The 288,358-nt window shown below is 38.3% G+C and overlaps 5 protein-coding genes across 5 annotated transcripts in view; 4 read left to right on the plus strand and 1 right to left on the minus strand.

Annotated features, from left to right (window-relative positions):
- The first annotated feature begins 10,704 nt into the window (after window positions 1-10,704).
- LOC110163939 (potassium voltage-gated channel subfamily H member 7) lies at window positions 10,705-178,401 on the plus strand. The gene is made up of 17 exons (XM_055151197.1): window positions 10,705-10,780; window positions 11,459-11,689; window positions 73,829-73,984; window positions 96,384-96,613; window positions 97,292-97,511; window positions 107,287-107,498; window positions 120,100-120,525; window positions 128,137-128,536; window positions 139,517-139,716; window positions 142,309-142,311; window positions 145,289-145,541; window positions 157,393-157,598; window positions 161,203-161,290; window positions 161,445-161,619; window positions 165,593-165,811; window positions 176,365-176,545; window positions 178,156-178,401. The coding sequence occupies exons 1-17, from the start codon at window positions 10,705-10,707 to the stop codon at window positions 178,399-178,401; spliced, it is 3,522 nt and encodes a 1,173-aa protein (XP_055007172.1).
- An 11,063-nt stretch (window positions 178,402-189,464) lies between these two features.
- ifih1 (interferon induced with helicase C domain 1) lies at window positions 189,465-232,300 on the plus strand. The gene is made up of 16 exons (XM_055161573.1): window positions 189,465-190,052; window positions 192,090-192,252; window positions 193,439-193,564; window positions 198,209-198,274; window positions 204,074-204,300; window positions 210,709-210,919; window positions 217,102-217,319; window positions 218,715-218,816; window positions 218,885-219,008; window positions 221,141-221,353; window positions 222,383-222,639; window positions 223,507-223,656; window positions 225,195-225,356; window positions 227,381-227,574; window positions 227,685-227,778; window positions 229,343-232,300. The coding sequence occupies exons 1-16, from the start codon at window positions 189,627-189,629 to the stop codon at window positions 229,565-229,567; spliced, it is 2,958 nt and encodes a 985-aa protein (XP_055017548.1). The 5' UTR covers window positions 189,465-189,626; the 3' UTR covers window positions 229,568-232,300.
- Window positions 232,301-234,582: 2,282 nt separating this feature from the next.
- On the plus strand, window positions 234,583-255,270 carry fap (fibroblast activation protein, alpha). Its single transcript, XM_055151207.1, has 25 exons — window positions 234,583-234,592; window positions 236,207-236,293; window positions 236,642-236,736; window positions 236,820-236,894; window positions 236,972-237,024; window positions 237,868-237,940; window positions 238,021-238,141; window positions 238,297-238,451; window positions 240,836-240,933; window positions 241,057-241,186; window positions 243,021-243,059; window positions 243,135-243,233; window positions 243,308-243,378; window positions 243,484-243,537; window positions 245,498-245,625; window positions 245,750-245,794; window positions 246,664-246,762; window positions 246,913-246,982; window positions 248,769-248,963; window positions 250,100-250,154; window positions 250,241-250,340; window positions 252,512-252,570; window positions 252,643-252,715; window positions 252,866-252,939; window positions 254,578-255,270. The coding sequence occupies exons 1-25, from the start codon at window positions 234,583-234,585 to the stop codon at window positions 254,680-254,682; spliced, it is 2,163 nt and encodes a 720-aa protein (XP_055007182.1). The 3' UTR covers window positions 254,683-255,270.
- A 592-nt stretch (window positions 255,271-255,862) lies between these two features.
- Window positions 255,863-259,856, plus strand: gcgb (glucagon b). Its single transcript, XM_055148540.1, has 4 exons — window positions 255,863-257,136; window positions 257,309-257,408; window positions 258,062-258,208; window positions 259,042-259,856. Exons 2-4 carry the CDS (start codon window positions 257,320-257,322, stop codon window positions 259,157-259,159), a joined length of 354 nt encoding a protein of 117 aa, XP_055004515.1. The 5' UTR covers window positions 255,863-257,136; window positions 257,309-257,319; the 3' UTR covers window positions 259,160-259,856.
- A 2,057-nt stretch (window positions 259,857-261,913) lies between these two features.
- Window positions 261,914-288,358, minus strand: part of slc4a10b (solute carrier family 4 member 10b) — a 63,053-nt gene continuing 36,608 nt past the window's right edge. Inside the window, exons 16-33 of the mRNA XM_055151217.1 lie at window positions 284,661-284,812; window positions 284,474-284,561; window positions 283,287-283,433; window positions 283,103-283,203; window positions 279,474-279,648; window positions 279,253-279,386; window positions 275,696-275,941; window positions 274,065-274,170; window positions 271,639-271,800; window positions 271,398-271,511; window positions 269,726-269,887; window positions 268,707-268,958; window positions 268,561-268,629; window positions 266,380-266,553; window positions 266,092-266,211; window positions 265,070-265,134; window positions 264,884-264,985; window positions 261,914-262,737 (exon numbers count right to left, since the gene is read on the minus strand). Of these exons, the coding sequence (XP_055007192.1) occupies window positions 264,916-264,985; window positions 265,070-265,134; window positions 266,092-266,211; window positions 266,380-266,553; window positions 268,561-268,629; window positions 268,707-268,958; window positions 269,726-269,887; window positions 271,398-271,511; window positions 271,639-271,800; window positions 274,065-274,170; window positions 275,696-275,941; window positions 279,253-279,386; window positions 279,474-279,648; window positions 283,103-283,203; window positions 283,287-283,433; window positions 284,474-284,561; window positions 284,661-284,812 (2,337 nt within the window). The 3' untranslated portion in view covers window positions 261,914-262,737; window positions 264,884-264,915. The remainder of the gene's footprint in view (window positions 262,738-264,883; window positions 264,986-265,069; window positions 265,135-266,091; window positions 266,212-266,379; window positions 266,554-268,560; window positions 268,630-268,706; window positions 268,959-269,725; window positions 269,888-271,397; window positions 271,512-271,638; window positions 271,801-274,064; window positions 274,171-275,695; window positions 275,942-279,252; window positions 279,387-279,473; window positions 279,649-283,102; window positions 283,204-283,286; window positions 283,434-284,473; window positions 284,562-284,660; window positions 284,813-288,358) is intronic.

Consider the following 288,358-nt stretch of genomic DNA (forward strand, 5'->3'; position numbering starts at 1 on the left):
CGGCCACAGCCTAGTGTCCTCCTACCTCACCGACTTGATCCACCCTTACGCCCCCTCTCGCACGCTCAGGTCAGCAGACCAGCTCCAACTTGCCATTCCCAAGCTTGGGGCTCGTGCATTTTCTGTTTCTGCCCCACGGCTCTGGAACCAGTCACCATTAGAGATTAGAAGGCGGAGTCTGTACCTGTTTTTAAATCACACCTAAAAACACACCTTTTTTCACTGGCTTTTAACAAGTGACATGTACATTTCTTGTTGTTGAGTATCTTATTGTTTTCTATGTTTTTAGTAGTTATATTGTGCATTATCTTGTACTGCGATTGTCCTTGTGTATCCTGTGTTTGTGTACTGCACTTTGGCCAGCTGTACTGTTTTTAAAGTGCTTTATAAATAAAGTTGGTATGGTATTTAATTCCCTTTTCAAACCATTTCTTTTCTTTGGCGAAGAAATGTACCTCACTATCCTCGAAGGACTGGTTAGTGGCTTTGAGATGGAGATGCACAGCAGACTGAGGTCCACTATTGCTCTCTCATCTGTGTTGGTACGTTCTCTCTCTCGTTCGCTGTTTTGTTTCTCCAATGTAACGCAGTCTTCACTACACTGAACGGAGTAGACCACATTGCTTTGCTTTAGGTTTTGTCCTTTGGGTGAACCAGTTTCTGTTTCTTAAAGTGTTTCTAGGTTTGAAATAAACTGGGATTTCATGCTGTCTGGAAATCCTCTGTATCTTTTCAGACACGCCAGCTGTGTAGGGAATCATTACACGTTTTCTCCTAGTTCTGATTCTCGCAGATCTATTCAAGGCCCATTTTGTTCATCCACAATCAGTCGGCTTCTGCACGCCTTGTTCTTCTTTCACTTTTCCCTCTGTGCTTGTAGGAACCATTTGCACACCATGTTGTAAAGTTCGAATAATAATTTAAGTCAATCGATAATATAAATGGTCGCTCGTACTGACCCCCTCGTCACTTTCTGAGAACGATCAATAACACCAAATGGGATATTCTCTCAACTGGATTAGTATAGTAAAAATGTCTATTTCATTGCAGAAACACATCTCAGGAAGGTTAAAGGATGTCTACCTGATTTTAAATGATTTTTGTCAAGGTAAATGCTCTTCAAATCATCTGTTGTACAGTATATGCAGCAAAATTAGGTAAAACATTGAGACTTTAAAATATAATCTGTTAATTTATCACAGCATTTTCTCGAGTGACAAAGAAACGACTGAAAAGGGCACATTGTTACTAAGAATTATGGGAAACTAACTGCCTGACACTACACCACACACTTGATTCTCTGTCATGGTGCATTTTCAAGAGTGACAACAACAAAAAAAGCAAGAGAAGCAGAGATTTGTGAACTATACAGAAATAACTGCATGGCATCATTCCCGTTTTTCCAGTTTGTGTCATGGTGCAAAATCACTGTAAGAAAGTTTGAAATCAACAATAAAAACAGAAATATTTATAGTAAAAATGAGTTTGCAAATAAGTATGAAGAAACATATTAATTGTAAATGTGTGATCTGGAAAATGCCCCTTTGACATACAGGAATATATTCAGATAATACTCCCTACAATTGGACAACAACTGAAAACTTATATAACAAATAATGCTCCCTACAACTGTACAACAACTCACCCTTATGTAACGGATAATACTCCCTACAACTGTACAACAACTCACCCTTATGTAACGGATAATACTCCCTACAACTGTACAACAACTCACCCTTATGTAACGGATAATACTCCCTACAACTGTACAACAACTCACCCTTATGTAACGGATAATACTCCCTACAACTGTACAACAACTCACCCTTATGTAACGGATAATACTCCCTACAACTGTACAACAACTCACCCTTATGTAACGGATAATACTCCCTACAACTCACCCTTATGTAACAGATAATACTCCCTACTACTGTACAACAACTCACCCTTATGTAACAGATAATACTCCCTACAACTGTACAACAACTCACCCTTATGTAACAGGATAATACTCCCTACAACTGTACAACAACTCACCCTTATGTAACAGATAATACTCCCTACAACTGTACAACAACTCACTCTTATGTAACAGATAATACTCCCTACAACTGTACAACAACTCACCCTTATGTAACGGATAATACTCCCTACAACTCACCCTTATGTAACAGATAATACTCCCTACTACTGTACAACAACTCACCCTTATGTAACAAATAATACTCCCTACTACTGTACAACAACTCACCCTTATGTAACAGATAATACTCCCTACAACTGTACAACAACTCACCCTTATGTAACAGATAATACTCCCTACAACTGTACAACAGCTCACCGTTATGTAACGGATAATACTCCCTACAAGTGTACAACAACTCACCCTTATGTAACAGATAATACTCCCTACAATTGGACAACAACACAAACTTATGTAGCAGATAATACTCCCTACAACTGTACAACCACTCCTTGTTTTGTAAGAGATAATACTCCCTACAACTTATCCTTATGTAACAGATAATACTCCCAACAACTCACCCTTAGGTAACCGATAATACTCCCTACAACTCGCCCTTATGTAACAGACAATAATTCCTACAATTGGACAACAACTCAAACTTATGTAGCAGATAATACTCCCTACAACTCCCCCCTTATGTAACGTCTTCCTATGACCTCCTATAAAACTGATTTTATATTTTATTATCTTTCTATTTTTCTATTTTCATTCTATTTTTATTTACTACTTTATTTACTATTTTATTTGTACTTGTACATTTACATTTATATCCTTGTTTTATTTGACACTTGTTTCTTGCCATCTCTTTTTGCTACTTATTTAGAATTTATTTTACCACTTACATTTATTATATGCTGTTGCACATTTTACTTTTAAAGGTGAGCTATATAACGTTTTTGGTAAAGGATCCACCACTGCAAATTTACAGGTCAGATCTGTGGAGAGACAACCCCGTTCACAAGAAGTATGTATGTGTTTGATAAAAAAAAAAACACCTTTTAAAATACAAAGTTATACAATTTTAATGCCACACAGCAGAGAGTTTAACATCACCATGGAAACAAGCAGATGGCGTCTACACACACACACATGCAAAAAGTTTTCAAGATAGATTTTTCCCCTTTTTTTTTTTTCTTTTAAATTACAATATTACACATGCCAAATGGTAAACTGCCACAATCATTATTTCATTTATTGACAAAATTAAATGAATCCTGTGCTATTCGTTAATCTCACTCATTAAAAGTACAACTCGGCTCTACGTTCAAACTCTTTAGTCAAACAGTTTGCAGCTGGCTTTGCTACCGCTCTCACAAAGCGCCATCCAGAGACCCACTGAGAACCATATGAAACTACCACACTTCTGGCTGCTGAGGCTAATTAACAACACAGTGAGGGCTGCTGTGCTGAGAGCCAAACTTATAGCATAAACCAGACTCCAGTGGCCCTATAGTGGAATCCAGTTACGTAACATAATTAAATCACAACACTGTAAATAATTAAGATCTGTTTGATTTCAATTGGGTCCTATATTCTCATTACAATGTATAATGGGTTTTTTTGTTTTGTTTTTTTTTTCACCTCAGCTGTGCTCGTTGCCGCAGCGTGCCATCTGCCGCTTCATTTGAGTAATTATTTAAATGACTATGTTCGAGCGATGTTATTTTAGAACAATAATTTTCTAATTTCAGTTGAATTTTGTAGCCGCTTTGCTGTTTTAGGGGAGTTTTATGGTGTTTTGTCCTGATGTAACCCTCGATTTAAACATGACACATTAATGAGATACATTCATTTATCATAGTTTGTTAGGTTAAGTAGGTTTTACTATTTTAAAGCTACCATTTGTTTAGTTTTTTGTTTTGATTTTTCACCAGTAGATGGCGAATGTGAAGCCTGTTTCCCTTCTCACCTGTCTTTGTTCAGGCTCCCTTGTGCTCTCTGGTCTTTTTCTGGCAGGCCACAGCATGTAAGTTACTTAAAGGATGCCTGAAGTCAGAAAATACAATAAAAAAGAGAAATTCTGAAGTTTCAGCACCACGGACAGCTACCAAGCCAACTGCATTGTGATTGATGATATTAACTTGGGACTGGCACAATGAGTACAATGGCCGACTGACTGTTGTTGTTGTTGTTATTTCAGCACATTTCAGCACCACGGATAGTTACATAATAATTTACTTTTCTTTAAAGATGCACTATGTATGTTTTCTGCTGGAGGTTCTGCCACCTGCTTGTGTCCACGGAGATCACACTTCAATCAAACTTCATTTAGAGAGCGCTTTTCATGCAAAAAAGCAACACAAAGCGCTTTACGGTGATCAAAAACACTCACACATTTCCTTGCTTCTTGATCTGTGACATAATTATCTTTTACTTCTTCTGGAATCTGACATAGCTCTCTAAAATCTGGAAATTTATACTAACTGTCTGAAATCTGGGACACTAACTACGAGATGTTGTTGCTTTTTTGTTGCTTTGTCTGGAACAATCCACAGTATGGCGTTAAACATTTATATCATGCATTTATTCAGTTACAGACATCTCAAAATATACCTCGAAAACATGTGTTCTTGCTATGATGGGGCTCGCCTTTTCGCAGATCTGACCTGTGACTCGGTCTTGTGGCGCCACCTGCTTTTATCCATAGAGATACGTATGTTTATTGCGATATTGCGGAACATTCCAATTACATATCCAAGGAAACGACCTGCTCTCAGAAAAGCTCCACAGTGCAGCATTAAATCACTTTAAATTCATGATAGCACTTTTAATTATAATGTTAGATTATTACTTTGGAAACAGAGCTAGGACTGTAATTAAGTACTATTACACGAAATGAGAGCAAAACAAAGGAATTTCAACATTCATTTCAGCACCATGGACAGCTACTGAGCCAATGCTATTTTGAGTTTCCCCCAATCTACCAGCTCTTTCAGTGAGTCCAAATATGTGCCCATGACTGCCTTACATGCATTAGGCATTAAGGTGATGCAATGTGGGCTTAATTAAAAATATATAGCGCTTTTAAAAGATTTATTACATGTCGTAGCTCATAATTACTTGAGTTTTTCACACTTTGTCCTTTTTTTACTGATAAATTGTGTCAGATGTACATATATTACACAAAACTGACTCTTGTGAGCTTTAAGTCATGTTAGAATGACGTTACCTTCTGAAAAAATACACCTGAAGTTGTGTTTTGTTTCGTTCACATGTTTCAGTCATTTCCAAGTCTCAAAATGCTCTGTTCCACCTTGTGATGTCATGTAGTGGTAGTTTTCATGTTTACAGCGCTCTTTACCTTTAATACATGCATCCCGAATTTCGCCCAATACATACTGGGAAGGGTCCTCCGAAAAAGTGAGCATCAAACCGCCATGTTTGATTTCCCAGTGGGATGCGTCTATTGTCCAAAGCTGATCTTTTCAAGTCTTTTGAACCATTTCGCTTTTGTTTCTGGTTCTGATATTGTCATATTTTAGTTTTGGGATTTGGACATCGTAATTGTGTGGTTGTTGGATGTCCTAACAGCGGAAAACGGCTCGAGAAATGGGCTTCGGAAGTTTGCGAACTCTGTAAATGCTGTTTTGCCTGATGAGGCCCTAGTGCCGAGACATTGCATGGTTTGTCCTAGTGGATCTCACGGTTTGCAAGTAGGACGGTGTGTGGGATTTTTCTCTATGAACTCCATAAATGCATAAGGGATTCAGATCTGTGTGACTGCAAACTTCCATCCAAACTGTTTCCCTTCCCAACGGACTTTTAAAAAAAGGCGAAGGCGATGGGCAGTATTGATACACAGGAAGGACGACTTTGGCTGCCTAAAAAATCATCCAGAGTTTGCAGTGAACATTTTGTATGTGGTAAAATCCCTCGCTCAACCTTGGTTACGAATTTAAAAAGTCAACGCCAAAGCGAAAGCACCAGCTGTTCGCCCAGAAACACCTTCCACTACAAAGCGAAAGTCAGTCAAACAAGAAAGTGTGAGCTCAGCCTGTTTGTCTTCTGTACCTCTCGCTTAACAAACGGGATTTTGCTTTGTTGACTCTTCACATACAAAATGTTCGCTACGAATTTGGGATGATTTCTTAGGCAGCCAAAAGTTTCCGTTTTTGGTCCTCCCTGTGGATCAATACTGCCCATCGCCTTCGCCTTTCACGGTTTTTTTATTCCGTTGGGAAGGGAAACATTTTGAACGGAGGTTTGCGGTCACACAGATCTGATTCCCTTTTGCAGTTATGGAGTTTGCACACTTCTGAAGCCCATTTTCCCACTGTTGGGACATCCAACAACCACACAATTACGATGTTTGAATCCCGAGACTAAAATATGACAGTATCAGAACCAGAAACAAAAGCGATATGGTTCAAAAGACTTGAAAAGATCTGCTCTGACAATAGACGCATCCCACTGGGAAATCAAACATGGCGGTTTGATGCTCACTTTTTCAGAGGATCCTTCCCAGTATGCATTGCGTGATGACCAGAAGTCTGAAATTCAGGACTGCATGTATTCAGTAGAGATTGTAGAGACTTTTGTCCTTTGGGTGGACCAGTTTCTGTCTGGAAAATGCATTTAAAAAGGCAATATAATCAAAGGACATGGGTGTGATGGAATCCTGTTGGGAGTACACCAGTGCTGACATAATGATATAGGTATTGACTTTTAGGTTGGGAATTTTACACTGCTCCCACTGTTTTTACTCATTAACACTGTGACTGTTAATGAAGAAGAGCCGGGGGTGATTAGCTGGTCAGTCCTACAGGAGGAGTGTATGAATCGAGTAGAATATTAGGTACATGTTTAAAGTATCTGTTCATTTGTGGTGAAAAATGGACTGACTGAAGTTGAAGTAAGGGTCAAGACGTCGCTGGAGAATGTATGACGATTATAACCTTGCTTAAACACATCGGAAACATGATCTTTCTTCTTTTCCAATTCTAGAGATGAGACAGTGTTTTGACGGTGCATCACTTTAATTAAAACCATGATAAATGCGTGCACAGATACGCAATAATTCTGAGGAAAAATAAGCGGGGAATAGATAGTCATCAGTCATTAGTGGCCAGCTTGGATTCCAGATGTAATTCTGAATGGTTTAATTATTATAATCGAAATGCACTTGTATTGTGCTGCACGGGCGCTACAAAGTCTTTGAAAATACTACTTAGGGTTGTCAGAAGTATCGGAAATTGGACACTAATCAATACTAAAACTAGAACTGAAACTAGAGCAGATTTGAGCAGGTATCAATACTAAAAAGTCACATTCACAGGACAGAAATTAACTTCCAGAAAGCTTTAAAATGACCTTGAGCTGTAGCCAAACAAGTATAAGAGCACATCCATGGACCACTATGGAACCTGCCTGGACCACTGAGGGATTACACAGATATAAGTCCACATGCTATTATATAAGAAAGTACTACAATTTAATCTTGAAAGTCTTTGTTATTATCATTGCGGTGTCAGAATCAGTATTGTGTATCGAGTCTATTCCTCTGTATCGAAACTGAGAATTTTAGTATTGTGACAACACTACTGTAGTACAACAGTGGCTTGTTACATGGACACCAAAATGTGATTAGAATCTGATTTCTGGACATTTAAGATGGTTTAAATCAGTGTTTCCCAACCCTTTTTTCTGGGGACCCGTATTTAGTCAATAGACATTATTCCTAAATCAAACTAAAGGTGGATTTGAGCATTATTGAACATTAATGAGGATATTTTATTGTTGACTGAACCGGCAATAAAACGTATCCATAAGTCGCCTGTTTGGACATTAAATGTAGCCAATTTCTTTTTCTTTTCAACATTCAATTGAACCTGCAATATTGGAACAAAATAGTCAATAAAATTATTACAAAAAGATTAGAAATTATACAAAACATGTCTTAACATTTCAGCATTTCTAATGAGATAGGTGGACCTATCTGCATCTTTGTAGTGTGTTTCAGTCCGAAGTGCAGGAGGAGAGCGCAGCACACAGATCACTGTCAGAACTGTATGCTGCAGATTTACATGCAGATCATTAGCCAGGCTGGCGCCACCTAGTGCCTCTCCTCAATTTCATTTCTCTCTAGCCACCATGTCAGGAAACGAATACACTAGACAGTTTGCAAGAACCCCGGAAGTTGTAGATCGTGCACCGGCCAATCAGCGAAGAGCTGTGAAGCCATGACGTCAAACTCAAGGGTCCCTTTGGTACAGCACAACAGTAAACAAAGCGATCAGCATGGATGTAGACGAAGACATACATTCTGTGTTGGCAACAATTCCCACGATCAAGGATTTGAAGCTGGAACAAAGAAAATGTTTCTTGAATTTTATCAAAGCGAAAGACGTTATTGCCCTTCATCCTATGGGATTTGACACATTACATACGTCACGACCAAATAGCAGCGATTGATTACATTTTTTTAAAAAGTACCTGTCTACTGTCGAGTGGACAAATCCTAATGCTGCGAGGTCAGATGGTTTCCACGAAGTGAAACCGGCTGATGAATCAGGCTAGCAGATCATGACAAGGTGATCAAAAAAAATCTGTGACCCACCTGAGGATCCCATTAATATAATTCAGGTTAAAATAAATGAAATATTGGTTAATGTTTAAGAAAGAAAGAACAAAACCCAGTTGGTCTAATAATGCATGTGGATTAGGGATGTAACTAATCACCTTTTTCAGTTCTGCCAATCCCAAATATTAACTGATACCAGTGTCGCAACCCAGTCTTTGGAAATGGTTTAAATAATATGCAAACCTTAAAATCAGATGTGTGTTACCAGAGGGACCATGATCACAAAGAAATTAGACGATACAAGTAAATTTAATCATCATGAGAGTGTATGTAGCCACTGTAGTCCTTCATCCAGACTCTGTGGTGGTGGGAGCTGCCCTGGAACAGACTGTCTTAAGCGAGGCTGCCAATCTGTGCCATTGGCCTGTCCAACATATAGGTGGTGTTTCAGTAAACCCATCTCAAATCAATACGGTTTTCATTCACCTCATGAAGGGGAAATTGTCCTCTGAGTTGTTACTTTAAGTAGGTCTGATACTAATTCTCACTCATCTATTATTCACAGCTTTACCAAAGGACCCAATAAAATATCAAAGAGGAAAAGTACATTACTATGAAAGTAGAAACAGCAAAAACAGCATTAGCAGTTGTTTTTAGGTGTGTAACAATATCCAAGTCTCATGATACGATATTATCACGGTATGAACCTCACGGTACGATATTTATTGCAGTATTGTGGGAAAGCTCACGATATGGTGTGGAGGTTCACGATGTAACAATATCCAAATCTCTCGGCACGATATTTTCACGATTTACATCTCACGGTACGATATTTATTGCGATATTTTAAAGAGGCAAATAAAACTGTTAATACGCTACGTTTTCCTCTTAAAATGCCTTGACAAGACTTAATCCAAAGAACCAAAACTTAAAAGTGCTTAGAACTGTTATTTCTTCTTGTAGTCTCCACCGAAATGGAGCAAAGGATCATGGTCTATGTAGTTTCCCTCTGTCCATTGCTGCACCATAACTCTTAATTTAAACAAAGAGACTTGTAATTCGATATATTGTGATGTTCCACGAGATTATTGTGAGAACTTTGACGTTACGATATCACGATATTACGATATTTCGGTTGTTGTTACATCCCTAGTTGTTTTTATCTTGTATATTATGTTTCGGTTTTGAAATGGTTCACGGTGGATCCAAAGATACAGGCCTACTACACATGTTATCTTCACCAGGGAGGCGCAGTCCACAGTGTGTTTTTATTCATGAATTCGTGCGTTTTTTCGAGCCACACACGCCTCACATGAGATCAACATCGCTTTAGTAAATGCACATTACGGCTCCAGTAACTGTATTTGAATACAATTAGAGAAAAACGTGCTATTTCCACGTTATAGTTCAGGACGTGTTCTCTCATTGTAATGCGTTGCTTAGGGGGAGTTTATCCTTTTCCATCTCGAATAATCAATGCGCCTTATTTAACACACGCGACCCCTTTGCTGTACAACACATAGACTTGGGCTATATTTTAATGAATAAGTCATATGTGGGTTTTTTTTTTTTTTTTTCTGAGCGTATACTTCCCCAAAGTGGATCGGGCACAAACGCGCGCGCACTGCCTCTCCCCGTGTGCTTGTCTTAGCGCGGGACTGCTGCTGTTCCTGCTGGTTATTATCCTTAACCCGAGGTGGAGGCAGCTATAAGCCCCCTGGGAGCCACGTCACTCCCCCCTGGCATATTACCCGCACTCCGCTGTCCGCGTCCGGCAGCACAGCGCCACGGAGGGACGACACGGCACTCGGCGCGAAATGCTCTGCGAACTCGGGCCAACTCCGGCGATCCTCCTCGGTCCCGCGCGATTCGGCGAGGAGACGTGCGCGAGCGGCAGTGGCATACAAGCGGGCTAAAAGCGAAACCCGACACCGCCGAATTAAGTCACGAGCGAAGGTCATTCAAAGTGGGAACAAGAAGAAGAAGAAGAAGGAGCAGAAGAGCGGCGCGACGAGCGGAGCCATGAGACGCGGCTGAGGGAGTACGCCGAAGAAGACAACATCTGTGAAGAAGTTGGGAATTTACGAGGAGCGAGAGGCGAGGAGCGCGCTTTTTTTTCCCCGGGATACGCGGAGGGACAGTCCGGATTCTAAAAATGCCTGTTAGGAGAGGTCACGTTGCTCCACAAAACACTTTTCTGGGCATCATCATCCGGAAATTCGAGGGACAGAGTAAGTCTATTTTGTTGTTCTTTTGCTCCAGCGTAATAATTAGCAGATAACTCCGATCTTTTGTAATCGAATTGTTGGAAAAGTGCTGAGACCAACCTACTGTATTACTGTATTGTTTGGAAATTGTCTGCGTAAGTGCGTATGCTTCCATCAGTGCGCATCTGGGCTTTTTCTTTATGATTAATTTAGACTTATAGCGTTCGTTCAAGCTGAAAACCATTGACTTTATGTATTTTTTAAGTTAAAACTTTCCCACAAAACACAAGACAAAGACTATTTGATCGCATTAGTTCATTTGTGGTGTTGTTATCATCAATTGGCACTATCGTATTGTCAATATTAGGGCTGCAACTAACGATTATCCGATTTTAGTAGTTGACTAGTCAGCATATATTGTTTTGATTAGTCGACTAGTGAGTTTTAACATTTAGTCTTTGATCAAATTAAGGTTGTAGGCTTCAAGGAAAACACTGAAAATCAGAAATTATTTATTGTATACTTTAATATTTGTTGTTTTGGGCGTTTTGGCATGTGTTTAAGAGGCTGTAGTCAGTGTAATGGTTGTCGAAATACAATTACAATTTAAGATAGAAACTATTTTAGTGGTCGACTGGTCATGATTCTACAGATAAACCATTGTAGCTCTTGTCAATGCAGCTTCCTTCTGCTCTTTTCCAGATCGCAAATTCATCATAGCCAATGCCAGGGTGGAAAACTGCGCTATCATCTACTGTAACGATGGCTTTTGCGAGATGACCGGCTTCTCCAGACCGGACATCATGCAAAAACCCTGCACCTGCGACTTCCTCCACGGAGAACTTACGGATAAAGAGGCCATCAACCAGGTCAACCAAGCCGTGGCCGGGTCGGAGGAGAGGAAAGTGGAAATCACCTACTACAGGAAAGATGGTGAGTGCCAAAAACAACAAGGGCTGCGATGGGCAATGAGCTGTCAGGGTGCTGATGGGTGCCGTGGGGGTAGTTTGGTGATAGGTGAGTCCCTTGGGTGCTGCTTCTCGAGGGTCACTTGGGTGCAATGAAACTGTCACTCCAAATGCAATCATTTAGTCGAATGGAAAAGAGGGAGTGTTTACGCCAGGCCAAAACTGTCATATGTTCAGAACAAGAACCTTGATGCAGTGTTCATATTTATATATCGTGATTAGGGATGGACATAAAATAAAATCTTCTTAATCGATTGTCACGAGAATTAAGGATTGATTTTCGATTAATCATGAATGTTGTTATATTAAAATTATCATCATTATTATTACTATTACTAATCTGCATCAGCCTGTTTGAGATTATAATGTGTTTAATGCAGCTTTGCCACATTTGTTTACGTTAAAACTTAAAACCGCATGGCTCATTTGCATAAACTATAAGCGCTAAAAAAAACAGCTCTTTCTTTGTGCGCCGATGTGGTTCAGCTTCTGTTGGACTAAAGGACACGACTCAATGGAATATACAGTATGTGTTTTTTCTGTGACAGAGGGATGTTGATGATGATGATGTGTGTTTCGCGTTGGAGATGGTTCATGTTTTTAGAGATCAGATGTGTGCAGGTTTAGTGCAGCTCTTTATTTAACATTTAACATTTCACGCACTTTATTTATGTTGGTCACTTTATTTATTTTGGCTACTGTGGTGATGAAAAGACTGAAAAGTGTTTGTCTTTTGAACACATGTGCACTCAACTTTATGTTGCAATAACCCGGGATACTGTGTGTACATGCACCATGAAGAAACCGGGAAACTCAAAAAACCTGATCATACCCGGGACACTGATGTGCTGTAAACTCACTGAGTGGTACAGTGTCTCCAAGGAGCCAAAGCCAAAACGTGAGACAGTGAGGGCGCAACTCCAGTGTTTGCCCTGTCAGACGTAGCCTCATCTCCTTACGCTGCGCACAGCAACCTGCATTTGGTTTGTTGATTAAAAATGAGCATGATTGACAAAATTCTTAACTACTCGTGATACATAATTTGGTGATACCGTATTGTTATCATGGGCTGCTATATCGATATATCGGCAGTAGTATATCGGAGTATTTTTGGTATCTTTTAGCAGTTTCGTTTGTGACTGCACTACAAATTTGTTGCTCATTTTGTGTAAGGAAACTTGTTTATGAAAAACTCTTAACATATTCACTGTTTTGATGATTACAATTGTTGTATTTCATAATCACTTTGCACAGGTAGTGGTTTAATAAAAAAATAATAAGTAAATAAAAAGTATTATAAAAGTAAAGGTTCTTAAAAAAACAGCAGTATATCACAGAGTATCATGTGCAAAATATCGATTATATGTACTGCCATATCGTAATACTATCGTATCGTGAGCCATGTATTGTGTATTGTATGAAATCACGAGGCCCTGTGATTCCCAGCCCCATTGTGCACAGAACAGATTTAATTGTTTATTTGATTAATCGGTTGATGGTGTCTTAGTTGACCAACATTTGTATTAGTTGACATTTAATTTTAAGGATTTTTATGGGACAACAGCAGAGAGGAGTTAGTCTGCTGAAGATTTGGCAGTGAATCATGAGGTTAATTTGTCTTTTATATATAAATACACCATATCCTAGTACTTTTCTGCATAAATAGTTGTTTTTACATGAACTTCAGCACAGGTGTACTCTTGTTTTGTGAGTGCAGTTTGGGTCAGATACACAGAGATACGTAATAGTTTTGAGAGCTTTTGCCACGCCCTGTCTTAGTCCACTAAGCAATCAGCAAGACATGTCTTTAGTCGACCAAGAAATTATTTACTGAATTACAGCCTTATGAACTATAATGAAGGAATACATCACAAGGGTATAGAATTTTTATTAAATAGTTGTTATAAAGAGGCTTTTGGCATGTGTTTGAGAGTCTGTAGTCCAAGTAATGATTATCAAAATGTGATTACAATATGAAAAACAAACTGCTACCCTAGTAACCCTGGTAACTGTAATGAAGGAAAACACCACAAATATGTTTTATGAATTCTTTCCAAAAACACACATGTCCAAACATTTTTCCATGGAATATTGTCAGTAGAGTCCGGCTGCTAACAGCGCACGAGTAGGGCTCCGTTTGGGAGGTGCACTTGTGGAGATAGTCGCTCTTTTTCCTCGGCGACTCATTATAAGGCAAGTTTAATTGAAAATATGATACTTTTTCCAAGTTTTTCCAGGTTTGGTGTGTAGCGTCTTCACTCACGCCTGCTCAAGCCGCCATCTTCAGGTGCGACCCTGTTCTGCCTCTTCCCCAGTTTAGGCTCCTCCCTCCACTAATGACATCACTCTGTTGCAGCCAATGAAACAGCGGCAGGTGTAACCCTGTTGTAATATCATTCAATACAGATCAGAACGTCTAGTAAACAAAATGTGAACTAAAATATGGTAAATTAATACTATCAAGTTTGTAAAAATATCGGAATAAATGTATAGTTTGGTTATTTAAATAAAATGGCAAATATTGGCAGGGACTATTTTGTCTTCCCCAAATATTGGTTGTGAAATGTCCCCACTGTCCTTATGCAAACCTAAGCCCTTGTATGGAATTTTTATTTAATATGTATTGTGAAGAGCCTTTTGGCATGTGTTTTAGAGCCTGTAGTCCAAGTAAACATTATCAAAATAGGATTACAATATGAGATCTACAACCTTGGTAACCATAGTAACGATAATGAAGGAATAGACCACAAATATATCGACGAAAGATGGAAGAAATGCCCTTGTGAGAATATTTATCTTATAAAATATGAAAGTAAGGTAATCAGAGGGCTGCAAATAGAACTGCAACATTAATCAAATCCAAATTGTAATTCAAATCAGAATTAGAGAATCGCAAAAGCTGCAATTATTCATGATACAGGATTTCCTCTGCAAACGGTGAAATATCCTCTGTCTCTGTGGGGTTTAGTGATAAAACCTGCGGGTTAAGACTTCTACAAACAGGCTTCTGTCAAATGTTAATGATGCTGGTTTGTGTGAAGTGTGACCTTTGATCTCAATATTGATTTTTGAAACCGATATTTCAAATTTAATGAACAGGAAATTGCAGTTTGAAAAGTTCACAAAACCGTTCAACTGTGGATAACAAAAGTTGACCTTAAAAAAAAAAAAAAAATCATCTTTCATTTATTCTGTGAAATAGATTTTTTTTTTAAATTATAAGTAAGACCTATTGATTTTGGACTTTATTTTTTGGAAATATAGATCTTAAATTTTCTCAATTTTCCTTTTTATGTGGATTAAAATGATACTTGTAACTAGGGCTGGGTATCATTAAGAAGTTGCTGATATGATACATACCTCGATACATAGGCCACGATACGATACATCCCGATACAGTGCACTTTCGATTCGATACAATATATTTCAAAGCGATTCGATACGGTTCAATAAAAAAAATAATGGCTAAATGTACACCCATTTTAATCATGAAAACACTCGATACATAGGCCATGATACGATACATCCCGATACAGTGCACTTTTGATTCGATACAATATATTTCAAAGCGATTCGATACTGTTCAATAAAAAAAAAATTAAATGGCTAAATGTACACCTATTTTAATCATCAAAACAGTGAAAATGTCAAACGTGTTCCTTCCACTAAACAAACAAAAAAACTGTAGTGCTGTAACAAAATAATTGAGTAAATCATACCAAAAAATACTATTGGCGATATGTCAGTACAGCAGCTCACAATATCGGTACTGCATCATCACATCAAATGATACGATATATCGATATTTCAATATATTGCACACCCCTACTTGTAACACATAATCATACGTAAAGGTGCACTGTGTAAATTTTCTAGTGAAGGTCCGCCAAATTGTCTTGAATGTTTCACAGTATGGTATTAAACCTTTTTATCTTCACACAGACCGAACCAGACCAAATTACAGGTCAGATCTGTGGAGAGGCGACCCCGCTCACAGTCACAATGTTTGTTTTTCTGGGTATTTTTGAGAGATAAAACCACTTGTAATTGCAAAAATGTAATATAGAGCTGTTTAATGTCATACTGTGGAACATTCCAGGCAAAGCAAGAACATCTCTCTACCAGAAAAGTTACACAATGCACCTTTTTGTAAAATCAGTTACATCTCATAGTCTAGTACACAATGAATGCTGTATAGTGCTGGTCACATGGGTGGACACAGAGCAACCAATTAAGATATAATGACTTATATTTCCGGTCATTTATTAAATCCATCCTCATAATAGAAAGAAATCTGACCTTAATCATATTTAAAAGGGCATATCCACTCAGTATTAATCTTGTCAGTAGATACAATCTCCAACCATAAACTATCCGAGCCGGACCTCCCATCCATTCATACGTTTTCCCGACATTTATGATAGATCTTGTATTTGTAGCCTTATATTTTGGTTATATTTTTATTTTGTTAGGCACCACATCACATTAATCTTAGTTTGTGGATAGATGCGTTGCTGTCACTGCATACATTGAGGCGTTTTATGTGTTTGGGGTTTTATATTGTAGATAATATATGCAAATTCCTCAGAAATCAATTGTGTATTGTCACACTCTGTCCACATTTGGGCAGAGGGACCTGCATAATGCAATTTAGATACATAACACTTTTAGATATCAGGCTTCAATTGGTCACGTATTATTGATTTTGAGAGAAATTGTTTTGAACAGGTTTGTAGAACTGGTAAACATCACTGGTCTTAGTAGTAGCAGAATAGTAGAAGTAGTGGTGGTGGTGATAGTGGTAGTAGTATTAGTAGTGGTTGTAGTAGTGGTAGTGGTGGTGGTGGTAGTAGTAGTAGTAGTAGTAGTGCTAGTGGTAAAAGTAGTGGTAGTAGAAGTGGTAGCAGTAGTGCTAGTAGTAGTAGTGGTAGTTTTGATAGTGTTAGTAGAAGTGGTAGTAGTGATAGTGGTGGTAGTAGTAGTGGTAGTAGAAGTGGTAGCAGTAGTGCTAGTAGTAGTAGTAGTAGTGGTAGTGGCAGTAGTAGTAGTAGTGGTTATGGTAGTAGTAGTAGTAGTAGTAGTAGTCATAATGCTAGTGGTAGCGGTAGTAGTATTAGTACTAGTCTTTAGTAGTAGTAGCTGTAGCAGTAGTAGTGGTGGTGGTAATAGTAGTAGAAGTGGTGGTAGTGGTAGCAGTCACAGTAGTAGTAGCATTGGTGGTAGTAGTTGTGGTGGTAGTAGTAGTAGTGGCGGTGGTGGTAATAGTAGTAGTGGTAGAGCTGGTAGTAGTAGTGATGGTAGTAGTAGAAGTGGTACTAGAAGCAGAGGTAGTAGCAGTATTAGTACTAGTCTTCAGTAGCAGTAGTAGCAGTTGTAGTACTGGTGGTGACGGTACTATAGATATACCAACAAAGTGAAGTAACTGTATTAGTATATGTTTGAGTGGTAGTACTGCATGTTAATTGCATGTTTAACAGATATTTTGGACTTTGCAATGGTTCTTATGATTTATTAAATGCCCTGTTTTACACAAAATGGATTCTCATGAGCTTTTAATGTTACTTCAGCAAAAACAGACCTGGAGTAGTTTTGTTTCATTCACACATGGTTGAATAATCCATTATTATTAGTCTGTTTACATCTCCAAAGCTCAAAATGCTCTGTTCCACCTTGTGATGTCATGAAGCTGCAGTTTTCAAGTTAACATCTAACAGCTTTTACTTTTTTCTCAGTAGAAACGGGCAATTCCAGGGCTAGAATTATCCACATGTGTAAAGGTGAAGGTGTATGTAGTTTATAAACACAGTGGAGTGCTTCTGGTATTACCTCATGACATCACAATGTGGAACAGAGTGTTTTCTGTTTGTGGAAAGAACTCAGCGTAACTATAACAGCATTATAACACAGAAAGTATGTAATGTAAAAAAATTAATATTGGCCTTTTAAGAAGTCAGTTTTGTTGGAATTAAGGAGCGTTTTTTAAAAGAAGACACATCATTATTAAGAAATGTGTATAGAATTGGATTCCTGTGATATATTTCCTCATTAAAAGCTTGCCACACCATGTTTATATCACCTATTAATGACATATAGACCTTTACAGCCCAACGCTTGTACTCTATAAATCCTTATTGTTGTTAAATTGAAAAAAACAGCACGTGGATTAATCATTGTTGCGTGTCTCCAATCATGCAGCTCACAGAATGTATAAAATATTTAATAATGGCAGAACACCACCTTCCATCCCCCAGTGCTGAGTGCGCAACCAGCCACCCCCCGATACGAACTCGCCTCTGTATCATCACCCTCTCAGATACTTCAAATGCCTCCAGTGTGACGAGAATGCAAAACCACACACATCAGGCGTGTGTCTTGTTTTACATGCGCTGGGCGATTTCAGAATGAGCCACAGAGAGAGAGAGAGCTAGAACCAAGATTCACAGGTTTGGGGATTTGACAACGTGAGAGACGCAGAGCTCCAATTCTAAAAGGATATTTTCATTTTGGGAAGAGAGGAGAGAGGATTTTTGGCTTTGTGGGTGTGGAGAGAAGTAGTGTAGTACTTTATGTGGTAGATGGAATAGTAGCAGTAGGAGTAATAGGAGTAGTAGTAATTGTGATAGTGATAAAAGCAGCTACTGTAGTATCAGAACCATAAATTGTATGTATTCTATGTACTGTTTTGCTTGAGTTGAGTAGAGTACTTTATAATTTTTAGTTTATGATCCTTAAATATATTGTATAAATTCTGGACCTGAGATTGAAAGGCAAAAATTTTAAAACCAGCATTTGACTGTACAATTTCCTTTTTAAATCCATTGTTCTTAAAGGTTCACCATGTAACTGTTCAGATGGGGAGTCCACCGCGTGCTTGTTACTAGAGCCCGACCGATATGGATTTTGTTGTGGCCGATATGAAACTGATATAATGGGAATTGGAGCTGCCGATAGCCGATATAATCGCCGATATATTTTAGTGATGTAAAAATTCACTGTAAATCTTGAATTGTTTAAAAAACTTAGGTTTGGCTCTGGTGGATTCTAAATTGGGTTTATTTAGGCAACATTTATTGTTATTCTGACTCTTTACATCATATTTACATACAGTAGATTGGCCTAATGGCATTTTTGCATCACATTCTAGCTACTAGTGATGGGTATTCCTTTTTTTTTTTTTGGGGGAGAACCGGCTCTTTTGGCTCAGCTCACTAAACCAGCTGGCTCTTTCGGCTCCCAAGCGACTCTTGATTGTTTTGTTGCAAGCAGGACTAAACCAAAACTGAACCAGGACTGAAAAAGGACTAAACCAGGACTAAAATAGATTTAAACCATGTGTAAAACAGGACTAAACCAGAACTGAACCAGGACTGAGTGTCGGGACTCGGTCTCTATCTCTCTCTCAAGCCCAAGATTAGTCCTGCTTTATTCATTTTATGCTGAACTGCAGCCAAATATGCACCTTTTTTTTTAATCCTATGCACACGCATATTTCTGAAAGTTTCGTTTTCAGCCGCTGCTGCTGTCAAACTATGGGTCTACATGCGGCTTGAAGAGAAAAAGTGAGAAAAAGAGAAAACACGGCTCCCAATAAGAAACATGCTCCCGTCGTTCACTTCTAAGAGCCGACTCTAAGAGCCGCTTCGATCGCGACCGACCCATAACTCCTAGCTAGTAAATAAACTACCGCTATTAGCCTTTAGCCGTAAAAACGTGCGCACCGCGGTAATTAATTATATGCATAAATGTGGATCATTCACACGTCTATTCACAACTCATTTACATATCAATGCTGGTCCAGTAGTAAATATACGGACAATATAGTCACTTTACAATAGACCAATAGAAAACAGACTGTTTATGTGCGGGAGCTACAGCAGCTAATCGCTAACAGATAACCTAAACTAGCTTCAAAGTCGATGTATTTCTCACCGCTCACACAGGCTCCTCCTCACATCACAAGTCTGCAATAATAAATGTCATTTTAATCCAGACTCAAGCCGATTGTGCGTAAAAAGAAAATAATCTCAGTGTTGCGCACCGCTGCGGGTGTAAACAAGAACACGTGAGTGAAGTGACGTGACGTGACTCTGTGGTGTGTTCAGGGACAGTACGGACACAAATTACACCGCAAATATATACTGATGCGGAGCCACATATTAGGACATTTATCTGTCTATAAATTGGATTAAATGAACATAATGTAGAGAGTCTAAGCTTTATAACGAGGTATAACATGCCCACGTGAAATATCGGCCCATATCAGCAAGCATATCGGCCGATAGCCGATATGTTTCCAGGTGCCCATATTGGCCGATAATATCGGCCAGCCGATATATCGGTCGGGCTCTACTTGTTACCACAGATATATTATTGCTTAAAGGTGCATTGTGTAACTTTTCAGGAAGAGGGTCCCCCACCTGCTTGTCATAATGGAAATGGTAGTTAGTTTGTCTGAAATTAAACTTTCACTTATGGGTGTTTTCATTGCTTCAAAAACATGCCCCCCAACAGTCAGTGGGCCGTCCTGTGCACAGAGCTGACCAGTATCTTGGTTTGGTGGCTCGGTCCTGCTTGTTTCCATGGATATATCCAAGTTTAATACCATACTTTTAAGCATTTCAAGCAAAACAATTACATCATCAGAGAGACAAAAATGTAGGTAGACCCTCTATAGTTACATAGTGCAACTTTAATGTTGGAATGAATTTTGGACATTGGACCTCATTTCCTACTGAGCCAGAGTGTTGGAGACGTGTGGAGACACTTTTTTAAATATTCCATCCAGTGCTTGTATTTGCAGAGGTCGCTGGTGCTAGGCTAGTGCATGTCAATGGCCATAGTTATCCTGCCACTAAAACAGTCTTAACCACTCCCCAAAACACCTGAAGCAAATCTATTATTACACCAGACTGTCGATGTAAATGTCTGTGTTGATAGAATAATTTTAGAAGTAAAACCAACCTTGCATTTGAAGGATTTATGTCTGAGCAGCAGTAGCGGGTTGTACTTCCTGCTAGAAAGCTTGGCAGGGGCGAACTGATATATGAGAAAATAGTCCCTCAACATGTGACGATTCATGTGATGCAAGGTTAGTTTTATTTCAAACATTAGTCTATCAACACACACATTTACATCGACAGTCTGGTGTAATAATAGATTCACTTCGGGTGTTTTGTGGAGTGGGTAAGACTGTTTTTAGTGGCAGGATAACTGTGGCCATTGACATGCACTAGCCTAGCACCAGCGACCTCTGCAAATACAAGAACAGGATGGAATATTTTAAAAAGTGTCTCCACACGTCTCCAACACTCTGGCTCACAAGGAAATGAGGTCCTATGTCCAAAATTCCAGACTGTCCCTTTAATTATCTACAGAGTGATGTTAAACGTATGTTACGGGTGGTTTTTATTGCTCAAAAATTATCTCCACAGATTTGACCTGTAACTTGACCTTGTGGAGCCAACTTGCTTTTTCCCACTAAAATAGCTCAATTTATTACCGCACTGTGGAACGTTCCTGCTTTCTACTTGCTGTTGGTGAAATCTTCATCAGAAACTTTACGTAGTGAACCTTTAAACCTGTCTTTCGCGGTACATTTCCCCGTGGCCATTCATACGGACGGTGCTGTTATATATGAATGGTGAAGCTCATAGACTGCATGGCCTGAGTCACAGAGAATTAATGCGATGTTAGCTTCCAGTGGCACAAATCCCCTGACAGTCCAGCTCCTGCCGCGATCACATGGTACGGTCAGCACACAGAGCCCCCGGCGCAATATAGGCCACTGACCACAGCTCAGCCCTGGCACTGTACCTCCAGAGAAGACATCTGTACTGTATATAGAGGGCGTTCACGGGTGGGGGATAATGACAAAAGACATACCTCAATGTTTTTTTTTTTTTAAATGATTAATAATGGTGCTCAGTTATCCGTAATGTGCAAAAATGTGTCTGTAAAGGTTTTGGTTGAAGTATTGCACAAACAAATTAGCTGGAAAATTAAAGGTGCACTGTTTGCTTTGGTTATGATGTTCCAATATATGACATTAAACTTATCGATTTATTCAATTACAGATTTGTAGAAAACAAAACATGTAACTGTGAGCAGGTCCACAGATCTTACCTGTAACTTGGCCTTGAGGTGGCAGCTAGATATATCCAATCCAATCTACAATTGTCCCTCACTATAACACGGTTTACCTTTCACGGCCTTGCTGTTTTGCTGATTTTTTTTTTTTTTACTGCAATAACGCTTTTTTTTTTAATGAATTTGCGTTGTGTTCCTCCTCCTGCGTCCTGATTGGCTAAGAGACTGTAGGCCATTGTCAATCAATCTCCTCCGTGCCGTGTCTCCTGTACAGTACAGAATGTGTTCAGCCAAATTTACATAAATGTTCGATCTCTAGCAGTGTGATTCTGAAGTGCTGTAGGTTTGCAAGTTTTCTCCTCAATAAAAACCACAATGTTGACGAAACATTCTGCACCGACAAAGGCTCCTGCGGTCGCTCCCAAAAGACAGAAGAAGATGTAACCATCAAACAAAAAGTTGGACTTCTGGACATGCTGAAGGAAGGTAGAAGTTACGGAATAAATTAATCTTCGGTTCATTACATAAAGGAGGAAAATAACATAAAGACGACAGCGGCAATAATTTTTAAGAATAATGCAAAAAGGGTTGTAACTGTCCTGTGTGAGAAAAGTGTATAAAGTGTGTGATGAGGGGTTTTACAGCCTTAAAACAAGTATAATAATTGTAAAAAATAAAGTTGACTACTTTGTGGATTTCGCCTATTGTGGATTATTTTTAGAACATAACCCCTGCAATAAACGAGTGAACACTGCACTTTATTTATATCGCACATTTTACAAACATTACAGTTTCCAAAGTGCTGCACAGACAAATTAATACAATAAAAAACAGTAAATCATAATTAAAAACAAGAAATAAAGTGTTAAAAGCTAAAAATGATAAACCAGTGAATGAAATAAAATAAATTAATTAAATAAATAGAAGACACAAAGGACCACACAACTCACACTGTGTTAAAAGCCAGAGATTAAAAGCGAGTCTTAAGACGAGACTTAAAACACTCCACTGGGGGGGCAGAGTGTTCCAGAGCTTAGGGCCGACCACAGAGAAGACCTTGTCCCCTCTGGTTTTAAGTCTCGTCTTAGGCACCACGAGCTGGATCTGGCCCTCGGACCTCAGAGCATGTGGGGGAGTCAATTTGGATGAGGTCCAAGATGTACTGTGGGGCCAGTCCATGCAAAGCTTTAAAAACAAACAATAACATAAAATTAATTTTAAATCGGACTTGAAGCCAGTGCAAAGACGCAGGGGTTGGTGTGATATGTTCTCTTGCGTTTTGAGAGACGCCCATGTAAAGTGTGTTGCATTAGTCCAGTCGTGACAAAAGAAAATCATGCATGACCTGTTCAAAAAGATTAAAAGATAAAAAAGGTTTGACTTTGGATAAAAGCTGTAAATGAAAAAAACTTGATTTTAAAACACCGTTTATCTGCTCATCAAATTTAAAATCACTGACTGATGACTGTGGGACGGACATGATCTTTTAGGATCCGTACTTGATCAGGGAACTACCAGATCCAAACAATATGACCTCAGTGTTTCCTTCATTCAGTTAAAAAAAATAAAAATTTAGCCAACCAAGCCTTGACGTCACTTACAGTCAGTAACAGATGAGGTTAACTTCATATTGTTGCGCATTCAAGGCAAAGCATCAAAAACATCTCCATGGTGAACCCTCGCCCAGAAAAATTACATAGTGGACCTTTAAAGCCACAATATGTAACTTTTTGTCGAAAAATTAACAAAAATAAAAGGATGTGTTTTTAGTATGGTTCTGTTTATTGCACTGAAAAGCTGGGAGCTGGCTTGCAACTCCTCAAACTTGACTCATATTTGACCTAGAGAACCTCCTCTTGCTTGTTTCCATGGAAATATTGTTGTTTTTTTTTCCAGAGTATGGCATGAAACATATCTACAGTGTTCCCATGGTCGTGGAAATCCTGGAAAAGTCATGGAATTTTGTAAATTAGGTGAAAGTTATCATGGAATTTTAGTATCTCTTTCACGCAACTACAGCGTTCGGTTAAGTTCTCATTAGACTATTATGATTATTTCCAAACTTATGCGCCTTTTGTTTAAAAGAGACGACAATAAATGCACTGACAGGATTTTGAATGTTAAAAAAACTATAATACCAAACCATAAAGTGAGTGGAAAGGGTTAACATTTCATATTCAGCCCTAAAACACATGTAAGTGCTGTAAAGTCATGGAAAATTCACTTTAGGTCATGAAAAAGTCATGAAGAAGTTTTGAGATTTTGTCAGTGAAAGAGAGGAAACCCTGTATCTCTCTCCAAGGATAATTTTAAGAAGTGTGGTTTTAAGTTTCTCTTTTGATTTTCGACCTCCAGAATGTTACATAATATTACTTGTGTTATTACTAAATACAAAAGTGAGGAAAAATGCCACGTTCAGACCATAACATTACAAGTTTTTCACATTTTCAGGTCAGCCAGTATGCAGGTTTCTTATTATAGACTCGCTCGGTATTATAAATAGCTTTAATACAACCATTTGGTCTGATTATATTGCAGACGACATATCACCCATCTCTTAATTATATAATGTGTGAGTTTTTAATCACAAGTTTGATTGGATTCTAGGTTGAGATACATGTTTAATCTACCATCATTTAACTGCTTTTTGATAATCACGAAGAAAACAAGAGCCAGCTGCTCCACCACCAAAACAGTGTCTCCAAAAAGCCCTGAGACAATTACATGAGGCACTTGAGGGCTACTTGGAAAGGGTACCAGGTCTTTGCTCGCTCAAGTGGGAGATGGTTAGAGTAATTGGAAATATGGGGAAGAAATTACAGCTGGTGATATAGCGTCTACACAAGATAATATGGAAGTGGTAAGTTCCGAAGTAAGAAGAATTACAATATTAAGTTTAAAGCTACCATCTGCAAGTTATTTATACTTTAAAGGTCCCATATTATGCAAAAATGGACTCTTGGGAGCTTTAAACCATGTTACAATGTTCAAAAAATACCTGGAGTTTTTGTTTCATTCACACATAGCGGAGTAATCCTGCAATATTTGGATTACATTTGGAAATCCGTTTGAGAGAAATTAACCTAAATATGCAGGATTTGCGTGATAAACATGTGTGAGTAAAACAAAACACAACTCCAGGTCTGTTTTTGATGAGGAAATAACATTATAACATAGACTGGGAAATAGCGTAATAAGAAAATAATAAGAAAACTGCTAAAAAATATATATAAAAAATATGATAGAAAGTTGATATTTTAGATTTTTTTTTGTGTGTAACCATTTTCAGATCATATTTTTTTTGTGCAAGGTGTGATCCTCAACCAAGACATTTACTGATATATTTTCTAAGGGATGGCAAAATACAATCTATTTTATTTCATTTTAATATAAAACGTTAATGATTAATCGAAGACCTGGTTCAGTCCTGGTTCAGTTTGGTTTTAGTTCAGTTTTAGTCCTGTTTTAGTCCAGTTTTAGTCCTGTTTTTAGTCCAGTTTTAGTCCTGTTTTAGTCCAGTTTTAGTCCTGTTTTTAGTCCAGTTTTAGTCCTGGTTTAGTCCAGTTTTAGTCCTGGTTCAGTCCAGTTTCAGTCCTGGTTTAGACCTGGTTTAGCCCTGGTTTTGTTCTGTTTTAGTCCAGTTTTAGTCCTGGTTTAGACCTGGTTTAGCCCTGGTTTTGTTCTGTTTTAGTCCAGTTTTAGTCCTGGTTTAGACCTGGTTTAGACTTGGTGTAGTCCTGGTTTAGTCCTGGTTCAGTTCTGGTTTAGTCCTGGTTTAGACCTGGTCTAGATCTGGTTTAGATCTGGTTTAATCCTGGTTTAGTCCTGGTTTAGACCTGGTTCAGACCTGTTTCAGTTCTGGTTCAGACCTGGTTCAGACCTGGTGCAGACCTGGTTCAGTCCTCCCAGTTTAGTCCTGGTTCAGTCCTCCTGTTTTAGTCCTCCTGTTTTAGTCCTGTTTTAGTCCTGGTTCAGTCCGTATGTGGCACAAAAGTCCGACATCTCGATCAATGTTTTTTCTGCTCAATAAATAAAGCCTGTGCAGTGATGACGACTGTTTGACAGTTGTAGTCGCGCTCGGTGTCGGACTCTGGTATGATGCAAGTTTCTATGATGTTTGCAAATGTTCATGTGGACTGAAACTTGAACTGAAAAAAATCGTGGATGAAATCGAAATTGCAATATCTTCCAGAAAAATCCCAATTAAATTCTTTCTTAAAATCATTCAGCCCTAAGTAACACTATAAGCATAACAAGTATAATTTGTCTAATTTTTTTTTTTCTCAGATGTTTTTTAGACTGTGGAGCTTGTATTAATGGGAAACATTGGTGAGTAATGGATAGAGAGTGCATTTATAGTAACGACGTAACAGGTGACTGGTTGCTGAAAGCAGATGTTGGACGATCTGAGCAGTGTTTATGCCTTGATTGAATCCAAATTTGAATTAAAAAACAAAACAAAACACGAGACTAAACATTTGGAAATAAACTGAGATGGTGTCAGTGATAGAAAACAATAATTTCTTACTTTGCGCTGAACGTTTACCCAGTGAATTTGTGTCTGATGTAAGAATCTTCCATGTTTTGTGATGACTGGATCAAAACTGAGCTACTGAGCTGCAAGAGGATTTGGGGTGATTTTTTACACTCTTTAATCTCCTCTGTGATGCTGGTTAATGCAGACTTTCTTTACTGTACCGTATCCTGTTAGCAGAAATCTTATCACATCGGTGCATATGCATAATACGGCAAAGATACGGCTCATCCCATCCCCCAGTATATTCAACCTAATGATTCCGACTGGTACAGCTCCAATTAACACCAGAGAAGTCATATTACCTCTGCACCCAGGACCTGTGAGTTGATGCAAATGAGTCCTGTGCTGCTTCTTAATCGGTGGTTTGGAATCCTAACCATGACTTGATATCATTATTACAGACCTTTCTTAGACAGACAGGGCTGCAGCAACATGACATCCTACCTCAACTATTGGGTGATGCTCATGGTCTGGTATGGTATAGAATAGCATGGTCCCATTATGTTACAGTACAATGTGTTCCATGGTTTTGTTATTGCTAAACCATCCATAGACTTGTTTCCATCTACGATAACTAGCGCGGCCTGCTGCACACAGAGCCCCTTCTCCTCTGAGGTGCATCCAAACGTCATGTTGTAAATGTTTAAAGCTTGGCAGATGAGAGCTGCATAGACCCCTCTGAACATAAGCACGGCCCTGTCTTCTCGCAATCCTCCCAGAGCCTCGCACTCTACTCCTAATACTGCTCAGAGGAATTTGGAGTGAGCTTCAGTGCTCATGAATAAAGATGTCAGCTCTGACAGTGCAGTGACTGGGAATGAGCAGCTTACAGAGTAAATGCATTAAACTGGTATGGAGGGAGGACACAATCCGCTCCTGCTATGGGCCAATGAAAGATTCATGGCTTGGATGGGAGCGATGGCCCTATTGATTCAAGTCTGTTTTCAAATGGAATCTGGCCTGAAAGAGGAGGATGGGTTCCATGTCTCCTCTCTCCTTGGTGTTTTTGAAGCCATCACTTCCAATGCAAATCAAATAATCCGTCTTATTAAAGCTCTCAGAACTGTCTCCTGAGGTGGCGCGACACTGAGCGGCATTAGCGGTCTGCTCCTGTGGCTCAGGCGTTTCTGGGGGAGCCATTACGATCTTCTGGACTAAATTTCTGTTTGTTTTTCCTCTCCATCAAGCAAGGTCAGGATTTCACAGAACCATGTGACATGAAAAGCAACAAAGCTCTGGCTCTTTGCACTGAAAAGGCAAAAAGTTAAGCTGCTTACGCCTATGCTTAGAAATTAAAGTAGTGGAACAATGAGGTCTGCCGGAGCACACAGCCTGTAGCTCGGTGTTTGCTTTTCATTTGGCATGCTCCCCTCCGCTGAACCACGAAGGTACCCCACACATGTTCCCCTCTCTACCATACATAATCAATGAGATAAATGCTCCACCATGATGGCTCTGAAAAGCTATCCTATTCCGCGGGGTGTAATAATACTTTGTACTTCAATGAGTCTTAACAAAGGGAAGCCGACACCGTGCGGCAGGGAGAAGTTAAATGGATAATGGCATAACAGCACCAGCTTAGCAAGGAGCGCTGAATGATCCGGGACATGTGGTGTGCGTGGGTGCAGGGTTTCATAGGTGACTCCCCGCAGAGAATACGGACGGGCCTCGTGTGCACCCCTGCCGAGTGTCCCGTGGCTGGGGTGAAGAGGAGGTGGAGGAGGGGCAGGAGGGCTGGGGGTGGGGACAGTGGGCGAGGTGTGTACTTGGACACTTGGATGAGCAGCCTTCAAAGAGAGATATCTATATTTTATCACAGGCTAGCCTCTACAGCGCCGCGGTATGAGGTGACTGCACACACACACAACACTATCGTCAGGTTTCATTTGCTACGAGCCAAAACGGCGTGTCCGTGAAGCTAGGAATCACCAACAGTGTAGAAAGCAGCCCCAGGTGTACACAAGGGACTGAAATACAAGGGAAGTGTGGATGTGACCTTTCTAGCTCACTTACCTAATATATTCTATTCATGCTTTTTGTGAGGCAAAGGTTGTGAACTCAAGGCAAGACCCACCTTGAATGTTGTCACTGCCCCTGCCACTCACCAGAAAGTCAAAAACGTGTGCTGTTTTGTTTAAAGCAGACCTTTTCAGAGCTTTATCATATGCATTTCACCTTCTCATTTACCCTTTAAGTTATAATTGGAGTGATTCATGTAATCTTTCATCACTTCAAGACACCATATTTCCAATCAATACCTGTTTTCTCCACCACTGCCATATGTCCACTGTTATGTATTTATTATTTAATTCTTCAGTTTTATTTTCATAATCTATGATACATGTAGGATTTGGCTAGCCTGATTCATCAGCCGGTTTCACTTCGTGGAAACCGTCTGACCTCACAGCATTAGAATTTGTTCGCTTGACGGTAGGCGGATACTTTTTTTTATTTAACCAATCGCTGCTATTTGGTCGTGACGTATGTAATGCGCCAAATCACGTAGGAAGAACGGCAATAACGTCTTTCCCCTTGATCAAATTCACCAAACATTCTCTTTGTTCTGGGTTTAAATCCTCGATTTTGGGAATCATTGCCAACACTGAATGTGTGGCTTCGTCTACATCCATCTCAACCGCTTTGTTTACTGTTGTGCTGAACTACAAAAGGGACCCAGTCATGGCTTCACAGCTCTTTGATGATTGGCCGGTGCGCGGTCTACAACTTCCGGGGTTCTTGCAAACCGTCTAGTTTATTCCGATTCCTGATCTAGTTGCTGGAGAAAAATAAAATTGAGAGGAAGCACCAGGTGTCGCCAGCCTGGCTAGAATTTTTCAGCATCAACATTTTGGCACTTTTTTTTTTTTTTTTTTAAATCCACTACTCCATAGGAGGTAGCGACAACTTCATGGCTCTTTGTTGTCATGATGTTTATGACGACATCAGCTCCCATTGGGCTTCACAATTCTTCTATTATACTTCGATCTATACTTCTTTTATTCAGAAATTTTAGATCAATATTCTGATTTAAATGCACAAATTGTATATATACTGTATATAACATAATGATCGACGGGTGTATGTGTCTTCTTTGAACTAATTAGCAGATGTACACTTAGGGTTACATGATATTGTAGTATCCAATAACAGTATCCACACTGTACTGTAGCCACTTTGTTTTTTTTAATATACACACGTGAACAAAACATGTTAACCTTATCACTTATATGCACTATGGAAGAGCTACTTATATGACACTAATAGGTCTATATTGCTAATAATGGAACTGTGGCAGGGTGGTGGCATTAAATCCATGTGTATTAAGTCCATACGCACTTTTTACAGCCTGCTTTTAGATGTGGTAATCATAACACCACACAGTAGATTATGATGTTTGAATCAGTCCATGTTTAGCTGTAAGTAGTACGAGTAGTCTCACCCTTATGCAGTTATATTTTAATAGCAAAATGAAACCGCTGTGAGTTGTCTGCATCCAATTATTAAGCATTTTTATCAAGGGCAAACCAGGAAGTAATGCTGTGTGCTGTTAGCATGCTAGTTGTTTTTTAGCAGTGGCGAGATGACAAAACTTTGATCCGGTCTCTGAAATTTATGAAACGGTCTTATAAACTCATTGCGGTCAGTAATTAGGATGCGATGAATGTGTAAGGAAAGTGAGGAAAAGCCTATGTTTGTGTTGCTGCAAAGTGTTTAAAATGTACTAGTTCTGTTTTTCTGTTTTAAAGGTACATTGTGTAACTTTTCTGGCGGAGGGTCCATCACATGCTTGTTTCTATGGATATGTTAAACAGCTCTACCTTACATTTATTCAATTACAACTGTTTTATTGAGAAAGAACAAAAATGTGGCTGTTTGCTGCAGGTGTTCCAATCAGTAGGAGCAAATAGAGGCGCTCTTGGAAAAAAGGACCAAGACTCAAGACACAACGGATTCCAGGCACTCCAAAACAGTAGAAAAAGTTAACACATCGCACGAGGAAAAATATATATAAAAGAACAATTATAAAAAACAGGGCAAATCAAAGTCCTCATTTAAACCTGGATGTTCACATGCTCTCAGTTTATGAATCCAGAAAGCTTCTCTTTGATTTAATTTTTGAAGTCTGTCTCCACCTCTTGCCAGTGGTTTCACATGTTCAATACCCTCAATACGAAGCAGAGTGTCATTGCTATTATGATTCTCACAAATTGTTTACAACTGTTTTATTGCTCAAAAATACCAAGAAAAACAGGTATTCTGACTGTGAGCAGGGTTTCCTCTCCACAGATCTGACCTGTAACTTACTTGATTTGGTCTCCATGAAGATAGAAAGGTTTAATACCATACTGTGAAACTTTACAGACAGACTGATAACAATCCCATGGAGAAAAGCATTAAAAATAAAGTCTGTTTAAATGTGTTATGGATCAGAATAAACTTTCAAAAATGATGACGTTGACTCATTTGGCAAACTGATAGAACTGCAGAGCCACATTCAGCCTGTTTTCTCAGGCTCAGACGGTGAAAGAATACGATGCAGTGAACCCCCAATAAAAATGTCACAATTACCTGTAAATTTCCCAAGTGCTTTCACCAAACAGTTAACTTTTATGGCGTGCAATTTATTCTATCTATTCATGGTTGGAGACACTGCACCAAGAAGCATTCAGACTTAATTGCTTTATTGGGAGAAATTGGGCCTGCTGCTCATCTCTTGTTCAACATAGAAACCAGGCTAATAAAAGAGCTTGGAGAAAACACAAACTCTAAAAACATTGAAATAAAATAAATAAAATAATAAACACAAACTTTTTAAAAACTTATTTACATGTATGTTTCAGAAAGCTGATGTAAACAGACAAGATGGCTCATTTGTTTTAAAGGTGCATTGTGTTACTTTCAGATTTTTTTTTTCCATTTAGATGTTATTTCTTTACCTGAAATATTCCACAGTAGTATTAAGCTTATCTGTCTTGCATTTATTCAACTGCAGATGTTTGTAACTGCATAAAAAATCATGAGCAGAGTCGCCTCTTCACCTCTTCATAGCCTGATTCATCAGCCGGTTTCACTTCGTGGAAACCATCTGACCTCGCAGCCTTAGGTTTCATTTGCTTGATGGCATTTGACGGGTTTTTATTTTTATTTATTTTTTAATCCAGTCGCTGCTATTTGGTCGTGACGTATGCAATGTGCCGGAACGCTCATTGGTGTCCAAGTAATTGCCGGCACAACAGCAAACAAAGCAGAGTGTGAACATGTCTGTCAACGATCATTGTCGTTTCTGCGAGATGAACTTGCAAATTAAAGGTGCAATAAAAAATACAAATGTATCAAATGTATGCATAGGGTAGCGTATGCAGTCTGCTATCCTAACTCGGGTTGGCTCAGCTGGTCTACAACTTCCGGGGTTTTTGCGAACCATCTAGTGTATTCCGATTCCTGACCTAGTCGCTGGAGAGAAATGAAATTGAGTGGAGGCTCTAGGCGCCACTTCAGCCTCTTCAAGGATCTGATGTGTAACTTGGCATGGTGGTGTCACTTTCTTTTTCTATATAGAGATAGATACGTTAAATGCAATAATGTGGAGCATTCTGCACAAAACAAGAACATATCCATGGAGATAAGAAGGTAACAAACCCTCCACCAGAAAGGTTACACAGTGCACCTTTAAGAGAGTGTATTGCACTTCAGTGAGGTATTGAGTGCTAACACATGACATATTTAGGTCACCCTGACACTCTGAGTCTCCCCTCTCGTTGCTCTCTGTGCTAAGTCACTCCCCCTTCAGAGCGCTATCACAACACAATAAGCGTGTATGCCGGTAATTAAACTACTGCACATTGTATCAGGTTTGTCATGTTACTGGAAACAGTTTTATATTCTGCTTTTGTATATTTATGGAGAATTGTCATGTTGGAGCATTGGTGATGTTTATCTTGTGTTCTGAGCTTTGGACAGAATTAGTTAGGTGAGGTTAGGTTGCTTTAATTGTAACCATAGGTAAATTTGTTTTGCAGATTTGAGAGGCAGGTCCCACATTTCACATTTTATTCATCCACATTATGTACAATAAACACATATAAAAACAAAGTTACAAAGTCAGAATAATTATTAAATGTATATATAAAAAACACAATTTTTCCAAGACAAAGTACTGAAATTGATAAATAGATTACAATTTATTCACAAGTACAATAGCAGCTGGAACAAAGCTCCTTTTAAAATGCCTCTGAACAGAGAGAAGCAGCTGAAGCTCTTGAGTTTAGTGGATGCTGCACATCTTTTAAAATACTCTGGGACATCCTTTGTAAGTGTCTTGAGTACGGGAGTCCAGGCTGCTTTGAGGATGGACAATCACTTTACTCACCCATTTAACAGACTGATTCAGGGAGTTCTTGTTTTTAGTAGAGATACTCCCAAACCATGAATCTTACAGTTAACTGTAAGGAGGGTTTGAATAGGCCCCGGGAGAGATCACTAAATTACTGAAACTTGGATGGATGACCTCTAAAACCTCTGCAGGCATGTTTTTAAGCTGACAAACTACAGTAGTCAGGATGAACAATTCTTTGTGTTTAAAAGACAGTTGGGGCTCATTTAATATTGAAAACTTTTTTGCTAAAGTCTATAAATAACCATGAGAGCCGATTAAATATTAAAGGAAAACTTGCAACTTTCACCCAAATCGAGGAGACAGATGTGACTGGTGTCGGGTGGCGGTCCTCTGCCCCCTTCCACTTTCACTCAGCACAAAATTCTGTTTGTCTGGGTCAGAGACACATTTTAGAAACAAAGTGGATGCATTTAGCTTGACAGGCCAGCCGAGTCTAAAAGCTTAACAATTGTAGCGTCTCAAATTGGTATTCAAGGATCCAAAACAATCAATAAGACATTTCAGAGACAAATATTGTTTCCAAATAAAATGATGTTGATGGTGCATGACAGAGCAAGCCTATACAATGTCAAACTGATAAAATAAAAAATGCATATAACACAAAATAATCAGTATATTTTCATCACAGCCTGTATAGATTCACAAATATCGGTGTAGTTTGCAACAAAGTTTTGTGTAAATATGAAAAACGTCCTACCGCAAAAACATTATGCTGATACTGGTAGTGAATATTGGCGCTGATACTGGAAAATTTGTTGGATCAGATATTGACTGCCAAATATCTGTTCAGACATTATCCTGGTTGGACGTACAATATCCAAAATATCGTGATATCGTATCGTCAAAAGTCTCACAGAAATATCGTGGGCTGTCACACTATATCGAATTACAAGTTCCTTTGCTCAAATGCATGGTTTTACAGTAGCAACAGCTTATAAACATAAGGAACTACATATCCCATGATTCATTTCAGTGCAAAAAACATGAAGTTAAATGTTTTTTACTTGAATTCTTGAGATCATGACGGAAATAATTCACACCGAAATCTCGTCAGGATATATTAAAAGTAAAAAAATGTATCTACAATCTACAATTATAACAGCTTCTTCGAAATATCGCAATAAATATCGTACCGTGAGATGCATATCGTGATAATATCGTACAGAGAGATTTGGATATCGTTTCATCCCTAATTGTCTTATTAAAATTATTTACTGGTCATAGTTCAGAATATTTGAACAGTTACATTACACATTTTGATCAGTTTAACACAATAAATTCTAGGGATGTGTAAAAATATCAAAATATCGATATATCATATTGTTTAATGTAATGATACAGTATCGATATCATGGGCTGCTGTATCGATATATCGCCAAGTCTATTTTTTGGTATATTTTACTAAATTATTTTGTTACAGCTACAGTTTTGTTGGTTGTTTAGAGGGGGAAAAAAAACTCATTTATGCAACACATTTGACATTTTCACTGTTTTCAGGATTAAAATGTTTGTGTTTCATATTAACTTTGCACAAAAAGTGGTTTAACAAAGACTTTTAGTGTCACAGCCATGATTTAGCCTTTATTTTCTATTGAACCGTATCAAATTGATTTGAAATGTATATAAATATATCGTATCGAACCGGAAAAGCACTGTATCGAGATATGTATCGTATCGTGGCCTATGTATCGAGGTATGTATCGTATCGGCAGCTTCATAATGATACCCAGCCCCAATAAATTCTGTCTTATTTTATTTTTGTTTTAAGAAAATACATAAATGCTGTTTTCAGTCTCTGCACTAGTATCGGCTGATATCGGGTATCGGCAAGTTGAAGTATCAGAATCGTTATTGGAACTGAAAAAGCCGGATTGGTGCATCTCTAAACTCTTTGTTGTTTAAAGGTTTAGTATGTAACTTTTGTGGTGGAAGGTACACCGCCTCCAAACCTCCGTTTTTTGGGGAAAATGTTTCACACTGTGGCTTTAAACCTGTCAATCGTGCATTTAATAACAGGTTTTTATATTGCGAACAAATGTATTCTTACTGTAAGCATATTCACCTCTCCAGAGATCTGACCTGTAACTTAGCCTTGTCGCATCACCTGCTTGCCTCCATGGAAAGGGACATCAATCAATCAATCAATCAAGCTTTATTTATAGAGCCCTTTACAGCCCTCAAGGTGACCAAAGTGCTTTCCAATCAAGTCAGACATGTTCCACCGTACGGCATTAAAGTTTCCAGGTCCATTTAGAGTTAGAGTTAAATCCGCTTTTACTGGATTTATATTTTAGAATGATCAATGATGTTTTTGATTCGATATGTTCCAGTCTATATCTGATGACTTCCATTGTAAACAAGGAAGATGGAATTGTTCCACAGTATGGCATTAAAGTTTCTATGTACATTTACAGAAACATAGTGAAAGGATGGACGCTTTTCTTCATGAAGATGTTATTGCGTTGTCTGGAATGTTCCACCGTATTGTATTAAACCTTTCCATCACCACGGAGACCAAATCAGACCAAGTTACAGGTCAGATCTGTGGAGAGGCGACCCCACTCACTAAGACTGAACGATATAAGAAAAATTCGAATTGCAATTTTCCTGATTCCCAATTATTTTCAGATTTTGCTATTTCAGTTTCATCCACATTTTTTTTTTTTTTTTTTCAAATCAAGTTTCAGCGCACATGAACATTTGCAAACATCACAGAAACTTACATCATACCAGAGACCTGCATCGATAACTTGACTGGACTGTAAAACCAAATTTACGCAGACATTAAGAGCTGTGATTGGTTCTCTCTAACACTGCTCTATATATATGTCCTGCACTCCGCTTTCCTTTCTTCCAATATACACTGAGAAATAATGCGTTTAATGCAGCTTTGCGCACATTTGTTTACATTTTACAGAAACAAAACTTAAAACCACATGGCTAATTTGCATAAACTGTAAGCGCTAAAAAAAACTGCTCACTCCTTGTGCGCTGATGCGGTTCAGCTTCTGTCGAACTAAAGGACACGACTCAGTGGATTATGAATGTTCTTTCTGTGACAGAGGATGTTGCTGATGACGGTGAGTTTGTTCTGTGCTTCTGTCGCGTTTGGAGATGGTTCATGTTAAACTTTACGCGAACATCAGGTTTAAATCCTCGCCCCGTAGCTTTGTGGTGGTGAATTGCTTTGACCTCGACGCAGATCCATAAAGCAAAAATGACGTCAAGAAGGCGACGGCGGCAGTGTGCGTTTTGTCGGCACAGAACTAAACTTCGTCCTTAAAACTGTGCAAAAAAAAACCACAGCTTTGACACTCCCAAAATCGTGTTGTCTGAGATGTGTGTCGTCTCGATTTTTGGTCCAAAAAAATAGTAAAAAATTATATAAAACCACAAAATAATAAAAAAAAACCACATGTCATTGAATAAATGTAAGGTAGAGTTGTTTAATGTCATACCATGGAACATTTTAGGCCGAGCAATGACATCTCAGTAGAAACAAGCACTTACACAGTGCAACTTTTAACCATTTGTGAAGTGTCAGTCAGTCTGTTTGTCTGTCGTGATTGGCTGTTGCAGAGGGGGGGCTGGGGGACCTCGCTCTAACAATACAAGTCTTGATTTCCAGCGAGGAGGAATGTTCATCCACGGGCTATTTTCATCTCGCCCCAAACATGCTAATCTAATATTCCTCTTCTCGCCATCTGTGTTTTGGTTCCGTCTTCCGATCCGCGCGCGCGTCTTCTTTACCCGACAGACTCGACGCGCGCCGTTCCCGCTGTACGTTCGGAGTCGTCGAATGAAAAGATACACGTAGCTGCTGCCGTTATGACGCTGATCGGAGATGAAATTAGGCCAGGCGGCGCATATAGCTCCAAGCGAGAGATGTCTACAGGGCACCGGGGTCTAAATAAAGGGTCTTATAGCGGCTCCTGATTGGCTATGGCCCAGTAGCGTTGGCTTAAGCAGAATAGCCCTAGACGAGGAGCATGTCAGATTACATTAGACAAGACTACTACCAGGCAATAGGCTGTGGCTGTGTTGTGAAATCTCCCACGAGTACATCGGGGGTGGGGGGTGTTACAGCATTGTCAGATTAATACGGTGGCTCAGTGCTTTACTATAGCGCAAGGATTTCAGAAAATGCGTTTTGACGTGGTGGAAAATTGTTATAACACCTTTTTGATGTTGTGTCATCAGTAATATATTAAATTATATGTTGTGTTTTTATTAATCTAGTGTGTGTTTTGTATTTATTGTGTTTTATGTATTTTTTGAGGAGAAAGACATTAGAAATTTTTGTTGTTTTGGAGAGATGCAAAATTAGAAACCAGGACTAACCCAAGTCTTTACCTGGTCTAAACCAGGACTTAACCGGGTCTAAATCAAGACTTAACTGGGTCTAAATCAAGACTTAACTGGGTCTAAACCAGGACTAAACTGGGTCTAAATCAAGACCTAACCGGGTCTAAACCAGGATTTAACTGGGTCTAAACCAGGACTTAACCAGGTCTAAATCAAGACTTAACCGGGTCTAAACCAGGACTTAACTGGGTCTAAACCAGGACTAAACTGGGCCTAAATCAAGACTTAACTGGGTCTAAACCAGGACTTAACTGGGTCTAAACCAGGACTTAACTGGGTCTAAACCAGGACTTAACCGGGTCTAAATCAGGACTTAACCGGGTCTAAATCAAGACGTAACCTGGTCTAAACCAGGACTTAACCAGGTCTAAATCAAGACTAAACCGGGTCTAAATCAAGACTTAACCGGGTCTAAACCAGGACTTAACTGGGTCTAAACCAGGACTAAACTGGGCCTAAATCAAGACTTAACTGGGTCTAAACCAGGACTTAACTGGGTCTAAACCAGGACTTAACCAGGTCTAAACCAGGAACCAGGACTTAACTGGTCTAAACCAGAAAACTGGGTCTAAACCAGGACTTAACCAGGTCTAAACCAGGAGTAAACCAGGACTGAACCAGTATCATTAGCATAAATATATACATGCCACAACTGCAGAACCGATCGCCAGGACTGGACCAGGACTGGACCAGGAGGACCAAACCAGACCTAAACCTGGACTTAACAGAATTTAAACCCAGGACTTAATTGGGTCTAAACCAGGTCTAAACCAGGACTAAATCAGGTCTAAACCAGGACTGAACTAGTGTCATTTGCATAAATATATACACGCCACAACTGCCAAACTGATTGCTGGGACCACACCAGGACTAAACCAGGACTTACCTGTGTCTAAACGAGGACTAAACCACGTCTAAACCAGGATTTAACCAGGACTTAGCAAGACTGAACCAGGATTAAAACGGGACTGAAATAGGACTAAAATAGGACTGAAACAAGACTGAACCAGCACTGAACCAGGACTAAACCAGAACCAGGAGGACTAAACAGGACTGAACCAGGACTAAACTAGTGTAATTTGCATAAATATATACATGCCGCAACCGCAGACCCGATCGCCAGGACCACTCCAGGACTGAACCAGGACTAAACCAGGTGTAATCCAGGACTAAACCAGGATTTAACCAGGATTTAACCGGGACTAAACCGGGACTAAACCAGGATTTAACCAGGACTAAACTAGGAGCGCAGCCTTCTGTTTTGTTTTGGAAAAAAAAGAAAAGGAGCTGATTAACCAATTTAACAGACTTACCACTAGGGGTGTGCAAAAATATTGGAATATCGATATATGGTATCGTTTAATGTGATGATACAGTATCGATATCGTGGGCTGCTGTATCGATATTTCACCAAGAGTATTTTTAGGTGTGTTTTACTAAATTATTTTATTACAGTGCTACAGTTTGTTGCTTGTGGAGTGAAAGGAAACTCATTTATGCGACACATTTGATTTTTACTGTTTTGATGATTAAAATGTTTGTGTTTCATATGAACTTTTCTCAAGAAGTGATTTAACAAAGCCTTTTAGTATCAGAGCCACAATTTAGCCTTTATTTTTTATTGAACCGTATCGAATGGATTTGAAATATATCATATCGAATCGAAAGTGCACTGTATCGAGATATGTATCGTATCGTGGCCTTTGTATCGAGGTATGTATCGTATCGGCAACTCCTTAATGATACCCAGCCCCACTTACCACGTCATCTTTCAAACAGGAGGATATATTTTATTTCTACACTTTTATGGTGCATGTTAGAGCCATTTCATAGTTGTGTGATTGTGTGACCTGTGACTGAGCAGCAGCAGTGAATTGTACTTCCTGACAGAAAACTTACTGATATATGAGAAAATAGTCCCTCAACATGCGACGATTCATGCGATGCAAGGTTAGTTATATTTCAAACATTATTCTATCAACACAGACATTTACATCGACAGTCTGGTGTAATAATAGATTCACTTTGGGTGTTTTGTGGAGTGGGTAAGACTGTTTTTACATCTCCAACTCTCTGGCTCAGTAGGAAATGAGATCCTGTGTCCAAAAATCCGGACTGTTCCTTTAAAGGGCCCATATTGCGCTATTTTTAGATCTATGCTATGTTGCTTCATCATCAAAAACACACCGAGAGTTGTGTTTTGTTTCATTCACACATTTTTTAACGCACAAACCCTGCATATTTAAGCTGGGAGAGTTCTTCTTTCTAAACACTCAGGAATACAGGACGTGCTCCACTGTGTTTTTAAACTCCATACACCTTCATTAGAATAATTTAGATCATTTTGGCCCTGGAATTGCCAATTTATTTGGAGTATTTTGAGCTTTAGAGATGTAAACTGACTAATAATAAAGGATCAACCAAACATGTGTGAATGAAACAAAACACAAGTCCAGTTCTGCTTTTTTATTTCATGACGTAAAGCGCTCAAGAGTCAGTTTTGTGTAATATAGGACCTTTAAATGTCAAATTAAACCGCAATAACAACCATCACTGTATAAGTAAATAACACATATCATCTTTTAATCCCCTCGCCTCCCTGTTGTAACGACATAAGATGACTCGATTAAGCATTGAGTTTATTTATTTAGAATTTACGTAATGGAATTTCCATAGTGAGAGGAGGTGCAGGCGGCGGCGTTGTTGTTGTAGGATACAGTGGAGCGGTTCAGGCAGGTGTAAGTAACGCTTCTTGGCTGGCAGCAAAACGCCACGTAAAGGTCAAGGAATTAATGTGTGCACGAGGAAGGGAAGAAAATGGCATTGACGTTAACTGTGTCCAGCAGCAATAGGGCATGTTTACATTGTAGTACATACTGTAGCTTCAGCCATGTTTTATTGTTAAGTTTGGTCTGTACTGAAAAGGACCGTGTTACGCTCTTTTCATGTCTGTGTTATAATGTTGTTTTCTCGTCAAAATCGGACCTGGACTTGTGTTTTGTTTCATTCACACATGTTTAACTCACAAATGCTGCATATTTAGGCTGAGTTCTTTTCTCAAACAGTAAATAAGCTGTTCCACCTTGTGATGTCATGTGGTAATACGGGAAATAGGGCTGACCATTCTATGGTTTAGTCCTGGTTTAGACCTGGTTTAGACCTGCTTTAGTCCTGGTGTAGTCCTAGTTTAGACCTGGTGTATTCCTGGTTCAGTCCTGGTGTAGACCTGGTGTAGACCTGGTTTAGAACTGGTACAGTTCTGGTTCAGTTCTGGTTTTCCTATTTTAGACCTGGTTTAGACCTGGTGTAGTCCTGTTTTAGACATGGTATAGTCCTGGTTCAGTCCTGTTTTACTTCTGTTTTAGACCTGGTTTAGACTTGGTTTAGACCTGGTTCAGTTCCTGGTTTAGACCTGGTTTAGACCTGTTTTACTCCTGTTTTAGTCCTGGTGTAGTCCTGGTTTAAATCTGGTTTTGTCCCGGTTCAGTCCTGGTGTAGTCTTGGTTTAGTCCTGCTTTAGTCCTGGTTTACACTTGGCTTACACCTGGTTTAGATCTGGTGTAGTCCTGGTTTAATCCTGGTTTAATCCTGGTTTAGTCCTGGTTTAGACCTGGTTCAGTCCTGGTTTAGCCCTGGTTTAGTCCAGGTTTGGTCCTATTTCAGTTCTAGTTCAGTCTGCGTTCAGTCCGTATGTGGCGCAAAAGTCCGTAATTTCGATCAATGTTTCTTGTGCTGAATAAATAAAGCCTGGGAAGTGATGACAGATTTTTGACAGTAGTAGTCACAGGACTCTGGTATGATGTAAGTTTCTGTGATATTTGCAAATCTTCATGTGCACTGAAACTTGATTTGAAAAAAAAATTAAAAATCATGGATGAAATCGAAATTGCAATATCTGCCAGAAAAATCACAATTAAATGTTTTCTTAAAATCTTTCAGCCTATTGGGAAATACTCAGCTGTGTTTTTAAACTCTATACACTTTCACTAGAATCATTTGGATGATTTCCCGCTGTGGACTGTGGAAAACTACCACTACGTGACATCACAAGGTGGAACAGAGCATTTTGAGTTTTGAAGAAGACGACAGACTGACAGTAAACATGTGTGAATGAAACAAAACACAACTCCAGGTCTGTTTTTGAGGAGGCAACAACATTATAACACTAAAAGCTCACAAGAATCCATTTTGGTTAATATACAGGAACCTTTAATTTCTTCTAGTTCAAGAAAGTCAGTTTTAGATCATGCCGTGTATTTTAAAAAACCTAAAAAAAAAGTGGCTGAATGACATCACCTGTGCCAGGCAGACAGGCACGCTCACATTTTTTCCAATCAGCGCAGTTATTGGATCAGAGCTTTGTGGAATAAACAGTTTGTGACTATGCAAGAAAGTTGTCTCTCTATCCACTGTGTTCTGTCTGCAGCTGCTTATGAAAGTGGTTTTATCCTCTGTAAACCATGAAGTGTGCTGTTAGAATGCTAGTTGTTGTTTATTCCTCTCTTGCCACAGTAAAAGACAGTAAAAATTGTGTACAGGACACTCGAGGGAAATAAATTTGAACTTCATTTGATGCCGAGTTTGGTTGGAAATGGATTTTTAGTCATAACTTTTTTTTATTGAGTGAAAGGCAGTTTACAGCTTAAAGGTACATTGTGTAGGTCATTAACCTGCTTGTTTCTATGGTTATGTTATTGCTCTAACTGGGATGTTCCACAGTATGACGTTAAGCGGCTCTATCTTACATTTATTCAATTACAGGTGGTTTTATAGCTCAAAAATACCTAGAAAAACAGACTTTCTGACTCTAACCAGGGTCGCCTCTCCATATCTTGTAACTTGGCCTAGTTTGGTCTCCACGGAGATAGAAATTGTTTTGTCTGGTATGAAACCTAACATCTGCAATGAGAAAAGCTTTTGCCAGACCCTCCACCAGAAAAGTTATACAATGCATCTTTAAAAATTGTCTTATTAATCCGTGTATCATTTGTTCATTCATTTTTCAATATAAAACCAAAATTAAGAAAATGAAAAAACAACTATTTTCTTCATTATTTGTCTCCAAAACCAAAATGAAAAAGACAAAAAACGAATAGTTTTTTCATTTTGTGTTTAAATGAATAATGGAAAAAACAGATAAAGGCTGTTTCCCGTTTCTGTGACTTAAACTGTGATGCCGGACCTTTGCGCCGGACTGAACCAGGACTAAACAAAGACTAAACTAGGTCTAAACCAAGTCTAAATCAGGTCTAAACAAGAACTGAACCAGGTCTGAACCAGGTCTGAACCAAGTCTAAACCAGGACTGAACCAGGACAAAACCAGGTCTAAACCAGGACTAAACCAGTCTCAGTACTGAACCAGGACCAGGACTGAGACTGGGACTGAGACTGGGACTGGACTGACACCGGTTTAGTCCTGGTTTAGTCCTGGTTTAAACCTGGTTTAGTCCTGGTTTAAACCTGGTTTAGTCCTGGTTCAGTGCTGGTTCAGTCCGTAAACCGCACAGAAGTCATGAAAATGGGAAACGGCCGTTATCCGTTTTTTCCCCCCATTATTTATTTAAACACTAAATTGAAAACTGAAAAAAAAACCAAATCATTATCCGCTTTTTCATTTTGGTTTTGGAGACAAATAATGGAGAAAATTGTTAATTCTATTTTTAGTTTTATTTTGAAAAACAAATGAAGGAATGATACACAGATTCTTTTTCTCTTTAGGTGCAAGGTCCTGTGTAGCCACATTTTAGAGCTTGGTTCCTTCCATGACATTAAAACTAGTTTCTTTGCAATAAAAACAGTAGAAAATGAATTTGGGTTGATGTAAGATTATTATGGATTTCTATCTTTGACTGAGAAAACAGTACGCTAAACTGAACACCTGAACTTTTTCTCAGTTTTATCCAAAGTTTTATCACATTTTAATATATTCACCATCCAAATTAACGAACTGAAATTTGGGCACAGAATCAGACCTGAACAACTCCACAACAAAGCTCGGGTTATAATTTTTCATCATTTCTATTATTATTAAAACTCTGTGGCTGTTTGAAAACTAATAAATATGAGCAGAGCGCCTCATAAAAGAGGTTGACAGATTTTTCATAATGGTTTTTGCGCGAAGGCTGTGACTGCCAATCTCGCTGTCTACAGGGGGTACCACACATGTCTAAAAACAATGCCTCTAACATGGAGACTTATTGCAATTGAAATTACAAATGGTATTTTCGAGGAGTTAGATAAAGCAGCTGGGAAATGGAGGATGACAATTCTGTATAAATCAGTAAGTTGTTATCAGATTGGAAAGATTGGATGTATTGACAAAAGATAATTTATAATGCTCATACAAGAGGGTCCGGTCAAGCAGAAGTAAACAGCAAGGCCAAAAATTCAAGTTAATGCATCTGAAATAAAAATGTATTCAACAGATAGCATATGTACTCTAGTTTATGAAACTGTTTACCTTTTTTCTGTACCATTTTTGGTTCTAAAGTTACATACGTTTTAAACAGACCATGTATGAAACATGGAACTAAAATTATTTCCCAAATTTCAAAGACCTGAAAATCATGTAAATAACCTGATGTATTTCATCATATCTTGTGTTATTCCATCTTTGAACTGTTGATGAAGGTTCATGATTTAAAAAAAAAAAAAAAGTATTTAAAATGATAAAAATTAGCTTGGAAGGACTGACATATTTTATAGAAATAGTTACCTTTCATTTTGAAGTAATATTAAAGTATATTTTCATGGTTTGGGTGTTTCCTGCATCTTATGCTCCGGTGCGACTTATATATTAAAATATCACACTGACAGACTCGAGAGGCTCTAGGCTTTTGTGTCGGTATCTGCTGCTCCTATTACTCCTGTACCACTGTCAGGAGTGGTACAGGAGTACCTTTCTGTCTCCTGCAGAAAGAGCCACCGTCCTGTCCATGGATCTATTGAGAAAACTAAACACAAATGCATCCAAAAAGAAAATCATATTTTGCAGATTACAATCTGCAAGTAGCGAAATATGCATCTGAAAACGATAATCCAGCAACAGAAAGAAAGTTTGGAATGAGAAACTTGTGACACCAGGAGGTTGGACCGTGCAACTTTCCTGAAAGTCATTGGATGAATCAACAAAGCCTGGACTTCAATGACAACCGAAACCATCCTGTCGGGATTCAGAAAGACCAGAATAATTCTAACTGGAACTGATGCTGAGTTTGACGACAGCTGCACAGAAGAAGAAGCAGCGCTCTTTTTACCTCCGGAGGTCGCGGAGTTGCTCAGAAGAATTTAACGGATTTAGTGATTTGGATGAAATGTCGGTTCCTGGTCTCTGATTTTATAAATTCTCCCAAAAAGTGCAACTTACTTTTATGTTTTTTCTTCGTCATTACACATTTTTTGGCTGGTGCGACTTATACTCCGGATCGACTTCTAGTCCAAAAAATATGGTACATTATTTAGAGGTAGGCAAGAAATTGAGTAAATATAAAAGCCTTAGATGGGGTACAGCTTGATGCTTATAAAACATTTACACAACTATTATCCATTAATTAGTGCACAGAGATAGGCATTTAATTAAACCCAATTTCAGTTTTTCAGCACAAAGCAATAAATCAGAATTTCCTTGATGAGCCACTTGGAAGGAGGTGGAGACAGCTACAGTTTGGAGACCCTGTGGTATAGAAAATTGGTGTTGTCTATTCAAGTTTGAAAATTTAGTATCATGACAACACTAGTAGATTAGGAGAAAACGTGAGATGACCATTTTGCATTTTGCTGTATCCTGATTGGCTGGAAGAAATTACGTGGAGAAAAATGTATAACCACATAAACTGTATTAAGTTGGAATAACAGGGAATCTCGCCTCAAGATAAACTGCATATTAGGCCCAGGCTGCTGCTTAAAGAGTGTTTTCGTCCCCTGCTACATGATTAAAAACCTATATTACTGTAGTATTAACTGGCCTCATGCTGTTCTGCCGCTCTAATTGGCCTTCAAGCAGGTAAAACTTGGTTGAGTAACTATAAGCAAAGTTGGTTTACATTCCAAATCAAAGCCTAATTGGTTTCTCCTTGTAAATTTATGCATTTGGAAATGTTTGTTATTGATCGTTACGAGAACTGCTCTGAGAATAGAACTGAGATGTTATTGCTTTGGCTGGAATTTTCCACAGTATGGCATTAAAACATATTTTAGGAGAGTAATGATTCAAAAATGTTACGATGCTGGATCTCCGATTTGATTCATCACGTTTTACTTCATGTAATTAGTTCTGGGCTGGGTGATAGAGAAAAAAAAGGAATCAAGATTTTTTTTTTTTTCCCCCAATATTGGTAGATCTGGATTTTCTGGTGCATCTTTATACTTTATCGAATAAAATTCACACAAATATCTTTTACTATCTTTTTATTATTATTAATTTCAATTGCAAGCTTTCAATCATAATCTACATTTTGCATATCTTTAAAATAACTATTAAAATACAAGATAGACATAGATTTTAGGGACCAACCGATATACTGTATCTATGGGCACTTGGAGAAATATTGGCCTTTCCATGTCCATTGGCGCCATCAATATTTATCAGAGGAGTAATTTGTCTGTGACGCCGTACTGCCCCTGAACTCACATGCGCTTGTTTACACCCGTGCGCAGCCATAGATCCATGTGCGCAACACTGAGGCGCTGCTTTAAACGCTCTCGTGTCTGATCCACGATACTGATGATAAATAAAAGTGAAATTCAGCGCAGTTTAGCAACAAAACTACTGCTCGTTTTCGTCAAAGTGAGAGTGCGGAACATAGAGGACACACACGGACACATGCTGGTCTATATTCTTTTTCTGGACGATTGTTTTGAGTCAAGATTAAAAGGACACTTAGGCTGCGTTCAGACTGCAGCCTGAAGTGACCCAAATCCGATTTTTTGGCTTCTATGTGACCTGTATCTGATCTTGTAATGACAGTCTGAACGACACAGATCCGATTTTTTCAGGCCACTTGGATATGTGGTCTTGAAACCGATACATCTCCGATCTTTTGACTTCAGTGTGAACGGCCAAAGCGCATTTATTCGACCTACACGTTATCAACAAGCCACAAACGTCACTATTCTGCGCTGAAGTAGGCGAAAATTGTTAATGAACTCCGTGTCCGAAGCACATCGCCACTCACCACTCTTAGCTACGTCTCCGCATCCACACGTTCCTTTCAACGGACGTCGCTGGCGCTGTCCCACAAAACACCACGGCCAAAAACCTCGTCCTTCTCCTTCTCAATCTCCTCCTTAAAACAAGTAAGTTGTTCATGTTCTGGCTCCGGTACAAGAGGAACTTTAAAATCTCCAGGTGCTCAATGCTCGCGTTCATGTTTGGACAACTTCCGTAAACACAGAGCACGCTCGCTGCGGTTGACGTCATCGTGTCCTCCAGTGTGCATGCGGGACACTTTTGGGCCATTTAACGTTCACACAGGGGATCACATACAAGTCACATTTAATTGGAAATGTGAACGACCTCGGAAAAACATCAGATTTCACAAAAAAAACAGAATTGAGTGTTAAGTCCTGCAGTCTGAACGTAGCCTTATTTGTGAAGGCTTGTGATCTGAGAGGTGTCTGTGTGAGCGGTGAGTGAAGCAAATGTGTCGGTTCTGAAGCTACTTTTGGTTCTTTCTCATTGGTTAGCGCTTAGCTGCTGTAGCTCCCACACATAAACAGCCGGTTTTCTTACATTGGCCTACTGTAAACTGACTGTAGTGTCTGTACACATGTTACTGGATCTGTATTAATATGTAAATGAGCTGTGAATAGAGGCGTGAATGATCGTCATTTACACATGGGATTAATTATCATGGCGTGCGTGCATTTACCATGAAAGACTTTAGCTGTCGTTTTTACTTCGTTTACTGGTTAGAATGTGATGCAAAAATGTCATTAGGCCGATGTACTGTCTTTGAATATGACTGTAAAGAGGCAGAATAACAATATATTTTTTTCTGTTCATTTTAGATTTGATTTTAAGATGTTAATGTTTGTTTTTAAAGCTTTGAATGGACTGGCCCCGCAGTACGTCTGGGACCTCATCCAAATTTACACCCCCGCACGCGCTCTGAGGTCCGAAGGCTCCAGCTCCAACTCTTGGTGCCTAAGAAGAGACTTAAAACCAGAGGGGACAGGGTCTTCTCTGTGGCCAGCCCCTCACGTCCCCGCAGTCCTCACAGTGGATTGTTTTAAATCTCGTCTTAAGACCCACTTTTACTCTCTGACTTTGTGTGGTCCTCTGTGTATTTAATTTATTTTTTATGTATTTTTTTGGCTTTATTTATTTATTTATTTATTGTTATTCTATGATTTTGCTCTTATTTTATTTACTGCTTTTATTATTTTAAGACTAGTATGATTAAATCTGAGCATTTATTTTATTGTTTTATTCTTGTTATTATTATGTATTTGTGCAGCACTTTGGAAACTGTTTGTTTGTGAAATATGCTATAGAAATAGAGTGGATTGGATTGGATAAATGTAGCCTAAACAAACCCAATTTAAAATCCAGTAGAGCCAAACCTAAGTTTTACAATCAACTGAAGATTTATAGGGAATTTTTACATCACTAAATATATCAGCTTTTATATCGCTATCAGCACCTCCAACTCTCATTTTATCGGTATTATATCGTCCACAAAATATATATATATATATCAATCTTGCCCTAATAGATATGTTACAATATATTACATAAATACAAGACACATATACTGCCCACCGTCTGACATATACGCACTTTCTTAATTCCAAATAAATGTTTTACTTGGTGCTGGTCAAATCTTTTCCAGCAGTTGACAGAAATCTGCTGTTTGGAACTTGTGTGCCTCATGTCATTTGTTATAAGCTCCAGGGATTATGTTGGCTCAGGAGGTACAGGGTCGTGTGGTCCCCTCGAGGTGCAGTCAAGATATTTCTGACCACACCGCCATCGTGCCTATGGGCCAGACACTGAGCCCTGTATGTGTCAGTGCTGCAAGACTGAAGAGGTGAGGCTATGTTCGCAAGATATCATTACTTTCTTTATAAGAGCCCGCAGTTTGAAGTTCAGATGGAGGGAGAGGAGGATTCTGTGGTATGAGTACAGTTGTCTTATTGTGGTTTATGGTTTTCATAAGATTTCTTATCGTATTTCTTATCTCTACAGGTCTAGATTTCTAACTTATTTCATGAAACCAAAAACTAGCACAAGGTTTACAGTCTGTTTTTGTTTATGGTGGATCATTCAGGTTAAATCGTTTTCAGTTCACATTAGGGATGGGCGTGATTAGTCGATTAATCGATAATTGATCATTAAGAATTTCATCGATTACGTTCATTTTAATCGACAAACCGAATGTAGGTTGCTGTGTGTAGTGTGACCAAACAGGTCCGTACATGTGTCTCTCTGCACTTAGAAAGCGCGAGCAGACACACACAGTCAGCAACGTATCGAAGCACAAATGCGTATTTAACGATGATTTGTACAAGAAATTCCACGCTTTCCGTTGCGTTCGGGACAAGTGTGAGGCCTTGTGCACAGTGTACAAAGCAGCACATATGTTTCGGTGTCCAGTGGGAAAGTTTTTCCAGGTGAGAGTCGCTCAATGTCGATGACGAGTCCCCTCCCCCCGTACGGTGTCCTGGTTTTGACAAACACAAATCTGGTCACACTAACCTGTATTCACCTGAGTCATGTCTTTTAGTCCAACAGAAATTGACCGCATCAGCGACACAAGAGCTGTAGTTTTTATCTTCGCTTAGTTTATGCAAATTAGCGATGCGGTTAAGTTTCGTTTCTGTGAGAGTTGCGCAAAACTGAATTAAACACATTATAATCTCAAACGGGCTGATGTGGCTCTTGAGTCATTACGGTTTATATGTCGTAAAGTTGAATTTATTTATGCAGATTAGTAGTGCAGATAGTAATAATAATGATGATCATTTTAATATAAAAACGTTAATGATTAATCGATAATCGATCATTAATTCTTCCGACGATCGATTAAGAAAATTTCATCAAATGCCCATCCCTAGTTCACATAACTTAAAACTTCAAGAATTATGTAGTATACCGACTATCAAGTCAAGTCAAAGTTTCCATATTATGTAGAGATGTAACAATATCCAAATTTCGATACAATATTATCATGATATGCATCTCACGGTACGATATTTATTGCGATATGTTGGAGATGGGATGCTTTTTTGCTTTTAAAATACCCTGACAAGATTTTGGTGTGAATTATTACTGTCATAATCTCAAGAAGTCAAGTAAAAAACATATAACTTCATGTTGTCTGCGCTGAAATGAATCATGGGATATGTAGTTCCTGATGTTTATTAGCTATTGCAGCTGTAAAACCATGCATTTAAGCAAAGGAACTTGTGATTCGATATATTGTGACAGCCCATGATATTATTGTGAGACTTTTGACGATGCGATATTTTTCGGTTATTGGTACATCCCTAATATTATGCAATGTTTTGATTTATTTTTATATTATAATGCTGTTTCCTCATCACAAACATACACGTTTAACACACAAACCCTGCATATTTGGACTGTAATCTTCTCTCAAACAGAAAACACTGTGTTCCACCTTATGATGTCATGTGGTAATACAGGAAGTGCTCCACTCCACTTTTAAACTACATACACCTTCACAAGAATCATTGGAGGATTTCAGCCCATCTCTACTGAACTAGAACTTGAAAATTATGACTTCACGACATCACAAGGTGGAACAGAGCATTATGAACTTATGTAGACAGAAAAATGATAAAGGGTTAGTCGAACATGTGTGAACAAAACACAACTTTGGATGTGTTTTTGATGGCTTTTCATGGCTTAAAGCTCACATGAGTCAAGCAGCCACAGTTGACCAGTGCAAACAAAGTCCAAACAGTAAACGCCAATACATAATACACAGTAAAACAGCAAGAAAAAACAAGATTAACATAAATACAAAAAATACAAACCTTTTAAAGTTTCAATTGGATTTCAGCAGTAATTCAGACGGCATCACAAAAATCATAAAATCCATTACACTATAATCAGTACAAAATAAAATTGTGCCTTCATCATCATTTTTATCTGAAAATGTGGATTTAAAATGTTTAAATTCTAGAGTATTTCTGGTGCTAATGGTCCTCCAAAACGTTCCAAATTGTTTCTATTTTTAACGCAGCGTCGAGGCTTGAAGGAGGAGGAGCAGATGCACATCGCAGTTGTTCTAGTCAAAGGTCAAACTTGGTGAGGTCATGCGAGGCCTGCTGGTCACATGACTCACACCTCCCGACAATATGGCGCTTTCTTCGCTCCTTCACAATAAGATGTCGCTCGTTTCTCCTTAAAGGGTTTAAATTATGAAAAATTGTCTCTCCACAGTATGACATAACAAAGCTCTACCTTACATTTATTAAATTATAGGCGGTTTTACAGCTCAAAAATACCTAGGAAAACAGGTGCTCTGAATGTGAGCAGGATTGCCTCTCCACAGATCTGACCTGTAACTTGGCTGTAACTGGTTTCCATGATAAAAGAAAGATTTCATGGCATACTGTGAAACATTCCAGACAAAGCAATAACATAGGGGTGAGTGATATCTCAATATTTAAAATATACTGAGACATTTTTTAAACACAAAATGGATTCAGACATATCTATATAATGCTTATATTTAATTCTGATTTCGCCGCCTCGCTTGTTTGCCTTCTCTCCGAGCGCCCGGTGAGCAGGGTCATCGCTTATAGTTTATGCAAATGAGCGGTGTGGTTTTAAGTTTTGTTTCTGTAAAATGTAAACAAATGTGGCAAAGCTGCATTAAACACATTATAATCTCAAACGGGCTGATGTGGCTCTATAGTGGTTATGGTTTATATGTTGTAAAGTTTAGTAATGCAAAGTTTATTTATGCAGAAGATTTTAATCAGTAATTTGCTGCAGTGTAACTTGTACAGTCGTGTTTGGAAACGTTCGGTTTGATCTGTGCAGTGGCTTGTGGGAAACCTCAGGGCTCCTTACAGTGGTGAAGAACATGGATCTATTAAAATAAGGAACCTCGTGAGTTTCCTCTGCTAAAGGTTAAAGCTCATGGTTCTGGTTTTCATACGGTTAACAGTTAATGCAAACATGAGCGTGAGTTGAGTTGAGTTGTTTTATTTTGGAATGAAAAGAAGGCAATATGCATTATTTCTTCCCTTATTTTACAGTTAAATTATAATTTTTATATACAGGGATTTTTTTTGTTGTTGTTTTTTAGAAGCACTTTGTTTCTACATGAACTGCGGACCTCTTTGCACTTCAATAAAAAAAAAAAATCCCTTGTGGAAATTGGCATATTTGTTTTTGCAGTAGTTTTTAGGGAGTTATTTTTCCTGCGCAGATATCGAGATACATATCGTATATCGAGATATAGCAGAATATATCCAGATATATTTTTTGCTCCATATCGTCCAAGCCTACAACAACATACACAATGCACTTTTAAGACGTGTTATAATGTTGTTACCTCATCAAGAACATACCTGGACTTTTGTTTCATTCACACATGGTTGATTCATTTACTTTATTATTAGTTTGTCTACATCTCCAAAGCTCAAAATGCTCTGTTCCACCTTGTGATGTCATGAAGCTGTAGTTTTCAAGTTAAGAGTTACCTTTTACCTGCAGCTTAGTAGAGATTGGCAATTTCAGAGCTCCGGGGTTTTCTGATTCTGAGTCTGTCTGTGATGAGGAAACAACATTATAACAAAGATCAGAAAACAGCGTAACATGGGCCCTTTAACGTGCTTTGAAACCGTAAAGACATTTGGACCCAGACCGCGCGGACAGTGGCGTAAAAGGCGGAGGATGTGAGCGCGTCTCCCTTTGAAGCGTTCCGGTAAAGGTGACATTCAGCGGGGGGCCACATGAGAGGGGACCCCCGCGGAGCAGCCTTTCACCACCACCATTGTCTCCCATCTGCCGGAGAAGGTGCACCAGCCCACTGCGCTTCTGCTGTTTTGGCTGTCCGTAACTTATGTTCCGTTCAAGGGTCACTTAAAGGGGCTCTGCCAGGTTTTACTGTCATGAAAATGTGAAAAACAAAAGTAGTTTATATTTCTTAGGATATGTGTAAGGGGGAAGACCATTTCTACTGTAGTGTTTGAAAGAAAAATATGACAGTGCAGCTTTAAAGGGGCTATATGTGACTTTTTTGGTGCACTTGCTTTGGAATGTCACACAGTATGGCATTAAACTTCTATTTTTTAATTGTTAAAAAAATGCCTTGAAACACATACATTCATACTACAAGCGTAAGTTGGCCTTTCCTGTCTCTGTGATAAGGCTGTGCAATTAATTGAATTTTGATCACGAATTCGATTTGTGTGTCAAACGATCTCCAAACCCATATAATCAAGTTGAAAAGATAAAGCTTAACGTTTATTTTTTTTTATATCAATAAGTATGTTTAATTTTTTTAAGTATAGAGATTGTAGAACAGCTGAATATTTAGTTTATTTTGGATACATTTATGTTTTTCTGCCTTATTTCATGTTCAGAGTAGATTTTGTTCATTTTAAATTTTGTACATCACAAAAACTGCTCTATGGTTAATATTTGTAGCCTATGTTTAGTTTCAGTTTGAAAGTTTTGCTTAAATTATCAATAATAAATGTTTTTTTTTTTAGAGAGAAATACTGAGTAAATGGGTCATGTTACTAAAAAATAATCATCTGAATAATCGTGATTTCAATATTGACCAAAAATAATCGAGCAGCCCTGCGCTACGACGGTAAGTAAGATAATAGTAAAGTAGTTCTCAAAAGTATAACTAGTAGATTTCATTGGTTTTCCGCTCTTGAAAATGTGGAAAAACAAGACCAGCTCAAATTTATCAGAGAAATTGCTGTGTTGGACTGTGGTCATTCACTTCCAGCTCAGGTTGTAAGCGCTCTGCACAGCATTCAGAGGCCAGAGGGAAGTTTTGCCCTCACAGTAATACTAACAACTAGCAGGCTAACAACAGCTCTGCAGCCTTACTTCCTGGTTTGCAGATCATAACAAAGCTTTATAATTCGATGCAGACAGCACGTAGCAGTCTCATTTTGCTCAAGATGCTGTTATCATATTTCTGTAGCCTGCAGGGATAAGACAAAATTTACATTATTGCATAAAAAATGTTTTATGGCCCATTTAAATGTGCAGTATATAACGTTTTTGTGTGTGTCTGCAACCTCCTTGTGTCTAAGGAGATGTTATTGCTTTTCCTGGGATGTCACACAGTGTGGCATTAAACTATTTTTAATTGCTAAAAAAGGCCTTGAAAAACATGTCTTCACCCCATGTAACCCTCTTGTCTCGATAGTTAAGATTAATAATAGGGCGGGCTGCGTTAAGAAATTGCCGATACGATACAAACCTCGATACATGGGCCACGATTTGATCGATTTGATATATTACAAATCGATTCAATATGGTTCAATAAAAATAAAAGCTAAATAATGATTGTGATACTAAAAGTCTTTGTTAAACCACTTCTTGGGCAAAGTTCATATGAAACACAAACATTTTACTATCAAAACAGTGAACATGTCAAATGTGTCGCATAAATGAGTTTTCTTCCTCTGAACAAGCAACCAAAGTGTAGTACTGTAACAAAATAAATGAGTAAAATATATCAAAAAATACTCTTGGCGATATATCGATTTAGCAGCCCATGATATCGATACTGTATCATCACATTAAATGATACAATATATCGATATTTCAATATTTCTGCACCCCCCTGATTAATAATAGTAGTAAAGTAGGTTAAAAAAGTCTAATTGTTTAGCTACATATTAGAATCATTTGAAGGTGAACTATGTTAACTTTTCTGGTAGAGGGAGCATCACCTACTTGTTTCTATGGATATGTCATTGATCTGGAATGTCCCACAGTGTGACATTAAACAGCTCTGCCTTATATTTATTCAATTACAGGTGGTTTTACCGCTCAAAAATATCTAGAAAAACAGGCATTCTGACTGTGAGCGGGGTCGCTTCTCCACAGATCTGACCTGTAACTTGGTCTGGACTAAAAATAAAAAGGTTTAATATTAGACTGTGAAACTTTCGAAAAGCAATTTTTTCCCAGTCCTGTTTTCCCCAGTCCTGTTTTCCTCCTCCTTTTTCTACCTCCCTCCTTTTTCTATCTCAAATTCTTTTGCAATTTGTGCAATTCTGCATTATTCCCTATTTTTAGTACCCGTTTCTGAGTTTGTTCCCAGCCCATTTTCTACTTTAGACTATTTCACAGTTTTGGAGGATATTTTAGTTCACATTATAAATCATATATTTTTTGTCATTTTTTCATTTCTGATTTGCCATATTAAACGTGATCTGTTATAGGACACATTCTGTTACTGAACTAAGACTTTGTTTGCCTGTGTGCTTTGTGTTGCATTTGAGTCCAAGCTGCCTGTGTGATAAAGTTACACAATACACCTTTAAGAATAATTCATTTACTTGGAACTTTGATTTGTGTCTGATCCCCTCTCCTCTGTTCGCCGTAGCCTAGAAGGTGTTTGGATTGACTAAAACAGCAGCACAAACTCACACACGAGCCCTGAAAGCGGTGACGACAGACTTTAATAACTAGCACACTTTCTTGTTTCAATTGCTGTGAGAAGAGGATTTTGTCTGCTCAGAAAGAAATAAAAAAACAGTCAAAATTGGGTTAAAATCTCATAAAAGTTGCATAATACTAGTACGTCTCCTTGCGTTTTAACTCTCGTAGATAGTTGTACGCACAGACTGGCTCGTTCAGATACTTTAATCTCCGCTCCATTAAACACTCAACCATGTGAAATAATAACTTTGTCTTGTAAAGTGCTCATTTGTTTGTACACTGTAGCGCTGGACAATTACAGAGTATGGAGAGACGCCACTGCAGAGCGATTAACCCGTATATCAGTATCATGCTAACTGCTGCTTCTCCTCCATCGCTTTGGGAGCTGTCCACAAAACACTCATTTGTTCGCCTTCGTAAATTACATTACCTTGTTTTCACTGACACCTATACTTTTGGTTTTACTGTCTTTGAGTAGCACCAAGTGTGTAGATTGCCAAGGCTGCAAACTAAGAACTTTTGTAATGAAGAAATTAAAGGAAAGTGGGATGCATGGGAGTTTATAGTCTGTTTTAGTGCTGTCACGATATCACAATTTCAAACTCGATTTCAATACTAAGGAATAGACATGATGCTCAATACCATTTTCAATACCACGATAATAAAAAACACTCTTTAGTTAGACAATAGAATGACATTTTCAACATTAAATCATAGTACCGTATTTATATAAACGGAATATAAAGTGCAATATCAATAATGTTGAATTCTCTCGTCTATTTTCATACATAAGGCTCACCAGATTATAAGGTGCATTAAGCGAAACAAACAGACGACACTTGACCCAGGCGTCCATGATCCATTGGCAGATCGTGGCGTAATTCGCCCGGCGTTGCCTCCCTGTCTTGGTGAATGTGTTTTATGAATGTGAATGTGAGTGGATAATTTAAGTTTTTTTAATTTCCTACGAGAAGGACTCAAATATACATTGAGTAATAATGTGTTTAATGCAGCTTTGTGCACATTTGTTTATGTTTAACAGAAACAAAACTTAAAACCACATGGCTAATTTGCATAAACTATAAGCGCTGAAAAAACAGCTCGCTCTTTGTGCACTGATATGTCAGTTTCTGTCGGACTGAAGGACATGACTGAAATATGTGTGTTCTTTCTGTGACAGAGGATGTGCTGCTGATGGTGAGTCTGTTCTGTGCTTCTATCGCATTCGCATGGTTCATGTTAAACTTTTCAGATTATACTCCATGAGGCTCCTGACTACAGTAGCCGTAATGTTCCGACAATCCATCAAGTGGTGCCGCTTCCTATCTTACCAAAGTCTTACTAAAACATTTTGACAGATTTTTGAGTGCCTTGTACCGCATAAAATCTGTTTGAGGCCAGTAAGCTCTACCAAAATTAATACATAAGGCACCGGACTGTAAGGCACAGTATAAACTTTTGAGAAAATTAAAGGATTTTACAGTCCATAAAATATGGTACTTATAGATCTGTACTCTATAAAACTGATACGCTTCTTCCTCACTCAAAAGCCCTGCACAAACATGCACGTGGACCTCAGCGTTAAGTTAAATGTCCTCTACCCCCCATTTTCCCACCCTGAGGTGATACTTCCAGGGCTCCAGTGCTGGGTGCAGGTGGGTGGGCTGGTTGTCCAGATGAGAGGGTCTGTGTGAAGCGATCTGTGGTGCCAGTGGAACGTGCTGTGTAAAGTCCACCTTTGTGCTTTTGTTGAAAGGCCCATATTACTCTATTTTCTGATCTGCGTTATAATGTTGTTTCCACATATCCGGAGTTATGTTTGTTTCATTTACTCATGTTTGTGTAACACTTTATTATCAGTCTGTCTACATCTTCAAAACTCAAAATGCTCTGTTCCACCTTGCGATGTTATGTAGTGGTAGTGTTTAAGTTAACAGCTCCTTTTACATTTTGTTTACAAGAGTTTGGTGATTCCAGGTTTGAAATCATCCAAACAATAGTAGTGAAGGTGTGTGGCAGCGGTTTTCAGTAGGTGAGGCATGCCTCTAAACCAGAACTAAAACCAGAACTCAACCAGAACTTAAACCAGGACTAAAACCAGGACTAAACCAGAACTAAAACCAGGACTAAACCAGGACTAAAATCAAGACTAAACCAAAACTAAAATCAGGACTAAATCCAGGTCTAAACCAGGACTAAAACAAAACCAAAATCAGGATTAAAACCATGTCTAAAACAGGACTAAAATCAGGTCTAAACCAGGACTAAACCAGGAATAAACCAGGACTAAACCAGGAATAAACCAGGACTAAACCAGGACTAAATCAAGACTAAATCAGGAATAAACCAGGACTAAACCAGGAATAAACCAGGACTAAATCAAGACTAAATCAGGAATAAACTAAACCAGGAATAAACCAGGACTAAACTAAACAAATAAACAGGACTAAAACTAAAATCCGGACTAAAACGAGGTCTAAACCAGGATTTAACCAGGACTTAACCAGGACTGAACCATACCATGCGGAGGCTCACATTCACTAAACTCCTTGTGTTTGGTGTTTTTAAAAATGCAGTGGAGCTCTCCCTGTATTGTGTTTTCATAACATCACAATGTGGAACAGAGTGAGAAGAATTTTTAAGAAAATCGTGATCTTTTGGTAAAGTCACCCACCCCAAAGCTACAGCTCAAATCTTATGGTTCTATTAAAAATCCTACTAATGAAAATGTACAGACAATAAACTACTGAACCCCAAAAATATGTATAAATAAGTGGTGCATTTTTATTTTTATAGATATTTTGGAATATTTTGTCCATCATGAGACCGTCACTGTTGGCCTCTTCCAATCAGCAGTTAATCCTTTACCCACAAATAAAACTCACGTCTGTGTTTCTCCAGCATTTCCATATTTGTCATTCAAACCAGAGCCACTGCTGACTTCAGTCCCAAAACTCAAACTAAATTATTATTGACCACCAGTTATCATTAGTCCGTGGCATTTGGGTCTCATTAGAATGCTACCATGCTGTTTCTTTCCCTGGTATGTTGCCCTTTAAACTGAACACACTCTGGAGTTGGCAGTGTGCACGCTGCTTAAACCCCCCGGTATTAATGCACGACCATATTCCTTATGTTTAGTAAATCTGGAAAGTCTTGCTGAGGGATGATATATCATTTTTGGTGACATTAGAGGATTTCCCCAGATATCGTTACAGTCCAGTACCGAACATTTTGCCAATATTTGGTGCAGATATTTTTTCTGCCCTGCTCCAGTCTGCATGTGCTCATGTGGCACTCCCAGATTTGTTCTCAGTGCTTCAGACTGGTCTTTTTGAACAGATTAATGAGTTACAGTACTTTTTCATCATTATTTATTCAAAAGAAATAATTTCACTTGTAAACTCCACTGTAACTTTAAGAAGATCTATTGTGCTTTGGTCTGCTATACACTTATAATCTGTGATGCCCGTGGATCGTTATATTATAATTTGCACATTTTAAATCACAATATTGATCTAAAACAACTTATATTATATTAGATACTTATATTAGATATAAAAGAAACAAGACCATTGACTTACACATTTGAAAAATGTCTATGCAACGCTCTTGAATCCTACATGTGTCACCGATAGGGCTGGGTATCGTTAAGAAGTTGCCGATACAATACATACGTCGATACATAGGCCATGATACGATACATATCTCGATACATAGGCCATGATACGATACATATCTTGATTCAGTACACTTTCGGTTCGATACGATATGCTTCAAATCATTTCAGTACGGTTCAATAAAAAATAAAGGCTAAATCATGGCTGTGATACTAAAAGTTAATATGAAACACACCCATTTTAATTCTCAAAACAGTGAAAATATCAAATGTGTCGCTTAAACGAGTTTCCTTCCTCTGAACAAGCAGCAAAACTGTAGCTTTGTAACAAAATAATTATGTAAAATACACCAAAAAACACTCTCGGCGATAGATCAATACAGCAGCCCCTGATATCGATACTGTATAATTACATTAAATGATACGATATATCAGTATTTCAATATTTTTGCACACCCCTAATACCTATTAAGAAAAATAAAACTGGAGCACGAAGTTAGTACAGTGGGCAAGTATCGCGGTAAATCGGCAATATGGCGTTTTGAAAATCATCAATAAAAGATTTCTCAAACACGCACAAATCACTCTAAATACAACTTTGAGTAGGTAAATGAAAAGGAAACAACTATGACATGGTTAAAAAATCTGTCTTACATAATATGTCTCCTGTAACATAAATTCTGTCCGTATTATAGATTTTTCAAGCTTAAAATTGATGGGCCACAACAGCCACACAAATATCGGATGTTGGTATCGGCTCAAAAAAAAAGAGGGAAAAAAAATCCAAAATGACATTGATCTTTTTTACACAATGTACATTTTCTACCCAATGTCACAAAATTGCGTTGTCAGTCAGTATCTTCTTATTTATCACAAATGGATTCTTGCATTGTTTAGCCAATATTCACACTTTTTAATATCCTAAACCTGAACAATACGGAACTATAAACAATTCTAATGCAATCTTTTATTTATGCAAGGTGCTTCGTGTTCTAATTCATATTTAATGCAAACTTTATGAGTTGGTTATGAGGGAAATTAACTGGGATTGCTGATGCGCTGTAAAACAAAAATAGAAAAATGTAATATCCGTCACATAGAGCCCCGTCAGCAGGGGTTTGCGCGTATAGAGAAGTGATGATTTTGTCGTTTTGCCCAGTCCTGCTCTGTTTGACCTTTAGTGTTAAAAGGTTACATAATGACACATATGGAAAATGCATGTCTAATAAAATGCATGGCAAAACATCTGACATGCTCCAAGGGAAATGCTGACTGTTGAAGCTGACTGATGCAAAATGATGAGAGAATGTAGAGTATTTAAAATGCAACAAAAGGCTGATCTTGTGTTGTGGGGTTTTATGCCCCTAGCTCAATAATGTAACAGGTTAAAGGTGCACTAAATCACTTTTCTGCTGGAGGATGCTGTTACTGTGCTTGTTAAGTTCCACAGTATGGCATTAAATGTATCTATTTTGTATTTGTTCACATTTCTACAGATGTTTTTATTGCTCAAAACTTGTGCTTGCTTACTGTGAGCTAGGTCAGGAATCGGAATACTCTAGACGGTTCGCAAAAACCCCCGAAGTGAGAGTTCGGGCACCAGCCAATCAGCGAAGAGTCATACATTCTTGGCAATGATTCCTGAGATCGATGGTTTTAAAGCCGAAACAAAGAGAATGTTTGGTGAATTTTATCAAGGGTAAAAATGCAATGGCCCTTCTTCCTACGGGATTTGGCGCATTACATACTTCACGACCGAATAGCAGCGATTGGTTAAATAAAAAAATACCCACCTACCGCCGAGCGAACAAATTCTCATGCTGCGAGATCAGACAGTTTCTACGAAGTGAAACCGGCTGATGAATCAGGCTATCCTACTTGTGTCCATGAAGATAGGTAAGATTAGGCAAGGGCAATTTTATTTGTACAGCACAATTTGTACACAAAGTAATTCAAAGTACTTTGCAGAATAAGAAGTACATTAAAATCACAACACATACAAATCAAAACATAATAAACATCGTAAAATCATAAAGAGAGAAAGAGAGGAGTGCGAAATGAAAAATGAAAACTTTTCAGTCATTTGCAGCTAAACAGAACAGTTTTGAGCCTGGATTTAAACAGAGTCAAAGTAGAGGTCTGTCTCACATGTTCAGGAAGACTGTTCCAGGTTTTAGCTGCGTGAACCTGAAACTCTGACTCCTCGTGTTTAGTCGTGACTCTGGGCCACCAGCAGGAGGCCGGTCCATGAGCTCCTCAGAGTGTAAGATGGTTCATATGGCACTAACATGTCACAGATATTATGTTATTACGTTGTCTTTTCAGACCAAGAGTTTGTTTTCATACCTGACAGTTTCAACTGCTCATTAGCGGTCTTCCTCAGAGTGGTCATGTGAGGTTTTGGCGCTGATGGGACACGTCACAGAAACATCACGTGACCACTCTGAGGAAGACCGCTAATGAGCAGTTGAAACTGCCAGGTATGAAAACAAACTCTTGGTCTGAATAAACAACCTAATAACATAAAATATTAGAAGACCAAATGAACCTCATTGGACTATGTCAGAGATATTCTTTGGTGCTCGGCCGTGGAGAGACTTTTACACAAGCAGAGCTGCTTTAAAGTCTCTGAGCCACAGGAGCCAGTGCAGAGATCTGAGCACAGGACACATGTGGTCATACTTCTTGGTTTGTCAGGACCCAAGCTGCAGAGTTCTGGATGCACTGCAGCTGCCTCACACCTCATCTGGAGAGGCCAGTGAGCAGGCTGTTACAGTATCTAACCTACTGGAGACAAACATGTGGATAAGTCTCTCCAAGTCTGATTTAGACAGTAAACCTTTGATTTTTACTATGTTCTTTAGATGGTAAAAGATGTGGCTGTTAGATTACTGCTGTGTGAACCATTCCAAGCAACACGATAATATCTCCATGGAGAAAAGCAGGTGGGGGACCCTCCACCAGTTATAACATACACTTTTAAAGCCCCAATTCATGACTACAAATGCTAAGCAATCTCCCCATTTTTATTCACTTTTTTTGAAACCAGTGATGTGAAGGAAAAAATAATGAGTTGAAATTGTTGACCTTTAAACCATCTGCTGTGGTAAAGAGGAGAGGCTGAGGAGGCTGATGGTTCTGCTGCTGTTGTGTAGATGAGGGCAGGTCATTTACTGTGTTTGAATGACACATGAAAACTATGATTAACTGTCAACCACCCAGTATATAAAGGACAAGACTAGCTTTAGTTAAGATGACATAAATTGTGCTCAAATCAAAATTGCGATAGGCTCCATAATGAAATGTTTGTTTTTTGTCATAAATGTTTTGCTATTTTAAATACTTTCTCCTGGTTGAAACTCTGATGCAACTTTATGAAAGTGTGTTGTGTGATATGAAGAAGCAACATTTCAGGAGCTGTTGGGTTGAAACTGTGAGTCTTGACTGGATTAGAGTTAAATGTATATGTCCTCATTATTTCGTGTATGTCATAATTTTGTCAGATATTATCAGCCCGTATGGTGTGTTTTAAAGGTGCACTGTGCAACTTTTCTGGTGGAGGGTCCCCCATGTTATTGCTTTGCCCGGAATGTCCCATGACTTTAAACATTTCCTTCTAGCATTTATTCATTACATGTGATCCTATTGCTCAAAAATACAATAATTCCTTCTGTGAATAGAGACTCTCCACAGATCTGACTTGTAATGCAGCGTAGTGCTGTGACCTGCTTGTCCCTCTTGTGATAGACAGGTTTAATCTGTACTGTGGAACATACTAGACGAAGCAACAACATTTCCATGGAGACATCAGGTGGTGGACCCTCCTCTAGAAATGTTACACAGTGCACCTTTAAAGTTAGGGTTTTGGTTTTGCCGATCCCCAATGATTAAGAAACACTTTGCGTTGCCAGATCCTGCAACTAAAATCAGCTGGAAATAAAGCCAAAAGAATAAACAGTACTCATTACCAAAGCCCCAGCGCTTGTAGCCTTCAGTACTTGGCATTGTTCATCACTGATTATGTTATGACTGTAGTTTCTTTATAAACCACCAAGATTTGAGTCTGCATACTCTGTTTTTAACCCTTTCAGGCTCAAATTTAATTTTAGTAACAGGAAAAAGTCTGATATTTGGGGAAAATGATTATACGGGGTAGTAATATACAGTCCTGACTTTATTTTTGAGAGAGACCTTCAAATCCAATGTGTTCTGGGATGTTTCAGATTTGCAGCATTGGTCCGGTGGTAAATTAACACTGAAGACTGAAAATGATATGAACGCTCACTTTATGTGTTTACCACTTTTCATAACAATGAAAACATAAAGCACAGTGTAACAGGTTTACAGTGGCAGAACAACATCACTTTTTCGTGTGGTTCTCCAAGAAACAATTTTTATCCTTTGTAAACAACAAAAGTACTTTGCACTTCTGGCAGGTCGTTTGTGTTTAGTCATTCTTGTACAGTCTGCATCATCCACGTTTATCATGGATGGGAAAAAAGGCTCCTGAGTAAAAAAGGCTCATAAAATATGGATTTGGAGTAAGTAGGTAATTGGCATTTAGCTGTTGCAAATCTGCAACGCCTGCCTGGAGAGGGTTAAAGGTGCATTGTGTATGCTTTTCTTCATGGAGATGTTATTGGTTTGTCTGGAATGTTTCACAGTGTGGTTCACCTTTCTATCATCATGGAGAGCAAACCAGAAGTTACAGGTCAAATCTGTGAAGAGGAAAGGTTTTTCTAGCACTTTTGAGCTAAAAAAAAACCCACCACTAATTGAATACAAGGTCCCAAGGTCATGGAAATCTTGGAAAACTCAACTGAAAATGTCATTTTCTAGGCCTAAAATCAATGAAAGTTTTGGAAAAGTCATGGAATTTTAGTATCTTTTTCACGCACCTACAGCATTCTGTTAAGTTATCATGAGGCTATTATGATTATTTCTGAACGTCTGCTCCTTTTGTTTATAAGAGACGACAATAAATGCACTGACAGTATTTGAAAAACTATAAAAAAAACTATTATACCAAACCTTAAGGTGAGAGGAAAGGGTTAACATTTCATATTTAACCCTAAAAGTCTGATCAATTCTACACATGTAGTGCTGTAAAGACATGGAAAATTCACTTTAGGTCATGAAAAAGTTATGGAAAAGTTGTTGAAATTTTGTCAGTGAAAAAGAGTGGGAACCCTGTGAAAAAGCGAAGTAACATAATAATTTAATGTGATACTGTGGAACATTCCAAGCAGCGCAATGACATATCCATAGAAACCAGCAGGTGATGGCCCCTCCACCAGAAAAGTTACATAGGTCATCTTTTAATATGATCAGAAGCCTTCACATTCAGTTTGGACGCAGGCTTTAGGATTTTAGCAAAATACTGAGCTGTAGCACAAAGCAGATTTGATTTAAAAGAACTGACTGTCCCTTGGCTGTTTAAATCCACTTGAGTACTTCTACATGCAGCTTCACCAACGTCCACTTCAAAACAAAAGAGATCAGAGGCTATTGTATAAAATGTTCCATGGAGAAAAGGTCAAATGAATCGTACAATCTGATGCTAAATTCACACAACTGTTTTATTTGGTTTATTTGCAGTATCTGTTTGTGCTGCACCCACCCACATAAAACAAAGTCTTCTTAAGTTGAGAGTTTTCCAGTTGGGCTATTATTAAAAAGTAGTGACACGTTGGAGAAGGTGTTAAGTCAAACAATGTTAATAATGTAGTATTTTGGGATTTTTGAAAGATATCCATTTGCAATTTCTCTTTTCTTCAGAAATTTCGATTACAACGAGATTTGCAGTTTATGTTTTAAAATCTACTTTTTTTCAATGTTTAGAGTGAAAGAACAGTGCAATGTGAACTGCTCATTTGTGTTGATAATAGTATTGACTTTTTCCCCCAAGTTTTTTCCTGAGTATAAAAATGGAGTTTAGTACATTATATAAATAGAAGCCTGTACTATGAAGGAGCTCAGTGAGGTAACTTCAGGTACTACGAAGCTGGATCACTGTCTGTTCTCTGAGTGAGCACAGCTTCATTTACAAAATCTGGGATTGACAGAGCGGGTTGTGAACCTTCTTCATAGTATCGCTTATCCAGAGACGGTCATGTCTGGGTTTGTCTATCTGAGATAAGAGAAACATATCCAGGTTAGGTTCAGCTTTTTTAGAATCCAGATGAACCTATGACTGATAACCTCTGGCAGTATTTTTGGGCTGATATGTAGGGCTGATTTTGGTCATTTTGCCCAAATGATCTCATTATAATTCAGCACTAATTCATCCACAACCGTATTTACTACAAACTGTGTAGAGAGCAGCGTAGTCCCATTTTTGGAGTACCCTCTTTAGTTCTTTAGTGTTCAAACAAAGCTTTATGCAAATATTTTTCATGCACATTTATGCAGCTGGTTGAGCCAAACATAATGTCATCCTCTGCTGGAGATTTAATGCCAGTAGTTGATCCATCCATCCATTTTTTTCCGCTTATTCGGGGCCGGGTCGTGGGGGCAGCAGTTTAAGCAGGGACTCCCAGACTTCCTTCACCCCGGACTCTTCCTCCAGCTTCTACGGGAGGGACTCCTAGGCCAGCCCGGCCCAGAGACATAGTCCTCCAGTGTGTCCTGGGAGGGAGGTGTCCAGGAGGCATCCAAAACAGATGCCCGAGCCACTGCAACTGACTCCTCTGGACATGGAGGAGCAACGTCTCTACTCCGAGCTCCTCCCGTGTGACTGAGCTCCTCACCCTATCTCTAAGGGAGCGCCCAGCCACCCTGCAGAGTGAACTAATTTTGACCACTTGTATCCGCGATCTTGTCCTTTCGGTCATTACCCAAGCCTAATTTTATTTATTACCTAAGCTAGTTGATATGTTAAAAAGTACAAATATTGGCCAACCGATATATCAGTCTATTTCTAATCTAATCAGTCTGCGATTTGTTACACTGTCAATCCTCACTAGTTTTTCTAACTCTAAACTGAAAAGTTTGTACACCAAATCCACTTTCAGTTCCCTTTTTCCATTTAAAACGTGGTATTTTTATTCTAACAACAAATTCCACCTGCCTTTCAGCGCTCATGTATTTCTTTTGGGAACAGTTCTTTTTTTATTTTTTATTTTTTGTGCTTATTGCATTTCTCCAGCCTCAAATCCTCGCGCTCCTGTTTACACTTGCACTCGCCCCATTCTTGACCCCAATATTCTGCAGGCTTGTATGAGACACGCTCTTACTCACCGCCTCATTGTTTCCTATCCGTCAAAGTCACATCCCGGTATCGTCATGGTGACAGAGCAGCTAGCACCTGGAGGGCTTTTCAAATGTGCCGCAGACGTACCGGGACGCGTTATATTTAGTGGGACTTGGTTGCTAATGAACGCTGCTGGCTGGGTGCTGCTCTGTGCCATGGGAGACAGAGCGGAGTGAGAGGGCTGCTCAGGAGCGTTCGTAAATGCTTTAATTTGGGGGTTTGACCTGCTGCCAGATGGTCTCAAATGTGTTTTTTTGTGTTTTTCTAGAAGGTTTTTGTTGTCACTCCTGATTAAACTGAGCTAGCTTTTTACTGTCAAACTAATTTCACAGTTTTTGTATATATAATCGATAAAGAATAGACTATTTTGACAGCAGCGAAATACCCTGAGACTAATATCACTCATTTTCAAATTTGGGTTTGAAAATGAGAAGTAGAAAGTGGCATCTTACAAGTTTTAAAGCGGGGTTATTTTACCTCAGTGGGGTATTAATTGCCAACACATAACAGAATCTTACAGCTAACCATAAGGAGGGTTTGAATAGGGCCCGGCGGGATTTGCTTAATTACGCAAACATGCATGCATGACATCTAAAACCTCTTCAGGCATGTTTTTGATGAGGGAACAGTGTTGTAACATGGTAGAAAGATTAAAAAAATGCATTATACCCCCTCTTCTTCTAATTCTGCTCTGATTTCTTTGCATACAAAATACTATAGATGTCAGCAGAGGACACAATGACTAACCCAGCTTTATATTTTCTTAGAGGAAGGTAATTTGAGTACTGATGTTATTAATAGGCCCCGTCCACACTAGTACGTATTTGAGTCATTTTCGTTGCGGATGCAGTTTTCTTCCACACTAATCCAACTGAAAATGACTCCAGTGACAGAACGATCTGGTGTCGTCAGCTCCCACGAATTCATCTGAGTACGGATCCGGCACTGTGTGGACATCTGAAAACACTGATACGCTGATGTAGGTCTATACGCCGCGAAGTAATTCACCGCCAAAACGCTAAGAAGCTAGAATATATGTCCATTCATATATACGGTCTGTGTGTACGACCTGCAGACGTATAATCTCTGAAAAGTTTAACATGAACCATCTCCAACGCGATAGAAGCACAGAACAGACTCACCATCAGCAGAACACCCCTCTGTCACAGAAAGAACACATATAATCCACTGAGTCGTGTCCTTTAGTCCGACAGAAGCTGAATCGTATCAGCGCACAAGGAGAGAGCTGTTTTTTGAGTTAGTTTATGTAAATTAACCATGTGGTTTTCAGTTTTGTTTCTGTAAAACGCAACTCAGAAACGACGTGTGGGGACGCAAATCATTTCCGATACAGTGATATGGTGATAAGCGGATTTGTTTCAGTGTAAATGTAGTCATAGTCTGGTGATAGTGTGCAGTGTGTAGTGGGGTAGTTGCCAATGTTGCCAGTTAATGACATCACAAGGTGAAATTGAATGTTTTCAGACATGGGAGTTCAAACGAAAATGAAACAAAACACAACTCAAGGAATGTATCGTTGTTGAAACAATATTTTAATATGACTAAAAGCAAGTTGAAGTAGCTTATAAGGATGTAACAATATCCAAATCTCTTGATATGATATTATCACAATGTGCATCTCACGGTACGATATTTATTGCGATATTTTGGAGAGGCTGATATAATTGTAGATAGGACACTTATTTTGCCTTTAAAACACCCTGACAAGATTTTGGTGTGAATCTCTCACAATCCCAAAAATTCCAGTTAAAACATTTCTTCATGTTGTCTGCGCTGAAATGAATTATGGGATATGTAGTTTCCTATGTTTATAAGCTGTTGCTACTATAAAACAATGCATTTAAGCAAAGGATTTTGTAATTCGATATATTGTGACAGTCCACAGTATTATTGTGAAACGTTTGACGATACGATATCACGATATTTCGGTTATTGTTACATCCCTAGTAGCTTCTTATATTGTCTTTAAAGGAGCACTATGTAGTTTTTCTGGAGGGTTTGTGGTTTGCTACAGTATGGCATTATTCTTATCTTTTATTTATTCAACTACAGGTGCTTTCATGGCAAAAATACATTGAAAATTATACATTCTTACTGTGAGCGGGGTTGTATTTCCACAGATATGATCAGTAAATTGGCCGGGTTACACATTTTCCTTGAAGATACGGTAGATATGCTGAAAGGTCCTATATTCCACAAAATTGACTCTTGTGAGCTTTAAGCCATGTTATAATGTTGTTTCTTTATCAAAAACATACCTGGAGTTGTGTTTTGTTTCATTCACACATGTGAGTATTTATCAGTCTCCAAAGCTCAAAATGCTTCCTTCCACCTTGTGATGTAATGCTGTGATAGTTTTCATGTTAACAGCTTCTTTTATCTTCAGTACGTTCAGTAGAGATTGGAAATTCCAGGGTTGAAATGATCCATATGATTCTAGTGGGATGAAGCCGCGTATTTTCCCTGACCTCACCGCGGAGATGGCTAAGGTTCGGACCAGTTTTGGTGATGTTTGGAGCAAATTGTGGAGAGCAGGGGTGAAACACGGCATCATTCACCCAGCCACTTTGATCCTGACTAGAAAGTTTACTGACCATCTGACTATGAATGTGTCTCTGCCTTATCTGTCTTATTTGTCTTTTGTGTTTATTTTATAGCTCTACAATTATGAAATGTTTGATCAAAAGGTATACAAGTATGACACATTATGGTGAGAGGTAATGTACTATCAAATAAAGGATTGAAAATAGCCCATCTGAATATTTTAGCCTGAGAATTAAGGTTCAGGAGATTTCAGGAATTTTGGAAAGCTGTAATTTACATGTTTTGGCTATTAAGGTTTTGCGTCTACGTCACAAAACCACATGACCTGGTGTTTATGCCGCCATATTGGAGGGCTTAACTATCGATCTGGACAAATGTGTAGTATTTGTGTGCGATAAAATCTGAATTGAATAACAATGGTTTTGACCTGTGTTGCTACTGGATGTTCTGGCCGGAGTCAATCTGCTAAAGAAGGAGGCCAAAGTATCTGTCTATCGGATCCCGGCTGATAAAGATTACAAACAGAGGTGGATAGTGGACATAAAAAGAGAGGGATCAGAGCCCACTGAGTACAGTCGTCTGTGCAGTCAACATTTACTTTCTGATGAGGGACCAGCTCCACACAAACGAAGAAGGGATTTACAGTAAATGAAATGATATATACCAAAAGGATTTTTCTCGCCGGTGTACTGGCATGGAATCCCCACCCACCCCTCGTCCTCACTTTCACCGGCAAGGAATCCCCCCCACCCCCACCCCGGCCCTCTATTTCCATCGTCCTGCGTAGCTCCGGCTCTGATTCTGACCCCGATTCTACTTCCCCTGGCTCTTATCATGAACAGATGTGATGTTTGGTGATCAACAAAGATCTCACACATCCTGCGACAAAATATTTATAAGCTTCTAACCCTGTGTAGCTTTTCAGTTCTTGGTTGGTGTAGGATGATGTCAAATGAATTAAGTATTTGTAAATATCTGGATACTAAAGGTTGTGCACAGAGCGAGCGTTGATTAGACTGACAAAACTCTCCGTTGGAATTAGATCGAGATCTATTCCACAACCCAGAAAGATGACTTTAACTTTATCCCTTTCTAATGACGGTGTGGTATAGGATTTTGACCCTGTGGTGAGGTGACCCCGGGGTCAACATACCATATAGTATTTTGACCCTGGGGTCAGAATCCTTTTATGGTATATTGACCCCGCCTCTAGAATATTGACCCCCCTCTATGAAAATCTATATTTTATTAATAAAGAACTTGAATTCTATAGAAAAACTTTGAATATTAATACTATATCTGCAAATAAAAACATATTGACATATTTAAAAGTGTTTTTGAAGAACTCAGATGCATTTTATGTCGATTATAACTTTTGAATGTTAAAAATGGCTCAGTTGTTTAAACACATATTTTACTGAAAATGAGATAAGTAGTTATTAATTAGTTTGGTAATCAAAGTGATGTGTAATGATTTGGAATCTTGTTAAAATAGACAGGGCTGATCAATCGAGTAGTTAAATAGGGGATACTTATGACTATAGTGATCTGACCCCCCAATATGTTTATTATAACTCAACATTACTAAATTCAAGGTTGTTATCCTTACAAACTATTGCCTAAATTGACATTATGATTAAGGATGATCTGAACATAGCAAACTAAAAACCATAACAATGTAAAATACAATATAAAAAGTGACAAGATTGCTGTGTATATGCAATTTTAACGATACGTTACATTTACACAAAATACCAAGTCGTTCTCCATCAAAACATTCCTTAAAATACCTTAAAAGAAAGTGAATATGTAGCAATATATAATACAAGTAAATTACATGAGAAATAATGATCATATAAGTAACTACAAAAAAAAAAGTAAGGGGAGTCAAAATCCTACAGGGGGGTCACTTTACTATAGCGGTATGTTGACCCCGGGGTCAAAATTCTATCTCACAGCGACTGATCTAACGAGCTGGTGATTTCAGACACTTTTATGTTGTTTGCGCTGTTTAAAGTAGCCATGATTATATTGTAATAAACTGAATTATCTCAATCTTGGCCTCCAGTGTGGCCGCCAAAACATTAAATCTGGTGATGGGCGAATGGAGCAATATTGTCTCAAATGGTTCGACGTGTCTGAGGCCTCGGAGAAACCCTGACCTCTAGTGGACAAATTTAACCCTTGGCACGCAGGTGTCTGAGCATTGATGAAGTATTGTTAGTGTAAGACAATACTTGTGTGCAGAGCAACATCGTACTCAACAACAACAATAATAATGATGATTTAAAATAATATGTAAAGAGCAACATAAATAGCAGCTGTAAATAAGAAAATAGGTGTTACCTTGTTAGGTTGAATTAGATCAAAGTGATCCCAAACCATGGATCGCTTTTTTCCACTTGTAGATGCCATTGAAAATGAAACAAATGCCAAAAATCACCACTAACATCACACAATACTCCTCACTACCCAACATTTTTAAGAAATATTGGTGCATTTTTTATATTGTAGCAGTTTAGCGCTTGTCAAACCACAGAAATGCGCCGAACACTCTGAAGCACTCTGAGCCAATGAAACACTTCGATACACTGAAGCGATTGACACGCAGAGAGAAGCAGTAGGGAGAGGGACCGACACTTCGACACTTTGGTTCAAGTGAGCGGCTGCTGCGAGACGAGCTCCGAGGCAGTGCTTCGGAGCAATTTGTTTCAGAAAGAACGAGACGTTCTCCGGAGCTCCGTATCATTTGCCCATCACTAATTAAATCACATGACTGCCACCTCACACGCAAATCCTTAATACAATAGTGTATTATGGGCCCATTAATGACATACTGCGGAGCATTCCTGGCAAACCAATAACATTTCCAAGCAGACAGGCGGCCAGTCCTCCTCCAGAGAGTATCCAGATTTTCGCCACTTCTCGGTTTTTAACTTAATTCACTGAACTAATTTAGTGGCGTAATCTAACCAACTCTCATTCTCACACACTTTCTCTAATCCTAATAAATATTTCATAATCACATCTGTTTTCCACCAATTATCTTCGTATTATAACCAAACAAATTCCATCAAAAACACAAACAAAAAAAACGCCCAACTGTCTCTTTATTTGTTGTTATTTATAGCCGGGTTGTTTAAATTTTCAGCGATGCGTCTGTTCCCACCGGCCCCTCCACAGATCCCAGACCAGCGCCGCTTCAGATCTGAGCAATATTCCGACTAAGTTTAGACCCTAGATGGGGTTTTTTTCTGCGTCACTACCTCTCAAGACGCTTCCCAGCCCTCATTTTTCTCTTCTTATTCGATGGATATGAGCAAAGAATTCCACACAGCGATGCTCTGGCTCCAGGCTGTGTCCGATTGCTATGTTCCACTTAACCTCCTCGCCTCGCGGGTTCAGCACTAGGTTCAGTCTTGCATCATGGTCCAATCTTCCGCTTTACCGGTGGATTGGATAATAAAGTGTAATATATGCGTTGGATGTAAAGGCTAGAGGGTTGAACAGCTGCAGGGAGAGTTGTAATAGCAGCCGGAGAAGTTGGAGAAATACAAAGGTTGGATGTTGTGTGGTGAGGCAGGTGGTGCAATGGGGTAATGTTAGGATTTTTAAGGAGTATTAAAAGTGTATTGTTTTTCTAATTCAATATTGGTAAAAAGTCAAGGACATTTTTCTGTGTAAAGTCTGGAAATTTTGAAAAAGGTTGAAACTTTCCACTTTATTAAATAGAGTTTGGTAGTGGTACTGGTAGTAGTAGAAGAGTTTGAGATTTGTGATTTTTGATTAGATTTTTTGGTTTTATAGACGTGTACTTATTTGCTCGTAGGGTTGTCAAAAGTATTGAAAATCAAATATTAATCAATACCAGAACTGATATCGAAACAGATCCTCATTTGAGCAGGTATTTATTAGGGATGGGAATTCGATTAAATTTTCTTAATCGATTGTTGGGAGAATTAACGATCGATTTTCAATTAATTATTAATGTTTTTATATTAAAATGATCATCATTATTATTACTAATCTGCATAAATAAACAAAACTTTACAACATATAAACCATAACCACTATAGAGCACGTTTGAGATTATAATGTGTTTAATGCAGCTTTGGCACATTTGTTTACATTTTACACAAACAAAACTTAAACCCGTATGCCTCATTTGCATAAACTAAAAGTGCTGCTCTTAGCTCCTAGCGCAGCTCTTTATTTAACAGTCATTTTACTCACGTTGTTGGTCACTATTTATTTTTGCTACTGTTGTGATGAAAAGACTGAAAAGACTCTTTTGAACTCATGCACTTTATGTTGCAGTAACCGGGCTACTGTGTGTACATGCACCATGACGGGACACTGATGTGCATGTAAACACACTCACTGAGTGGTACAGTGTCTCTGAGGAGGAGCCAGAGCCCAAACGTGGGATTGTGAGGCCGCAACTCCAGTGTTTGTGCTGTCAGACGCAGCCTTGTTTCCTTACGCTACTCACAGCAACCTACATTCAGTTTGTCAAATAAGAATGAACATGATCGATGAAATTCTTAACAATCAATTATCGATTAATCAACAAATCATGCCTATCCCTAGTATAGATACTAAAAAAGTCCCATTAACAGGACAGAAATGAGCCTTTCCTGAATAATTTTAGAATGATCTTGAGCTATATCAGAACAAGTATGCTCCATTGCATGCATCTAAGTACTCTACTAGACAGTAAAGGCCTTTTAAGATGAAAAAATTACATTAAGCCCTTCCTCACCTGACCTAAAATCTACTGAGAACTTTTAGGCCCTTCTTAAATGGGTGATTTACAGTGAATAGTGTTGTTGTAGGCTGTGGTTGTTTCTGCACAAAAGTTAATTGTCAACAGATCAACAAACTGACAGACTCCTGGAAAATGTTCATTTTTCATTTAGTTGTGTAATAATTCTGCATGTTAATAGTTGCCCAATAATTGTGCACACATAGATTTTTTCCTAAGAAAGCTAAAACTTCACTTTTACTTTCTTAAATATTCAGTTTTAAAGTTTATTAACATTTTGGATTGACCCAGAGGACTGTATTATAAAATTAATTCTTATAAATACAACTTGCCTAATAATTATGCACACAGTGTAATTCTAAAACTGATATTCTGTTGTCTAAATAAAGAGTGTTTTTATTGTCATTGTAGCATCGAAATTGTTTGAAATTTTAGTATCATGACAGCACTACCTACAAGTTATTGCAAACTTCCTTCCAAATGAAATCTTATAAAAAGAATGATCGCACAATAGCACTGGATCCTATGAATACAAATCTTTGTCAACAACTTCCAGGTATTTCAAAGTATGTATGTAGGGATTAAAATATATATAATCCATAATCATTTCTTATCTGTGTCCATAGATACGGGGAAAAACAAACATAAGTGTTGATTTGACAGATAACAATTGAGTTTAAAGTTAATTTAATACAGAAATGCCTGGTCTGTTGATGGTATTTTTGTGTATTTAGGTGTTTCCATGACGTTCCATAACCTTCTTAAACAAACACTAGTTGGAATTTTAACATTATAAAACCGAAAAGTCTGCCGAAGATGAACCAAGATACTCTATTCACTGTAATATTGTTGTGTGCTGTGGTATATATAGCATCTTATGTTGTTTTTGTGTGTTTCCAGGCTCAGATTTCCAGTGCACCACTCACATCATGCCGGTGAAGAATGAGGAGGGCATAGTCATGATGTTCATTCTGAATTTCGAATATGTGGTGGACGAAGGAAGTGACAACTCCACAGAGAGGCTAAGCCCCACGTCGCCCACCAAGTCCGACCAGAGTGAGTATAACAGATTTAATTTAAAGGTCATCAAAAACATACTCAGAGTTGTGTTTTTTTTCATTCACACATTGAGTAATCCTGGTTTATATTAGTCTGTCTACATCTCTAAAACTCAAAATGCCCTGCTTCACCTTGTGATGTCATTTAGTGGTAGTTTTCAAATCAACAGCTACCTTTTAGAGTTTGCCAATAGAGCCCTGCACTCCTGTGGGACCTGACACAAAACAGTGCGGCGCGGGACACATTTTGAAAGCTCATTGTGGGCACGGACAGGATCGGGCAGGTGGGATGATAACCTGCAGTCCCGCAAACTAAATTTGAGTGCAAAGTAAAATATACAAATGATTAATGTATGCCTATCATACATAATTTGAGCTGGATATTTTATTTGGAATTAATAAAATCATTATAAGCAGCCTAAATTTGCGGATGTGGCCTAATCTCGCAAACATTTTCCGCTTCTCCGTGTTTGATAGAGCTTAAGAAAGCGAACATCCCCATCTTGCGGGATTTGCAGGCGGGACTGGAACAAAATATCGCAAATGTGGGCAGGAACGGGATGAAATTTACAATTCTTTGCGGGCGCGGGCAGGAGCGGGACTGAAAAGTCTGTCCTGCGCAGACCTTTAATTGGCAATTCCAGGGCTGAAATCCTCCAAATGATTCTAGTGAAGGTGTATGCAGTTTTGAAACACCATGAAGCACTTCCTGTATTACCGCATGACATCATAAGGTAGAGCAGTGTTTTCTGTTTGAGAGAGGTGTGTGTTTAACGTGTGTGAATGAAACAAAACACAACTCCAGGTCTGTTCAACATTCTAACATGACTTAAATCTCACAAGAGTCAAATCTGTGTAATATAGGACCTTTAAATACCTAAAAAATACTTAAATATGTAGAGATCTTGGAGTAGATTCTTTAGAAGAGAGTAAAAGTTAGCGCTCGTCTCACATCAGATGTATTGTATTGCTGTTGTATTGTTACTCCTCCTCACCATCAGGCTCGTGGAGTTCTGGACAGAGAGGAGATGCAGAGCTGCTAAAATGGATACTCTGATTTCAGCAATGATGCACTCACTCGGGGGACTTTGTTTGTCTATGTTATGTGATACACCTGCTGTCGAGTTTAATTTTGTTTGATTTAGGGATGTCACAATATCACATTTGAAAGAGAGAGAGAGTAAACATTGCAGTTTTACAATTATTTACAATTATCAGCATTATGACAGCGGGGAAATCTTACATTTTCATTCACACATCACTATTCCTACAGTATGTGGCTATAATTATAATAACTTTCTAAATAATAATAATACATCTGTTTTATCTTGCACTTTTCACTCTAACACAAAGACTAAAACAAGGACAGGACAGATAAAAACAGTAATGAGGAGCAGTCATGTGTGGAAAAGGTGTGTTTTGAGCAGTTTTTTGAAGGTGTTTAGTCAGTCTGAGTTTCTGATGTGAAGGTAAAGGCAGTTCCAGAGGGTTGGGGGTGGGGTGGCCATGGCAAAGGCTCGGTTCCCCAAGGATTGGTGCTTTGATTTGCCTGTGGGAGTGAGAAGGTTAGAGGTGGGGCTGGACAAGGTCGGTGAGGTATGGAGGGGCCTGATTATGGAGTGTTTGTGGTTCAGTGGATTTCATGTCACATAAGCAAACAGTTAAAAGCACTTTACATTTTGGTTTAAATTAAAGTTGTTTTTTCTTTTCTCTGAATTAATTAATTCAAAATTTCTGACGTGTTACTTATTAATAATGTTAAAATCTTGCTATTCATATGCTGAATTTATAACCCTCAGTCATAATGTTTTAACCTTAAAGGGACAGTTTTGAATTTTGGACATTTTGGACATTTTGGCCTCATTTCCTAGTTAGCGTTAGAGTGTTTAAGACGTGTGGAGACACTTTTTAAAATATTCCATCCAGTCCTTGTATTTGCAGAGGTCGCTGGTGCTAGGCTAGTGCATGTCAATGGCCATAGTTATCCTGCCGCTAAAAACAGTCTTACGCACTCCACAAAACACCCGAAAGCAAATCTATTATTACTTCAGACTGTCGATGTAAATGTCTGTGTTGATATAATAATTTTAGAAGTAAAACCAACCTTGCATTTAAAGGATTTATGTCTGAGGAGCAGCATTGAATTGTACTTCCTGATAGAAAGGTTGGCAGCGGCGGACTGATATATGAGAAAATAGTCACTCAACATGTGACGATTCATGCGATGCAAGGTTAGTTTTATTTCAAACATTATTCTATCAACACAGACATTTACATCAACAGTCTGGTGTAATAACAGTTTTGCTTCGGGTGTTTTGTGGAGTGGGTAAGACTGTTTTTAGTGGCAGGATAACTATGGCCATTGACATGCACTAGTCTAGCACCAGCGACCTCTGCAAATACAAGGACTGGATGGAATATTTTAAAAAAGTGTCTCCACACGTCTCCAACACTCTGGCTCACAAGGAAATGAGGTCCTGTGTCCAAAATACTGAACTGTCCCTTAAACATTGTCTTGAAAAGTAAAATTATGATAAACAGAACATACAGTCTTAATTTCAGTTACAACTACATTATTTATTTGTGCGTACATTTGCTTTTTGTCTTTAATATTTGTAATAGTAGTAGTTTGCCATTTTAGCCTGGTATAATGTTCCAAATCCAAATTTCTCACCACCACAACTATGTTTGTTAGTAATTTCTCTAAAGGTAAAGTGATTGGTATAGTGTTTTGTTTGTGAGCATACATACAACAAAAATGTCTACTCAATTTCAGGGATTTAATACACTTGGGGGAAGCTAAAATGAATATTATTAAAATGCAGATGTCTGTTGTTATACAGGGTCTATTAGCTAATAGAAATTGAGAATTCAGGTTCAGTGTTTGCGGATTTTTAAAGCTATTTCCATTAAGAATACCTTGTAATCGATAGGAAAAACTGTCTCTTGTTGTCTTGTAGTACATTCCAGAAAATAAAACCACCAATAACGTCTCAGCCCCCACATCGCTCATTTGAATCCAAAAAGCCTAGCACTCAAATTAATCCCAAATTAGCTTTCCAATCCACACCCAAACCACTGAAACACACACTTTCAGTTGTTCCAATAAAACAAGGAGAGCCCTAGTTATAGCCATTCGCGCATAATTATTTTCATGAGCGATGAGTAATAAACTGGCTATAATGAGTGTACACCTTGGGGCTGAAATCCACCTAAAAGAAACTGCTATTTGTCAGGTTGTGTTTAGTGACGGCGTGAACCTGCCTCAAACAGAGACAGTCGGAGTGGAAGAGTGTAATTGAGATAATTTAGTGAAATGGCCCTGTGGATCTGCTATCCTAATTAAGCACCAGGGAATGTGATTGGACTGTCTGTGTGACCTACAAACAAGCCCATGTTAGTGCCATGATGGGCCAAGCAACACAACAGAGATATATGCAGGTCACTATAAACCAGAAATGTATTATTTATTATACCAGTGGTGTAGTGGGATTTTTTAAGTGGGGGTACGTGACTCATAATGTCACCAGTGTGATGAACGATCGAACAACAGGTCTAAACCAGGTCTAAACCAAGACTAAAACAGGACTAAACCAGGACTAAACACCAAGTCTAAACCAGGGCTTAACCAGGACTAAACCAGGTCTACACCAGGTCTAAACCAGGTCTAAACCAAGACTAAAACAGGACTAAAACAGGTCTAAACCAGGTCTAAACTAACACTAAACAGGGTCTAAACTAGGTCTAAACCAGGTCTAATCCAGGACTAAACCAGAACTAAACCAGGTCTAAACCAGGTCTAAACCAGGACTAAACCAGGACTAAACCAGGACTAAACCAGGTCTAAACCAGGACTAAACCAGGTCTAAACCAGGTCTAAACCAGGACTACACCAGGCCTAAACCAGGTCTAAACAAAGTCAAACCAGGTTTAAACTATGTTTAAACCAGGACTACACCAGGACTAAACCAGGACTAAACCAGGTCTAAACCAGGACTAAACCTGGTCTAAACCAGGACTAAACCTGGTCTAAACCAGGACTAAACCAGGACTTCACCGGGTCTAAACTAGGTCTAAACTAGGTCTAAACCAGGACTACACCGGGTCTAAACCAGGACTGAACCAGGACTAAATCAGGTCTAAACCAGATCTAAACCAGGACTAATCTTGGACTTGAGAGTGAGAGGTGTAAAAGTGCGATCGGGCGATGGCTGTGCTGAGCCCCATGGGGCGTGGAGCTTTGCACCAGTCCTTTCCCTGCGGTCACCCGACAGTTTCCCATCCCGACACTCAGTCCTGGTTCAGTCCTGGTTCAGTCCTGGTTTAGTCCTGGGTTCAGTCCTGGTACATCATGTCTCAGTTCAATATATGACAGTAGTGGAGATATCATGAGTTGTTTTCGCCATTGCCAATAGCTCCGGTTTGACATTTAAGTTGTAGCTATTTTATATTTGTTTGTTTTTTTTATATCTCTCATCGGGAGAAGTGGCCACGTGCACTACACCCCTGTATAGTACCAAGGAATATGACCAAAAAAATTTACAAATTTACAAATTTTTTTCCATCAGTGTGCTGGAAAAACTAATCTAGCATGAATTAAAACGTGCTGTGATGGAAATGTTAATGCTGTTTCAAGTAAGTTTGACTATCACAGATTTATTTACTGTTAAAAACTAGATTATAACATTTTTTGTATGCCCTTTGTTAAAGATCTTTGGTTTGAAAATGAACAATATACATAGAAATACTCTTTAAGTCTTTAATCCTGTATTTTTCAACCTTTTTTGAGTCGCACCTTTGTGGTTGAGAAAATTCTGATCAGATCACACCGTTTAGAAAAAAGGTTGCAGAAATGTGTCTGTGTCTGGTTCTTTGGCTTTGGGAATAGTGGTGGCTGTGCTTTTTTTCTGATGCTGAAATTTGCCTCGGAGACTCCAGAAATGTAAATGACTCTACAAATCATGTGAAAATCTGTTAACTGAAAAGATGATTAGACTAATGCTACTTTAACTCTTCTAAATATTACCAAATTATTGCTGTAGAATAAAGTGTAGTAGCCCGCGAGTGGATGAGAAGAGGCACGAGGTTGCAGTTTAAAAGCAGGACAGGCCTATTTACCATCAGTACAGGACCCAGCACCCAGAAACATGAACCCTCAAGACACTGTGATAGTTTTTTCCATTCCAGTCTCGTTTAGTCCAGTCTATGCTTCTGTTGTGGGGATTATTATACCTCTGATAATGTACGCCAAGATAACAAGGACTGTGCAGTTTCTCTGTACTCTACACATTTATTTGATTTGCTTATTTGACAAGAGACATTGCACAGTAATCAACACCAAACAATGTTAATGTGCTCGGGTTGACTGATTTTAACTCATTTCATCAGTAGTCTTAAAGGGGCAATCCGGAATTTTGGACATAGGACCTCATTTCCTAGTGAGCTAGAGTGTTGGAGACGTGTGGAGACACTTTTTAAAATATTCCATCAACTCCTTGTATTTGCAGAGGTCGCTGGTGCTAGGCTAGTACATGTCAATGGCCATAGTTACCCTGACACTAAAAACAGTCTTACTCACTCCACAAAACACCCGAAGCAAATCTATTATTACACCAGACTGTCGATGTGAATGTCTGTGTTGACAGAATAATTTTAGAAGTAAAACCAAGCTTGTAGCTGAAGGATTTATGTCTTGAGCAGCAGCAGCAAGTTGTACTTCCTGATAGAAAGCTTGGCAGCGGCGGACTGATACATGAGAAAATAGTCCCTTAACATCCGCCAATTCATGCGATGCAAGGTTAGTTTTATTTCAAACATTGTTCTGTCAACACAGACATTTACATCAACAGTCTTGTGTAATAATAGATTTGCTTTGGGTGTTTTGTGGAGTGGGTAAGACTGTTTTTAGTGGTAGGATAACTATGGCCATTGACATGCACTAGCCTAGCACCAGCGACCTCTGCAAATACAAGGACTGGATGGAATATTTAAAAAGTGTCTCCACACGTCTCCAACACTCTGGCTCACTAGGAAATGAGGCCCTATGTCCAAAATTCCAGACTGTTCCTTTAAAGTGAATACAAGCAAAAACCAAAAATCACAAAAATGCTGAATTACGGTTATATAAAAAGGTTTTCAAATCAATTTAAAAAATTACGAGTAAGTGAACTGGATGATTTTGAATCAGCCGAAAAAGGGAACATTTCTATCTTGTCCTAACACACAGGTCAGGTGGTTGTATTACTCTTCATTTTGTTCTTGTACGAGAAGAAGGAACTAGATTACGGTATTTTGTGCATTACTCATATTAATATCCGGCCTCTTTGCTGTTTCTTGTGATTTTCCATTTTCTCAGAGCAAACGGTGTATTTTAGCCCCGTCTAGTCGTGCTCGCCGCTCTCACTCAGACTCGTGTGGGCTCCAGTGCATGTGAGTCAGTGAGCCCCCGCTAACATGCCTAATGAGAGCTGATTGGCTGTGTCCCGGTTTGAGGATGTGGACGAGGGGGGGAGGGCATACGTGATGGGGAAGACGTGACGTTACATTAGACTCTGGAACATCTCACTCGGAGCATGACCTTAGCTCTGCTCTGTGTCTTTGAGAAGTATGAGGCAGCTGGGCCATGAATGTAGAGCAGAGAGAGTTGGCCTGGACTTTTAATTCTGCCTACTCAGTGTCTTTGGTGTTACAGTAGAACACAACCAAACTCATATAAGGAAAACAGATTGTCTATGTATCCATGGGCTTTAGAATGGTGAAAAGTAGGGCCGTTGCCGTAGAGATTAACAATTTAAAACAAAATATGATGAAAAAAATCCTCAAAATGTTGCATATATAAAAAGTTGAAACCCGTAAATTCAGACATTGTGGAAGGAACAGTGGCTTTACTCCGAGCTTGGTTGTCCAAAAGTGCATGGATGTGCGTAATGGTGAATTATATAATTTTTCTACTTGTCTGCCACACTTTCCATGGAAGTATAGTATTTTAATGCCATACTGTGGAACATTCCAGACAAAGCAATAACATCTCCATGGAGTCAAGCAATTTGAAATCATCTTAGCATTTTTTTGTCCAGCATACCTGCAGATTACAAGACCTTAAAACCAAATTAATCCAAATAATGCTTTCCACTAGCCAGGCTGGTGCCACCTAGTGCCTCCGCTCAATTTCATTTCTCTCCAGCGACTAGGTCAGGAATTGGATATGCTACACGGTTTGCAAAAACCCCTGAAGTGCGAGTCCGGGCACCAGGAAATCAGCAAAGAGCCAAACATTCTGTGTTGGCAACAATTCCCGAGATCGAGGATTTAAAGCTGGAACAAAGAGAATGTTTGGTGAAATTTATCAAGGGGAAAGACATTATTGTCCTTCTTCCTATGGGATTTGGGAAAAACTTAATTTACCGGTTAGTCTCGTTAGTGGCGCATTACATATGTCATGACCAAATAGCAGCGATGGTTAAATGAAAAAAAGTACCCGCCTACCGTCGAGTGAACGAAATCTAATGCTGCGAGGTCAGACATTTCCACGAATGATGATTAATCGAAGGCCTGGTTTAGACCCTGATTCAATCCTGGTTATTTTCTGTTGTAGACCTAGTTTAGTCCTGGTTTAGTCTGGTTTTAGTCCAGTTTTCGTCCTGGGATCACTCCTGGTTTAGTCCTGGTTTAGTCCTGGTTCAGTCCGTACGCATTGCAAAAGTGCGGCATCTCGATCAACGTTTCTTCTGCTAAATAAATAATGCCTGTGATGATGGATTTTAGACAGTAGTAGTCACGCCGGAAACCCGCGGGTATCTGACCCGGTGCAGGACTCTGTTATGATGTAAGTTTCTGTGATATCTGTCCATGTACACTGAAACTTGATTTGAAAAAAGTCGTGAATGAAATCAAAATCGCAATATCTGCCAGAAAAATTGCAATTAAATTTTTTCTTAAAATTGTTCAGCCCTAGAAAGGAGCATTGACTCTAAATCAAGCTCCCCTGAAGGTTATTGGTTCATTCTTAGCTCCGACCATATCATGCGCAGTCTCATTAGCTCTTGAGCAAGACACTTCATTTACCTTGTATGTGCAAATATGGTGTTTGAGTGTGTGATAGTGTTTGCAGAAGCTGTTGACAAAGCTTGGAAGCCTTTTTTGTGTGGAAATCTTACAAAGTTTTTCATACATTTGTAGCATAAAATGTTCTCTTTGAGTAACTAAAATCCAAAATTTATTCTACATAAAAATTCTGGGTAGAAGTTCCATCTATCTATCATTTTTAGAATCCACAAACTCCTCAATTTGGTGGTGAAACTATTCTCCAACCTGAACAAAGCCAACCATCCATCTGTGACGAAGAACTAAGGCCTTGAAGAGCTGGATCTGCTGCTTCACTTTTTGGCTTTTGAACCAGTCCAAGACCCACCAACAGCCTGAGTTGATAAGCCAACGTGAGCGCATCTGCAAGAAGCTGATAACAATTTCTCTGGCTCCAAAATTGGATTTTTATTGACCTCGACCAGAAATCTAACCATGAAATAAAAGAACAGATCCCAGAGTCCAGCACGCATTTGGAACTCCTATGTGATAACTCTTGGCAACGTGTACGATTTGGACTGGAGTGAGTCCCTGACTGCCATCTGGTGGTCATCCAATTCACCACATTTGCAAATCTTTTATTTTGGAGCTCAAAGGGTATCAATCAGTGTTTTCTGAAGTTTAGGGTTGTCAGAAGTATTGAAAATGAGTTACTTATCAATACTTCATCTTGTATTGAAACTAGATACTCCTTTACAGGTATTGATACTAAAAATGTCACATTCAGATGACAGAAATAAGAGCACATAGACTAGTATATGCCCATGAACCACTCTGGAACCTATGCGGATGAATGTGGGATTACACAGATATAAGACCACAAAATAATATAAACGAAAGTGCTATGAATTAATGTTTCAATGGAATTCTATTGTCCAACTAAATAGTGTTTTAATTTTTTTTTTTTTTTTAAAATCATCATGGTATGGAGTCTATAGCCAGGCTGGCGCCACCTAGTGCCTCCGCTCAATTTAATTTCTCTCCAGTGACTAGGTCAGGGATCAAAAACACCGGAAGTGCGAGTTTGGGCACCAACCAAACTGCGAAAAGCCGTATATTCTGTGTTTGCAACGATTGGCGAGATCGAGGATTTAAAGCTGGAACATAGAGAATGTTTGTTGAATTTTACCAGTGGGAAAGACGTTATTTTCCTTCTTCCTACAGAATTTGGGAAAAGCTTAATATACCAGTTAGCCCCGTTAGCGGTGCATTACATACGTCACGACCAAATAGCAGCGATTGGTTAAATGAAAAAAGTACCCACCTACTGTCGAGCGAACGAATCCTAATGCTGTGATGTCAGACAGTTTCTACAAATTGAAACCGGCTGATGAATCAGGCGTGGAGTCTATTCCTTAAATTCAAAATCAAGTTTGAAATTTCTTATTCGTACTAGAAATAATACATGTACCAAAAAACACATTTAGGGTACAATGTTTTACCTCTATTTTGTGCTTGTATGTGCTTTATTTCCTTTTGTTTTCTTATTGTTTTTATTGTTTTATTTTGAAAAACGAATGAACGAACGATACACGGATTCAGAAATCCACCTCGCACATGAGCGAACAGAAGACAACTTCGAGAAAGCTCATTGTCTTTTCGATGGTGCGTCTGCCCCTTAGTGGTGGTTGTTTTCTGCGCAGATCACAGATTTCTCCTCACATGCAGAAATAATTTGCTTGCTCGCAGTTAATATCTACACAAAATACTTTGAAATACTATGAAATACTTCTACTACGAAATAATACAATACGCCTGAATGCATGTTTTATTGTGATTTTGACACCATAGACGTCGCCAAACTTTATTAATCCACAAGAAAAATAATTTGGAGCTCACACATCATAATATTATAATAACAAAAATCAAAAAATATAAATGGTAATAATAAATTATAAGTAGCAAAAATAGAAAGACAGCACTTCCCAAGAATAATGACTTCCAACAGATAATGTGATACTTGAATGTGAAAGTATCCAGTATATATTATTTTATTTTTTGTTTTGTAATTCTTGATAAAGTTATAAGTTTACACAACATCTCTGCGGCTCTAGCGTAAACATCCCGCTAGAAAACCTTCAGTGCATTTTGATGTGATCCGCCGCTGCTTGGACATTGAGGGACTAATTATAGCTCAGAGCTGACAGTGGTCCATGAGCTCGCAGGTGTCATGGCGTCTGAGCTGGAGGTGAGTAATCCCTCTCCAGAACTGCCAGAGGAGCAGACACCCAGTCCCACCGCGAACATGCCCCGCGGCTACCATCACACTCGCTAATGATAGATTACGCTGCAGAAAATCCACGCTTGACTTTATGTTCAGCTATTTATATCCCATACACTACGTCCCCAAAACTTCCACTTTAAGTTCCGTTTTTGCCCCAGCGCTAATTGGGCTAGTTGAGTTATTTTTGGGCTTGTATTTGCGCCAGAGGAAAGTGACGTTCTAGCTGTCAACTTCTGAGTGGTAAGAAAATACTTGGCGCTCACTGTACACTGCAAAAACTGGATTTCGTGACAAATAAAAAACAACTTGAATTCAGAATTTTTATCTTGTTTTACGGATTTTGAAAATGCGTGTTCTTTTATAGTTATTTAAAGGCACACTATGTAACTTTTTGGTTGGGGGTCCGTCACCTGCTTGTTTCTATGGAGATGTCATTGCTTTTCCTGGAATGTTCCACAGTGTGACATTAAACGTGTCATCCACCTCCACCCCAAAAGCCATTTACTCAATTTGACATACAAGATGAAGATGATACACACAGAGGATAGATTGTCTTTTTATTAATAAATAAATAAATAAACAAAAACTCACTTTCAGTACATAAAGGTCCCAGTACAGTAAAAATTGGTTATATTTTATATATGATGTAATAAATGTTTTGTTTGTTTTTTAACCCAAAATGATGCAGATCATGTTATTAACATTAACGTCATTCATAATCACCTACAGAACATAAATCATAGACTACAACACATGAACCAGGACTAAAACAGGACAAAAACAGGACTGAACCAGGACTAAAACAGAATTAAAACAGGACTAAAACAGGAGTGAACCAAGACTAAACCAGGACTGAACCAGGACTAAAACAGGACTGAACCAAGACTAAACCAGGACTGAACCAGGACTAAAACAGAATTAAAACAGGACTAAAACAGGACTGAACCAAGACTAAACCAGGACTGAACCAGGACTAAACCAGGACTGAACCAGGACTAAAACAGGACTGAACCAGGAATAAAACATTTCTGAAGCAAGACTAAACCAGGACTGAACCAGTACTGAACCAGGACTAAAACAGAATTAAATCAGGACTAAAACAGGACTGAACCAAGACTAAACCAGGACTGAACCAGGACTAAAACATTTCTGAAGCAAGACTAAACCAGGACTGAACCAGTACTGAACCAGGACTAAAACAGAATTAAATCAGGACTAAAACAGGACTGAACCAAGACTAAACCAGGACTAAAACAGGACCAAACCAGGACTGAAACCAGGACTAAACCAGGACTAAACCAGGACTAAAACAGGACTAAAACAGGACTGATCCAGGACTAAAACAGGACTGAAACAAGGTCTAAACCAGAAATAAACCAGGACTAAACCAGAACTAAACCAGGTCTAAATCAGAACTAAACCAGGTCTAAACCAGGAGAGAACCCCGAGCCCACAGAGGGAGGTGTCTGCAAAGCGCGATCGGGCGACAGCAGCATTTAACCTTGTGGGGCGTGGAGCTCTTCGCTGGTCCTTTCTCCTGCAGTCACCCGGTGGTCTACACGGGTGCCCCTGCAAACCCGTCCAGACACTCAGTCCTGGTTTAGTTATGGTTTAGTCCTGGTTTAGACCTGGTTTAGACCTGGTTTAGACCTGGTTTCGACCTAGATTAGTCCTGGTTCAGTCCTGGTTCCCTCATGTCCAGCACTGCAAATGAGCCTGTGCAGTTTGTTTTCACCGTTGCCAGTAGCTCCGGTTTGACATTTAAGTTGTAGCTATTTTATATTTGTTTGTTTTTTTTTATATCTCACGTCAGAAGTGGGTGGACAGCGTACCCCCGCGTTCCATGCCCACTACACCCCTGCCATGAAGATAGAAAGGTTTAATACCACACAGCTCCATGGAGAAAAGCATTTGACGGACCCTCATCCAGAAAAGTTACACAATGCACCTTTAATCATACCTTATATTTACTATGTGTAAAAAGTGTAGAAATGTTTGAATTACTTGTCATCTGCTAGTCTCAATGGACATTTGTAATACAATAATGTCATACCGTGGAACATTCCAAAGAAAGCAAAAACGATTTAACATTCTGAATCCAAGTATTTTAACTCCTGTCCATTTCGTCGGAGTGGATTCTACCAAAGCTCTTCGAGTCAGTGCTTAACCTTCGACACCAGTCAATCTGTGCCTTATGAGCTCTGACACATGCGGCCGATACTCTATTGATTATCTGGTTACCATGGCAGCTGTCGTTACAGGGGATGGATTGGTTTGCAAATGATCCTCCTGTGTCTGGGGAAGAGTGGGGCTGAGGAGATGGAAGCAGCGGGGAATTGACAGACGTGAGTAGCCTTAATTTAATGGCCAAAAGTAGAAGATGGATCTGATCATAACAATGGAGCTATATTTGGTACCTGGTCAATACGAAATAATTCTCTATTTATAACCTGTGACCTATCTGGGGATGAGTACCTGTAAAAATATAGTCCTCATGAAAGAAGACAACAGCTACGAATCAAAGGTGCACTGTGTGTTTGTAGGTCGTGGTGGTGTCTCCATGGAGATGTTATTGCTTTAAAAGTACGGCATTAAACATTTTTGTCTAGCATTTATTTAATTACACGTGTTTTGATTTCACTTCAAAAAACATACATATACATTTGACTTACACTTTCCACAGATCTGACCCGTAACTTGGAAATGAATGTGTTTAATGCCATACTGTGGAACATTAAGGACAAAGCAAGCCCCACATCTCCACGGAGACAACTGGACCTACCACCTGTAAAGTTACATAGGGTATCTTTAAAGCAACTTACAATTAACATTTTCTTCTAAACTAATTAGAGTCCGGCACATTAATGCCTTAATTTTGCTTTAACTAATTAATTTATTATCGCCGACAATTATTTTTCGTCCCTTAAAGCAGTTTTTATTTTTATTTTTTTATATTGTAAACATCTGTTGCTCACTGGCTTTTATTTTGGAAAAAGTCCATTGTGAGTGAGTCTAGATTGTTGCTCATTGCTGCGGCGCTCACAGAAAACAGAGAGAAAGAAAATGCAATAAACAAACATGGAGAAGGGTGAGGAAATTTTACATGGACATTTTCATTTTCTTCCAGATGGCGCAGTCGACAGCAAAAGTCATTTGTAACACTGCAACTTTGAATTGTCTTATCGTAGAAGTTTCACGAGTCTGAAATAGCTTTATTTATTTATTTATTTATTATAGTGCTTTTCACAGACATTTTCTGTCCCCAAAGACGCTTTACAGAGCATTATTCAAATATCACCTAAATGCAGTACTCTCTGTTGATGCTGGCAAATCATTCAGTGAAACAAGTGGAGCTTTGGCTGACCACGTGAGACCAACGCGTTGGGCACCAAGTGCTTTCGGGGTCCGATCGCTCTTTGTCACAACCCCCCCACCCCCGATCTCACTTTTCTTCTGTGAGAATTCGGTGCCAGCGATCACATTCTTAATAATAATAATAATAATATTCTTGTATGCCTTAGCAACTTGCTTTGTTCAGAAAAGTAAAAAAATAAAAAGTTCTAGGAATTGACAAACTGCACTGAAAGTTTTGTATTTGGTTTGATTTGATTTTTTTTTTTGTTGAGATTTACACTAAATACTTTATTTTGCTGCTGATCACATGCACTTTACTTTTGAATGGAATTCATTAAGTCAAATTCTAGGAATTGACAAACTGAAATGAAACTGGTTCTTTTTTCGAGTGAGATTCTCCAAAGGAAGAAGTATAAACATGGACTTTACAGATTAGTGCCCTGCTCCTGTATAAAGAAACGCTGTTTGCACAACAGATGTACAGCACTTTCATTTACAATTCCAATAAAAGTGCACTATACGCTACTTTTGAATTCATGAATTGGTTTTGCATATAACATGCGATTAATCATGATTAATCACAGGAACTTGCAGAGGTCTAAACTAGAATTAGCCAGTTTTATAACACAACCCCATGTCTACAGGATATTTTGATCTCTGCTGGACATTACATTACACAAATAATTACAGCTTTTGGAAGTTGCTGATTACGACTCTTGAAACAGCCATTTTGATTTGATTTTAATTAACTGTTCTGCCCTACCACAGTTAAAATAAATGACCTTCTCCTAAGACGATGCCAGCACACACACATTAGTAATTGCTTTATGCATACGTGTTTGAATTTAATCACAATACCAAAATGTCTTGATTATACTAAGGAATAGACTTGATGCTCAATACTGATTCTGATACCACAATAATAAAAACACTGATTTTCAACATTAAATAGTATTTTCTTTTGTATTACCCCAAGATGTTGTAATCTTTCAGTGGTCCAGGCAGGTTCCACAGTGGGTTCATGTACAAGTCTGTATGTTCTTATACTTACTGATACAGCTCAAGATCGTTCTAAAGTTATTCAGGAAAGGTTCATTTCTGTCCTGTGAATGTGACTTTTTTTGTATTGATACTCGCTCAAATGATTATCTGTCATGTCCTGTTTGTTCCCTTTTATTTTATTATTACTTACCCTGTTTTCTTTTGCAGTTTACTTCCTCCCTCTTGTGTTCCCGCCTTTGATTACTGCCCCGCCCTTATGTGCTGCACCTGTGTCCCATTAGCTCCCCTTTTTAGTCTGTGTCTTGTCTTCCCCCATTTGTCAGATTGTCTTTCTGTTCTGTGGATGTTTCTGTGTTTTGCAAGTCTTTTGGATTCATTAAAACCCGTTTTATACTGCTTCGACTCTGGGTCTTTTGGAGCCAATCTTCGTACTACCTGACAGAACAATCTGGCCAAAACATGGACCCAACAGACTCAGATCCTTTGTTCCAAGCTGTCTCCAATCAAGGTCAATTACTGGGGAAGCACGACAATCAACTCAAGGAGATTGTTGGAAACCAGCAAACTTCTGCGCTAGACTTGACAGAATGAACCAACCAAGACTGCCTTTAACACCCCTAGTGGCCACTATGAATATTTAGTAATGCCCTTTGGCCTGACTAATGCACCTGCTGTGTTCCAGGCTCTGGTCAATGACGTTCTAAGGGACATGTTAAATAAGTTTGTGTTTGTTTATTTAGACGACATTCTCATCTTCTCCCCTGACGTAGAATCTCATGTTTCCCATGTAAAACAGGTGCTGAAGAGACTCCTGGACAATCAATTGTATGTTAAAGCAGAAAAGTGCGAGTTTCATGTCGTCTCAGTGTCATTTTTAGGCATGGTGGTTAGCCAGGGAGAGCTGAAGATGGACCCTGGCAAGGTCCAAGCAGTCAAGGACTGGCCCACGCCCTCCTGCCGTAAGGATGTTCAGCGTTTCTTGGGCTTTGCCAATTGTTACCGCAAGTTTATAAAGAACTTCAGCTCCATTGCCGCACCCTTGCATGCACTTACCTCTTCTAAGTTTCAGTTCTCCTGGTCCACTCAAGCAGAGGAGTCCTTCCAAAAGTTGAAAACTTTGTTCACATCAGCGCCTGTGTTGACTCTTCCGGATCCCTCACGGCAGTTCGTGGTTGAGGTTGATGCATCGGATGTGGGCATTGGAGCAGTTTTGTCACAGAGGTCAGTCAGAGACAATAAGTTGCATCCCTGTGCATTTCTGTCCAAGAAACTTTCTTCTTCAGAGTGCAACTATGATATTGGGGACCGAGAGCTTCTGGCTATAAAGGTGGCATTGGAGGAGTGGAGACCATAAGAACCTGGAATATCTCAAGTCAGCGAAAAGACTGAACCCAAGGCAAGCACGGTGGGCATTTTTCTTTTCACGATTCAACTTTACTGTCTCTTATCGCCCTGGATCCAAGAATCTTAAGCCTGACTCTTTGTCGAGACTCTCTGTTCGAGGTATTCTCCCAGAGTCCAGCGCTCCTATTCTGCCTAGCTCCTGTTTTGTTTGCACTATCTCTTGGAGCATCGAGAGCAGAGTCAGAGAGGCCTTGCGTAATGTTGAAGTTCCTCTGAACGTACCACCTAATCGTCTGTTCGTTCCCCCTGAGCTCCGAGGAGAGGTAATCGTGTGGGCACATTCCTCTCTCGTCTCCTGCCATCCTGGTGTGCAAAGAACTCTATTCAGAGCCAGAAAGAGGTTTTGGTGGCCTAAAATGAAAAGGGACATAACAGAATTTGTTGCAGCCTGTGATGTGTGTTGCCGCAACAAGTCCTCCACTTCCCCTGCCTCTGGACTCCTGCACCCTCTGCCGGTACCTCGTCGTCCTTGGTCGGACATTTCTTTGGATTTTGTTACTGGATTGCCCAGCTCTGATGGTAATACCACTGTACTCACCGTTGTTGACAGATTTTCTAAAATGGTCAGATTCATTCCATTGCCTAAGATGCCTACTGCCAAGGAGACAGCTGAGGCACTCCTAACCCACATCTGTCGAGTGTTTGGTTTTCCTAGGAATGTGCTTTCTGACTGGGGTCCACAGTTCGTTGCCCAGTTCTGGAAAGCCTTCTGCCATCTTCTTGGAGCCACTGTGAGCCTGTCTTCTGGTCACCATCCCCAAACCAATGGACAGACTGAACGAGTGAATCAGGTTCTAGAGACGGGACTGCGCTGTCTTACCTCTCAGAATCCTTCCTCATGGAGTAAGGTGTTGGTATGGCTCGAATATGCTCACAATACTCTGCCTAACACATCCATAGGGTTGTCCCAGTTCAAATGTGTTTTTGGCTATCAGCCGCCTCTGTTCCCAGCCCTGGAACGAGAGGTTGATGTGCCCTCTGCCCAAGCTCTTATTCGTCGCTGCCGTCGCACTTGGTCAAGGGCTCGCCAGGGTTCCCTTTTATTTTGTTATTACTTACCCTGTTTTCTGTTGCAGTTTACTTCCTCCCTCTTGTGTTCCCGCCTTTGATTACTGCCCCGCCCTTATGTGCTGCACCTGTGTCCCATTAGCTCCCCTTTTTAGTCTGTGTCTTGTCTTCCCCCATTTGTCAGATTGTCTTTCTGTTCTGTGGATGTTTCTGTGTTTTGCAAGTCTTTTGGATTCATTAAAACCCGTTTTATACTGCACTACCTGACATTATCTAGTTTCAGTACAAGTTTTAGTTTCTGAATTTTTGTACTACCTCCAGTGGTTTAAGTAAAAGTAATAAAGTACTGTAGTTATCTGTACTTAACAGGACTGAAAAGTAAAAGTACTTTTTTATCATTAAGGCCTGCTGAAAGGCTGAGGCATCCATTTTTTACAGATTTGTAGCTTGAGCAAAATATATATATAAATAAAAACAGCTAGAAAAACAAATGATTCAGTTGTTTCTGTTCAGCACAAATCTGTATCAAAATCACTACATCTGAAACTTTATTAGATCTCAAAATGCACAAAAATACTTTTACTTTTTACTCAGTAAATTTTTAAACAGGTAGTTTAATATTTTAAGGTGCGTTGTGTAACTTTTTTGGTCGAGGGCTGGCCAGTTGCCTGTTTCCATGGAGACATTATTGCTTTGCCTGGAATTTTCCAAAGTAGCATTGAGGGCCTGTTTACACAAGAAAGCAAGAGAAAGGACAAAATGTTCTATCGCATGTGCCTTTCGTTTAGACGGTGACGGCGTTTCAGGGGCTTAAAAACACAAAAATCTGAAACCACCCTCCAGAGTGGAAAAGTTGAATACACTCCACCGTATCGTTTCCGTCTACACTGCCCAAGATGCAAAACTCTGGTCAGATCTGCTTATGTGGCATATGCGTTTACGTCACCGTAGTCGCACAGATTTCCTCCCGAAAACGCTTGTCTAAACGCAGAATAAAAAGTGAAGACGTGATGCCACTTTTGCATCTTCTGTCCAGACCGTCATCATATAAACATAGCCTAAATTTTGCAATCTCCATAGAGACAAGCAGGAGTTGCAACCAAGCCAATTTACAGGTGAGATCTGTGAAGAGGCGACAGCACTCACAGTGAGAAATCATGTTTTTAAAGGCATTTTTGAACAATAAAAACACCCATAACTGAATAAATGTATCTTATAAAAGTTTATTCCCATATTGTGGAACATTACTAGCCTCATTCATCAGCCGGTTTCACTTCGTGGAGACCGTCTGACCTCGCAGCATTAGGATTCATTCCCTTGACAGTAGGCGGGTACTTTTTTTTTATTTCACCAATCACTGCTATTTGGCCGTGACATATGTAATGCACCAAATCCCATAGGAAGAAGGGCAATAACATCTTTCCCCTTGATAAAATTCACCATTCTCTTTGTTCTCTGTGCTTTAAATCCTCGAACTCAGGAATCGTTGCCAACACATGTCTGTCTTCGTCTACATCCATCTCGATCACTTTGGTTACTGTTCTGCTGTACCACAAAAGGGACCCAGACAGACGCTTGAGTTTGACGTCATGGCTTCACAGCTCTTCACTGATAGAGTATTCTGATTCAGATTTTTAATTTCTCCATTATCTGCAGTTTTACTTAAGTAACAAAACTGAAAACTTCTTCCACCGCTGCCTTCCTCAGAGTCCTCGTCATAGCGGTGGGCCTGTCCTCTCTCTGTCCCCTTCGGGTGTCAGCAGGCTCCATGTGGGAGACTTGTTGAGTGCTTGGGCCTTTGTTGTCATCGGGTTGTAACATCAGCACTTTTGCCCCGACAACATGAACAGATGGCCCTGACATTATATAAGGAGGCTGCTGAACCGGGCCTGTGGTGTCACAAGTGAACCTCAGGTCACTCTAGCTCTATTGTTAATGGACACGTAGCATTGTAGCTATAACTAATTCATGTTTTTGAAGTTGTGGTATGAGTAGAGCGGTATGGACAGTGAGTTGAAAGGGTGCGTATGTTGCGGACCGCTGGGTGCGTTGGGAGACAGAACACGTGTTGCTGACAGAGCATCTTAGCATGTAGAAGGAAACGAGTGTTGTAAATATACTGTGATAGCTTTAGTGTAAAGATTGAGCCTTCAGTGTTGCACTCACTGTAAAGAACTGATACCTATAAATTCAGCTGTCCATGGAGTTCAGATCGATGGATACTGAGGATTGTTACAAATTCGTTGTTTACTAGTATATAAAACAAACTTCAAAAACAGAGTGCTTTAGACCTGTAGTTTTTTTTTTCAATAAAAATGATTGAATTACTGATCTTATTATTGTGTATTATTGTGCTGCCTGAAAAGTGAATTTCTTTTGGGATAAATAAAGTGTGTAATCTGTGTATCATTCGTTCATTCGTTTTTCTAAATAAAACCAAAATTAAGAAAATGAAAAAACAACTGTTTGCTTCATTTTTTGTCTCCAAAACCAAAATGAAAAAACAGATTTGGTGTACACCTGGTTTAAACCAGGACTAAACCAGGACTAAACCAGGTCTAAACCAGGTCTAAACCAGGACTAAAATCAGGACTAAATCAGGATTAAAATCAGGTCTAAACCAGGTCTAAATCAGGACTAAAACCAGGTCTAAATCAGGACTAAAACCAGGTCTAAACCAGGTCTAAATCAGGACTAAAACCAGGTCTAAATCAGGACTAAAACCAGGTCTAAACCAGGATTAAAATCAGGTCTAAACCAGGTCTAAATCAGGTCTAATCCAGGTCTAATCCACTTCTAATCCAGGTCTAAACTAGGACTAAAACCAGAACTAAAACCAGGTCTAAATCAGGACTAAAACCGGGTCTAAATCAGGACTAAAACCAGGTCTAAATCAGGCCTAATCCACGTCTAATCCAGGTCTAAACCAGGACTCAAACCAGGTCGAAAGCAGGTTTAAACCAGACTAAAACCAAGTCTAAAACAGGATTAAAATCAGGACTAAAAACAGGTCAAACCAGGTCTAAACTAAGTTTAAACAAGGACTAAACCAGGACTAAAGTATACTGTCTTTACCTTCTCCAGTGGAATCATTTGGATGAGATCAGCCCTTGAATTACCAAACTCTACTAAGCTTCATGACATCACAAGGTGGAACAGAGCATTTTGATCTTTATGGATTCAGACTAATAATCCAGGGTTACTCAAACATGTGTGAATGAAACAAAACACAGCTCCAGGTTTGTTTTTGAAGAGGTAACAACATTATAACACGGCTTAAACTTCACAAGAGTCAGTTTTGCGTGATATAGGACCTTTAAGAAAAAATGAGCTGATGAACGAAACAAAAGAAAATGAGTGAATGTCAGCTGTAGCAAAACATGTGCATTTTTCAACATCCAGTGAATTGTAGCTGCACCTGACACTCGTGTTTTTGGAGCATGTGAACAGATGGTGCCCGAGAAAAATGGGAAATAAACAAACCAAGTGGATTTAGGTTTGACAAGTGAATGAAAAAGTGAAGACAAAATCACTGTTGTTGCCTTATTCATCCACACAGCGCAATTTAATCTCAGGTCAGCAATGTGGAGAATAAAGCCCTTGTTAATTAAGACTATTTTTGTGTTTTATTATTAGTAAGGGACAATCAGTTGAAGTTTTTGTACTTTTTCAATTTTTTATCTATTTTATTATTTTATTTTTTTGCAAATCTGTTACTTTGACGTTTAAAAGTCAGTATTCTTCTGTTCTGGTTCAGATGTAGACTTGGTTTAGTCCTACTTCATGGTCTAGCTCTGATTTTATTCCCAATTTTGGGCTCGTGAGGGTCTACACTTGCTCGTCTCCATGATGATGTTATTTTATGGTCTGAAATTTTCCACAGTATGGCATTAAACATATCAGTTTTAAAGGTGACATGTGGGAAACGCCACAAAGTCACGTTACAAGTCAGAACTGTGGAAAGGCGACGCTGCCCACTATAAAAATGCAAGTTTTTTGAGACATAGAAACATCAGAATTGAAAAAAAAACAAAAGTAATACACAAAGTTTATTGGCGTACATTTTTTTTTTACCAGAGCAATAACATCTCGACAAATCCTCCACTAGAAAAGTTACACAGTGCACATTTAACGCAATCTCGCTTTCCACAATGCTCCGTTTGTCCCATGAAGCACCAGGAAGTACTTGGACTTTTGATGGGACACATTTCTTGTAGTATTGCATGTGTTCCTGTGCAGTTACATAAGAATTTTAGGCTTTATATCAAAAGTAAGATGAAGTGTGCTTATCCCCACAGAGACCAATTAAGTGAGAAATAAGAATATGGGCTGCTCTATTTGGCGTATTACAATATGAAACAGATTCCCCAAATGATCAGGCCCTGAATATTACAGTTAGGTACTGTTGTGTTCCAATTTAGAACAAGAGTTTTAAAAATAGTTTTTACTGTACCAGCTTTCAGGTACAGTATTATAAATACACTCTAGTTATTTTTTTTTTATGTTTTAAGTATGTTTTCATAAATTTGCAGAAATAAATACAGATTGATCTTACGCTGAAATTTAATGCAACTGAATTTACAACCAATCAAACCTTATAATCTTCAGTTAGTGCCACTTTCCCACTTCTCATATACAGTATTGTGTAAACCTAACCTACTATTATGAAGAAGACAAACTTTTCTGGTTGGGGGTCCACCAACTGCTGCTCTCCATGGAGATGTCAATCCTTTGCCTGGAAAGTTCAGTAACACTGTATTTTCGAGTGCACTTATTAACATAGTCTTTTGGTAATAAGGGTGTTGTTAAGGACTAGTAGCACAAGAAATGTAGGTTTTACTTATTTGCGCCAAAAGCTTATCAGAATCATAATTTATATACAAAAATGGCCTAGTATTATACTAATAAGCAGTAATAAGGAGTGTACTAATAGGAAAGTGTTTGTAAATGTTTAACTAATAGCAGAATAAGCTTATTGGGAATTGGATATTAATAAGGGCTGAATAAATACTAATTAATGACAAATTAACATTTACAACTATGCTAATTAGTGGGCAGTTAGATATTTATAAGTGCAGCCTAAAATAAAGTGTTACCAAAATTCATTCATCTTTCCAGCAATTATTTAATTGTGGGTGTTTTCATTTCTTTAAAATACCTTTAAAATGCACTCTCACTATGAGAGGACTCGTCCCTCCACAGACCTCACCTGTAACTTAACCACCTGCTTATATCCATGGAGACAGAAAAATGTAATGTCATACTGCTGAACACCAGAAATGTAATTTTACTAACTGTAATATTTGTGTCTTCTAACACCCAGGGAGGAGCCGATTCTTTCGATTCCGCCAGGCGGCTCTGAGCCTGATGAACACCAATAAGCAGTCTCTACCACAGGAGGACCCGGACGCTGTGATGGTGGTGGACTCTCCCAAAGACACGGACGACTGCCTGGCCCTCCAGAGCTTCCCCTCCCCCACCAAGAGCATCTGCAGCCCCATGGAGGCCAACGACACCCACGCCCTCATCAGCTCCAGCCACCACTCCTCACAGGTGAACATGTACAGACGAGTATTCACTTAAACACTGACCATGATTATCCACATTACAATACAATCAGAAAAACTAAAACAAATGTTATAAATGTAACTATGGTTCGATGAACCCCGGATGACTAAGTGTTCACTACGTGTATGCGAAGGGAAGGGGCTGCCCTCCTGTGGTCAGAAGGGATGAAATACCCCTAAATAATTGTGGGATGTCCTTCTAACTTCACTATATTTGGTAGTTGGGAGACAGCTCATAACTCTGCAGTGAAATTTGGTGTTGAAGATTGCAAATTTGATGGTGCCATTAATCTTAAACCACAAGATTAATGTGGAAAGTTTGTGAAGTCGATCTCAAACTAATAATAATTAAAAGGTCTGACATTTGTGGATGTTTAAAGATTAAATTGCCCATAGTGTTGTATGGGCCCCGGGCTTCCTCTCAAATTCTATAATATGAGCACAACCTATGTTACAAACAAATTTTCATTTAAACTACTCTTAATCTTAATCTACAGAAAGACTTTAAAAAGATGTTATATAGTAATATTAATGTATTAAACAGTGGTAATGAAAGACAATGAAGGATTTCAGTGTTGTTGGTAAGTTTCAATAACTGTTGTGATGTTTTTTCTCACAATAATTCCAACACAAACATTAGTTATCATATCCTCTTCTCTCTCAGGCCAGTATAGGGGGTCCTGAGCCAGTGGACCATTCCTCGCCTAAACTCCTGTGGGACAAACTGTACCAGGCCGAGCCGCACCAGTCGTCCACGTCTCTGTCCAACACATTTCCCAGAGGAAGCATCAGCAGCATGAGGAGAGCCTCGTCTGTGCACGAGATCGAAGGATACAGCTGTAACTCCAAGAACGCAGTGCTCAGAGACAGACACACCAGTGAAGGTATGAGGGAATCACTAAACATAATGTGTTTTTTAATAGGCATGTAATAATATTGACCAATGGTTATACACTTTTAAAGACGCATTATTATATACAAGAAATATTTGGGGGAAAAAATCAAGAAATGTTTTGTTAGAATTTAAAAAGTCAAATGAGTTTCAGATCGGAGGCTTGCATGGGTCCATTTTTGGAGACCTGCACCCGGCCGCACCTGCACAGTACAGCACCATGCCCACCCGTTAACCCGTGATTATATCAAAGCTAAACCTGGACCCGGTTAACATTCCACACTTTACCCACCTCTGCCGGTGATAAATCACAAATCACACAGTAAAAGCATTCTGAAGTACTTAATTTTTCTCAATGTGCTTCTCAACGAACAACGTGACGCTTGATCAGGATTGAATACACGGTTTGAACAGGCATTAGTGTGGAGTAAGAAAGCTTTCAGAAATATTTGTGTGCATAGGATAGAAATCTGTACATATTTGAGAAATTCATGCATATTTGTTTGTAGTTGAGCATAAAATAAATATTCGTATACTCTCGAATGAGTGTAGTCATACATAAAATGTATTATGTGTATTTTATCCATCAGAATATGAATTGAAAAGTTATGAAATCAAGAATTACAATCACGAAATGAAAATTTATGATTACACTTTCATCAGTACGAATACGAATTTAGATGCAACTCTGCTGTCAAAAATATGTCATTATTGTGCAGGACTCGGTTTCAGATTCATTTTTTTTTTTCTCACTGGCGTTTGTGAAGTTTCCTTCTTCAGTCTCATTTCTGCTGAAGACAGGAGTCTGAGGAGGTGTTTGTGTGTGTGTTTGGGTGTGTGTTTGTGTGTGTTTGTGTGTGTGCCTCTGCCCCGTTCTGCTCACGACTCTCACAGGGCGACTGCTGTAAAGACGCACAGAGAGAGAAAGAGGGACAAAAAGAGTGAGGGGTGAGTCAGATCCAAATGAATGAGCTCATGTCTGTCAGTGCACCGAAAGTCTGGGAAAGATTAACCATCAAAAAGAACAGAACTTGAGGAGAAATAAACATGGCTTAAATTTGTTCAGTTATTTCAGTGGGACTCCTTTTTTCCACCGTACAAGACCAGACCAAACCTGCATTTTTGGTGGCTAAATATGTATCCGTGTAAGAGTTGGTTCAGTTCTCGGCTGGTAATCGTAACAACAGTCGTTCCAAAGTCCGACAGAAGGGGAGCAGTTGAGTGTGAGGATTCGGGGTGAGGCTGGGGTCTCAGGTCTGGGTCACGGCAGATGGGATGAGCCAGGGTCTAGTCATCAGTGCCATGTGTTACTGCAGGCTCGGCTCTGCAGGGCTATCCAAAGAGAGAGACTGGACGTATAATTATGGTGCAATTATAGAGCAACCAAGTACGCAGTTCCGAAAATTTAGGAAAAAGTCACACATTAATTTATGAAGTTAAATTTTAATTGATTTGACTGCAACAGATAGAAACAGATAGTTTTCATCAAATTACAGACAAAATTACAGCATTTTTGTTTTAGACTTATGTTTTAGACAACTAAGTAAGTGCACTCTGTAACTTTTTGTTTGAGGGACCATCACCTTCTTGTTTCTATGGATATGTCATTGCTCTGCCTGGAATGTTCCACAGTATGACAATAAACAGCTCTACGTTACATTTATTATTTTATAGCTCAAAAAAACCTAGAAAAACAGGCATTCTGACTAGGGGTGTGCAAAAATATTGAAATATCGATATATCGTATCGTTTAATGTGATGATACAGTATCTATATCGTGGGCTGCTGTATCAATATATCGGCAAGAGTAGTTTTTGGTGTATTTTACTAAATTATTTTGTTACAGAGCTACAGTTTTGTTGCTTGTTCAGAGGAAGGAAACTCATTTATGCAACACATTTGACATATTCACTGTTTTGATGATTAAAATGTTTGGGTTTCATATGAACTTTGCACAAGAAGTGTTTTAACAAAGACTTTTAGTATCACCCCCATGATTTAGCCTTTATTTTTTATTGAACCGCAAAGAATTGATTTGAAATATATCATAACGAACCAAAAGTGCACTGTATCGAGATATGTACCGTATCATGGCCTGTGTATGGAGGTATGTATTGGCAACTTCTTAATGATACTAATTCTGACTGTGTGCGGGGTCGCCTCTCCACAGATCTGACCTGTAACTTGGTCTGCTTTTGGTTTCCATGAAGATTAAAAGGTTTAATCCCATACTGTGGAACATTCCAGACAAAGCAATAACATCTCCAAGGAGAAAAGTATTTGAAGGGCCCTCCGCCAGAAAAGTTACACAATGCACCTTTAGGCTCTACAGCTAAGATCAATACCAAATCCAATCTAGAAAAGGTTTCAAAGGTTGTTATTTGGACACAGTTTTTGAAATTGAGATGTTTCCTCCTGAAGTCATTTCTGTTCTGAAGGTACTGGTTTGAGGGTGTTTGAGTAGTGTCGCCATCATACTAAAATTTCGAACTCAATTTCAATACTAAGGAATACACTCGATAATCAATAGTCCAGAGGTGGGACCAAGTTATTGTTTTGCAAGTAAGTCTCAAGTTTTTGACCTCAAGTCCGAGTCAAGTCCCAAGTCAAAGACAGGCAAGTCCAAGTCGAGTCTCGAGTCACTGGCCTGTAAGTCCAAGTCAAGTCCAAGTCGTCTGCTTTGAGCTTCAAGTCTTTAAACCAAGTCTATAAACCAAAAAAGTACCAAATATAGCTTAGATTTTTGCAAGTTATATGAATTTTAAACTAAATCGTATTTAAAGTCATGGTATATTTATATATGAGAAGTTATATAAGAGTTGTAGAAATGCTATTTTTTTCTTTTTTAAAGTCTTGACTAGATCTAAGTGTGAATCATTACAGTCAGAACAAATTATTATTATTATTAATTACGATCCATTTATTTTGTCATGTATTCTGCACTGAAATGGAAGGATCATGTTCTTTGTAGTTTCCTCTGTTTTACTGTATTGTTCTGTATATTACTGTAGTACATTTGAGGATACCACATCACAGTACTTCAGTTACATCCAAAGTAACAAATAGAAATGTCCCAGTAAATTTAAGCACCGCGTTTATCAACTGTAAAGAGAAAAGTATTTTCTAAAAACATATATATTTTTAGGAGAAGCATCAAGTCTTCTCAAGTTACAGGGCTCAAGTCTGAGTCGAGTCCCAGATCTTTGTCTGTTTTATCAAGTCAAGTCTCAAATCCTAAAAATAGTGACTCAAGTCTGATTCGAGTCCAGGTCCCAGGTCAAAGTCCCCACTTCTGCTCAATACCAATTCCAATACCACGATGATCATTTAAAAACCTCTCATTGATACAGCTCAAGATCATTCTAAAGCTATTCAGGAAAGGATATCTGTACCATGAATGTGATTTTTTTTTAGTACCGATTCCTGCTCAAATGAGTGTCTAGTTTCGATACTAGTTTTATTATTGACTAGTATCTGATTTTCAATTAATTTTAGTCTTACCAGAAGTAAGTACGACAGCCTTGTTATGTGAAAAAAGCTCACAAAGCTCAAATTGCTGTCACGTACTAAGTAAACAACACACTATCCACTCATAATACCAGGTGTTAAACAAGCCTCCATCAAATATTAAACAGTGGGTCTTAATTATCGTATTAATCTTTTTCGTAACTCCCACATACCTGCGTTGGCCAGACCGGTGCCCTGATCCTTAGCTCACCTCACCGCTAGTATCACCTTTCTCTGCTTTGTCCCCGGTTCAGACTTCGTTTAGACCTGTCAAGTGTCAACCTCATACAATATTAACCAGCACTAAGAATTTAATTACCATCAATAAGTTTTTTTATTTAGTGGCGTATCGTATTACCATATTTCCAATTATCGGGCACGTTCGTTCTGTTGTACAAGTAATTTCAGAAATGGCGAGGGCGCATAAATAAACTCTTAAAAGGTTAAACGTGCAAATGGAGAAAGGGAGTCAGGTAAGGTGAGCTTGTAAGCATTTACTCCCCGATTAATAATGGAATCAGTGACAAAATGGTGTAGTTTTGTGTTTTTCACCTTTTTGAAACAAGGATACGTGAGTAAAATATCCAGATATAAGTTATTTTTTAATTTTTTTCAGATAAGAGACAAGGAAACAGGACAAAAAATAATAGATGATACAAATACAAACAAAAAATACAATACAAAATACTATAAGAACAGACTGTAGGTTGGTCTATAAGTAAGGTTTCGAAATATTCAAACCTTTCTTTTTTCTAAATTTTCAGATCTATTTAATGTTCGGCCATAACCCAAAGGCAGCCACTGTGTCCTTGGGCAAGACACCAACACCTAAAATGCCTATGTAGTGTATGAATTAGTGCTTGGTGGGGGTTAGAGAAGCGTCACTTATCGGGGAAAAGTGTTTGTGCCTCTTTACAGTTCATTCTATCCATTGAAATGGAGCAAATCTATTTTTTAATTTGTATTCTGTTAGCAATGAATAAAAACATTGAAATTTAAAATGTTTTCCACTTTTTATTAAGTATAGTATATGCATATTTGTTAGAACATTTTTTTATTTTTTTATTTAAGCAATTTTTTTTTTTTTTTTAAGTAAGTAAATGGTTGCCTAACTTTTTTAACGTTTGGGCCTATGACTGTGGAGTTCAAACCTAAAAATCCAAGAGTGATGTTCCTACATGTGCATTCAAAGCCCCCGATTTGAAAGATATTTTGAGTATAGATCCTTTGCCACAAGGACAGGCTCTTGTGACTGCAAACAAATGGAGGAAAAAGCAACAGAAACGAGCTGATAAAAGCGCAGTGAAGCTTTCAGACAGTTTCACTTCGGCCATGAACTTTTTTTTTGAGACTTCTAATTAAATGAAACCACATATGTATTTGTCTAAAAAAAAAAATACATTAATTATTTAATTAATTAATTAAAAATATGAATAATATAAGTATCACCTAAAAATCTTTAGTATCAATACATTTTTTTTAAATACCCATAATAAAATATTTCAAGGAATGTAAAATTATTGTTACTAAATGTAATTAAATATTTTGTGTGATACTTTCTCATGTTTTTATTTATTTCCATGAATTCAAAACAGTCTATAAACTTAAAAAAAAGTTACCTAAATTTTTTAAATTACAGCTTAATTGTTCGGGTTTACAGGGCAGGGCATCTGTGGCTACAGAAGTGAAATGTATTTTCCCCAAATATTTTCTTGTACTTTAACTATTTGGATCAGGTAGGTAGATCACTGTGTAATTGTTCTAGCGGATCTGGAACTCGCGACTTGTGACAATGGAGATGTTTGTCTGGAATGTTACACAGTAGGACATTAAACACATCTATTTAGCATTTATTTCATTATAGATGTTCTTATACCTTGAAAAACACAGTGAGAGGACTCGCCTCTCCATAGAGCTGGACACTACTTTTACTGATTACAAGAAAGTTCAAGCCTGAGGTAGAAATGTTTTTAATGTGACTGTTCCATGCAGTAACATCTCCATGAAGACGAGCAAGGGAGAACCTTCACCAGAAAAGTTACACAGTGCATCTTTAATCTACTTTGGAATCTTTTACATGATGTTTTTGTACTTTTATTGACTTGCTTTTTTTCTTTCCAATTGCCGTCATTAGACAATGTCAGAGGTAACATTATAATCTCTCTTTTGGAGCATGTTATTCAAGCCGGGCAATCAGTGTTGTCACAGTCCATTGTGTGTGCATGGCCTAAGTGGACTTACTGTTCTTAATTAGGGAGAATGCTGATATTGTTAAGTCCACTGTAGTTACTGTGTGTGCAAAGAGCCCCTTGTGCATGATTGAAGGAGATAAGCCTGTTGTTTTTCAAAATCACTGCATGAAAATTACACTGTCATGTGACTGCATGGTTACATCACATATAGCAGTGTGCAACGGTGGAGATCGGGGTTTGTGCATTTTCAGGCAAGTTAGAGATAAAATGAAATGCCTGGTAATGATTTTGGTAGGTTGGTTTTGGTTGGTTATGCTATAAATGTTTATCTTTAGGATGCAGATGTGCTAAAACGTGTTATAATAATGTACATAATCAATGTCAGAATATTTTTAGGGTTCAAAGACAATGCATATTGTTCAAATACATAGTTCTGTTACATTAAAGTAATTTGAAGTGTGATATACAGCTTCAGAAAAAGATAAGGAGATGACCAATGACATTTTAGCAATATAGAAAACTGTATTGTGTAACTTAAATGAATGCAAATTTTTATAACAGTAAATAACATGGCAGGCCTACATATATGTTTACATTATGTTAACATTTGAGCTGTAGATGGACAAGCAATACATGCAATCCTGAATTTCGAACTTCTGGTCATCGCGCAATGCATACTGGGAAGGGTCTTCCGAAAAAGCGAGCATCAAATTGCCATGTTTGATTTCCCAGTACGTAGGATGCGTCTTGTAAAATCTGATCTTTTCAAGTCTTTGGAACCATATCGCTTTTGTTTCTGGTTCTGATATTGTCAAATTTTAGTTTTGGGATTTTGACATCGTAATTGTGTGGTTGTTGGATGTCCGAGCAGTGGGAAAACGGATTTCGGAAGTTTGCGAACTTCATAACTGCAAAATGGAATCAGATCTGTGTGACTGCAAACCTCCGTTCAAACTGTTTCCCTTCCCAACGGAATTGAAAAATAGTAAAAGGCGAAGACGATGGGCAGTATTGATACACAGGAAGGACCAAAAAGGAAACCTTTGGCTGCCCAAGAAATCATCCTGAGTTTGCAGCAAACATTTTGTATGTGGAGCGCCATCAAAGCAAAATCCCGTTTGTTAAGCGAGAGGTGCAGAAGACAAACAGACTGAGCTCGCACTTTGTTGTTCTTGTGGCTTTACAGCAACATCACGTCTTGGTCACTTTGCAGTGGAAGGTGTTTCTTGGTGAAACAGCTGGTGCCTTTCGCTTTGGCATTAACTTTTTAAATTCATAACCAAGGTGGAGAGAGGGATCGGGATTTTGCATTGATGGCGCTCCACAAACAAAATGTTCGCTGCAAACTCGGGATGATTTCTCAGGCAGCCAAAGGTTTCCTTTTGATCCTTTCTGTGGATCAATCCTGCCCATCACCTTCACCTTCACTATTTTTCAATTCCGTTGGAAAGGGAAACAGTTTGAACAGAGGTTTGCAGTCACACACATCTGATTCCCTTTTGCATTTATGGAGTTCGCAAACTTCCGAATCCCATAACTAAAATATGACAATATCAAAACCAGAAACAAAAGCGATATGGTTCAAAAGACTTCAAAAGATTGGCTTTGACAATAGAAGCATCAATCATACATGGTGGTTTGATGCTCACTTTTTCGGAGGATCCCTCCCAGTGTGCATTGCGCGATGACCGGAAGTCTGAAATTCGTGATGATGTATTAACTATAGTATTAACTACTCTACGATACAGGTGTGTTTCATTGTGGTATATATTTACTGCACCTCATAAACTATTTATGGTTTATATAGAGATGGAGAATCCATGTGCTTTAGAGTTCAATTGCATAAAGTCGTATCACTTTTATCTTTTATTTACAGTATGTACTTCCTATATAAAATAACACCACCGAAATGTGTTAGATTCCAACTACATTAAAACCGCACTCCCGTCTCTGACAACAGCAAACTCTGAAAAAGAATGTTTTTTAGCTCACTACACTACACCTGCCAGCTCAGAGCTCACCTTCGAAAATATTTATCTGCACTCAAGGACTACCCTGAAAACCTTCTATTGGTGATGCAATTGTGATTATGAAATATGCATGAAGTTGAAGCAATAGTTTGGCACAGGCAGATGTTAACATACAGTCACTATTGAATAAACCAAAAACATAAGGACAAGCCTTAGCAGGAGAGAGGCGGCAACAACTGAATACTGATGTTCTTAGATTATACTATACAAATGTAGTTGGTATCAATGTACCTATTTACCCCAGCCTGTTAAATACAAATTAGCTGACCAAACTTTCTAAATATCCTCAATATTTTTATGATCCTTTTAAAATCCAACACTTTTTTCTGCTATTGTCAAACTACATTTATTTCCAGTATATTAGCAATACAAAATTTGAGTCCAATCCAATCCACTTAATTTCTATAGCACATTTCACAGCTTCCAAAGTGCTGCACAAATATATAATAATAACAACAATAATAAAATGATAAAATAAACTACTAAAATAATACTAGTGTTAAAATAATAAAACCAGTAAAATAAAATAAGAACAAAATCATAGAATAGAAATAAAACAATAAATAAATTAATTAATTAAATTAGAAATTAAATTTAAATTAAAAAAAATCTCCATCCTTTGGTCATAACATTTATTACATTTACTTGAGAAATGTTTTCAACAAATATTGTCAAAGGATGAGATCACAGTCATTTTTCTTATTAGGTTATTTTCTCAGACCAAGAGTTTGTTTTTCATACCTGACAGTTTCGGCTGCTGACTCGCGGTCTTCCTCAGAGTGGTCACGTGATTTTGCTGTGACGTGTCCGGTCAGCTGGAAGACGGCGCCAAAATCTGTATAAATCAGCTGACCGGACACGTCACAACAACATCATATGACCACTATAAGACCATTAGAGAGCCGTCGAAACTGTCAGGTATGAAAAACTCTTGATCTGAAACAAGAACCTATAACATAAATTACCAGAAGACCAAATGAACCTCAATCATTTTTGTTTGTCATATGCATAGACTATATATATGCGTGGACATAGCATAGTTGCCGCCAAGTGCCAAAGAGGAAGTTCGCCAGGAGGCTCTTTCGGCTCCTTCTGACCCTGGCTCAAATTGACTTACATTTGGATCTTGTGGCTCCTCTTTATAACTGCTGCAGTGAGCCTCGTCATTTTGGTCTTAAAACGTTCGTATTAACCCGCGACACATGATCCTGAATTTTTTTTTTTCATAACATAGAGTGTGGCTCCAGATTCGCTCCTGTAACCGTGAGCTTCGCGAGCCTCATTTGAGCGGCCTTGAACGCTGTGGGTGACATCACACTCGCTTAGTCCACTTCTTTTATACAATCTATGAGCATATGTAACATTCAGATAGTTACTTCATATTTCATAGTTTCTTGACTTTTTAGGTCACTAGTTTTTAGTTTCTACTTGAGTGCGTTTTTACACTTTGAATGCATTTCTCTTACATTATCAAGGCAAGCCAAGGCAACACAGTTTGTACACAAAGTAATTCAAAATGCTTTCCAGAAGAAGACCTTTTGGATATAACCTAACTTACGATACAATATTATCTAATCTGTGTAAGCAGATGTAGGTTCTATTACTGTTTCATAACCTTACCTTTAACCAACCACACTCTCCACTATCAGCCTATAACACCTTTTGGATTATTACAAGACGAAGTTCCCCTTTACATAATGTGTGTACAGTATACTCTGAGGTGAATGCATGCAGTGCTTGTGATTAACCCCTACAGGTAGAATTGTGTGTTTCAAAGGCTCACTCTGCATCTCCAAGCTAATCCTCTAAATATTTCATTAGGTCTAATTAAAGTCTCTTAGTCAGGTACTGTATAGAAAGCTCTATTTACTTATCCCCAGTGACAAAAGCCTTTCTCTAATGTATGCTTTAAGTGCACTTAGAACTCTCAATTTCAAGTCTCTTTTGACATTGCGTGTGCGTCATCGCATTAAACTCGTGGTTTATTTGCGAGTATGCTAATAATACCAATAATGTGCTTTTGTGCTGTACCTGCCAGGGCCTTTCAATCACGTCAAGTCAAGTCTGCTTGGTTCCACTTCGGATTCTAACATCAACAAGTACAGCACCATCAACAAAATACCCCTGATCGCACTCAACTTCACCGAGACGACGGAGAAGAAGACGCATTCTCCGCCCACGTCCGAGAAGCCCATCATCGCCCCCAAAGTCAAGGAGAGGACGCACAATGTGACAGAGAAAGTGACACAGGTGAGAGGGATCTGGGAGGAAAGTTGTGTGTGAGGTTTTTTTTCTTGTGGTTAGGCTAAAAACAAACTTATAAAGCACTGAAAAGCAGAAAAGAGCATCTAAGTATGAGGCACAACTCTTAAAAGTGCATTGTGTAACATTTCAGGTGGAGGATTCGCTACTTGCTTTTCTCCATGGAGATGTTGTTGCTTTGTCAGAAATGTTCCACAGAATGGCATTAAGCCTTTCTATCATCATTGATGGCATGTTTTTTTTAATGTTAGTTGAAGGACAAACAAACTTAATGTAAGGAATATGAGAGTAAGTCTGTTATTTCCTAAAATTATGTTTTTGAATGTATATGAAATAGACCATTTGTTGTTGCTAAAGTAAAATTGTCACAGTACACTTTTACGACTACAGCTGTTGCCTGACCATGTATTTATCACTCTGTCTGACATGATCCTTACACCTGTAGTACACCACCAGGGTATAAAAACTGTCCGTTCCTGAGACTCAGTCTCTGTCGTTGCATGTAGGCTGTAGAGCCACAGCGCTGTATGTGTTTATCTTAAGCCTTTAGAAAACGCTCTTGTGGTCCTCACCTCTTCTTTTCTTATACAGCAACCAGAAACTTATGATATCAAACATGGAGACCAAACCAGGCCAAGTTCCTGGTCAGATCTGTGGAGAGGCACAGTCACAGCTTGCTTTTCTAGATATTTTTGAAATATAAAACCACCTGTAATTGAATAAATGTAAAGTGGAGCTGTTTAATGTTGTATTGTGAAACATTTGAAGCAGAGAAATAACAAAACTATGACAGACTCTGAAACGAAAAGTTACATAGTGCACCTTTAACCATTGTGTCTTACAGGCATTGTACTCTATTTTAGACCATGAGTTTGTATATTAACATGCACACCATGCAGGAAAACCACATAACTGGCCTAGTCCAATTAAATTTTTCAAAATACATGTAAACGTGGGAGGTTTACATGCAGATGCCAGGTTTGCATTCTCTCAGATATATAAAAAGACAAGTAAGTAATTAAATGTATGTAAATTGTATGTAAATTGTATGTAATAGATTTACATTAGGAGGCATTCAACTGCACAGGATAAGAGAACACAAGGAATTTAATAGACATGTGCTATTTTTATATTGCTTATCTATTTCTGGCAAAAGTGAGGTTATATAATGAGAGCCAAAAGCAATTACAGATGCAAAGTTTTAGTGCTTTTGCTAGACTTAGTAGACTTACTAGACAAACTTGAACGTCTTAGGTGTTTGCACCTCTTTGGTTCTGTGATCTGCATGTAGACTGGGATGAGAATGGCCTGACATGTTTTGGGGAAAAAACTGTTTGAATTTTGTTGTTTATTGCGCTTAAATGTAGTGAGTGACGAACATACTTTACTAAAAACTGAACTGTTCCTCCACCCATATAGTCCCTTATCTCAGTCTGATATTGGATGTTGCTAATACCTTGTTCCCATGGAACAATGTGCTTAACTGTACAAAATGGATTTTCGTTTGTCTATTTGTGGCTGCCAAATAGCTGCTTTTTACAGTGCACTGCATGGTGCATCAGGCATTTTTCAAAACTAAAAATAAAACCAGGTACTCTGCCTTTAATCTCGGTGCTCAAAGGGACAGGGATGGAGGAAGAGCTGTAAAAGAAGATTTTTTCCATACCATAGGGCCTATGTGTATACTATTTTAAGTAATAAAACATGAAGCCTACAAATTCAAATGTGTAGCCCAGTGATCCCCAACTTCTTTTGTGCTACGGACCGATTATATATGGGGGGGTGTGCGTATGGGTGGAGGGGCCATGGGCGGTCCGGCAGCATGGTTAAGTCCTGGCTAAATCCTGTTTTAGTCCTGGTTTTAAACCTGGTTTTAGATCTGGCTTAGACCTGGTTTAGAACTGGCTTAGACCTGGTTTAGAACTGGTTTAGATCTGGCTTAGACCTGGTTTAGAACTGGTTTAGATCTGGTTTAGAACTGGTTTAGATCTGGTTTAGACCTGGTTTAGTGGGGCAGCCTGGAGGACGTACAGGAGGAGGGATGGTCTGCGCAACTTACGGGAGGGGAGATAGTCCACGTGACGTACGGAAGGGGGGACGGTCCACGTGACTTACGGGAGGGGAAATAGTCCACGTGACGTATGGGAGGGGGGACGGTCCACGTGACTTACGGGAGGGGGGATGGTCCATGTGACATACAGGAGGGGGGACGGTCTGCGCGATGTATGGGAGAGGGAACGGTCCACGCAACTTAAGGGAGGGGGGATGGTCCATGCGACGTACGGGAGGGGGGACGGTCCATGCGGTCAACGTATGGGAGGGGGTTCGCACTTTCACGGCCCGGTACCAAACGACCCAGCCTGGTACCAGTCCCCGGCCCGGAGGTTGGGGACCCCTGGTGTAGCCTATATTAAAAGCCTATTAAAACTTAAAACTGTCTTAATTACAGCTACAAGTAAAACGTAGACTATGAGTAAATATTTGCCAATCAAGTGAACAATAAATATAACTTAGCCTAACATAAAGAAAGAAAATATTACTACCTTTGTTGCATATCTTTGTAGCTCTTCACATTTGTCACTTTTTATTTTGTTGTCCTCTTTGCGAGCAGCAGAAGTTTTAGTTTTCCATGCCTAGAAATACAACCATCAGTGCTGTGTTTTGCTTTGAGGATGATGAAAAGCCTCCATTGTGTCTTGGATTTTTTTCTAACTTTCAGTTCAAAAATGCTATCTGCAAGCCTACAGGTACTCCCTAGACATCAAAGAAAATTAATCCCCAAGCTAGCTGTAAAAAATAGTATAATTACTTGCATTTCTGTGTATCAAAGTCAAGAGGAGACGGGTTTATTGAGGCAAATAGCCACTTTTGAGAGATGTGCTTAGTCAGGCACGGATCCTCACATATGCTGCTCCTCCATTGTCTAGCTCTATCTCTCACACAGACAAGACACAGATGGACAATGGCAGCAGTAACATTTTTATTCTGCTTGATGCCTGCTGTTCCCGTTGTGGAGCCTTGCATCAAAACACGCACTTTGTGTTCGCTCCATCTGAGGACTAGCACAGCGACAAGCAGCAGCTACAGAGGGATTTGTAAGAAAAGAAAAAAAAAAGTACATTCCATAGACTGCATAAAGAAGTGGACCAAGGGAGTGTGATGTTAGCATCTGTTAGTTCCATATTTGAAATAGGAATTTATTTAAGAACAAAATAGTGAAATAAAAACACCAGGATCATACAGAGCGGTTTAGTTAGAACGTTTTAAGATCAAAATGATGAGGCTCATTGCAGCAGTCAGAGAAGGGTGACAGTTTTTCAATGTAAAGTCAGCTGGAACCAGAATTGATGGAGCCAGAAGCGTTCCCATGCTCACTTCCTTCGGGTTAGCTATGTCCATGGGAGCGTGCCTATGTTCCCACAGCCCTGTGTTCCCTCAATTTAGTATTTTTTTTCCTTTCCAAAATTAAGCCCTTTGTTCCCACATTTCCTTTATTATCAATTTGCATCAGATTTTATCCCCATTTCTCCCAATTTGGTCGTCAGTTACACCCAACTTATTATTATTATCCAGCAGCAGTAGACTACAGATGTAATGTCGAAGTCGTGGTGCAAAGGATCCTAGGCTGAAATGAATCATCCCCTTAAATGCGGTATAAAAATAAACATGATTTGAATTAGAGTTTAGTTTTGAGAAAAATCTTACAAATAAGAAAAATCTTAGAAATGAGGGAACATAGAGCTGTGGGAACATATAGTTGTACGAACATAGGGCTGTGGTAACATAGAAATGAGGGAACACAGAGCTGAGGGAATGTAGAGCTGAGGGAACGTAGAGCTGTGTGAACATAGAGCTGTGTGAACATAGAGCTGTGGGAACATAGAGCTGTGGGAACATAGAGCTGTGGAAACATGGAGCTGTGGGAACATAGAGCTGTGGGAACATAGAGCTGTGGGAACATAGAGCTGTGGGAACATAGGGCTGTGGGAACATAGGGCTGTGGGAACATAGAGCTGAGGGGAAACATAGAGCTGTGGAACATAGAGGTGGGAACATAGAGCTGTGGGAACATAGAGCTGTGGAACATGGAGCTGTGGAACATAGAGCTGTGGGAACATAGAGCTGAGGAACATAGAGCTGAGGGAACATAGAGCTGTGGAACATAGAGCTGTGGGAACATAGAGCTGATGGGAACATAGGGCTGTGGGAACATAGGGCTGTGGAACACTGGAGCTGTGGAAACATAGAGCTGTGGGAACATAGGGCTGAGGGAACATAGAGCTGAGGGAACATAGAGCTGTGGGAAGAGCTGGGGAACATAGGAGCTGTGGAACATAGGGCTGTGGGAACATAGAGCTGAGGGAGCAAAGGGCTGTGAGAACATAAAGCTGAGGGAACATAGAGTTGTGGGAACATAGAACTGTGGGAACATGGATCTGTGGGAACATAGAGCTGACCCCCAAGTCCATTTATATATACAGTCTATGATAGATTCCGACTTAGAAACTAGTCTGTGCAACAGCTTCTACCCACAAGGGAAGGGACTGATGCAATAATCTATTTATTTATTTAATGTTTTTATTAGTATGGATGTGAGTATCTATATTAATTCATTTTTACTGCTGCAGTTTTGCTCTGTTGAAGCTTTGTTATATTTTGTACAATGACAATAAATCTAATCTATCTACTAAACACCCGCTTTCACCAGTTCACCCTCGCTGAGATAAACAAATGACAATTTATGCCTCTCTTTACTGTTGGAAGAGATCAAATTGGTCAAAAATAGGGACCCTTGGGACATTTCTTGTATAAAACTGGGACAAATCAGTGGTTTTGGATAAATCTGCTGAAACAGGGGACACGGGGCTCAAAACTGGAACTGTCCCGAGTAAAAAGGGACGTCTGGTCACACTAGCTCCATCTGAGCAGTAGCATAACGATAAGCAGCTAGCACAGGGTGAATGTTAAAAAAAAACTACAAAAAAAGGAGCTTCCAACTACTTTGCATATCGAAACGCGCACTCTATTTGAGGACTAGAATGGGGAATTTCTTTAAAAATGTTTTGATTATAACGTGTTTTATATTAAAACATGCACTTTCACCCTGTTCCATCTGAGGACTAACCTAGCGACAAACAGCTAGCACAGTTGACTCTGACTTCTTTGCACATCAAAACTCACACTTCAACCCTGTTAGCTCCATTTGAGGTCTAGCATAGCATGGGAGATTGCGAAAAAGAAAAAAAAAACATTCTTGCTACTTTACATATTAAAACCTGCACTTTCACCCTGTTAGCTCCATCTGAGGCCGAGCGTGGCGACAAGCAGCGAGCACAGGGGGATTGGTAGAAAAAAAACAACACAGATTTCGAATTCTTTGCATATCAAAACATCCACTTTCACCAATTCACCCTGTTAGCTCCATGTGAGGACGAGCGTAGCGACATGCAGCCAGCGCGGGGGGATTGGAGAAACCCTAGATTCTAACTTCTTTCAGCGGCAACTTCTCATTCATAAATTACGAGCGACCATCATTGGGATTAAACGCCCTCCCACCCAGGCCTAGTACTTTGGGTTCACTATGGAGATACAGTGTGCTAGCGAGGCTCTTTGCGTCGGCCATAGGGGGATCTATAATTCATGGGCTGAAGATGTGTTGAAATGAATGGAGCGCGCCCCTGTCCCAGCTCCGACTTCACCGTGCCCTCTCCTTTTATCTGCCAGAGTGGATTATACCTAAAACAAGGCCGCGCTGGAGACTTACAGAAATGCATTTATAATTGATAAAAAAACTCAAAAAAGCCCCATTCAGAGTCACAGCGCCGTGTGGAATTAAAGCCTCTGCTCCCGGAGAGTTTCTTTACATCCGTGCATTTTTTATTAGAATGTAGAACTTCCGTTGAATATATACTGTCGGAACGAATACTTTGAAAATGTGTCCACTGACAGAATACTGAATAGGCCTACCTGCTTTAAAATATATTTTGTAGGGTATTCTGTTACGTGGTCCAATCAGAGCTCTATATTCTGAAAACCATGTTAAAGTATCTATGTATCAGTAATGATAATGACACATGTATAAGGTATAGGTACTCTTATGCAAATAGTGATACTAATGAATTCATTTTAAGGCTAGGCATCAACTTTATAGCCTGATTCATCAGCTGGTTTCACTTTGTAGAAACTGTCTGACTTCGCAGCATTAGGATTTGTTCGCTCGACAGTAGGCGGATACTTTTTTTGATTTAATCAATCCCTGCTATTTGGTCGTGACGTACAGTATGTAATGTGCCGCTAATGGAGCTAACTGGTATATTAAGCTTTTCCCAAATCTCCTTGATAAAATTCACCGAACATTCTCTTTGTTCTGGCTTTAAATCCTCAATCTCGGGAATCGTTGCCAACACAGAATATATGACTCTTCGCTGATTGGCTGGTGCCCGAACTGTCACTTCCAGGGTTTTTGTGAACTGTCTAGTGTATTCCAATTCCTGACCTAGTCGCTGGAGAGGAATTAAATTGAACGGAGACACTAGGTGGCGCCAGCCTGGCGATCAACTTTAAACATGTAAGGGCCATTTCTTTTTTTTTTTTTCTTTTGTCCTGTTTGTTCTTTAGAGCCCATTTAAAACCCTTGTGTATACATATATTTATTGAACTACCTTCCAGCTTACGGCCAACAACTTCTGCCTGATCTCTTCAGCTATAAGCAGAAGCAGCGCTACCATTAGACAAAAGCAGGCGACTATTTTAGCCCCCCAAACCTGGAGGGGGCCCCAACCAATTGCCCTCAGTGCCACTAATGACAGAGGCCTCAGAGCAATTTGATTTTCTCTCAATATGACATTAAATGAGAGTAGTTTACTTTTAAACAATAATCATAAGACAAATAATAATAATCATATGTGATGGATGTAAACAATACTTGTAAACTTTCAGTTCTGGTTACCTAGTAGGCTTCCTAACTAATAAGACAAGTTTCCAATCCACCATAATTCAAATAAATTATAAAAAAAATATTATTAAAAAACAAAACAAAACAGTGCATTATAGTGAGGGCCCCAAACTTAAGTTTGCCTGGAGCCCAAATTACTAAATCTGGTTAGTAATTTGGTTAGACTAGTATCAAGTATCAGTATTGAAAAATAACCCCCAGAAACACTTGGTGTCACACCCCTCTTGAGAATACTTTCACACTGACTTGCATGAGGCTGTATTAAAAACACAAAGAAGGATTAAAGCAGCTTTATGTTTGTTGTACCCTTTGTTATGCTTTTATGTATTAATTACAGAAGGAATAATCCCCGCTTGCTAAAAGAACAGGATGAATGCTCTTGTGTTGTTGGGCAGGACACGTCACTGTTAGGTTATCACCACCACCAAGTGTATGGATTGCAATGTGATGTGACTTTGAGTGGCCAAAAATACTGAGAAAGAGACTGAGGCATTATTAGATTTGCAGTGGTTGCAGAAAGTGTTAGGGAGAGAGCATGACAGACATCCAGTCACCTTACATTCATCACTTTGGGTGATTTAAAGTCACAATGCACCTAAAATGCATGGATTGTGGAAAGAAGAGGGAAAAACAAGTCACAATCAATCAAGGTTTCAATCAGAGAGAGAAATTAACCCATGATATCCTTAAACCTCAGAGAAGGTTGTCAAAAATATATACAAATCACCTGTACTGATCGATGCTTTAGTATCAAAACTTGTCTTAAATTTCTGTTGATTTAGTATGAACAAATTGTATTACATTAATTTTATTCTAGGTTGAGTTGACTGCATACATGACTAGAACATCAACACTACAAAATAATGTTTTTTCCCTCTCACTGAGGTAACAAAAGGTTTAAAATGTTTGTTTTCCCCATAGGATTGAAATCAAATTGAAATTTTAATAGGTATCAGGGCTATATTATCCAGGACACTTAAAAGCAAACAAATGTGGGCAATAGGGATGTAACAATAACCGAAATATCGTGATATTGTATCGCCAAAGTTCTCACGATAATATCGTGGATCATGACAATATATTGAATTACAAGTCTCTGTGCTTAAATTAAGAGTTATGGTGCAGCAATAGCTAAAAAGGTCAGAGGAAACTACATAGACCATGATCCTTTGCTCCATTTCAATGCAAACTACAAGAAGAAATAACAGTTCTAAGCACTTTTAGTTTTTTTGTGTAAGTGTTGTCAAGGCATTTTAAGTGGAAATAGTAGCATATTGACAGTTTCGTTAACCTTCACAAAATATCTCTATAAATATCGTATCGAGAGATTTGGATATTGTTACATTTCTAATCATGAGCCTCCCCACCATATTGTGAGCTTTCCCACGATATCGCAATAAATATCGTACCGTGAGGTTCATACCATGACAATATCGTATCATGAGACTGGGAGATCGTTACACCCCTAGTGAGTACTTTTACTTGAGTACACATTTGCGCACCTTCTGTATCTGTAGTTTACTGTATACTGTAGGACCAGTGGACTACTTGTACTAACAGATAGTGTGTGGATGCAGTAAACTAAGACTGAAGTCATAGTGTTTGTCCACAGAAACAAAGGGACAGTGTCAGCAGTCACCTCCAGTTCTCTCTCTAAAACCTTCAAATCAGGCAAGAAATCTTAATAATTGACTCAGACTTGAACTTTAACAGCCACATTAATACCATCTGCATCTAAAAAACATAGAAAAATCAAAGACTGTCTAAATCAACTTGGAGAAACTATCCATGCATTTGTCTCCAGTAGATAGATACTGTAATTCTGCTCATGGTCTCTCCAAACGATGTGAGACGCTGCAGAACATGAACGCTGCAGCTTCCTTATGAACTAGAGTACGAGCACATAAGTCTGTGCTCAGGTCTCTGCACTGGCTTCCTGTGCTCAGAGAATAGACTTTAAAGCAGCTGCTTGTACAAGTCCAACGAGCACCAAAGTCCATCTGTGACAAGTCATATGAACCATCTCACACTCGAGAAGGGACCGCCTCCTGGGTGCCCAGAGTCAGAAAACAAGCAGCGTTTCAGGTTCATCAGCTAAAACTGAACAGTCTTCCTGAACATGAGACAGCCTGAGCTGTTTATCCAGGCTCAACATTTCTGTTTAGCATATAACTGAAGGTTTTCATTCCGCACTCTTCTCTCCAATTTATGTCTTTTTTTAAATTTTAATCTTCATGATTATATGATTTGTTTTATTATGATTTTAATGTATTTCATTCTGTAAAGCCTTTGAATTACTGAGCAAGTTACAGTTAAAGGTACAGTATGTAATTTTCTCAAGGTGACACATTAACTGCATGATAGTACTGAAATAGAACATTCTCCATGGAGATAGATGAGTTTTATGCCAAACTGTGGAAGTTTATAGCCAAAGGAACAACATGTCCATAGAAACAAGCAAGAGAAAGCCTTCCTCTGAGCCAAATAAGAGTCAGGTTTGCGGAGAGGCAAGCCTGCTGAGAGTAAGGACACATATTTTTCTGTATTTTTCAGTGCAACAAACACAAACACCTTTTATTTGAATGTTTTGGGGTTTTTTTTGCTTAAAAGTTGCAAACTGTGCTTTACAGTTGCACTATGGAACTTTTTCAGTGGAAGGTCAAGTGCACATTTTAAACAATTTACAGTCTATATAGTGTTACAGATGTACTTCATTTCTCCCTCAGAACACGCTGTACTCTCTATAAATGCTGAGCCCTCACATTATTCATGATCCGGGACATACTGTATCTCAGTGTCATACCAAAGCCTAATGCTGCCTGACTCTGTCTCTTTTAGCAGCTGTCAGACTGGTCCTTAAAGACTGCCGCACTTTTAAACACGCTTTTCAGATGTAAATATGAATATTACATCAGGAGTACACTTGGTAATAACAAATGTACGCTAGTGAAAATATAGACAGAATCACTGTATATATAACGGGATTAGTTTAAGCCAGTGAGTTTGCAAGTGACACTTCCTCCTATAGCCCCAAAGTAGTTAAATAAAGTAGTTTTCGGTTCAAATTGGTATTCCCAAAAGGTTCACACGGTTCAGCCTGAGAGAAAAATAAAAAGGAAATAGACAGTTTGTACTTGCTGCTTTGGGCAAATGATTTCAAAACTCTCTTAAAGGTGCTCTGTGTAACTTTTCTAGTGGGGGGGTGTGCCAAATCCATTCCATGTCACTGCTTTGCCTTGAATGTTCCACAGTATTGCAATAAATATGATAAATTTTGCATTTATTCAATTACAAGTGTTTTTCAGGGTAGTTGCGGGGTCTTATAAAGGTCTTAAATTTCATGTTCCTAAATTAAGGCCTTAAAAAGTCTGAAATTATGTTGTCCAAGTCTTATTTTTTTCACAAAGGTCTTAAATTTTATATTATTTTTTTGGAAACTCAACCGGGCTGCAGTGCAATGTTAAATGGAATGAGGAAAAAAAAGACAACGTGTAATCAGGTAAGGTGAATTAACGTCTAATTTGGAGTGTGCGCAAACAATACTTTGGTTTCTGGCGCCGGCGGCAATGAGTAAACGAACAGTAGAGTGGAAGAAGACGTTGGATGGATCATGGGGAAGTGTCGGTTTCATTCACAGTGGCTCTTAGATTCTAGATAAAGTAGTTGGCTGGTCATTATTAGAATTAGATCTTGTGTTTTTCGCCCTCATATTGGGTGCGATGTTGGTCTTAATTTTCATTTAAGTGGTCTTAAAAAGATCTTAAAAACGTCTTAAATTTGGGGTAGTCAAAAATGCGGATATCCTGTTTTTGTTGTTGCTTAGAAACCCTTTAAAACATGCTTTCTTTCTTACTGAGTGGAGTTGCTTTTCCACAGAACCGGCTTGTAACTTGGTCTAAAGGCTTTACGTGTTTGTCCCCATGGAGATAGGAAGGTTTAATGCCACACTTTAGAGCATTCTGCACAAATTATTAACATGTGTGTGGAGAAAAGAAGGTGGCAAAAACTCCACCAGAAATCTTATTCAGTGCAGTGGGTTTATAATAGCTATTAATTATTGTTTTGTTTTTATTTATTGGTGCAGTTCTAAAATATTCACTTCTCCGGTGGGGTTTTTATCTTTTCACTAAGTCATGTTTGTGAAATAAGTTGATGAAATTTAAACAGACTGAAAATTCATGTATCAAGAAGGAACTTTTGTCTTTGCAGTTAACCTCTTTAGACGTTTAATTCTAGATTTGGGGCAGGCAGCACTTCAGAAATCCAAGTTTGACTTATTAAACTTTAAACATAATCTTTTTATATGCAGATTCTGACTGATTGTCATGTTAACTCTCCCATTTATCTTCTGTGGCCTCCCTCTGTGACGATGGCGCCTAAAGTAGAAGACAGAAGTTCTTATGAAAATGGTTTCCTAAGAGCAGTAGTTGAGAAAAAGTTAGTCAGTGGTTTTGCTATGAATATTTTTTTTTACCTATTACTTTTTATTTTCTGACTGGAACAGCATACCATTGAAAACCAGTTATAATGTTGATTGTTATCAGCCATCTATACATTGTGCGATGTGACTAGGTGATATGGGTTAAGTGTCATGCCAAGGGACACAATACTAGTACCAGCAAAACTATCGTTAATGGACAAATGTGCCGCTGTGCCACTGACAGCCCAGTCTTTTGTAACTACATATTTAAAAAGGTGCATTATATACTAGGGATGTAGCAATAACCAAAATATCATCAAAGTTCTCACAATAATATCGTGGACTGTCACGATATATCGAAATACAAGTCTCTTTGCTTAAATTAAGAGTTATGGTGCAGCAATAGACAGCGAGAACTACATAGACCATGATCCTTTGCTCCATTTCGGGTTAGACTACAAGAAGAAATAACAGTTCTAAGCACTTTTAAGTCTTAGTTCTTTGGACTAAGTCTTGTCAAGGCATTTTAAGAGGAAAAAGTAGCATATTCAGAGTTTTTTAGCCTCCACAAAATATTGCAATAATATCGTACTGTGAGATGTATATCCTGAAAACATTGTACTGATAAATTTGGATATTGTTACATTCCTAATCGTGAGCCTCCCCACCATATCGTGAGCTTTCCCACGATATCGCAATAAATATCGTATCGTGAGGTTGATACCGTGAGGATATCGTATCATGAGACTTGGATATCGTTACACTCCTACTATATACCTTTTCTGTTGGAGGGTCGCCACCTGCTTGACGCTATGGAAAAGTTAATGTTTGGTTTTTTTTGGCTCAAATTTGCCTTGAAATACTTGCATTTTTACAGTGAACAGGCTCGCGTCTCCACAGATCTGACTTGTAGCATGGTTTTGTTATCTGCTTGGTTTTATGGTGATCAGTAAGTTTAATGTCATACTGTGGAACATGTCTTTCCAAGAACATTGGATCTCCATGTAGATAAGCAAGTGTAATAGTCAAACTTAAGACAGAAATATCAAAATGGGTCTGTGTCATGTTTTAGTTTTTGTAATATGTTCTGTATGAATAACCATGAGCTTCGGATTTAGATGTGTTAAAACCATATGTCAACTTACTAAATCACAAAAAGTAATTACATTAATTAAATAGTTTAATTTTTGTGTCTTCTCTCTCCGTTCCCTCAGGTCTTATCACTGGGCGCCGACGTCTTACCTGAATACAAACTTCAAACCCCTCGCATTGATAAGTTCACCATCCTCCACTACAGCCCTTTCAAAGCCGTGTGGGACTGGCTCATCCTGCTCCTGGTCATATACACGGCCATCTTCACCCCGTACTCCGCAGCCTTCCTCCTCAACGACCAAGAGGACCAGAAGAGACGGGAGTGCGGCTACTCCTGTAACCCTCTCAACGTGGTGGACCTCATAGTGGATATTATGTTCATCATCGACATTCTCATCAACTTCAGGACCACCTACGTGAATCAGAACGAGGAAGTGGTCAGTCACCCGGCCAGAATAGCCATCCACTACTTCAAAGGCTGGTTCCTTATTGACATGGTGGCGGCCATTCCCTTCGACCTGCTGATCTTTGGCTCGGGATCAGATGAGGTATGTTTAAGTATGCCTTTTGATCTGGTTTGTGTTTACCGTGTTTTCTCTACTATTGAGCGCACCTGAATATAAGCCGCATCAACTAAATTTGAATACAATTTTAAAATTGTTCATAAATAGGCCGCACTTGAATATTATCCGCAGGTGTCCACGTCTTCAAGAACGTTTTCAAGTTCAGGCCGTCTGCTTTTATCGCCTCTAAAAGCTTTTGTCGTCTTTTTGCATTGAGTCAGTTCGTCACGCTGCCGTCGCCAAATCTCACCATCGACTCATTGATGCCGAGCTCACGTGCAGCAGCAGCTCTGTTTCCTTCTTCGACAGCCACATCAATCGCCGTTAACTTAAAAGCGGCATTATCTGCATTTCTTCATGTGTTTTCCATGAAGAGGGTGTGTGGATGAAGCGCAAAATAACTGTTCAAAACTCAATCAAACGAGCATCTTCCTCAACGCATCATCTGTCCTCAGGCTCTACTGTGCATGTCTCCTGCAGAAAGAGTCTCTGTCCTGTCTGTATCGTGTCAGTGTCTCGTAGGATTTCAGCAGATTTCAGACTCTCTCGGGGGCAGGGCTAGTTTTATCAATCAGGTATAAGTGGATGTCCGGCTACTGAAGTTTGAGACGTTTTTTCTCATCATTTACGCCTACGGGTAAGACGTATCCCCCTCACTAATGTTAATTTAGCATCATAACTTATTTTATCACACGGCGATAAACTATTTGAGTCGCTGACAATATCGTTAGTGTAGCAACTTCATGTTAACCCTAGATCCATGTGTAACCGCACAGACGGTGACATTTTCTGCATTGAGGCTGCGTGTATCCGCTGTGTTGCCAAACCAGACCGTAGACCGTATATATGAACGGACAATTTACCAAACAAATAATCCGTCCATGTATTTGCCGCATCGTTTTATTAGCCGCAGGGTTCAAAGTGTGAGAAAAAAGTAGCGGCTTATAGTCCCGAATTTACGGTATGTCTCTCCTATTGTTAAAGGTGCACTGTGCAACTTTTCTGAGTGAGGGCTGGCCACTTGCTTGTCTCCATGGAGATAGTACTGTTTTGCTTTGATTGATTTGAACATAATATGGAAATAATTTTGGTTATCACAGCAGAGACAGGTTAATGGTCAGATCTTTGGAGAAATAATCCTGCACATGTTAAGAATTCATGGTATTTTTGAGCTCTAAAACACCTGTAATTGAACCAAGACAACACATATATGTTTAATGCTCTACTATGGGACATTCCTGACAAAGAAATAACATCTGCATGAAGACAAGCAAGTTGCAGACCCTCCACCTTAGAAGTTACAGTACATAGTGCACCTATAAGGAGAGAGTTGGGATCATGAGTTAGTTCTGAAAAGCTCGTGGGATTTGCTCATCCAGTCAGGAATTTGGAGAGGATTTTGCCAGATTATAGTCAGTGATCCAAAACTAGTCAGATGAAGAGCAGTGAGCGGTGGCACATACTGCTTTATAGGGAAGTAGTAGATACACTACATAACTAAAATGTAAGAAGTTAAAGGTGTGTTATATAACTTTTTGGTTGAGGGTCCTTCACCTGCTTGTTTTTATGGATATGTTATTGCTCTACTTGAAATGTTCAACAGTATGACATTAAAAAGCACTATCTTGCATTTATTCAATTACAAGTGGTTTTATAGCTCAAAAAAGAGGTATTCTGACTGTGAGCGGGGTCGCCTCTCCATAGATCTGACCTATAACTTTGTCTGGTTTGGGCTCTATGAAGATACAGAAACAGAAAGGCAAAGACAAAGTATGAAAATAAGTTTCGATTTAATAAAGGGAAGGTATAAAGATAAGTTTCAATTTAATAAAGTCAAACAAGACGTAATTTAACAAAGGCTTAAATTAGGTAAATCATGAACAAAAAGCTGGGACCAACTGAGGTAATTTAAATCAAACCGAACAGAACAAAACTAACCCAACCAGACCAAGAACAGGGGCGTTTAAATACATGAGGACCAACTAAAACTGAACATAAGAGGAGGAATTACACTAAATAATTAACTAAAACTACTAACTTAATCAAAGTAAAAAGAGGGCAAATAGGTATAATACAGAAAATAATAAGTGATAATCAAAGTGACCTTAAACAAACTAGACAAACTAACTTAGTAAAACAAACTAAAAAGTGCTACAAGCCTTTGTTCGGCATGGCTGGTCTCCGTCCGGCCACTCAAACAAACAAAAAAGAACAAGTGTAAGTAAATAATTCAGACTTAAATGTGTGCACCCAAATTACAATGCAAGTCTAAATAAAAATAAATTATGTGCTGTAATTAACTTAATGTAAATAAAATAAAATTAAATTAAATAGTACTAACTAACACTGGGGCAGCAGAGGTATCCACCACAGGTCTAATGCCATACTGTGAAACATTCCAGGCAAAGTAATAACATCTCTATGGAGAAAAATATTTGACAGGCCCTTCACCTGAAAAATTGCACAATGCATCTTTAAGTTACTACTTGGACTTGTCATATTAAATGGTGTTGTGCATTTGCTCAAAAGGTCTTTCTGTTTAAAAAGTTTAGATAAAAAGTTCACGTACATCTAGTCAAGGCAAAACACATACGTATTGTGACTTTTTTATATACTGGTACTTATTTGTTGAGATCGACCAATATATATATTTTTTTTCATAGCCAGAGAAACTTATGGCTGATAAGTTCTGCTGATATTTTTTAGCCAACACGTGGGTAACATTTGGACTATTTTCCCCAAATTTACTATAAAATTCCACCAAGCCCTAGCCAGGCTGGTGCCACCTAGTGCCTCCACTTAATTTCATTTCTCTCCAGCAACTAGGTCAGGAATCGGAATACACTAGACGATTTGCAAAAACCCTGGAAGTGCGAGTTCAGGCACCAGCCAATCAGCAAAGAGCCATATATTCAGTGTTGGCAACGCTTCCCAGGATCAAGGATTTAAAGCCGGAACCAAGAGAATGTTTGATGAATTTTATCAAGGGAAAGACGTTATTGCCCTTCTTCCTACAGGATTTGGGAAAAGCTTAATATACCAGTTAACCCCGTTAGTGGCACATTATATATGTCACAACCAAATAGCAGTGATTGGTTAAAAAAAAAAAAAGTACCCGCCTACTGTCGAGCGAACGAATTCTAATGCTGCGAGGTCAGACAGTTTCTACGAAGTGAAACCGGCTGATGAATCAGGCTAACCAAGAACTGTTTTAATGCAAACCTTTAAGGAAGCAGAGTCGTTATGTTTTGTGCAGTAAGGCTTTATGTAACCAAAACTCTAAAAAGTGAAAATATATCAGTCTGTCTTTACTTATTTGACACAGAAAGTAATTCACACTATATTACAGATACACTAAAAATACATTTAAATTTAAGTTTCAATAAATGTTTGCTGACAAAAAGATCAAACTGTATGTGGTATTTACTGAAATGCCTTGGTGGAGGTCGCTTTTCCATCAGCCTTTTTGTGCACCACTTATGCCTAAGCAGCGAGACAATGTGACATGTGTATCCGACCCAGCTTATCTTTGGCTTGGCTCTTTCTCGTGTGTTGTCATTTTTCCCAGGAAGCTTTAGACCACATCGCTGCCGACCGTCGCCATCTTGTTATCCATCCCCTCTAAGCCAGACTTGTGCCCCGAGGCCTCTACTTACAGCCCCAATCTTACACTCTCTGCCCTGAACGGATTACTTCAAATTGCATGTTTTTTTTTCTTTCTCTTTTTTTTGAATGGTTTTATGGTTTTCATTCTTGAATCCATTTATACGGATTAATGGCTTACCAAATGACAATCAATGATGCATTTCAGTGAGGAGCAGGCCAACAGAACAGTGTGTCTCTGTGCGTGTGTAGTACTAGCAGAGGGGATGGGAGTGTGTGTGTGTGTGTGTGTGTGTGTGTGAGGGGGGGTTACAGATGTGGGTGGGCATTGGGTAGGTTTGGTGCCAGGGTTGGATTGTTCCAATAGAACCCATTTCACCAGAAAATCTCCTGATTATCGACCATAATCATCTTTTCCTCTGAGCGCTGCTGTCAGACGTACAAAAAGCAAAAAAAATAATAAATATCACTTGTTTTTAATGATAAACATTTTGATTTATGTTTTTTATAGGATTCTGTTTATGAACATTAAAGGAGCACTATGTAACTTTTCCATTGATGGTCAGGCACCTGCTTGTTTCCATGGGGATGTTATTGCATTGCCTGGAATGTTCCACGGTATGGCATTAAACTTGTCTGTCTAGCATTTATTTAATCTCAGGCTCAGAAATATCTTTAAAATTTAAGAGGAGACTGAAATACGAACCGTAAAAATCATGATTGCTAATTGACAATAATTGCAGCTGTGATTAGATTTGACATATAAGTTTACAAAGTAGGATTCTGTTCAGAGTGCACATTATATTCTGAAATTACAACATATTCCAAAATGACGTCACGTGACAAATTGAAATTACATTCCGATATGACATCACATTCCACAATGACCAGTGAAATCACATTCCAGTGTGATATGACATCACATTTCGATATTATATCACATTTTGAAATGAAGTCATATTCTGAAATTACATCTTACCCCAAAAAGACATTACCTTTCAAAATGACAACAAATCCCAATTACATTACAATTCTGATACAACTCCACATTCCAAAATGACCTCATGTTCTGAATTAACATAAAATTCTATAAACACATCACATTCTGAAATGGCATTACATTCCAAATTGACCAGTAAAATACATCACATTCCAGTATGACATCAGATTTCAATATGAGAGATAACGTTCTGAAATGACGTCATATTCCAAAATGACATAACATCACAAAAATACATAAAATCCCAAAATGTAATCACATTCTGATATGACATCACATTACAAAAAGACATCACATTACAAAATGATCAGTGAAATCACATTCCGGTATGACATCAAATGCAGATATGACATCGCATTCCGAACTTAAATCACATTCCGAATTTACATCACATTTCAAAATGACATCACATTCTGAAAAGACGTCACATTCTGATATAACATCACATTCCAAAAAGATGTCACATTCCGAAATGACACCATGTTCTGAAATTAGATCACATTCAGAAATGGCATCACATTCACATTTCAAGATGACCTTTCATTCCAAAATCATATCACATTGATCAGTTGCTGTGGAAGACTTTTTTTTCTGTTGGTTATGTTGGCCAGGAGACTTTAAATTTCTCGCCATTCACATAAATTACTGACGATTCAACTATAACTGAATGAAAATAATTCCCTAATATTCATCAAATATCTGGTGACAGAATAAATCACATTACATTTTATTTACCACGTGCTGATGAGCATCACCATTACCCTTAACATTGTAGATATTCCATGCTGTATCATTACAAAACATCATAAACTATGACATGAGTAAATCCAGTGTTGCACGTGTTTTCATTGAGGAAAACCGTGCGGCCGAGACAGTGGCAGATGGTTCTCAGGCGACCCATTCATTTAGCGGCTTAATAAGAGGGTTTTAACCTAAAAACTGGTTTCATTAAAGCCCCAGTCGATCTGAAATAGATTTTGATCAGTGACTTGCAGACATCAAAATTATTTCATTTCACAACAATTCATGCAAAGTGTTAATAAATACTACGGAAATTAATTTTGACATTTGAGTGATCCTGTATTGTCAAGCTTATTTAGTTCGGTGACAGTTTGTGAGAAAATGCTATAAAAGTACAAGGCTGGAAGTGTGTTTTGTAACTATTGGTGCAGGAGCAGAACTTAAATTAGATCATATAAAAAGAGTTTTCTAATTACCATAGCGTCTTTTCCTTCAGGGATCCTCTTTTGCCAGGGTCTTGAGCAATAGTTTTGTAAACAAATATAGTCCTTACATAATTACGTTTCTCCTGGAATTCTTGGACCAATAAAAGTTGTTTGCATATTTACTTTGACTTTCAGAGTTTTCATAATGGGGAATTTCTGTAAACTTTAAACTCTTCTACACTGTGTAACTTTTCTGGTGGAGGATGCTCTGCCTGTTTCCATGAAAATGTGATTTCTTTGCTCAGAATGTACCAAAGTACGACAAAACATATCTATCTAAAATGTATTTAAGGGCCCATATTACACTATTTTCTGATCTACCTTATAATGTTTCCTCATCAAAATTATACCTGGAGTTGTGTTTTGTTTTGTTCATACATGTTTAACACAAATGCTGCATATTTAGCCTTTTGGGGATGTACACAGACTAATAATAAAGAGTTACTCAAACGTATGAATGAAACAAACCACAACTCCAGGTTTGTTTTTGAGAAGGTAACAACATTCATAAAGCATGTTATAAATCTTACAAGAGTCATTTTTTATAATATAGTTAATTATTTGATTAGAGGTCATTTAATAGACCAAATTTGACCAAGAAATTGCTCAAAACTTGCTGGAAACATCGCCAAACAACCTAACCCCAGATGTAAATATTAAGCATATTAAGAGCACTGTTTGTCATTTGAAGGCAGCTTTGGCAAAAAAATGGTATTTCGACAGGTCTGGCCCTAGCTAGGCTGGTGCCACCTAGTGCCTTTGCTCAATTTCATTTCTCTCCAGCGATTAGGTCAGGAAATGGAATACACTAGACCCTGTAAGTGTGAGTTCGGGCACCAGCCATCAGTGAAAAGACAATACATTCTGTGTTGGCAACAATTCCTGAGATCGAGGATTTAAAGCCAGAACAAAGAGAACATTTGCCCTTGTTCCTACAGGATTTGGGAAAAGCTTAATATTCCTGTTAGGCCCGTTAGCAGCGCATTACATACATCATGACCAAATAGCAGCAATTGGTTAAATGAAAAAAGTACCCGTCTACCATCCAGTGAACAAAATCTAATGCTGCCAGGTCAGACGCTTTCTATGGAGTGAAAACTGCTGATGAATCAGGCCAGTCTGGTCCGGTTGTTTTGGCTCAAATTTGACCAAATTTCAAAATTGCTCAAAACTTGCCAGAAATGTCTCCAAACAATCTCAGACCATGCCAGATGTACATATTAGACCACTTTTTGTCACTTGAAGGCATTTTGAGGCCTAAACCTGACATGGCCAAAAAAAATTTAGATTTTTCATCCATTCCGGGCCTGTAATTTCAGCTCAAATTTGATCAAATTTTGAAATTGCTAAAAACTTGTTGGAAACGTCTCCAAACAACCTAAGACCACCCCACCCCAGATGTACATATTAGAGCATTTTTTATCATTTGAATGCAGTATGGGGCCAAAACCTGACATGGCCACAATTCTGATATTTCGCCACGTATGGCCCTGTCATTAACCAAATTTAGAAATTTCTCAAAACTTGCTTGAAACATCTCTCTTTCTTGGGTGAGCTCTGATCTGGCATTTGGCTACGAGATATTAGATAAATGAATGCTATACTGTGGAAAAACTGTAATAAAAATATAAATAAACTATGGTCAAATATAAAAGTGCATGAAATAAGGTGTTAAAATAGCCCACACCTGCAAGAGACGTATACTGCACTGTAAGCTTTTCCTCTCTCCGTCCCTTCTCTAAACTGCTGTTCTGCCCTTATGTCCAGACGACGACTCTGATTGGCCTGCTGAAGACGGCGCGCCTGCTGCGATTGGTGCGCGTGGCCAGGAAGCTGGACCGCTACTCCGAGTACGGGGCGGCCGTGCTTATGCTGCTCATGTGCATCTTCGCTCTCATCGCGCACTGGCTGGCCTGCATCTGGTACGCCATCGGCAACGTGGAGAAGCCCTACCTGGAGCACAAGATCGGCTGGCTGGACAATCTGGGCGTGTCCATAGGCAAGAGGTACAACTACAGCGACCCCAGCTCCGGACCCTCCATCAAGGACAAGTACGTCACGGCGCTGTACTTCACCTTCAGTAGTCTGACCAGTGTGGGCTTTGGAAATGTGTCCCCCAACACCAACTCGGAGAAGATCTTTTCCATCTGCGTCATGCTCATCGGCTGTAAGTACTAGATCTTGTTTTTTACTTACAAATACTTGCAGAACCAGAGGTGCAAAGTAACTAATTTCATACACATACACACATAATTTAGTAGATATTTTGGTCAATTGTGTGTTCATTTTTCTCTCATTAATCTCAATACTGCAATTGTGATGCTTAAGGCACATAACAATCTACTCTCTCAGTGTATCCAGAGATGTTCAAACCCAGAGAGAATGAGTACAATCTGAGAGGATCGGGCCTCTTTCCCAAAGCAAACGTGAAAACCAGCCTAAAAAGTCTATGCATCTTCATCAGAGGTGTTAATCTGTGGAACAGTCTGGATACAACATTAAAAGGCTCTAAAAGAATTTACACAGACAGAAATATAGAGAAATACAACAAATCTTACCTCATGGAACTTACAGATGAACTAAAAACCCTCAATTATACAAAGTGTCTGTGTGTTTATAAATGTGAATATGAACACCGACATGTATTAGATTGTGTGTCTTTATTGTGCATGTGTGTGTACCAAAAGAATTAAGTACGTATTCTTTCCTGCACTCATAAAAGTAATATTTCTGCTGTCTTGTCTCCTGTTCTATATGTTAATAGTAATAAAATGTCAGCCTAAACCCCTCTGATCTGTAGAATAACTTTAGTGATATGCATAACACACATATTTTTTTTTGTGTTTAATCATTCTAATGTGATGTATGATTGTGTTAATTGACCGAAGAAAATAAACTTACTAACGAACTAACTAGATTTTTAAAGGTGCACTGTGTAACTTTTCTGGTGAAGGGTCCGCTAACTGCTTGCTTCCTGGATTTTTCTACGCCACAGCATTAAACATATCAGTTACCAGAGAAACAAGAAAGTGACGCTACAAGGCCAAGTTACAGGTCAGATCTGTGGAGAGGTGACAATGCTGACAATGAGAATGCAATATATGGTAATTACCTCCGCCAAGGAGGTTATGTTTTTGCCGGCGTTTGTCTGTTTGTTTGTTTGTTTGTTTGTCTGTTAGCAACATAACTCAAAAAGTTATGGACCGATTTTGATGAAATTTTCACTTAGATAAATGGACTAACTTGAGGAATAAGTTCATAGATCCTGTTTTTAACTGTTTGTATTGTTGACATAGATGTTGTCATGATTAAAAAAATGACGACTTCTTTGGTATGTTGAGTAAAAATATATAGAGGAAATATTTTACAAGTTATTTATTCAATTATTTTATTTTATTTGTTTATATCATACATTTTTTATACTGTTATTATACTGTGAAAATATTCTTATCATTTTGCCCGGGATTCAGAGTCCACACTTCTCCAGTACTTTACAAAGTTGTGAGTCTGATCAGCGGTGAAATCTCCCTGTTTTCAGACGGATGTGATTGACAGGTGGATTAGCCAATCAGGGACACACATTGTCAGTCCATATCAGAAAAAGAAGAGTAAAAAAAAACAACAAAAAAAAACACAAAAAGACTGAAAAACTTTGATGATTTCTACAGAGTGAGTGAAGCACTAAACTCTGATATGAGATAAATTAGATTTTATTGTAAATCAAAGGTGACCAGTGAGCTCCTTTGTTACACATGAGACACTGAAAAAAAAACAAAAAACTCTACTTTACGAGCAAAACATAATTATCATTTAATATACATACATATTTTTATTTCAATATATAAAATTAGTAGCAATATTTATTCATGTACACTGACCCTGTTTAATAAATAAAAACAAAACAAAAACAATATTATTAGGTCTGTATAAGTTATAGTTTTATGTTGTATAATGTTAGTTACACATGTTCCTTGTTTCCTCCGCCAAGGAGGTTATGTTTTTGCCGGCGTTTGTCTGTTTGTTTTGTTTGTTTGTTTGTGTTTGTTTGTCTGTTAGCAACATAACTCAAAAAGTTATGGACCGATTGTTGATGAAATTTTCAGGATTTGTTGGAAATGTGAAAAGGAAGAACTGATTTCATTTTGGGGGTGATCCGGAAGAAATCCTGGATTCTGGATCACTTTGAAATTTTAGTTAACATTGTGGTAAATGGGGCCAAAAATTTTGTTTCTCAATATCTCGGTTAATCATTGACCAAACCCCATGAAATTTGACTCAGGGATGGACAATGGGATCCTCTTTCATATTCCAAAGGCTGATCCGGATCTGATCCAGAAGACTGATTTTATCGCAATTTATATAAAAAATGGGGGTAGTCCTTGGCGGAGGTCTGCGCTCTCTGAGTGCTTTTCTAGTTTAAGATATTTTTGAGCAATAAAAGTACCTGTAATTACGTAAGATAGATCCATTTTAGAGCATACTGTGGAACATTCCAGGCAAAGCAGCACTGGGGACTGTCTACCAGAGAAGTTGTATAGTGCACCTTTAAGCATGTATCTCTACCTGTAATTGAGTACTCTGAGTGGCTCTGAGTACTAGAACATGTGTTTTATTTTGAAATACTTGCTGAACCTGGGTAAAAAGTAACTAATTGGAAATACTTATGTTACTGCAAGTTAGTAGATGTTTGGTCAGTTGTGTGGTCAGTTTTTAGTACTTTTTTAAGCATGTACTTCTACTTGTAATTGACTATAATTCTAGCCATGTCAGTGCATTTAGCTACAAACTTTAAACATTACAGGAGTTTGTCAGTACTGCTTTAGTCCAGTCATCCTAATCCACAGCTGTCTCTGCTCCTCTTTAAACCGACAAACTCACCTCCTCTGATTGGCCAGAGCTCAGACAATATGCAAATTGTGGTTTCAAACGACGTAACTCAGCTTTAAAATGTTTTTGCATCAGGTTTTGTATTAGAATTGTGAGAAGAAGAAACTTTTGGTTGTATTTTTCACACGTACTTTTACTTAAAGGTGGGTTGGGGTCCATCACCTTCTTGTTTCTATGGAAATGTCACTGCTCTGCCTGGAATGTTCCACAGTATGACATTAAACAGATCTACCTTACATTTGCTCAATTACATGTGGTTTTATAGCTCAAAAATACCTAGAAAAACAGGTATACAGACTGTGAACGGGTCGCCTCTCCACAGATCTGACCTGTAACTTGGTCTTGTTTGGTCTCCATGAAGATAGAAAGGTTTAATAAAATACAATAGCATCTCTGTGGAGAAAAGTATTTGATGGACCCTCCACCAGAGAAATGCTCCTTTAACTCTGTTTTAAAATGTTTTTGTATCACGGTTTGCGTCAGAATTTTTCATGTGTACTTTTACTTAAGTACACATTTGGCAGCACTACTTCTAGGGATGGGCATTCGATGAAATTTTCTTAATCGATCGTCGGAAGAATTAACGATCGATTATCGATTAATTATTAACGTTTTTTTATTAAAATTATCATCATTATTATTACTATCTGCACTACTAATCTGCATAAATAAATTCAACTTTACGACATATAAACCTTTAACACTCACACCCACATCAATCCGTTTGACATTATAATGTGTTTAATTCAGTTTTGCGCAACTCTCACAGAAACGAAACTTAAAACCACATCGCTAATTTGCATAAACTAAGCGAAGATAAAACTACAGCTCTTGTGTCGCTGAGGCGGTTCAACTTCTGTAGGATTAAAAGACATGACACACTAGAATACAGGTTAATGTGATCATATTTGCATTTGTCCAAAACCAGGACACCGTACGGGGGGAGGGAGGTGGGGACTCGTCATCGACATTGCGCGACTCTCACCAGCTTTTTCCCACAGGACACTGAAACATATGTGCTGCTTTGTACACTGTGCACATGGACTCCCACTTGTCCCGACCGGAACGGAAAGGGTGGAATTTCTTGTACAAGTCATCGTTAAATACGCATTTGCACTTCGGTACGCTGCAGACTGACCGAATGTTTGTGTCTCGCTCCTTCTGAGTGCAGAGACACATGTACGGACCCCTGTTTGGTCACGCTACGCACAGCAACCTACATTCGGTTTGTCGATTAAAATGAACGTAATCGATGAAATTCTTAATGATCAATTATCGATTAATCGACTAATCATGCCCATCCCTAACTACTACTACTTCAGTATCTTACACATCTAGCTGTACTTTTACTTCATTTTTCAGTACTCTTTAAACCAGTGACTAGATCTAAGGCTGGTGCTCACAGCTTGTCAGATCTGGTATAGTGACAGCTCAATTTACGGTACAACAAATACATTTTGATTGCCTCTGCTTTGTTTATGTTTTTTTTTTTTTTTTTTTTTTTTTTACTGTCACTCATGATTAAAGTTTTGGTAACACACTGAAAAACCTTCCATCACATACACAGTGCTACGAAAACAATAAGAACAAATGTAGTGTTATTATAGAAACATACACCATTTGGTTTTATGATTCATAAATAATAACTACGATAGGCCTTTATTATGATGCATGGGCTCTTTATTCGGGTTTTAAATAGATGTTTTTATAAGTTACTGGTGCATATAATTGTGTGGGTAATGCTCTTTAAATGATGAATAGTTATGATTAATAACAATACTTACTACACATAGATTACAAGAGGGAAATTACCCATTACATTTGTTTCCTATTTCTAACACACACAATTTCAACTAATGATGTTAAAGGTTTTTTGAATCTTATAATGTCTATATAATATCTATTTTGAATTTTATTGCATATATTATTGCGGAACCAGACCGGGACCAGACCAGGACTGAGACCAGAACTGAGACTTGGAAGAAACTAGGATTGAGAACAGAACTGAGACCAGTGTAGTCCTGGTTTAGTCCCGGTTTTGTCCTGGTTTAGAACCTGGTTTAGTCCTGGTTCAGTTCTGGTTTAGTCCTGGTTTAGACCTGGTTTAGTCCTGATTTAGTCCTGGTTTAATGCTGGTTTAGTCCTGGTTTAGACCTGGTTTAGTTCTGATTTAGTCCTGGTTTAGACCTAATTTTGTCCTGGTTCAGTTCTGATTTAGACCTCATTTAGTCCTGGTTCAGTTCTGGTTTAGACCTGATTTCATCCTGGTTCAGTTCTGGTTTAGACCTGGTTTAGTCCTAGTTCAGTTCTGGTTCAGTCCTGGTTCAGTCCTGGTTTAGTCCTGGTTTAGACCTGTTTTAGTCCTGTTTTAGTCCTGTTTTAGTCCTGGTTTAGACCTGGTTTAGTCCTGGTTCAGTTCTGGTTTATTCCTGGTTTAGTTCTGGTTTAGTCCTGGTTTAGTCCTGGTTTAGACCTGGTTTAGACCTGGTTTAGACCTGGTTTAGTCCTGGTTTAGACCTGGTTCAGTCCTGGTTTAGTCCTGGTTTAGACCTGGTTTAGTCCTGGTTTAGTCCTGGTTTAAACCTGTTTTAGTCCTGGTTCAGTCCTGGTTTAGTCCTGGTTTAGACCTGGTTTAGTCCTGGTTCAATTCTGGTTTAGTCCTGTTTTAGTCCTGGTTTAGTCCTGGTTTAGTCCTGGTTTAGTCCTGGTTCAGTTCTGGTTTAGACCTGGTTTAGACCTGGTTTAGTCCTGGTTCAGTTCTGGTTTAGACCTGGTTTAATCCTGTTTTAGTCCTGGTTTAGATCTGGTTTAGTTCTGGTTTAGTCCTGGTTTAGTCCTGATTTAGTGCTGGTTCAGTTCTGGTTTAGTCCTGTTTTAGTCCTATTTTAGTCATGGTTTAGACCTGGTTTAGACCTGGTTTAGTCCTGGTTTTAGACCTGGTTCAGTCCTGGTTTAGTCCTGGTTTAGACCTGGTTTAGTCCTGGTTTAGTCCTGGTTTAAACCTGTTTTAGTCCTGGTTCAGTCCTGGTTTAGTCCTGGTTTAGACCTGGTTTAGTCCTGGTTCAATTCTGGTTTAGTCCTGTTTTAGTCCTGGTTTAGTCCTGGTTTAGACCTGGTTTAGTCCTGGTTCAGTTCTGGTTTAGACCTGGTTTAGACCTGGTTTAGTCCTGGTTCAGTTCTGGTTTAGACCTGGTTTAATCCTGTTTTAGTCCTGGTTTAGATCTGGTTTAGTTCTGGTTTAGTCCTGGTTTAGTCCTGATTTAGTGCTGGTTCAGTTCTGGTTTAGTCCTGTTTTAGTCCTATTTTAGTCATGGTTTAGACCTGGTTTAGACCTGGTTTAGTTCTGCTTTAGTCCTGGTTTAGTCCTGGTTTAGACCTGTTTTAGACCTGTTTTAGTCCTGGTTCAGTCCGTATGTGGCACAAAAATCTGGCATCACAGTTTAAGTCACAGAAAACTGAAAATAAAAATTGAAAAAACGAATCGTTATCCATTTTTTTAAATTTTGGTTTTGGAGACAAATAATGAAGAAAATAGTTGTTTTTTTTAATTTTCTTATTTTTGGTTTTATATTGAAAAACGAATGAATGAATGAGTGATACGCTGATTGTTTAATGTCATACTTTGGAAAATTCCAGTGAAAGCAATAACATCTCCATGGTGACAAACAGGTATCAGAAAAGTTACACAGTGCACCTTTAATATATAATTTTAATGACAGAAGTGAATATTCTGTTTTATAAGACACAACTTTATGAGAGTACAATCTGGTGCGTAGGCTTAGGGGAACTGCAGAGATGTATTGTATGAGGGGAGAAGACTTTTTTTAACCAAAACAAATATATTTTGAAGTACGCTGACTTGGAGTTTTCTCCCACTACGTATATTATTATTATTTTCCGAGCCTGTCTTCGGAGGTTTAGTGCGTTTCAAGGCAGTGTTTTCCTCAGCCCCTCTCCACACCTGTCTCATGGAAAAATAGCGCTCTGAAGATGCTGTACGCTGCACTCTTCCAAACACACAAAAGTTTTATTTACAGCTTATAGTAGTGGAAGTTATGTCATTCTAAAAGTCTGTATTATCACATTGTTTTTAAGATTTAAGATGATGTTATACTAAGGTTGTCAAAAGTATCAAAAATCAGAGGCTAATTGGTACTAAAACTAGTATCGAAACTATACTGATTCTAATATGAGCATTGATTAGGGATGTAACGATATTCAGATCTCTCGATACGATATTTTCACAATATTCATCCCACGGTACGATAATTATTGCGACATTTTGTAGGTGCAACCAAAATTGTGATAATGCTTTGACATGACTTTTGCTCTGCCATAAACAAAAGAATTAAGATTTAAACGTGCTTAACAATTGTGATTCTTCTTATTATTTTTATTGCTTTTCATGTAGCCTTCACTGTAATGGAGCAAAGGATCATGGTCTATGTAGTTCACTCTTTTGTTTTTGCTGTTGCTGCACCAAAACATTTAATTAGGCAAAGAGACTTGTAATTCGATAAATTGTGATGGTCCACGATATTATTGTGAGAACTTTGACGATACAATATCACGATATTTAAGTTATTGTTACATCCCGGGTATTGATACTAAAAAAAGTCCCATTCACAGGACAGAAATAAACCAGAATAGCTTAGATCTTGAGCTGTATCAGGACAAGTATAAGCACACATAGATTAGTATACGCCCATGGACCACTGTGGAACCTACCTAGATCATCAAGACCAGATAGAAATATAAAAGATAGTACTGTTATTTAATGTTGAAAATCACATTCTATTGTCTATTTTATTTTTTTTATCATTGGGATATCAGAATAGGGATTGAGTATCAAGTCTATTATATCAAAATTGACAACATTTATTTTATTTATTCAATATTTTACCAGGTAAGTCAGTTGAGAACACCTTCTCATTTACAATTACGACCTGACCAAGAGACAATATAAAAGAGAAGCACAAACAGAAAACACTCACACAGCAACTATAACATGAAACAGTGAATAGAAATATAAGACAGTAAAACATTTGAAGATTAAAGATATAAAAGTGTTAAACCATTTGCAGTTATCCTGTAAAATACTCTGGATGGAGTTTTTAAAAGTCGACAGAGGTAAAAACAAACTAAGTTTTAAAGTCTGTTGAAGGTGGTTCCAGTCACTGCAGAAAACTGAAATGAGGAATGGCCGAAAGCTGTGCGGGCTTTAGGAACATAAAGGTGCACTGTGTAACTTTTCTGGTAGAGGGTCTGTCACCTAGTCAGGCTGGCGCCACCTAGTGCCTCCGCTCAATTTAATTTCTCTCCAGCGACTTGGTTGGGAATCAGAACACACTAGATGGTTTGCAAAAACACCGGAAGTTGTAGACCGTGCACCGGCCAATCAGCGAAGAGCCGTGAAGCCATGATGTCAAACTCAAGCGTCTGTCTGGGTCCCTTTTGTGGAACAGCACTACAGTAAACAAAGCGGTCAAGATGGATGTAGACGAAGACAGACATTCTGTGTTGGCAGCAATTCCAGAGAGGATTTAAAGCCGGAACAAATAGAATGTTTGGTGAATTTTATCAAGGGGAAAGACGTTACTGCCCTTCTTCCTACGGGATTTGGCGCATTACATAAGTCACGACCAAACAGCAGCGATTGGTGAACTAAAAAAAGTACGAAGTGAAACCTGCTGGTGAATCAGGCTATCTATCACCAGCTTCTCTCCATGGAAAGTTTGCACGGAATGTTCCACAGTATGGCATTACACATTTATCTCACAGAAAGAATGCAGGTTTTTAAGCGAATAAAACCCCATGTTATTGAGTAAATGCAAGATGTTTAATGCCACACCGGGATATTCCAAACAAAGCAATAACATCTCCATCAAGCCACAAAGATGTCAGACCCTCCATCGTAAAAGTTACACAGTGCACCTTTAATTTTATTTTAGCAGATGCCTTGTAAATGTCAACTTTTATTTTATTCCAGTTTTTAAAAATTATAAACCTTTTTAGATGTAATTTTAGTCAGATTCATGCAAAAATAGGCTGTCAGAAAAGCTCTTGATACAGATGAATTACTAACACTTTAATTAACTAATGAAGTAATATTGGAGTAGTATTTTTCATCAAAATCTCCAAATCTGTGTTGTTAAGCCATTTTGAATTGGGTTGTATAAAGCCTGTTTTCTCAGTTAGCGTTCGTTTAAAACCCCGAAAATGATTGATTATTAAGTCCGTCATTGATTTTGTAATAGCTGATTAGTCACAATTAGTCCAAGTAGCTATAGCAACCCTAATGATCTTATATTTATCCAACCACATCACCAAATCATCTTATTAGCAACAGTCAATTTACCCGCTCCCCTCAATTAAACATTTCTACACTACCTAAAGTTTGGACTCACTATCTCATTTAAAGATTTTTACTACATTTTTATTTCTACATTTGATATACACACAGAAGACATCAAATATATATAAAAATAAGATGTATATAGTTATGTAACAAAGAAAAAAGTTACTGTACTATTTATTTTTTAAATATTTTATAACCAAATCCTCGTAGTGCTCACCTTTTGCTTTGTCGAAAATTATTTAAATCTTTTTTATTTACTATATAAATCCTTATATGTGATGTCTTCAAATGTAGAAAGTTAAAAAAAAAAACATTAAATGAGAGTGTGTGTCCAAACTTTTGACTGGTCATGTGTGTTTGAACCAAATGAAGCAGAAAAAGCACACAGAAGATCTTGTAGTGGTGCAAATCCAAGGAACAGCTATTTAAAAGTGGGGAAAAAAAAAAAAAAAAAAAGCATAGCACATTCAGATGGGCTGGCAACTATTTTGTGTACTGTGGTCTAAAGCTGATGAAGGCTTTTAGCTGAAACGTTATTTAAACATAAAACGTTTTTGGACATCGGCCATCTGAGTGTGCTATGCATTTTTTCACATGTATGTTTGAACACCAATACAAAGCAAAAGGAGGCATTTGAGCATTTTTTTTTTTAATTCCTTACATCTTATTTCATATATTTGATGTCTGCATATAAAATGGAAACTAGTAAACATATCCAAAAAAAAAAAAACATTAAATGAGAGGGTGAGTCCAAACTTTGTATATAGCTGAGATATATTTGTTAGGGGTGTAACGGTACATGTATTTGTGACGTTCGGTTCTGTGAGTTCATGCAATTTGTGTGTGTTTACATCCCACCACTACATGTGCAGCTACCCAGAAGACTCTGCTCTTTAATATTCATGAGGGAACTCGTCCGTGATTGGGGCAGCAGTGTTTCCCGCAGTGCTTTATAGTTAGGGCGCCCACCTCGACAACAATTGCCCCCCGCCTTGACTACATCCTTCCGAACCACATGAATCCTGACAAAACTACAGTCGTTGCGCCGCAGCCCTCACTTTCACCTTTCGTTGGCACGGAGTCTCCGGTACTTCCCGCCATAAGCACAACATCTGTCTCTAGCGAAAGTGTATTTTCAACCGCTGAAGACATTGAAATGCAGCAGATTTGAACTTACTGTAGATAATGTGGACAAGTTGTTTTTCTGGCCACAAAAATATGAAGACTGAGTAAAACATCATGCTAGAACTTTTAGTGCCACGCTTTACCTTTTGAAAAAGTTTTGGTTACTGTTTATAAGGAATTAATTTTTTATAATATTTCATGCATTTGTTCCTTATTAGAGAATATTCTGTTTAACGTATTAGTATTACCAAGCAGCACTTTGCATTTATTTTATTTTCCTATTTGTACAATGTAAAAAAAACAAAAATTGTTGGTTTAATTAACACACAAAGGAACAACAAGTAAATGGTTTTGCATTTTGTTCCCATACTGTACCAAAAATGAACCAAACCGTGACCTCAAAACCGAGGTACGTACCGAACCGTGATCTTTGTATACTGTTACACCCCTAATATTTGTAATACTGTATTTCTGTATTTTATTTTTACTTGTACGTATACTTTTATATAATTATGCCTTATTTAACAAGAGTCTCTTGTTATTTTTGCTGCTTTTTTTTTTTTTTTTTTTAAATCTAAAAAAAATAGTACTCTTTGTCTTTATAATATATTGTGACGTGTGAACTACTGTGTCCAAACAATTTCCGTTGTGGATCAATAAAGTTAGTCTAAATTTAAGTCTAATATAATTTTGAAGCCATTAGCGTTAGCACTTGTGTTAGCATTAGCATTAGCCTAACCATATTAGCCTAATCTCTTCCTCTCTGGTGTCTCGCAGCGCTCATGTACGCCAGCATATTTGGAAACGTGTCAGCCATCATCCAGCGCCTCTACTCGGGCACGGCTCGGTACCACGCCCAGATGCTCCGGGTCAAAGAGTTCATCCGGTTTCACCAGATCCCAAACCCCCTGAGACAGAGGCTGGAGGAGTACTTCCAACACTCCTGGACCTACACCAACGGCATCGACATGAACACGGTACAGCGGGAGCCAGGATTTGGGCACTTCTGGTTTAAATGATATCGTATTTTAGTGAGGAATGTGTCAAAGAAAAAATCCGCACATTGATGTCTGAGAATCAACAGAACAAAACAGAGTTAATGAGATGTATTTATTTGATACATTAATCCACATTTCTTTAAGTCCCTGGACAGATAAACATGATCACACTAAAAACACAACAATAAGAATTATAGAAAACACTGCAATTATATAATGTACATATAGAGAAATAACACACTAGAAAACACACTAGAGCAATGGTCCCCAACCTTTTTTGCGTCACAGACTGGTTTTATGTCTGGTTTAGACCTGGTTTTAGTCCTGGTTTAGACTTGGTTTAGGCCTGGTTTAGACCTGGTTTACTTCTTGTTTAGACCTGGTTTAGTCCTGGTTTAGGCCTGGTTTTAGTCCTGGTTTAGACCTGGTTTACTTCTGGTTTACTTCTTGTTTAGACCTGGTTTAGTCCTGGTTTAGTCCTGGTTTTAGACCTGGTTTACACCTGGTTTAGTCCTGGTTTACACCTGGTTTAGTCCTGGTTTTAGACCTGGTTTAGTCCTGGCTTAGTCCTGGTTTTAGTCTTGGCATAGTTGTTGTTTTAGACTTGGTTTAGTCCTGGTTTAGACCTGGTTTTAGTCCTGGTTTTAGTCCTGGTTTAGTCCTGGTTTAGACGTGATTTAGACCTGGTTTAGTCCTCGTTTAGACCTGGTTTAGACCTGGTTTTAGTCCTGGTTTTAGTCCTGGTTTAGGTCTGGTTTAGACCTGGTTTTAGTCCTGGTTTAGTCCTGGTTTTAGTCCTGGTTTAGTTCTGGTTTTAGACCTGACCTTCATGTCCAAGTCAAGTCCCAAGTCTTTGTCCATTTTATCAAGTCAAGTCTCAAGTTCTAAAAATAGTGACACAAGTCTGACTCGAGTCCAAGTCTCTGGCAAGTTGGTTGCAGGTTCACTGCTGTGAAATACCTTGCAATTCCCACTGTGGTCATGGTTTCGTCTTGACAGATCTGATCTGTAACTGGGCCTCACACAAACGCTGAATGACATACTGCAAAATTTCAGTCAAAGCAATAACATCTCCATGGAGACAAGTTGGTGACAAACCTACTCCCAGAAAGGTCACAGTGTACCATTAAAAAATTATGTTAAAATACCCAACTACTAGGGATGTAGCAATATCCAAATCTCATGGTACGATATTATCACGATATTTATTGGGATATTTTGGAGAAGCTATTGTAGATAGGATACTTATTGCTTTTAAAATACCAAGTTACTTTAAAACTGTAATGTGTTATTTATTACTTGTTACTATCATTTCAAAGTAATTTGTTGCATTACAATATTACTGTATTTAAAATGTAAGGCATTACATTACTATTGCAGCACTTTTAAGTTACTCTCACCAAAATAACTGCAAAGATGCTGAACTTTTGCGCCGTATATGGACTGAACCAGGACTAAACCAGGTCTAAACCAGGACTAAACCAGGACTAAACCAGAGCTGAACCAGGAATGAATCAGGACTAAACCAGGTCTAAACCAGGACTGAACCAGGACTAAACCAGGACTAAACCAGTTCTAAACCAGGACTAAACAAGGTCTAAACCAGGACTAAACTAGGACCAAACCAGGACTAATCTTGGACTAGAACTTGGAATCTAGGGCCGCCCCTGAGAGAACCCTGAGCCTGTGTCTGCAAGGCGCGATCAGGCGTCAGCTGCAGTTAGCCCCATGGAGCGTGGAGCTCTGTGCCGGTCTTTTAGCCCGCAGTTTTCCTGACGGTCTACGCAGGCATTTCTCAGGAATTTCACTGCTGCTGATATTGCTGTGATTTTAGCGAATTTGTATGAAGAAAAACCCACCACTTCAATCCAGGTTAAAAAAGCATTATAACGCGTGTAACTGACATTTGTACCGAGTAAAATATTATAATTTTTTTCCCTTTAATGCCACATTACTGCGTTACAGCAAAAAGCAACGCATTACAGTAAATTGTTACTTTTATAACTCGTTACTCCCAACACTGAAATTACCTTAACAATACTCAATACAAATCACTACTGTCATAATCCCAAGAATTAAAGTAAAAAACATATTTCTTCATGTTGTCTGCACTGAAATGAATCATGGGATATGTAGTTCCCTATGTTTCTTTGCTGTTACTACTATAAAACAATGCATTTAAGAATTAACTTGTAATTCGATATATTGCGACAGCCCACGATATTATTACAAGACCTTTGACCATTCGATATCAGGATATTTCGGTTATCATTACATCCCTACCAACTTCTGTAAATTTGTTTGATTCTCAGTCCTCAAAAATGATTAGGGACCATTATTCTGCAATAGTTAACCACCCACACACAATATTAAAATTCAGCAAGACTCATTTCACTTCCCCCTATCTCACTTACAAAACTAGAGAATTGTATAATAACATTTGAAACTTCGCCGCGCTCGGATCAGTAACACTACAGTAATCCAAGAATTTATGCTAATTCCTAACTGTTTTTTGTTTTTTTTTCTCCCCTTTGCTTCACGTGCGGATGAACTCAACTTCGGCGAGAACAGGAGGTACGTGGTTTTTTTTTTTTCTTTTGCATGCTTCAATTAGCCATTTCTTTGCTGAATCTTTATAGCGCTATTTTTAATCATTTTCATTAACGGGATGACTCTGCAGCTTCTAAATGATCTGAAGATTGAGATTAATTGTGCGTTTTAGTATAGAAATAATTTGTTTAGAAGTTCAGATACAATTGCTTAAATGTGAAATGTGTTGGTTTATTAGTCCTGACAGCTAGAGGACACAGGATTTATTATGTTGGAGTTAATAATAATAAAAATGTGACTATGCGTGCAGCTGACGAGGGAATAATACGAGTGAGAATGGGCGCTACAATAAAGTGGGATTTCCTGTGTTAAGGAAGAGGGAGGTTTGATTGGATCAGAGCAGTTTAAATCCTTTTGGGTGTGTTTGACATGCAGATTTTGTATTTAGAGTCAAAGAGTTATTTTTAGCTCTAAGCCTTTGCTTGCCTTTGCTGGTAAACAAAGTGCAGGATGTGCGACGCTTTGAATGTTTTTGAATGGCGTTGTGAGATTGTAACTAGTTTTTTGTTGTTGTTGTAGTTCTTTATTGCATGAATGTTTTGGGGTTTTTTTTAGTCTTGAATGTGGGTATCAGACAAATGTGAAAAAATTTAGAGTAACATTACCCACAAAAGTAGGTAGGCATGTAACAATATCCAAATCGCACAGTACGATATTTATTGCGATATTTTGTAGAGGCTAATATAATTGTAGTTAAGACTCTTTTTTTTTGCTTTTAAAATGCCTTGACAAGAGTTTGGTGTGAATTATTTCCATCATAATCCCAAGATTTCAGCTAAAAAACATATCTCTTCATGTTGTTTACGCTGAAATGAATCATGGGATATGCAGTTCCTGATGTTTTCAAGGTGTTGCTACTATAAAACAACGCAAAAAGAACTTGTGATTCGATATATTGTGGGACTTTTGACGGTACGATATCACGATATTTCGGTTATTGTTACGTCCCTAATGAGAGTACATTTTTAAAGGTCCTATATTACACAGAATTGGCTCTTGTGAGTTTTTAGTCATGTTATAAAGTTGTTTCCTCCTCAAAAACATGCCTTGAGCTGGTTTTGTTTCAGTCCCACATGTTTCAGGAATCTAATATTAGTCTGTCTACATGTCCCAAACTCAAAATGCTCAGTTCCACCTTGTGATGTCATGAAGTGGTAATTCAAATTAACATCTACCTTAACCTTTTTTAGTAGAGAGTGACAATTCCAGAAATTCAAAATTCGAATGATTCTAGTGAAGGTGTATGGACTTTAAAACACAGTGGCGCATTTCATGTAATGCTACATGACATCACAAGGTGGAACAGAGTGTTTTATGTTTGAGAGAAGCAGGGTTTGTGTGTTAAACATATGTGAATGAAACAAAACACAACTCCAGGTCTGTTTTTGATGAGGAAACATTATAACATAGCCCAGAAAATAGTGTAATATGGCCCCTTTCATTTGCCTGATACAAGCATTTTTTATTATAAATTATATTCTCAATATTCATCTATGTTTGAGTAATCCTGTATAGTTCATTCAGCTTGCTCACAGGAGCTCAAAGCACTCGACCCCACCTCTTAACATTATTTGGTCATAAACAAAAGTACTATAATAATAATAAGAAGAAGAAGAAGAAGAAGATCTTTATTTATAAAGCACTTTTAAAAACAAGGTTTACAAAGTGCCTTACAAGCAGCAAAGAACAATACAAAAAGCATAAAAATAGGAAACAGAAAGCATATAGAAACAGACAATGATGCAAACAATCCAATAAATTATAATAAATAAATAAAAATAAAAAGAATTAAAATAAATAAGAATTAAAATCAAGCTAAAGCCAGTTAAAGGAAGGCCAACTGATAAAAATGGGTTTTAAAAAGTGATTTAGAAGATGATACTGATGGTGCGAGTCTTATCTCCTCAGGCGGGTTGTTCCAAAGCCAAGGCGCCCGGACTGAAAAGGCTTCATCACCTTTGTCTGGAGCCTGGACTTTGGAACAGCCACAGGGACCTGCCTGAGGATCTGCGGCTGCGGGAGGCTCATGCAGGGTTAAAAGTTCTGAAATGTAACTTGGTGCAAAACCTAAACGAGCTTTAAAAGTGAACAGCAAAAGTGATCAGTCATTATGAGTCATTATGATCACATGGATTTTCTACTCCACTTCAATGTAAGCAGCCACTATTTTAGCATTTTTGAAAAACTACTTCACTTTTAGGACATTAGTATTTGGAGTCCGTGTGCCCCTTGCTGGCATTGTTTTATTTATAGACATCAGGTTAGATAAATGTACTTTTCAGAATTCCATACTGCATATACAAGTTAAGTTAAACAACATAAGGTTACATTCACAAAAACACAGATTATAAACAACTACTGAATATGACTTAAGTGTTCTCCAACGACTATTTGCATCACAGATAAAGCACAATATTTTCTAAAGCAACTGTACTGTAGACAATTCCAAGATCTGGGAAATAATTTTTTTCATGCTGATATAAAGTTGCTTTTATTTTTTAAGCCTTTATAAGTGAAAGGATTCCTTGTTATCCCAGATTCTTTTGAAACTGACTGTTTTTTAAAGCTCAAAACACCTTCATTTGGCTCTCGTTTGGTACAGTTAACAAAGCCAGCACTCACATGCACACTGCTCTCCGTTGTGGGGGAGTTTTCTTGTTACACATTTAATAATATTTGCCTTGCGAGCTTTCCAGTTTATCTTGGGAGAAACACATGGAAGCTATATGCTGTTCTCCTCCCTATATATATATACACACACATGCATGGAGCTTCTATATAACAAGCTTGTTTTGGGTCAATATTTCTATCTCAGCGTGCCATCTAGCATAATTCAATCCAAGTATGCGCATTCCATCGGGTCATGAATAATTGCGCGGGCTGGAGCTTGCATAGGGACTAATGTACTTTCCTAAGGTTGGTGTGTTTCCCATCTTGACAGGTGTTGAAAGGATTCCCAGAGTGTCTACAGGCCGATATCTGCCTCCACCTCAACAAAAGCCTGCTCCAGAACACCAAGGCCTTCCAGGGAGCTTCCCAAGGCTGTCTCCGAGCTCTGGCCATGAGGTTCCAGACCACGCATGCGCCGCCTGGAGACACCCTGGTGCACAGCGGGGACGTACTCACCGCGCTCTACTTCCTGTCTCGCGGTTCTATCGAGATTCTCAAAGATGACATCGTGGTGGCCATTTTAGGTAAAGTGACATTTTTTTGTAAAGTCACTGTGAGGTCAAATTGTATTAATTCTTAAAGCTGCAGTATGTAACTTTTTGGTTGGGGGTTCGTCACCTACATATTTCTATGGATATGTCATTGCTCTGCCTGGAATGTTCCACAGTATGACATTAAACAGCTCTATCTTACATTTATAAAATTTTATACCTCAAAAATACCTAGAAAAACAGACATTCTGACTCGCCTCACCATAGATCTGACCTGTACAAGGATGTAGGTTTGCACTGGGACGATGGGGACATGTCACAACCAATATTTGAGGAAGACAAAAAAGTCCATACCAATATTTGCCATTTTATTTTAATAAACAAAAATATACATTTATTTCAATATTTTTCCAAACTCAATAGTATTACTTTAAGGCATTTTAGTTCATGTTTCGTTTTGAGCTGTATTCAATGATATGGCGACAGGGTTACTCCTGCCGCTATTTCATTGGCTGCAACAGAGTGATGTCATTAGTGGAGCCAGGAGCCTACACTGAGGAAGCTGCAGGACAGTGCCGCACCTGAAGATGGCGGCTTGAGCAGGCGTGAGTGAAGACACTGCGCCAAACTTTGAAAAACTTTTGAAAAGGAACTTACTTGGCTTCAGTTAAACTTGCCTTATAATGAGTCGCCGCAGAAAAAGAGCGACTATCACCACAAGTGCACCTCCCAAAATGAGCCCTACTCCTGCGCTGTCAGCAGCTGGACTGTATTGACAATATTCCATGGAAAAATGTTTGGACATTACCTCACAAATATCTCATCACCAACAAGCAAAGGGAAATCTGCTACAAACTTCTACATCATTGTTTTCTGGTAAAGCAACCTACAAGTAAGTACAAGTAATCTATCAGTTATCTAACTCCATGGAGACCGGCTGGCAAATGTATGTTTTCTTATGTATTGTTTTTAGCAATAAAACTCCTGAACTTGATGAACGGAAGATTGATGAGTCAATACGATACTGTGGAACTTTCCAGGCAAAGCAATAGCATTTCCATGGAGACAAGCATGTGTTAGATCCCCCACCAGAAAACAATCTTAGTGCACCTACAATAAATGCTTCTGTTTGGCTTTGGTATTGTTCAGATTTGTGCTATTTCAACATTACAGAGAGTTATTTAACAACCTACTGATGAGTAAAAAAATTATGCAAACACTAAACCCAGCCCCCAAAGCACGAGTCTAGTTAACGGTTGAAAGACAGTTACACTGGAAAGAAATTTTGAAATGCTTAAACAAATGAGCCAAAATAGTTTGACAAACTTCCACTGCTCTGGTCACTGGACTCATTTGCACATCTGAGTTTACAGTCCAGATCTCAGCGAGCACATTTTATCACAAAGTTGTCAACAACACCTGGGAACCACAGCTGGTCTAGGTTAGTCCAGCTGTAACCGTAGCAACCGTGGTCCTTTTGGTAAAACAGTGACAGGATATATATATATATTTTTTTTTTTTTTCACAAAGTTTCTTGACAACGATCCAGTATTTGGCCAATATCCTAGTTTATATTTGCATTTAGAGATTTTAATAAAGCTTTGCCACTTTTGTGATTTTACTGCTTTGGGCAAAATTTCTAAATTATGGCATTAATTGCACCTATTACCATGGAAACAAGCATGTGACGCGAAGATATATATGTTTCATGCCCTGCTATGGAACATTTCATGCAAAGTAATAACATCTCCATGGTGCAGGTTTTGGACCTCACCCCAGAAAAGTTACATAGTACATAGTGTACCCATAGACTGTAGATATAAATGGATGTAGCTTATCCACTAGCAGACGCATTACAAAAAAAAAGGAAGTGTTCATGAGGGCACATAGAGGCTCCATCAATCAATCAATCAATCAAACTTTAAACAAATCATCAAACCACAAAGCTAAGCTAAACCGTTTGATCTTGTAATTATTATCTGTGTCATAATTATTTCTTTTTTTTTTCCTATCTGGAATCTGGAAACTTATACTAACTGTCTGGAGTTTGGGACACTAACGATCTGGAACCAGTACATAAAGAAAAAAGAAACCCCTCTGCAACATCAGCACATACAACAAAAACACAATACAGACATAATCGACAAAAGTCTAGCAAACGGGGAGGAGAGGGAATTTGAGTCGACCCCAAAATATAGACAGGCAGCCTTTAGATTCTGCAACCAGGGGGCGCTGCATACAACAGACCCATCTGCCAATTCTGGGTGGGGTAAAAGCTGTGAGGGCGTAGAGAAAGTTGGGGAGGAGGAGAGGGGTATGTTCCGGGGGGACATCCAGGTTCGCCCGACCCTGAACTTCTTGTAGATGTAGTAAATAGTGTCAGTTGCATTGAGTGACCAAGTTATCAAAGTTATCAAATCCATACTTAATTTGCGTTCTGAGAGCAGAGTGGGGAGGATCTCTTAAAGTATAAAGACACTAGACGTAGACAGCGAGGCAAAGCAGTGAAGATAACATCAACTTGACTCTACACTGAAAAATCATCACCCCTCTCTCTGTAACTGCTGCAGTGAGCTCCGTCATTTTGATCTTAAAATGTTCTTAAAATGACTCTGGTGTTTTTATTTTGTTATTATTTTATTATTTACCGTATTTTCTGGACTATAAGTTGCTCCGTAGTATAAGTCGCACCAGCCAAAAAATGCCCAATGAAGAAGAAAAAAACATATTTAAGTCGCACTTTATAGTAATAACAACAGAACAGAGAACAAGAATTGAATAGAATTGAATTGAATAGGCATTAATATGTTAACGTAACATATTAACAGTTATTCAGATAATTAGAGCATAAACAACAGAACATAAGTTTACTAAACTCATGATCTCACTCCAAATCACTAAATCCACTGAATTCTTCATTTTCAGTGTCACTTCTGCGATAAATCATAGATCTATGAGGTAAACAGGGTGCCGCTTCCTCTTCTGCGTAGCTCTCATCACACTCAGCGTCAGTTCCAGTTAGAATTATTCCGGCCTTTCTGAATCCCGACAAGATGATTTCGATTGTCACTGAAGTTCAGGCTTTGTTGATTCATCCAGTGACTTCCAGGAAAGTTGCATGGTGCACCCCGCCCGGTTGCCATGAAGCTGTGTTCTTTTCATCCCCACTTTCTGCCAGTCCCTCACAAATTTCTCACTCCAAACTTTCTTTCTGCTGCTCGATTACTGTTTTTGGCTGCATATTTCACTATTTGCAGGGAGACAGCGGCTTTTTCTACAGGAGACATGCGCAGTAGAGCAAAGTGACGGTGGTACAGGAGTAATAGGAGTACTAGATACTGACCCACAAGCTTAGAGCGCCCTCTCATGGCTCTCAGTCTGAGAATTTTAATATATAAGTCACACCGGAGTGTAAGTCGCAGGAAACACCCAAACCATGAAAAAAACTGCGATTTATATTCCGAAAAATACAGTACTTCTTTATTGAGTCTATGAGTGCACCTTTTAAATAGTAAATCCAGCCTACATGATGTTAATTGGTGTTTTCAGTTTAAAACCTGTCTGGATCTACATCTACACATCCCCACTCTGAAATTAAACTTACTAAAGAGACATTTCCCTTAAGAAAAATGTCATCAAATCAAAGGCCATGTTTTGTCAGATCTTGAACACATTAATAATCGCGTGGAGCTAGTATAACGACTAATGCACTTTACTCACATCGACCGGAATGTTGATGTGCAAAGACTGTTTCATATGTCAGCTTGTATGACGAATGTGAATGGTGTTGAAAAGCTGCTGTCATGAAAGGAACAATGGGCAATGCTAGTCTGTAATGGACAGAGCTAGCAGCGGCGCCTTCAGAAAGAGTGACTGTTGTATTGCAAACGCTCCGATCTGAGAAAAAAAATATCCCGGCAATTTGATCGTAGCTAAAACACATGTTCGCAGGTTTTGACAGAAATAGCAGAGAGCGGCCGGCGTTGCGCAGTCCTCTTGGCAATAGGGCCGCTCGTGTGACAGGTTTGAAGCTGTGACATTTCTATTAAGTGCCTCCATGAAAAGGTTGTTTGGCAATTTTCAGACAAAATGGGAATATCTCCGCTGTTCTCTTGACAGCAGCAGGAAGCAGCTCGGATACAGGATTATTGGAAAGAGCCGCAGAATGACACGCCTATGTGGCTGCTGGTTATTTTAAAACATGTTCTGCTGTATTGTATGATGAGTTGTTGTTTTTTTTAGTTTTTTTTTAGTGGACCTGTTTTTCTTTCAGTCAGGTTCATAGTCACTCTCCACACTTGATGGTGAATAGGGAAGATTGGAAGTGAGGTGGTCAATTTGAGCCATCAGTCCCTCTAGACCTAGCCTGATTTATCAGCCGGTTTCACTTTGTGGAAACCGTCTGACCTCGCAGCATTAAGATTTGTTCACTCGATGGTAGGCGGGTACTTTTTTTAATTTAACCAATCGCTTCTATTTGTTTGTGACTGGTATATTAAGCTTTTCCCAAATCCTGTTGGAAGAAGGGCAATAACTTCTTTCCCCTTGATAAAATTCACCAAACATTCTCTTTATTCTGGCTTTAAATCCTCAATCTCAGGAATCATTGCCAGCACAGAATGTATGGCTCTTCGCTAATTGGCTAGTGCCCAGACTTGCACTTCTGGGGTTCTTGGAAACCGTTCCTGACCTAGACGCTGGAGAGAATTGCAGTTGAGCAGAGGCATTAGGTGGGGCCAGCCTGGCTATACTCTAGACCATCACTGACTCACACTTTCCATAATTATATAGACAAGGTAAAATGTGTCATGTGTAGAACATAGAATACAGTAGTCTAATGTAGAAGACAGCAAAGACTAGTTGGAGCTGGGATTGAACTTGTAACCTTTGGGTTGGTGGGGAAACTCTCTAACCCAGAGGATGACAAGTGGAAGAGGAAGAGGCGACCATTGGCCCCTCCACTCACAATACATAGGATAGGATAGAACATAGATAGGATGGGTGAAGAGTTATTTTTCAGGGATAGAAGACAGCAAGCTCTAAGCAGAACTGGAACTAAACTGTTGAACTTTGGGTGGGTGGGCCGACTCTCTAACCATTGAGCCACTGATGCTTAATAGATGTCCGATGTCAACAGAAGGCCAGGGACTGAAAATATAATTGAATTCCTTTCAGCACAAACATCATAAGGTAAAAATAATATTCAAGTGTGTTTTATAACTGCAGAACAGCTTTTAAAAATACAAATTTAACATTATTTCATGTTTTCGGCCAATACTGGTCAGTAAATCATTATTAGTCTTATTGCACCAATTTATAGACCAAAATGGGATATTAGCTGAACTGATATCTTGGAAGCTGATATCCGATCCGATCCACCTAGATGTTCAATATTGGTGCCGATATCCAATACCAATATCGTATCGGTGCATTCCTAGTAGATCCTACCATTAGTAGTACCATTAGAAGTAGCCCTACCTTTTTTATGTAAAAGCTTAGACCTAAAAGTAATTCCTAGATCAAATGTAGTTACCTTCAGTGTGTATCCGATTAGCTCAAGTAGTCTATGAATAAAACAAATCAAAAATATCCCCATGTTCTGAAATTTACAGTTGATTCATTTAGACTATATTGCATTGCCTGTATTGTTTTTATTTCGTTTCAATACAGCATTGATTTGATGAATATATTTTTTCATATTGTCAACATGTGTCTTCTTATCAAACAGACCAGAGGTGAGTGGTGATCATTCATATTAGAGTAATGAGTATTTGTGTGTTTCTTTATGGCTGAAGCACGACCAGGTGCTGCGGGCCAAGCCTGGATTAAACTTGCCATTATTCATGAGATGAATGCCCGGCAAAGCTGCACCTGACAGAATGAGGTTTAAGCTTAGCAAAAGCTGCTGCATCACACAAAAGCCATTATTAACAAACACACAGGGACAGTCACTGATCTCACAGATCAGCTCATTTATGGAGGGACTCACCAACATACTGCGCCTTCAGCACTACATGTACAGCATTTATGCATTTATTATCGCGGGGTTGTGCTTTCTGTCTATAGTGTGTCCACAGCGCTGATTCAGGCGTTCTCCTCAGGCTAATGGTACGATTCAAGATACAACTCCAGAGATATTCTACTAGTAATGCAACAGAATACAAATCTGTACAATATTGCACTACACAGTCTTTGCAGTACACAGTTTACAGTACAGCAGAGTATTTGGTATGAGATTTCAGGGAGGCTAATGATACCTTTATTGCAAAACATTAAGAACAAATTACTATTTACAATGTTAACCTTGCTTACTGACCATAGTGCGTCCACAGCGCTGATTCAGGCATTCTCCTCAGGTTAATGGTGCGATTCAAGACACAACTCATGTTTTTAACGCAGAGACGTCCTGCTAGCAATGTAACAGAATCCAAATCTGTACAATAATATAGCCGTTTTTGCCTCACAGTAGGATACAATGTTTGGTACGAGATCTCGAGGAGTCTAATGGTACCTTTATTGCAAAACATTAAGAACAAATTACTATTTACAGTGTTAACCTGGGTATTACAGAAATGCTTACAAGCCTTTAGCGCTATCATTACTCATTACAAATTTAAAAGGACTGAAATTATTCCTTTGAAAATCATTTCTTCATCTTGGCTGGTCTAAAGCGGTGAAACATGCTGCTGCAACAAAGTCATTTAGGAAAAAGTTCAAACCAGGGACTTGTGACATTTCGGGTGTTTTCAGGCGTGTTAACTGGTTCAAATGGGCATTAAAAATTCACCACACTTAAACTGCTCCACTTTCACACCAGCCCAAACGAACCGTACTTGCAGTTCTTAAAGGGCCCATTATTACTTTATTTTCTGATCTGTTATAATGTTGTTTCCTCGTCACAAACAGACCCAGAGTTGTGTTTTATTTCATTCGTACATGTTTAACACACAAATCCTGCATATTTAGGCTGACTTCTTCTCTCAAACTGAAAGCACTCTATTCCACCTTATAATGTCATGTGCTCCACTGTGTTTTTAAACTCCATAACCCTCACTACAATCGTTTTTGTTAAGTTAAAAGTACTTGTTTTCAAAGCTATATAGAGCTCTGGAATGAATTATGCATTCAATTTTGTTTGTTTTAATTTATATTTTATCTCTTTTATATACAGTAAGTCGTAAGTAAAACTGTAAATGTAAACTTGCTGTTCATACACTGTTTTTTTCTTGGAATTCTGTCATTGTTTAAAAGAGTTAGGCATTATAAGTACCTTTTACCCAAACCAGACATGTCAAACTCAGGCCTGGTGACTAAATTTGGCCCTCGTTATAATCATATTTGGCCCGTGAGATCATATCAAATATGTATTAGAGCTGGCCCTCCCGCTACAGATAGGCTATAGAGACATTATTTATTTAAAACTGTGTTATTATTTTATATTTTGCTTGTTCTGGATTCAGTGTTTAAGCAAAACTATTATTAAACATTCATTTTAATAAGAATAGGTTTAACATTACATATCTCGAAAGAAGAGAAAACATGCAGATATTGTTGAAATTTCTCAATAAATATTTAGTTTGATCCAAGACTTAGTCACAGTTTTTATTTTTGGCTCTCTGTGAATTTGAGTTTGACACCCCTGGCCTGAATCCTCAGTCATGATCTATGGGATTGTAGTCTATGTTTTGTTTTGTTTATAGTGTTGTAAAATGACAGAATAAAAAACTACTACTACTATTTGGATGATTCCTTCCCTGGAACTGCTGATCTCAACTGAACACATGCATCCAACAACCACACAATTACGATGTCCGAATCCCAAAACTAAAATATGCAAATATCAGAACCAGAAACAAAAGCAATATGGTTCAAAAGACTTGAAAAGATCGACTTTGACAATAGACACATCCCACTGGGAAATCAAACATAGTGGTTTGATGCTCACTTTTTCAGAGAATCCCTCCCAGTATTCATTGTGCGATGAACAGAAGTCCGAAATTTGGGATGCATGTATTAAAGGTAAAACGTAGCTGTTAACTTGAAAACTACAGCTTCATCATATCACAAGGTGGAACAGAGCATTTAATAAATCGTTACTCAAAGATGTGTGAATGAAACAAAACACAACTGCAGGTTTGTTTGTGAGGAGGTAACAGCATATGACCTAAATCTCACAAGAATCAATTTTGTGTAATATAGGACCTTTAAAGATGAAATGGTATAGGTGTGAAAGCCCCAAAGACTATACAAAATCACTGTTATTGACATAGACTACTCCTATGACTTGTGCTCTAACCAATGATCTGCCACACCGTTTGACCAATCAGAGCCAGCAGCTGGAGCTTAGGAGGAGCTGGAAAACGTGACCCAAATACAGTAGTAAAATTCTGTTCATTCATAATTTTCATGTCATTATTCAGCAGAAGAAACACTAGTAAACACAGCTTCCTAATGTGTGTGCAACCTAATGAGTGTTTGTGTTTGAGAGGACGGAGCTCTGCATGTGGTCCTACAGTGAAAGCCACACTGACCACAGAGATATTATCTGTGTACTCTGAACCACCTCTGGACTCCTGTAAACTACACCAGCCTCAAATACATACAGTCTAATTGGAGCTTAAGGCAATCCCAACATCTCATTCATTTTACACTGTTGGAGAAGGAAGCTGTAGATAGATTTCACAATTATAATGGCTATATTCAAAGTTACAGGATTATGTTTACTTGGACTTTAGAGTAGCCAAATGGATAGAATTACTAATATGATGGATTTTCTCTAACCAGGTGGGCGCCACCTAGTGCCTCTGCTCAATTTCATTTTTTTCCAGCGACTAAATCAGGAATCGAAATACTCTAGATGGTTTGCAAGAACCCGGATGTTGTAGACCGCGCACCGGCCAATCAGCGAAGAACTGTGAAGACCATGACATCAAACTCAAGTGCCTGCCTGGGTCCCTTTTGTGGTACAACACAACAGTAAACAAAGCGGTTGAGATGGATGCAGAAGAAGCCATACATTCTGTGTTGGCAACGATTCCCGAGATCGAGGATTTAAAAGCGGAACAAAGAGAATGTTTGGTGAATTTTATCAAGGGGAAAGTTATTACCCTTCCTCCTACGGGATTTGGCGCATTGCATATGTCACGACCAAACAGCAGCGAATGGTTAAATAAAAAAAACTACCTGCCTACTATCGAGCAAACAAATCCTAATGCTGCGAGGTCAGACAGTTTCCACGAAGTGAAACCAGCTGATGAATCAGGCTATATTTTCTTATCAGTGACTGAAAAAACAATTAGGATGCACAAAAGATGCTCTGACAGCCAACAAAAGCAACATTTTATATTTTTTAAATATTTGTCTTACTTGATAGTACTAGATACAATGAATTTTAATGTTTAGTGACATTGCCTATATAATGTTAAAAGCCATGTCATAACTGTAGAAAGAGATGCTTCATACAATATTCCATGCATTTTAAAGGTACACTATGTAACTTTTCTGTTGGAGGATCTGCAAACTGCTTGTCTCCATGAAGATATTATTGCTTTGCCTGGAATATTCCACAGTAGGCCTATAACTTGCATTTTTTCAATTACATGTGTTTTTAATTGCTAAAAACACATTGAAAACATGCATTTTTACTGTGAGTGGACTTGTTTTTCCACATCTGACCTGTATCTTGGCACGGTGGCGTCATCTGCTTGTTTCCATGGAGATAGATAGTTGAAGTACCACACTGTGGAATATTCAAAGCAAAACTATTTCATTGGAAACAGAAAATTTATACTTTACTTAATACTTACTTAATTTAATTTATACTTTATGAATTTAAATCTTAAGAAGTAAAAAAAAATGCAAAGTTAAATTTGTCACACCCTATTGAAACACTGTAATTGAACATTTTTACCATTACTTCTACTTCTACTCTAGGAAATTACTACATCAAAGTACTTCTACTCTAGGAAATTACTACATCAAAGTACTTCTACTCTAGGAAATCACTATTCAAAGTTCAAGTAGGCTACATTCCTAGTTCCTGTACTACAAAACATATTCTCTTCTCTTTTTTCACCTCCGCTCTCACATCCAACATCACCATTTAAAATCAAAGTTTGTCATAAACGATCCTACTTCCGCTAACTTTTGGGTGAAGCTTCATTACCACCATTGCCTTTCTAATCAAGACTCTTTCTTTTGAAGCGCACAATAACGTCAAGTGCAGCCGTCATAATCAGCTTTTTTCCTCACATGAAAGTACTCGTAGCTCCTCTCTGGCATACATAATGAATCAAAGCCAGGCGGTACAAGTCTGTAGAGATTGTCTATAGTGAGAAAATGTGTTATTTGGTTTCAATTAAACGCCAAAATAAACATGCCTTGGTCGAGCAGTGGGAGAGTGGTAGTCCGCTGTGTACTAAATAGGAAAACATGTCAGAGAATGTCATTGCAAGTCTAATGTGTTTTTCCCATAAGGACTCTCCAGGTTTAAACAGGCTTAGACTTGATTGATGCGCAAGGGAAATTACTTCACTGTGGTTGAGTTGCGGAAAAATCCAGTCTAAAAATAAAATATGAAGCCCAGTAATTAGACCTTTTTGGTGTGTTGGTTAATCAATGGACTTTAAAGGACCTTTATTATACAAAACTGACTCTTGTGAGCTTTTAGTGGGGTTATAATGCTGTTACCTTCTACCTTCTATGTGTTTTGTTTTATTCACATATGCTTGGGTAATCCTTTATTATTAGTTTGTCTACATCTTCAAAGCTGGAGATATTCTGTTCCAAATTGTGATGTCATGAAGCGGTAGTTTTCAAGTTAACAGCTCCTGTTTACCTTTAGTTCAGTAGAGATTTGCAAATCTAGGGCTGAAATTATCCAAATGACTCTAGTGATGAGTTTAGTATGTACGCGTGATGAGTTTAGTATGTACGCTATACGCAGGGAGGAGCGAGAGCATGAAAAGGCGAGGAGTGGTGCGCTGAAGTGAGGCAGATGGACAGGTAGGATGTTTTAAGAAGTTTAACCCGCCCTGTGATACATAATGGTACACGAGTGCACACACTGTAGCGGACAAGACCCGCACGCTGGGAGAGCGCGTGTGGTGATGTGCCACGCAGTGTCCGCAGGCTCCAGACGAGCGGACAGGCTGCACAGACATGCCCCTTTACTGCCGACAGCAGCGGCAACTGTAATGAAATATGATTGTATTCGTCGAGTGTCACACCTCGAGTCTGAGCCAAGTGCCTTCAAGACCAAGACAAGACCAAGTCCAAATGTGGCTGAGTCCGAGACGAGACCAAGACCATAAAATAAGGTCTCGAGACCAAGACCGGTCTCGAGTACTACGACAGTACGATCTACCCACACTACCTTGGCGATCGACTGGTAGATGGCGATCGTCATATTGGGCACCTCAGATATATGGAGTTTCAAAACACACTGGGGCACTTCTTGTATTACCACATGAAATCACAAGGTGGAAGTGAGTGAAGTGTTTTCCGTTTGAGAGAAGAACTCAGCCTAAATATGCAGGATGTGTGTGTTAAACATGTGTGAATGCAACAAAATAGGTATGTTTTTGATGAGGAAACAACATTATAACAGATCAGAAAATAGCTGACTTTAAGTATATTATTACTACTATACCCAATTCTTCCATTCTCAAACAGCAATAGTGATGGAGGAAGTTGAATTTAAAGCATTAGTCGTGGTCCAAGCACATACCAGCACCAGGTTTGAGATCAATAAAAATGATTCATTATATGATGCAGACAGTACACAGCGTCTTTTTTCACAAATATCAATATACACTTCGGAGCTAAGGGAAACAACTATTGGTACAAATATTGATCTGTTATGTACTTGTATGTGTCTTTGCAGGTAAAAACGACATCTTTGGGGAGATGATCCACCTGTATGCGAAACCCGGTAAAGCAAACGCAGACGTGAGAGCTTTGAGCTACTGTGACCTGAGCACCATCCAGAGGGAGGACCTGCTGGAGGTGCTAGACATGTACCCGGAGTTTGCTGATTACTTCTTCAACAACTTAGAGCTGACTTTTAACCTAAGAGACGATCCCGTACAGGTAGGGATGAAAAAAGTTTTATCTTTTCTGTTGTCTTTGTATTAGAGATGGACCAATATGGGTTTTTTTCATGGCCTATGCTGATACCATTTGTTTAGAATCCAGAGCAACTGATGACCAATGAAATTTGTTGATATTTTTGAGTTGATGTTTATATTATCTTTCCCAAATTTATGTTATTTAAATTTACTAGGGATGGTACAAGATCTCATGTCAGAAGATCTCGCGAGACAAAATTGCCTCAAGATCGTGCATACAAAAGAAAAATTTGATTTTTTCCCCTAGTATTTACATTTGGATTTGACAAAAAAGTGTTACATGTTGATGAGTTATATCTCTAACAGTACCGAAAATCAGTACTAGAATGGAAACAAAAATATGAAATCAAAATAAAAAAATGTGAGGCCAAAATTGGAAACAGAAATTTATATATTCAGAATTATGTTAAACTCTCGTCTTGTCTCCTTCTCGTGGACCCGGTATTGTACCTCATCTCATCTTGTGGAAATTGTGCCAAGTCCCATCTCTACTACATACTCATCCACAGCTTTTTTCTTTTTTTTTTTCCACCACAAACCTATAACAGTGCTGTGTAGTCATGTTTTGTGCAGTTATCCCTCTGCACTACAGTGTTAAAATAAAGCTTTACATATATTCTTTAGGCAGCAGGTCAGCCAAAACTAACAATCAGCCTGTCCTGTAGATTTAAAGCCAATATCTGATATGCTAAAAAGTGCAAATATCGACCGTATATATTGGCCAAGCAATATATCGGTCAGTCATGCTTTCTATACAAATCTTGTGAACCTCTTGGAATAAAAACTAAAACTTAGGTCAAACAGGTAGAGTATTCAGATCCAGTGTCAGGGCAGTTTGAGGCGAGTAAAAGCTCTCAGGACAAAAGTGTCTCTCCTCTGTGTCCACTACATATATTTAAAGAGGAGGTATTATGTCTTCTGTTGCTTTTCTATACAAATATTGAAAACTTCTCGGACACAAATAGGGCTGCAACAAATCATAACAAAGAATAATTGTGAATAGTTTACATTAAAACATATTTGTTGACTATTTTAAATCCAAACATATCAATCAATATCACTTTATTTGTCTTTAAAGGGCAATTTAAGCCCACTGAGCAGTAAAATACAAAAATAATAAAAACTCAAACTTAAGTCAAACAGAGTATTCAGATCCAGTCAGAACAGTTTGAGGAGAGTAACATCCCTTAGGACAAAAGTGTTTCTCCTCTGTGTTCACTACATGTATCTAAAGAGGGGGTATACTTTTTTATTATCTTCTGTTGCCTTTTTGTACAAATCTTGATAACATCTTGGACACAAATAGGGCTGCAAGAAATAATTGTAAGAATAGTGGCTAAAATATAATTGTTGACTATTTTAATAATTGTTTGTTGTTATCTATAGTATAAAGACTTTAACATGCTCTTTACAATTAAAAACTGTTATAGCCAACTTATTTCTTTTATTAAATTGCTTTAGTTGTTTGAAAATTGCGATTTAAAATGTGCAAATTATAACCCAATTGTCCATAGCATATTCATATACTGTATAGCAGGCACAAGCACAATATGTTTTTAACAGAAAATTCTTGGCTTGTAAATATTCTCCATCAGACAGCCTGTTTTTATGTTGAATTTTATTTCATTCAGTAAGAACCTCTTCTTCAAGCGTGTCCTGGCCAAGACAGGCAGCAGAAAATACATTCACACAGTTACATCACACACACAATGATGAGTAACAGGAAGAGACAGATTATGAAAACACCTGTGAGGTCGGAAGGTAGCACGGTACTTTATTTTAGATTTTAGTTTCTGCGAGATTTTCTATGTTTCAAAATTGTTCCAAATCATAGCAAAAAGATACCAATACATGTGTTTCACTTCTGTCAGTAAGTAGTGTAGCTATTAGTGGGAGAGTGATTAAAGTGGTTAGTTAAATCTACTCTTGTGAACTTTAAGACGTGTTATAATGTTGTTACCTCATCAAAAACATGCCTGGAGTTGTATTTTGTTTCATTCACACATGTTTGAGTAATCCTTTATTATTAGTCTGTCTGAAGCGGTAGTTTTCCAATAAACAGCTCCTTTTACCTTTAGTTCAGTAGAGATTGGAAATTCCAGGGCTGAAATGATCCAAATGATTCAAGTGATGGTGCATGGAGTTTAAAAACACAGTGGAGCACATCCTGTATAACAACATAACATCTCAATGTGGAACAGAGTGTTTTCTGTTCGAGAGAACTGAAACTAAATATGCAGGATTTGTGAGTTAAACATGTGAATGAAACAAAACAAAACTCCAGGTATATATTTTGAGGAGTAAATAGCTTTATACCACAGTGTAATATTAGTCCTTTAAATCAGTCAAAATGTTTTCTATTTGTTATTTTGAGTTCTTTCCCTTCTCTATCTTCTCCCACTATCCCAAAAGAATAATAATGTAGATTTTCAGTATTTCTTAGTAAAATAGTAAAAGACAATACCATGAGTTTGTTTTGAATTTGGAATTTAAATTAACCAATATGGGAAACTAACAAAGAAAAATGCGTATTTGCTTCCAGTCTTGATCAACACACTGTTTAAATTCTTTAAATCTACTGTATTTACAGTAGGCATAAAAACATGGCTGACGTTTCATAGTCTGAAAGCTGTGCCCCAAGTTTGTGTTTAGAAGTTATTCACAGTCCAAGTACTTATGCATCTCCTTAAACTTTCTTTAACAGCAGACTTAGCGTCTTATTATATAGTCGCTACCTTTTACGTTTAGTTCAGTAGAGATAGGAAATTCCAGGACTGAAATTATCCAAATGATTGAAGTGAAGGTGCATGGAGTTTAAAAACACAGTGGAGCACTTCCTGTATTACCGTATTACCACATAACATCTCAAGGTGGAACAGAGTGTTTTCTGTTTGAGAGAACTCAAGCTAAATATGCAGGACATGTGTGAATGAAACAAAACAAAACTCCAGGTATATATTTTGAGGAGTAAACAGCTTTCTAACACAGCATAATATTGGCCCTTTAAGTAAGTCGAAATGTTTTCTATTTGTTATTTTGTGTTCTCTCCAGTCTCTGTCTTCTCCCACCATCCTCAAACACGCATAAATAATGCTCTGCCTAAGGCCCAAAAGAATAATAATATAGAATTTCAGTATTTCTTGTACTAACATGTTTTGAATTAAAATCTAAACCAACCACCAATATGGGAAACTAACGAAGAAAAAAAATGTTTTAACAAAAATATTCTAGCATCTGAACATTTTCAACACCAAAAATCAACCTTAATATAGCTTTAAAATTTTGATTCTTCTAAAAATGTCCCTTATTTGCTTATATTTTCTGCATATATGCTTCCAGTCTTGACCAAAATACTGTTTAAATTCTTTAAATCTATTTACAGTAGGCATTAAAAACATGGCTGGCGTTTCATAGTCTGAAAGCTGTGCCCCAAGTTTGTGTTTAGAAGGTATTTACAGTCTTATACGTACTTATGCATATCCTTAAACTTTAACAGCAGACTTAGCATCTTATTATATAGTCGCTTCTTTACATAAAATTACATTCCACATTTCCTCATTTTGCAGGCCTCCGGTTCACAGGATTGCGAGTCCGATTTCGACGCCCCGAAGACCATTAAGCGGAGAATCTCATTTACCCCGGATCTCCCAAAACGTGGGTTAATCCTTACACATCCCCTACACTGCATTTTCTCCTTATTAGAATACTGTTATTGTTTTGTACGCCGCCCCCTAGAGGGTAGCTTTGTCCCAGTGGAATTCGCTTTATTGTTTTTGCCCTGACTGGTGTTAATTGTGGTCCCATATAGCAGAAAACAAGGAGGCGGTGAGGGAGCAGGGGTCTAACTCATGCTTGAAGAGGTACTCAGATGTGCTGGCTATACCGTCCCCAGATACCCCTGCCCTCGAGGTGCCTCTGATGGGGCAGTTGCCGGTCAGCACCTCCTCCTACCAAGGTATATTTTTTGTATTTATTTTCAAAAGGTAAACATTTCACGTTCTTTTATAATGTTCTTTTACATAATAGCATTCATATTGACATCAGTGCGGTCATATAAACAGAAACAAGAAAAAAAAAATCTTAAAAGTACAGCTCAACAGGGCGGTAAATTAGATGTCAGGTGTGAAGGCAGTTTGAGGAGAGTAGCATCCCTCAGGACAAAAGCCGAAGAGTTCAATAGCAAAAACGTATATTCTCGTTTGAAGAATTGCCACGTTTTCTTTTTTTTGTTACCATTTTCTAGAGATATTATCAATGACAATAAAAGGAACAAGAACAACAAAAAAATGCCCAAAAAGGAGTAGGAAGAAGAAAACTTATTTAAACCCACCCCCACCGTCTGGTACAATACATGTCACTAGGGACTACAGAAAGATGTGATAATGGAGGGTGTCCTTGAGATTGTTTTTGTTCCATATAAAATTCACTACAAAAACTAAATTCTTGCCAAGTCAAAATGACTTGGATAAGAAAATTATATTACAAGAAAGTTATATTGATACATCACAAGTAAAATTATCTACCAATGGAACAAGTCTTTTTTGCTGAAACAGGAAAATACACCTAGTTACACTGAAGATAAGCAAAAAAGCAACTAAATTAAGAAAAAAATACTTTTCCTCTGGTAGATAAGTTTATTTGTCAAGTAAAATGTACTCAAATCAAGTAAACTCTTCTTTAAGTAATTTGAACTTACTTAGATATTACTTTTTGCAGTCTGTAAATTGGCTATACCATAACAATAATGAAGAAATTCATATACATAATTCCTATCTCTGCAAAAAGCTGCTTATTAAAGGATACGGATTGATTGTATTGTCAAAAGTCTCACAATAATATTGTGGGCTGTCACAGTATATCAAATTACAATTTCCTTTACTTAAATGCATGGTTTTACAGTAGCAACAACTTATAAACACAGGGAACTACACATCCCATGATTCATTTCAGTGCGGACAACATGAAGAGAGATTCTTGGGATTATGACAGAAATGATTCACACCAAAATTTTGTCAAGGTATTTTTAAAGCAGAAATGTGTCTTATCTACAGTTATATCAGCCTCTTCAAAATATCGCAATAAATATTGTACCGTGAGATGTATATCGTGATAATATCGTACCGAGAGATTTGGATATCGTTACATCCTTGGTTGTTTCTAGTTGAATGAATTCAAGATTGATAAGTTTAATGCCACACTGTGGAACATTCCAGGCAAAGGCTTTAACGTAGCAGCGTATTTTAGGAAAGTGTCAATGAACACATTTTTGGATAAAAATGTCAGGGAAAAACCTTATAGTCTTCAAGATATTGTAAATGGGGTGTAATGATATCCAAGTCTCATGATACGATATCGTCACGGTATGAACCTCATGGTACGATATTTATTGTGATATCATGGGAAAGCTCACGATATGGTGGGGAGGCTCACGATTAGGAGTGTAACAATATCCAAATCTCAGAATACGAAAATTTCATGATATGCATCTCACGGTGCAGTATTTATTGCGATATTTTGTAGAGAATAACAAAACTATTAATATGCTACTTTTTCCTCTTAAAATGCCTTGACAAGACTTAATCCAAAGAACTAAGATTTAAAAATGCTTAGAACTATTATTTCTTCTTGTAGTCTGCACGGAAATGGAGCAAAGGATCATGGTCTATGTAGTTCCCTCTGTCTTTTTTTTAGCTATTGCTGCACCATAACTCTTAATTTAAGCAAAGAGACTTGTAATTTGATATATTGTGATGGTCCACGATATTATTGCGATGTTATTGTTATATCCCCAATTATAAATAGTATGCATTTCATCTTGACTCTTGACTTGTAAGAATTGAAAATTACCACAAATGTGCATTATTTATAACCCTAATCCAGTAATTGATCATAAAAAAGATTGTGTATTGATCAATCAAAAGCAGTTATTAGTGAAATGTCATGAAGAAACCAATTTCCAATTATAATTCCAGTCTTTGTCCCATTCCATTTTCACATGGTTTGCTGTATTTTGAACAATGCAGGACTGTTGTAGTAGTATTGTTTTCTGTTTACTCATGCATTTTACAATTCCACAAGTATTAATCAGACTCTTTCGACATATTCTAAGAACTGCAGGCATTACAGTATTTTGTTCTTAGCCTCAATTTATTACAACAAAGTGACTTAAATCCGCTAATGACCAAAAGGCGCGCGTAACCTCAAACAACCCCAGTATTTATTGACTAAGCCTGACATTTCATAGATCAAATGTGACGACATATACCTAATGTTCGCCTCGTTACCACTGACTTTAACTAATGCTTTGACCCCATTTCTCATAAGCCGCCCATTTACAAACATCTGTCCACCTTTGATTGTCAGGCTTAAAATCAATACTTTTCTCATTTTCACATCATGCCATTAGTGAATACTCAGATGTTTGGGTTACATTAAAGTCTTATATGACGCAAAATTGATGCTATAATGTTTTTACCTCATAAAAAACAGACCTGGAGTTGTGTTTTTTTCATTCACACATGTTTGCATAACACTTTATTATTAGTCTGTGCACATCTCCAAAGCTCAAAATGTCCTGTTCCAGCTTGTGATGTCATGAGCTGGTAGTTTTCAAGTTAACATCTAATTTCCTTTAATTGAAATTAGCAATTCAAGGACTGAAATAATCCAAATGATTTTAGTGAAGGTGTATGGAGTGTAATAAATCAGCAGAATGTGTGTGTTAAACCTGTGTGAATTAAATAAAACACAATTCCGGGTATGTTTTCATGAGGAAACAACATTATAACATAGATCAGAAAATAGAAATACAATACAAAACTATTCCTAACAATGCAGGAGTCTTGAATTAAAAAAAAAATCTAAAGTAAATACACAGAAGAGGCTGGAGATAGGGGGTAGATGAAAAGTGAAATTTTCTGAAGACACAATAAAGCAGGACAATACGAATTAGGGATGTAACAATAACCGAAATATCGTGATATCGTATCGTCAGCGTTCTCACAATAATATCGTAGACCATCACAATATATCGAATTACAATTTTCAGAGGGAACTGCATAGACCATGATCCTTTGCTCCATTTCAGCGCAGACTGCAAGAAGAAAGAACAATTCTAAACACTTTTATGTCTTAGTTCTTTGGATTAAGTCTTGTCAAGGCATTTTAAAAGGAAAAAGTAGCATATTAAGATTTTTGTATCGCAATAAATATTGTACCATGAGATGTATGTCGTGAAAATATCGTACCAAGCGATTTGGATATTGTTACATCCCTAATCGTGAGCCTCCCCACCATATCGTGAGCTTTCCCAGAATATCGCAATAAATATCGTACCGTGAGGTTCATACCGTGACGATATCGTATCATGAGACTTGGATATCGTTACACCCCTAGGAACTACATATCCCATGATTCATTTCAGTGCAGACAACATGAAGAAATATGGGTTTTACTTGAATTCTTGGCATTATGACGGAAATAATTCACACCAAATCTTGTCAAAGTATTTTAAAAGCAAAAAAGTGTCATATCTACAATTCTATTAGCCAAAATATTACAGTAAATATCGTACTGTGAGATGCATATCGTGATAATATCATAGAGAGATTTAGACATTGTTACATCCCTACTCAAACATGTAAGAATCAAAATACAACATTGAGTGAACACTGAAAAGTAGATCTTACATAACAGGTCCAGTTTAACCCTCTGGCCTTATCTTTACAAGCCAACCATCTGGAATCACCAAACTCCCATCTCACACACAACAATACCGTTTGCTTGACAACGACGTGAATGCTCGCATCTGCCCGGCGAAGATAACACCAGTACAGTTTGTCGCTGGAAAACATTGCCTAACGATTGTGCGGCGTTCGGGGCCCTTGATAAATGGCCCCACACCACCCTCCTGTAGAGATTAATTAGCTTCTATTTCCGGGGTGCGTTTTTGTTTAGTGATGACGTTGTTTTGGCCCACATGTGGACGGCGCGTGTTTGCTTTGGCTCTTCCCTAGATACGTGCAGTGATAAATGGAGCTGTAAGAAGCCCACAGACTACCTGCATGAGTCAGCACAGTTCTCGGAGCTGAGAGGAGAGGACGAGAGCTCGGCCAGTGAAATCACCTACGGGGAGGTGGAGCAGCGCCTGGGACAGCTGCAAGAGCATCTCAATCGGTACGTGCTACACCAGTACATGTATGTATTTGTGCTGTACAGGAATACATACAACGCAAAGTACAAGAACATCTCAGTCAGTACATGCTACACCAATACACGGATACAGGATATGTGCTATACAGAAATGAAAACCAATGTTGTATGAGTGTGTTTTATAGTGAATGAGTGAGAGATTCATGTGGGAGCGGGTGTTGTACCTTTGTTCATGTTTTATGAATTGTGTGGCTCTTGTGGTTGACCTTGATCCAAGGGGAGTAACAATGGAAATTAGCTTTGACTACAATCCTGCATATTAACAAGTGCATGTTTGTCTCTTGCGTTATCTTGTCTTTTAATATGCATTGTCCATTTAATAAATAAATAAATACAAATACAAAAACATAGAAAGTGAGACAAAGACTCGGTTCAGACTACAGGGCTTAATCCTCAATTCAGATCTTTTTGTGAAATCTGTCTTTTTTGTGAGGTAATTTACATTTCAAATTAAAAATTTAACATTTATGTGATCTCCAGTGTGAACTTTAAATGTCCCAAAAGTGTCCCACACGCGCATTGGAGAACACGACAATGTCACACGCAGCGAGCATGCTCAGTGTTTACAGAAGTAGTCTAAACACCGGGCTTGTCTCTCAAAATATGGTCCAGTTCTTTGTAAAATGGACAGGTTACACGTCCACGACTGCTTCGTTTGTTTGAGTCTTTAGCCTCCTTACATTTGACTCACAGGCTCTTTATTTTTCGTTGACATTGGAGCCAGGACCGCCTGTAGCTGCGCTCGGCCATTTCTTTGGCAATCGCCCCAAATATTAATTAACTCGCTAACCTCGCTTTTCCTCCACTGACTAGACTCTGAGCCTGACGTGTAGGTGGGATGAATGCGACCTGGCCGTTCAGACTGAAGTCACATGTCAAAAGATCAGATATGTATCAGTTTTAGGAGCATGTATCCAAATGGCCTGGTTCACATCTGAAAAAATCGGGTCTGTGTCGTTCTGACTGTAAGATACAGGTCGCATAGGGGCGAATAAATCTGATTTGGGTCACTTCAGGCTGCAGTCTGAACATAGCTTAAACCTACACACTTGCTCCCAAACTGCATTTAATGAATAACAATGTTTCAAACGGTGGATCTTTGTCAGGTCATGGTTCTCTCTGTGGGCCACTCCCATATATACTGACCTTCTGCCCACTGATTGTTTGGCCAATATAAAAGAGAACCAAAGGAGATGTCCACACACACAATATATAGCACAATGTACCCTGGACGTCATATAACATAAGTTGGGGGTCTCCAACCAGTAGCTCTCCACCCCCTTCCAAGTAGCTCGCCAAGGTATTTCTGAATTATTTATTATTGAATTGACTGATTATTAAATGCTTATTATCATTGTAAATGCAAAAGTTTTTAATGCCTACATCTGTGCAGTAATACATGGATAATGGTTTATGCTTTATAGGCATCTAACTGTTCCCGTCTAAGGCTCACCATTTACTCAGTTTCTTCCGACCTCTAAAATGAGTAGCTCTCTGGCATTTTTGTTTTGTAAAAGTAGCTCATCAGACAGAAGAGGAATAAGCTATTACCCAATTCCATCAATCATACAGTATGTTATCATCAGGCAAGTAAATTACATCAGAAATATATTTGCCATTTTGTTTAATTCCGTATTCCTGATTCAGGCCATTTGGTTTGTCGTACACCAGTACATGCTGCTGTATGTGTTTTACAGGAACACATAAAACACAAAGTACAAGAGCACCTCAATCAGGATGTGTACACCAATACATGCTGTGGTATGTCCTATGCAGGAACACATACAACACAAAGTACAAGAATACACGCAGGATACAGGGCAGGACTTTGCTGAGATGAGGCTTTTCAATTATTCCTCCTCACGCAGGTTTCTCATTTAAAGGAGAAAAGCAATGTTTAATCCAGTGTTAATTTCATCAACCAAAATGAATCATAGTAATCATAATGACTGAAAATATGAATAAAATTATGTAAAAGAACTATTAAAAGTGTATTTTCAGTGGCTAAGAGACCAGATTTTTTAAAATAATAAAATCAATTCTAAACAAGTGGAGATCAAAGTTTAACTTTTTCAGTCTCAGGGCTCATAAACAAACTGGATGTCAAATATATTTTTCTTTTGAGTTAAGCAATCACTATTAAAATTAGACTTTTTTTGGACTAATTTGACTAAATCTTGACTAAAGCTAAAACTCCCTGTAATCAAAAAACGAAATTAAAACCTCTTGTCAAAATGAGGACTCAGTCTTTTGACTTTTTAATCATTATCATCATTTCTTCCCTTAGATTCAAACTAGAGTTGGTTTTTCATTTTGTATGCTGTAAAGCACAATAAAAACGAGAATTATTTGACTAAAAAATTGGACTAAAATTAAAATTATTGGAGTCAAAAGAGGAATACTAAAACTAAATTACAACCTCTTGTCAAAATTAAGACAGTTTTGGGCTTTTTAATTGTATTTCTGTTCTCTTAGTATCAAATTAGAGATAGAATTTTTAATTTTGTAAGCACTATAAAAAGTAGCTTATTATACTAGTTTCTTCAGCATGTTTAAAGGTTCTATATTACACAAAATTGTCTCTTGTGAGCTGTAAGCCATGTTATAATATTGTTTCCTTCTCAAAAATATACCTGAAGTTTATGTTTTGTTTCATTCACATATGCTTGAGTAATCTTTTATTATTAGTCTCCAAAGCTCAGAATGATCCAAGTGATTCAAATGAAGAAGTAAGGAGTTTAAAAACATAGTCGAGCAGTTTTTCGTTTGAGAGAAGAACTCGATCTAAATATGCAGGGTTTGTGTGTTAAACATGTGTGAATCAAACAAAACACAACTCCAGGTCTGTTTGTGATGAAGAAACAACATCAGAAAATAGCACAGTGTGGGCCATTTAAGGTCTTCCAGCAGAGAAACCAGAGATTCAGCAGTTCAGTTTTAGTTTCCGCACCTTGCCTGTGTATTTATGTGGAGTGTGACTGATTATCCATGTATATATAGTCTGAACCAGCCAAAATCTCCCATAAGAAACCAAACATTTTACCTGGTGCGTAACACATGAACAGAAATCACCTCTGTTCCTCGTGTTCTGTGATGTACCTGTAAGTGCACTGATAGTGAAGGGCGCTGGGACCCGACCAAACCCTCATAAGTCACGGCTGTCCTCATGCTAACCTTATAAACACAGCTCTATTTCTGGACTGACTCATGATGCAGTGATGCTGGCACACAAGGTCAGAGGTCGCAGTGATTCCATACTGCTGCCTGGGCACTTTTCACGCAGGGAAACACCTTGAACACAAACGGGAGTAACGTACGCGTGGATTTAAGGGGAAAACGAAGGATTTAAATGTTGATCATGTTAGTAAAAATTTTAATTACACAAACAATTGCTATGTTTACATTTTTTAATAAGAGAGCCAAACAGGTCCCCCATTTTTTATGACACCATGCTTTTTTATTATCTTAAAGGTGCACTATGTAACTTTTTGGTTTCGGGTCCGTCACCTGCTTGTTTTGACAGATGTGTCATTGCTTCTCCACTTTATATTTATTAAATTACAAGTGGTTTTATAGCTCAAAAATACTTAGAAAAACAGGTGTTCTGACTGTGAGCGGGGTTGCCTCTCCACAGATCTGACCTGTAACTTGGTCTAACAACATTCCAGACAAAGCAATAACATCTCCATGGAGAAAAAACAGAAAAGTTACACAGTGCACCTTTAAGAAACTAAAAATATTACCAAGGTTGACAGAGACAGAAAGATTTTGTTTTGTTTTGTTTTTTGAAAAATGTTGTGTAAAAAGTTAAATTTTAGATATGATTTTCCTTATTTAGTTCTTGTGTTAGTTGTTATTATTATTAGTTGTAGTAGTTGTTGTAGTTGTAGTTGCTGTAGTAGTAGTAGTTGTAGTAGTAGCTGTTGTTGTAGTAGTAGTTGTTGTAGTTGTAGTAGTTGTAGTAGTACTTGTAGTCGTAGTAGTAGTTCTTGTAGTAGTTGTAGTAGTAGTAGTAGTATTTGTAGTAGTATTTGTAGTAGTAGTAGTAGTAGTAGTAGTACTTGTAGTAATAGTAGTAGTAGTAGTACTTGTAGTAGTTGTAGTATTAGTATTAGTAGTAGTAGTACTTGTAGTAGTTGTAGTATTAGTATTAGTAGTAGTAGTAGTACTTGTAGTTGTAGTAGTACTAATAGTACTTGTTGTAGTAGTAGTGCTTGTTGTAGTAGTAGTAGTACTTGTAGTAGTTGTAGTATTAGTATTAGTAGTAGTAGTAGTACTTGTAGTAGTTGTAGTATTAGTAGTAGTAGTAGTACTTGTAGTTGTAGTAGTAGTAATAGTACTTGTTGTAGTAGTAGTACTTGTTGTAGTAGTAGTAGTACTTGTAGTAGTAGCAGTAGTAGTAGTAGTAGTAGTAGTAGTAGTAGTAGTAGTAGTAGTAGTAGTAGTAGTATGTCACAGTTTCACCAGTATTAAGTGATCAATTACATTTTTAATTTTAACTGAACTGAAATTTCTGTGTCAAATTTTGCAAAAAGTATCAGTGTTGCGATTTTTGCGATGTATTTGAAGTTTTGTTTTGCCCCAGGGTCCAAAGTGTGAGAAAAAAGTGGTGGCTTATAGTCCGGAATTTACGGTAATAAGTAATTAATTGGAGAAAAAAGTGAAATACTCCAGGTCAAATCATAATAATCCCCCCAAAAATAATCAAAAATCACTCTCCGACTCCCTGTCCAAATATATTCTCAAATTGGCTTTATATTGAACGTACTTTCCCCACATACAGCTAGTTATTTTTTTTCCTCTCACCAACTCTTGAAACACCTTTTCCCCAAAACTGACTTCCTGTTACATCGTCAGCGTGCCACCTAATTAAACTAGGCTATGTCAAACCAGGACACCGAGCGACCAATCAGAGCGCAGCAACCCATATGATCACCAAAACCTCCCCTGTATATTTACTCCTATGTTAAAAATACAGTATCTTTTTTAATGCACACTCTTTTAAATTAGCCCTTCATTTTTGTTAAGTTGTCACATCCCACTTGGTTTTGGAGGTGCAGTTTTCTTGCTGGCAGTTATGAAGGAGTAGGTGGATGGGACCAACCTGGCATCAGACTCTTATTGGACTCAAATGTGGGAAGCTACTGTCATTTTCGAAGTCTTATTAACTCAGAATTACTGCATAGAAGCTGTATTCGAAAATTAAGCCGATTATAAAGCTTGGATGGACCCACCGGAGTGTCTGTATTTCAGTTTTGTTGCACCTGGAGCAGTGCACAGGACAGCAGGTGGTATTTTTAGACGGGGTTGGTACAGAAAAAGAGAGGGTAGCTTCCATCGCGACAGAAATTCAGGACTGGCTCACACGGTGCTGTACGTTTTATCCGGTGCACTTTGCGTGACCTTGTTTTTTACAGAACGCGGGTGGATGGAGACGTGTTTGAGCGGCCATAATGAAATAAATAATGGTTGTGTTAAAGGTGCATTGTGTAAATTTTCTGGTGGAGGGTCCATCAAACGCTTTTCTCCGTGGAGATGTTATTGCTTTGTTTGGAATGATTCACAGTGTGGTATTAAACCTTTCTATCTTCATGGAGACCAAACCAGGCCAAGTTACAGGCCAGATCTGTGGAGAGGCGACCCTGCTCCTTTAACATACATGATTATAGTGTTAAAGGTGCACTGTGTAACTTTTTGGCTGGGGTCCGTCACCTGCTTGTTTCTGTGGATATGTCATTGCTCTGCCTGGAATGTTCCACAGTGTGACTTTAAACAGCTCTGCCTTACATTTATTCAATTGCAGGTGGATTTATAGCTCAAAAGTACATAGAAAACAGGCATTCTGACTGTGAGCGGGGTCATCTCTCCACTAGGGGTGTGTAAAAATATCGGACTATCGATATATTGTATTGTTTAATGTGATGATACAGTATTGATATCGTGGGCTACTGTATCGATATATCACCAAGAGTATTTTTACGTGTGTTTTACAAAATTATTTTGTTACAGTGCTACAGTTTTGTTGCTTGTGGAGTGAAAGGAAACTCATTTATGCAACACCTTTGCCATTTTCACACTGTTTTGAGGATTAAAATGTTTGTTTCATATGAATTTTGCACAAGAAGTGGTTTAACAAAGACTTTTAGTATCACAGCCATGATTTACCCTTTATTTTTTATTGAACTGTATCGATTCGAAAGTGCACTGTATCGAGATATGTATCGTATCATGGCCTGTGTATCAAGGTATGTATCGTATCGGCAACTTCTTAATGATACCCAGCCCTACTCTCCACAGATCTGACCTGCAACTTGGTCCCGTTTGGTCTCCATTAGGGATGGCGGTAATACAGTATTACGGTATCCCGCGGTATCAAAAAGTAGCAACGATATGAGTTTCATTACGTCATTAAAAAAATCTAGGCTACAGCGCATAAGGACCTAATTTAATATTATAATTTATTGATACCTAAATTTGTTTGCTCAGCACAAATGAAGGCGTGGTATTTGTGTATTTTCAGTTTAATGCTATCACGATTTAAAATTAATAGTGTCTATAATGTTTCTTTTAACTGCGTGGATGAGGTGACGTTCGATTAGTTTCGTTCCGTTGTCACGTGATACTCATAAAGGTAGACCAAGACAACATGGCAAGTCTGACCGCAAGCGAGTTGGTCCTAGTACTTCTGCAATTTGGCCGCACTTTGGCTTCAGGCGCAAAATTGTTTACATTTTACAGAAACAAAACTTTAAACCACATGGCTCATTTGCATAAATTATAAAGCGCTGATAAAAACAGCTCACTCCTGTGCTGGTGCGGTTCAGCTTCTGTCGGACTGAAGGACACGACTCAGTGGAATATATCTGTTCTTTCTGCTACAGAGGATGTGCTGCTGATGGTGAGTCTGTTCTGTGCGTGCATCGTGTTGGAGATGGTTCATGTGAGACTTTTCAGAGATTATAAATCTGCAGGTCGTAACATAGACCATATAGTGGTGTGACTTCGAAGCTTACCAAAGTAGTACTAAAACATTTTGGTAAGTCAGTAATACCGCATACCCCCGATAAAATCTTGAGAAGGTTTAATGGTATCAAAATTTGGATACCGCCCAACCCTAGTCTCCATGAAGATAGAAAGGTTTAATGCCATGTTGTGAAACATTACAGACAAAGAAATAAGTCAGTGACAGCCACTCCAACAGCATGTCGTCACTGCAAAGTATTAATATGAAACATTTTGGGGACTTGAATATTGCTTTTGAATAGTTTTAAATAGCAAAGAAACAGTCCTAATCTTTCATCTCTCTGAAACCCATGGATTGCTTCACCTGGAAGGTTCCACAGTATTTCATGAAACATGTTTCATGTTTCTCCATGGAGACAAGCAGGTGAAGTTACAAGTCCGATCTGTGAAGAGTCAAGCTCATTCACACTAGCAATGTATGTATTTTAATGTATTATTACAATTAAAATGTTTGTAATTGAATAAATGCAAGATTGTGGTACATTCCAGGCAAACAAATAACATGCTGGGATCAAACCCCTCAACCTGGAAAGTTACACAGTAAACCTAAACTGAAATGAGGCCAGGGCATTGTAAAAGTGAGATTCTGAGGTATGACTTTGCGATATTTACAGAGAGATACTGTCAGGACATGTTGATAATTATCAGGATTAATTATAGCTTGTTAAATTCAGGATCACACTATTTTAATGTGCCAGTCTAATATAGCACTCAAAATTGCTTTTCAAGTTTGTGCAAAATTACTTGTGTTGGGGCAGACTGACAGAAAAGTGGCTGCCAATATTTGCCAAGAGACTGAACCCATTTCATACATAGGAAAGGAGCTGGAATTGAACCTTCAACTTTAAAAATGGGGTTATCACACTTCTATGTTTTAACTGCTAACACGTCTTTAGATCACCATGTTACTTTTTATTGTTTTGAAAATGCTGTATTGGCAGAAAACAATGTAGTAATGTTTAATAAGTGTCACTTTTGGTTTTGACGCCTTGAGTTTCCCCTCCGTCTGTTCTCAGCCCTAATCACTCCCCCTTCAGAGCACTACCACATTACAATTGCACTAATGAAACTACTGCAAACTCGAGGTGTGCAAAAATACTGAAATACTGATATATCGTGTCGCATAAAGTGATGATACAGTATCGATATCGTGGGCTGCTGTATCGATATATCGCCAGGATTATTTTTTTGTGTGTATTTTACTCAATTATTTTGTTACAGAGCTACAGTTTTGTTGCTTGTTTAGAGGAAGAAAACTTGTTTATGCGACACATTTGACATTTTGACTGTTTTGTTGATTAAAATGTTTGTGTGTCATATGAACTTTGCATGAGAACTGGTTTAACAAAGACTTTTAGTAACACAGCCATTATTACAGCCTTTTTATTGAACCACATCGAATCGATTTGAAATATATCGTATCGAATCGAAAGTGCACTGCATCGAAATACGTTTCATATCGTGGACTATGTATTGAGGTATGTACTTCTTAATAATATCCAGCCCTACTGTTTACTGTTCCAGGTTTGCAAATTTGTAGTGTTGTTTTTTTGGGAGCTTGTTTTTTTGGGGCTGAGCGTTGGACATTATTGCTTTGCTCACTGTGAGGAGGGTTCGAATAGTGTACGGGAGAGATCACTAAATTACTCAAACATGCATGGATGACATGTGACAGAGTTTCCCAAACTTTTTTTTCTTGGGACCCATATTTTAAAAGTCATAAACCTTCACGACCTAAGTCAGTAAACATTATTTGTAAATCAGAAAATAAATGTGGATTTGATCATTATTGAACATTAATGAGGATATTTTATTGTTGACTGAGTGATCGTGTCTCTGAACAATTGGTATTCCTCACGTTTTAACAATGAAAACAGTAATTGAACCAGCAATAAAAGGATCCATAAGTCGCTTATTTGGCCATAGCCCATTTCAGTTCTTTTCTGAACCAGCAATATTGGAACAAAATAGTCAATAAATAATTACAAAAAGATTAGAAATGATACAAAACATGTCTTAACATTTCAGCATTTCTCATGAGATAGGTGGGCCTGTCTGTGTTTGTAGCAGGGTGCAGGAGGAGAAAACAACACACATATCAGACGTAATCAGAACTGTATATTGCAGACCTACATGCAGATCGTGACAAGGCGGCCGTAAAAACAATCTTTTGCGACCTCTTCAGGCATGTTTTTGATGAGGGAACTACGTTATAACATGGTAGAAGCTCTAAATTACTAACTTTTTAAACTGTGACGTCACTGGCAAATCTATTTCCCCCAGAAAACTGCAGAATAGCAATTACCAGACAGTATTTGCCAGCTCCCATTTGAAATAATAGGCCTCTATATATATATATATATATACAGTCCCCCATACATTTGTGCCATATGATTTGTTGCCAGTAATTCTCCAGCACATGATGAGACGAGCTAACTGGCCTGTGTTTCCTAATGGATTACACAGCTCTTAAATGTTATTCAGCAGAACCCATTTTGGCACAGCCCTAAATATAGAAGAGATCATAATTAGATTGACCACACGAGCGTGAGGCAGCCATTTCCACAATAGGACAAGAATTCACACCTCCCACACCAAGACAATTATCACTCCACCAAGGACCTGTGTTTGGGCTGCTTCTCTGCACACTGACTCTGCAGAGCCCGTGGAGGAACGGCGCCATCTGGTGGGCATTGGGGGTAGTGTCATTTTGTGTACTGACTGGGCTTGACTTTAACTTTACTATACTCGAGTTTTAGTTGGAAATTACTATAACTAATAATAATAATTTGGGTATGAACTAAATATTTGGTTAGTTGGAAAATGTATTATAATATAAAATCAGATCAGGAAAAAGATGTACTTATTGTCTATGGGCACACTGCTTTTTATGTGTCCTAGAGTTTATTTACCAGAAAACTATGAAGGATTTAATTTTTTTTTTTTATGTATCCAAGAGATATTATTATTATTATTATTATTATTATTATTATTATTATTATTATTATTATTATTATCATTATTATTTATTTATTTATTTTTATTCAAATTTAAAGCATCTTGTGGGACTTCTGGCTGTGGCATTTCCTTTTTTATGTGTTTTTTATTGATTGAATATTTATTTCAAATGTATTTTCCATGCCACCTGCTGGTGACAGTGGGGAGTGAAGAATTTTTAAAGGACAAATTTGCAGTGTGGCTACTGTCAACATGATCATAACAGTGGCTTTGTGGTGAAAAAAATAAATAAAAATAATTATTGCAATTATTGAAAATGTGTTTAACTGAGTTGAGAATAAGTTTTATTTTTTGTTTCAGAAGATTACATCAACAAAATTGCTTAAACTTGATCACTAAACTAGGCTATACCATATTTGATTTTGGTGCATAAACAAAATAATAAAAAAAAAAGTCAGTGTAGCTATAAATACTATACCTCGCATCTCACCTCCTAGCTCTTTCTAACTTTGTATTTCTTGTGTTTGGTTGTCCAGCTTGGAGACTCAGCTGATGACGGACATCCAGACCATCCTCCAGCTGCTCCAGAGACAGCCCACCCCAGGACCCCCCGCCTACAGCACGGTCACCGCCAGCCCCGAGTACCACAAACCAGCCACCAAGCTCCAGCCTGCCCCCCTGTCCACCAGCCACTTGTTCAGCCATACGGGGGCACAGGTACCAGCACATTTTATATCAGTGACAGTTTAACCATCAGTACTTCACCTTCACATTTGGTGTCATAGCAAATGTTTAAAAAAATATCTAAAGTATTTACCTTCTTACCTGACCAGCCAGAATCACATAGTTTGACAAGTTTGACACTCACTTCTGTAGAGTTAACAATAGTAGCACAAAACTCAAGTCTAAGAAGTTACATACCTTGTTCTGAATGATACAAGAATTTCTGAGAGACACGTACTACAAATTAGTGACTGTGGTACTTTTGCCTTTTTACTGTCAAAGAATGATTCAAATGGGATTTATAGCGTGGTTTTGTGGACTGGATGTCATTATTTCAGAGGACAAATTGTATGGATAATGCTGAGTGAGTAATAAAGTCATCTCATTGAGCTGGCGCAATGAATTGATTGGTTATTTATTTAGGCTATATGGTGTTCTCCGCAGATAGCCTACATGACGCTCTTTTAAAATGCAAATGACTTTTTCCCCACGCCATTATATGGTAGCTATAAGTTAGAAACACATTCAGTAAGTTCTGTGGTCGTCTGGAACATGTCAAACACGTCTGCATATATGTCAATGTGCGTAGGAGATAAGTTCGATATAAGTTATACACAGGTTCAAAGCACATTACTCATAAGTTATGGGTACACTAGACATGATCTCAACGTATTTGGACTTATGGGTAATTTATAATTATATGTGTCAATGATCGCATAACTTACCTACAGTGTTGGGAGTAACAAGTTATAAAAGTAACTAATTACTGTAATGCGTTGCTTTTTGCTGTAACGCAGTAATGTAAGGTATTACAGGGGAAAAAATTGTAATATTTCACTTGGTACAAATATCAGTTATGCGCGTTGTAATGCTTTTTTACCCTGGATTGAAGTGGTGGGTTTTTCTTCATACAAATTCGCTAAAATCACCGTGATATCGGCAGACCGGCGCAGAACTCCATGCTCCACGTGGCAAATCGGAGCCGACGCATGATCGCGCCTTGCAGAGACCTTGTTCCACGGGCTCGGGGTTCTCTCAGGGGCGGTTCTAGATTCCAAGTTCTAGTCCAAGATTAGTCCTGGTTTGGTCCTGGTTTAGTCCTGATTTAGACCTGGTTTAGACCTGGTTTAGTCCTTGTTTAGACCTGGTTTAGACCTGGGTCAGTTCTGGTTTAGTTCTGGTTTAGTCCTGATTCAGTTCGGATTCAGCTCTGGTATAATCCTGGCTTAGTCCTGGCTTAGTCCTGGTTTATCTTTGGTTTAGTCCTGGTTTAGTCCTGGTTTAATCCTGGTTCAGTTCAGTTTCTCTCATTACAGTTTTGAAGTAACTTGCCCAACAGTGCTTACATACAATTTATGGCCCACGTATGCAGGACGTATAAACGCTGACATACACTGAGAAATTTTAAACATGCTGAAAATGTTTTTGACAACTTTATATATATCGACGTATGCCAGCGTGCTTCAGCATGCTCATAACTTATACAAAACTTACCTATATAATTTTTCCTACGCCGGCATACGCTGGCTCAATCATTAAGGTGTGACAGTGGCCATAACATGTCCATTTCTGTGGACTAAACCTCTCTCTCTGTCTCGTCTCAGGGCCCGTCTCACAAAGTGGAACCATCAGAAGAACCCAAAGACTCGAGTTTGGCCACAGCGTCAGAGGACAGCCTTACCGCGCTGCTGGGACAGGACTTTACCGAACAACCGGAATCACAGCAGCTGCACCCTATGCCCCACACGCGCCCCGCCTTCATCCTCCCCTCCTCCTCCTCCTCATCAGCGCCCCACACCGACGCCCCCCCGCACCCCCACGGACCAGACTCGGACAGCCCTGGCCCATAGCGACTCAAACACGGGCGACGTTACTAAGCATAGACTCTGAATCGGCATGCTGGCACAGACATTTGTATGGTTCTTTTGCTTGGTAAATTAGAAGTAAGTTTTTTTTTTTAATACTCATGCATGTGAATATCATACTGTTTACTGCAGTGATGGAATAATAATAAGTACTGCAGTTTTCAGTATATTAGAGTCGGTTACATATTGTAACAGTAGAGACGTGACACTGGAGCTGTGTGGAGGACTCGTTAAGTGTTAATCTGTGTAAATCCATTCATAATCTTTTACATCAGATGCCCTAACGTAAAACACTGGACTCCAAAAAAACGCTCTTCTAACGGGTCCCCTCAGTACTATTATAAAACATTATCAAAGCCTCAAAGTTATTTAAAGATGCGGCATGAAACTTTTCTAATGGAGGGTCGGCCACCTGCTTGTCTCCATGGAGATGATATGACTTTGCCCAGAGTGTTCCACAATATGGCATTTAATTGACCTTCTTGCGTCGTTTTCAAATACAGGTGTTTTTACTGCCAAAAATAACCTTGAAAACATGCTTTCTCACTGTGAGTGGGTTCGCCTTTCCACGCACCTGACCTGTAATTTGGCCTGGCGGTGTCATCTGCTCTGCTTTATTTATTTATTTATTTATCTATTTATTTATTTATTTATTTATTCATCTGCTCTGCTTTAGTCCACAGAGAGGAGATAGGTTTAGTGTTACACTGTGGACCATTTCAGACAAAGCAATAGCATTTCCATGGAGACAAACAAGCAGTGAACCCTCCACCTGAAATGTTACTTGTTGCAACTTTAAATTACCACACATTGAATAAGCTAAGAGTATTTTCTAAACATTCTGTAGATTAGGAAAAAAATAGACATTTGACCTAAACGTGCTGAATTTAATGAGATATTTACAATTATCTCCACTGGAACTGAGAATTGTGCAATCCATAAATGTACCGTATTTTTTAGACTATAAGTCGCACTGGAGTATAAGTCGCATCAGCCAAAAAATGCGTAATGAAGAAGAAAAAAACATATATAAGTCGCACTTTTTGGGGGAAATTTATTGTAGAAAATCAGATATCAGAGCCCGAGATTTCATCTTGAAACGCAACAGGACTGAACAGAGAACGACAGACTGTTAACGTCACATATGAACAGTTCTTCAGATAACTAGAGCATAAACAACAAAACAGAACAAGTTTACCAAACTCTCCATCTCACTCCAAATCACTAAATCCATTGAAATTCTTCATCCTCAGTGTCACTTCTGAGTAACTCCACAACCTCCGGAGGTAAACAGAGCGCCGCTTCCTCTTCTGTGTAGCTGTTGTCAGACTCAGCATCAGTTCCAGTTAGAATTATTCTGACCTTTCTGAATCCCGACAGGATGGTTTCGATTGTCACTGAAGTCACTTAAATTTTACATTTTCACTGGTACAGAAGTAATGGTGCGATGGACTGACATGATACAGACAGGACAGAGGCTCTTTCTGCAGGAGACATGCACAGTAGAGTGAAGTGACAGTGATACAGAAGTAATAGAAGCAACAGATACTGACACACAGGACTAGAGCGCCTTCTCGCAAAAATTTTAATATATAAGTCGCACCGGAGCATAAGTCGCAGGAAACACCCAAACCAAGAAAAAAAGTGCGACTTATAGTCCGAAAAATACGGTAATTACTTGATAAAATAACTTTCCAATAGTTTTCTAGCTGCAGAGTTCAAGGGGCAGTAGCTCAGTCAACTGACACGTTTGCCCACTGACCAGGAGGTTGGTGGTTCAGTCCCTGTATAAATACTGTATGTCCGTATGATTGTGAGATGACTTTGGTCTTTCAGGCAGAATAGCAACTAAACTAAATACTAAATAATAATAATAACACATTTGGTGAAAAAACTAATGTATTTTCATGGAATACCAAATGTTATCACTGTTTAAAGTAGCTACTTATGGACGCAATTGGATAAAAAATAATTATCATTTGTCAAAATATTGTGAACTTTACAATCCTGGTCCATACATTTGAGAGATGACTATAAAAATATGAATTAACTCAAACCTTAAAGAGAGGGTATTATGCAGAATCGACTTTTTGGATAGACTTTCTACCATGTTATAATGTCGACTCATCAAAAACATGCCTGATGAGGTTTTATGTGTCTCAAAGCGGCAAAAAACGAAAACTGAAACTAAACATTTGATACATTGTTTTTGGGAAATAAGCATTTTCAAAACAATAAAAGGTAACATGGCAATCTAAATATGTGATGTATGAGGAGTTAGCAGTACATTAGACTTAGACTAAGGTTACGTTTATATGATGACGGTCTGAACAGAAGACGCAAAAATGGCATCGCGTCTTCACTTTTTATTCCGCGTTTAGACGAGAGTTTTCAGGAGGAAATCTGCGTGCATAGAGTGACGCAAAAGTGTGTGGAATTCGATTGGCTTTGTAAACGCGACGTAAGCAGATCTGACCGCAGTTTTGCGTCTTGGGCAGTGTAGACGGAAACACTCCGGTGGAGAGTATTCAACTTTTCCACTCTGGAGGGCGGTTTCAGATTTTTGCATTTTTAAGCCCCAAAATGCCGTCACCGTTTAAACCAGGGGTGTCAAACTCAAATTCACAGAGGACCAAAATTAAAAACTGGGACTAAGTCTTGGGCCAAACTAAATATTTATTGATATATTAAATTTTCAAAAACATCTGCATGCTTTCTCTTCTGTTAAATGTTAAACCTTTTCTTATTAAAATAAATGTTTAATAATAGTTTTGCTTAAACATTGAATCCAGAACAAGCAAAATATAAAATAATAACATTTTAAATAAATAATGTCTCTATAGCCTATTTGTAGCCGCCGGGCCAGCTCTAATACATGTTTGATATGATCTCGCGGGCCAAATATAATTATATCGTGGACTAAATTTGGTCCCTGGGCCTGAATTTGACATGTCTGATCTAAACAAAAGGCACTTCCGATTTAATATATTGTCGTTTTTGCCCGGGTTCTCATGTAAACAGGCCTTAGTCAAACTTTTGGATACAGTATCTCACACATTACAAAATAATAATAATCATAATACCCCCTCTTTAAAGTATTTTTCTATGACTTGTAATCCAGATCTATGTTGTCATTGCTTTTTTGCCTCTTAGAATGCTAAGCCAATACAAGGTCCACATATTTAAAGTGTATTATGTATTTCCTGCCACTTTTTAATGACGAGATGTTTGAACCAGATTTTATCATGTGTATGTTTGCCTGTCTTCTCTGACGCGTGACTCAGGGGTTATGGACACTGCACTGCAATACATACTACTACTACTACTACTACTACTACTACTACAAGAAGTACTACTGCTGTTACTTTCTTCTACAAACTACGTGCATTATTACTGTGCTCACTGATGCGCACCTACTGAATTTCAATAAGCCAACGGGACACATCCTACCTGCTTGTCGGAATTGATACTTTGCAGCTCGTCAATGTTTCCTGGGGTTGTAACGCTAACTGTGGGCACTGCTCTGTCTGACGCTCTATTAGACTTTTACCTGAGCTTTATTTTAACACAATCTGACCAGAAGGAGCTGATTCAGTTGGAACTACGACAGGTGAGATGGTTTGTGCTGTTAAACACGTCTCTCACTTGTAAAATTCTTAGTTTTTCACTTAGTTTTTCACCATTTTGCTGAAAATCAAACACCTAAATTGTAGGGATGTAACAATAACCGAAATATCGTGATATCGTATTGTCAGAAGTGTCACAATAATACCGTGGGCCATCGCAATATATTGAATTACAAGTTTATTTTCTTAAATTAATTGTTATGGAGCTAAATGTCAGGAGAACTACATATACCATGATCCTTTGCTCTGTCTCTGTCCTATATACATGATGAAATAACTCTTACTAAACACCTTTGAATCGTGATTATTTGGATTATGACAGAAATGTAAGTCCCTGCCTCAAGTGGAGGAGTTTAAGAATCTCAGGGTCTTGTTCATGAGTGAGGGGAGGATGGAGCGTGAGATTGACAGGTGGATCGATGCAGCGTTGGGAGTGATGCGGTCCCTGTATCATCAATCTACGTTCCTACTCTCACCTGTTGTCATGAGCTTTGGGTAATGACCGAAAGGACAAGATCGCGGATACAAGTGGTCAAAAAGAGTTTCCTCCGCAGGGTGGCTGGGCGCTCCCTTAGAGATAGGGTGAGGAGCTCAGAGTAGAGCCACTGCTCCTCCACGTAGAGAGGAGCCATTTGAGGTTGCTCAGGCATCTGTTCCGGATCCCTCCCGGACGCCTCCCTGGAGAGGTGTTCCGGGCATGTCCCACCAGGAGGAGCCCCCGGAGAAGACCTAAGACAGGCTGGAGGGACGCCTTGGGATCCTCCTGGAGGAGCTGGAGGAAGTGTGTGTGGAGAGAGAAGTCTGGGAGGCCCTGCTCAGGCTGCTGCCCCCGTGACCCAGCCCAGATAAGAGGAAAAAAATAGAATGGAATGGACAGAAATGTAGCCTGTTGATAATTTTGGGACTTCCCTATTGACCCGGGACAGTCCCGGTTTTGAGCCCTGTGTCCCCTGTCCCTGCTGTCACTGTCACAAGGTCTGAGTCAGAGCTAAAATGAAAAAGAAATACACATTGCACAATTATTGATTAAAATTAAAAATAAATTGGGAGCCTCCTTTATAAAGCACATCAGCTGAGTCCTGAGGTAGATGGTCCAGAAAGGGTTGCCATATTTTATAGAAAGTGTTTGAAGTGTCTTCTAGGAGGCACTGAGGCGTTCCATTGGAAAAACTTTCAAAGTCTCTCTGTACCATTGTGTAACAGATGGAGGGTTTGCCTGTATCCACTGAAGCAGGATGCATCTTCTTGCCAGGTATAAAAGTTTATGTAGTAGCATCATCTGTCCCGATAACACAGGCAGCCCAAAAAGAAATAAAACAGGCTTCACGGGGGTGTCCCTATTTTTGTCCAACTTGAGAGGTAAAGAGAGGCATAAACTGTCATTTGTTTAGGTAAAATGCAGAAAAGCTGCTTAAAAAATGACCAAAACGCCAAGAAAATGTGACTATACTGATTCACCAACCACCACAAACCGAGAGTGTCCCAGTTTTTTATTTAGAAAATCTGGTCACCCTATAAAAAATATTAGAATAAATATTGTACTGTGAGATATATATCATGAAAATATCGTACCGAGAGATTTGGATATTGTTACATCCCTACAAAACAGGACCATGAACGCTCGTATTGATCACCGGCTTCTGAAATGTGCTGTTTAAATCAATTTTGAGCTTAAAACTTTTTCCTCAGTGTTTGCTAATGTGTGCTTTCACTGTATGTCGACTGTAACCGCTGAACATCCTGCCGTAGACACACACGTAAAACACCCACAGCACGATGTCGCTGCAAAGTATCAATACAAGTACAAGTACGATGTTACAACTGATCAGTGCATGTCTTTTGTATGTTACGACTTCTATTTTGCACTGCTTTTGAGCCCAAAGTAGCACACTATATGAAAAGATGTCAGCTTAATTTTATAGGGTGTAATTATAATTATTAGTAGAGACTTTGTGAAAAAGAATATAACTGTATATAAGAAGCCTATGAGATGGTTTTGTGCCTATACAAAACTTTCAAATGCAATGTTTATTTATTATGACTAACCTACACTTTCACTCATATGTCTTCGGTGGTGGAAAGAGCACTGATCATTTGTACTCAAGTTAAAGTACTCGACTATAAGTACAAGTATTTTATTCAAAACTTAGAAATTAATCAGTTTAAAGACAACTATAAAGTTGTTTTAAACTTGGGCTGCACAATATGTCACAATTGAATCCTAATAGAAATTTGAGTTGGTGCAATTTTTTTTTTTTTATTCAGTATTTTACCATGTAAGTCAATTCAGAATTAGCCTGATCCATCAGCTGGTTTCACTTCGTAGAAACCGTCTGACCTCGCAGTGTTAGGATTCGTTCGTTTGACGGTAGGTGGGTGCTTTTTTATTTAACTAGTCGCTGCTATTTGGTTGTGACGTATGTAATGCGCCCAATCCCGTAGGAAGAAGGACAATAACGTCTTTCCCAAATTCACCAAACATTCTCTTTGTTCTGGCTTTAAATCCTCGATCTCGGGAATCGTTGCCAACGCAGAATGTATGGCTCTTCGCTGATTGGCTGGTTGGCACTTCCGGGGTTCTTGGAAACCATCTAGTGTATTCCAATTCCTGATCTAGTCGCTGGAGAGAAATTAAATTGAGTGGAGGCACTCGGTGGCGCCAGCCTGACTAATTCAGAATACCTTCTTATTTGCAATGCCGACCTGACCAAGAGGCGGCATAAAACAGCAGAAGCAGAATACACTCACAAACACATCAATCATAACAAGGGACAATGAAACATTTGCAGATTAAAACTATAAAACTATACAAGCATGTGCACTGATCCTTTTGAGTTTTTAAAAATAGAGGTAAAAAAAATGTAGTTTTTAAGTTTAGATAGTCAAATATTCCTCTGCAAATAGATATAAAATATAAAAATATCTTGTTGTATCCATGATCTAAAACACATGGGATTCTTGTCTCCCAACTCTAATCTAGCCGTGATACTTGTAAGAAAATTAGCAATTCCATTTTTTCACAAAACCTTATTCCGCCCTGCCCACTTTTGTCTCTAACTGCTCCTAAATCGCACTTTGTTGTGGTGGCAATTCTGGGGATCCCATTCATGTCAAAGGAGAATTTAAGAAACATTTAGAATCTTAAATATAACATAAAGTAGGTTAATTTGTGTAAAATATTCAGTGTTCCAGTCACACTGCACTGATTACCTGGGAGACTTTAAAACAGATTTATAGTCTGTATTGAACTTATTTACTGTAAAGATCGGCCCCATACAAAATAATACAACCCAAATAATGATTGTAGCGCCCACAGCAACTTCTAGAATAAGGTGGATTAGGAAAAAAATATTATTATACTAAAATTAATGTCTTTCAACTGCAGATTTTGTTGCAATATGAAATGATCAGGTTCCATACTGTATTTGGGAATTTACCATTTGGATATTTCATGGCAAAGTATAGTGTAATCAATAAGAAAAACTGTCTCTTTGCCTCCTATCTGCAAGTATAACATCATCACATTGTAGAATCTGAAAACCACCAATTTGAAACTGCAGTTCGACTTATTCTCCGAGCTTTGGCCAATCAGAACAGGTGATAATGTCTTTGTCTGCATAGAAACGCACCGCTGTGAATTAGAATGATTGATTACAAATGTCAAAAAATACTCCAAAAAGTAAAACTGCCCGAAGAATTACTCGATTACAACAACGTGAGTATTCGTAATCAGTCCCTTTCCACCGCTGTACGTCATATAAACAGAGCAGCACCTGGTACTGTACATTGAACAAAGATTTAAGGTTTAACTTGAGAATGCCAGAATGAACTTGTATTTTTTCTAGTTTTGGGAACAGACTGGAGAACCTCTTAACAGTAACAGTAGTATATAATGTTTGTTCTGATGCTGTTGGAGCAATAAATGAAGACACGTTTACACCTGTGTGACGCCCGTTGTTGTTTTTAATTGTAAAAGTGTAAGTTGAAAGTATATGTTAAAGGGTCAATTTTCTGATCTGTGTTATAATGTTGTTGGAGTTGTGTTTTGTTTCATTCACACGGTTCACACACAAATTCTGCACATTTAGGCTGAGTTCTGATAAGTCTACACCAAAATATATGAGCTTTATTTTGACACAGTTTGACTCTAAAACTACTGGAACTCCAACAGGTGAGCCGGTTTGTTCTATTGTACAAGTTTTCACACATATACCGTATTTTTCGGACTGTAAGTCTCTCCGGAGTATAAGTCGCACCAGCCAAAAAATGCGTAATGAAGAAGGAAAAAAAAACATACAGTAAGTCGCACCGGACTATAGGCGAGTTTCAGCTGACGTCATTGTTATTAAAAGCCCGTGTTGCATGCTGGGAAATATTTTGGCCGGAGGCAAGAAACACGATAGCGTCAAACACAGTGTGTAACCTCACGTATTTATCCCCGATAATGGTAAATTCCTGCTGCATTATCGGATGCACAAATAGAAGCACGGAAGAAGGAAAATGTCTTTTTCGTATTCTGAGTGAAAAGAACAGCTAACGGTGAATTAAACGGCTTTCAAACATTCGCAGAGCAAACGTAGAAGATCCTAACAAACCGTGGACTCCAACAAGTTCAACAACGCATCGAGACTCTTGGAGGTTTTCATCTTTTCTGCTGTGAATGGCCCAGGAGTTTCCACCAAGTCATTGTGGATATCGCCGAAGTGAATATTTGTCCAGGTAGTTGGTGATTCTGACCAGAAATTTGGTTTGGTCCACCTTTTGTAGGGGTTGAAAAGGGTGATTTGGCTCCATCGATGCTTATGACCAATTTCTGGTCAAATCGTCTTGGGTCCTCTGCCGTCAGAGTGGATAAATAACCGGGATCAATACCCTTTACGTGCTTTCTCGCTCCGTCCGTCATGTTGAATTAGTGTTTATTGCCGCCGACCAAAATAATTCCCAACATGCAACGCGCGCTTTTGTCAACAATGAAACTCACCTATAAGTTGCACTTTTTGGGGAAATGTATTTTATAAAATTTGAGCCCAAGAACCGACATTTAACCAACCAACATTTAAAAGGCGTTCAAAAGCTACAGATACATTATAGAGACATTATTTATTTATAATCGTTATTATTTTAATATTATGCTTGTTCTGGATTCAATGTTTAAGCAAAAAGAAAAGGTTTAACATTACATATCTCGAAAGAAGAGAAAACATGCAGATGATGTCGAATTTTTTCAGTAAATATTTAATTTGGCCCACTTAGTCCCAGTTTTTAATTTTGTCCCTCTGTGAATAACGTCATTGTTGCTTGTTATCCACATTAGGGAGGATAAAACAAAAGTGAAAGTAAAACAAAAAGTACTGAAGTTATGTAGATTTTTTTGGGATTGTCTGGAGGAGGTAAGACGCCTGCATGATTCCAAGGGAAAAGAAAGTGAAAGGGTATAGATGTTAACTTGACAACAACACTGTGAATCTGAATAAGTTACCAGAACTCAAAAAAATTAAGGCCTCAATTACTTAAAAGGTTGGATGGCTTGCTACTTGTACCTTTTAATAACAGCTGAATTAAAAGTGCTCATTCAGCTCAACTCAAATATTTGCAGTTAGTTTTTAAACCACTGGAATAATTACATTTTCAGTTTGTGTGTAGTTCATGATTTTGTACACACAATCCAGTACATATCTACACATATTATAGTAAACAACTCAGATCAGCCGACACCAACCTCCTCACTCCCCTCATCGGGACAAAGCACCCGACCTTGGGGGACCGAGCCTTCGCAGCTGCCGCCCCCTCCCTCTGGAAAACTCACTCCCACAATCCATCAGGAACCTGGACACACTGCAACACTTCAAATCACGACTAAAAACTCACCTGTTCAAGCTGGCATCCCCCCCGTGATTCCCCCGTTTTCTACAGTGTCACTTTTTATTTGTTTGTAAAGCGTCTTTGAGTGTCCAAAAAAGCACTATATAAGTCTGATGTATTATTATTATTATTATTATAAACACATCATAGTATATATACACATGATACACACCGTAGGAGGGGGATTTGAACCAGGTCCCCCATGTGAGTATCAGGAGATTCACCAGTTGAGCGACTCAGCTGAATCAAACTACACACAGTAAATAATATATTATAGTATAGGTACATATATTATACTATAAACACATGATATTATACATATAGACACATTATACAGAGATTATACACACCCGAGGACAGGCAAATTCGGCCCTCAGACAAATTTTTCTTGGCTCTCAGGCTTCCAGGAGAATTGACCCAAATGACCTTGCATCAACTAAAAATGAACTTTTTACTGCAAGTTTTTTTTTTTTTTTTTTTTTTTTTCAATATACCTTGATGAAGCTGATATTTAATATTTAGTGTGTGGTTTTAAGGATGTTAGCATAAATAAAGACTGATGGCTCATTCTAACGTGTTAAACATGCACATATTTCAATTATTCACTGTACTGAGCACCAGTCTATGTCCCTCGATCGGCCCTCTGCTTCATCTGTGTTTAGGTATGTGGTCCTTGATGAAAAAAAGTTTGGACACTTCTGCCCTAGGAGGAGGATTTAAACCCCAGGTAAAAATCTGTGGATTTACTTGTCTAACTGATATAATATAATATGTATATAGTTTAATAATACATACATACTTTGAATTTATTATTATTGTTATTATTTTAATGTATTTATTTTGGGCAAGTAAAGATTTACATTCTTATATAATGGAACATATAACATAAGTGAAATCATAATAGAAATGAAAATAACCACAACAAAAAACTGGCCCAAAAAGGAGTGAGTCATACATTAGAGTCACACATTACACATTATAGTATACACATAGTACATTATACTCACATTACATATTATTTTTTAGTTATTTCTTAAATCTACTAAGTTGTACCTCATCTGTGTTTTTAAATTCTGCTCACTTATACTCGCAATAATTTCCTTTAACTCAAAAAAGAACATGTTACATCAACTTGACATAATTAAGTTTGTAGGACTATTTCTAAAACTTTGAGTATACACAGCTTAATATTTTTTAATTACTTTGAACGTTCGGGTTTACAGTACCTCTATATGACAAAGTGGGACAGATCATTTTGAGCTTTGAAAATGTAAAACAGACTAATAATAAAGGATTACTCAAACAAATGTGAATGAAACGAAACAACTCCAGGACTGTTTTTGATGAAGGAACAAGCTCAAAAGAGAGATTTAAATGTGTTCAAAACAGGGGTAAATTCTGTACTTCCTTCACCACTGCATCACTGAACACTGATTAATCTACGTTTTGTATATTTTTGGGAGATTTTTACTGTGTAGAGAGCGCAAACTTTATGTAACAACAGCACCATCTAGCGGCCAAACAGTTTACAGCGTTTCTATTACCCAGTATCGAAACCGAAAGTTAAAAGGTGTGGTGGAAAACGAAAACGCAACCTTTAGCAGCAGGGAGATATATATAGGGTGTTTTCTGCTCTTGGGAGTCATTTAGGTGCTGTCCTGGCCTGAAGACTAGACTGTTTACACTCGTGCGCTCTGATCCAACTGCGTAAAGTACTAAAGTATGGATTCTAACACGGACGCGGTGGGGAAACGTCTCATTGAAACGTTCAGACAGCGACTGAAAAAACTCATCAAAGTAGACCAGGTCGTCCATCATATTCACTTTCTAACTCCGGAGCAAAAAGACCTGATACTGCACGGACATGGAGAATACGCGGCTGCGGATATGCTGATAAGTGAGGTTCTGAAGGCCCACGAGCCGGGTTGGTTCCGTATGTTCCTCGACGCACTGAGCCACGGGGGATGTGAACGAGCGGCTCAGTACGCAGAGGGCCAGCTCCCCAGCGCGGAAGACGAGGCAAACAATGACCAACACGTCGGGCTCATCCAGATCCTCTTCCCCAGTCTGCTCGGCAAGATGGAGCCCGACACCGTGTGCGTGGAGTGTTACGCGTCTAACCTCATCACGGACGCAGATAGGGACATCGTAAGTGCATCTATCAAATTTAATGCCCCCCATGAAGTGTTTTAGTTTGAGTTTGAGGACAGCTGTTGTTTGCATCCTGGTTGTAATTGCAGGCGCCAAGCAGAAGATGGCGCACGAGTGTTTTGTATCTTATAGTCACAGTCGGACTATTTTTAGACACGCTGCGGTCACACTATGAATGGAAAATGTTGAATGGAATTATATTAGCGGCAAAGTCCATTGTCTTGTATTCAGGAACATTACAACAGATCAAAACACTTCTAATGAGGCTGACTTTCACTGCTCTGAGTGACAGCTTCAACCAGTATCACCGAAAGTAGGTAGAGAAGTCACACTTGAGTCACTATTTTTAGGACTTGAGACAAACTGACTTGATAAAACGGACTTAAGACTTGGGACTCGACTAGAGGTGTGCAAAAATATCAAAATATCAATATATCGTATCGTTTAATGTGATGATACAGTATCGATATTGTGGGCTGCTGTATTGATATATCACCAAGATTATTTTTTGGTGTATTTTACTAAATGATTTTGTTACAGTGCTACAGTTTTGTTGCTTGTTTAGTGGAACACATTGCGACACATTTGACATTTTCACTGTTTTGATGATTAAAATGTTTGTGTTTAATATGAACTTTGCACAAGAAGTGGTTTAACAGAGACTTTTAGTATCACAGCCATTATTTAGCCATTATTTTTTATTGAACCGTATCGAATTGTTTTGAAATATATCGTATTGAACCATAAGTGTATCGAGATATGTATCATATCGGCAACTTAATGATGCCCAGCTCTAGACTCGACTTGGACTTAAAGATCAATGACTCGGACTTGAGCTCTGTGACTTGAGAAGACTTGATGCTTCTGCAAAAAATATATGTTTTTAGAAAATACTTTTCACTTTACAGTTGTTAAGTTTTAAAGGAGCAAACTGGAACATGTCCCTCCCACTTTTCTATTTGTTACTTTGGGTGTAGCTGATGTACTGTGACATGGTGTCCTTAAATGTACTACAGTAATTTACAACACAATAAAGTACAATACAGTAAAACAGAGGAAACTACATAGAACATGATCCTTCCATTTCAGTGCAGACAACACAACAAAACAACTGTTAATAACTTTTACACTTTTGAATCTTAATTCTTTCTATTCTGACCGTAATGATTCACACTAAGATCTTGTCAAAAAATTTTCGTTTCTACAACTCTTATATAAATATACCATGACCTTTTAAGTAAAATTTTGCTTAAAAGTCATATAAATTACAAAACTCTAAGCTGTATTTTTATTTTTTTTTTTGGTTTAAAGACTTGAAATGACTTGAAGCTCAAAGCAGATGACTTGGATTTGACTTTGACTTAAGGGCCAGTGACTCAAGACTTGACTTATCGAAGCCAAAATATCCGATTTGGGTCACTTCAGGCTGCAGTCTGAACGCAGCCTTAGACTTGCCTGTATCTGACTTGGGACTTGACTCGGACTTGAGGTGAAAGACTTGAGACTTACTTGAGACTTGCAAAACAACAACTTGGGCCCATCTCTGGCCAAAAAATGTACTGAAATAAGAGTAACATTAACCTTCTTGTAGTTGACCTACTCACGTAAAAGTTAAAAGTTTTTTTTAGTTTTTTTTTTTGTGTGAAATAATTTCTCTTCTCTTGCTGTTGTTGAATGTATATCTCATATCTTAAGTACTACTATTCAAGTAAGAGAAACGTAAAGAGAAACTGCCAATATTTATAATTTTATGTTAATGTAATTGGAAGGACAAAACATGAAATAATTAAAAAACAGACACAAAAATGAGAAAAACTAAATTATACCTGAAGGAGTGGTGCAAGAAACACAAATGTTCATATAAATCTTTTGTCACTTATACAAAACCCTCAACTCAAGAAACAGTACTATTACTTCAATAAAAATATCATCACTCAAGTAGGAGTGGAAGTATGCTGCTAGAAAAGTACAATATCTTCAAAATGTGTATACATCAGTCAATTTGTTGTGTTTTGTGTATTTATTTCACTGTAGATTAATGCACAGAATGAACCAAGGAAAAAAGCGTCAGAACTTCTGGGGAGAATCATCAAGGGTCCTGAAGGATGGTTCTCCACGTTCCTTGATGTCCTTCGTAAAACAGAACACAATGAGTTGTACAAGCTCCTCTCAGGGCAGTCTCCAGACGAACACGATGGTGAGTAGAAAATGCAGAAATGTAAGGGAATTTCCTAGATAGCAGGGTATTTTAAATTACTTTTAGCGCGGATTCAGGTGACTCTAGCGTGGATTGTTTGCTTTGGCTTTGGGTAAACCAGCAATCATGTCGTTAGATTTGATTTTCTCCTCTGAGCTGTGATTGGTTGAGATTTAACCTCGCGTGTAAACAAAGAAAGAACACAGGGTGGGAAAGAAGAGCTGCATTTAAAGTTGGACTAAACACCTAAACCCCACCCAAAACCTAATTTTAAACTGATGGTTTGGTTAGTACCTGATTTAGTCCTGGTTTATACCTGCTTTAGTTAGTGATTTAGTCCTGGTTTAGTCCGGGTTAATTCTGGTTAAATCCTGGTTTATTCCTGGTTTAATCCCATGTCCATGTCCATATAAATGGACATGGACATGGAATTTGTCCTGGTTTAGTCCTGGTTTAGTACCTGCTTGAATCCTTGGTTAATTCTGGTTTAGTCCTGATTTATTCCTGGTTTATTCGTGGTTTAATCCTGGTCTAGTCCGGGTTTAGTACCTGCTTTAGCAACTGGTTTAGTCCTGGTTTAATGCTGGTTCAATCCTGATTTATTCTTGAGTTAATCCTGGTCTAATCCTGGTTTAGTACCTGCTTTTGTAATGGGTTTAATCCTGATTTAGTCCTGATTCATTCCTGGTTTAGTCCTGGTCTAGTCCTGGTTTAGTCCTGATTCATTCCTGGTTTAGTCCTGGTCTAGTCCTGGTTTAGTCCTGATTTATTCCTGGGTTAACCTGGTCTAGTCCTGTTTTATGACCTGCTGAAGTCCCTGGTCAAGTCCTGGTTTAGTCCTGGTTTAGTACCTGCTTGAGTCCCTGGTTTAGTCTTGGTTTAGTTCTAGTGGATGCTTCCTGGAGCTGTCTAAAGGAAAGTTGCAGCAATACTTAAACTTTGTGAGTAACATCGCTGAGTTAAATCTTGTAATGTTTAAAAAAAACACCATTTAACTCGATAATGTTTCGTAAGCATTTTAACAAACTTGAAATAACCTGAACTCATCATTTCTGGTAAGGATTACTGTTGGGGTTCACAGTGCAACTTCCCGAAAGTTAGTGACTACCTGGCCTGTGTTTATTTGTATTTACATGTAATTTGTGGTGTTTCTTTTTTTTTTTTTTTTTTTTTTTTTGTCTTTTAGCTGAGAAGGAGCCCTCACACAGAGATGAGCCCACAGGAAATGAATGTCCCGCTCCAAGTCCAGCCAAAGATGCAGACTCAGCTCAAGATAATTCTGTGGCCAACCCCCCGTCTGAAGAATCAACAGGTGAAGTCCACAGATACTAACATTTCTTAAAAACTTAATTTTAATACAAAACCACATCCTCAATAGTCACTTTTATAACAACATAAATTTAAATGTCATCAAAACTAAAAAAAAAAGCACCAGAATAAGGAAAATGCAAAATAATTTGATCCCCATTGACTGTAAATATAAATGGACATGGACATGGAATTAGTCCTGGTTTAGTCCTGGTTTAGTACCTGCTTTAGTTAGTGGTTTAGTCCTGGTTTAGTCTTGGTTTAATCCTGGTTTAGTCCTGATTTATTCCTGGTTTAATCCTGGTCTAGTCCTGCTTTAGTACCTGCTTCAGTCCCTGGTTTATTATTGGTTTAGTCTTGGTTTAATCCTGGTCTAGTCCTGCTTTAGTACCTGCTTCAGTCCCTGGTTTATTATTGGTTTAGTCTTGGTTTAATCCTGGTCTAGTCCTGCTTTAGTACCTGCTTCAGTCCCTGGTTTATTATTGGTTTAGTCTTGGTTCAATCCTGGTCTATTCTTGGTTTAATCTTGGTCTAGTCCTGCTTTAGTACCTGCTTTAGTACCTGCTTGAGTCCCTGGTTTAGTCTTGGTTTAGTCCTGGTTTAGTCCCGGTTTAGAACCTGCTTGAGCCCCTGTCTTAATCCTGGTTTAATCTTGGTTTAGTCCTGGTTTATTCCTGATTTAATTCTGGTCTAGTCCTGGTTTAGTACCTGCTTGAGTCTCTGGCTTAGTCTTGGTTTAATCCTGGTTTAGTCCTGATTTACTCCAGGTTTAATCCTGGTCTAGTCCTGGTTTAGTCCTGGTTTAGTACCTGCTTGAGTCCCTGGTTTAGTCTTGGTCTAGTCCTGGTCTAGTCCTGGTTTAGTACCTGCTTGAGTCCCTGGTTTAGTCTTGGTCTAGTCCTGGTTTAGTCCTGGTTTAGTACCTGCTTGAGTCCCTGGTTTAGTCTTGGTCTAGTCCTGGTCTAGTCCTGGTTCAGTACCTGCTTGAGTCCCTGGTTTAGTCTTGGTCTAGTCCTGGTCTAGTCCTGGTTCAGAACCTGCTTGAGTCCCTGGTTTAGTCTTGGTTTAATCCTGGTCTAGTCCTGGTTTAGTAACTGGTTTAGTCCTGGTTTAATCCTGGTCACTTAGTTCATTTCTTTATACAGGCTATATTCATCCACTTTTTTTTTTTTTTTTTTTGCAACTACTTCTTCTAAGCTTCTTTTCAAAACAATAGAAATTTTGAAATCTTGTGTTAGGTGGATGTAGTTGTCGTCGGGGGACTATTTTTCTCGTGTGTCTGGCAAAAAACACTAGTGTCAGAGTCAATTAAGTGAGCAATCTGACAGAGAAATTGCAAAATATATTCAAATTTCAAAAAATCGTTTCAAAAGACCAAACCCTTTTTTTTCTTTCTTTTAACAAATGATTCCTCAAAACGTGTCATGTCCATAAATACTTAGTGTGTCCCTCAGAGGTTGCTGTTGTTGTACTGAACTGAAGTTTAAATGCGTGACGTGTGTATTGTGTGAATGTTCTTCTTCATTAAGCTCTCATTTGCACATGCAGCAGGTAAATGAGCATCTGAAGCAAATTTTTGGAAGAGCAAATGGAGTAATAAAACCACCCAGAGTAAACTTGCGTGGAAAGGAAGGCTTAAGTTGTCACGCACTGAACTCAGCTCGTCAGAGGAAAATAAACATTAAAAAATAATATGATTTGTAGGGGTGAAACAATATTCAAGTCTCACGATACAATATTGTCACGGTATAAACCTCACGGTACGATATTTATTGCGATATCGTGGGAAAGCTCACGATATGGGGGGGGGCTCACGATTAGGGATGTAACAATATCTAAGTCTCTCTGTACGATATTTTCACGATATAAATCACACGGTACGATATTTATTGAGATATTTTGTGGAGTCTAACAAAACTGTTACTATGCTATTTTTTCCTCTTAAAATGCCTTGACGAGACTTAATCCAAAGAACTAAGACTTAAAAGTGCTTAGAACTGTTATTTCTTCATGTAGTCCATGCTCAAATGGAGCAAAGGATCATGGTCTATGTAGTTCCCTCTGTCTTTTTATTTTTTTATCTATTGCTGCACTATAACTCTTAATTTAATCAAAGACACTTGTAATTCGATATATTGTGATGGTCCACGATATTATTGTGAGAACTTTGACGATACGATATCACGATATTTCGGTTATTGTTACATTCCTAATGATTAGTATTGATGTTGCTCCTATTTTTGGGTTTAAAGGTCCTATCAGGGTTCCCATGATCATGGAAATCCTGGTTATTCTAAGTTATGGATATTGAAAATGTTTTTTCCAGGCCTGGGAAAGTCATGGAATTTGGTCAATTCAATGAAAGTTTTGGAAAAGTTGTGGAATTTTAGTATCTCTTTCATGCAACTACAGAGTTATTATGATTATTTCTGAACGTCTGTGCGTTCGTTTATAAGAGACGACAATAAATGCACTGACAGGATTTTGAATATTAAAAAACTATAAAACCAAACCATAAAGTGAGTGGAAAGGGTTAACATTTCATATTTAGTCCTAAAAGTATGATAAATTCTACTCATGTAGGTGCTGTAAAGTCATGGAAAATTCACTTTAGGTCATGAAAAAGTCATGGAAAAGTTTTGAAATTTTGTCAGTGTAAAAGAGTGGTCTGTTCTATATTACACAAAATTGACTCTTGTGAGCTTTAAGTCATGTTATAATGTTGTTACCTCATCAAAAACAGACCTGGAGTTGTGTTTTGTTTCATTTAAACATGTTGGAGTAATCTGTTATTATTAGTCTGTCTACATCTCCAAAGCTCTAAATGCTGTGTTCCACCTTGTGATGTCATGTAGTGGTAGTTTTCAGGTTAAGCTCTCCCTTGCCGACATGTACATCAAAACAGAGAGGAAAATTCCATAGGCGTGATATTTATTTTACTATTTCAGCAACTTTGTGTAGAACATAAACAGATAAAACCGTGTGGTAGGTTACTATGGTTACGCCGACTTCCTGTTGCCATCAGTGCAACCCAATCCTGTTTTCATTCCCTTCACCTGCACTCTGAGCCGGAGCAGAGGTGCGCTAATTCACAGTGATGGCTACATGTAAACAGTGCACACAAATAACAGAAAAATGTGCCTGTTTTAAATTAGACGGACAATAATGAGAACAGGCCGTGCTGACATGGGACTGGGGTTGTCAAAAGTGTCGAAAATCAGATATTATTCTAGACTAAAACTAAAAATGTGGACCACTATGGAACCTACCTGGACCACTGAGGGATTACGCAGATATAAGACGGCCTGGTAATATAAAAGAAAGTATTATGATTAATCTTGAAATCACATCCTGTTGTCTATTTTAAAATCTAAAATAAAAATACTCTCTTTTTTGGAAAATTTTCAAAAACTACACTAGAACACCCAATTTTTTCCAGTTATTTATTGAAATTCAAGTCCAATGAAGAGCTTGAAATGGTACAAAGGTAAATATTGAACAGACAGAGGTTTAAAAAAAAAAAGATAAAAGATACAAAACACAAGTCCAAGCTCTGCCAAAACTACCTCAGGAAAAAAAAAACAAGATAGTAAACTTGAAAACATGGAGTGTCCAGCACAGTGTCCAGACTTAAGCCTCATTGAGCTGGTTTGGGATGAACTGGACAGAAGAGTGAAAACCGAGAAACCTACAAGTGCCACACATTTATGGGAACTTCTGCAACAGACTTGGGAAGAACTTTCTGAAGAATATTTAATTTCTATTGTAAAAAAGAAGGAGCCACGAGTGTGTTCAGCTGTTTTATCTGCCAAAGGTGGACACTTTCATGAATCAAAAGTTTAGAATACGTTTTGGTCAACAGTAAGGTGACCATATTTTTGTTTGTAAAAACCCGGGCACCTTACAGGGGGTGGGGTCTTGACATTGAGCTACTCTCACCTCGCAAACTGTGCACATGGCCTCCCACTTGTCCCGAACGGAAGGAAAACGGAGAATTTCTTGTACAAGTCATCGTTAAATGCACATTTGCGCTTCAGCATGTGGCAGGCTGACCGACTGTTTGTGTCTGCTCGCTCCTTCTGAGTGCACAGAGAGCTACGAGAGCCGATCAGTTTAATGGCGGTAATGAAAACCCGGACATTTCCATCACTTAAGAAAAAAAAAACAAGGACAGGACTCAAAAATCAGAAATGTCCGGGGAAAAACGGACATTTGGTCACCCTAGTCAACAGTATACAGTAAAAAACTGGAAAAAGTGTGGTGTTCTAAAACTTTTGACCGGTAGTATATATGTTTAAACTGTGTGATTTGAATGAAAAATTATTTAATTGTCCATTTAATATCTAAATGTGATCATTTTATGTTCTATTGTTTTATTCAGTATCATTGCGCATTATGACCCAGCTTGTTGAGGTCAGGGAAGTAACAAAAATAACCAAGATGGAAAATGGAATAAATTAATGTTTAATTAACAGAGGTGTAAATGGTAAATTAACAAAACAGACTAAAATATACAGAAATAAAAACAGAACAACAGAATTAACAGACGAGTTTTGTGCCACAAAACGGGTCACGCAGGCTCACACAAAAACGAGACACACGCAAAACTAAAACACTGCTTACTTTATTTCTTCATTTTTGATTTCAGATTTGTACCAAGCTGAAAATGCTGAAACGAAGCAACCCTCAAGCGGAAAACCTCCCAAAGTAGGAGGTGAGTAGACGGTAGCTTCCCCCATAAAAACACACAGGAGCAGGACTGTACATTTAACCCATTCGATGCCACATTCTGTTCAATTATAAAGTCGACTTGGAATGCGTTGCCATTGGAAACTCCATTTTCCGGGGTTCTTGGCTCCCCGCACTAAAGGATATGTTTCCATGTGTGTTGCGTGATTAGGCACAGGGAGGTTTCTGGGGACGGAGCACGGCCAAGGCTGCAAACTCAAACCACATGCCCAAGACTGTAAAAGAATAAGAGCAACATAAAAGTGAAACGTATGCAATTTGTACCAGCTTTTGATTTGAGGGAGTAAGGGGATTGTAAAATGACTATCAAAGAGTGGACACACCCGATGGTTTGAGAATAACACTGGGAAGTAGTCCAATACTGATGTTATACTATGCTATTGCTCTGTATGTACAGCTGAAAAATGGGGGCACAGTGAGATAGATTTTCAGTGCAAGTACACAAAGTCTTTATTACAGTCTGTGGTTTTAGGCTGTGATTGTGCTATAGGAACGTCATCAACCATTGAGTCAATATTTGCACTTTGTTTTGTTTTAAGCCACAGTAAAGGTATATAGAGACAAGCAGGTGATGGACCCTCTACCAGAAATGCACCTTTAAGGTCATTTTCACACATGTTTGTGCGCTCTATGGACTGAGCCCAGTGCACACTAGATTTAGTGAGCCACGTGAGAGTCTGAACCATCTGAACATTAAACTTATTTCTATGACAGCACACTTCAAGCGGACAGTGGTCTTTTCTTTCACCCGTGGATGAACATAAAGACATACGTGCTTGTGATAGCAGAGAATGGGCTTTTTTAACTACACACAGACAGACCCAGACTCATTTGGTCAGACAGACCCAGACTCACCTGGGCAGACAGACTGAAGCTCACCTGTGCAGACAGACACAGACTAACCTGCACAGACAGACCCAGACTCATTTGGTCAGAAACAGACCCAGGCTCACCTGCTCAGACAGAAAGACCTAGATTCACTTGTGCAGACAGACCCAGACTCAACTGTGCAGACAGACTCAGGCTCACCTGCGCAGAAAGACAGACCCAGATTTACCTGCGGAGACAGACCATGACTCATCTGCGCAGACAGACCCAGACTCACCTGCGCAGAGAGACCATGACTCACCTGCAGATAGACCCAGACTCATCTGTGCAGACAGGAAGCAGGCAGAAACGTGACGCTGTTCAGTTGATCAAATTTCCTTATTCATCAAAAAAAATGTGATCTGAGCACTTTTTTTTCCTGACCTACCTAGAGCAGTGCACTGTAAAGACATGACATAACTGAGTTTATTGTAGTGTCAACAAGTTATTTGAGGAAAATAATCAAAAGCTGCCCTACACATTGGCCTCAAAATGTCAGAGGATCTTTATCGGCTGCTGTGGAATTTACATCGAATTAAACCCTCATTGGTCCAGCTCTAGTTCATTTGCACAATACATTAAAATTTGACTAAACCCAACTAAACCTCGATTAGACACGGCCAAACAACAGTCTACATCAGGACAATACTTGGATCCAGGCCCGTTTGATAGAAATTTGGGGGCCCAGGGCAAGAAGCCTCACATGGGCCTCCCTCTAATGCAAATTAAGAGGAAGAGAATCAAATCCTGGGCTCCTAAAACCCTGGGCCCTGGGACAGCTAACCCTTGGATCCAAACCAGTACCAGTCTGAATGCAGTCTTAACATCCCAGTTTTGTGAAACACGTCTATTAAAGTTTAATAAATTGGAGAATAAAGTGTGGAGAAGGAAGAAAAATATACCCTCATAAAAATAAAAAGTCATGTTGACAGAATTCAGGCATCAGTAGTATAGTAGTGTAGTAATTTCCCTGCTACTACTTCTTCCACTACTATATGTAAATTATCCTTTATAGTCCTTATCGTCATTTGCATTTTAATCAGTCCTATTAATAGTAAAAATATAAAATAATAATAATGTTTTGCTGTTCTGCTCTATTTTATTTGATTTAAAGGGCCCGTATTACAGACGGAGTTCTTTTCTCAAACAGAAAACACCCTGTTCCACCTTGTGATGTCATTGTGGCAATACAGGAAGTGCTCCACTGTGTTTTAAAACTTTATACACCTTCATTAGAATCATTTGGATAATTTCATATGGAAGCCAAGAGGGGTCACAACAAACGCAAACGCCGCAACAAATACAAATGCGACAACACAACAAAAAGCCACGACAAACCAAAAAAGCCACAACGGAAATGACCGCAGGACTCTATTTTAATGCAAACGCCGCAACAAATACAAACCCCAGAACATAAATGCAAATGCCACAACACATTAAAAAGCCACAACGGAAGTGACCGCAGGACTCTGTTTTCTGATGGACCGATCAAACGTGAAAAGTAAAGGAACGGAGAAGTTGGAAACGTAAGTAAAAGTAATTTATTGATTTATCATTATTAATTTCACATTTTAGTTCTTCTTCTTCACTTGCCGCTTGATCGGTCCGTCGGAAAATAGAGTCCCGCGGTCACTTCCGTTGTGGCTTTTTAATGTGTTGTGGCTTTTTTAATGTGTTGCGGCATTTGCGTTTGTGTTGTGCCATTTGTATTTGTTGCGGCGCTTGCATTAAAATAGAGTCCCGCGGTCACTTCCGTTGTGGCTTTTTTTGGTGTGTTGTGGCTTTTTGTTGTGTTGTCGCATTTGTATTTGTTGCGGCGTTTGCGTTTGTTGTGACCCCTCTCGGCTTCCGTAATTTCAGCCCTGGAATTGTCAATCTGAACAAAAGGTAAAAGGAGCTGTTAACTTAAACTACCACTTCATGACATCGCAAAGTGGAACAGAGCATTTTGAATATTTTAGATGTAGACAGACTAAAAGTGTTACTCAAACATGTGTGAATGAAACAAAACACAACTCCAAGCATGTTTTTGATGTGGTTACAACATATATAAAATATAACATTAAAGCTCACAAGAGTCAATATTGCGTTAATGTACGTGCCAGACATTCTCTTTCTTCATAGTAGCTCCACCATTTCTTTTGAAACTCTTAACCCACACCCTTTAGAACAACAGTTATGATAAAACTATGATGACACATTCACTTGTAATTCATGCTTAAGGAATTTGCTGTTTCCTTTTTGCGATGAAACCTATATCCTGGAGACACTAAAAATACAACAGCAGCTTGTCCTTTGCCACAGCCCTGACTATCGCAAGCCTCATGTGGTTTGACTCACCAGAATGGCACTGTCCACACTTTTCTCTGTAATAAGTTTAGCATCTGTAAGCTCCTAGGGCTATGCAAAGGCAGCAATTTCTTCTCCTCAGTGTTTTCAGAGCTTTGACATATCCTTTTTCGGATTTTCTTAAACAAGATTTGGAGTTTTGCAGCCGGATTTAAACTTTGAACTTCGACTTAGGGGGAAAATTAAAGTCTGTCTGTGCTTCTTGGGGGGTTGCATGGGCTAAAAGCAGGAAATGTAAAAGTTTGACTGGAAAAGGAAGGGGGCGGAGTTGCGACTTGAAGTGCCGGGGGGCTACGCAGATGATGACTGATGGTCCTCAAGCTAGCCGAAACAGCTAAAAGTAAATATTTCTCTACAATGTAAATACAAATGCCCAAATGATAGATTCCTGTGTCAATGTAAAGAAATGGAGCCTCTTTCTTCTCTGAAGAGCTGTCAGTAAACCACCCCAGTGAAAATACTGCTTTGACTTCACTTTATTTATAGTATTTATTTAAAGGTCCCATGTTACACTATATTCTAATCTGTTTAATAATGTCGTTTCCACATCAAAAACAGACCAGGAGTTGTTTGTTTCATTCACAAATGTTTAACACACAATCCTGCATATTTAGGCTGAATTCTTCTCTCAGACAGAAAACATTCCAACATCCAAATTGAGATATCATGTTGTACAGGAAGTTTTTGAACTCCATATACCTTCTATATATACTACATAATTTGAATTAAATCTAAAACTAGTCTGTGTAGTCTAGTCTGGATTTAAATATGCACCAACATTTTAAGAACGACCTTAGTTTAGTTTCCCTGGTTAGTTGTTGTTGCCGAAAACAATGGCTACAGTAAAATACACACTCTAAATCTGATTATAATGAGATTTCTGGAGTTAGAAGATTATTATAATAACATATAAACAGCAAAATCATCTCATTCTCTTTCTTTTCTGATCTTGGTCCCTCTCATTACTCATAGCTGACTTTGTGGTTTACGTGTCATTTAAATCATCGCGAAAAATCCAGAAATCAGACACAAATAAATGTTGGTGTGCATGAGAACACAGCCAACGTCAACTGTTATGTGTTTGTTTGTAAGGAGTCTGCAGACAGATCTGCCTGACTCTGTGTTTACCGCACAGCGTTTTGTGTTAGTTATTGTCTGGGTGCAGTCAGAGGTTAGACATTAAAGGTGCATTACGTAACATTTCAAGTAGAGGGTCTGCCACCTGTTTGTCTCCATGAAAATGTTATTGCTTTGTCTAGAATGTTCCACAAAGGGTAAATTTATCTTTCAGGCGGGAGATAAGCAGGTTACAGCACGACACGACATTACAAATCAGATCTGTGGAGAGTCGCGCCTATTCACAGAAGAAATTACTGTATTTTTGAGCAATAGAAACACAAGTAATGAATAAATGCTGGATGGCTGTGTTTAATGTCATACTATGGAACATTCTAGACAAAGAAATAACATCTCCATTTAGAGTTGGAAGTGGACCTGGCAACAGAAAAGTTGCACAGTGCACCTTTAACCTTTAGACCTATGGTTAGAGACAGAGGTGGGACCAAGTCGTTGTTTTGCAAGTCTCAAATAAGTCTCAAGTCTTTGACCTTGAGTTCGAGTCAAGTCCCAAGTCAAATACAGGCAAGTCCAAGTCGAGTCTCGAGTCACTGGCCCATAAATCCAAGTCCAAGTTGTCTGCTTTGAGCTTCAAGTCTTTTCACATCTTTGAACCAAAGTAGCTAAGATTTTTGCAATTTATATGAATTTTAAGAGAAACTGTACTTTAAAAATCATAGTATATTTATATATGAGTATTTATAAGTATATAAGAGTTGTAGAAATGCAAATGTTTCCTTTTTAAGTGTCTTGACAAGATCTTAGTGTGAATCATTACAGTCAGAATAGAATAGAATTCAGATTTAAAAGTGCTTCTGTCAAGTCCCAAGTCTTGGTCCATTTGATCAATTCTCAAGTCATAAAAATAGTGACTCAGATCTAGAGTCTTTAACCATGTTGTAATTGTTTTCTCCATCTAGAGTTATTCTTGCATAATGAGTAATCATTTTTCTCCTGCATTATGTTACAAAACTACAGCATCATACTAGACCAGTGGTTCTGAAACTGTGCTCCAAGCTCGTTCAGGTAGTACGTGAATTCCTCTGCAGTTCAAATATTGTCATATTTTGAATACATTTTAATCCACATTTTGTCTTCCTTTAGGTTAGTCCTTGTTTAGAATGAGATTGAGAGAAAAGTTCTGTTTTATATGTATTTATTTACTTCATTTTTAATTTTGAAACTAAGCAAACAAAACCAAAATTAAACCAAACCAAAACAAAAACACTCACACATTCAACACGTGCACAAAACTACACAAAAAACACTGGATAAGAATAGTCCTGCTTTAGCTCTTGTTTAGATCTTCTTAAATGGTCAAATATTCTTTTAAAAGTGACTTAAAGGTTGTTAAAATGCCATCTTTCTCCCATATAGCTCCACTCACACTGATATACTGAATAGTGAATCGTCTCTGTGCTGTGTGTTCCAGATGAGGGTGACTCAAGAGCAGAGGCTGCTGAATCACAGAATAATAACATCGTTCTTCGGGATTACCAGATGGAAGTGGCCGAGCCTGCTCTGGAGGGGAAAAACATCATCATATGTCTCCCCACGGGCAGCGGGAAAACCAGAGTGGCCGTGTACATCACCAAAGAACATTTGGACCAGAGGAAGAGGCAAAAACTCCCAGCCAAAGTCATAGTCCTGGTCAATAAGGTAAAGTGTATAAGCACAAGTCTACACCTCATGGGTTTATATGCAACATTTTGAGAAAAGATTTTGTTTTCAATAGTTGAAAATAGTCTGTATCATTCTATTTTCTGATCGATGTTATAATGTTGGTTCCTCATCAAAAACAGACCTGAAGTTGTGTTTTGTTTCATTCACATTAGTTTAACACAGAAGGCCTTTAAAACCCTATAACTCCAAATTAAACTGATGTTAGGGCTTATATTTCGCAAAATGGATTCTTGTGGCTTTAAGCAGTTGCGTTTTGGTTCATTCACATATGTTTGAGTCATCATGGATTATTAGGCTTTCTACATTTCCAAATCTTAAAATACCCCTTGTGTCAGAGGGACAGAATTTTCAGTCATTCTCCCACCCACACCCACAAAGAATTGTAATTTTCAGTCCCACTCCTGGCCGCATCTGTGATATTTTGTCCCGATTCTGCCCTCGAATCCTGCAAGATGAGGGCGTTTGCTTTCGTAAACTCTATCAAACACGGAGAAGCAGAAAGGAATTGTCTAAAATGTGCACAAGATTAGACTACGTCCACAAGTTTAGGCTGCTTAAAATGTTTTTATTAATGCCAAATAAAATATCCAGCACTGAAATTATGCATGATGGGACTTTGCAGGACCGCATTGTCTACCTTGTGTGTTCCACCTTGTGATGCCATGTTGTGGTAACTTTTCAATTTAGCAGCTCCCTTTTACCTTTTGTTCAATAGAGATGGGCAATTCCAGGACTGAAATCATCCAAATTATTCTAGTCAAGGTTCTTGGAGTTTAAAAACACAGCGAAGCACCTGTATCACCATATGACATCACAAGGTGGGACAGAGTGTTTGAAGAACTAAATATGCAGGGTTTGCGTGTAAAACATGAAACAAAACACAACTCTAGGTATGTTTGTGATGAAAAAACAACTTTATAACATAGGTCAGAAAATAGCCTAATATTGGGTGAAATATTATGGACTCGATAAAAAATGTTCCTGAATTTTTATCGTTAAGAGTAACAAAATACATCTCCTAATTTAATTCAGAAATTTAACTCAATATCTTTATGCAAAATCTCAACATAAACTTACCAAAAATAACTTATCAGGCAATATATATATATCAGAGGTGGGGACTTGCAAGTCGTGACTTCAACAAGTCAGACTTAAGTCACTATTTTTAGGACTTGAGATAAAATGGACTAAGACTTAGGACTCGACTTGGATTTGAAGGTCAGTGACTTGGGACTTAAGGCCTGTGACTTGAGAAGACTTGAGAAACACTTTTAAAATCCAAATTCGTTCTATTCTGACCATAATTATTCACTCTAACATCTTGTCAAGACATTTCAAAAGGAAACATTTGCATTTCTACAACTCTTATAAACTCTATAAATACTCATACATAAATATACTATGATTTTTTTAAGTTCAATTTATCTTAAAATTTATATAAATTGCAAAAATCTAAGCAATATTTGGTACTTTGGTTTAAAGACTTGAAGCTCAAAGCAGACAACTTGGACTTGACTTGGACTTATGGGCCAGTGACTCGAGACTTGACTTAGACTTGCCTGTATTTGACTTTGGACTTGACTCGGACTTGAAATCAAAGACTTGAGACTCACTTGAGATTTGCAAAACGATGACTTGGTCCCACCTCTGACATATATATACATATACAACAAAGAAAAATACTCCAGTACTGTTCAAAAGTTCATTAAAAAGTACAGATTCCTGCTCTCACATGCTGTGAAATTCACATACCAAACAATTGTACTTTACTTTACTCCACTTGTCACATGAACCCAAAGTCCTCCCCCGATCTTTCACTGCACATATAGGTCAACGCGCCTCAAATTACACACTATTGGGTTGCTCTTTGTACCGATTTGGCCCGGTCTTTTTCCATGTATTTTTTCCCTTCTAGGATTAAACATTCTCTCTCTTGCACATTTGGTTGCAATAAAAGTAGGATATTCCAAACAAAGGGGTAGGGCCAGTCTTTGAGTCACAGCAAATGGGTGTTTAACTATAATACGACCGACCAATGATGTGCCAAGAAAGTAAATATGCCCAAAGCTCTTTCTCATGCCTCAAGGATAATTATACAGTGGCATGGGCTGTAACTGAAGCTGTAGTTCTGGGATATATGCAGAGAATGTGTAAAGCTCCAGTCAAATGAAGCTCACGAGGCTAGCGGTTACAGAAGTGAATTTGGAGCCAGGTCAATATTGGGAATTGGAATGTATTTGTGGACAAAATCATGAAATAAAAGTGCGGGTTAATAGGAACTAGGGCTGAACGATTTTAAGAAAAAATTTTATTGCGATTTTTCTGACAGATATTGCGATTTCAATTTCATCCATGATTTTTTTAAAGTCAAGTTTTAGTGCACGTGAACATTTGCAAACATCACAGAAACTTTCATCATATCAGAATCCTGTACCGACAATGTGACGCTGGTCAGTTTGCATACATTTGCTTAAGTTCTACAGAAACAAAACTTAAAACCACATGCTTAAATTGCATAAACTATAACTGCTGAAAAAAAAAAAACAGCTCGCTCCTTGTGCGCTGATGCAGTTCAGCTTCTGTCGGACTAAAGGACACGACTCAGTGGAATATGAGTGTTCTTTCTGTGACAGAGGATGTGCTGATAATGGTGAGTCTGTTCTGTGCTTCTATCGCGTTGGAGATTTACACGAACACCAGGTTTAAATCCTCACCTCTTGCGTTCTGGCGGTGAATTACTTTGTGGTGCCTACACCTTGACGCAGATCCATAAATCAAAATCCACGGTGAGAAGATGACAGCGTCAGCGTGCACTGAGTCGACGCAGAACTAAACTTCACCCTTAAAACCGGGCTTTAGGAGCACTGCTTTGACGCTCCCAAAATTGTGTTATTTGAGATTGCTATTTTCCGTCCAAAATGATAGATCGTTCAGCCCTAATACGAACATTTAAAGACCAAAGTAGACCAAGAAGTAACTACAGAGAGAGGGGTGACTGTGTTTCCATGTAAAGTCAATTGGAGCCAGAGTCAATGGAGCTGGAACAGCCCCCATGCTCACTTCCTATTTGTAACATGGTGACTAGTGGGTTAGCTTTGCCCATTTAACTATACAGTCTGTGGGTATATGCTAGTCCAGTTAAGTCTACTTTGCAGTGACATCATGCTGGGGTGTTCTATATGTATGTGTATGGTGGAATGTTTATCAGTTGCCAGGGATGTAACAGTAACCGAAATATCATATCGCATTGTCAAAAGTCTCACAATAATATCGTCGGCTGTCACAATATTTTGAATTACAAAATCCTTTGCTTAAATGCATGTTTTTATAGTAGCAATGCCTAATAAACATTGGGAACTACATATCCCATGATGCATTTCAGCACAGACAACATGAAGTTATATGATTTTTACTTGAATTCTTGAGATTATGATGGAAATAATTCACACCAGAATCTAAAAAGGAAAAAAGTGTCCTATCTACAATTATATCAGCCTCTCCAAAATATTTCAGCAAATATCGTATCGTGAGATGCATATCCTGATAATATCGTACTGAGAGATTTAGATATCTTTACATCCCTAGTATATGCTGGATACTGGACACAAAAATGCGTCATAAAGTCTTAAATGATTGTACAAGAATGTTGCTCACATCCAACCAGAAAGTAAAATTATAAACAATAGACAACAATAAAAAGAGTAGATTTAGTCTTTAGTTCCATCCTTTAGTTTGACTGACTTTTTAGCAAAAATAAGAAAAAAGTGTTCTTAGTAAAATACAAGCTTTTTTTAAAAACATGGTAATTTAGACATGGTCCTCAGGGGGAGATCTTTTTCGGTCAAGCTGGGGGACTCCACCTCTGCATTGCATTGTGGAGTTCCCCAGGGTTAAATTCTTGGTCCAGTTTTGCGTTCCTTGTATTTTCTCCCTCTAGGCGCATTTTTTAAGAAACATAACATCTCATCTCATTTTTATGCAGATGGCTCGCAACTTCACTTTAAGGACAAGGGCTGCACAGTTTTGGTAAAAATATGAAATTCTGAAGTGTTGTGATTCGATTTTTGCTTTATGTTTAAAAAGTAGATTCTGTTTTAAGTTGCATTTACATTTAAAACAACTCCAGGAACATGAACATTTGACAAAAGACTGAAATATGAACTGATAAACTAACCCAAGAATCCCATGTATTTCAGAACATGTTTGTAGAGGTCTAAACTACAGATACCAGAACATTTTCAAGAAAGACACTGTGTTCTGTCCTCCGTAGATGTCATTATATCTTCTAAATTACTGCAGCCATCGCAATTTGAAACTCAGCTTGTGGTTTTGATTTGATAACGATTCATTGTGCAACTCTAAGGGCAGAAAAGGGCCCCTGACACCGCTTATGAATTGCAGATGATGTCAGGGCTTTTTGGCCCAAAGTTTTCTGTATCTTAAAAGTGCATTGTGCAACTTTTCTGGTGGAGGGTCCATCACTTGCTTCTATCCATGGAGATGTTATTGCTTCACCTGGAATGTTCCATGGTATGAGATTAAACACCTCTATCTAGCTCTTAATCATTACGGGTGTTTCTATTGCTCTGTAAAGTGTGAATAGGGGTGACTCTCCACAGATCTGGCCTGTAATGTAGCCTATAGTTGTTTCCCATGAGATAGATAAGCTTAATCTCTGCTGTGGAACTTTCTAGACAAAGCAATAACATCTCCATGAAGACAAGCAGGTGCGGGATCCTCCACCAGAAAAGCTGAAATTGTGCGGTTTTGGTCCACTGATCCTGTTCTTTACTCAGGCTCCTTTAAAGATCATGTCTGTCCCTCTGACACCTTGGTGTTACCATGGACAGGGCTTTTAAAAGAGGAGCTAAACACATAAACAAATGTCAAACTCCAAATAGACACGAAAACTTCCAGCCTTCAGTCCTGACCAAGATTAGCTCAAGATCTGCCCGGTCCCAGTGCTCCTGACAGGTTGTCTCTGTGTCATTGAAGAATGATCTGGTCAAATGCAGAGGACCCATTTCCATATAGGGAACATAAAGTGTATCTTAATCATACCTCAACCTTTAAAAATGTATGGGTCTTAGATTCTGGTGTTGCCAGAAAAATCTTTTTTTTTTTTTTTGTTCTAATGTATTAAATTGCAGGGCTGTTGTTAAAGGGTTATTTACCATATTTTTCGGATGATAAGTTGCTCCAGAATATAAGTCGCACCAGCCAAAAAATGCGTAATGAAGAAGAAAAAACATATTTAAGTTGTACTTTTGGGGGAAATTTATTTAATAAAATCAGAGACCAGGAACCGAAATTTCATCTTGAAAGGCAAGTTATAGTAATAACAATAGAACAAACAACAACAGACTGTTAATGTCACATATGAACAGTCCTTCAGGTAACTATAGCATAAACAACAGAACAGAACAAGTTTACCAAACTCTCCATCTCACTCCAAATCACTAAATCCACTGAATTCTTCATCCTCGGTGTCACTTCTGAGCACCTCTGTGACCTCCAGAGGTAAACAGAGCACCGCTTCCTCTTCTGTGTAGCTGTTGTCAGACTCTGCATCAGTTCCAGTTAGAATTATTCCGGCCTTTCTGAATCCTGACAGGATGGTTTCAGTTGTCACTGAAGTCACTTAAATTTTAAATTTTCAGTGTTACAGCAGTAATGGTGCAATTGACTGACATGATACAAACAGGACAGCGGCTCTTTCTGTAGGAGACATGTGCAGTAGAGTGATGTGACAGTGGTACAGAATAGTAGGAGCAGATACTGACACAGAAGACTAGAGCTTCTCGAGGCTGTCAGTGTGAACGTTTTAATATATAAGTCCCAGGAAACACCTACACTATGAAGAAAAGTGTGACTTACAGTCCAAAAAATACAGTACTTACAAAGTTGGGCCCACAGTATAAGAAAAAACACTGTTTCTAAAGTAGGTCACAATAATTTAATCAATTGTGAATCTCTACTCTAGAATTAGTTGTAAACCAAACATCTAATTAAATCAAAATGTGTTCCCGTCACTGGCTCAAATTAATTTTGTATTGAGAAACTGCCACCCCTCTCCCTGAGTCGCATTCTTTTGGTCTTAAAATGTTCATATTAACCCACTCTACATGATCCTGGTGTTTTTATTTTGCTGTTTTGTCTGTCTATGGTAACACCAAATCAAAACATGGCCTTTACAAACATCGCTAGTGTTTATAATAATAATAATAATAATATGATATTGCATTGGAATTACAATTATGTCTTTTTTCCACACATTTTTCCACATTCAAACTGGTATTCAGAGGTGGAATTCTTACTTAAGGACACACAAATGCAATCCCAGTCACAGGAATCAAACCACCAACCCTTCTCCCTGTGCTGTAGGTGCCTTTGGTTGAGCAGCTCTATTCAGCCGAGTTCCTGAAATTCCTGAAGCCTCCATACAAAGTGGAGCGAGTCAGCGGAAACTCCGAGCTCAAGATCTCTTTCCCAGAGATCGTGAAGAGGAGCGACGTGGTGGTGTGTACGGCTCAGATCCTCGAGAACGCCTTAGAGAGGGACGTGAGCGGAGAGGACGAGGGAGTGAATTTAAGCGGTGAGTTATGTTAAGTACACGGCAAATACACTGTCAAATACTTTCAAGTACTTACAGCTCGTTTTGTTGATATAAATGTTACGCAAATGAATTCACAGCTTAAAGCAACACTGTGGAACTGGAGGTATTAGGGATGTAAGAATATCCAAATCTCTCGGTACGATAAATTCACGATATTCATCTCACTATTGCGATATTTTGTGGAGCCGAACAAAACTGTTAATTCTACTTTTTCCTCTTAAAATGCCTTGACAAGACTTAATCCAAAGAACTAAGACATTAAAGTGCTTAGAATTGTTATTTCTTCATGTAGTCTACATTGAAATGGAGCAAAAGATCATGGTCTATGTCAGGGGTGGGCAAACTACAGCCCGCCGAACTTGAATAATAATTTTTGGTGTTTTAAAAGTAATTTCTATAAATAGTAAATACCGTGGGACTTGAAAGACAGATATTTTGTTGTAATGCTTTGTAATGATTTTCAATTAAGGGATATTTCAATATGTTTTCTCCATATCCCATGTTATTTTTTTCTCTTATGAGGTGGATTACCAAAATACTCCATCCATTTCCTCCCGGTCCAGCCCTTCCGTCAAATTTTAGAACCCTTTGTGGTCCATGAGTCAAAAAGTTTGCCCACTCCTGGTCTATGTAGTTCCATCTGTGTTTTTTTAGCTATTACTGCACCATAACTCTTAATTTAAGCAAAAAGACTTGTAATTCGATATATTGTGACGGTCCACGATATTATTGTGAGAACTTTGACGAAACGATATCACGGTATTTTTGTTATTGTCACATCTCTAGGAGGTGTGATTCAATGGAAATAGAAAGTTAAAACCACACTTCGGCACATTCTCCGTGGAGACAGATATGTTTTATGGAATATTGTGAAAGATTATAGCCAAAAGTACCACAAGGCCAACGAAGAGTCATGTTTGTGAACGTGTAAGGATGTGTTTTTCTGCAGTTCAGTGCAATAGAAACATCAAAAGGAAAAGACATACTTATTTTAGTATATTTTTTGTCAAAAACATTACACTGTGGGGCTTTAATTTTAATACAAGAAAATAAAGAAAACGAAAATAAGAATAAGAAAAAACAAAAAAGAAAAAAAGATTAAGAATACGAAAAAAAAATTGAAAAAAAAATGAAATCAAAAAATCAAAAATGAAAAAAAAAAAAAAAAAAAACAGGTAACGATTTGTTTTTTCAGTTTTCGTTTTTGTGTTTAAATGAATAATGGAAAAAACAGGTAACGACCGTTTCCAGTTTACGTGACTTAAACTGCGATGCTGGACTTTTGATTATGATTATGATTATGAACTGAACCAGGACTAAACCAGGACTAAACCAGGAACCAGGAACCAGACTGGGACTGAGAGTGGGACTTAGGCTGGGACCAGCCAAGGAGCAGACTGTGATTGAGACCAGGACCAGACCGGGACTGAGACCAGGACCAGACTAGGACAGAGGATGGGACAGAGACCAGGACTAGACCATGATTGAGACCGTGACTGAGACCATGACTAAGACCAGGAATGAGACCGGGACCAGACCGTGATTGAGACGGGGATCAGACCAGGACTGAGACCGGACCAGACCAGGACTAGACCATGATTGAGACCGTGACTGAGACCATGACTGAGACCAGGAATGAGACCGGGACCAGACCGTGATCGAGACCGGGACCAGACCAGGACCAGATCAGGACTGAGACCGGACCAGACCAGGACTGAGACCGGGACCAGACCAGGACCAGACCATGATTGAGACCGTGACTGAGACCATGACTGAGACCATGACTAAGACCAGGAATGAGACCGGGACCAGACCGTGATCGAGACCGGGACCAGACCAGGACCAGACCAGGACTGAGACCGGACCAGACCAGGACTGAGACCGGGACCAGACCGGGACTGAGACCGGGACCAGACCGGGACTAGATCGGGACCAGACCAAGACCCGACTGGGACTGAGACCAGGACCAGACCAGGACTGAGACCGAGACCAAACCAGGACCAGACCAGGACTGGGACTGGGACTGAAAACGGGTTAGTACTGGTTTAGTCCTGGTTCAGTCCTGATTTAGTCCTGATTCAGTCCATATGCGGCTTAAAAGTCCATCATCACAGTCACGGAAACGGGAAATGGCCATTATCCGTGTTTTCCATTTTGGTTTTGGAGACAAACAATGAAGAAAATAGTTGTTTTTAATTTTCTTACTTTCGGTTTTATATTAAAAACGAATGAACGAAAGATGCACAGATTTATAAACTTACTTCATCCTATTTCTTAAAGTTCATCTGGCAACTGTCACATTTAGGGTTGAATAATGGACCCACTTTTTAAAGCCATTGGAAAAATACTTTATTTCATTTCTGCTGACAGAGAAGACAAGGATTTTTGTGCCTGTTTTATTTCATGTGACTCGGCCCATGGATTACTCTGACAAGCTAATAAATCCTTAATAACACTTTTTTGGGTCAAGTCAACGGGAAAATTAATACTTATATAAGAGAGAAACGGGCATTATAAAGTCTCATTTGACGTCACGCGCCGAGCATTGAATTACAGAGCGCGACAACGCAACAATATTCTATTTTAAATCACTTTCCTTAGTTACAATGACGTAATACACGAACACGAACGACTCCCGTGACAGCTCTTTGAACGTGTGCCTTCTCCCGTCCCCAGTGGTACCTGACAGAGGAACATATGCTGTTTGCTGAAATGTCTCAGAGCCTTTTTATTTTTTTTCCCCCTTCGCAAAGTACTTTCCAGGGCGCGCGTCTGTTCAAGCCATCAGCGTGTGGTTAGGCTAATCCACCAGAGACCTGCTATCACCCACACTACATCAAACTGCCACTCTCCCCGTACTCTGTCCCTCCAGGGCTGCAGTCATGTAAACCTGTATTGACACGTGTCGTCAATTATGGAGCGATTGTGCAAAGATGCCGCAACGGATTCTGGGAAATTCTTGGTTTCTACAAGGAATTGCATACATTTTTTCAGTCCGCTCAGTCCGCTCCCTTGTTCCAGTTTGGGAGGTTTTTGTGTCAGATGCCCTGTTTCTGGCAGGAGTTGCATACATTTTTTTCGTTTAGTCTGCTTCCGTATTGCATTGAAGTGTGAACTGGTAATTGTGTGGTAATTTGGGAGGTTTTTTTTGCACCAGATGCCCTGTTTCTGGGAGGAATTGCATAAATTTTTTTTGTTTAGTCTACTTCCTTATGCCATTGAAGTGTGAACTGTGTAGGACTTTGGGATTTTTTTTGCGTCAGATGCCCTGTCTCTAGCAAGAATCACATATTTTTTTTGTCTCAGTCTGCTTCCTTATTCCGTTGAAGTGTGAACTGGTAATTGTGTGGTCATTTGGAAGCTTTTTTTGAGTCAGATGCCCTGTCTGTAGCAGGAACAGCAAATATTTCTTTCCGTTTGGTCTGTTCCTTTATCCAATGAAGTGTGAACTGGTAGTTGCGTGGTAACTTGGGCGTTTTTTTGCGTCAGATGCCGTGTTTCTGGCAGGATTTGCATACATTTTTTCGTTCAGTCTGCTTCCTTATTCCATTGAAGTTTGAACTGTGTGGTACTTTGGGAGTTTTTTGTGTCAGATGCCCTGTTTCTAGCAGGAATTGCATATTTTTTTATGTAATAATCTGAGCTGGAGGGCCGTATGTAGCTCTGTGTGAAATTCACATTTTTCACTGAAATATCCAAACTGAAAATCCACAAGTGTTGAAACTTATCATTTTGTTTGAAAACCGGTCTATAAAAATCCGTGTATCATTCATTCTTTTGTTTTTCAATATAAAACCAAAAATAAGAAAACAAAAAGACAACTGTTTTCTTCATTATTTGTCTCCAAAACCAAAATGAAAAAAATGGATAACGATCGTTAACGACCATATTTTTTAGTTTCAGTCTGCTCCCTTATTCCACTGAAGTGTGAACAGGTAGTTGCGTGATAATTTGGGAGTTTTTTTGCATCAGATGCCCTGTCTCTGGCAGGAAATGCATACATTTTTTTCATTTAGTCTGCTTCCTTATTCCATTGAAGTTTGAACGTTGCATTGTAATTTGGGATTTTTTTGTGTCAGATGCCCTGTCTCTACAGCCTGATTCATCCAGCCGGTTTTACTTCGTGTCACTTCGTACAAACCGCCTGACCTTGCAGCCTTAGATTTTGTTTGCTTGAGAGTAGGTGGGTACTTTTTATCATTTAAACAATCACTGCTATTTGGTCGTGACGTATGTAATGCGCTGCTAACGGGGCTAACTGGTATATTAATCTTTTTCCAAATCCCGTAGGAAGAAGGGCAATAACGTCTTTGCCCTTGATTAAATTCACCAAACATTCTCTTTGTTCCGGGTTTAAATCCTCGATCTTGGGAATCATTGACAACACTGAATATATGGCTCTTCACTGATTGGCTGGTGCCTGAACTTGCACTTTCAGAGTTTTTTGCAAATCGTCTAGTGTATTCTGATTCCTGACCTAGTTGCTGGAGAGAAATTAAATTGAGCGGAGGCACTAGGTGGTGCCAGCCTGACTAATGTCTCTAGCAGGAACAGCAGATATTTCTTTCCATTTGGTCTGTTCCCTCATTCCAATGAAGTGTGAACTGGTAGTTGCATGGTAATTTGGGAGTTTTTTGTGCCAGATGCCCTGTCTCTTGCAAATTTTAAAATACAGGTGTAGTGCCTTGTCAAGATGCAAGGAAATGTGGAAAAGTTTGAACCTTTGTCCCTTTGGTCAGAGGGCGAATGCTTAACCCTCTCTGCCACAGTCACTTTTTATATATATAATGGTATATCACATGTTTTTACAATTGTGTCAGGTTAGCTTCTATTTGCTGGGTGATCTCACAAACTTCAATTTATGTTCAACTTCGGACATACAGACATTTAAAGGTCTTAGCCTCAAATCTGAATAACATTTCTGTTTTTTGTTTTGTGTACTTCTTACTATGTAACAATCAGGGGACAGATTTTTGCCCCACATCTGTCCCACATCTGAAAGCCACCAATACTTTTGCAATCTGGTGAAATCATCCATGGGGTACTTAGCAACAGGAAATTACACATAAATACATGAATAAAAAAATAACAACACCCTCCTAAAATAAGGCTGCGGTCAGAGTGTAGGCCTCAATGCTCAATTTGGATTTTTTGTGAAATCAGATTTTTTTGTGGTTTCATTTCCACGGCCGCTTCATTTGTTTGAGTCTTTAGCCTCCTTGTATTTGGCTTGCAGGCTCTTTATTTTTTGTTGACATTGGAGCCAGGACTAACTGTAGCCGCGCTCAACCATTTTTTTGGCAATCATTTCAAAAAGCGCCCGGTTCCAATAAGACCCCTCCAATTTGGCCTGAATACAGCAATCCACCCCAATATTAATAAACTCGCTAACCTCGCTTTCCCTCTAATGACGAGACTCCGAGCCTGACGTGTAGGTGGGATGAATGTGACCTGGCCGTTCAGACTGAAGTCACATGTCAAACGATCTGATATGTATTGGTTTGAGGAGCACATATTCAAGTGGTCTGAGTCGCATTTGGAAAAATCTGATCTGTGGTGTTCAGACTGTCATTAAAATATCAGATACAGGTCACATAGGGGCGAAAAAATCGGATTAGGGTCACTTCAGGCTGCAGTCTGAATGTAGCCAAGTCATGTTTCAGGAAACAGAAAAACTGCACCAACCTAATATAATCTTCTTCTTCTTTGCCTTGTGTCTTGAGCCATTTTAAACACGACTTGGGGACATGTGTCACAGGTAAACAGTCTGTATTCATTTTCAGATTTTAAGATTTACACAAAATAGGAGGTGCTCAGTCCCCCTCCGAGAGAGGTGCCAGGTGCCCAGCTTTACTATGGAGGGGCTCTGAGTATGGACGTAAAACGATGTTATATGAAATTGTACTGGACAAAAATACAAACAGCTATTAAATAGCGTGATGTATGCATTTATCAGGCTTGTATTATGATCTATTAAATAGGAGCAAATGTGGTTATTTCAATAAAATGGCCCAAGTCAGACTCTTGGCATAGGTCAATAGATGATTTGTAAATGTCTCGTGATCTGTTCCACTGCGGAATTGTACCAGAAGTGGGTATTTTTGGAGGGCATTGATAATTAAACACTAAAATAACTGTATATATTTCTGTTTTGTTTCTAGACCTGTCGCTGATCGTGATAGATGAGTGTCACCACACACAGAAAGGAGGCGTGTACAACCACATCATGACGCGCTTCCTGGCCCAAAAGCACAAGAACAAGAAGCTGGAGAAGGAGCACAAGAAGCCCAAGCCCCTCCCTCAGATTCTGGGCCTGACCGCTTCACCGGGAGTGGGCGGGGCTACCAAGATGTCCAAGACCGAGGAGCACATTCTGAGAGTGCGTAACCATGCCTCCCCCAGTGTCTGTAACTACATTTTGGTTATCATGGTTAATTTTCAGGATAATGCCCTTTTTATCATGTTCAAAGTTTCTATTTATGACAAAACTTGAGACTGAATGAGATTGCCCAGAGCTTTGTAAATGTAATTTTAATGGATGAGAACCTTAGTGTCAAGTAGTAGTTTCAAACTCAATTTCAATTTCAAGAAAATTCTCCATCCACAATGATACACACACTGGTAACTGAGTGTAATTTTCAACATCACAGTTTCTGTATTAGCCCCATGTGGTCTTATACTTATATAGTTTTGAGATACATCTATTCTAGACAATCCAGGTGTCATTTGTTCATTCGTTTTTCAAAATAAAACAAAAAATAAGACTTGATTTTTCAGTTTTCGATTTTGTGTTTAAATGAATAATGGAAAAACGGATAACAACCGTGCCGGACTTTTGCGCCTCATATGGACTGAACCCAGCACTGAACCAGGACTAAAACAGGACTAAACCAGATCTATACCAGGACTGAACCAAGACTGAATGTCAGGATAGGCCTGGAGATGCGCCCGCATTCACTGTTGGGTGATCAGGACTGAGACCTGGACTAGACCAGGACCAGACCGGGACCAGACCGGGACCAGACTGGGACTGAGACCGGGATCAGACTAGAACTGAGACCGGAACCAAACTGGGACTAGACCAGAACTGAGACCAGAACTAGACTAGGACAGAGACTGGGACCAGACCAGGACCAGACCAGGACTGAGACTAGTTTAGACCTGGTTTACTCCTGGTTTAGTTTGGGATCAGTCCGTACGCGGCGCAAAAATCCGGCATCGCAGTTTAAGTCACTGAAACAGGAAACGGTTGTTATCAATTTTTTCCATTATTCATTTAAACACAAAATCAAAAACTGAAAAAAAAAAAAAAAAAAACAAATCAATATCCATTTTTTTCATTTTGGTTTTGGAGACAAATAGTGAAGAAAATAGTTGTTTTTAAATTTAAAAATTTTTGGTTTTATTTTGAAAAACGAATAAATGAATGATACACGGATTCTAGACCTTTCTACGACTCTAAAACGAAAATGTTCAGTGTCAAAACTTGACACTGAAATTAGTATCTTGTGTAAATACTAGTTTCAATTTGATTATTACCTAGGAATTACTTGACAATCCGACCAGGGGCATTTAGTTTTGTCCGATAAAATAATCACACCAAAACTATTCCACACAGTTGTTTCTTTATTATGGTTCAAGATTGGGCCGTAGATTTGGTGTGGTACAGGGCCTTTTATTAGTTATATATTTATTCTGCCACTTTCTAGCAACAAATGTGAAAAAGTATTTAAATTAAAGTAAGAGTATTACCGTTTTATTCTCGTCATTGTAGATCTGTGCTAATTTGGACGCCTCCACCATCACGACCGCTGATCTGGGCGCGCACAGAAAAGAATCAGAAAAAAAAGTCGAATCCATTGAAGCCCGAAAGGCGGTAAGGTTTTTATGATTAATCTGAATAACATAAAACACCACAGAAATTTTAATCCGACCTGTCTTTAGGATCCTTTTGGTGACGTCATCAAGAAAATAATGAGCCAGATCCATGAACACGCCGAACTGTACCCTGCACACGAATGCGGAACTCAGACGTACGAGCAGTGGGTGGTTCAGACAGAGAGAGATGGTAAAGCATTTCTGATGTTTATAGCGCTCAACCGTAGACTGTTTTTATAGCAAACATGTTCCGAATAAGAAGTAAGCAGGGCGCTGGCTCTTATAAATCCTGGTTATCTAATTAAATGTTGAGTCAGTTAATTTTGGTGAACTAAATCTGCATTCAAACCGGCGTGTCAAGGCGTCCAGTTTACATGCAAAGTTTATGTGGACATGTTCAGGATGTAGCCTCTTATTGTAGTTTTGCTGACGTTCTTGGGGATGGGATGTGAGCGCTGTGTTATGTTGTGTTGTTGGGGCTGGCCGTGAGCGGTGGATCAGGTTGTGCTGCTGCGTAAACTTGGGTAAACTTGCATAAAACTGCGCTGTTTCTGTTTTGTTATAATACTATATAGTAGAGCCCGACCGATATGGATTTTGCTGTGGCCGATATGAAACCAATATAATGGGAGTTGGAGCTGCCGATATAATCACCGATATATTTAGTGATGTAAAAATTCACTGTAAATGTTGAATTGTTTAAAAAACTTAGGTTTGGCTCTGGTGGATTTTAAATTGGGTTTATTTAGGCAACATTTATTGTTATTCTGCCTCTTTACATCATATTTACAGACAGTAGGTTGACTTAATGGCATTTTTGCATCACATTCTAGACACTAGTGATGGGTATTCCAGTTCTTTTTAGAGAACCGGCTCTTTTGGCTCGGCTCACTAAAAGCTGCTGGTTCTTTTGGCTCCCAAGTGGCTCTTCAGATTGTTTTGTTGCAAGCAGGACTAAAGCACGTCTAAAGCAGGACTGAATCAGGACTGAACCAGGTCTAAACCAGGACTGAAAAAGGACTAAACCGGGACTTATTTATTTTATCCTAAACTACAGTCAAATATGCTCTTTTTGTTTATTTTAATTTTTTTTAATCCTACGTACACGCACATTTCTCAAAGTTTCATTTTTAGCCGCTGCTGCTGTCAAACCACGAATCTGCATGCGGCGTGAAGAGAAAAAAAGTGAGAGAAAGAGAAAACACGGCTCCCAATAAGGATCAGGCTCCCGTCGTTCCCTTTCAAAGAGCCGGTTCTAAGAGTCATTTCGTTCGCGACGGACCCATCAACTAGTAAAGAAAGTAGCGCTATTAGCCTTTAGCCGTAAATACGTGCGCGCCGCGGTAATTAATTATATGTGCAAATGTCATAATTCACACGTCTATTCACAGCTCATTTACATATCAGTGCAGGTCCAGTAACAAATATACGGCCAATATAGTCACTTTAGAACAGACCAATAGAAAACAGTCTGTTTATGTGCGGGAGCTACAGCAGCTAACCCATAACAAATGACAAAAACTAGCTTCAGAGTCGACATATTTCCAACACTCACCGCTCATACAGGCTCCTCCTCACATCACAAATCTGCACTAATAAATGTCCTTTTAATCCAGACTCAAACCGATTGTCCGTAAAAAGAATATAATCTCAGTGTTTGGATCTGTGTCTGCAGGTGTAAACAAACACACGTGAGTGACGCGACTCTGTGGTGTGTTCAGGGACAGTACGGACACACACAGACAAATGACTCCGTAGATAAATACTGATGTGGAGTCCACATATTAGGACATTTATCTGTCTGTAAATTGGATTAAATGAACAGAATGTAGAGAGTCTAAGCTTTATAACGAGGTATAACATGCCCACGTGAAATATCGGCCCCTATCAGCAAGCATATCGGCCGATAGCCGATATGCCTAAAGTTGCCCATATCAGCCGATAATATCGGCCAACCGATATATCGGTCGGGCTCTACTATATAGCCTATATATAATACATATATTAATAATATATATTTATAATTTTGGCCTTGGCACCCCCCAAAAAAATTATACCACCAGCCGCCACTGCCTCCAATGTATTTATTTATTTTTTGCTATAGTTAATTTACTTAAAGGTAAAAACACGTACAAAACATTTTTTTTATATACATCTATATAAATTCAGGTTTTAAGGGGCTATTATTTGAATCTTTCAAAAAGTCTATGGGAAAAAATTATGAGAAATTTACGTCCAGAGCAGACTCTGAAGTAGACTAGACTGTTGATACTGATATTGGTTAAATCCATATTTCATCTTTTTTAATGTTTTCGACTGCAGCGGTGAAAGAAGGTAACGAGAAGCTGCGTGACTGTGCGGAGCACCTGAAGCAGTACAACACCGGGCTGCAGATGAGCAACACCATCAGAATGTGTGACGCCTTCAGTTTCCTCAACTCCTTTTACGAAGACGAGAGGAAAAAGAAGACATCTCCAGACGGGGAGGAAATCAACACCACTGACACTGAGAAATTCCTCTTTGCACTGTTTGAAGGTATGGTACAGATCAGGTCTGTGGAGAGGCGGGCTTGTTTAAAATAAGAAAGCGTGTTTTTGAGTAATGGAAAGAAAAAGATAGAGAAGTTTAACCCAATATTGTGGAACATTCCTGGCAAAATAACAGCTCCTTTGATGTTTTTGAGCAATGAAAAAAAAAAAGGATAGAGAAGTTCAGTGCGGTACTGTTACTATCTAATTTCATTGTCTGAGATTGTCTCCTTATAAACATAAACATTGCACTACTGTAAGATGAAACATGTTTTAAGCCCACACACTTTCATCATTCTATTCATCTCAGCATTGCAGTGGCTTTCACTGTTATTATCAAACAATTATACAAATTAGCTCAATTTAGTAGAGTTGCCTTTTCATTATGGTTCATCCCAGGTTTGGGGTTTCAGACACTCATCCAGCTGTAATCCCTGAAGGTAAACGCGAAGACTTAAAACACATTTTCCATACAGTGAAATTGTAGTAGTAGTTTTATTCGGTCATTTTGCAGCACTACAAAACTAAACTAAACAAAACAGACTACAACCCCATGGATCATGACCGAAAGTGTTTAGGCTCATATTGCCAAACCCTTTTACACAATGACAGAATTCCAAGAAAGAAAGCCATCGTATAAAGAGCAAGTTTGCATTTACAATTTCACTAACGACTTGCTGTATGTATAAGAGACAAAATATAAATTAAAACAAACAAAATTTAATGCATAATTCATTAATTCCAGAGCTCTGTATCTTTCAAAACATAACACTTTATTCTCTTTTTTTAAAGGCTTCTACAGTGTTAGACTTTTTTTAAATCATCACTGAGATTGTTTCACACACTAACCCCTCAATCACTTTTTTTTTTTTGAGCCTGCGATTGGTTAAATTAAAAAAAGTACCCGCCTTCCATCGAGGGAATGAATCCTAATGCTGCGAGGCTGATGAATCAGGACCCCAGCGTCACTGAAAAGAATCAGTGCAGTGCCTTTTTGCGCCTTAATTATAATTCCTCACTCGTTATTATTGTACAGGTAACAAAGGCAAGCTGATGGAGCACGCTAAAAATCCTGAGTACGAGAATGCCAGTCTGTCCAAGCTCCGGACCACAATCCTCCAGGAGTTCAGCCGCAGAGACAACGCCAGAGGGATCATCTTCACCAAGACACGTCGCAGTGCTATAGCCCTCGTCCAGTGGGTCCAGGACAACCCCAAGTTTGGTGATCTGATCGTGAATGCAGCCTATCTCATCGGTGGAGGAGACCAGAGTGACGTGAAGCCTATGACATCTGTGGGTATTTTATTTTTATTTAAAGATCGCAAAAATACTACGCAGAATTCACTCTCATGAACTTTAAATCATGTTATAATGCTGTTACCTTATCAAAACATGCCTGGAGTTGTGTTTTGTTTCATTCACACATGTTTGAGTAATCCTTTATTATTAGTCTCACTGCATCTGCAAAGCTCAAAATGCTTTTTCCACCTTGTGATGTCATGAAGCTGTAGTTTTCAAGTTAACAGCTCCATTTACCTTTTATTCAAGAGAAACTGGCAATTCCAGAGCTGAAATCAAATAATTCTACTGAAAGTGCATGGAGTTGAAAAATACAGTGAAGTGTAGAAGAAATGAGTCGGGGTGTCCACAAATATTGAAATATTGATATATCGTATTGTTTAATGTGATGATATATCGCCAAGAGTATTTTTTGACTCAGTTATTTATTTTTTTTAACAGTTATGTTGCTTATTTAGAGGAAGGAAAGTCATTTATGCAACACATCTGAATTTTTGATGATTAAAATTGGAGTGTTTTATATGAATTTTGCACAAAAAGTGGTTTAACAAAGACTTTTAGCATCACAACCATGATTTAGTCTTTATTTTTTATTGAAGCGTATCGAATCGATTTGAAATATATCGTATTGAATCGAAAGCTGACAGTATCGAGGTATGTATCGTATCGGCAACTTCTTAATGATACTCAGCCCTAGAAGTCAGTGTTCTCTTTTTAAGAGAACTAAGAGACTAGAACTAGAGTCTAAATATGCAGGGTTTGTGTGTTAAACATGTGGGAATGAAGCAAAAGGAAACAACATTATAACACAGACCTGAACGTAATATGAGACCTTTAATTATTATCTGTTTCCATTTCCAGGCAGAGCAAAAGGATGTGTTGAAGAAGTTTGGCAACGGTGAGATCAATTTGCTGATAGCTACAACTGTGGCGGAAGAAGGCTTGGACATCCCAAAGTGTAACTTTGTCATTCGATATGGCCTTGTCACCAACGAGATCTCAATGATTCAGGCAAGTTTAAGTCAAGTATCAGGGAATCAAAAAAGCTACTGTCAGTTAATTCTCGGCTACATTAGATTTAGACTTAGACAAACTTTATTGGGCCACAAGGAAAATTACTTGGACACAGTAGCTCACACATCACAAGATATTATAATAACAAAGAGGAAAATATAAATGGTAATAATAAATGCTAAATAAGTAACAAAAATAGAGAATGGTGTCAAATAAGGCATAATTATATAAATGTAAATATACAGTAGAAGTATGAATAAAATAAAATAGATATAAGTAATAAACGTATCTCTATCTATATATAAGAGGTCGTAAGGAGAACAGTGCAAAGATGATATGATGATTGACAGGACATAGGGTTATCTGTTACATAAAGGTGAGTTGTTGTACAGTTGTAGGGAGTATTATAGTATGAATGTAGTCCTGTATCTCTCACTGTTTGAGCAGAGCTGTAGGAGCCTGTTGGAGATGAGCTCCTCTGTCCCTCTATAGTCTGGTGCAGTGGGTGAGTTGTTGTACAGTTGTAGGGAGTATTATCTGTCCATCTGTAGTCTGGTGCAGTGGGTAAGATGGAGATGTTCAGATGTTCATATGAGGTCCTATGTCCAAAATTCTGAACTGTCTCTTTTCCCCATTTCCTTGTGAGCCAGAGTGTTGGAGACGTGTGGAGACACTTTTTTAAATATTCCATCCAGTCCTTGTATTTGCAGAGGTCACTGGTGCTAGGCTAGTGCATGTCAATGGCCATAGTTATCCTGCCACTAAAAACAGTCTTAACCACTCCACAAAACACCCGAAGCAAATCTATTATTACACCAGACTGTCCAAGTAAATGTCTGTGTTGATGTTTAAAAAAAAAACTAACCTTACATTGCATGAAAAAGCTTGTTGAGGGACTATTTTCTCATATATCAGTCATCTGCTGCCAAGCTTTCTGTCAGGAAGTACAACTCGATGCTGCTCAGACATAAATCCTTCAAATACAAGGTTGGTTTTACTTCTAAAATTATTCTATCAACACAGACATTTACATCGACAGTCTGGTGTAATAACAGATTTACTTTGGGTGTTTTGTGGAGTGGGTAAGGCTGTTTTTAGTGGCAGGATAACTATGGCCATTGACATGCACTAGCCTAGCACCAGCGACCTCTGTAAATACAAGAACTGGATGGAATATTTTAAAAAGTGTCTCCAGACATCTCCAACATTCTGGCTCACTAGGAAATGAGGTCCTATGTCCAAAATTCTGAACTGTCCATTTAATTTACATTTCATTGTCCCCATTTAAGGGAAATCTGTAGTATTTGACCCATCCTGCAGTACCACTGGGGCAAGATATCAGTAAGCAGCACTCTAAATGACCCATCTTCATACCTTGGTCAAGACTACCTTAGCTGGAGGATGATTTTGTAGGTTATAGGTTGCTATAGCTTGTCAGACACATCAAGGGGAAAGTGTCTCTTGTTTATCCTAACATGGTAATATTATATAACATGGTAAGATTAAATTTCATGTGTCCTGACTGGTCCCTTTAGGCCCGTGGACGAGGAAGAGCAGAGGACAGCACCTACACGCTGGTCGAGATCGAAGGTTCCAACGTGGCCGAAAAAGAAACAGTCAATGAATATCGTATCAACATGATGAACAAAGCCATCACAAAGATAAGAGGCATGAACCCCAACGACTACGAAAAACGGGTAAGGGCATCCACGGATTTTTACCATTCTTTATTATTGTTTTAAAGCTGCATTGTGTAACTTTTTTGGTAGAGGATCCGTCACATGTTTTTCTTCATGGAGATGTTACTGCTTTGTCTGGAATGTTTCACAGTACGGCATTAAACCAGGAGACTAAACCAGACCAAGTTACAGGTCAGATCTGTGGAGAGGCAGCTCCTCACAGTCAGAATGCCTGTTTTTCAAGGTATTTTTGAGCTATAAAACCACCTGTAACTGAATAAATGTAAGGTAGAGCTGTTTAATGTCATATTGTGGAACATTCAAAGACATATCCATAGAAACAAGTAGGTGACGGACCACCAGCTAAAAAGTTACACAGTGCACTGCCTAACATTCCTAGTGGAGGATCTGCTACATGCTTGTCTCCATGGAAATGTTATTGCTTGGTCTAGAGCAGGGGTCTTCAACGTTTTTTTGAGGCCAGGGACCCCCAAACTGATCAGCTGAGCAGGGATCCACTACTGTATAATTGGCTTACAAATGTGTTTTATTTTAAATTGGGCCTAGTGCCGTGTATAAACAGCTACTCTTTTATTGTACATTCAATACTAGAGGGATATTCCATTAAAGTCGCTTAAAAAGTTCAGGCTTATCCTAAAATCCTGAGCTGCTTCTGATCTAAGGAGCAAGAAGAAAACATGACTTCCCCCTTCTCTCCTGTTCTCCTCCTCCTCTCCTGTTCGCTCCCCCCCTCTCCCAGTCACTCCCCTACGCAGCCAGCTTCCTCTCCCGGTCGCTCCGTGGACAGAGAGGAGGCGGGCTGCGGACTCCGGAGCCTGGTTAATACGCCCGAAGTTGCCTCACCCCTTCCAGACGCGCGGTAGTACATGCAGAGTTTACATTCCGCTGTGCATAAAAGTGAAACTGTAATGTAACAGGGGAAGGGACCAGGAGCCAACCCACCAAATGCTACGTCAGCAGTTTTGCGAGGATTCAAGTGGGGCCCATCGCAAGCTCTTGGTACCCTATGCGCTGTACGTAATGTAATGTGCGTAATGGGTAGCTAAGGTATAAGAAAGGATCAAATGTGCATCAAAGTGTTTGTGGTTTGACAAGGGAATGAAGAGAGAGAGAGACAGATGTGATGAAAGAACGAACAGACGGAACCGACTGAAAACCAGTTCATCCTCATCCTTCAAAAATTAAGAAATATTAAAAAAATTATAATAAAAAATGTCAAATCAGCCAGACATATCACAACCCCTGTGTAGTACCTCCAGGGCCCCCTGTTGAAGACTGCTGGTCTAGAATGTTCCGCTGTATAGATTAAACTTATCTGTCACGAGTTCAAGTTCAGATCTGTGGTGAGTCACCCCAAATCAGAGAAGGAAGTGTATTTTTGAGCACTAGAAACACCCATAAAGAATATAGTATTTTCTGCACTATAGGGCGCACTGGATTATAAGACGCTCTGTCATAGAATGGTCGATTTTCGAAGGTTTTTTCACAAATAAACCGTACAGGACTTTAAATGAAACACAACAGTTGGATGGGTTAGTCGGACTTTGTTTGGTGCGTTCACGGTGACTCTGGGCTTTGTTCAATTGTGGCGTGTAGGGAGGGTGCTGTCTGGGACCGCTGGATTGTCGGCGTGTTCGCAGTGACTCAGTTGTTCAGTTGTGTCTAGAAGTGGCACATTGCACTCGCTTTTTTGGTTCGTTCCTCCGTTCCGTTCCTTGTTTGCGTGGAGTGATGAGTGTGTCTGTGGGTGTTTTTCGCTGTGCGGTCGCTGTCTGCTCTGTGTGTGTTTGCGTGTTCTGCTGGTGGTGCGGCTTTGTAGTTTACTGAAGTCGTGCTGGGACACTCGAGTGGATTCGTTTATAGGGCGCTCTGGATTGCGGGGCGCGCAGTCGTTTTTTGTTGGGGTTAGAGGCTTAAGAGCACGCCCTAGAGAATCCTAGGTTAAGCAATAACATCACCATGAAGATAAAAGTTACACAGTGCACCTTTAATAATTTTGTAACTAAATTATTTGTGTTTAGATACTGGAGTTCCAGATTCAGGCCATAATGGAGGAAAGACTGAGAGTGAAGAAGAGTAAACAAAAAAACATCAGCAACTGCAGCCCCTCCGAACTCAAGTTAGCCTGTCGAAAATGTAACACCGCTGCCTGCACCGGAGATGACATCGAAATCATTGAAAACATGCACCGAGTCAATCTTTCAACAGAATTTAGGTAATACATCACCATTCACAATATTATAGATGTTTTTATTAAAGGGCCCATTACACTCTTTTCTGATCTACAGTATGTTATAATGTTGTTCCCTCCTTTTGTTTCTGCAGTAAACTTTTCATGGTTAAAGAAAACAACACCCTTCGAGAGAGGCATCTGGATTATGAGACCAATGGTTCGATTGCTTGCCATGAATGTGGAAGTGTAAGTTAATTTCACAAATACATGCAGTGCAGTGAAGTTCATGTACCACCCAGCAATACAAACACATACATTAAATACAGAGAGGAGGGAAGCGTTAGCTCCTCGTATTTTGTAGTATTTGTAGTATTGTTTATATAAATAGAACAGCTACATTGTTGTCCTGTATTCAGCAGTGTCTGTCGGTCATACTTTATGTGATAAGACTGTGCAGGGCGTGCCACTAAAACAAACACGAGTAAATAAAACAAATGGCTGGGACAGGTATGACGGCTGCCGGCCTTCCCAACGCCATCTTGCTCTAGTATAGAGTAGTTACACTGCAAAAACTAAAATCATGTTAACAAAGTTTAATCATGATTTGAGTACATTTCACTTGACAAGTAAAGTTATCTACCCAGGCTGGTGCCACCTAGTGCCGCTGCTCAATTTCATTTCTCTCCAGCGACTAGGTCAGGAATCAGAATGCACTAAACGGTTTGCAAGAACCCTGGAAGTTGTAGACCGCACACTGGCCAGTCAGCGAAGAGCTGTGAAGCCATGACTGTGTCCCAGTGGTACAGCACAACAGTAAACAAAGTGGTCAAGATGGATGTAGACAAAGACATACATTCTGTGTTGGCAACGATTCCCAAGATTGAGGATTTAAAGTCGGAACAAAGAGAATATTCGGTGAATTTTATCAAGGGGAAAGACTCATTGCCTTTCTTCCTACGGGATTTAGCACATTACACCAGTCACAACCAAATAGCAGCGATAGGCTAAATAATAAAAAAGTACCCGCCTACCGTAGAGCAAATGAATCTTAATGCTGCGAGGTCAGATGGTTTGCATGAAGTGAAACCGGCTGATGAATCAGGCTACAAGTTATCTGCCAATGATACAAGACTTTTTGCACTTAAAATAATACATCTTGCTACACTTAAGATAAGAAAAACTTTGTACTTTGTACTCTTTGTACTTAATTAAGAAACAAAATGATAATGTTTCTTGAATTAAGAAAAACACACTTATTCCATTGGTAGAAAATTTTACTTGTCAAGTTGAATCGAAGTAAAATGTTCTTAATTTAAGACATTTTACTTACCTAGATATTGCTTTTTGCAGTGTGTCTATTCCCATGGAACAAAAACTACTTCAGCATCTTTTCTGTCAAAGGTGCACTGTGTAACTTCTCTGGAGGGGCGTACAACGTGTTTGTCTCCATGGAGATGTCAATGCTTTGGTTTAATTTGTCCACAGTATGGCATCAAACTAATCTGTCTTACATTTATTCAACTACAGGTCATACTTTATGTGATAAGACATAAAGAATGACTTGTAGTTTTTATTGCTCAAAAATATCTTAAAAACCATGAATTCTTGCTGTGAATGGGGTCGCCTCTCCACAAATCTAACCTGTAATTTGGCTTGCAAGTCTCCATGGAGATTCATAAGTTTATGAACATACTGTGGAACATTCTAGCCATTTCATTATATAAGTTATGAAATCAAATGCTAGAATAGTGTGACTCATGTCTCATAAAACTGTAAATTCTGAAATAAACTGAATGTTATTTTTTTGCAGCTGTGGGGTTCGATGATGCACTACCGGGGGATCGACTGTCCCTGTCTCCACGTGAAGAACTTCGCGGTGACACTCAACGGGATGAAGATCAGCAAGTGCGCAAAGTGGAGTGAGCTACCTGTGAAGTTCCGCGCTTTCGACTACGCTCTGTATGCTTCTCAGTTAGCCTCAGATGAAGAGGAGGAAGAGGAGGATGAGGACGAGGAAGAAGAAGAGATTGACTAATGCTGACAGTTAGATCATGCAATGTCAGACTTTACGACTTTGAAAATAGAAAGAGAATCATATTTTTCAACAATGATCTAACTCACGCTGCATGAAACCGATGCTGGATGCAAATTAAAGGTACATTGCGCAACTTTTCTGGTGGAGGATCCGTCAAATGCTTTTCTTTATGAAGATGTTACTGCTTTGTCTGGGATGTTTCACAGCAGGGGCGGCGCTACCATTAGGCAAAGTTGGCAGCTGCCTTAGGGCCCCCAAATCTAGAGGGGCCCCCAACCAATTTCCCTCAGTGCCACTAAAAACCATAAGAAAAATAATAATAATCACAGGTAATGGATGTAAAAAAAAAAAAAATAAAAAAAAATTGTACTAACAAAAACTAAAACTACTTTAAGTCCTGGCTAGTCGGCTTCATGACTAATAAGACAAGTTTCCAATCCACCATAATTCAAATAAATAGAAATGTGTATGTCTCAAGAACAATGGGGAAAAACAGACAAAAAATATATTTTAAAAAACTAAACGAAACAAAAAATGGTGCATCATAGTGAGGGCCCTAAACTCAAGCTTGCCTAGGGCCCCCAAATTGCTAACTATGCCACTGTTTCGTGCATTCTATCTTAATGGAGACCAAACCAGACCAAGTTACAGGTCAGATCTGCGGAGAGACGACCCCGTTCACAGTCAGTCCTGTTTTTCTAGGTATTTTTGAGCTATAAATCCACCTGTAATTGAATAAATGTAAAGTAGAGCTGTTTAATATCATACTGTGGAACATTCTAGACAGAGCAATGGCATCGCCATAGAAACAAGCAGGTGATGGATGGACCCTCCACCAGAAAAGTTACATAATGCACCTTTTAAATAGAAAGTGTCATATTTTTCATCAACAGTGATTTAACTCATGGATCACACTACTAAACTGATTCTATGTGGAAATTAAAAATATATATGAGCCTATCATATTGACATTAAAGTTGCACTGTGCTTGCTTATGGAATGTTCCACAGTATGGCATTAAACTTACAGCATCTGCCTTATTTTACTATGCAAAGGCTCTCTATAAATCTGCCCGGCAACTTGTCTCCATTGTGATTTATTTAGTAGTTTATTTCCAAAGCAATTACATCTCCATGGAGACAAGTTGATGGCAAACACCACCAGAAAAGTTACACAGTGCACCTTTAAACCATTATAGTTATATTTTAATTGATTTTCCAAGTTTTGAACGTGCCTTTAGTTTTTTTTCTAATTTACATGACCATTTATGTGGACATGTTAACCTTTTTCTTGGTCTTTAATCTACAATCTTTATGATTATTATTAGAGTTTACATATTATTATAGATCTCATGTTTACTCTTCAGGCCTCTTCTGTTGTGGCCCTGGGTGGATTTTATGTCATAATGAACTACTGTTAGTGGTGGCGGTTATGTTTTGAATAAGTTTTGTTGCTGCTAAACAAAAGAGTGAAGGTGGACATATAAAACTGCACTGGTGTTTCAAAGTGCGTGTATTTTAGACAGTGGTGGATGAAGTACTCAATTTTGTTACTTAAGTAAAAGTACAGATACAAGGGCAAAAGATTAGTCAAGTAAAAGTAAAAGTATCACATGAAAAAATTTGCTTAAGTAAAACTATCGATGTAGTTCCTGTATTTTGCAGAGATTTTTAGAATAATTAAAGCATCAAAGGTAATGATTTTGATAATGAATTTAGCAGATTTTAATTAATCTTGCTCAGGGGTGTCAAACTCGAATTCACAGAGGGCCAAAATTAAAAACTGTAACTAAGTCATGGGCCAAACTAAATATTTATTGAAAAAAAATTCAACAACATCTGCATGTTTTCTCTTCTTTCGAGATATGTAATGTTAAACCTTTTCTTATTAAAAATAAATGTTTAATAATAGTTTTTCTTAAACACTGAATCCAGAACAAGCAAAATATAAAATAATAACAGAATTTTAAACAAATATCTCTTTAGTCTATCTGTAAACGGCGGGCAGCTCTAATAGATATTTGATATGATTTCACGGGCCAAATATAATTATATCGCAGGCCAAATTTGGCCCAGGGCCTGAGTTTGACATGTCTGCTCTAGCTGCTTTTGTGTAACTGGTTTGCTCAAAGTTACACAAATGAAATGCATTAAAAATAAGTCATTTCAGCAGGTCTCAAACCATAAAGAAAAGTACGTGTGATTAAAACTAAAATGTACTTAAAGGTGCATTGTATATTTTTTTCTGGAGGGTCCATCAAATGTTTTTTGTGGAGATGTTACAGCTTTGTCTGTAATGTTTCACAATATGGCATTAAGCCTTTCTATCTTCATGGAGATCAAACCAAAATCAAGTTACAGGTCAGATCTGTGGAGAGGCAACCCTGCTCACAGTCAGAATACCTGTTTTTCTAGGTATTTTTTAATGAATATAAGGTAGAGGTTCTTAATGTCATACTGTGGAACATTCAAGCAGAGAAGTGACATATCCATAGAAACAAGCAGGTGACTCACTCGCAACCAAAAAGTCACACAATGCACCTTTAAGTAAAGTACACATACCTACAAATTTTACTTTTATTTTTGTACTTCGTTACCTTCCACCACTGATTTTAGACACGTATTTTATTGTATGCTGTGGTGATGTTTGTACGTATCATGCACTAATCTATACTGAAAGTATAAAATGTAACTGTGATTGAATGGTGATCATGAAAATAAACGCGGCCTACGACTCGGGTCTCTTGGTGATTGTGTCGACTGAGCCACCACAGCCCCTCGGGTCCCCCTGTCAACAACACGCACACGTAACAGGTGCGCCATTTTCTCCCATTGAGCCCAGCTGTTGGCAGTGACTCACCTTATTCTAGTCATTCCTATTTTGGGACGTTTATTTGTCATTTATTTCCTTATGTATACACCTACGACCGGTTTGCGCACATAGTATGGTTCACTTAAAGTAGAGTAGGTCCAAACTTGCCCTGGTTTGGTCCTGGTTTGAGGCCAGATTACTCCTGATAGACTCAAAGTATGGTCCTGTTCTTGTGTTTAGTCTTGTCTTGTCCAGGCTAAGATCCAAACTGAATCCAACAGCAGTTTTGTCTGAATTTTGAAGTCCTTGCCCAACCCTTATAGACAAATTAGAAGCCTACAGATCAAAAAGGCGGGAGGATTAATCAGCAGTACACAGTTGCATAGTATCCCTAAATAGCCGTAGCAATGCGGTCAGTCCATAGATGTCCCCGTTCTGCTGACTTGGAGGAGTTTTCCTTGTGCTTTCGCCTGCGCTCTGGAATGCAACAGCAGCAGCAGCAGCAGGAGCAGCGGGATGTGCGGGACACTTTTACAGGACTCATAAACCCGGAGCGCGTGTGCTGAGAACCATCCGGGCTTAGTCATGTTTTTACCATCAGGCTAATTAACGGAGCCTTTATTTTATCGCGAGACTATGATTAAAAGTTCTAAAATTCCAGTAAAAGTTTGCGTGCGCACGGGACACTTGTGAAGTCTGGGGTTGGCCGCGCGTCCTACCGTCGCTGAATGTCGAGGAACTCATCTCCAACATGGTCAGTAGTTACAAAATTACAACAATTACACAAGTCTGACTCTGTAAAAGCATGCTAACAGCGTATTAAAGTGTAAATAAAGGGTGCAGGATGATTTTAGTGCGTTTTTCTGCTTGGTGTCACCTCACAGGGCTACAGCAAGGTGCTGTGGTGGGTGATCGGGGCGGCTGTCGTCATCACGCTAATAACTATTCCAGCTATATTTGAACAGTAAGATTTTTTTCTATATTCACTGTTGTCCTTTCGCTGCCACTCTCACTTACCCCTTTCCGTGTTTGACCTGTCTAACCGGTGTACTGCGTGTCATATTCAATCTCATCTAGGTCATTTATTCTGTCTTTCTTGCTATTTTCATTTAACTATTTGGATAAAGTGACTGTCCTTCAAACTTGTTATAGGCCTTGTTATTTGTTATTTGATTTTGTTTTATCTCTTTAGTTTTATTTTAAACTAAAGAGAGACAGTTCATTAACTTGGCAGACTAACTTACAAATCTCTCACTTTGAAATAGCGCCCCCTTGTGTCTGAAACACTCCTGTGGCACTGTCTTGGATACAGAGTAAAAGCTAAACATTTAATCAGTTATAGGCAGTGTTGGGGAGTAACAGATTACATGTACCGGAGTTAAGTAATCAGAGTACAAATTATGAGTAACTGTATTCGGTTACAGTTACTGTTTCAGTGAGTGGTAATTAGATTACAGTTACTTTGTTGAAATAAATGGATTACACGTCAATATTTTCCTGTTTTTCCTTTATTTTCCTGTTTCTAAACCAGGTCTAAAACCAGGTCTAAAACAGGATTTAACAGGACTAAACCAGGACTAAAACCAAGTCTAAATCGGATGTAAACCAGGTCTAAACCAGGACTAAACCAGGACTAAACCAGGATTTAACAGGACTAAACCATGCCGCGTGGACCGTGTCTCCTCCTCTTCTATCCATAATATTTTTTAATACAGTTAAGTAAAGTCTGGGCTTTTTATTGTCTTTAAGCAGACAAAACTTCTTATGTGAAAATATCCGAGTCTTTGCTTCTCTACAGCAAATCAGGTAATCCAAAATATTCAGATTACGTTACTCCCCTTAAGTACCTTAATGGATTCCGTTACAAACTACATTTTGGTGTATGTAATCTGTAATCTGTAGGGGAATACATTTTAAAAGTCACCTTCCCAGCACTGGTTATAGGTTTGATCAGTCTGCTTGCTTTTGAGTTTAAAGGTAGATTTTTGCACAGAAAGACAAATAAAAGAACAGCTTCACTTTCAGCCATTTTACTAGGCTACAATAAATACACGCCTTGGTATTTCGCGTTAATAAGTGTGTTTTTATATTACTTAAAATGTTTTATAAGCTGCTTGAATTACCTTAAAGGTGAATTGTGTAACTTTTCTGGTGGAGCGTCTTCCATTTGCTTGTCTCATGGTGATGTTATTGCTTTGCCTGGGATGGTCCACAGTATGGGCTCACTTCTCCACTGATCTGACCTGTAACTGGCCCCGGTGATGTGGCCTGTCTGTCTCCATGGAGATCAGATCTGGGTATCATTCAGAAGTTGTTGATCCGATACATACCTCGATACATAAGCCATAATACATAATACTTATCTCGAAACAGTGCACTTTTGATTCGATACGATCATTTTCAAGTTGATTCGATACGGTTCAGTAAAAAATAAAGGCTAAATCACTGCGGTGATACTAAAAGTCTTTAAACATTTTAATCATCAGAACAGTGAAAATGTCAAATGTGTTGCACAAACGAGTTTCCTTCCTCTAAACAAGCAACAAAACTGTAGCCCTCTCCTCCTCCTCTCTCTTCCTCCTCTCTGCTCCTACTTTCTTCTCCTACTCTCACTGAGATTCTCCTCCTCTCTCCATCTCTCTCTCCTCCTCCTCCTCCTCTCCTCTTCTCCTTTTCCTCCTCCTCCTCCTCTCTCCACCTCTCTGTGCCCTCTCCTCCTCTCTCTCTTCTCCTCCTCCCTCCTCCTCTCCTTCTCCACCTCCTCTCTCCAGCTCTCTGTCCCCCCTCCTCTCTCTCTCCTCCTCCTTCTCTTCTCTCCAACTCTCTGTCCTCTCTCCTCCTCTATCTCTCCTCCTCCTCTCTCCTCCTCTTCTCTCCAACTCTCTGTCCCCTCTCCTCCTCTCTCCTTCTCCTCTTCCTCCTCTTCCTCCTCTTCTCTTCAGCTCTCTGTCCCCTCTCCTCCTCTCTCTCTTCTCCTCCTCCTCCTCCCTCCTCCTCTCCTTCTCCACCTCCTCTCTCCAGCTCTCTGTCCCCCCTCCTCTCTCTCTCCTCCTCCTTCTCTTTTCTCCAACTCTCTGTCCTCTCTCCTCCTCTCTCTCTCCTCCTCCTCCTCTCTCTCTGCCCCTCCTCCTCTTCTTCTCCTCCTCTATCTCTCCTCCTCCTCTTCTTCTCCTCCTCTCTCCTCTCCTCCTCCTCCTCTCTCTCTGCCCCTCCTCCCTCTTCTTCTCCTCCTCTATCTCTCCTCCTCCTCTTCTTCTCCTCCTCTCTCTCCTCCTCTCTCCTCTCTTCTCTGCCCCTCCCTCCTCTCTTCTCCTCCTCTCTCTCTCCTCCTCTCCTCCTCTCTTCCTTCCTCTCTCTCTCTCCTCCTCCTCTCTCTCTCTCTCCTCTCTCTCTCTCTCCTCCTTCTCTCCTCCTACTCCTCTTCTCTCCAACTCTCTGTCCCCTCTCCTCCTCTCTCCTTCTCCTCTTCCTCCTCTTCTCTCAGCTCTCTGTCCCCTCTCCTTCTCTCTCTCTTCTCATCCTCCTCTCTCCTCCTCCTCCTCCTCCTCCTCTCCTCCCCCCTCCTCCTCTCCTCCTCTCTCTCTCCTCCTCCTCCTCTCTCTCTGCCCCTCCTCCTCTTCTTCTCCTCCTCTCTCTCTCCTCCTACTCCTCTTCTCTCCAGCTCTCTGTCCCCTCTCCTCCTCTCTCTCCTCCTCCTCCTCCTCTTCTCTCACTTCTCCTCCTCCTCTCTCCTTCTCCTCCTCCTCCTCCTCCTCCTCTCCTCATCACTCTCTCCCTCCTTGATCTCAATTCACTCCTAAAACTCAAATTGTTTGTTTGTCGTTTTAGAAAGTGCTCCCAAAAAGCTCTTTTCCATCGAGGATTATTTTAACGACACTATCCGATGGAAGTCCTACAGCATGCATTGGATATCAGGTACACGGGACACTTTCTTTGTCCTAGTTTACAGTACAGTCACTTTTCTGGTGGAAGGTCCGTCAACTGCTTTTCTTCATGGAGATGTTATTGCTTTATCTGGAAAGTTCCACAGTACGGCATTAAACGAGTACAAGTTATAAGTCAGAATTCATGTTTTTCTTGGTATTTTCGAGCTACAAAACCACCTGTAATTGAATAAATGTAACGTAGAGCTGTTTAATGTCACGCCGTCTAACTAACATTCCAGTTAGAGCAATAACGTATCCATAGAAACAAGCAGGTGACGGACCCCCACCCAAAAAGTTACGTAGTGCATCTTTAACTTGATGTCTTTTCTACTTGCAGATAATGAGTATTTGCACAGATTAAATGATGGAAACTACATGCGTTACAATTTAGAAACAAAAGAGGAGTCCCTTTATATCAGCAACACAACATTTGTAATAAAAACTATTCAAAAATCTAATGTTGAATTTAAATAAGTTTCATAATAATCTTTAAATAATGTATGTTTTCATTTTAGGCACAAGTAGACGCCACTGACTACATGTTGTCTGGGGACTACAACTACGTAGCACTTGAGAGTAATTACACCAAGGTTAGTATTTTGTAAAAGTTTGAGTTTTCTACACAAATATTACGTGTATTTTATTAATATTTCTGGTCCTTTGTCAGAAATGGAGGCATTCTTACTCCGCTTCTTACACCATCTTCAACAGGGAAACAAAGTAAGTGATTTTGATTTCATTTTGTCAACACATTTTCATGAATTTAGGTCACATGTTGCAAATCTTTAGGCATGGAAATGATTTAGGTCGTCTTTTCCACAAGGGGATATTTATTATGAATATAAGTGTGCAAATATATCGAAATGTCAATATATCGTATCGTTTAATGTGATGATACAGTATCGATATCGTGGGCTGCTGTATTGATATATCCCCAGGAGTATTTTTTGGTATATTTTACTAAATTATTTTGTTACAGCTACAGTTTTGTTGCTTGTTCAGTGGAAGGAAAATTGTTTACGCGACACTTTTGACATTTTCACTGTTTTGAGGATTAAAATGTTTGTGTTTCATATGAACTTTGCACAGGAAGTGGTTTAACAAAGACTTTAAGTATCACAGCCATGATTTAGCCTTTGTTTTTTATTGAACTGTATCAAATTGATTTGAAATATATCGTATCGAATCGAAAGTGTGCTGTATCGAGATATGTATCGTATCGGCAATTTCTTAATGATACTCAGCTTTAATTATGAAGCCACAAAAAAATAGTTAAACCGGCTACAGTCCCCGCTCTCATCCCGTGCCTTGCTGCGGTAAAAACACACTCCAGTCTAGTTCAAGGCACACGTACAAAACCAGTGCGAGGCGTTCCAGTGCACCTAGTAAAAATAAGAATGTTCAGAAGTTAATGTCAATGTCACTATAAAAACCATAGGGAGTGTCAGTGAACATCAAAATAATGTTTACAGCAATTCACAACAATTATGTATAACTGGAAATGAATTAATCACGTCTCTCACATGCATTTTTGTTGATTTTCTTTTCTTTTTTTACACACAGTTCATTTGTCACACCTGAGGATCTTCCCTCTTTCGTCCAGTACTTCTTTTGGAGTACAGTAGCAAACAAATTTGTGAGTTTTTATTTCGAATTTGCTTATAATGTTTTATGGTTACTATGACAACATATTCCTCACTGTGCAATGTCCCACAGGCCTATGTTTCAGATTACAACGTGTTTCTAAAGACGTCCGTGAGCGCTGACGCTGTTCAAGTGACGTTTAATGGGAAAGAGAACGAGATCTCAAATGGGATTCCTGACTGGACATATGAGGGTCAGTAAAAAATACTCCATAATGTTCATTCTTAAAAATATTTGCCAAGAAAAAGGTGAAAAAGACAATATAATTTCTGTACAGTACAGTGCAAACATAATAATTAAATGTTATTTTAAATTTACAGTATAAAATAATGGACTTTTCTGTTTCAGAGGAGGTGTTTGCGTCAAATGGAGCACTGTGGTGGTCGACCAACTCTCTGTATCTGACATATGCAGAGTTCAATGACTCCCTGGTCCACAGGATTGAGTACAGCTGGTACGGGTCTGAGCAGTATCCTGAGACTGTGTCTGTGCCGTACCCAAAGGTAAAGACACAACTGTTATGGTGACATTTCAACTACTGTGTCAAAATACTATATTTGACAAAAAGACATTTAAGTGAGACTTAATATACAAAATTTATGAAACTCAAATTATTTTTAGATCACAAGTAAGATGGGAAGTTTGGGAGTTTCAGAATTCTTCATTCCACTTGAGATGCTATTGCTCTGCCCTGCATGTTCAACCATATATTTTAAACTTGTCTGTCCAATATTTATTACACTACAGGTGTTGTTGCAAAAATACCTTATACCAGACATTATTACTGAGCGCAACTCGCCACTCCACAGATCTGACCTGTAACTTGACCTGGAGGTGTCAAATGCTTGTCTTAATGGAGACTGACCTTTTTTTTTTTTTACCTGGTCCCTGAAGGGTTGACCAGGTTTTATATTCACCCTGTATGTGTGTGTGTCTGTCCACCTGCGATAATTCCGCCATTTATGGACCGATTGTCTCCAAATTTGGTACGTGGGTCAAGCCCCCGTGCCTGATACTGCAAAAAAGGTTTGGTGACGATCCGAGGTCATTTGAGGTCACACAGGTCAATTGAATGGTCACGCTATTGTTGTGGCAAAATTTATATATCTGTCTTGAAGATAAATAATGAATCCATTTGCGAAGCCCGATGAGTTTTTGGAATATAGACCAAGGTTTATTCTTGTTACAGCAGATATGGACAGGGCCTAGGCCTGTTTCGGCCAAAGCCCAACAGCCTCTCGCCCTGTCTCCCCTATGTCCCTTCCCATCTCCCTCCCCAGAGCATTTGAGCTCTGAGTATTTATACAGAAATACAAGTTACATACATATCAAAGCAGAGTGACTTTGGTTTCAGAGGCTGGTGCTAAATTAACATACAGTTGAGGACAACAAAGGGCTTCCTGAAGGCGGAGACAGTTGTGCCTGATGAACCTTTACACATGTTAATAACTGGTCTGGGTTTCAGGTAGAAATCACTTTAATTTACACAAGACAAATTGAGAGAAATCTTTCCACAATCTAAATTTCTATCACACTATTATAAAGGATAGGCAATTTCGGCAATTTCTGAACCATCTGCGGGCTAAAATATTCACCCAATCATCACACAAGTTGGCACACACATAACCGGGATATGGGCTGGACTCCTCATAAGCTGCATCCGGGGTGATGAACTGCCCCCACCGATGCCTCATGGGGGACCAGGTTGCCATCTCTGATTGTGCTGTTTTGTTTTTTTGTTGTTGTTTTTTTGTAACTAAAACTCTAGGGACCCGAGGCAGATAAACTTCATGCTGTGTTGTTAAGTATAATAAAGTAATATTTTATATGGCCTGTCTATCCCATCCCTGTTTTTTATAAAATAAGTGTGAGTGTGTGACATTGTGTGTGTTTGTACAGGTGTGTATGAGTGTGTATGTTAAATCATAGAAATTACATTTGTAGGAAATGGAGGAAGGTGGACCAGGGTGATTGTGGTGCTGTTGTGCTGACAACGGTGGTAGATGTGTATTCCAGAGAGATATAGTCTCAAGTCAACGAGCAGTTTTTTTCCAATGTGCCAGATGTATGCTATGCCTTGATTTCCAGTTCATGAGGATCGTTTTCTTGGCGATAGTTAGGGCCACAGGAGAAATTTATGATATGTGTTATCTATTGTGATTATTGAAAGGTCACCTAGAAAGCAGAGTGAGGTGGACATGGGGAGACTGACAATTTAACGACAAGGGTACAAGTTGTGTATTCGTTTTCATGGTTTGATTCAAAGCAAGTAGTGTACAGTCAGTTTTTAATTATAAGAGAGGGGTATTATGCAAAATAGATTTTTTTTTTAGCTTTATACCATGTTATAATGTCTTTGTATTATCAAAAACATGCGTGAAGAGGTTTAAATGTCATCCATGCATGTTTGAGTAATTTAGCGATCTCTCCTGCGCCTGATTCGAACCTTTCTTACGGTTAGCTGTTCTATGCTCATCCCACAAGCTTAAAAATACAAAAGCATAATACAAAACTTTACACAACATCTTGACAAACCTGACGCTATGTGCAGTAGTTTCATTAGTGGGATGCAAGTGTCGTGAAAGCTCTTTGAACGAGGAGTGACGTAGCGCAGAGAGCAAAAGGAGGGGTTGCTCAGAGGGTCAAAAATAAAATTGAAACGTATTAATGCTTTGTTTTCAGTGAATATAACATTTTCAAAGCAATTAAAAGTAACAAGGTGGTCTAAAAATGTTATGTGTTGCAGTTAATACCTCATAGAATTAAAATACCCCTTTTAAATCCTCCAGTAGTTGAATTCACAGATGTTATTTTGTCCCTTGCTCAGTATCGTTCTTTATTATGATTATTTGTGTACCAGATTACATTTCTTACTCTGTTTCTCCAGGCGGGTTCCATCCTCCCCACAGTGCGTCTCTACGTGGTGGACACCTCTAACCCTTCTCGACGCTGGCCGCTCGTGGCCCCGGCGTCCGTGATATCCGTGTGAGTGTTTTTACGTTTCACTTCTTCTCCTTCGTCTGTTTAGCCGCGATGTGAGGAGGAGGAGGTGGAGTTTTTTATTTTCTTTGGCGAAACTCCTTGTCATTTCTCATCTCGTCTTTGCAGCGATCACATTTTGTGCTCGGTGACCTGGGTGACAGACCAGCGCGTGGCTGTGCAGTGGATGACCCGAAAACAGAATTATGTGATTGTACAGTTCTATGAGTTTGATGGAAGAAGCTGGGTGGAAAAGCAGGTAGAGTTTTTATTTGTATTTATTTATTTTATTTTACTTTTTAAAAATATAAAATAGAATCAAAATTTTTATTTAAAAAAGTTTAAAGCAGACCCATTATGCAAAATTGACTTTTCTTACCATGTTATATTTGTTTCCCTTTACCATTTGCTCACCCAAAGTGATTTGTGGCTGTTTGAATAATCTTTAATAGACCTTTTTCACAATGGCCGAAAGTGCCACTATGTAGGGTAAATATTACTCCCAGTGAATGCTTTTCTATGGCAAAATATCTGTGTCTCATGTATTTTCAGCTTCATAAATCTGCCCCATCACCAAATCTTCATCCAACAAGGTCGACAAAGGACACATTCTGTCCATGAAGAATTTATCCACAGCTATAAGAAAGACGAAAACATAAAGGCGAACAACAACGAGCATTAGTGAACTACTCCTGAGGAAAACTAACATTATGGTCATAAATAAAACATGAGCAACTTGTAAACTCAGACTGATTCTACTATTAAAACTAAAATTTGATTTCATGATGTAGGTATTGGCATAGACAGAGACATTTGTGCAGTTTAAATGCGAGACATGTAATCTGTGAACATCTGTAGTGTTTGAACTGCAAAATCTCACTGACTATGCCAATATCTACATCATGAAATCAATTTTTTATTTTAATCCTAGAGTCAGTCTGAGTTCAAATGTTACTTATGTTTTATTCTTTTTCCTCTTTCTTTCACTTTGCTCAGGAGTAGTTCACTAATACTAGTCGTTGTTCACCTTTAAGTTTTCGTCTTTCTTACCTTGATAGTTGTAGATTAATTCTTCATGGACAGACATATGTTCTTTGTCGACCTTGTTGGATGAAGATTTATGAAGCTGGTGCAAAATACGCAAGACATTTCCACAGCTATTTTGACTTAGAAAAGCATTAATCTGAAGTCCCGCAAACCTACAGCGGAGCAAAAATTTTGCCGATCAGTGCCTGTTTTCAGTGCCACTTTATTTTCAGTGATATGCATATAATTCAGCAGCGTCACATAGTAATTTTAATGCAACTGAAAAAAAGTAATCTATTCACTAGTGTGATCTGCAGCTGTTCATAGGAGGGGTGTTGTGGAAAAATTATATATCTCTGATGACAAATAATTAATCCATTTGCAAAGCCTGATGCGTTTTTTGAATACAGACCAAGGTTTATTCTTGATACAGCAGATATGGACAGGGTCTCGCTCTGAGCTCTGACTATTTACTGTATACAGAAATACAAGTTACATACTGTACATAGCAAAGCAGAGTGACTTCTTTCACTTTAACATACATTTGAGGACAGGTTGTACAGCAAAGGGCTTACTGAGCGCTGCTGAGCCTTTGCACATTAATGACTGGTCTGTGGTAGAAATCACATTCATTTACACAAAGACGCTGAGAGAAATCTTACCACAATGTAAATTTCCATCACAGGGGCCAACAGTGGGCACCGCTTCGTTGTGATGACGTCATCTCCCTTTGGGCACTACAGTTTTCTAACGCAGAAGTCGCAGTCTTGTTTCTTTTACTAAGTCTTTTGAGATTAATATTGCAATTTAAAATGTGTAAATTATGACGCAAAAGTCCACATGCGTCACTGATTATAAGTATGTGGCAGGCTCAATCACAAAAAAACAAAAAAAAAAAGTGTTTCTGGCACAAAAGTAGATCTGCTAATATGTCTTTTTCAATTTTTTGACTTAAACTTGAACTTCATACATGCTTTTTTCATACTACTTTCACTATTTATCTCTATGTAGGCCTTCTGTATATTCCTTTACCACAACTCAACATATATATTTTTTGTTTTTTTTAGAAATTTGAACAAAGTAGCAAGACTGGCTGGGTTGGCCGTGTAAGTTTTTCACAAACAAGATTCGAAAAACATATATTCACATCATGCTTTAACTCATATTTTAATTGTTTACAGTATGTTCCACTACCTCTTTTCTTTGCCGAAGATAAGCTGAGTTTCTACAAAGTGATGAGTGACAGTCACGGATACAAACACATTCATTACGTTAAAGATGTAAGTGCCATTTCTCCATATGAAATACTACTAAATATAAAAGACTTCATGTAATACGCTGTGTCTTCATTAAGGGCAAAGCCACGCCCATAACCTCAGGAGAGTGGGAGGTGACCTATATCAACAAATTAACCAAAGACGCCATGTGAGGGATCATGCATATCTGCTGTTTTAAATCATTAAAGTTGTAAATTGAATATTGTTTGAATATGATGTCTGTAAATGACTGTCACGTTTCATTTGTGTACAGATATTTTGTGAGTAATCAGCATGAATCCACACCAGTCAAGGTTAATCAGTACAGGTATGTCTCTTTGTTTATTCGTCTATACAGGCTGAAGAAATGCATGTAAGATTTTGATTTAAAACTTCATGAACTTCCCCGTGTCCTCAGATAAATTTTACTGATAACAATTCTAATGCTGATTTATTCTGAGCTACAAACATTTTTTACATGATTTTCCATTTGTTTCTGTTATAATACATAAGACATTTGGAAAGATGCGATTACAACTTCCCAGGCCCAGTTTTTTTTTCATCTAAATGTCATTTTAGTGTTTTGTTATGTTCGGCTAAACAACAATTAAAACCATACCTCAGTTTTCATTATCTCGCCACAACTCCAAGCGCTCTGGGTACAAGACGAGTGCGCCAAATTCAAGATGATTCCAAACAGCACATACGTATGCAGGCTTCATTTTACCGCTGATCAAATTTACTATCACTGTCGGTTTTAATAGATCCATGTTAGGTGAGCGCAGTGGCAGTAACTACACCGAAAGTTGTAATCGCATCTTTCCTTTTTTTTTTTTTTTTATAATTTTATTTGCAAACTACATACATTACAAAAAAGTGGAACATTTGGAACACAATTGGAAAACATTACGATCAAAGATTACATACAAGTAAGGACAAAGGTGACAGTGTGGACATTATGTGTGTATGTGTGTGTGCATGGGGAGGTAGACAGGCTATTCGGATGATTTACTGCTAACCTGTTTTATTACTAGTTAATTTGAGTATTGAAAATAAGTGAAGTATGTATTGGAGCTTTGCCTCAGATCCCCACTCAAGTAAAGCATCTTTCCAAATTCTTCCTGGTTTGAGACGTAAGCGTGAATAGAGCCTATTTGGGGTTTTTGGTTCTCAAGACAATCATCCAATCAAAAAGCAGAATGAGCCTCACATGAGTCTCTCATTTGGGTTGCCAGTTTCAATGCTGAAATCGTGTTGGTTTAAACCTAAAATGTTTCTCTCTGATCTGAATGGTCACAACTAAACCCCAGCACCAGCATCCAGTCATGAACCAGTGCAGCATCAGCAGCTCAGTGGGTGAATTTTGGAGTTTCTGAGCTTTTACATGAGGCCTGCCCTGTCCATATACTGAAATATAATGAGAAAACTTGTATTTGTGCATTTGTAGGTTTAGGCACTGGCAACCAGGGCTGGGTATCATTAAGAAGTTTCCGATACGATACATACCTCAATACATAAGTCACAATACCAATACTCAATACAGTGCATTTTCGGTTCAATACGATATATTTCAAATTGATTCAGTACGGTTTAATAAATAATAAAGGCTAAATGATGGCTGTGATACTAAAAGTCTCTGTTTAACCATGTCTTGTGCAGTGCAAGTTTATATGAAACACACCTATTTTATTAATCAAAACTGTGAAAATGTCAAATGTGATAAGTTTCCTTCCTTTAAACAAGCAACAAAACTGTAGCTGTAACAAAATAATTTAGTAAAATATACCAAAAAATACTCTTGGCGATATATCGATACAGTAGCCCATGATATTGATACTGTATCATCACATTAAACGATGTGATACATTGATATTTTGATGTTTTTGCACACCCCTACTTTTAAACCAACAGGAGTAAAGGCTGCATACATTTAAAGAGGAAGGTCAGAATTTAATATTTTATTTTCAGTTGTCATTCAAACTCTGTTACCGCAAAAACAAAAACACAAAAGCACAACAATGTACAAATTTGCATGTTTCTGATTTAGATATTTCCTTCAAAAATAGTGAATCGCCCATCATGGTATGCAGATTCAAACCCCATATTCAAACATGTGAATGCAACTTATTGTCCAGGTATATTATGTAATCTGGGTAACTGTGAGACAACAAAAACATACATTAGATTAAAAAAAATACTTTAGTAAATCACACAAAAATAATAACATGCCATGCTGGAAATCTAGAAAAATCTATGTCATAAACCATAAGGATAATATTATGTTTCAGGATCAGGATTAGCTCTGGTTCCCACTCAGCTCCGGAGTGCCTGTCCTGTGCCGTGCGCCCGGAGAGGTGCCAGAACAACGCCGCATACTTTAGTTATGACGCCTCGTACTACAGACTGGACTGCACCGGTCAGTTTGACACATAACACCTGTCATACCTTTTGTATAATCTGATTCTGAGCTCTGTAGTTATTCTCGGATCCCCTGGTGGGTTATTGTGTAATGAGCTGTGTTTGTGTTTGTGTTTGAGCAGGACCTGGGCTGCCCCTCTACACGCTGGTGGACAATAGAGGAGCAGGTGTGGGTAAGCGCCGCGGCCACATGCCTCTGCCACACGCCTCTGCCACACTGCTGGAAGATTAAAGGGCTCATGTTCTGCTATTTTCAGATCTGTGTTACAATGTTGTTTCCTCATCACAAACATACCTGCAGTTTTGTTTTGTTTCATTCACACACTTTGTCCCACCTTGTGATATCATGTGGTAATACAGGAAGTTTCAGCCCTGGAATTTATTATTTATACCAAACAAAAAGTAAAAGGTAGCTGAAAACTACCATTTCGTGACATCCCAGGGAGGAACACAGCATTTTGAGCTTTGGAAATTTACACAGACTAATAATAAAGTCAAAAATGAAAACTCAAACATGTGTGAAAGAAACGAAAACAGAACTAAAAGTATGTTTTGATGAGATAAAAACATTATATGACTGAAAGCTCACAAGAGTTGATTTTTGCGTAATAGGACCTTCAAAAGAACTGTATGTAAAATTTCAATTTCACTTCTATTTTATTTACTTTATTTCATAAACATGACCTAAGTGTGTCCCCAGATATTCAGGAAAGATGAATTTCTGTCCTGCGAATGTAACTTTTTAGCACCAGTACCTGCTCAAATGAGGATCTAGTTTCAATAATTTATTCAGTATTGCAATTATTTAGTTAGTATTTTCAGTACTTTTATTTATTTATTTAGTATTTAGTATCAGTTAGTATCTAGTTACATTAGATACATAAATACATTATGACACCAAAGCTCTCTTAATATTCTTGTAATGTACTTTTCATCAGGCAAATGTGGGTGAATTCAGTTATTATTATATTTATATTATGACAGAATGTAGCGATCATGTCATTTACGTGCTGTTAATATGATTCCTTTTTCTCAGAGCTCTCTGTTCTCGAAGACAACAAAGAACTGGAAAATATGCTCTCAGACTTCCAAATGCCAACTATGAAGTACGGCACGTTCAAAGTAGCTGGATTTGGTGAGATATTTTTAAGGAGTTTTAAAATTTTGGTTAGAATGATATTACATACTATATAATGTAATTTAGAAGGCTTTGAGTATCCTGTATGGTGATATACAAACACATTATCATTATTATAAAACTAACTCTTAACATTTTTGCCTACAGATCTTTGGTATCAAATGATGCTACCACCAAATTTCAAGAAGTCCAAAAAATATCCTCTTCTAATTGACGTGTGAGTATAAAAGTAATTTCTAACTTATACAAATACTATAGAATTCTTTTGCACTTTTTGGTTTTCAGATTCTAGTTTCAAGAGCCAGTTTTTGTCACAGTTCTGCCTTTTGTTTACATGTTTTCCCCAGTCCGGCTCCGTTTCCCAGTCTGTTCCGGTCCTCCTTTTGCTTCCTCCCTCCTTTTCCTATAGCTGCCTCTCATTCCCTAATCATCCCAGGATAGTCTATATCTACTCCCGCTGTCTTTGCTTGATTGTTGACCTGTCAAGAGAGACACTCAAGCTCTCTGTCTGAAACTCTGAATCTGATATCTGTGGTTTGCAATTTGTGCAGTTCTGTATTATTCCCTGTTTGTTGTACCTGTTTCTGAGTTTGTTCCCAGCCCAGTTTCTACTTAGAGTATTTCCCAGTTTTGGAGGATATTTTAGTTCACATATAAATATTCCTTTGTTGTTTTTCAGTCTGATTTATCTGTTAAAGGACACTTTCTGTTTCAGAATTTTGTTTGCGAGTTCGCTTTGTGTTGCATTTGAGTCCACTTTACCTGCGTGATAGTTTTCCCTTTGTGGTCAGATCATCTTTTGAAAGAATATCTAATAGTAAAATCTACACTCTGAATTGTTGAACCTCACTATTAGGGATGCTCCAGTCTTGATCCTGGAATTGGATATTGGTGCAGATTTGGGGAAATTAGCTGGACTGGGTATCAGCTCCATCCTGGTTTTGCCTTTAATTGGATGTAATAAGATTTACAGTTTACTGAGAAATGTAGGCCCAGAATATCTCATGTTTGAACTTGTATTCAGACAAAGCTGTTTAGTAGTTACTTACAGAATAAATGACAGTTACATGACAGAGATAGAGACGTTTTGTAATAAGATGTATTTTGAGGGGGTAAATACTTATCACAGTGCCTATAGTGATTATATTTGTGATTCTTAAAGCCAAAGTATTATTATCGTATTGTATTGCTGGATCAAAACATCTTTACACAATAGTAAAACATGAGTCATCCTGTACACAACTGCTTCCATGTATTTGAGCAAATATTCTCTTGCCTCAGTACAGATATGCAGTATTATATAAACAGCTCCTAAGGTCAAAATAAATCTTTTGCATGCTGTCTTCATCTTACTATAAAGCTCTTAACTGTCAGAGAATCAGGAAATGCACATTAGCAGGCTAGTTGTTGTTAGATTTCCTGTCACAGCAAAACTTCTCACTGGTCTCTTAGGCTACGTTTATCTGATGACGAGTGATTTTGGGAGGAAATCTGCATACAGTGATGTAAAAGTGTGTGGAATTTGATTGGGTACGCATGCCAGATGGCTAGGCAGTGACACTAGTTGTCAGGTGATGTTTTTGACATAAACACGTACGCGGCATGAGCAGACCTGATCAGAGTTTTGCGTCTTGGGCAGTGTAGATGAAAATACTACAGCGGAGCATGTTCAACTTTTCCTCTCTGGAGGGTGGTTTCAGATTTTTGTGTTTTTAAGCCCCGAAAACGCCATCACCGTCTTAACGGAAGGCACTTCTGATAAAATATTTTGTCGTTTTTACCCGCAAGCGTTCTCGTGTAAACAGGCCCTTAGAGTTATGAAAGTGCTTATAAACCCATGGCGATGAATGCAAAAGTTACATAAGGAATAACTTTAGACTTCTGCAAACTGTTTTAAATGGACTACATCTGTTTTCCACATTTTTAAAACAATAAAAATCAGATAAGCAATCTCACAGACCTATAGAATATTGTGATAAAGTGTCCTGTGCTGTTGTATCCAGGTACGGGGGCCCCTGCAGTCAGACCGTGTCCTACCGTTTCAAACTGAGCTGGGCCACGTACCTCACGAGCACCCACGACATCATCTACGCCAGCTTCGACGGGCGAGGAAGCGGTTACCAAGGAGACGAAATCCTTCACTCCATCTACCACAGGCTCGGGACGTATGAAGTGGAAGATCAGCTCTTCGCAATAAAGTAAATTAAATGGAAAAAGTCCAGTTAGGGTGTGTTTCCGTAGCAGATTCTTAAGTCGGTCATGCATTTGTAATTGATTAATACTACTCTATACAACATATTTTCACTCAAACTCACTTTTTGACACTTTTTATGCATAGGTAGAGGCAGTAATCACAAAAATATTAAACATAAACCACTTTAAAACATTATAAAATTCTTGTTTGAGTTTGAGTAATCTGTATTCTCTTGAATTTAAGACTCAAATCTTCTTGTTTTCCCCCATCCTCCATATACGCCCACTGCTCTGTTCTGTTCTTATTTAGTACTTCAAATTTTTTTCCTAAGAATCAGTAGAAAATTGGAGTGTTGCGTTGCCGTTTTGGGACTAATGTAAAAGTATGTCATTTATTAAAACTATATACCAAATAAAAGCATAATATGTGCTCTTTAAACTGTTAAAAATCTTCAGAGTTTCACTCTCTTTTAAACTTTGAGAAACAGATTTCAAATGTTATTAAAATTAACTTTTTTCAGCTAGGACAAATTGCCAAATTAAAACCAATCCTAACACGCAATAACTTTGAAACAATCATACACGCTTTTGTAACAAATAGATTGAACTACTGCCGTGCTCTATATTCAGGCCTCCCTCAACAGGTTACAGTTAGTCTAAAATGCTGCTGCCAGACTGCTCACCGGGTCCAAAAAGAGAGACCATATTACAGCCATCCTAGCCCAAATCCACTGGTTACCTGTTAAATACAGAATTGATTTTAAAATTGTATTATTTGTTTTTAAATCACGTAACTCACTCGCACTACAGTACATCACTGATCTTTTAACCCCACACACAGCCTCCCAGTCTCTCAGGTCGAAAACTTTCTCAACCTACTGTCCATCCCACCGTCCGACCTCAAGACCAGGGGAGGCCGAGCTTTCTTTGTTGGAATGCTCTCCCTCATCACCTGAGACCTTGCTCCTCCCTACCTCACTTTAAAACTCTTCTATAAACAATTTTTTTCAAGATGGCATTCAACAGCCCATGAGCTCTACTTAAAACTATTATCTTTGTAATAGTAACGCTATATAAATAAAATTACTTGATTTGACTTGTATGGTAACTGTATGGTAAATGTTGTATCTCTGTGTTGTAGAAAATTCATTGACATGGGTTTTGTGGATAAAGACAGAGTGGCCATGTGGGGATGGGTGAGTTAGTCTGTTAGTCTGTAGTCTTAAACCCTGTTGGTTTTGTATTATTTCAGTCTTAAACCTGATGTTTTGGTTTGTTTTAGTCTTATGGAGGGTACGTCACTGCGATGGCGCTGGGATCTGGCAGTGGGCTCCTCAAGTGTGGGATCTCAGTGGCCCCAGTGTCTGACTGGGAATACTACGGTGTGTATAATCACAGTAAAGAGTGGTTTCTGAACGTGCACAAATATCTGCTCAAAATCAGACTGTATGGCAGCCGAATATTGTTAGTTATTAAATACACACTGGTACTGAATTACAAGTGCTTAAAGGCACAACTATGTCCTGTCCTGCCAGAAGCGTCTTATGTTCTAACTTCTAAACCATTCTTAAACATTTGCAATATGAGAGGCAAATTTGATTATAAAATTATTCATAAAAAAATACTTTGACATTAACAGTTTATAATTATGGCCTGATTAAAACAGTTCAAAAACTTTACATTACACAAAAATACATTACTGTGTTTTTTGTTTTTTTTTTTGCGTAGTCCATATTATAAGTATGAGTGGAGAATATTAGTTTAGTTTTTACCACCGGCCTAATTGTTCTTATTTGTATGCAACATGCACTTGAACGAACCAGAACATTCCAACTGGCCCTAAAATGCAGAGACTTCCAGGAAATACTTTAGTTATATATTAACTCAGATTGTCTATATGTCAACGTACTGGGCAAAATTATAGGAAATGTTAACAAACCTAGAATTATGGGTAACACTTTATTATATTAGTCTTAATTCAGAATTAACTACTTGTATATTAAGAATGATTCAGGCTTAGTGTTAGAAAGCCTGAATTATTAATTAAAGTTGCACTATGTAAGTCCTAAGGTTCAGGGGCCACTACTTGCTTGTCTTCATGGATATGTTATTTCTGTGCATGGACTGGTCCACAGCAGGGCATTACACTTTGCTTTTATTATATTATTAAGTGTTTTATACCTCAAAAATACCTTTAAAATATTAATTCTGACCATTAACTTCACTGTGACATGACAAATTTATTTCCACACTGTGGAGTAATCAAGGAAAAACAGTAATATCTCAATGGAGACAAGCAGGTGGTGGATCCTCCATCAGAAAAGTTACACAGTGCATCTTTAAAGCCACTGTAAGTAACTTTTTAGCCAAAAAAAACAAATAGAAAGAAATAAAATCATGACTCTTTTTTCCTTTTTTTCTCATTTTGGTCATTTTTATTGCACTGAAAAATAGATTTTAAAAAAAAGAACAAACAAAAAACGTGTCCTTACTGTGAGCAGGCTTGCATCTCCACAAACCTGACTCTTACTTAGCCTAGAGGAGGGTCTGTTCCTGCTTTGTTTTCATGGAAATGTTGTTCTTGTGGCTGTAATATTCCACAGTATGTCATAAAACTTATCTACCACCACGGAGAATGTTCCAAAGTTTGGGTTTAACTTTTCAAGAAATAGACCTTTTTCACAACAGCCAGGAGTGCTGTGATGTAGGTTAAACGTCACTTACATTAATGCAAAATATCTGTGGAAATGTCTCGTGTATTTTCCACCAGCTTCATGAATCTGCCCCATTATCAAATCTTCAACCAACAAGGTCGACAAAGAAAGACGAAAACTTAAAGGCGAATAACGACTAACATTAGTGAACTACTCCTGAGCAAAACTAACATTATGGTCATGAATAAAACATAAGTAATAAGTCATTTGTTAATAAGTAACTTGTGAACTTGACTGATTCTACAATTAAAATTAAAATCGATTTCATGATGTAGATATTGGCATAGACAGAGAGATTTGTGCAGTTTAAATGCTACAGATGTTCACAGATTACATGTCTCACATTTAAACTGCACAAATCTCTCTATGTTGATATCGACATCATGAAATCGATTTTTAATTTTAATTGTAATATAAGTCAGGGTTAACAAGTTACTGATGTTTTATTCATGACCATAATGTTAGTTTTGCTCAGGAGTAGTTCACTAATGCGTCGTCATTGTTCACCTTTACGTTTTCGTCTTTCTTACATTGATTCTTCATGGACAGAATATTTCCTTTGTCGACCTTGTTGATTGAAGATTTGGTGACGGGGCAGATTTATGAAGCTGGTGGAAAATATGTGAGACATTTCCACAGATATTTCGCCATAGAAAAGCATTAACGTGAAGTGACATTTATTCTACATCGCGGCATTCTCCAGAAAGTTACACAATGCACCTTTAGTCTTTCTTCAAGCTGTGCAACTGAAAACAACCCATACTACAACACTGTATTACTTTGCTTTTTGATACTGATCATATATTTATTGATATATGATTTTATTTGTGAATTGACAGACGCCGTGTACACCGAGCGCTACATGGGCACTCCCAAAGAGAACCCGGACGGTTACAGAGTAAAGTCAGCCATTTTGTGCCTCTACATCTGAAAACTTCCATTACTGCCCTAACTCTGCGTATTTGCACAGAACGGGAGCGTGATCGAGCGAGCAAAGAACTTCAAAAACGTGGACTTCCTGTTGATTCACGGCACAGCGGACGGTACGTGCCGACTTCCCCCCGTCTCGCCACACTTTAGACATGTGGTAGCCGAGTGACCGAAGTTGTCCGTAGCTTTTGTTTGCTCAATGCTAATTTGACTTTTACGCCTGGATCACGTAGTCAGCTCACTCTGTCTCTCTCTTCCCCCAGATAATGTCCACTTCCAGCAGGCCGCGCAGATCTCCAAGGCTCTGGTGGATGAACAAGTGGACTTTGAAGCTATGGTAAATATTGGCTCAAGGAAGTGCTTCTTGTATTGACTTTAATGGTGTTGGCTGAATGGACGACGGGCATATAGGCCTGTCATGATTACGGGTGTACAGAAATACTGAAATATTGAGATATCGTATCGCCTAAAGTGATGATACAGTATCAATATCATGGGCTGCTGTATGGATATATCACTAAGAGTATTTTATTGTATATTTTACTAAATTATTTTGTTACACCACCACAGTTTTGTTGTTTGTTTAGACCAGGGGTGTCAAACTGAAATTCACAGAGGGCCAAAATTAAAAACTGGGACTAAGTCGTGGGCCAAACTAGATATTTATTGAAAAATTTCCACAACATCTGCATGTTTTCTCTCCTTTCGTGATATGTAATGTTAAAACTTTTCTTATTAAAATAAATGTTTAATAATAGTTTTGCTTAAACATTGAATCCAGAACAAGCATAATATAAAATAATAACATTTTAAATAAATAATGTCTCTATAGCCAATCTGCAACCGACGGGCCTGCTCTAATACATATTTGATATGAGCCCGTGGGCCAAATATAAGCATATCGCTGGCCAAATTTGGCCCCCGGGCCTGAGTTTGACATGTCTGGTTTAGAGAAAGGAAACTTGTTTATGCGACACATTTGACATTTGACAGTTTTGATAATTAAATATTCCATTATTTTTGAATTGAATTGAATCGTTTTGAAATATATCATATTAAATCAAAAGTGCACATTGTATCGTGGCCTATGTATTGAGGCATGTATCGTATCGACAACTTCTTAATGACACACAGCCCAAGTCACAATTAGGGGTGTGCAAAAATATCAAAATATTGATATATTGTATCATTTAATGTGACGATACAGTATGAATATCGTGGGCTGCTGTATCGATGTATCGCCAAGACTATTTTTTGGTATATTTTACTAAATAATTTTGTTACAGCGCTACAGTTTTGTGGCTTGTTTGGAGGAAGGAAACTCGTTTATGCAACACATTTGACATTTTCACTGTTTTGATGATTAAAATGTTTGTGCTTCATATCAACTTTGCACAAGAAGTGATTTAACAAAGACTTTTAGTATCACAGCCACCATTTATTGAACTGTATCGAATCAATTTGAAATATATCGTATCGAATCAAAAGTGCACTGTATCGAGATATATATCGTAAATTTAGACATAGGCACACTCCCAATGATAATATAGACTATTACTACTACTTAGTACCACTGACACGCTAACCCTAAAGCAGGATTATCCCAGTAAACCTTTGTCAAATTGAACCATGTATTAAAAAACAAAAATTAAAAAGTGAATTCTTGGGATTATGACGGAAATGATTCATACCAAAATCTTATCAAGGTATTTTAAAAGCAAAAAAGTGTCATATCTACAATTATATCAGCCTCTCCAAAATATCAAAATATAGTACTGTGAGATGTGGATATTGTTACATCTCTAAGAAAAAGGTACACATGATTTTTACTTTGCCTGAAAAAGTACTGTTCTTTCTGTGTTATATTAAATGATAAATCGATATAGTAATTTTCGTGGCAGGCCTGCGTGTATTTGTTTGAGATGCTGTTGATGTTTTTTAAATCATGTTTTGTGGGTTTTTTTGTTTTTTTTAGTGGTACACCGACAAGAACCACTTACTACGGGGATCAGCCTACCGCCATGTTTACACTCTCATGAGCCACTTCCTGAGAAAATGCTTTGCCAATCCTCAGAAGTAGATGTGTGGAAATTCATGAATGAAGACTCTTGAACTGTTTTTGAATATTTTAAAGATTTTTTTGTATGCTTATTTTTATGTCATGAATAATGTAAAAGCTGCCATTATGTAATTCTTCCACTAAAGATTTGTGTCGTAGTTAACTGGGAGTTAAAGGGCCCGTGTTACACTATTTTCTGATCTATGTTATAATGTTGTTTCCTCATCAGGTGTTTTGTTTTATTTACACACAAACTCTACACTCTGTTCCACCTTGTGATGTCATGTGGTAATACAGGATATGCTCCACTGTGTTTTTAAACTCCACAGACCTGGAATTGAATACTTTACTTAAAGGAGATGATAACTTGAAAAATACCGCTTCATGATGTCACAAAGTAGAATGGAGCATTTTGAGCTTTTGAGGTAACAACATTATAACATGGCTTAAAGCTCACAAGAATACAGTTTTTTTTTAACCAGTTAATGTGTAATGTTTTTTAAGGAATAGCCGCTAACACCATATTTTATCATTTTAAAATATGATGTAATGAACACAGTTTTACCCAAAGTTTAAGGGAAAGTTCAGAATTTTGGACATAGGACCTCATTTCCTAGTGAGCCAGAGTGTTGGAGACGTGTGGAGACACTTTTTTAAAATATTCCATCCTGTCCTTGTATTTGCAGAGGTCACTGGTGCTAGGCTAGTGCATGTCAATGGCCATAGTTATCCTGCCACTAAAAACAGTCTTACCCACTCCACAAAACACCTGAAGCAAATCTATTATTACGCCAGACTGTCGATGTAAATGTCTGTGTTGATAGAATAATTTCAGAAGTAAAACCACCCTTGCATTTGAAGGATTTATGTCTGAGCAGCAGCAGCGAGTTGTACTTCCTGATAGAAAGTTCGGCAGCGGCGGACTGATATAGGAGAAAATAGTCCCTCAACATGCGACGATTCATGCGATGCAAGGTTAGTTTTATTTCAAACATTATTCTATCAACACAGACATTTACATCGACAGTCTGGTGTAATAATAGATTTGCTTCAGGTGTTTTGTGGAGTGGGTAAGACTGTTTTTAGTGGCAGGATAACTATGGCCATTGACATGCACTAGCCTAGCACCAGCGACCTCTGCAAATACAAGGACTGGATGGAATATTTAAAAAAGCATCTCCACACGTCTCCAACACTCTGGCTCACTAGGAAATAAGGCCCTATGTCCAAAATTCCGAACTGTCCCTTTAAATATCAGTTTAAAGGATTAGCTTATATTATTTTAACAGTTGTTACAAAGATCTGCCTTGTCAGAGGTCTCCATGTGCCCGTAGCCTATACTGCCACAACCACAAGTAATCTGACAACAATACAGAAAGATGTGCTCTGTAAATTTTCTAGTCTCCATGGAGATGCTATACTGTGCCTGGAGTGTTCCATAGTATAGCATTAAACTAATGTATCTTGCATTTATTCAATTATACACCGCAAAAAACTAAATCTAGTCAAGTACATATGACTTGAATTAAGAAAGTTTTATCATGATTTGAGTAAATTTTACCTGACAAGTAAAATTATCTGCCAGTGGAATAAGACTTTTTATACTTTTAACAGGAAAATACATCTTGCTACATTTAAAATAAGAAAAACAACAACTTTTTGCGCTTACAATAAGAAACAAAATCAAATGTTGCTTGAATTAAGAAAAACACACTTATTCCACTGGCAGATAATTTTACTTGTCAAGTTGAATTTACTCAAATAAAGTCAAATGTTCTTAATTTAAGTCATTTTAACTTAGCTAGATATTGTTGTTGTTTTAATTTTTTTTCTTTTCCCCATGCAGTGGTTCTTATTGCAAAAAAACAAAAACATGAAAAACCTTTATTCTGTATTCTGTGTGTGAGCAACCTCTCCACAGATCTGACCTGTAACTTGGCTTGGTTGCATCACTTTTATGGTAATAGATTTTTTATTTTTTTTTTTTTGCAATATTTTGGAAAACTAATCTACATGGAGACAGGAAGGTCACAGAGCCTCCATCAAAAAAGGGACACAGTACAGTTTTAAAGTTACAATGCACTGTTTGGCTTAATAAATCTTCTTTTGTTTTAATCCATTCATCTTTTTTTTATTTTCTTGTAACAAAAATGTTAAATATACAGCGTGTTCTTCATCTTTCAGCTTCATTTGTCGTATTTCCCGTCAAACAGAAGTCGATGTGTGAACGTGACACCTGCTCGTCCTATCAGTGTTTTTTTTTAGATGAAACCAAGTCAAACACGAGCTCCTCAGAACGGGCCTGATTAATGGATTGAAAGTAAAGGGCGGCGCGTGTGACGAGAGACAGTCACCTGGGACGGCCGTGCGCAGAGCCTATAAAATCCTGGAGACCATGAACGCACCACGAGACCACCCGGCAGCCACAGAAGAAGAGACCGCACCAGCCACTCACTGTACAGAGGAGAGACACAGGTGAGAGCAGCTTTTAAACACACAATTAATATTATTTTTAACTTAAATATTCATGTTTTTAATTTATTAGATTTTATTTATTTATTTTATTTGACTTTTTACTCATATTTTAACTTTTTTGAAAAATATTTTTACTTACATTTTTGTTTGTATTTTTATTATTTTATTTCAGACGCTGCAAAAATGAGAAGCACATACTCTTTGGCTGGACTCCTGCTCCTTGTTCTTGTCCAGTGCAGTTGGCAGATACCAGACCAGGACCAAAACTCCATGTAAGAATAATTGTATATATAAAAAAATTAAATAAAATGCAGTGTCTATTTCCTAGATTACATTTTATTGTCAAATTTTCTTTATACTGTGCTCCTGGACATAATTTTTAATCTGGAAAGTTTGTTTTAATTCTGAAAAAGTATGATTTGAAGTTATTAGACATGGAACAATTATTATATCAACATAAAAGTATAAGTATATCATGAAGAATTTCTGTAACTAACCTTAACTTGACATTAGTAGATTGTATTGACTTGTACTTATTTACTATTTTGCTTAAAGATGTATTGTGTAACTTTTCTCGTGGAGGGTCCGTCAAAGGCTTTTCTCAGTGGTTCAATCAGTTATTACTTTGCCTGGAATGTTTCGCAGTATGACATTAAACGTTTCTATCTACATGGAGACCAAACCGGACCAAGTTACAGGTCAGATCTGCGGAAAGGAAGTCAGAATATATGTTTTTCTCTGTATTTTTGAGCTATAAAAGCAACTGTAATTGAGTAAATGTAAGGCAGACCTGTTTAAAGTCATATTGCGGAACATTCCAGGCAGAGCAGTGACGTATCCATAGAAACAAGCCAAAACAAGCGACAGAACTCCATTGGAAACTGCGTCGTAAACCTCCCGCCTGTTCTCTGTGTGTATTTGCCAGGCTTTTAGTGGAAAACTCTGAACCAATGGAGAGCACCAACGTGAAGAGACATTCAGAGGGAACCTTCTCCAACGACTACAGCAAATACCTGGAGACGAGACGAGCGCAAGACTTTGTCCAGTGGCTCAAGAACTCCAAGAGGAACGGGTAAGGCCACGTGTCTCAAAAAGGTGGAATAACGGCTCCCATCAATGCATTTCGTGGTTGTGTCCATGTTGGCTCTTGCGTCTGCGTCTTTTGCGTATTCAAACGTACAGTGTCAAATAACGAAGAGAGAATTCTAATATGGAAGTGACATTTGGGCAAACGAAAGCTGTATGATGATTTTGTCAAGATATTACAAAATATACAACACATTTTTACTGACACTGACAAGAAAAGTCAATCAAATTTTTTAACTCGCATATAACTTGGATACAAATTGTTTTAAAAGTGAGTTCTAACCTGTAAACAACTGTAAACAATTGTACATTTTATACATAGCAAATTGCTTTATTTATATTTAAAGAATTTTTGCACTTCAAATTGCATTTTTAGAAATTTATGGGCTTTTCATTCTCAACTCAAAAGAAAATCAGATCAATACTAAAACTAGTATCAAAACTAGATACTCATTTGAGCAAGTAATAATACAAAAAAAATAACATCTATTGGACAAAAATGAACCTTTCCTGAATAGATTTAGAATGATCTTGAGCTGTATCAGAACAAATATAAGAGCAAATAGACTAAGATACGCACATGGACCACAGATATAAGACTGCACGGTAATAAAAAGGAAAGTATGATGATTTAAAGTTCAAAATTACATTCTACTGTCTCAATAAATAGAGTTTTTACATTATCATCATGGTATAAGAATCAGTACTGAGTATCAAGTCTATTCCTTAGTATCAAAATGAAGCTGGAAACACTATTCCTGACTAATTTATTATTCTTTTATTCTTTCATTTTTCTTCTGTATCGCTGTTCGTGCCCAGCCTTTTCAGACGCCACGCAGATGGTACATTCACCAGCGATGTGAGCTCCTACCTCCAGGACCAGGCTGCCAAAGAGTTTGTGTCCTGGCTCAAGACCGGCCGGGGCAGGCGAGAGTAGAACCCCCAACCCCGCCGCCACAATAAACCAGTACAGCTCTCTCTCTCTCGCTCTCTCTGTACACGCCATCTTCTGTCCAATCTTCTCTCGTTTCCCCCCTTTCAAATTATGATTTAAAGTTGCACCGTGTAACTTTTCATCCAATGTTTTTGTCTGTGGAGATGTTACTGCTTTGTCTGGAATGTTTCAAAGTATGGCATTAAACTTTTCTACCTTCATGGAGACCAAACCTGAGCAAGTTACAGGTCAGATCTGTGGAGAATCCCTGTTTTTATAGGTATTTTTAAGCTAAAAAACCACCTGTAATTGAGTAACTATAAGGTAGAGATTTTTAATGTCACACTGTGGAACATTCCAGACAGCGCGATGACGTCTCCATAGCAACAAGCAAATGAAAAGTTACATAATGCCGCTCTGATCCGCCATCATATTGTAAAACGTCACAATACCTTATGTTACATTCGTTTTCAACATATGGGATTCATTTTGTTCACTTAAGCGTATTGTAATCCTGTTTTATTTTTTTGTTTTTTTTTGTTTTTTTGCTTTCAACTTCTTCTCTTCTCCCTCCAGACATCATCTCAAATTGCAATCTGTAGATAATCTATACTATCTTTCTTATTCATAAAGTCATATTTAGTTTTCAATAAAGAAATGTGAATAATCCTGGACTCGTAACTTTTGCTGCAAACGACAATGAAGCAACAAACAAAGCTATTTAGGCTAATTGAAGTCGCATTATCCGTCGCAGAAACACCCTGCGGACATATGCCTCTGGGGGGGATTAGCGGAGGGTTTGCTTGCAGGTGACAGCACGATTCGCGTCACCTGTCAGAAACGAGAGCGGATCGGAACTGCCCATGTTGACAGGCGGCCAAGGCAGGGTTAGGCTTAATGAAAGACGGGGGAGTTGGCTGATCGGAGAACCCAGAGACGGGAGCTCGTAGTCGGGTCGGCGGTCTCTGGCTCATCCCTCCTGGCATCCAGACAAAATGATAATTCACCAGGGTCTGTGGCTGACATGCTCGGGGATGTGGCACCTCTCTCAGCTGTCAGTGCACATCAAACCATCTGCTCAGGAAGAAGAAGGGAGGAAATACAAGTAGGTGGTATGGAAAGAGAGAGGTCTGGGAGTTGAATTAAATGTATTTGATTTCGTGTGCTGGGTCAGAGCTATTACATTGAACGTATAGTTTAAAGAGCCTATATTGCGCTATTTTCTGACCTATGTTTTAATGTTTCCTCATCACAAACAGACCTGGAGTTAGGGCTGCTCGATTAAGGAAAAAATCTGTATCACGATTATTCAAACGATTATTTTTTAGTTACACAATGCATTTATTCAACATTTCTCTCTCTAAAAAAGAAATAAAACACTTTGTTATTGATAATTTATGCAAAACTTTGAAACTGAAGATAAATATAGGCAACAAATATGTACCTTAGAGCAGTTTTGTGATTAATAAAACATACTTTGAACATGAAATAAGGCATAGAAGAACATAAATGTATCCAAAATATCCTGCTGTTCTAAATATACTTATTTGCATTACTGGTCAAAAGTTTTAGAACACCCTAATTTTTCCAGGTATTTATTGCAATTTAAGTCGTCCAAGTCCAATGAAGAGCTTGAAATGGCACAAAGGTAAATACTGAGCAGCGAGAGGTTAAAAAAAAAGATAAAAGATACAAAACACAAGTCCAAGCTTTGCCAAAACTACCTCAGGAAAAAAGAACAAGATGGAAAACATGGAGTGTCCAGCACAGTCTCCAGACTTAAACCCCATTGATCTGATTTTGGACTGAACTGGAGAGAAGAGTGAAAACCAAAAAAACCTACAAGTGTCACACATTTATGGGAACTTCTGCAACAGACTCGGGAAGAACTTTCTGAAGAATATTTGATTTCTATCGTAAAAAGAACGAGCCATGAGTGTGTTCAGCTGTTATATCTGCCAAAGGTGGACACTTTCATGAATCAAACAGTTTAGAATATGTTTTGGTCAACAGTAAATGGTAAAAAAAAAATGGTAAAAGTGTGGTGTTCTAAAACATTTGACCAGTAGTGTATATAAAAAATATCCCAAAATAATCAGTTTTAAGCTTTATCGTTTCAACTTGAGTGTGAAGATCGTTTGAAACACAAATCGAAACCACGATCAAAATTCAGTTCATTGCGCAGCCTTACCTGGAGTTGTGTTTTGTTTCCTTCACACATTTAACACACAAACTCTGCATATTTAGGCTGAGTTCTTCTCTCTAAATAGAAAACGCTCTGTTCCACCTTGTGATGTCATGTGGAAGTGCTCCACTAGAATTATTTGGATCACTGCAGCCCTGGAGTTGCCGATCTTTACAAAACCAAAAAGTAAAATGTAGCTGTTAACTTGAAAACTACCTCTACATGACATCACAAGGTGGAACAGAGCATTTTGAGCTTTGCAGATGTAGACAGAGTAATAATAAAGTATTACTCAAACATGTGTGAACGAAACAACACAAGTCCAGATGTGTTTTTGAGGATTTTATGTACCAGCCTTGGTTAATCTCAATGTTTTATTTGACTAAATTCTGAGGAATATTTTCGCTTTCAAATGTAGGAACTCGATAATTCACATGATTGACAAAACTGAATAAATTACTGACATTTCAAGGGATTAAAAAAGCATATTCTCTGTGAAATATAAAACATAGGTGTTATCTTGAACATACTGGTATTTATTGCATTTTTTACATGATGGAAATAGTCACCATACATTATACACTTAACATAAATATAATAAATACTTTAAATTTACGTAATACAAAATACAACATCAGGGAAGATAGCACGGGTCGTATTATTGCGTGTAAAGCTGTGATTACGCTCATTTGATAATATCTATACAAATACTTTAACGTAATGCTTTTGGTTCATCTGGTTTAGTGTCGTCCAGTTCACACCTAAAGTGCTCCTTTCAGTCATACTTTACAATCACACGTTTTAAAACACTACATGTGAAAAGTAAAAATATGTATGTAGATTTGTGCAATATTGTCAAGTACTTCAAGACATTTACATAAAATAAATAAATAAATAAAAATGTGCGTGGCTGTAGCTTAAAGGTGCTCTATGTCACTTTTTGGTTGGAGGTCCATCGCATTTGCTCTGCCTGGAATGTTCCACAGTATGACATTAAACAGCTCTACCTGACATTTATTAAATTAGAGGTGGTTTTATAGTTCAAAAATGCTTTTCAGCGGTTTTGTCTCTCCACAGATCTGACCTGTAACTTGGTCTGGTTTAGTCTCCATGAAGATAAAAAGGCTCATTTCCATACTATGAAACATTCCAAACAAAGCAATAAGCATTTGATGGATCCTCCACCAGAAAAGTTACACAGTGCACCTTTAAGGGAGACAGTTTGTTCATTTTGCTAGTTTAATTTAACACAAGTTTTCTGGAAATTATTGAAAAAGTGTGAAGTTTAAACCCACATCAACACAGGACCTGTACAGGGACATACGCAGAACCACGTTTAGACTTCACATACAAACACTGTGCTCTGTCTGGTCGTACGCAGGAGCTGTCAGGAAAACTGCGGAGAAAGAGGAGAGAGAGATTTTAAACATCTTATCTTACACAAAATTGCCTCTTGTGAACTTTAGGTCATGTTATAATGCTGTTAACTCATCAAAAATAGACCTGGAATTGTGTTTTGTTTCATTCACACGTGTTTGAGTAATCTACATCAGACATGTCAAACTCAGGCCCGGGGACCAAATTCGACCAACAATATAATTATATTTGGCCAGCGAGATCATATCAAATATGTATTAGAGCTCGGCCGGCTACAGACAGACCATAGAGACATTATTCAAAATTTTGTTATTATTTTGTATTATACTTGTTATTGATTCAGTGTTTAAGCAAAACTATTATTAAACATTTGTTTTAATAAGAAAAGGTTTAACGTTACTTATATCGAAAGAAGGGAATTTGAGTTTGACACCCCCGGTCTACATCTTCACCTTGTGATGTCATGAAGTGGTAGTTTTCAAGTTAGCAGCTCCTTTTACCTTAAGTTTAGTAGAGATTGTCAATTCTAGGGCTGAAATGATCCAAATGATTCTAGTGAAGGTGTATGGAGTTTAAAAACACAGTGGAGCACTTCCTGTGTTACCACATGACATCACAAGGTGGAACAGGTTGTTTTCTGCTTAAGAGAAGAAATCAGCCTAAATAAGCAGGATTTGTGTGTTAAACATGTGTGAATGAAACAAAACACAACTCCAGGTCTGTTTTGGTGAAGTAAAAACATTCTAACATGACTTAAAGCTCAAAAGAGATAAACTGTACCTCTATTTGAGTATTTTTTATTTTACTTGAGGACATTTTTGACAACTCTAACCACCTCTGATTCAGTGCTATGGAGTGACTGATGATAGAAACTTAAAACTTATTGTGGCCGTATCTTGAACAAATGTGACCATCTGAAGTAGAGTCTGCGTCAAAATAGATGTAAGAATGATTCACTGTGAAAACTGTTGAGGGATGTGAAACAAACTCTCACACAATCTGTCTCCTCTTGTTATTTATCAAACATTATTCCTACATGAAAAGTTTGAACACTTTTTTGGTAGAAATTTCAAAATTAGATGAATGTTTAAAGTACACTATATCTCTTGGTGGGGGAGGACTTAACCTGCTTGTTACCATGGAGATGTTATTGCTTTGCCTCGAAGGTTCCACGGTATGCATTTTCTTAATTACAGGTGATTTTATTGCTGAAATGCTTCTCTCTATTATAGATTTAGAGTTATTTAAAGGGACAATGTATATTAATGAACATACAGTGTAAACATGCCAGGTACGTTTAATGCCATGCAGTGGAACATTCCAGGCAAAGTAAAAGATGATGAAAGGAAATGATGATGGAGAAAAAATATTAGTTTAAGTATAGTGACTAAAAATGTTTATTTAAAAATGGGAGAGAAAAACAGCGAGAGAGAGACAGAGAGAGACGAAATTTCAATTTTAGCTACTTTTGTTTTATTTGTTAACCAAATTTGTGTTTGTTTGTTTTTTTGTTTGTTTGTTTGTTTGGTGTTTTGTATTTGTTGTGTGTGTTGCTTTATGTTTTGTTTTTATGCTGATTATTGTATTTTGTTAATTGTTATATTCTGTTGTCCTTAATAAAAATATAAATAAATAAATAATAAAAAGAAGCATTCCAGGCAAAACAATAATATCTCCATGGAAACAAGCATGTAGCAGCCTCACCACATGGAAAATTGTATAATTCTTCTTAATAAAACTTTAGAACTTTACTGCACAAATTATGTTAGGCGTAGTGTCTCTTAAATTGAATTGTTAACTTCAAAACTACCACAACATGACATCACAAGCTGGAACAGAGCTTTGGAGATGCAGACTAATAATAAAGGATTACTCAACCGTTTGTAAATAAAACAAAACACAACTCTGAGCATGTTTTTGATGTTTTTGATGAGGTATTATTTCCTATTTGTGTGTTTTGTGTACAGATGCATCTCAGAATGGTTGATTTGACTAAAATATGAGGACTATAGCTTTCAAATATAACTTAAATAGCTTGATTTAAGTCACTTGATTGACAATGTGGAATAAATTAATAATATTTTAAGGGGTTTAAAAGGCATATTCTCTGTGAAATATACAACACTTTATATTAGGCACAGTGTTATCCACATAAAAAGTCTTACCATATAATATTGAGACTTTAAAGCATCTGTTCTTAGCTGTTCCACGTGTTTCCGAAGGAGCCTTTGGACATCTCGTCTGTGATGTTGATGACAGGGATTCCTCTGTTTGGAGAGAAATACAACGTTTTAAGCGTCTCAATATACAAAGAAGGACAAGAATCAGTAAGAAATGCAGTCAGGGCTCACTTGTAGCCGTCTAAAGGTACTTGTACAACTCCATCTTCTTCTGCCAAAATGCTCTGTTCCTCTTCCTCCTGCATAAACACAAAATTTAAAGTAAATTCTAAGTAAACAACTTAATATGTTTGTGGGCTATTAAAGGGATAGTCCAGAATTTTGGACATAGGACCTCATTTCCTAGTGAGCCAGAGTGTTGGAGACGTGTGGAGACACTTTTTTAAATATTCCATCCAGTCCTTGTATTTGCAGAGATCTTATCCACTCCACGAAACACCTTAAGTAAATCTATTAATATGCCAGACTGTTGACGTGTGTATAGAATAATGTTTGAAATAGTTTGAAATAAAACTAACCTTGCAGTACAACTCGCTGCTGTTACTCAGACATAAATCCTTTTTTTTTTTTTTTGACCTTATCTAACTTTTTTTATTTTTGTTTGCTGACTAACACACACATGGATAAACACAATAAAACTACACTAAACTTAACTAAAATTTTGGGGATTTGGGGGTTTGTTGGCTGGTTTAGTCAAATTTTCATCCTTCTTTAGTTCTCGTTTAGTCCTGGGTTGGTCCTGGGTAAGTCTTGGATTTAGTCCTGGTTAAGTCCTGTCTTTTGTCCTTGTTTAGTCCTGGGTTTGGTCCTTGTTTAGTCCTGGATGAGTCCTGGGTCAGTCCTGGGTTTAGTCGAATGCAAGGTTGGTTTTACTTCTAAAATTATTCTATTGACACAGACATTTACATCAATGGTCTGGTGTAATAATTGTTTTCTTTTGGTTGCTTTGTGGAGTGACTGTTTTTAGTGGCAGGCTGCCTAAGAAATGAGGTCCTATGTCCAAAATTCTGGACTGTCCCTTTAATTCAAATAACATATGGCCAAATGTAAAACTTGGTAGGTACTTTACAATATCATCACTATAAACGTATAATTATCACTAACATCACTATACATAAGCATTAAACATTGAGGAGCTGTGTGCACTCCGCGGAGACGTGTTCCTCCGCGAAGGAACATTCAAGACGTTTTACCTCGTCTGCATCTTCCAGCTTTTTCTTCTTGCTCTCTGGCATGAGGTCGTCCAGCCAGCTCAGCTCTCTCTTGGTAAAGATGCAGTCCATTAACTTCCTGATAAACACCAACGCTAAAACCTAACAAATCAAAAGAGATTACACACATGAGACAAAAAACATGGACACCCTTTAAAGGTTTGTGAACAAAAAAAATCAAAACGTGTATGTAAAATTTTATAATTGGTCTATAGGATATTGTGACGTCATCTGAACCCGTGCAGTGATGTTGATGAAGAGTTTTGTTACCATCATGGGAAACACGATGGCGGCTCTGGAGGTCTTGATGGTCCACAGCAGGACCAGGCAGCTCAGTTGGATGATGGTGAAGAGGTGAACTTTCCTCAGGGGAACGTGGCGAAGATAAATGAAGTCAGGCTGGTGCTTGGCTGGCATCCCGAACAGGGTCAGGCGGTCAAAAAACTGGAGAAAATAAAACAAATAACTAAATAAAAACATAAAATACATCTACATGTAAAGGCAACGTCATGATTGAAGAACTGTACTGATTATTTGAAAATTGGCCGTTAATACAAAAAAGCAATACTACTTTTTGGTATTATAATGTATGATATTAAAGTCTACTTATTTAATTTGTTGAGAATGAATAAATTATAGTTATTGAGATAAACTGGTTGATTCATTGATGTCAAGTTACAGGGAAAAACAGCCTAAAGGTGCAGCATGTCAGTTTTCTAGAGGCTTGTCAAGATATCAACGTTTGTGTGAAGATCTGTGAAAAGGTCAGTGCATTATTTATTTATTTATTTATTTGCAATTAAAACACCTGCAGGATAAGACTAACGCAATGCTGTGAACCATTCCAAACAGAGCAATAATGGAAAGAAATAGAAAGAAACAAACACCACAATAGAAAAGCTGCGTAATGCACCTTTAAAAATCCCAAACTAAATATGGACAGAACATTTTGATTGATGCAGTGATAACTTAGCGGTTCAGTATATTTACACCTCAGGAAATATATATAATAATATTTTTTCATGCTGAAGGTTCACTTCGAAATCATTAAAGATTGGCCTTCCAAATAGGGTAAAAACAAGAAGCAAGCAAGAAGCAATTAAATAACAATCAGGTGTTCTGCTAAACGCTGGAACACACTGGAGGCCAATTAACACTTTGTGTGGGCACCAGACGATGTGGAAGCCTCCCTCTTCAGGCTCATTCAGCCTGTGTGCACCAAGGAGGAAATACTACCAATACTGCACTTCTTAAAGGCATACTACCTCTTTGTAACGGCTAGAGGTTATATTTTTGGAAACATGCTGGTGTGTTTGAGAATGTTAAGATTACATTTATGATTAAAAAATAACTCCACTACCAAGGACCACGCTGCAACAACGGAATACGATAAAGATATTTATTGATGGTGGATAGATGCAATGGCTGGGGGGAGACTCTGGGGGTGGGGGCTTCATCTCCAATCCAAAATGGTCACCCAGCTGATTCGGAACACACCCCTCCCCCTTAAAGATGACATCTATGGGCTGAAGGATGGACGAGAGAGCTGACAGTGACGGTGTTGTCAGGATGGCCGTGTAAATAGGGCTTCTGGGTAATTGAAGGCGTGGTTGAGATAAGCTGTGGTTGGCAGGAGAGGAGGTTGAGGCGTAGCCAGGCTGGCGCCACCTAGTGCCTCCACTCAATTTAATTTCTCTCCAGCGACTAGGTCAGGAATTGGAATACACTAGACGGTTCGCAAAAACCCCGGAAGTGTGAGTTCGGGCACCAGCCAATCAGCAAAGAGCCATACATTCTGTGTTGGCAACGATTTCCGAGATCGAGGATTGAAAGCCGGAACAAAGAGAATGTTTGGTGAATTTTATCAAGGGGAAAGACGTTATTGCCCTTCTTCCTACGGGATTTGGGAAAAGCTTAATATACCAGTTAACCCCATTCGCGACACATTACATATGTCACGACCAAATAGCAGCGATTAGTTAAATGACAAAGAACCCCCTGTCATGTATGAATATGTTTGTGCTCTTTATCATGGGAATAAAATAAGAAAATAGAATAAAAAAGAACACATAAAAACACAAATAAAAGTATAAAAATAAAATATGGCAAAAAAAAATTTATTATTATAAAAAAAAATTTTTTTTCAGTTTTAAAGTGCTTTTTTTTGTCCACATAAGTCACAGTATAGTTCTTAGTTCCAGTTCTTTTTTTTTCCCACACACAAAAAACACATGAAAAAAAAATAAATAAATAAATAAATACATAAAATAAATGATTAAAAAATCATAATAAAATAAATAACATAATAATAACAATAATGATAATGACAATAAAAAGAAAAAAGAAATTCAATTTGTCAAAAGTTTGTTTTGGTTGAATACATTTCTTAAAAAAAATAATAATAATTTAATAAAAAATAGAATGCAATAAAATAAAAGTAAAGTACAGTACCTGGATGCCTCTAAGAGAAGACGCTCCCATGTATAGAAATACTCCATACAGCACCGGCATAGGGATGAACTGAAACACAGAACAGGCTTTATCAGTAAACATTAGCAGTCAAACCATATTAAACATTAAAAAACCCAGACCCAGACCTTGAGCACGGAGGTCATGAAGACGGAGCAGCCCATGAGCACAAAGATCATGAGGCCGGTGATGCGCTGTTCTCTGATGCCCAGAAACTTGGGCTGTTCCCCGGGGGCCGAACACTCCGACTCCAGCTTCAGACTGTTGACGTGGGTGATGGACAAGACCGTGGCCGCTACGAACCAGGGCAGCCCCATCAGAGAGCACACGCCCAGCATCACGCCGACCATCAGCAGGTCCAGGTGGTACCCGCAGCCTTTCTGAAATGGAATATAACACAACATTTTATAAGACTATTTGTTTCATTTTTATTAAAATTCAAGGTGTCCCAATCAAAAATCTATCCTTCAATGACATATTTTGACATGTTTTCATTGTTGGCTAGTTTTTTACTGTATCTACTTGTTTATATCTACGAAACACCACTTAAATATATTTTATTTAGCTCTTGGACAATGTTTTCTTTCAGGGTAAGGCAAGGAAAAAGTGTAAGAGGAAGGTACACTGCCCTACAAAGGCAGAACGCCGTAACATCATGTTTGGTCAAAAATGTGTTAATGTCATTTTTGTTTGTTTTTGAGACAACCTTTATCATGTGAATAAATATTGTGAAAAATACTGATCTCAAAATTGACCTTTGACCATTATTTGTCAGTTACTGTTCTCTGCCTTTATATCATGAGCCAAAAATAAGGAGTCATGCAAAGGCAAAAGGCAGTAACAGTGTATGTTTTGTTGGTGATTAATTCATAAATATATTTTATTTTTAAAATCCAACCTCTCGCCTCCTTCTTTTTGTTGTGGTATTTTGTGTATTTATTCACACTGTACATACTATACTGCAAAATGACTTGTGTGTCAAACTGTTTAACTGTGTAAGCGTTGCCGCACGATCCTGATAAACTAACACTAAACAGGAAATCCAAACCTCTTCTATATCATTTCAAACAAACACCATGATGACTCGACCTTGGCAAGGTGTTATATTGAGAGCTTGTGGCACGAGATCTTGTCCCATCCCCAGTACCTTGAGTTTGTGCTCCTTCCTGTTGATGATGACTGCGGTGATCTGCTGGTCCATGAAGATGAGGATGGTGCAGAGCAGAGCGGGGATCAGAGTGACCACAGCTGTCCACCAGGGGTTAGGCCCAATGGGGTTTATGAACCAGCCTCGATCATCTCTGGTGGGCTGGAAAATACACAAATAACATAAGACAAGATAATAAGATAATAAGAAAGTTGTTGACTTTACTGGGCTGAAAAAATATTTGTCATATGTGTGGTGAGAGACAACACAAATACATTATACTGTAAGTCATTGTTTCCTAAAGACTGGGTCATGACCTTCAGGTGGGTCTCAAGAGATTTTTTTTGGGGTCACCTTGTCACGATCTGCATGTTGGTCTGAAATATACAGTTCTGACACGAGAGAACTAGTGACTCGGAGAATCCTGCCTGCCTGCCCTGAACGAGTATTCCTGCAGCTAAAGTTGAGAAATGCTTGCTTGATTGTCCCAAAAGAAGGGTGATAAATCAGCAAAGGTCAGTGCACTTCAGGATACTTATGGATCCTTTTATTGCTGGATCAATTACTGATTTTCATTGTTTAAAATTTGAGTAATACTAATTGTTCAGTCAACAATAAAATATCCTCATTAATGTCCAATAATGGTTAAATCCACTTTTATTTTGTGATTTAGATATAATGTCTATTGACTTGGGTTGCAAAGGTTTGTGACTTTATGGCTTATATTTATGGAAAATATGGTTCCCCAGAAAAAAAGTTTGTGAAACACTGCTGTAAGTAATTAAACATAGTACATATGCTAATAATAAGAAAAACAATTAATTCAGTTCAAGTTTTTGTTTTGCTTTATAAAGGTGCATTATATGACTTTTCTAATGCTTGTCTCTAAAATGGATCTTACCTACCTTGCATTTATTCCCAGTATTTTATTACAAAAATAACTAACTAACTAACTAAATAAATAAATAAATACAATGGAAACATACATAAATACTGTGAGCAGGGTTGCCTCTCCATATATCTGATCTGTACTGTCATCTACTTGTCTAGACAGATATATTTCAATAGTGAAGAACAATCCAGGCAAGCAATAACATCCCCACGGAAACAAGAAAGCAAGAAAAGTTACACTACCGGTCAAAAGTTTTAGAACACCACACTTTTTCCAGTTTTTTACTGTTTACTGTTGACCAAAACGTATTCTAAACTTTTGATTCATGAAAGTGTCCACCTTTGGCAGATATAACAGCTGAACACACTCGTGGCTTGTTCTTTTTACAATAGAAATCAAATATTCGTCAGAAAGTTTTTCCCAAGTCTGTTGCAGAATTTCCCATAAATGTGTGACACTTGTAGGTTTCTTGGCATTCACTCTTCTGTCTAGTTCATCCCAAAACCAGCTTGATGGGGTTAAATCTGGAGACTGTGCTGGACACTCCATGTTTTCAAGTTTTACCATCTTGTTCTTTTTTCCTGAGGTAGTTTTGGCAGATCTTGGACTTGTGTTTTGTATCTTTTATCTTTTTTTTTAACCTCTGGCTGTTCAGTATTTACCTTTGTACCATTTCAAGCTCTTCATTGGACTTGCATGAATTGAATTGCAATAAATAACTGGAAAAATGAGGGTGTTCTCAAACTTTTAACCTTTAAGTTTTGTTTTACAGTATCTCACCTTGAATACACTTGGTACTTTTAGTTTAGGAGAGGGCACCCCCAGAGCGTAGTCGATCAGGACCATGGTCATGATGGTGATGAACACTGCAAAATCACTGATGATGGATCTCACCTAGAATGAAATCAAAGCGCAGTACTCATTTTGACCACTAGAGGTTGCCACGTTACCATGATTGTAGAAACACATGGAGGAACACAGGAACACTGACAAACGCTGTTCACTTGTTGACAGTAAGTACCTTGGTGGGAAAGTAGTTGCTGAACTTGAACTCTTTGAGGAAGGAGGACATGAAGACAGTGGAGAAGAAGAGGACCACGCACCAGAAGAGGACATCTGGCACGTAGGGTCCGTGGGGTCCACACGCGCTGCCCACAAACTCGCCTCTGTGTTTGAGGCAGCTCTGGACACACACACCAAGCTCAAATAATCCAAAACTTGTGAAAAAATTTGTTGTGTAATCCTGTATAATCCTGTCTACTCTTTAATCTCAGTCTCACTGCTCCATCTGATCTGTGAAGCGTGGCATTTGCGGTTGGAGTGTGTAGCTGTTGTAAAGTAACTGATTTCGTGTTTGTTGGATTAAGATTTTAAAAAAAGAGCGTAGCAATACACAAAAATAATGTGATACCGAACCACTCTTGAGAATGCAAATTTAAAGGGTTGATCCATGTTGTTGTAATAATGTTGTTTCCTCATCTCAGACAAACCTGGAGTTTTGTTTTGTTTCATTCACACATTTAACACACAAACCCTGCACATTTAGGCAACAAAAACACTAATACAAGAAGTGCGCCACTGCATTTGTAAACTCCATACACCATCACTAGAATCATTTCAATGATTTCAGCCCTGGAATTGCCAATCTCTACTGAACTAAAGGTAAAATGTAGTGGTTAACTACCACTACATGACATCACAAGGTGGAACAGAGCATTATGAGCTTTAGAGATGTAAAAAGATTAAAACAGTGGAGTGTTTTAAGTCATTTAAAATCTTAAAACCCACTTTTATTCTGTGGCTTTTAACACTGAGTCAGTTGTGTGGTCTTCTGTGTCTTTTTTTATTTTATTTATTTTACTTATTTATTGCTATTTTATGATTTTTATGTTTTTTGCTTTTATTTTGATTTTACTGGTTTTATTGTTTTAGGACTGGTATGACTGAATTTTAGCAATTTACCTTTTTTTTGTCTTCATTTTATGATCTCTGCGCAGCACTTTGAAAACTTCTTTGTCTGTAAACTGCACTATTGAAATAAAGTGGATTTGGATTTGGATAACAAACCAGCTTCACTCAGACATGTGTGAATGAAACAAAACACAACTCAAAGTTATGTGTTTTTGGAGGAAAAAGCATTATACCAGAGTTTAAAGCTCACAAGAATCCATTTAGTAAAATAAAGGACCATTAAGAGATAATGAGAGTTACTTTTAGGGAATTCTTTATAGTGAGTTATTGCTAGTAAGAACTACAACTTTTAACAGTTAGAGTCAATATATTCTTGTAATCAATACCAAAAATTTATACTATGTGACCACATTAAAGGCTCTGCACCCATTTTTTCCAAGCATTTGAGCAAAGCTTCTTTTACTCCAGTACAGATATATTGTATAAACTCTTGAGGTCAAAATAAGTCTGCTGCTTGCTGTGTGCATCTAACTATGAAGTGTTTTATTGTCCAATAATCAGGAACTGTGCATTAGCATGCTAGTTGTTGTTAGCTTTACTGTGACAGCAAAACCTCTGCTCTGGTCTGGAAGTTCTGAATGTTGTGAAAAGTGCTTATAAACTCAACACCATGAACAATTAGGGTGCTTAGAATAAGAGAAAAAATTGTTTTTGTTTATAGCCGGCTTTTCTGCACATGCGCAGTGGCTGGATGGCAAAAAGTCAGTGGGGCCACTCGTTTGTGTTGACAGTTGTGTTGCGTATGTCTGTCATGAAATAACTCGTCTTATTTTGAAGTAGATTTAGCATTTAAATGTTTTGACATGACTTCATCGTCTTACTCTAAGTCACTGAATGCTGAGGATCAAAAACTGTTAACAATGTTGATGTTGACTTGTTGATACGAATGCTTTCTGCCTACCAAAATGGCTGACGTGACATCATTGTGTTTTCTCGTATACAAAAGGTAAAAGAGGAATAACTTTGGACCTATTACTGAGATGGATGAGAGAGGGGGAGAGAGAAACGTTATTAGAATGGTTCTACAAAGTCAAATTAATGAAAAGTTATATAAAAATATAGTAAAGCTGAAGGTCTAAAAGTTGATGTATTCTTCTTCTACTGAACAGACCAGTGTTGGAAATGTATTTGCACTATGAGGAATTGTATTGCATTACTTCCTGGGACATGTACAGACTCGTTCCTTGGACATCGAGATTGTTTATGGTCTGGTTTGGGGATCTGGGATTGAAAAGTGGAAATTGGATCTAGTCTCCACTCGTTCCTTTTCATTAATTTATTTTTATTATTTATTTATTTTTTGTTTTTAGCATAGATTAAAATATCAGTACTTTTAGTCAGCAAAAGTGAGTGAAAAGTTCTAGTAGATGTGACTAGAATTAAACGTGTGAGAGACTTGTTTAAATCAGCTCACCTGTTGTAGCTCCATCTAAACCAGCTCATTCTGATCAGATTGTGTTAAATTATGTGATGTACCTTGACCTCCAGAGCCTCCCAGTAGATTTCTGACGCTGTGATGTTGTTGAGCTCCCAGTACTTGAGGGTGCCGTTGGACGGGTCAGTCGGCTCCACACAGGAACATCTGTGGACACACCCCACCATCTGGATCAATGAACCATCCATAGACTGAACTGTATATACTGTATATGGAACCATCACACATCTGTCATGGATTTACCCTCTTCAAAGGTCTAGTATACAGAGGACCTTGAGTGCCACGTTAAATTAACTAAAATTAAACAAGTAAATTAAAGTAAATTAATTAAATTAAACAAGTCCTTACAATAATATTTGATAAATAAAATAGAAAAAGCTTGACTTGAAAGATTATCAACTTCATTCATTTACAAATCCTTTTAGGGAAACCCTTCTCAAATTTTATGACTTTCTCTGATTATTTTCTCCAATGAGCTTGTCCTGGACGTCCTGGCTAAATTTCTATGCAAAAAGTGAGCAGACCCATAATGAGCTCTGTGATTGTTTAATACAGTTTGTGCTTTGATAGGCTGGAGCCTTGCGTGCTCTCTAGTTCACGCCAATAATGAGTTTCTGCAGCATCTTCCAGAGCTTTCTCCAGCGCTCTTGTGTTGGATCAGGCAGAACATCTGCTCCTGTGAGGAGTGCAGCTCAGTGCAGAGATCCCCCACTGCTGTTTTCTCTTTCACCAGAGTTGTTTTGATGGTTCTAGTTTCAGAGTTTAGTTTGTCGCTTGGGGCTCCAGCTGTCTCTCGATCCTTCTCCATCCTCATGGTGGAGGCACCCTCACATTCAGGCACACTGACAGAGACCAGAGGCACTTGACTCTGTGCTGTCTTTTGGAGCTCTTTGGTCTAGGTCTGGTTGTTCAGCTTTTGTTTCAGGTCTGAAAGTTCACAATGGGCGCTAGCAAGTTCCGGCTTCAACTTTACAGTATCGCTCCTCACATACACTAGTATACACCCATGGACCGCTACGGCATTGCTTCCCAAAGACTGGATTGCGACCCTCAGGTGGGTGACATTTTGGGTCGCCTTGTCACGATCTGCATGTAGGTCTGCAATATACAGTTCTGACACTGATATGCGTGTTGTGCTCTCCTCCTGCACCGCGGACTGGAACGCGCTCCAAAATGCAGACAGACCCACCTATCTCATTAGAAATGTCAAAATGTTAACACATGTTTTGCATAATTTCTAATCTTTTTGTAATTATTTTATTGACTATTTTGTTCCAATATTGCTGGTTCAACTGAATGTAGAAAAGAAAAAGAAATTGGCTACATTTAATGTCCAAATAGGCGACTTATGGATCCTTTTATTGCTGTTTCAATGACTGTTTTTCATTGTTTAAAACTTGAGTAATACTAATTGTTCAGAGAGACACGATCACTCAGTCAACAATAAAATATCCTCATTAATGTTCAATAATGGTCAAATCCACCTTTATTTTGTGATTTACAAATAATCTATTGTCTTGTGATGTGAAGGTTTGTGGCTTTTAAAATATGGGTCCCCAGAAAAAAAGTTTGGGAAACACTGCACTACGGAACCTACCTGGATGATTGAGGGATTACACAGATATGGCCACAATCAAGTTTCAAATTGTACTTTCGTGACGACACTACTCACGAGTACGTTGTGAGCTTGTCCAGGTTGTTGTTTTTGTTAAAGGGGAAGTGGTCTCCGAGGTGGATGAGTTTCTCCAGGGCCTCGTAGATGAAGATGATGCAGATGAGGGAGGCGAAGGCTTCCTCTGTGAACCTGGTGATGTAGCGCACGAGGGAGCTGGCGTCTGTGGCAACCAGGATGATGCAGAGGAAGGCCGTCCACAAGCCAATGCAGGTTCTCAGGGATAGATAGGACAAACCGTACTCTCTGTGGGGAAAATAGAAGGGAAGAAATGCGAGTTAAATGTAGTGGTACTCAATTTTGTAACTTAAAGATACACCGCTAAAACTATTCTGGTTGAGGGTCTGTTACCTACTTGTCTCCACGGAGCCTGGAATGTCCCATGGTATGACATTAAACATATCCATCTAGCATTTTTTCATTGCAAGTGTTTCTAAAAATACACCAAGTCCTTCTGTATATACACTAGGGATCCCTCTCCATAGATCTGAACTGTAATGTAGCGTAGTGCTGTAACCTGCTTGTATCCCCTGTGATAAATAGGTTTAATCTCTACTGTGAAACAATAACATTTTCATGGAGACAAGCAGGTTGCAGACCCTCCACTAGAAATGTTACACAGTGCACCTTTAAGTAAATCAACTTAAGTAAAAGTATTAAACTACCTACTACTTTTACTAGAAGGAAAAGTATTTCACACAGACTGAAAATTATTAAAGAGTAAAATGTGGGGATCTTGGCAACGATTCCTGAGATCGAGGATTTAAAGCCGAAACAAAGAGAATGTGGTGAATTTTATCAAGGGGAAAAACGTTATTGTCCTTCTTCCTACGGTATTTGGGAAAAGCTTAATTTACCAATTAGCCCCATTAGCAGCGCATTACATATGTCACGACCAAATAGCAGCGATTACTTAAATAAAAAAAGTTCCCGCATACCATTGAGTGAACAAATGCTAATGCTGAGAGGTCAGACGGTTTCCACGAAGTGAAACAGGAACTGTGCATTAGCATGGTAGTTGTTGTTAGCTTTACTGTGACAGCAAAACCTCCGCTTTGGCCTCTGAAAGTTGTGAAAAGTGCTTATAAACTCACCACCATGAACAATTAGGATGATTGGAATACAAAAGGTAAAAGAGGAATAACTTTGGACCCATTACGAAGATCGACGAGAGAGGAGCAGAGAGAAACGTTATTAGAATGGTCCTACAAAAACTATAAAGTCAAATTAATGAAAAGTTAAAATATGGTGAAAGCTGAAAGTCTAAAAGCTGAGGTATTCTTCTTCTACTGACTAGACCAGTGTTGGAAATGTATTTGCTCTACAAGAAATTGTATTGCATTAGTTGCTGGGACATGTACAGACGTGTTCCTTGGACATCGAGTTTGTTTATGGTCTGGTTTGGGGATCTGGGATTGAAAAGTGGAAATTGGATCTAGTCTCCACTCGTTCCTTTTCATTCATTTATTTTTATTATTATTTATTTATTTTTTGTTGTTTCTTGATAAAGAATCGTTGCCATTTTTTAAGCGAACTCGAACCTATTTCTTAATTTTTCTGGTGTATTTTATTTGTTCAAGGTTGAGCTCACCCAGGAACATTCTCAAAAATAACTTTTCAGCAGGTACAAAACATCGAAGACACATGTACATTTGCTTCTTTTCAGTCCAATTTAAAAATGAAGCGTAGAACAAGTACCTGCTACAAAAGTAAAAAGGTAAAAAGTATCCACTGTAAAATGTCCTTAGGTGAAGTACAGAAAAATTACTTAAAGGTACACCGTGTAACTTCTCTACTGTTCGTCTTAATGGAGATGCATTGCTTTAATAAGTAATTACAGATGATGTTTTGGCTCTAAATTATCCTGAAAAATAGGTATTCTTGCTGTGAGTGAGGTCGCCTCTTCACCGATCTCATCAGTATTTGTAACGTCAGCAGAACATTTATGGATACAAGTTACACACTGTTTAAGTATCCTTTTACTTTTGTCCTTTGTTACTTTCCACCACTGGTTTTATGTTTGTTTAAAACACAGACTAACATTAACATTTAGAAATAAGAAGGACAATGTGAAAAGAGAGCAGCTGTGTTAGAGATATTTGTGTCATCTGAACATAACCTATACCGATTACACTCCTGAATGGTGGATTAAATGGAGCTGGGGTCAGCAGGTTCAATATATATGATTGAAGTGTGCATTTCCTATAAAAAATATATATACGCAGTTGAGAATGTTGTACACGTACTGAGAGCTTAGACAAATCAACACAGTATAGTAGTATGTATTAGTGCAGTATATATATATATAATGAGGACTCAGAGTAAGGAGAGTAGAATAATCTGGTTTGTTATCATTAGAGGCCATTAGTTAAAGTGATTATTCAGGAACTGGCGTCTCTGTAAGTGGCACACTACACTATAATTGTCTCTGCACTTTGTTTTGTTTAGTTGTTTAAACCTATTACACGTGCATACTGTATTTCAACTGCAGAACTAACAAATGAGACTTCTGAAGTATAAACTATATAAGTAACACTCATTTCCTATAAATAAATAGTGTTTGAAGTTACGAATATAAGAGAAAATTTGTAAAATCTTCTCTTATATTGTTCCTTATGGAGAGGGACAGATCACAAAATAGTGGGATTCTGGGTAATGTAGTTATATCTGTAGAGTATACACTACCGGTCAAAAGTTTTAGAACACCACACTTTTTCCATTTTTTACTGTATACTGTTGATCTAAACTTTTGATTCATGAAAGTGTCCTCCTTTGGCAGATATAACAGCTGAACACACCTCGTTCTTTTTACAATAGAAATCAAATATTCTTCAGAAAGTTCTTCCCAAGTCTGTTGCAGAAGTTCCCATAAATGTGTGGCACTTGTAGGTTGCTTGGCTTTCACTTTTCTGTCCAATTCATCCCAAAACCAGCTCAATGAGGCTTAAGTCTGGAGACTGTGCTGGACACTTCATGTTTTCAAGTTTACCATCTTGTTCTTTTTTCCTGAGGTAGTTTTGGCAGAGCTTGGACTTCTGTTTTGTATCTTTTATCTTATTTTAAACTCTGGCTATTCAGTATTTACCTTTGAACCATTACAAGCTCTTCATTGGACTTGCACGACTTGAATTGCAATAAATAACTGGAAAAATGAGGGTGTTCTCAAACTTTTGACCGTAAGTGTAACTCAATTTCGATACTTAGGAATAGACCTGATTCTCAATACCGATTCCAGTACCTCTACGATAATCAAAAACTCTTTCTTAAAATGTGATTTTCAACATTAAATTGTAGTACTTTCTTTTATATACCATGTGGCCTCAGTCATCGAGGTAGGTTCCACAGTGGTCCATGGGCGTATACTAGTCTATGAAGTCTTATATTTGTTCTGATACAGCTCAAGATCATTCTAAAGCTATTCAGGGAAGGTTCATTTCTGTCCTGTGAATGTGGCTTTTTAGTTTTAATACCTGCTCAAATGAGTATCTAGTTTTAATAATAGTTTACTACTGATTAGAAACCTATAGTATATACAGAGAAATCAAATAAGCACATACTTGCAGAATTTGAATAATATCTTCTCAAAGACGAGCACTGGCCCTGTGCTGCCCAGGATAGTGAGGGGCTGCCCAGCAAACAGGGAGTAGGCGATCCCAGTGAGAGACGCTCCAAACAGTGACTCAATGGCACTCTGTACGCAAGAGGAAAAACACATATGATCTCGATGAGTGGAGGAAATGCATGGAAATAGACCAGCCAGTGAGAAAGTGTGTATTACTATGCGTCCTTCTGTAGCTTCGCCCAATAAGCCCCCGAAGGTGATGACCGGGGACATGCAGGCACAGTACAGGAACAGGAAGGAGGCCACGCACTGCAGACTGAACGCATCTGTGTAGTCCGAGAGATAGTGAGGAACCTTACGCTTGATGTCCAGGATCAGACCCCCAAACCACCTATGAGAAGAAAACAAAGGAAGAATTTAATAATAAAAATAAACATAATATCTTCGGTTTACATAGTGCTTTTCAAGACAGCCAAAGTGCTTCACAATAACACACACACAAGATTATATACAGCAGATAGCAGAGGTGGAACCAAGTCTTTGTTTTGCAAGTCTCAAATAAGTCTCAAGTCTTTGACCTCAAGTCTGAGTCAAGTCCCAAGTCAAATACAGGCAAGTCCAAGTCGAGTTTCGGGTCACTGGCCCATAAGTCCAAGTCAAGTCCAAGTTGTCTGCTTTGAGCTTCAAGTCATTTCAAATCTTTCAACCAAAGTACTAAATATAGCTTACATTTTTGCAATCTTTATGAATTTTAAACTAAATTGTACTTTAAAAAACATAGTATATTTATATATGAGTAGTTATAGAGTATATAAGGGTTTTAGAAATTAATTTAGTTAATTTTTCCGTTTTAAATGTCTTTACAAGATCTTAGTGTGAATCATTACGGTCAGAATAGAAAGAATTCAGATTTAAAAGTGTTTCTCAAGTCACAGGCCTGAAGTCCGAGCAAAGTCCCAAGTCACTGATGTTCGAGTCCCAAGTCTTAGTCCATTTTATCAAGTCAGGTCTCAAGTCCTAAAAATAGTGACTCAAGTCTGACTCGAGTCCAAGTCACGACCTGCAAGTCCCCACCTCTGGTATGTTTGACTTTTTGGGGCTATATGTTGGGTCCATTACATTTAAGGGAGAGTATTTCTTATTTCAAATTTCATAAACTTAACTGTATCTCCAGATATGAGGTAAACAGGTTAGAATCAAATATTGCTTTAACAAATGTAACGTTTCTGACCTGATCTTATTTACAAAAGAATTAGACATGATGCTCAAATTATTTATGTTGTTATTTGGTGTTTTGGTTCCCAAGACAATAATCCAACAGAAAGGAGAAAGGAGAATGACGCACATATGAGTCTCTCAATTGTGTTGTCAGTTCCTACAACTAAATCCAGTGGGTTAAAACCTTAAAAGGACTCATTCTGATCTGAATCATCACCACCTAAGCCCCATTACCTGTGTGTTCTCTAAATGCAGTGTGACCAAGCTTTCGTTGTGATTGTAATACCTTTTTTAAATGAGAAAGTGTGGATGAGAGTGTGGGCTGCACGCTTTTATAATTTCAGATAAGGACAGTGACCTTTAAACCTCTGCGGGCAATTTGGTTTCTTTTAACAGCAAAACAGAAAATCTACAAATGTTGAAACCATAGACTGTATAAAAACATGGACTAAGGGAACGCGATGTCACCCATAGCGTTCAGCTCCAGTCAAAGCTCACGATGTTTACAGTTATAGGAGAGAATTTCGAGCCAAGTCCCATTTTAGGAATGTATTAACAAACAAAACAGCAAAATAAAACCCCAGGATCACGTAGAGCGGGTTACATATTTTAGACCAAAATGACAAGGCTCACAGCAGCAGTTGCAGAGAGAGGAGCGACAATATTCTGATATTAAGTCAAATGGAGCCAGAGCTGGAAGGAGTCGAAAGCCCCCCCCATGAACACCTCCGATTTGGAACGTGGCGGCTACTGGGTTAGATATGTCCATTTATAGTCCATGGTTGCAACTTTTTTAGATGTTACCATATCAGTTTTGTGCTTATGTGTTTCAATAATGCAACACTTTTTTAATACATTATTATTTGTGCAAAGAAGACGACTTAATTCCATTATTTCAAGAGGAAAGTAAGTGCAGTAATAAATACATAGATGAACCATAAAAGAGCAGATAAAAAGCACATTTCACCAGAGAATTCAACCTGTTTCCATGATAATTTTTAAACTATAGGGCTAAAACAAATATAGACGTCACATGAACCCAACTTTATAATACGTATCTAATGAAGAGGGCAGGAGTTTCCACTGAACTGCAGTACTTTGCGTCGGAGGTGTGTCTGGGTTTGTCTAACGTGTTTTTTCTTGATTGCCTGGCGGTGCTGCTCTCCTGGACTTCAGATTAGTGTGAGATGTCTCTGTGATGGAAAAGCCGAGCTGATAATAGAGATCTGGAGGCAGGCGGTTTCCATAGAAACCACTTTCTGACTACCACACAAGTTTACCCAGAAATAGCAGGCCCACACCGGAGTGCAATTTTGGGAAAGGGGCTGATATAAAACCACTAGACCAAGCTGCTGAAATATTATTTGACATTAGATCACTTTATTAAATGCTATAATGATAATGATAAAGAGATTGTTGTAATGATATGTGATTAACACTTATTTTGAATATCATTTGGAATAAATACAGTGTTAAAGGGACAGTTTTTTGCAAATTTTGGATATAGTGCCTCATTTCCTAGTGAGCCAGAGTGTTGGAGAAGTGTGGAGACACTTTTTAAAATATTCCATCCAGTCCTTGTATTTGCAGAGGTCGCTGGTGCTAAGCTAGTGCATGTCAATGGCCATAGTTATCCTGCCACTAAAAACAGTCTTACCCACTCCACAAAACACCCGAGGCAAATCTATTATTACACCAGACTGTCGATGTAAATGTCTGTGTTGATAGAATAATGTTTGAAATAAAACTCACCTTGCATCGCATGAATCGTCGGATGTTGAGGGACTATTTTCTCATATATCAGTCCACCGCTGCCAAGCTTTCTCTATCAGGAAGTACAGTATTCAAAGGTAAGGTTGGTTTTACTTCTAAAATTATTCTATCAACACAGACATTTACATCGACACTCTGGTGTAATAATAGTTTTGCTTCGGGTGTTTTGTGGAGTGGGTAAGACTGTTTTTAGTGGCAGGAAAACTATGGCCATTGACATGCACTAGCCTAACACCAGTGACCTCTGCAAATACAAGGACTGGATGGAATATTTTAAAAAAGTGTCTCCACACGTCTCCAACACTCTGGCTCACTAGGAAATGAGGTCCTATGTCCAAAATTCTGGACTGTCAATTTAAAGGTGCAATATGTAACTTTTCAAGAGGAGTATTTGCCACCTGCTTGTCTCCATGGAGATATTAGGGCTCAACTGAATGCCCCATTTGATGGCATTAAACTTATCATATAGACAAGAAGATGACGCCACCAGGCCAAGTTACAGGTCCGATCTGTAGAGAGGCGACCCTGGACACATAAAAAATTTTTATTTTCCTAGACATTTCTGGGCAGTAAAACACCTATAAGTTTAATGCGACACTATGGAACATTCCAGGACAATTTATAACATATCCTTGCAGCGAAGCAAGAAACCAGAAAGTAACATAATGCCCCTTTAAAGCTATGTCTCCAGCTCCAGGGCATTCACCAGGTCATTCAATTCTCAATATTTCTTTTTTCAGACGAACCAAATATAACCGGAAATTGCAAACTGGGTATGACTGCCTGCTGCCTAGTGGAAAACTTAGCCATAAAAATATAATAATCATAAACAATGAACCACAACATGTCCCCACCTCCCAGTCCTCTGCAGTTCAGGACCCCCGTGGCCGTGGTCTGGCTCTTCCTCTCCCTCTGCTAATCCGTTTGCTAATATATTGCTTTTCTTTCTCTTTTCCTGTGAAACAAAAAGATGTACGATTAGGACATTTTATAAATCACCCTTTCACTGAGTTCAAAAGTGAAGTGTGATTTCCAGACCTGAGAGGGGACGTTTTTGGGGGGCTCAATTCGTATGGAGGGGTCCCATTCTCCTGGAGGCAGCACTGTCACCTGGTCAAGGAACTCGTCGATCCCAGCGATCAGGTCATTCCGGTCTTTAGCTTTATAGGCAACATCACTGAAAACCTGGAGGAAAACATAACACATACATGCTTTTGCTGCTGTCTGATAAAACAAAACAATATTTAATGAATAAAAGTAGGGTTAAGGACAAAAATGTTGTCCTCATTTTGACTAATAATGACAATTTTCAATTCAGTTTTTGTCTAATGGAAAACAAAAAAAATGCTTTCTATATTAACTTCCTGAACACTAAACACTTTTAATCACTGTCATTTAACACAAAAAACAGTCAAATTTGTCTGAAAGGTGCTCCAGACTACATCCTTTAACTACAAGAGAATTGACTGTAGACCTTTCAATTAAAAATATATTTCTGAATTTCACTCTTGATTAAAGGTGATTAAAGGTAATTGTGATATTGTATTGTCAAAAGTCTCACAATAATATCGTGGGCTGTCACAATATATCAAATTACAAGTTCCTTTGCTTAAATGCATGGTTTTATAGTAGCAACAGTTTATAAACATTAGAAACTACATATCCCATGATTCATTTCAGTGCAAACAACATAAAGAGAAATGTTTTTAATTGAATTCTTGAGACTATGACGGAAATAATTCACACCAAAATTCTGTCAAGGTATTTTAAAAGCAAAAAAGTATCTATCTACAATTATATTAGTTTCTCCAAAATATCGCAATAAATATCGTACCATGAGATGCATATCGTGATAATATCATAATGAGAGATTTGGATATTGTTACATTCCTAGTGCACTGTGTAACTTTTCTGGAAGATGTCCTTAGAGATATTAATGCTTTGGTTAAAATTGTCCACAGTATGGTATTAAATAATCTGTCTTGTCAAGTACAACTTGTTCAACTACGACTACTCAAAAATATCTTAAATATCTCGGGCCTCCACAAATCTAACCTGTCATTTGTCTTTGCAAGTCTCCATGGAGATTCATGAGTTTATGGCCATACTGTGGAGCATTCTAGGCACATCTCCATGGAGACAAGCAGGTGATGGACCCTCCAGCTGACAATTTACACAGTGCACCTTTCATATCCAAATAACTGCTGAGCCCTATGATGTTGTACCTCATCTGTCATGAGTGTTCCAATAGACCGCCCAATCTCCCGATACTGAGCTCCTCTCGCTGCTGGACCCAGAAGAATGAAAATAAACCTATGGACAAAAATAAAGAAAACAGCAGGAACACACTTGGTTAAAAAAAAATAAAAATACAAGGACTCACTATAGTTATATTTGCTATGGAATAATAACCTTGTGGCAATAGGGACTTCGGTCATTCCCACCAGGAGAACAGCGGGGCACAGCCGGACAAACGCCACCACAGGTTTGTTCAGAAAGTCCAGCTCTCCCACCAGAACGTTACAGGCCTCTGCTCCAACGGGAATCTTCTTCATGAAGTGGATCTGCACAAGGAGCACATAACACATAAAATTTAGCAAACAACTAAACCAGGCATGTCCAAACTATGGCCCGGGAACCAAATGCGGCCCTCATATCAATTATTCTTGGCCCTCAGGCTTCAGTGTGAATCGGCCCAAATTACCTTAAGTACTTTTTACTACAAGTTATGTGAAAATCTACCTTGAGAAAGCCAATATCTAATAATTACTGTGCTCCTTTGAGATTGTAGACTTGAGTAGAGGCCTGGTGGCTCATTCTAACATGATAAAAATGCACATATTTCAATGATTCACTGTACTGACCACCAGTCGATGGCTCTCGATCAGCTTCTGCTTCGTCTGTGTTTTGACATGTGGCCCTTAGGGAAAAAAGTTTGGACACCCCTGAGTTAAACATTAGACTTATGGATGCTTAAAATAATCAGTATTTTGTCAAGCTAAGGCAGGGGTCTCCAACCTGTAGCTCGGGAAGTACCAGTAGCTCTCCACCCGATTCGAAGTAACTCACCAAAAGATTTCAGATTTATACAACAACTGCTTATCACCAGTGTAAATGTATAATTTTGATACTGTGTGCACTAATAAATGGATAATGGTTTGTCTTTCAAAGGCATTTAACGGCACCATATCTAAGGCTTACTGTGGCTCTTGTATTTACTCATTTTTTTGTGTCATTTTAGTGTCTGTTTTGTAAAAGTAACTCACCGGTGGAAAAAGTTTGGAAAAGTTAGGCCTGGAGAGGAGTGCCTTCAGTGAAGAACTTTTGGCCTTGTAGGAGCTATTTTCTTATTTTGCGGATTCTAAAATTAGTTTATTATTTTTGTTTGTCACTTTACTAATTTAGTTTTGTTAATTTGCATAATATATTTTTGCTATGTTTATAATGTGTTTGCTAATTTGCTTGGTGTAATTTGGTATCATTTACCTTTAGCACCTTTTCTGTGTTTTGGTTTAATTTGCGTCTCCTCGGGGATAAAGGAGGGACACATAGACCAGAGTGCACCTGGGTTGGCCTATGTTTTTTTTTTTTTGATAGGAGAGAGCAAGAGTAAACCTTAAACATGTATCCTTGTTGTTTGCCTAAAAGGTGAATACATCTTGGAAATACAGCTCTGGTCATGGATACTGATTTGTTTTTTGCTTCACTGCGTAAACCACAAAACCATGGTATCCAAAAATGATTAATGAGTTTGCTGAGTTTGCTCCCCCCTTTTGTTGGTTACTTTTCTTTGACAAATAGTCACTACAGGTCTATTAGGCATGGTTTAGGTTGATGAAGAAGGAAAAATTTGTAGTAGTGTAAAATAGGTCATGAATTGCCCAGCAAGTCCAATATTTTTCATACAAAGGGACATCAGTCTGGTCACTGCTCCCTCTGTCGAGCCTCAAGCCAGATTCAGACATCAAATTTATTTATTTCAGTGTGTGTGAAATCGATCATTTACTAACAAAATCACATTTCTCCCATCTCAGATTAACAGAGATTGGATTGTATTGGAGAAGTCTGTATTCTGGATCTCAGGCAAATGAACAGCAACTTTTATGAACAAATGTTGGACAATTCATACAAAGAGCTCCTATCTTTGTGACAACTGCCATTTCCAGACACTACATTTCCCCATTTACACATACTAAAATAAACCTGTACTACATTGCATAAAAGAGCATCACAGAAGTAATAATTTGCTGGAGGTCTTATATTATACATACACAATTCGAGGTATGTTTGAGATGATGAAACAACATTATAACATAGATCAGAAAATAGTATTAATCAAAATAAACCTGTACAGCATAACATAAAAGAGCATTACAGAAATAATAATTGGTAAAGAGAAACACTCCAAAAGATTACATAAAAAGCCCAACTGTCTGACCTGTTTCATAACAAAGTAAACCAGCTCAGAAGCCGAATGCAGCTCAGAGCCACAGGGACAGATCCTCTTACATTTCGGAGCTGCTCGGCCCCTGACGCACATCGTAGAGCCGATTCTCCACATGACGAAGTGTTAATTTTTCAGTGATAATTACGTGACTTGACGAATCTTGACTGAGTGTTGTTTGTTCCTCTGGGGCATGACTTGCAAAAATGCAGCTGCTACTGTGTTGATATCCGTTTTCACAATTAAATTTAAAGGTATTAGGTAACTTTTCCGGTGGGAGGTCCGAAAAGCATCTTGTCTCCATGGAGATGTTATTGCTTTGTCAGGAATGTTCCACAGTATGGTGCCTATCTGAAAATATATATCTACTAGAGACAAGCAGGTGATAACAGAAGACAAAGAAAGAAAAACAAAACAAAAAACTGCAATGAATAAATGCAAGATGGATACCCATAATATCATACTGTGGAACATTGCAGCGAAAGCAGTAACATCTCCATGGAAACATAATGGTTGTCAAACTTTATATAAGCTGCATAGTACGTAAGTTTAGACCCTCCAGCTGAAAACTTATGTATTATACTTTAAAATAAATCAATCTGTTACTGTGACACCAGTGGCTCATTATGTTATCATTCACACATTTAATTGCATTATGATTCGTGTAGCATTCGTTCTTTTGAATTTCAATTAAGAACGAAAAACAGTAAGATGAGAAAACAGTTTATTTCATTCTTCTGTTTTAGCGTCAAAGAAAAAATGACCTCTATTTCCAATATTTAATTTAAAGTTTACTTCAAATAACACTAATCAAAAAACAGTCACCGTGTTTATTTTAATTTTGATAATTTATTTTCTCAGGTTTATATGCCTCGGAAGTTATGCTGGTCAGCGCAAATTCATTTCAGAGTTTATGGCTGTTCCTGTTTCTCGTCATGGAGTTCAACAATTACTTTCTAAGATGCGAAAGTAAACGCGTCTCTATAAAAGAAGAGGACGTGCTTGTCTACAAAATGGCAATGAAGTCCTTCTAACAGCAGAACTTCCGGAGAATAAAATATAATATAATATATATAATAATAATATAATAATTTAAATTAAATATTGGAAATAGAGGTCGAAATCGTTTTTTTTTTTTGTTTGACCCTAAAACAGAAAAATGAAAGAACAAACTGTTTTCTCATTTTAATGTTTTTCGTTCTTACTTGAAATTCAAAAGAACAAATGGTACACAGACCCAATATTTTTCTAAAATGACTGACTTTGGCATAAAAAAAAATTGTTGCCCAATGAGAGCTGACAAAATCCTGTATTTATCAAAATAAAATTGAAGAACGAAGTAAATACAGAGCAGTGGGCGTGTAACAGTGCCGCTGAAATAAGTAGTAAGTAATTTTCAAATACAACATCAGTCAGTAAATGGTGAGAGGAAAGAACTATAACATGGTTAAAGCTGATATAGCATAATAGATCTGCTTTAAAATATTTTCTTTTGTGACCACATTTGTTGGACAAATGTTAAAATCTGTGAAAATGTGTTTAATCACATTTTCAAAAACAAACAAATGCTTTTAGCCAATTGTGGTTTCCAAACAGACGATTATTGTTTAACTGTGATTACTTTGACTTCCACTTTAGTCAAACTACACGGTGCGATTTGTGGATA

Source organism: Boleophthalmus pectinirostris, unplaced genomic scaffold, assembly GCF_026225935.1.
Source record: "Boleophthalmus pectinirostris isolate CB_2022bp ecotype Guang Dong unplaced genomic scaffold, ASM2622593v1 HiC_scaffold_1, whole genome shotgun sequence".
Lineage (NCBI taxonomy): Eukaryota > Metazoa > Chordata > Actinopteri > Gobiiformes > Gobiidae > Boleophthalmus > Boleophthalmus pectinirostris.

Bases quoted from the DNA above. Each gene is read 5' to 3' on its own strand.
- gcgb (XM_055148540.1), top strand. From the start codon at position 257,320: ATGAGAAGCACATACTCTTTGGCTGGACTCCTGCTCCTTGTTCTTGTC. The intron at 257,409-258,061 runs GTAAGAATAATT...TGTATTTGCCAG, and splicing joins GACCAGGACCAAAACTCCAT to GCTTTTAGTGGAAAACTCTG. The intron at 258,209-259,041 runs GTAAGGCCACGT...GTTCGTGCCCAG, and splicing joins AAGAACTCCAAGAGGAACGG to CCTTTTCAGACGCCACGCAG.
- ifih1 (XM_055161573.1), top strand. From the start codon at position 189,627: ATGGATTCTAACACGGACGCGGTGGGGAAACGTCTCATTGAAACGTTC. The intron at 193,565-198,208 runs GTGAAGTCCACA...TTTTGATTTCAG, and splicing joins CCCGTCTGAAGAATCAACAG to ATTTGTACCAAGCTGAAAAT. The intron at 223,657-225,194 runs GCAAGTTTAAGT...TGGTCCCTTTAG, and splicing joins ACGAGATCTCAATGATTCAG to GCCCGTGGACGAGGAAGAGC.
- fap (XM_055151207.1), top strand. The intron at 236,294-236,641 runs GTACACGGGACA...TTCTACTTGCAG, and splicing joins CAGCATGCATTGGATATCAG to ATAATGAGTATTTGCACAGA. The intron at 236,737-236,819 runs GTAATAAAAACT...TTTTCATTTTAG, and splicing joins ATATCAGCAACACAACATTT to GCACAAGTAGACGCCACTGA.
- LOC110163939 (XM_055151197.1), top strand. From the start codon at position 10,705: ATGCCTGTTAGGAGAGGTCACGTTGCTCCACAAAACACTTTTCTGGGC. The intron at 96,614-97,291 runs GTGAACATGTAC...CTTCTCTCTCAG, and splicing joins CCAGCCACCACTCCTCACAG to GCCAGTATAGGGGGTCCTGA. The intron at 97,512-107,286 runs GTATGAGGGAAT...TGTACCTGCCAG, and splicing joins AGACAGACACACCAGTGAAG to GGCCTTTCAATCACGTCAAG.